Source organism: Miniopterus schreibersii (assembly GCF_964146895.1).
Source record: "Miniopterus schreibersii genome assembly, chromosome: 3".
NCBI lineage: Eukaryota > Metazoa > Chordata > Mammalia > Chiroptera > Miniopteridae > Miniopterus > Miniopterus schreibersii.
Window position 1 is genome coordinate 44,441,785 of NC_138103.1, and position 288,358 is coordinate 44,730,142.

The window sequence follows — 288,358 nt, forward strand, 5'->3', positions numbered from 1 at the left end:
CAGTAGATGATACAGTCTGAGAACAATTTGGGGCAAAGGGCTGGAGAATAGGACCACTCAGGGAGTAACTTCTGGCCTGAGCTCCTCTGGCCCCACCAGGGCACAGCAGAGCTGCCACAAGAAAGAGATTCTTCCCCTGAGTCTGTAGTCGAGCTAACAGGCAGGAGGTCTGGTAATGTGGACAAAACATTGCCTTGAGGACAGGAGACCTGGAGGCCTGAGTTCCAGTCCTGAAGCTTTCTTTGATCAGTTTGTCTTGGTCAAGGCTTCTTTTTTTTATTTTTTTAATTATAATTAAGCAAAACCCACTTGAATTAGCTTAGACCAAACAGGGTCTCCAGTGTAGGTCCTGCATAGAACCCAAGGTAAATAAGCAGGGCTGAACCCCAAAAGAAACTGGAACTAGAAACTAGAAAGCCACCAACAATCAGAACAGCCTCTCCCCCTCCCCCCTGCCCCCCTGTCTCTCCATGTTCTCTCAACTAGTTTTGCTGTGTGGCTAGGTTTTTCTGCCTTGGCTTTTGCACCCCACAGAAGTTGCTCCCCAAGTGTAAATGTCCTCAGTTCAAGAGACCACCTGAACTGGCAAGTATTGCTGAATTCGATTTCCAAATTTCCAGGTGTGAGGCTAAGATGAGTCAGATGGGGTCAGGGGCTTGATCTTGCTCCAATCAGCTATGGCCTTGAAAAGGGGGTGGGATGGGAGTCAGGATACAGTACAAAAAGAGCTGACAGCAGCAACCTCTGGGAACTGGGGAAGGAGGGGGTGGATAGGGTAGTCACCAGGACGGGCTTGGGGCTAGGCACACTGTCAAAATGCATCTACCCTACTACACACATAGCCTGCCTGAATTCCAGTTCTTTGAGGAGCTTAAACTTCTAGTCCCTAAAGTCCTCCCCTGTGAGTCTTGAATTCTGCTCAATAAATCCTTGCAGTAGGATAACAGACCCTAAATTTTGCCCTCAGGGAGAGCAGATAGTCCCTGAACCAATGTAGTCCGCCCTTTGGTCACAAAGAAGCTGTGGAGCCATAGGACAAGTCTGAAAAAATAGGAAACAGATCATGTTAACCATTGTCTTATCCACTGTGCTCTCCTCTCCCCAGTGCCTAAGCTAGGAGATAGCTGGAATCTGAGGGAGGTGCTTTAATTAACCTGTTAAGGCCCTGAGGGGACCATTGACAAGCACTGCTACTTCACTGAGTGACAGAAGTGATCAGAAGTTCCAACTGTCTAAGGTTATTCAATCCCCAAAGGCCTAGAAAGAGCCAGAGTGCTGCTTAAACTCCCAGTGTGATACTCTCCTAGAGAGCAAATGGTGCACTGCGGACAAGGGGGCTCCAAGTGCAGCCAGGAGAGGTCTCTTCCAAGGCTGTTCACACAGGCAGCAGAGACACGTCTCTAGCTTGTATGTAGACAAGTGCCCCACGTAGTATAAACAGGCCCTTTTAGAGATTTCTTACTCTAGTACATTCATGTTGGTCTCCTTCCTATTTCAGCCCATAAATCATCTCCTTTTCACTTTCCTATCTTCCTGTAAATGGTTGAGAAATTACATGACCCAAAGGCATCATCCTTAGTCTGGGGTTTCCTTCAGTGTCAGTCACTTTTGAATCAAGTACATTTAGCTGCCTTCTTGCTATTTTTCTAAATTACTATCTTCGGCAAATGCTTGAATAAAATAGTCTTTTTATTATTCTGATGGAATTCAGCAAACAGTGTCTATGGGACTTTTGTTTCCATGAAGTACTCTGTTGCCAGGATACCCAGGGTGGAGATGTCAAAAGAAGACACATTGAAAGGACAAGCTATAGTGAATATCCCAGAACCAGCCCCCTGCATACTAATCATTCTGATTTACCCTATGCTGTTTCTGTTTGCTATAGGAAAGATACTAGAGCCCACAGTTTCCAAATAATAAACTATGCAGAGAACAGAAGACATGTATTATTGAGGAAGGAGATGCACGCTTCACTCCCTTCTTTTTCCTTTTTTCCTCTCTTTAAAAATGTGGCACTAAGACCATTAGAGGCAAATCCTGGTATTCCATTACTGCAAAGAGGGAATGAAAGAGAAATAGATTTCTATACTGACAACCTCAGGAAGAATTTAAAATACAGTGAAAAGGAAAAGAAAAAGATGAGAGAAATTAAAGCTGCTTCTAACAACAGCAGAAAGAATCCATAGTCACCTAATCATTTTTAAAAAATAGAGTAAGCATTTTGTTAAGCATTTATTAAGTGCCTTCTAGGCACGTAGTATGATACTAAAACCTTAGACTTAAACTAGATAGACTTTAATGAAATAGATGTAAAGTCCTATATCCAAATAAATAAATAAATAAAAATAGAAGGCAATTTTAGAAGTTTAGAATACAGAGACTTGAGATTATCTCGGCAGTAACTCTCAAGGTCATAGCAGACAACAGATCTATTATAAGCAAACAGTACAATATCTGGGGTAGGGGAAGACAATTTAACTTTGGACCGTCTCAGTAGTATTATCCTGATCACATGAATATATTATACTATTAGAATGTGGGCTAGCCATGCTAGATGACACATAAAGTATTATGCTAATACAGACACACTATTTCAAGAAAAACATTGGCTAACTACATACATTCCAGATGAGATCAACAAGCTTGGTGGAGATGTGGAAGAGGGCTGACCAGAGGGAATGTTCTAGAAACCACTCCATCAGAATAACTATTGAAGAAACTGAGAATGTTTAAGCCAGAAGAAGAGAGGTACGTTTATAATGTTGGTGAAAATGCTATTGAAGCTGTAGAAAACGCTAAAATCACAAATATATCCATCTTTACCAAAAATTATCTGAGTTCAAAATTAGCACTGTTCTCTCATTATTCAACAGAGTAGAAACTTGAATGTAATATTTTCCAAAGAAAATTGGTTGGCAGTCACGCCATCAGCCATGACTGCTCAGTCATCGCACAGGGCCTGGGAACCGAGGGCTCCTTGCTCTCGGGTGGCCTCACGGGCACAGGTAGAGGCCTGACCTTGGTTCTGAGGGAAGCTTCTCTTTTGGCCAGGTGCTTTTTTTTTCCTTCCACCAGAGAAGGAGCAAGACATTTCAAAGGGCTATTCTCAGCTGCAGGGAGGTTGCTCTCGGCCAATGACAAGTTCTGAGAGAGCCGCAGAAAGGTGGAGGCTGTCATTTGGGGCCTGAACATTCACCTCAAAGAGACACAGAGCGACTGCAGATCCGAGCCCCCACGTATGGAAATCCATTCCAAAATTCCTGCCCAATTTTTACAATATCCATCCAGAGAAGCGGACAGAATATAAAAAATATTCTTTGTAAAACGAAAACATCTTGTCCATAATTTTTGTCGAAATACGCCGCCAATACCAAAAGTATGCCCACCTGAGACTACTCAAGCTGTTTCTAAAGGAAGAAATCCCCACCCTTCCTCCCTTCCTGCTGCTGGCCTGGCTTTTTAAATAATTTGAGGACAATAATGAACAAGAAAAGGGACCATCAAGACCAGCAGGAAAATATTGGACCATGAGAAACCACAAAAGTAACAGAGTCAACCTATATCATCAGTATTGAGTATAGGAGAAACCAGAATTTTTATCTTGAAAAATTCAGATTAACCTGTATGCTGGCTTGATCAGAATATGCTAGAGAGCAATGTAAGATTAATTGCAATGGTTATTAGTGTCTACTGCATACTATTAAAATGATTATGAAAAGAAATAACATTAAATTAGTTGTGAACTTACCGCAATATTTTAAAATAGCTTCTCAGCTTTTCAATATGCATAAAGAACTTCAAAAGGTTCATACTCTGATTCCTGTTTCTTAATTTTCATACTAAAGAAATATAGTTGACTTTTTTTTCCTCACAGTTGACTCTTGAACAATATGGATTTGAACTGCCCAGGCCCACTCAGGTGCAGATTCTTTTCAATAAATACAGCCGGCCATTTGTATCAGCTGGTTTTGCATCAGCAGATTCAACCAACCAACGATCAAAAACAGTGTTTTCACATTCCCAATCGCAGATTCCCAGCCAGAAACCAGAAATATAGTAAACCCTACATTTTGTGGAGCTCAATTTAAAGGACTTTGGGTTTAATTTCCAGTTCATATGTCATATGTGAAAATTAACACCCTGTTAATTTAAAAATGCTTTAAACCAAGATTTGCTTATAATTAAATTAACAGCTTATCTTTTTGTTATTAATTTACTTTTATTTTTAACAAATTTTAGTGAATAGGCCATACGTTGGAAAAAACACTGTAGTAATTGTGCCAACATAAGTATTACATGCCTGCAACTACAGTCTACATATTTAAATCCAAGTCACCACTTGTAAACAATGTTCAGCTAACGATTAGCACATGATCACACTGCATTGCGAAAGGTAGTTGGTTCTATTGTTCTGTGGCGTGACTTTTTGCAGCAGTTTTAACATGTGCTGGCTGATGTCCCCACTTGCGCTAAACCACGCCCTAGCCCTGTGCCTTAGTTTACTCGCAGTGACTGGTAACACATGCATTACTAGACCTATTCAGTATAAATTTAAAATAACAGTAATACACATAGAAAACTTTTATGTGAAATTAAACTTTTTATAATACTTAATTTTAATCACACAAACGTGTCTACATAAGTAAAAACAGGTAAACTAACTTGTCAATTTTTTAACATGCATATTCGGAAAACCTATTTTATTATATAATGGACTTGCAGCTTTAACAGACAACCCTTCACCCGAATTAATCCATTATAGTGAGGTTTTACTGTCCTGTTTTCAATCTGTGGTTGGTTTAAACAGTGGATACCAACGACTACCTGCAGAGTCAAAAGTTATACATAGATTTTCAACTGCATGGGGTTCAAAGCCCTTAACCTCCGAATTATTCAAAGGTTAACTGTAATCCCAAATGCAGACAAGGACTTATACAGAAAGGTTGGTATTTCATAAATTAGAAACAAATGAAATCTAACATTTGGGAAACGATTAGGTAAGTTTTGGAAAATTCATCCAGTGGAGATTCAACATGGTAAAATAATAACATAATGTGAGGGGGAAAAGGGAATACAAAATTGTAAAACTATGATCCAATAAAAGAAGTCAAAACAGTGCTTGCATTTGAATGGTAGCAACGTGGATAATATTTCCCACAATAAACATGCACTACATTGATAATGAAGACTATTATGTAAAGACATGTTAAAAACTTTACCTTCTCATGTAATTATTCCAGGTGAAATAGTAAATGGGTCATAGATAGAGTTAAAAGGAGGATCTGTTTTTTCTGGACCCTTATATCTTGCAGATACATGACACCTGTCACTCTATTGTAATTCATGTTAAACCAGCTGAAATCAGCTGCCTGAAAATGGTTGTACCTGGATTAGTTTTTCTCTTGGTCTCACCAGCATGGCGATCTGGCTCCGCCACCCTCCTAGATTAGTTTCCTTCTGTTACTGGAGACTCAAGTCCCAGGGCACCCACAAGCCTTTCCACAGAAATGCCATGTTTTCACAGGAAGCTGAGCCTGCTTCAAAAGCACATGAGAGAGGGGCTGGAGCATAGAAAAGTGTCAAAAGGCTCAAGACTTGAAACACACTGAGAAACCTCAAATATGCCCTGGAGAACCCATGTGCAGTTGTTACACAGCCCCGAGGGGAAAATGATTTCCATGCAATGTGTGAAATCAGCACTCCTGTGTCTTGTACTACAATCACTTCTAAAGCATTTCCTCCTTTACCCTCCAACTCTCTCATTTCACTTAATTCTCTGCCCTTTTTCTATCACAAAAATTTATTTAAACTGCAGCTAGTTACAACCCATCCCTGCTCTCACTTCAGGTAAAAAGACTTTGTCTTTAAACAATTGTCATTACTCCCTGTTGGGTTCTATGCACACTTCTGGGTGTTTTCACAGTATATTGACCCAGTTAATTCTCACAAAAACTCTACAAGGTGTTGTTATTTCTATTCTCTAGAAAACAGTGGCTTCAGGGAATTTTAAATTATTTGTCCCATCACCCATGGACAATCCAGGGCTCTTAGAAGAAGCTTTCTAGTTCTAAATCCCATTTTTCTACTACCCCACTGTGGATGCCCATTGGATGACATCTGTTCTGAGCTCCCTGGAAACAGTATAACCAGATAATTTACCATCCAAACTGGGATAATTTTTAGAGGGAAAGAAGCATTATTCATAATTATGGTGAGACAACAGAAATGAATTTGGACCAGCCAGGGAAAATGGGGAATAGTCACCCTAGCTAAGGTTGGAAAAGTACATGATATAGTCAAGGGCCTCCTGCAGTCCATCACATATACAACCATGTGCATGAGGAATGTGTCACAACCTGAAAAACAAATAAAAAGTTGTCAGCTAAATGGAAATCACTGAGCCATTTTTGTGTCCCAAGAAATCATTCCTAAGAGAACATGGGCAGAGACAATTCAACCAGTGCAGCCATTCAAAATAATCATGCTTGAAAGGAAATTATACTGTTGGGATATCATTAAAGACAGAAAATCTTGAAATTGACTTTTAATGATTTCCAAACAGAGGAGCAGGCTTCCACCAAGCATAGAGGCCCCTGTTTTGTAAAGCTATTTCTTAGTTAAGATTTAAGTGCTAACAAACTAATCCTTTTGTACAAATGACATGTAACCCGTGTAACGTTTATATTTGCTTCCCTCTCCTCTCCATCAATCCCAGCTGAAAGCACTGTGGGCTCAAGTGAAAAACAATTAGAAAACATTGCTGGCTCTGCTGGCAGGAACTGAGGAGAGGTCCAAGCCAATGGTCAAATTTCAAACAAAAATTTGGAGCCCTTTCCTTCTACCTGGACATTCTCATCAGCACATCAAAGGACCTGGAATCAACTAGGACTTTAAAGCAGGAAAATACCCACAAATATAAAAGTCAAAGTGTCCCTCCATGTTGCCCTAACCAAGGCTGAGTAGGGTGTAAGTCTGGGCAAACAAAGAAGCGGCACAGGTCAGCTTTGAAGTAAATGGATGTCTCAAGGAAACCCTCGCATGCCCAGTCCTCAGACGAGTGTAGGATCCATCAACTGCCCCCAACCACAGCCTCTGAGCCAAGCAGAGGCCTCTCCAGCAAAAGAGCCAAATGAGGTTACAGGTTGAAACAGTCCCAGATGGCACTGCTTCAGAGGCAAATCAACACTGGGTAGAAAAAGATGAAGCTGTGACAAGGGACAGCCATAAAGGTTAAAAAGAAGACAAGACATCCAAAATGCCCAAGAGAAGGTGAGAGTTTCGGGGAAGCATATTTCTTATCAGAGTTTAAAATTACCAGCCTTTTGCAGAATGGAAACCAATAATCCATGTTAAAATTGAAATCTCTAGTAGGATCTCCCGAGGCTTAGGAAATCCATTGGGTTGTATTTAAACCTATATGTATTCTAGTTCCTGAAGAGTAGCTATGTACAGTCACTATCTCATTTCCAGAATAGCTGGTCCCAGGTCACTGAGCACTGATGGGCTTACTCATATGCGTTCACCCGTCACACCCATAACAGTGCCCAGAAGGAGGCAACATCGCACTGGAGAGACCTGGAGTCTGAACTCAGACTTCATGGTGACAAGGCCCAGTCCCACACTCCTTAAATGTGTGAATTTGCAGGGGTTATTTAATTGCTTCAGGCTTCAATTTTCTCTCCTACAAAAGGCAAGGAAGGGTAATAATGATGCTTAACTCACGCAGGTGTTAGAGAATTAAGTGATATGTGATATGTAATATGTGATATGATAGAGCAGTGCTTGGCAAATGGTGCCTACTGCATACGTGTAGATTATCATTATGGATAACAGAAACACATTGATTGCTTTTCGCAACTGGACAGATTGTTCATGCTTCTTGTTCGAATCCCTCTTGTTCTGGAAAGAACGTGGGGGCAATAACAAAATAAGTAAAATACAGTACTAACAAAAACAAAGTACAGTAGGATAGCATAATTTTCAAGTGAAAGCAAAAGAAATAAAAGCAATGGCGGGGCTAAAATTAGGGTAGGATGTTTATTGTTTGCATATTTTTTTATTGTGAATTGACCTCTCCAAAGGAGAAACAATCGCTAGGAAAAGACATGGGGAAGGTGAATCCTCATGAATGATATGCCTGATAGATGCTCCAGGCCATTCTCAAACGATTTTCAGGTTGATGTCTCCTTCGTGCTTCCTTTGAAGTCAACATCTTCCCTGGTTTTGCTCTCTCTTTTTCATCACTGAGCCTTAAGGTCACCCCAGAAATGTACAGCAGAGATGAGGAGCACACTGCTAAAGGGAAGAGAGGGAGACCATGTGGAGGTGAAAGCTAAGAGCAAAGGCAGACACAGAGCAAAAGGGAAGGAAGAGGGCCCGGAAGCCTAAGGGGCTTAAATACTCCTTGCCCAGTTCTAGAACGATGTGCTCCATCTACGCCACAGCCCCCAGGGCTCCCTGGATCTACCGGGAACTCCCAGCCTGACCTCTGCTTCCAATTAATGCTGCCCGTTAACATTTTCATGAGGTGATGCATTTGTTTTCTGAATATGGTAATGATCTCAGAGTTAGTTCTTCCTTGTCTTGGGAGAATTTATTCACCAGAAGTGTCTGCTCCAGGAACCAATTAGGAGAGCACTGTCTTGAAGAATTTTACTGTGGTTTGAACATCAGGATTAACTTCAGTGTAGGTCATGTTTATGTGTCACATAAACAAAGGCATTATTGATATTCTGGAACTAAATGATTACAATAACAACTCACACTTAGATTCATGAACCTAGAGGGGACCTTTTAGAGATCACTGAACCTTTGCCCAGCCGGGCGTGGCTCAGCGGTTAAGCGTCAACCTGGGATCCAGGCGATCGGGGTTCGATTCCCGGTCAGGGCACATGCCCGGGCTGCGGGCTCGATCCCCAGTCGGGGGCGTGCAGGAGGCAGCTGATCAATGACTCTCTCATCATTGATGTTTCTATCTCTCTCTCTCCCTCTCCTTTCCTCTCTCTGAGATCAATAAAGATATATTTTTTTTTAAAAAAAAAAAGAGATCACTGAACCCTGTTTCCTTATTTTGCAGCTAAGGCGAAATGGCTTTTCTCAATCCACCCTACCCTATTCTCATTACAGTAAGAGCAGATGCCCAAAAGTAAAATGTTTGAGAAAGGAGACCAACGGAGCACAATGCATGATTTTCTTCTTTTTTTAGTTTTATCAGTGTGTGAGCATCTTCCTGCTCCAAATTATTGTCTCGGGGGCTGGGCATGTCACGATGTTCTCTGCAGTTGCTTTGTAGTGGGCCATTCAGGACCCTCTGTTGATTCCTTTCTGGCTGCCCAGCTGCCATCTGCCAGTTATTTCCCATGAGAATCAGCTATGATTGGAGAAGAGTTGCCACTTGTCAAGGGAAACCACATTGCCAAGATTATTACATTGGAAAGCATAATTTAATTCAAAATTTAGTCAGCAAACTCTAGCTGGAGTTTAGCCAGAAGGTAATTCCATACTTATGCGCATGAGCTTTATAGCACCTATTTTCCTCACTTCTCAGAAACATGGTGGCAAAGGAGTGTCCTCTGGAAACAGACTGCCTGGGTTATCAGCTATATGACCTTAGGCCAACCTCTCTAGGCCTTAGTGTCCTCATATATGAATTGAAGACTCTAACAATCATACCTATGACATATGGTTATTGCAAGATGTAAGTGAGATAACCAAGTAAAGCACTAGTATCTGTAGGCAATAAATTAAGCAAAAGAAGTATCTCAAGGCTGGGAAGTAAAAGGACACTCACTTAGCATAATAAGGTAATAAAAGGAGATGCCAGGCTCTCAGGAGATTAGCCTTTGTAATGCAAGACACCTGATTGTGTTTTTTTAGCTATTCCACTCTGAGGACAGATCTCTTAAGGGCTTCTTCTCCCTCCTCTGCTCTATACTCATGACTAAATAGGTTCATAGGTACCCTCTTCCCCCCCCATATACTCCATTCAGAGAAAAAAAACAAGGGGCAGAGCAGAAAATGACTGATCTTCCCATCCAGGAATATGAGAACCCCACGAATTTAGAATATTACTTATGGGCAAACTGAATACATTAAGGAATCCATTTCTGCTTCAATGACCAAGTATTGGGACAGGAAGAAATGCTGGTTCTTTTCCCCCATCCCTACCTCTAATTTCTAGCAGATGCTTGGATTTCTCCATTTGAAGTAGGGAGATAGAGAGAAACAGGTACAGCATTTGACAGGCATAACAGCAATAACTAATTAAGAAAAGATTACCAAAGGGTGATAAAACTCTTGGGTGAAAGTTTGATGGGAATCAGGACACTGTGTAAGTATCCAAATATTAATTATTAAAAAGAAAATGGTACCTTTACAAGTGGAGGCCCTATAACCACACAGTCTAAGGGAACATCACCAGTAATGCAATGGGACGAACTGACATTGAGTGTAAACTGGTGCGATGCACTGAGATGGACACAAATGCATAACCTGAAAGTAATCTCACAAGGAAAGGGCGAGAAAAACATAAACTGAGGGGCATTATATAAAACAACGGAACAGATACTCTTTCAAAATGTCAATGCCATGAAAGGCAACTAAAGGGCAAAGAACTACCCCAGATTAAAAGACAGTACAATGAGTGATTCTAGATTTGATTCTGGATCCAGGAAAAAAAAAAAAGATATAAATGATATTATTGAAATGATATCTAAGTATAAACTGCATATTAGAGAATATTATTATATCAATGTTAAGTTTCCTGGGTATGTAAAAGAATAGCCTTGTTTTTAAGAGATGCACACAGATGTATTTAGGGGCAAAAGTCATGACACCTGCTACTTACTCTCAAATCACTCAGAAGGTATAATAAGAAAAGGGAGAGGAGAGGAGGAGGGGGGAAAGGGAAGGGGAAGAAAGGGAAGAAAAAGAGGCAGTGCTTTGTGTGTAATATGAAAAGAGAAAGAGAGAGACAAAGCAACCATTGCAAAAGTAACATTGGTGAATCTAGGTAAAGAGTATATGGAGGTTCATTACATTATACTTGTAATCTTCTATAAATTTGAAATGTTTTCAAAGTAAACCTTTTTGTAAAATGTTACCAAAAAGAGGAAAAGAGACAGCAAGAGCTATGCGTACGACAAACAGCTAGCTGACTGCAAGGTGGAGGTGTTATCGAAGGCACCATCCCCTTCTGTAAGAGGCACCCTGCTTGAGTCACATTTCATTTGGGGGTGCTCGGCTAAGCTCTCATGGTGTTGCAGTCTCCAGGGTCATGACCACCAATCATATACTTTCACTGCAAGGATGTACTGCTGATTTTGTGTGTCCTTAATTCTTTTTGAATTTCCTAACTTTGTTTTTAGTAGAACTCCTCTTATGCTACCTACCAATCAGAAAATATAATTGACTGGTTACTTGTAAAAAGTTTATGAAAGCAGCAAACCATTTTGAAAAATTATAGCATATATAGCTTAAATATTTCTTTCCCCTTGAAACTTTAAGTGTGCTTTCTTTGAGTGGGTGTTTGCCGATTGGAGTTGCATATTGTCTTTCTTGCATTAAGCACGTTCATACAACCCATACATCACCAATTATTTCCAGATTTGGTTTCTTTAAAGTTGAAAGTTTTAGGTGTTTACTTCTTTTCAATCATTTATGGGTGTCTCACCCACTCATTTAACATAGACTTTTAAGCACCTGATTTTATTCAGTTCCTTTGGAGCAATAAACTTATTTTTCATAGAAAAAACTCTCTTCTCTTACATGTATTATCAGTTTGTGTGACATTTCATTAATTCTATAATTACAATCTTAAGGATAGGCATACAGGTAACCAAGGGAGCAGAACATGGGCACAATGCTGAGTCACCGACTGGCTATAAGCACCCAGTGTGCCCTGAGCTTCAGTCACCATCCATTAGAGAAGAAATGGAAGAGCACCAGTTAATTCCATGCAAAATCGGGGGTCTGTTAAGTAGAGGTCATGATGAGATCCTCTGTATTTACCTATTTTTTCAGCCAGCAGAAAAGATTTACTATCCTCCAAGTATACAAATACCCCTTCTGGTGATGAACCTCAATTCTCTATGTAATTTACCAGCTATCAGAGAAACTAAATCTAGGGGTGGTGATTTGGTTAACATATAGCGGTTGAGCACCTGCTATGTGCCAGGCACTGTTCTGAGCACTGGGATACAGATTCCTTTGTGGAGCTTGCATCACAGTAGGTCTAGTCCTTGCTTCCACAAAAAATGTCTGCTTGACTCAGTAAGAAATTTATTCAAGACTATTTTTCTCTTCTGAGAGACTGGAAAGATAAAAAAAAAAGACTTTTTCTTTTTTGCCCTGTGTCGAGTTAAATGATGTTATCATTTGCCACATGTACAACATGTTGTTTATGGTACAGTCAATTGATCATGATGCCTCAAACCAAGTGATAGATGGGACATAGCTGTAGCAGCAGCAGAAAAACAAGGAAAAAATCACCATAATTAACATATAAGGCATGCTGATGCAATTTTGTATCTCCTTTTATTTAAGCAATTTTCTAAATTTGAGATGATTTCTTTAATTAATCATAGAGCCAAGGCTTTTTAGTTTTCAGTGTTTATCTCTGCCTTCAAATTACTTTAAAAAGACTGCTGCTGCTTTTAGTAGAAATAATTTTGCCTTAAAGTGGGGAAGTGATTGGGAAGATTCCTGAAATATTTGGGTTAAAGAACATAGCTGTAGGTTCAGGGGTTGAACTCTGAGTTTCCTATCCTCCTACCTGGTTCTGTCCACCTGATTGCCTATAATCTCCATCCACCCCCGTCCTTCCTTGGCTCCCATCCCCAGGAGGCAGGCCATCTCCTCTGCATACACACACACACTCTAGGCCCAATGCATTGCAAGTGTCCCTGCCTATAGTGGCTGCCTCCTTTTGCTCCACGAATTCAGTCCTATACTTTGCTACTCAAATCAAGGCTCCCTTCCTCTAAGCAATTTTCTGTCCCTAGTCTTGTTCCAAGTGTATTTCATAGATACTCTTTAGCAATGACCAAGTTTAAACTCTTTTATTTTATCAATGAGAAAACAGAGCCTGAGAGAGAATGAATTCCACATCCACTGTCATATGGGGGAACTGGAGCAAAACCCAAGGTCTCCTCTCTCCCAGCTACAGGCTCTTTCCACTATATCACACCCTCCTATTTTTAGTGCTTTAACACTTATTCATACAGCCTCTGCATGCCTGTCCTGAATTTGCTTTCCATCAGAATCCATCTGATCCAGGTATTCTGAGTTTGCCCGCCCAATTAGCATGCAGGTTCCTTGAAGGCAGGGATTGCACCTTTCATGTCCTCTGCATGCAGAGTGAGAAGACACTGACTAAAAGGACTGGTGAATTTAATTAGCCAAATCTCAGATCAGACAGTATCAGATCCTTCCTCCCAGCAACCTCCCAGTCCCCCAACAATCTCAGCCAGCACATGTCTTCTGATTGCGTTTCCAGGCCCCCCCTGCGCTTTTGATTAACTTCTGTATTTTTCCGTCCTTGCGTTGCCGAAGCATCCATTTTGTGTCCCCAGGTGGGATATAGAACTGTAGGTAACAGGCAGTTAATAAGCTTAACAGGTAGGGACAGAGGCTCATTAATGGTTGCTCTGTGATTTGTGGCCTGCTCCCCCAGCACCTAAATCTTGAAATAAATATATTCAGAGACTCCGTTATCCCAGAAGAGGACATGGATCATTTTTCTTTCATTAACAATGGAGCTGCTACAGCAACGTTTTTATTTATATGCACATTTCCAAGCCTAAAAGCTTGTCCCTTTAAACCTGCTCGCACTAAATTTTGATCAGCCCGTGATGAAACTTATGGATCGGAGACAACCTGGTAACCATCTGTGCCCAATGCATATTAAAGGAAATGTAAATTCACAAAAGGCTCCCAGCATATATCAGCGAATGCACCCTGGGAAGCCAGGGGATGATTAGGTAATCTGGGACCAAATCTCCGGATTCATGAGGGCCACGTCGATGAATAATTTTGCTGAAGTACACAATAGGGAGGTACCTTCAAAAATTTTTTTCTAGATAAAGGGTGAGTCCAACTTTCCTGTCTCTGGTTATCTACCTGATGTAGTGGACACTTTTGGACTTTTGGGGGGATTCTACCCAACCAAAAGCTCACCACCACACAAACACACACACTCCTCTCCCTGCTCACCCCCCCCCCCAGAGTTCAGGCAGCCATGCCCATATTCTGCTACCCATTCTCCTTCCCTCCCTTGCCACCCTCTAACCATAGCCTCGTTGCTGCTCTGGACTCAGGCTGCTAGGCATAGACTATGATGAGAACTCAGGGAATCACCACATTTCTCCCTCTGAACCCTTTAATCTGCTTTGACTTACTCTTTTTTTCCCCCCTTTTTTTTAAAGTGTATCTTTAGTGATTTCAGAGAGAGGAAAGGAGAGGGAGAGAGAGAGATAGAAACATCAATGATGAGAGAGTCATTGCATGTGCCCCGACAGGGAATCGAACCCCGATGGCCTGGATCCTAGGTCGACGCCCAACCGCTGAGCCACACCTGGCCGGGCGCTTTGACTTACTCTTAACTAATCAGATTCCTCTCTGTGACTTTGGAATTGTCACTGAGAGGACCAGCTGGACTGTTTGCCTGAACTGAGGACTTTGTGAAATTGGGAGCCAAGAGGTGGCCATCTTCTGCCATGTGCTTGAAGAAACAGCCAAGGCTGGTGCAGTGAGAGAAAAATAAAGCAGATACACAGCCACAAGTGGAGAGTCAGAACCTGGCAAGTCCCAGAGCAAGACAGAGAGAAAGAAATTGTGCTGCTCTCTGAACATTTTTCAGGTGCTGGGCCCAGCCAGCCCTGGGCTTCTCATCACATGTTCTTCCCTTGAGTTTCAGTCAATAGCCCCATTTTCTTAGCATCAGTTCTCCTTTCTGCTTGGTTTATGTGCAATCAAAAGAGCTCTGAGGAAGATCCCTGGACCAGTGCGCAGGTGCAGGGCCCAGCCCAGGCTTTGGGGTCAGCCCTCAGCACAGCCAAGCTGGGCTGGGAGCGTTCCTACTGCCTGGCCTGACCAAGCCAGGCCTAGTCCAGAACCAGAGCCTCCGATGGCTCTGAAAGAATATTTTCAACAGCTCTGTCCTAACCACAAGCATGTGGAGCTAGAAGACAGAGGCTCTAAGGATGAAGGAGGGAACCTCTGGCAGAAATGAGAGCAAAACTCAGGAGAGCTTTTGACAACTATCATTCCCTGGCTGTTCTCAAACTGTTACTGGGGCTCCAAGGAGTTCTGCCCTGGGGTTGGAGACAAAGGAGGAACACTACAATGGGCAGTTGGCCACACCCGAAAGTCACAGGCTTGAGTAGCTGTGGCTGGAACGAAATCCTCCTGCCAATAAACCAGAAGGAAAGATGGGTGGGTAACGCCTTTCCTCTCCACCCCACTGAAAGCCTGTCCTATCTTTCAAAGATATTTTGTACACTATGCTAATTTAACTAAATGGTCAATATCCAACCTGGTGAAAGTTCTGTCTTTTCTTAGCTCTAACACAGCACCCAAAGAATTTCACCTCCCTCAGAGCCAACGCATGTCCACCCACAGCTCCTCCCATTCCCCACCCGCCCCATCTTCCCTCCACCATCCTTCCTTCTGAAGCCTCCCCATTCATTCTTTAGATTGGCTGAGCCAGAGGGAGTCATTTAGTAACACCAGGGATGCCTTATCCCTGGAGTGCTAAACACAAGTTAAGGCTCATGACTCTTTTCAGCTCTAATCATGTACCAATTTCTCTGATAAAGTCACTCCAGATTTCTATTCAGCTCAGACAGACCCTTGGCATCAGGCCTTGGAGCTGTTCCGGGCAGAGCTGTGAGGCATATCCTGTGATCTGAGCTCAGGCAGTCACCACATCCTTCCCCCACCACATACACACACAAGCACACACACACACAACACCACACACAAAAAAAAGGCTGCTTTGTTTTGATTATTTTAAAGTCCTGCCAAACCCATTAGGGCTAATGCTCAACTGAAAGCAGCCAGGACCTCCTGTCAGCACTTGGCACTGTGGGGTATCGGTGACAAGGAGGAAGCTCACCATCTTCTCTGAAAGAGGCCAGCCAGCACCCTCTGCTTCCAAAGGGTGGGGGCAGTGGCAGTCAAAGGCTCCCTCCCCCCATCTCTCAGGCAACAGCAGTTTGAAGAATATGAGCAGATGCAAAAGCAGCAGCAACCTCACCATTCAAAAAGTCCCACCAGCAGCTCTCCAAATTTGTAATCAAAACAAAAGCGCACCTGTGTTTTGGCAAGCTTCAAAGGCTTATGAGTGGGAGCAAATGCAACAGAGTTAAGAGAGAAGTGCTTTGAGCCTATGACTTCCTACATATATACACCACAGCTTTCTGGCACCATGGCTGCTCGGTGACCTTGAGAGGTCACCTGGACATATGACGGAGTCACAGTGATTTGCCTTGAACAAGGGTGACCTCAAGAACTTAGTCCACAGTTAAAGACTCTGATAGCCTCTCCTTCCTGGCTTAGAGTTGTACTGCTTTTCTTTAACATGGAGCAAAAACTTCCTGTAGCCTCTCCTTTTTTCTTGGCTCCTAGAATGTCCTTCCCCCTACCACACACACACCTCCCGCCCAGCCCCACTCAAATCTGGCACATTCTCTAAACCCAACTTTAGTTACCCTCTCTCAAAGCCCTTCTTGGCTACCTACACTAGCCCTCAAGGCTCCTCCTACAACCCTTTCAAATGGTTGCACAAATTTTTCAGTCGTTTAGACTCCTTTCTATTGTTCTCAATTGCTATGTCTGTGTTAATATTGTGTCTGTGTCCCTTGCCCAGCAGACATGGCTCAGCAGTTGGGCATTGACCTAGGATCAAGAAGATCTTGGTTTGATTCCCAGTCAGGGCACATGCCTGAGTTGCGGGCTAGATCCCCAGTCAGGGACATGCAGGAGGCAGCCGATCAATGACGACTCTCTCATCATTGATGTTTCTCTCTCTCTCTCTCCCTCTTCCTTCCTCTCTCTGAAATCAATAAAAAAATATTTATATATATATGTATATATAGTGTCCCTCAGTATCATAAGTTCCTGGAGCCCAAGTCATTTTAGCACAGTCTTGGACTGCATGATTGATTTCCCAGCCACTCGGCCTTAGCATTCAGGCTATGAGTCAAGAGAACACAGCACTGTAATTTTCAAAGGTCAGAAAAAGGTGATCGTAGTTAGCCAAAAAAGGTCTGGTGAGCCATGTCCATCTGGATGTCCCTGCTGTCTGTTTCTGTGTAATCCACTCCTCAGTGAGAGAGTCAGTGATGCAGATAGTGGTGGCTTCCAGTCTACAATTGCAGCATCTTTTCTTTAGTCTCAAGTGTGGAGAAGTTTTGGGTCCAAGGTTGCCAACCAAAGGACTTACCTAGCTCCCGTCATCTGTGAGAGGTGGTGACAGGACCATAAGCCTTCCACAGCAGCAGGGACCAACCACAGGTGACCAGTAACTACCAGAACTGACCAAAGTACTCTGCCTGCTTGCTTCACCTTAAGTGTCCTTGGAGGCCCAGGTCTGGTTGACAGAGGAGTCGGAGAAATTGGCAAGGAGGCTTTGCAATGAAATGCTGAATAAAGCTAGCTCCATAGACACTCACAGGTAAAAAGCCCCAAACAACAGAAAGACAGCAATCTCCACCCTCACTACACTTTCAGGACACAGATATGCCCTTGGCTATGGCCCAGTGACAGTCCTACCTTCCATATGACCCAGGAAGCAAGGGGCAGGGGCCTCGTGGGCCTTGGGGAGCCTGATCACTGTCAAAAAACATTCAAAGTCAGATTCTAGCAGAGTCCAAATAAGAGATTTCAATTTTTTTAAAAGTCCACTTAGGAGGCTCTAGAAACTCGTTCATTGGCTCACTCCTTGACACCCAATCCATCATGGACAATAAATGTTTGGCTTGTGTCTTTAGATCCGGTTATGAGGTGAGTGAAATAGTATACTTTTATTTTGCTCTGAGGAGGAGAAACCAATTCCTAGAAGCAGCATTGTTGAGGAAGAGGAGCATAATCATATTTTTTTAATGTGGTAGAAAAAATAGAAATGAATACATCCAAAAATGCCTCTCAGCCTTCAGATTACATCTCTGCGTGTACCTCGGACTGAGCTGCATTTGCTCTCAGAGGCCTGGCCTGGCCTCTTTGACCTGGACCTTCTTTTTCTTGGAAATGTCCTGTTCTCTGCTCATCGCTTCCCTCACCCACCACACGCCAGTGCTCCTGTGGACGCTCAGCTCCCCACTACTCCCACACCAGCCCGGCCGCTCCACGGCTGTCAGGAGAATTGCCTGTTATCAGGTTTATGTGAGATTAAATTTAGTCATTATCTTAGAAGAGAGTTATCTCATGTTGACAAAATCCCTCAGAGTTCACTGTGGAGAACTTTAATTTCCACATTCAAATGAGATTTGAATTTGATCAGGCATCAATTAAACACTGTGCACTACGCAGCGATCTAACTCCTGAACAGGAGGCTCTGCCTCCTCTGTGCTTGTTCAGCTCCAGAGGCTTGTTTCCTCCTAAAACCATCATCTGAGGTGCTAGGTCAGACTCGGAAATAGCAAAACATTGACAGTAACACACATGGGTTTGATTGCAGCTTTTAAAAAGAGCCACAACATTCTAAATTACAGGTTCCCTTTCCTAGGTCAGCTCAGGCTCACTGGGGACACTTCCATGTGGCAGTTAAGGGCAACCAGACATGTCTGAATCCAAATCTTGCTCCATCACTTTTAGCCATGTCAAATCAAACAAGCTGGTTAACCTGTCCAAGCTCATCTATAACATGAGAAATAACAGTGGGATAAAAAATAGAAAAAGCACAGCACAACACCTGGTATAGAATAAGCCCCCAGTAAGTGACAGCTGCCACTTATAGTACCCCTGTTCGGATAATAGTCATTTTCTACATTTAATTATTTGTTTATTTATTTAATCACCAAATATTTGTTGAGCACCTACCAAGCCTTTGGGGGAAGGATAATGGGGATAGAGAAATAAAGTATGTGATCTTTGCCCTCAAAGCATACGTAGACATGGGGTGAGACATTTCTTAGCAAGCTTAAAAAACCGTAAGCAAAGCTTTATGAGAATGTTGAAAAAGGAGCATCCACATTTGCCTGAATTCATTAAGGAATGTGTCATAGGGGAGGTAAGTTGAGCTCAGGCTTAAAGGATAAGTGTGTGTTGAGAGATACAAATGCAGGGAAGCTACTGCCTTCAGCGGAAACAGCTTGTGCTCAGTCTCAGAGGCTTGGGAGAGTGCAGCTCACTCGGCTGGTGCACCATGGCTGGCGAGGAGCCGTAAAAGCACAGTGAAGGAGGGAGCAAGACCTGGGCGATGAGACCACTCTCTGTAGGGAAGAAACGGTTTGTACAGTTTTGCACGTTGAGGAAAGGCCCAGTTCTTACTCATTTGTACCCAGCACAAAGACCTGCGATGGTTAATTTTATGTGTCAACTTGACTGGGTCACAAGATGCCCCGATATCTGACTAAATATTATTCCTGGGTGTGTCTGTGAAGGTATTTCTAGAATAGACTGACATTTTAATTGGTGGACTGAGTAAAGCAGATTGCCCTCCCCAACATGGGCGGGCATCCCACCAACCCATGGAAGGCCCAAAGAGAACAAAAAGGCAGAAGAAAGTTGAATTCACTCTCTCTGCCTGGCAGCTGTTGCTGAGACATCAGTCTTCTCAGACTAAGACTTACACTATCAGGAGCTCCTGGTTCTCGGACCTTTGGACTCAGGCTGGAACTTACACCACTGGCTTCCCTGGGTCTCCAGTTTGCGTACAGCAAGTCGTGGGACTTCCTAGCCTCCATAATCACGTGAACCAATTCCCTGTGACAATCATAGTGTATAGATAGAGAGATACTCTTAGTATCAATTGGTACTATCTATCCTATATTAGTGCCCTATTTTGTGTGTGTATGGCTGTGTGTATGTGTATCCCCTATTAATTTCTCTGGAGAACCATACTTGCAAACAGCAGATGCCCAATGAATGTTGCTTGAATGACACATTAATGAATGGAGCATCCCAGGATTACTGTCTTACTTTCAGGAATCAGATCAAATTTTGAGGGGAAAGGGACTTGAAAGGAAAAAGTGGATGTTTGCAAATAAATCTGGTCCAAAGCCTCGGTACTTTCCATAGAGAAATCCCCAGGACCCTTTTAATCACCTTACACATGTCAGATCATAGGACATACCGGAACACACTTTTCCAACTCTGTGACTATCATATGATCAGTTTATACTCAGGTGACATTGGCTCTCCCTGAACATCACCCTTTCTACCCCCAAAGCAGGGAGCACTTATTATCTGGTTTGGATGTGAGTCAATATCTCTGGTAGAATAATCCAAACACCTTTCTAAACAAAGGATTTAGACATATGGTTCAGAAATTCAGAAGAGCCAGAGCTAGTCCCCGAATCTGCAAGCACATCTGATGTGAGAGCAAAAGCAGGGCTGGGCTGGTGGAGCAGGGAAGGGAGGGGATCTCTAGGGAAAGGGAAAGAGCACGGACCCAGGTACTTGCCCCCATCCTCTAAGCACTGTGCTTCCTTATCTATCATTTCACTCTACATTCACCATGCAAGGCCCTGGGGGCAGGAATGTTATCTAAATGTATGTTCTGCACTTTGCTTATTGTCGGTACTCAAATTAATAGTATTGAATAATGATGAAAACTGTACCTATGTAAGCACCATACAGTTGGCTAGTAAAGGAGGAGACATACATGCCACACAGAAGGGGCCTTATGAGGTGCCAGTTCTCGGGATTCATCCACATACTCCCTGGTTGTGCAAGATCATGCAGTAAACACAGTAAACCAGAGGCATGAACATATTTTCCATATTCATTGTTTATGGGAAGCACTGAAAAGTAACTTTAGGAACTAGGTGAAAGGGTGGGGTAAGGTGACTGGCTCTTAGAGCTCAGGGGAGCATAACCCTGCTAATTATGCGGGTGAGAGCAAGAGTGCTTTGCTCGTGAAGGGTTTGTGCAGATCTCTTTCCCGGAGAAAGAGCAATTTGAATGCTGTTTCCATTGATTTTATTTTGCCTCTCTCTAGGTGAAAAGGATTCTGAACAGAAATTAACCTCAAGGGAAAAGTAGCAGCATTGGTAATGCCTTTTTTCCCTTAACTTCATTTATACTTCGTTCTTTCTCTGACCTTTGGCATGAGTTAAGAAGGAGAGAGCAGCAGACAGAAGAAATGCATTTTGAAAGCTGAAGAGTCCTTTGTTGTTCACTTGAAAGAGTTAAGCAGTTAACTCTGGATCTTCCAGGCCAAACAGATCTCTCTGCCTGGGCTCCATAAAATAGCCAGGCTGCTTTCATCTGTGAAATGACCATTTTTGCCCCTCAGTGGCACTACCTTTTCCTCCAAAAGGTCTCCGTGGCAATGTTAGCATGCCTGTGAACTGTTATTCTCACATGTTGGTCAAGACCACGCTTGTTAATTAGATTTCACGGTGGCTTGGGTGAGTGGTCAAAATCACTTTGCATTTGTCTCATTAACAGCTTCACACTTGGCTCAGGCCTCCTGCGAGTCACAGCTGCTGGCAGAGGGTAATCTGGAAAGAACCAGAAAGGACCCACTACTCTTGTCCAAAGGTATCTACACTACCCAGGACCTACAGAGCTGGAAATTTTGCCATTTTCAATGTGATTTTTGCAGAGTTAGCTTAACTCTTTCAAGGAGATTTGTGCTGTGTATCCAGCAAACATATATTAAGTATCTTTCCTGCACAGGCATTGCTGGAAACACAGCAGTGTCATGGCCCATCTCATGTAGAGTATACATGGAAGATAGATATGTATTGATAAGCATAATCCAGGATAGAAACTATACATGTCTTAAGAGAGTTTCAGATAAATACTATGGGAATTCAAAGGAGGAAGTTATTGATCACTTCTGACTCAGAATCATTTGGCATTTGAGCTGTGTCTTAAAGGGTGGAAATGATTTGGACCCACCTGGAAGGAATTTTAAAGGTACTGAAATTTGAAAGCTTTTTTCCTACATTTTTAACAGTTAATACCCTAAAATAGGTAAGTAATTTTGTTTTTCAGATAAATTTTTTTCTATGACAAGAGAGGTCTGGGGCCGGCAATGCACACAAAGTACGTCAAAGAAAAGGGCACCAAAACAGTAGGAAAGCACAAGCTGGACCAATGAGCATTTGTATTCAGATTTTTACTTGCTACAGGCAGAACTTTGATATAAGTGATAGAAACTGATGGTCTCAGTAACTCCTTTGGGGGATATATGCTCAATGGAGGTAAGTTCAAACTCCTTCCCCAGTGTAGCAGGAAGCCCAAAACTCTGGCTATGGATGGGGTGGGAGCTTGGGGAGGGACTGCCCTCAGGCTGGAAGTATATGTAGGAAACATGGACTAGCTATGGCCAACAGCCCAGCTTTCCAGAATGATCAGTCCAAAAATAGGTGTGATATCACAGAGAATCTGGGGCACTAGGTCAAATCGGGCAGTTCTTTGAGATACTTAGACAGGTTACAGAGACCTTTTATTTTTAAATTTTTTAAAATTTCTAGTTGTGGTAAAATATGCAAACATAAAATTTCCCATCTTAATTATTTTTAAGTGTACAGTTCAGTAGTGTTACACACATTCACATTGTTGTAGAACTCATCTCCAGAACTCTACTCACCTTGCAAAACAAACATTATACCCATTAAACAACAACTCCCTATTTCCTCCTACCCCCAACCCCTGGCAATCGCCATCCTACTATCTATCTCGATAAATTTGACTACTCTAAGTACCTCATATGAGTGGGATCATGCAGTATTTGTCCTTCCTGTGACTGGCTTATTTTACTTAGCATAATGTCCTCGAGTTTCATTCAACCTATAGCATATGTCAGAATTTCTTTACTTCCTAAGACTGAGTAAATACTCCATTGTGTGTATATACGACATTTTGGTTTTTCATTCATCGATGGACACTTGGGTTGCTTCCACTTTTTGGCTACTGTGAATAATGCTGCTGTGAACATCCCTTCAAGACCTTGATTTCTTTTTTTTCTCTTTGTTTGCAACCTAAAACGTTTTAACCAATTTGGACATGGTCTTTATACTTAACCTCATGGTGTAATGGGGAAAACACACTCACAAGCTAGGCACTTAGCACACAGTGTTAGATGTTGTGAGATGATAGAGAGGAGAATAAGAGAATGCCTGACAGAGATGGGGAAGCCTTCACAACCAAAGTAATGTTTGAGGTGGTTTAAGACCCTTATTCCAATTCTTTTGAGTATATATCCAGAAGTGGAATTACTGGACATATAGTAATTCTATTTTTAATTTTTTGAGGAATGACTGTACTGTTTTTCATAGTAATTGCACTATGTGACATTGCCACCAACAGTGCACAAATGTTCTAATTTCTCTATATCCTGCCAACTCTTGTTATTTTCTGTTTTCTTTTTTATTTAAGTAGCTATTCTAATGGGTAAAAGGTGGCATAGGGACTTACATTGTGCCCAACGGACAAGCCTGCCTGGGCAAGGAGGGAGCTCTTAGATATGAGAGTTGGTGCTGTCTCAGTCACCTAAACTGGCAATGCTCCTCAACAAGCCTGAAAAATAAGGTTTCCCAGAGCAAGGACAGGCACACTGGGTCCACTCTGAAGCTCCTAAAATATGCATGTGCCACCTGAAGTCTGAAGCTGTTGACCTGCAACTCAATGGAATAATTTTAACAGGTAAGGCCTGCATTTGGCAGCATTGTGGAAGGGGAACATATTGCTTAAAGAAGCAGCTGTTAAGAGGTGAGGAGAAATGCCTAACCCCTTCTCTGAGGCCTGCTATCCAAGCAGAGGGCAGTGCCACAGACATTACCAAAGAAATCCAACCAATGTTGGATTGGTGAGCTGGTTCTATCTTGAATCTAAAACAATCTGTAGGTCATAGAACCAAAACTTTCTTAGTTATATTGTATTTGTTGATTGAGCTGATTATATTACACTACAAACTTTTAAAAAGAGGAAGGTACTGAACATTTATTAGAATATTGCTGTGTTTCTGAAGGAGACAAAACTGGTATAAAACTGCTTTTCTGGACCATTTAGAGAAATCCCCAGGATTCTGAGTAAAAGCTCCAACCAACAGGAGCATGACTTCTTTGAATATAGCTGGGTCTCTTTTTCTGTTGGCATCTCTAACCCTGAGATAACACTGAAATTTCCTCCAAAGGTCAGTACTCTGTTCAACAGGCCACCATCTCTCAGTCAACTTGAACTCCGCCTACCAGTGGCCACTGTGTCCAGATGCTAGGTTCCATCAGTGTAATCTGAAATCACAAGCTTCCCAGCAAGTCTTCCCCTGGCTCATAACGATATTTTGGAGCACAATCTGCTATTTAAAACAGCTGCTGTTGATTTACTTGGGACACATGCTGATTTTACATCAAACAGAATGTCACGCAAACTTCTCCAAGGAGTCGTAGAAAAAAAAGAAGAACATAGAAGATAAGAAGAGCATTTATAAATGTTTGCCTGTATTCAAATCCCCTGCATAAAAGTTTTCAGACACTTTTTGAAATAACGCGTTTATTCAACTGACTTCAGATTTCCTATTTCATCATCCATGCTTCTCTGCTGATGTAAGCCAAAGAGAAAAAGAGAAAAAAGTACACTATTGACAATGAAGCACTAGCTATACTGATTGATGAAGGCTGTGATAAATATTAAAATAATCATGAAAAAAAAAGAATTTATTTTCAAGGAGATGGCTTACCTGCCCAAGTCTTTTCTGTTCAACCTACCCTCCTTTTGTCCCCTAACCTCAACCACCCTCCATCATCTTTATCATTCCTGAAATTAAACCAAGCTTATTTGGTTAAAAAAGATTTCTTCTGCACATAGGCTTATTGAGCACAGACAACACATCAGACTTTGAGCACCTGGAGGACATGGGATGGGTCTTTCAGCTTCCTATCAGAAACCCTGGCAGATGGGGACACTTAATAATTCCTAAATAATCAATAAAGTCCAATAAAGAAGGTGGTTAGTGCTCCACAGAGAATTATACGAGGGTCTCTCAGAGGGAAAGTTTGTCTCTCCTTTACCACTGTGCCCTCTCTTCTGCAGACAGCTATGTACTCCTGTGGCTCAGCCCTGTGACCATCTCCCTCATCTTGCCAATGTCGATCAGTAGTCTCCCACCTTCCAGCCACTGGGCCTCTTTGCTCTGCCTTGAGGTATCTTATCAGTCTATGCACCAGGCTCTCAGTTACGCTTTCTTCAACGGGCTGGGACCACCCCCTGACCTTTTGCCAGCTCACTTTCCTCCATTCTCAAGTCCAATTGCTTCAACCCACAGTCCCCAAACTGATACATCTGTGTTTCAGAAAGGTAAACAAAAAAGAACAAATTATTTTATGGTTTCACCAAAACTCAATTCCAAAGCACATCCAAGTAGTTAATTCCCCTTGATATCTATGATCCACTGACATAGATATCAAGGACTAGTTAGGGAGATTAAAAACAAACACAGGAGTTGTGAAGAATCAGCCACTAAACAAACACTGCTACTACATGGCACTGTGAGAATAAAGAATAGCACATTGGAGTTAGCCAATACAGCAGACATTCTCTCACTCCATAAAGACCTGGTCTTTAGGCATCAAAAGTTTAACACACTTGTCCAGCTGGTGTGGCTCAGTGGTTGAGCATCAACCCATGGACCAAGAGGTCCCTGGTTCGATTCCCAGTCAGGGCACATGCGGCGTGGGGGCATGCAAGAGGCAGCCGACTGATGTTGTTGCTTCTCTCTCATCGATGTCTCTATCTCTCCTTCTCCCTTCCTCTCTCTCTAAAATCAATAAAAACATATTTTTTAAAAAGTTATGATAGCTTACATTTAAAAAAAATTAAACACACTAAAGAAATTTAAAAGGAGTGGTGGATTAATGAGATGCAAAAAAAAGTACTAGAGAGTGTGTTTTAGTACTTTTAAGCTGCTATAACAAAATGCCACAGATTGGGTAGCTTATAAACAGCACAATTTTTTTCTCATAGATCTGGAGGCTGGAAATCCATGATCAAAGCACTGGCATGGTCACATTCTGGTGAAAGCCCTCTTCCTGGCTCACAGCCAGCACCTTCCTGTTATGTGGTGGAAGGGTGAGGGAGCTCTGTGGGAACTATTAAGAGCACTCTTATGGGTATTCCCATTATCCTATTCATGAGGTCTCCAGCCTCCTGAACTAATTACCTCTCAAAGGCCTCACCTACTAATCCTATCACCTTTGGGAGTTAAAATATCAACATATGAATTTGGGGAGAGGGGTGGAGACACAGTCAGACCATTGTAGAGTACTTACTGCATTCTAATCTTATTCTAGGTACCAAAGGCTCAACAGTAAACTTAGAAAGCTCTTGTCTTTCAGGACCCTGCATTTATTAAGGAAGATAGAAAAAAAGCAAGTAAAACCAAAAAAAATAAAACATGTAACTTTAGATACTAATAAATCCTCTGAAGAAAATATAATCAGGTTAAGGGATTGTGGTGAGATGGTGGGGGCAGGATTTATTTTAGATAGGATGGTTGGAAGAAAATGCTTCATGAAAAGTCTTTCAAAGATCTGAAAGAGACACTTCAGACTAAGGAAAGAGTAACTGCACGAATCCTGAGGAGGAAATAAGCCTGCCTGTTCCCAGAACCTAAGAAAGCTCACGTAATCAGAACAGAGTATGTAATGACAAAATAGGAAATTAGATTAGAGAGGTTGGTAGAAGCCAAATCATATAGGACTTGTTGGTTATAGTAAAGGAGTTGGATTTTACCACAGGTGTGACAGGAATATATTGGAAGATTTTGAGTGAGAAGGGGCAGGATCTGACTTAGGAGATTAATCAAAGAATTTATATGCATATATGCATAACCCATGGGCACAGACAACAGTGTGGAGAAGGCCTGGGGGGGGCAGATGTGGGGTGAAGGGGGTCAATGGGGGGGAAAAGAGGGGACACCTGTAATACTTTCAACAGTAAAGATAAATTTAAAAAAATAAATACATAAAAAGATCAATGAGGCTGATGTGTGGGAACTGGATTTGGGGCAGTTTCAAACAGAAGCAAGAAGACCCATGAGGAGGCTTTTGCACTAGTCCTAATGAGAAACGATGGTGATACAATAGTATAGTAGACTTAAAACTGAGGAGTCGTCAAGTTTGAAGTATAATTTGAAGAATGGATAGGATGTGCTGACGGATAAGATCTAGGATATGAATGAAGCAAAAAACTAAAAGGTGAATTCTGTAACTTTGACCTAAAAAACTGAGTAGCTTTAATATGCTAAATTTGAGAAATTTATTAGACATTGGAGATGCCAACAAGGCACCTTGATGTAAGTTTTGAGTTCACAGGAGGTGTTGAGCCTGGGGGCATAGGATACTCATAATATTTACAGACATGAAACTAGATGGTATGACCTGATGATATAGAGAGGACAGAGATCTGAGACATGAACCCCAGAACACCCTAAAATAGTGGTCAGGAAGAAGAGGTGAAACCAGCACAGAAGCCTGGGAAGGAGTTGAGGATGTAGAATGAATACCGGAAAATCGTGATGGCCTAGAAGTCAAGCAAAGAGCATTCAAAAGTAAGAAGTGAAATTTTATGTCAAATAATGCTGAGAGTTCATGAAAGATGAGGTCTGTAAGGTGATCACTAGATTTAGCAAAAGGGAAGTAATTGATGACTTTACCAGGATGGGTTTCCAAGGAGTGGTGAGAACAAAACCCAAGGGAATGAGTTAAAAAGAGATTCAAAGATAAGCATGTAGCAGAATACAGAAAACTCTGTTGGAGCGTTTTGTTATTAAGATGAATAGTGAAAGTGAACAGTAGGTGCAGGAAGACATGAGACTTGGGGTCAAAGAAGTTTTGTCTTTGTAGTTTGTTTTAAGATGGGAAATATTGAATATATATGCCTATGATCCAGTAAAAGGGAGAAAACTGATAGATGCTATGGACTAAATATTTTGTGTCTCTCCAAAAGTCATGCGTTAAAGCCCTAACCCCCAATGTGATAGTGTTTGGAGTCGGGCCCTCTGGAAGTTGATTAAGTCATGAGAGTAGAGGTCTCATGAATGGGATTAGTATCCTTATAAGAAAAGACAGGAGAAAAATGACCTCTCTCAGCCACATGAGGACACAGCAGGAAGGTATCTATCTGCAAACCAGAAAGAGAGCTGTGGGCAGGAACTGAATCTGCCTCATCTTGATCTTGAACATCCCAGCATTCAGACCATGAGAAACAAATGTCTATTGTTTAAGCCATCCAGTCTATGGTATTTTTGTTATAGCATCCCAAACTGACTATAATAATACAGGATGGAAAATGAAGAATTGCTGGGGCTTATGTAAAAGAAGATTAACTCCAGTTCCTAAATGGATAGAGGAGTTGGCTTTGAAAGGGCCAATTTGTCAAACCTAAGTGCTTTTCTTTCAGAAAAAATGTACTAATTGCTTCCATTTTTTTCTTTTTAAATAAAGACAACCCTGTGGGCTATATATGAAAGATAGGTTTTATTCCTTTTATCTTTCATATACCAGGAAACTGAGACAATATGGTTAAGCAACTTGTCTGAAGTCAAAACAGCTAATATCAGTATCAGAGCCAGGACTTGTGCTCTGAGATTCTGGGCCCCGCTGTGGTTCTTTCTGCCTTTCTACACAGCACATGCGTCAATGACATGCAATGGAAATGCCATTCTCAGGGGACCAATTTAAAGCCACTGGTTTAGTATCTGATGGAAATTAAATAAGGCAAACTTTTGACAAATTCATTTGAAATGGGTATTCTCAACTTTGATCTGCACCTGTCTTTTCCCCAATCAGTCTTGCCCAGAGACTCAGAGCTGACAGATGGTTGTAACAACTTACCAAGGGAGCACTTTTATTCCGTCCTTTCAGCCAGTCCTTCCAGATGCATTTCTTCTCAAATGGCAGTCTTATCAAGAATATAGTTCATTCTGCTAGCAAATAGCCAAGAAACAGACTAGAAACATATTAGACAGCACAGGAAAGATGGTCTGGAATTAACAATTTGTTGGGCCTAATGCTCAAATGCATAATTAACAATGACAATTGTTCTGGGTTGGGCGAAGTCCCGCCATGGTCAGATCAAGACGTAGTCTACAATACTTAAATCTGGGCATGTGCAATTTTTCTCCCCTTGATATAAATTAGGAAGTTGGAAGCTTTCTCTCTTAGACAGATTTTTCTTTCTTTTTTTTCCCCCCTCATTTCTGCCACTACCTAACTTGCCCTTTAAAAATATGCTCAGATTCTTCCAAGGATAAAACCAGAGTGAGAGACAAAGAGGATATGAATCTGAAAGGTGGTCTTTGCTGTTTTGCCACATCTGTTTAAAACTCCACAGCTGGCACTGAATCCTAGAGCTTACCGGAATGACTAATGAATCACATCGCCCCCAGTTTTAAATGTGCTTGTGAATGTTCAGGGATTTGACCACAACTTTTCAGAATCAAGAATGAGAGGTGTGAAGGCTCCCAGACATCAGCTAGCTCTTCTTTTGCCAGGTCTGGATTTTCCCTTCTGGGCAAGATTCTAGCAGATGCTTTAGCTAGTCTCGTTTTAAATATCTTAAATGATGGCACTCCCTCCTCTTTCCACTGAAAGACTATTTCACATTTCAGTGGATCTTATCACCAAACTGCGTTTTCCAGAAAGTTGTCTGAAATTCATCTTTTGTTAATTTCTTAACAAAACTCACATTTATTCACTTTGCCAACTCACTGCAAGCAGCCTCTCTCCCTCGTTGGCAACTAAGCAAGTAAATCTACAAATGAAAGACCGTCAGCCAATCGCTTCCTTCTATTCCTTTTTCCTGCTGGATAAATGAGCATGCTGAGAAGCGTTGGGCGCGGAACACCCAGTGGTTTTCTGTGCCTCTTCCTCTGTCTCTTCAATTATCACCTCATTAGTCTCAGCCACTGCCTGGACTGTTTCCACCTAACAGGCTGTCGGGGAACTCAGACCTGGGACTCAGTCATTGACACAATACTCTTATTAGCACCAATTCCCTCCCTGGACCTGACCACGCTGGGATTCTGAATAAATTCCACTGTCACCGATGACAGAGCGGGGAGAGTCAGCAGAAGGTAGACGCTGCAAAGACGGCCAAGGAAGACTCCACCCACCTCCCGCAAGTGGCTCCAGTCCCATTGCCACAGTATCTTATCCATTCTCCTGCAAGCTCCTCTCTACTCAGACTCACTGAGGCTTTGTTGTTGTTGTTAATCTTCATCACCCAAGGATATTTTTTCCATTGATTTTCAGAGTGAGTAGAAGGGAAGAGGGAGGGAGGGAGAGAGAGAGAGAAGCATCAATGTGAGAGAGACACGTTAATTGGTTCCCTCCTGCTGACTAGGGCCAGGGATAGAGCCTGAAACTCAGGTATGTGCCCTTGACCAGGAATTGAACCCATGACCTTTCAGTGCACGGCCAATGCTCTAACCACTGAACCACGCCCACCAGGGCTCACTGAGGCTTTTCTTTCAGCCCATCCCCCTCAGTTTCATCAATACATTTGGCCCCTTGCCTCTTTACTTCCAAATTTTCTTCAAACCCACTTCTCTTCCTCTTTCTACCTCTCAGTTCTCATTTGGACTCTTGTTGCACATTTCTTCCTCTGAAATGTATTAATCACTTTCATCTTTTTCCCTTTGATAAAGACAACTCTGTAGGCTGTGTAAGACAGATAGTATTTCACCTTTTCATGCACTGGGAAACTAAGACAATATGGTCGCCAGGCCGGTGTGGCTCAGCGGTTGAGCATCGACCTGGGATCCAGGAGATCGCGGTTCAATTCCCAGTCAAGGCACATGCCCGGGTTGTGGGCTCAACCCCCAGTCGGGGGCGTGCAGGAGGCAGCTGATCAATGAGTCTCTCATCACTGATGTTTCTATCTCTCCCTCTCCCTCTCTCTGAAATCAATAAAGACATATTTAAATTTAAAAAAAAAGAAGAACATGGTCAAGGGGCTTGTCTAGAGTCAAGCAACTAATCTCAGTATCGGAGCAGGGCTCATATCCTAGCCTCTGAAGCCCCAGACATGGCTCTCCCTGCTTTTCCACACAGCACAAGTGTCAGTGACACATACTGGAAACAGGCTTTGCTATTGGCTTCTCTGTTTCCCTAGGGAGATGCTTCATACCTAAATATACTTATTTTATATGCCATAAAGAATCAGCCTTCCTACTTTCCTTTTTGTAAGAATTGTTAGATGTTATTTTAAATAATTAAAAACAAAAGAACAGTTTCTTGCAAAGTTAATTTTTTTCCCTTTGCATTTGGGCCAAATGTGTTTCACTGTTGAGAAATGCTTTAAGTACATTCTATGATGACTGAAAAGCAATTTAATCAAATTTACATTTTGAATCCAAGAAAATTCCATTAAGCTAAAGATTTATAAAGACAACTTTTAGTTTGCTTGGTTCTTGTTTGAACTAACCCCCCCCCCCCCAGCCACAATCAAACAAAAAGCTTCTTTTGTCTTCATGAACTAATGTCACTTGAGTTCGTCTGTTTAGAATCCACAGGACTTGGGCAGAAAAAAAAAAATCAGCAACTGGAAAGTGAACAAGATCAGGAGGATGTGACTAACATACCTGCATATCGCTTACTAAATTGCTTTGAATTTCCACAAAATATAAACTATGGTCTGCTTCAATTTCCACACTGTATTTTAAGACTTTTTGCTTCACTACTCTGTTTTAATTTATTTTTAAAAAAACACAGGGTTTCTCAGTTATGGCCAACTGCTTATCCCAGGCAAATTAAATTAAGCCCCTGGCATGCAACTAAAAGTTTGTTTCGCTTAATTGAGTAGCTAATGGGTATGGATGAATTTGAGGTACAGATAAAAATATTGTTTTCAAAGAGCCTTTCTGATTAGCATGCTCTGAAATGGGCAAAGAAAAACATTTATGCAGCCATTTTCATAAGCATGTTCAAATCCATTTGTTAAGCTCCAGGGAAGATTTCAGAGGGCTTAGTCCTGTCTGTATATGAGGTGATGTGCGCGTTGCTAAAAGAGGGCTAACCCCCTTCACCAAGGACATTCTGCCGTATCAACACCCAGCCATCTCTAATCCTGCCTGTGCGAAATGCGCCGTTCCCATGGCCAGCTTGTGTCGTCCCTCAGAGACTGAGTGGGTCTTCCTGCATTCTGACGGAGCTCCATGTTTCATCTACTAAATGGCCCTACGGTCTCTGTGCCACTAAATCAACGATTAGTGAGATGGAGCAGCAAAAAAACAAATACTTGGGGGAGGGGGGAGATTCTCTGAAATATTAACATCCTGGAACTTGTTGCATTAGTTCCCTATCATTTTGCTGTGTCTGCTTTTGTCTAAATGTCAGGGCCAATGGCCATTTCTCCCTATGAATCTCCTTCTTCAATATTGTGTCCTTCTTAAATAAGCTTTTATTAACAACAAAACAAATATATGCATGATTTTCCACAGCTTACAATTATAAAAAAGCCAAAAGGAATAATGCTTATCCAAGTCACATGCCATTTTAAAGCTGAAGAAAACTTTGAAGAGAGCTATTTTAATTGACAGCTATATTGTGATGAATCTGTCTCAGATTTCATCTATTATTCCTATGCATATACGAGCTGTGAGGGTCTTATGTCTGTTGGTTTACTTTAAGTTTGGTTTTAATTTTTTTAGATCTCCTGCCCATTTATAATGAACTACTGTGCGTAGAGACAAGGATAATGAAGGATACACAGAATATGTCCCAGAGCTACAGTCCCTGAAGACTGAAGATGGGTTATTGTGCGGGTAATTCTCCAGCAAACGCATGCCTTGCTGGCCCTCCATGCATTCGCTTCATTGGTGCATAGGTGAACTCGTCACATCACATTTATAAGGAGAAACAAACCTCAGTATTTCAGGGAATTCCTGAACCTTAAGTGAGCTCCTGCTAGAAGGTGTTCTGGACTCAAGTCATATGTTTTCCATACCTGTGTCCAGAACTGATTGTCAGAGAAACAAAAATGACCATCTCAGTATAATTTGGCCCCTCTTTTGTTAAACTAGGAGTATACCATCTAGCAAAGATTTTTTTTTTTTTTTTTTAATATATCTCTATTGATTTCAGAGAGAGGAAGGGAGAGTGGGAGAGAGAGAGACAGAAACATCAAAGATGAGAGTCATTGATCGCCTGCCTCCTGCAGGCCCCCTTCTGGGGATAGAGCCCTCAACCAGGGCATGTACCATGACCGGGAATCGAAAGGGGATCTCCTGGATCCTAGGTTGATGCTCAACCCCTGAGCTGTGCAGGCCAGGCTAGCAAAGATTTTCAAGTATCAAAACTGTTATGAAATTCACCCCCACCCAAATTCATATATTGAAGTCCTAACCCCAGTACCTCAGAATGTGACCATATATGAAGATAGGATCTTTACAGAGGTAATCAACTTAACATGAGGACATTCGTGTGGGTCCTAATCCAATATGGCCAGTGTACTTATAAAAAGGGGAAATGTGGAGACAAACACACATAGACGGGGGGCAATATGAAGACAGAGGGAAAGGACAGCCATCTACAAGCCAAGGAGAGAGACCTGGAACTGATCCTTCCCTCACAGACCTCAGGACAAACCTATCCTATCAACATCTTGATTTGGGACTTCCAGCTTCCAGAACTGTGAGGGAATAAATTTCTGTTGTTTAAGTCACCCAGTTTGTGGTACTTTGCTATGGCAGCTCTAGGAAACTAATACAGCTACCCACTTAATTATCCATTTCCCATACTTGTTGAATAAATAATGAAGACTGACCTGAACGGCTTCCATATCTACCAGTATAAATCCCTCACTCTGACTATTGCACAATCTTTAAAAAATAAATTCTAGTTTTTCTAGGATACTCATCAGTCTGCCTCAGATTAAATTCATTTTTATTCCTGGCTTGAGTAAGAAAATTTTACTCTTGTTTGCCACTTTAAGACTTAGGACTTTTCTTTCTACAAACTAACATTAGCCCAGTAAGTCATCTCTCTGGATGTTGAGATCAAGAATCCAATTAAGTTATCTTTTTGGTGCAAAGGGAACAGATGCTAATTGTCCATCATTTTGTTGTTTACTTACTATATCAATATGCCTAGCAAATATAAGTTTCCCTTTATATAACACATGTAAAACCATCAGCCACATGCATATACATATACATACACACATATAATCTACTTTTCCCCTTTCCACAAATTCTAGCTATGGACCTCAAAGTGGTCCACCCTGGAGGTCACAGGTAGAGCTCTCACCCAGAATGGAGGGGGGAAGTGAAGAGAGAGTTGGGAACTTAACACTATTTACCATCTATTACATGTATATAAAGTTAGCACATATTATCTTACTATGATGACCCTGTGAGGTATGTATTATAATTTTTACAGATAAAAGAAAATGAACACATAGTGGTAACCATCTCTCACATTCGAGTGTCCTGGCCAGAACAGACACCTTCCTTTCCCCCAACTTCACTGCAGCAAGCCCACCCATGCACATATATCCAGGCTTCCTCCTCAATCAATCAGAGGAAACTTCTGAAAGGTGCAGAAAAAGAAGCACTGTTCAGTCCTCATGACCACAGCAGAGCTTCCTCATTGAAAGTTTCCATGGCAGAGCCATTAATTGGGGCCAGGAGCACCTGGAGGCAGGAGATCTTTTCTCCCTACCTGTCAGGACTAGGCCCACACACCATCCATCTCACAGGCCTAGGGAGTGTTAAATGAAGCTGATTTGGATCAGTGGGGATCAGGGTTTAGGCCATTCTCCAGGACCTCTAAAATGGCTGGGAAACATGCCCATTTTTGGCCAGGAGGCCAGTGCTTATTGCTGTTCTATTTTTAAAAAAGAAATCTCTCTAACAATTTTTTAGATGCCTGATCTATTGAAAATTCTTTCAATTATTCAAATCAATTCAATAAGAATTTATTGAGCATCTATTCTGTGCCATGCACAGCAGGAGTATAAAAAGATCAGTAAGATACTGCTCCAGGTATTTGAGGAACTAGGAGGATGCAATAAGCCCACAAATAATGGGAAGAGGAGAGGCAAAGAATAGAGCTATAGAGGAGTACAGATAAAGAGCTACAGGAATTCAGACAAAGGAGGCATCACTTCTGGCTGGGAAAAATCAGAAAAGGCACCATGGATTAGGAGCTAGCATTTGATACAGACCTTCAGTAATTCATTCAGTCAGTCAATGAGTATTTGGAGAATATCTATCAGGTACCAGGTATGTGTTAAGAATTGAAGAATCCAGAGGGGACACAATTCCTGCCCTCAAGGAATCTGCATTCTAGTGATGAATTAGACAATGAGTGAATAATTAATTACAGCTTTTTATGAACACTAAGAATTGAATGAGCAGAATGACCTGATAGTATTAACCTTGGTAGGTGGTGGTGGTGGTGGGTAGGGCAACCTACTTTGGCAAAGTGGTGAGAGAAGGTCTTGCTAAGGAAGTGATCTTTAGTGGAGATCTGGGAAATGTTCAGTCATTTGAAAAGCAGGGTTGAAATATTCAACATACTGTAAGTGAAAGTTCCTAAAAAGAAAATGAATGTTGGAATATCAACAAAGACTCAAAAGATCGCTATGGCTAGAGAATGGGAGCAATGGGCAGGTCAATTTGAGAAGAGGCTAGAGAAGTAACTAGCGTTCTGGTCCTGCAAGGTATTTGGCCACGGGAAGGAGTCTGGATTTTCTCCTAATTGTACAGGACCTTTGAAGGGTTTTAAACCATGCAGTAACCTGAGGCCAATTTGCATTTTGAAAAAAGAAGTCAGGTCTGAGCACCATGTGGAGACTGGGCAGGAGCTGAGAGGTGAATTAGGAAGACTAACAACGGTCCATTGTAACAATGTGTTTTACACAAGGGTGAAGTTGGAAGATACAAAGGTAAATAAATTTGAGGGATATTTAGGAAGAAAAAACAAAAGAATTTGCTAGATTGAGGTGGAGTAGGGCATTTAAGTAGGAAAAAAACACATAAGAAAAGATTCAGAGGGTCTATGTGGGCCTCAGTGTGACTAGAATATCATAGCTTTTCTTGGCAACAGTTCTGAGGCATGGAATAGCATTATCCCCACTTCTTAATTCCAGCTTTGTTTCCCACCCTTCCCCAGACATTTTGGGGGCTGGGTCTTACTGCTATATTTGTCATTGATGTCACTCCCTAGTCATGCACAACAGCTTCATCCCTGGTCTTGATCCTACTTCAGCAGGCTCTAGCCATGCTGAGGGGCCAACTAACTTACTATTCCAGCTAATTCCACTGCTCTTTCCAGTCATCACTCTGATTTATTGCAACTGGTCACAGAACCTAATGACTACCTTAAGAGCAGTGCTGGGGATAAAATATGGCTTTTAAAAATATTGTGAACTGCCTGACAAGAGATGAGTAAGAAGGCTAGGTTAGGAGAGAGGAGAAGACAGTGATTATCTGACTTTTGCCCTGTTTGTGAGAAAGAACCAGTATTTCCTATTCATACTCCATAAAACATTTAACACAGTGTTTTGTACATAGTAGGTGCACAAAAAAGAAAGTGACCATTCTCCTTTAAAATTAGGGAAGCTAAAGAAGTTTATCTGGAAACAGAATGAGCTAATTGTGGGGAAACTCCGGTGCTCTGTGAAACTATGAAGTAGATGATGCCTAGTTCTCCAAGAATAAAATGAGGGAGGACTTTAAAGGAGAGGGTAAGGATGACCTCAGGAATAGGCTGCCATATATTTCAGGGATTGGAAGGAGAGGATGTGGGTAGATAAAACACAGGACCTTAAAAGGAATGTATTAGTCTCCAAAAAGACAGAATCAATGAGAGAGCATATGTAAAGATATTCATTACGAGGAATCGGCTTATGTTATTATGGAGGCTGACAGGTTCCAAGATCCACAGGGTGAGTCAACAATCTGGAAACTCAGGAGAGCCAATGGAATAGTTTTAGTTCATGTCTAAAGGCCTGAGAACAGAAAAAACAGTGATATAAATTCCAATCTGAAGGCTAGCAGGCTCAAGACCTAGGAAGAACTGATGTTTCAGTTTGAGTCCCAAGGCAGGAAAAAGCCAATGTACCAGTTCAAAGGCATACAGGTAAAGATAATTCTCTCTTACTTAGGGGCAGGTCAGCCTTTTGTTCTATTCAGACCTTCAACTGATTGGATGAGGCCCGCCCACATTAGGGAGAGCGATCTGCTTTGCCCAGTCTACCAATTTACGTTAATCTCGCCCAAAGTCACCCTCCCAGAAACGCCTAAAATAATGTTTGACCAAATATCTGGGCACCCCGTGACCATGTCAAGTTGACACATAAAATTAACCATTATACCTGTTCAACATCCATTTCTTACTATTTTAACTCCATGACTCAATTTCCCTTTAGGGAGCCACCCCTTGTCCACACTCAATCTATGTAGTTGGGCCAAGGCTGATCCCAACCCTGAATTTCCAGGAATGGGCAATGAGAGCATTCCAACCCCCTGGAAAGAATGATGATTCTGAGATAGACCAATGAGTCTCAGATACTAGAACTTTGGCTATAAACTATTAGGAAAGAGGAAAATAAAGTGAAAAGAGAAACTTTCTGATGGGGTTAATACGCTGGTAGGATATAGGGCAGGGACCACTATGTGGAAAGGACCTAACAGTGATGCCAATGTAGACATGTAGAATAATAGAGCTGAGAGATGAGCAGGAGAGAGAGAGAGATGGAATCCTGGTGACATGGTTTGATTTGAGCCCCTGACTCAACTCTACCTGAACATTTTAGTTGCATGAGTTACATGAGTTAATTGTTTAAGTTTCATTTTGTTCTTAAGGTGATTTAAGGTAAGTCCTCTTCTTTTGTAAGCAATGAGTCCTGACAGATGCTGTGAGCACATATATGCTCACAGAATAAGCCAAGGGAATGGGCCTCCCTTATCTAAGGAGCAGAGAGCAAGCAGCTGGCAGCTCAGCTCTCCAAATGGTCCTTTTGAACTAAGTTACAACATTGCTGAAGGCAGATGAGTGAGCTGGACTTACTTAGCTCCTGAGGCAGAAGCTAAATCTATCAACTACTAATGTCACACTATTAACTGGAAATGATTCCATCCCTGAAATTCCATCACTTTGACAATAAAAATCATCTGCTGTCATTTAATTTGAGCATATAAAGCATACTGTTAGGGCTGGGATTGGGAAGATGAGAATCGAGTTTAAAAATCCCCTTCCTATTGCTCTGAATTTGGGACCCTGGATGGCCCCAGGGGTAAATTAGAAGTCCAGGCTGGGGATCTCTTAACAATAGCAAGTTGGTGGAATAGGAAGCCCTGAACTCTCTTTCCCTCCATAGACACAATGATTTGATAGTAATACTTTCTGTGAAAAACAGACACTAGTTGAGAGTTTCCTACACCCTGGGCAAGTGCAAATCCAGCCACATCAAAACCAGTAGGAAAAATAGAGGACCCCTCTCTCCATAATCCTCCCCCCTGGTACAGTGCCATATGATCAGGAGGGAACTCCCAGCTCCGAGTTACTCCCTAAGGAACAAATGTGTGGGACACACATCTAGGGTTCCAACTTTTCTGAGTGCTACACATGGGACTGGCTTGTATCTTGTCTGCCTCCATGAGTTGACAGGGCCAGCATTTGTTAGCCCCTAGGACTTGTTACAATAGTGAGACAAAAGTGCCTTGGAAGCACAGGGAGGGAGGGACTCATTTGCCATTTGTAGTGATGTAATCAAGAATGTTTTCTACCACTTTAGGTCTCAGTATGACTCTTAAAAAAAAAAATTTCTATTGCTTAATATTGGAATCTTGTAATTGATCAGATTTTTCTTCTTTTCTTTGACCAGTAGAATGCTTAGAACCAATATATGATCTATTCTAATGTAATTCTAGTTCATTATGACAATCATTTCATACCCTAACTTGATCCTTGAATTTATCTTACTGTTTTAAATTTTCTCATTTTTCATTCCATTATGCTATGTTACCTTTGTCTAAAATATTCCAAAGTTTTGGTAATGAAGTATCTGTAAATAAATTATGTACAAAAGTATCTTAGAAAGTAACTTTTCACTTAAATAAGATATTTAAAAAGGATAATTCAAGTATAGACAGTTATTCTTTTATAGTAACCCTATAATTCTTATTTAAATAATCAAAGTAGTATGTACTGCTTCAAGAAATTACAGGTAGGTAAATAAGACAAAACAGATAGCCAAGAAAACAATTCTAGTATATATAATAATTTAATGTAAGATAAATGTAGTATCACAACTTAATGGGGAAAAGAATGACTATTCAATATATAGTGCTGGGCTAACTAGATCGCTATTGTGAAAAAAAAGTTTGCCTTAATCAAATGAGTGAAATGTTAAAAATTAACCTCAAACAAATGAGAAGAAAATATATTTCATATTTATCAGATCTTGATATTTTTAATGCCTTTTAAAAAATTAACTGATGTAAGACTCAAAACAGAAAAGGGCAGGCCTTGCCTGTGTGGCTCAGTTGGTTGGAGCACAGCTGATCAATGTTTCTCTCTAACATTGATGTTTCTCTCTCTCTTAAAAAAAGGGGGACAGTAGAATTCATAAAATAAAGATGAAAATTATATATAACATAATCTTAAACGACAATATACTGGGAGCTACTTGAAATGAAATACATTAGTTCAATACACCTTTAACATGTAAAGAAAAAAATAAGAACTAACATGGTTATAAAAGTAGGTCAAGGGCTATAACAAACAACTGAGAAAGAGAAAAGACACAAAGGGCTATTAAGTACAATCTATGAATACTCTTATCTTTGTAATTTCAGTTTTTAGGACTTTACCTAAGGAAACAGCCCTAGGTGAGTCAGAGATTCATGTTATCCAGATTTAGATGGAGCATCATATGAGTGGTAAAAACTGGAAATATCCTGCATGTCAAACAATAAAGGAAAAATCAAATAAACTTCAAAGACAATGGGAAAAACTAATAAAACTATTTCAAAAATAACTTTAAAAAACAATAATTTTCAAACTAATTTTAAAATGCTATAAAGTATGAGTCCAAGACTAAGTATGTAAAAAATATAATAAAATAATAGGTAGTAGGAATGTAATTTTTAAAGTGGCTTTCTTTTTTTTCTAAATCATCTACGAGTATGTTAACTTTACAGACAACCCCAAAACTTTTTAAATGGAGAGAAATTTTAAATAAAAATAAAATTCATTTCCTTTGTATACTTCATTGATCTTAAGAAATAGAAAGAGAGAAAAAAATACATCTAAGAGGAGTATATTTAAGCCTCCTATTTCCAAAGCAACTTCAGAAAAGCTGGGCCCTCAGACTTCTGTCTTTTATTCAGGAGCGCAGCCACAGACCGAGGCCTCACGCGCCTGCTGGTCTCCTGCGGCTGCCTGAGGCAGGAGGTGGGCAGCAACAGCCTCTTCTCTGCAGAGGCTCCATTCCAGGGCATTGAAGCCTTTTCCAGCCAGGCCAACCTCACAGAATGAGGGAGGGTTGGGGTTATATCTAAACACCAGACCAGATACTGAAGAGCTAGTTGAAGGTGGGCCTGGCTTACAGAGGCCCTGCACAGTCTGCACAGAGGAAAGTCTGAGTGCCCTCCAGGTTCACCCTCCCTGTATCCTAGTGGAGTAAACAGCAAAGCTACTCCACCTCAAGCCTCAGTTTCCTCTGCTATAAAATAGAGATAATAATCTCTACTTCACAGTGCTGTGAGCAGAGCGTCCATCCAGGCAGCACACACTGGTACAGCTGTATGGATGGTTAAAATATTGAAATTTCTCAGTAAGCTGGTAAATTATCATTGCCCAAGACCCTACAGTGTTCCCTGTGGCCCCCTACTCACAATTCTCCATGATCCTCCAGCTAAGACACAGTGGGGCCTCCAGGGCCCTGCTTCAGCACTATTCCAGGTTGCCATTTAAAGCATCCATGAAGGTGCCTTATTCTTTATTAAATGTTTCGAATATTACCCCTGGTTGTGGGAATTAAATATGAATGAGGTGATTCACATGGGTGAGATTATACACTGTAAAGATTTGGAGCTTTTTTAAAGAAGCATATGCTTGCAGTAACCTACCCAGGCCAATTGGGTATTTTTGCTGCTTGGCACCAAAGGCAAGGAAGACTTGAGGAGAGGGTAGAAGAGCAGTGAATGGTGTGACCCCAAAGCAACTCTCCTGACCTTTAAGCATGGCCTATCCCAAGTGCGAGGTGTGGGCAAGCTCATTAAGCCTCATTGTGTAATCACCAGAAGTGACCTTCCTTAGCCTCATTACTTGCATTTGAAGAGCAGGACTTTTCTTTCTTTCTTTTTTTTTTTTTTAACAATAAAAATAGTTTTTCTGAAGAGGAAGTACATGGCCTGAGATTTTAGTAGGTTATCTGAGAGTTTTTGACACTAGTAAAGTTTAAGAATCTAACTTCTGGACTATATTGCTTTAGGGCTGGGCTGCCAACTCTTCAAAAAGCAGAGGCCCTAAGGAAAAAGAAAGCCTTAATTTAGGATTCTGGACTTTTCTTGAGGGCATTTTGTCCATTCCTTAGAAAAGAAAGGCCTAGGACAGTCCACTCAGCCATATTTCATAGGAATGATCACTAATTCTGGTAGACACACCTCATAAGGACAATCACCACTCTTAACCCTTCTCCAAAACTTTTCTTTTGACTTTTTATAAAATCATATTAGGAAACCTCTAGATGCTGATCATCTAATGCAAATTTATTAAGAAAAAAATCACCTAAATTTTCTAGAAATATGCACAATGATACTAATGTGAATATAACTTACATAAGAATTACTTCTTTCTTGTTCTTGATTAATGTGCCACAGAAAATAAGATGTGATATTAAACTGGGGCAGCTTCCAGGGGCATTGTGGTTGGAGTGAGAATTATACTAACCTGAGAGCATTTAAATAGGATAAAATTCAATGACTTTTTTTTCACGTGTTAGATTTCCTATTAAAAAATATAACTGTCTTAACACTGTATGTTCTCTTCATGCTCAGTCCTTATAAAGTCTTAGGGAAAAGAGAACGATCCAAATTCTTGTGCCCAGGTCCTTTTTTTTTTTTGCACTTAATTTGAACACCTGTTTTACCGATTTGGAAACCTGATACTCAAAAGGCTCCAGTGCCCCTGAAGATAATCTCATGAACTATTATTGTTTTTGTTTTTCTCCAGGATCAGAAAACCTTCTAAACCTCATAACCAGACTTTGGACGAGGGTTTCTTGCTCTTTTCACAGGTGTTCTTATTTGTGACAAAGGACAAATTAAGTCTCCAAAAAGACTCATCTGCTAGCTTTTTCTGATGACTTCTATTTCAAGGTCTTCTCTCTCTAATTAGCTTCCCCAAATGGACTGTTTAATGCATAAGTAATCTTGAACTTGCTCTTTTCTCTGACTGAAGAGAAAATTGCACTTCATTTTGTTGAGCTATGGTGCTTATGTTGCACATTTATCAACGAGCGATATTTTAGAATTCTAGATGGCAGCTGTTCAGAGTTTCCTCATTGGCAATATTAGACTGGGAATTACTAATGGTGAACATATAAACTCTCTTTAATATGCAATCTAATCAAACTTGTTCTAAATATTTAGCTCCTTAAATTCAAATTATTTTCCAAAGTATATTAGTCTAATGTGAACAAGAAACATTCTTTTTAGGATCTAGAGGAAAGTTGAAGACGTTCATAACAGGTATCACATAGCCAAATAAAGCACTGATAACAACAGAATGCAGTATGTTCATTTACTATCTTCCTAGTTCTGCACCTACATCATTTTAATCTATTTATTATTCTCTTTTATTTTCTATTATTTTCTTTTTAACAGAAAATAAAATACTTCAAAAAATTTTAGTATAAAAAAAGTGGTGGTGCTTGCTTTGTGTTGTTTTATCAAAGTCATTTTTTAAAGTCTGTTTTTGTTTGTTCTTCTATTGCAAGCGAAGAGGAATAATAAAATATGTACCTATGGGTTGAAACACAATTGGTAAATAGTGTTCACAACATGATTCCATTCAGTGTTTCATACCACATTGATGTGGGCAACAAACACTATCTCTTCTGTCCCTACAAGCCGGTCGAGTTCCCTTGAAGAAGGACTGGATCAGTACTGAGGGGACTAAGGGCCCCGCATATTGGAAAATCTTCCCCAACTTCCCTTTCAAAGGACTACGGCACTTACCTTTCTATGGGAGCCTTGAATTGAATAGACAGGAGGAACAAAAGTTATAAGTCTTCTGGTTTGGGGAGGAAATAACAACTTGGGAAGAGTTACAGAATCAAAGAGTGGGAGATCGTCTAAAACAGGGGCTGTGGGGCTGGCTGAAGGAGCAGGCGCTAACAAGAGGAAGAGAAGAGAAAGTTCCAGACATAAGGAAACAGAGGGAGATGAGCGCTCAGAGGTTATGCACACACCGCCTCCCCCCCCCGGGGCACAGATCTGTCTCCCCCGAGGGAAACAGGAAGGTGGACTGGGGCTTGGTCTTAGTTCAGGGAAAACTGCTCCCAGATTCCAAAATGATGCACGAGACGCCTACCTCTGTAAGGCTGGTAATGGATGGTGTCTAGATCTAGTGCTGCTTTTTTCAAAAGTAGGGTCTGAAGTGGTTGAATGAAAATATCTGGAAAATAGCAATTAGAGAAAAGATTTACTTTAGAGAGATACCTCACCATGCTAATGCTCATTCTTTCCTCTACTTCATACCCTCCCAACCCCAAAAAGTTCTCCATGTGGTTAAGAATGCTGGTGCAGAGGGTTCAAAATTACACACTGAGTAAAAATAAGCTTCCTTTACTCTCTATCTACTTGCTACCTAAAGATGCCTCAGTCTGGATATTTCAAAATTTGATCTCCAAGTATTGTTCTACCCGTTTCTCCACCTCATCCCGCTCAAGTTGGCATCTGGACATAAAAGTATACCTGTGTGGGACACATACAGTCAATGAAATGTCCTTAGGGTCATGCATTATCCTCTGGATCCTTCCTGGTCTCTTAAGTTGTAGCGTGTTTGGTCTGGTGCCCAGGTAACAGTGGTCGCCTCCACTGAAGTATGCTTTTCCCCACCTGGTTCCTTGAAGTGCCACACTGGCACCCTCCACTGGAGTCATGGCTCTAGTGTAAGGGCACACGTGTGACATCTTCTTTCTAACCCTAGGCCTCTCTGGGCCACTGCTTGTTTCATTTCCCATCCCTGCCAGGGATGCAGCATATGGTAGGATATGAAGAAATATAGTGATGTCTAAAGCTCAGACCTCTAGACACCTCCCTCAGCCATTTCCAAAGTCCTGTCTGGCATCATGCTAGATGTAGCATCAGGCCAATAGTGGGGAGGCTCTGACATATATATTAGGATAAGCCCACTGATCTGGAGTGTGTTTCTACCACATACTCCAACAAAGTACAACCACAAGGATGCCAGACAGCTGGCATGTTTGTGACTGATGACTTATATTTCTTCTCCTTTCTCCTCCCAGCCACCTCCTCTCATAAATGGTTTTCCCTGTTCCTCTCAGGTGGAAATGTCCCTTACAGCATATATCAGTCATCTCTGGCTTATAATAAAACCCAGTGATCCAGATTCCCTAGGCTTAGCATTTGAATTGTAAAAACAAATTTGGCAAATTTAAATAGTCTGTTTGCCCCCTCTCAGCAAAGCCTAGATTTCAATACTATGGTCTCACTATTAATTGTTTAAAATATGGTTTTCCACTGATGGCCAGGAAATGACTTCTCTGTTTCAACCTTCTGAAGGTTGAAGGGCTGAAGTCCATTGATTTAATAAGTGCAGAGCCACACAGCAACACGATTTCTGGGAATAAAAAATTGTCAGTTTAATGTTTGCAAAAATATTATTCCTGTAAAACAGTAATCTAGATAGGTCTGCCTTTGGGAAACCAGAAGCTAAGAAAATAATTTATGCAAGTGCAACCATTACATGGAGGGCCATAGACAGTAAACTGCTTAAGACCAAATACTGTTGAGTTTTTCTGTTGTTGGGTCTCTTGCAGATGCTGGAATCACAGAAACATAGGGAGTTCAGGACTCCACAGATCATTATGGAAAAATCTGGTACAATGAAAAATGACTTTTTCTAGGAAACCAACATTAGTAGTATCCATTCTTGTAGAACCTGGCCCCCATCTAGCATACCAGCCTCATTTCCCACTACTTACCTGTGTCAACCTTCTCTTCCAACAAAGTCAGCCAACACATGGCTCTTCAGACCCAGTGAGTGCATTCCCTGTATCAGCCTTTGCTCTCACGGTCCCCTCAATGGGAAGGGGTTGAGGTTAGGGCTTTAAAGAGACTCAGCAAATCCATTAGGATTAAGTGAGTCTCAAAATCTTGCCTCTTGCTTATGTAATCGTGTTGTTACAAGAATGAAAGTACCATATTTAGTTAGGTTCCTTTTACAAAGATGAAGGAAGAGAAGGTGGGGGGAAGGAGTGGGGGCAGAGGAGGAAGAGGAGGAAGGGGAGGAGGGGGAAGAAGGGGAGGAGGGGGGGCCACAGTGTTATCCTACTTTGAGGGGAAAAAGAGATTATGTCCCATTTCCACGTCCTATAATTTGTGTATTCTTTCCTTTTCAAAGGACTTCGGAGTGGGAGTCATAAAGCTAAGTCTGGCCCTGAGAAGAGGGGAAAAAATGGGGGAATAAACACTGAGCAGGAAGCAGGGAGACCATGGTTGTTACCATAGTGATGAACATCCAGTCTGGATGGTGCTGTTGCCAGCTTGTGCTAGTGAGTGGGGGAAAACCACCTTCCTTCTGGACTAGTGCAGCTGAGGACAGAAAAATCTGAGATGACCAAATCTACTTGAGAGCTTAAAGGGTATCTCTGTAGACATAGCCAGTGTTTATTAAGCACTTACTAAGTGACTGGCAATATGCTGTGTGTATTACAAGAGGATTTAAAGTATGGAAACCCTGAAAGTTAGGGACTGATGTCCCATTTTAAATATGAAGCAAGTGAGGTTTCAAGAGGGTAAGTAATTTGTTGTTTAATGACCTAGCTAGTAAAAGGACAGGGCCAAGATTTAAGTCCAGATCTTTAACTTATTTCAACCTAATTTATTTTCCATGTATACCTACTTTCACCAAGCCACGACTATGCCTATCAAAGCACATGGCAGGTAAATCACATCCCTTTGAGTAATGCAAACATGGGAAATCCACAGTAGCTATCGCAAGCTTTGATATTTTATGGTTTTGCCTGTGTTGCAGTTTTCTAGAAAAATAATTGATGTTAAAGCTTTTTTCCCTTCATTTATAAACTGAATTGGTTTTCTGATAACAGTTTAATTAATTAAGAAATGATCCTAAATGACAGCTTCAAATGTATTTTGCATTAATGTGACAGTACCAACAATTTACTAACTGTAAACATTGTCTTGCAGGTAGGCAAAGGCCATGGAATTCTCTCATACAGTTGTTTTCTTCCAAAATAGAAATACCTTTGAAGTTTTCACAATAATCATATATTACCAGTGAACACAATAAACAATATCAAAAAATTAAAGGCCTCTATAACTATATTCCTATTCCCATCCCTACTGTAAAATTATTATTTTGGTATTTGTCGTTTTCGAACATTTATGCAGAGTGCAATGGTTAGGAGCATGGATCCACATTCCAGCTTTGCCATTTATTAACTGTGTGACTAAGGAAATTAACCTCTTAGCCTTCAATTTCTTATCTATAAAACAAGAACAATAATATTATCTACCTCATGTGAATGTTATATGGCATAAATAAGTGCTTAGCACTGTACTTGGCACACTGCAGCACTTTACAAACAGTTGCATACACATAAATGTTTTTCTCTTTACATATTGTTTATATAAATGGATCACGGAGAGCTATACACAGAGAGCTATGATTTTCACTTAACAAGATGTCTTAAGACATATTCCCATGTTTACATGTAAATCTACCCTACCAATTGCTGTATAATACTCTATAATATGCTATATCCTCACATGGCCTTTCTATAGTATGTGCCTTTGGAGAGAGAGCCAGCTCTCTGGTGCCTCTTTTTATTGGGAGGCTAATCCCAACATGGGGGCTCATGACCTCACCTAACACTAATTACCTCTAACACTAAGGCCCTATCTCCAAATACCATCCCATTGGGGATTAAAGGCTTCAACATAGGAAGGGAGGGGGGAGGACACAAGCATTCAGTCCATATCACACTAAACAGAAGTGCATTTTTGAACTGTAAATGTTGATATGTATCGTCAGATTTTCTATAATTACGCTGCTACCAAAGTATGTGAGCGAGCCCAACTCCCTAAATCTCATCATTAGCAGTTCTTACTATAACACATTTTATTGTTTGATAATCTGATAGTAAAACATTATATCTAATTTTAATTTGCGTACCTTTGATTATTCATGGTGATAAACATCTTTTCATATGTTTATTGGTGAACTATAGTTCATCATTTGGGAATTTGCAGTACATGTTCTTTGTCAATTTTTCTATGGTAATATTTTTCTCATTGATTTCCATGAGTTCTCTATACATTAGAGACATTAATTAACTCTCCTCTGTCAATAATTATTCACCTCATGCATTCCCATGGCATCCAGACTTGACCTTTAGAACTCATTGTGGGCTCCTCACTCACTAGATCACAAGTTCCAGGAGGTCAGGCCTGCACTTGTCTTACTCAGTATTTTGTCCCCAGCACTGACTTCGGTTTTGGGCCATAGTCGGTACTCCAAAACTGCTGAATACACTAATGAAAAACACAGAGTACAAATATTTATGACTGTATATTGTTTTGATTTCCTTTCACTCTATTTAGGGCATCTTTGGTCACGCCATTTAAAATTTTTATAATCAAATTTGCCTATTTATTTTTATAGCTCTCAAGTTCATACTATACATAGGAAAGCCTTCTTCATTCCCAAATGATTAGAATATTCTCTTGTATTTTTCTATTATTTTTATAGCCTTATTTTTTCAATTAAATCTTTAATCTCCAAATTATTTTTGTATGTGTACATAAGAGGTAGATAAACAATTTCATTTTCATCCAAATGAAGAGCATGCTGTTCACTAAACGGTCTACCACTTTTCCACCAATGTGAAATGCAATCTTTATCTAGATGAGAAACTTTCTGTGGTAAATGGTGGCAAATCACTGAAAACATCTTCCTGTTTTTATTCCAAGTTGTACTCTAAACTGCCAATGTACAACTAATCCCACAAAATGAATCAAATACTGAAGGGGTTCTTGCCTACTTTTGTGCTTCTCTCATTTTCGCAAGGTGCCCAGTCACAGAGCAACATGACTGCGTGGCCCTTGGTTTCTGACGAAATCCCAGGAGGGTCGTGGAAAGCCCCGGCCTGCCTCTCCAGAAGGGCGGTGGGATGGATGGGTAAAGGTGTTTTGAGTACTTTGGTTAGTATCCTGAGGCTGCTGTAACAAATTACCATAAACTGGGTGGCTTAAAACAACAGTAATTTATTTTCTCACAGTTCTGGAGGCTAGGTGTCAGCACAGGTAACTCCCTCTGGAGGATTTAGAGGAGAATCCTTCCAGATTGTTCCAGCTTCTGGTAGCCATCTGCATTCTTTGACCTGGGGCTGCTCCATTCTAGTCTCTGCATCCTTGGTCACATTGCCTCCTCCATGATATGTGTTTTCTATTCTGTCTCATAAGGATGTTTGTCATTAGATTCAGGGCCTATCCAGATAATCAACAATGATCTTGTGTCAAGGTCTTTAACTGCATCTTCAAAGGCCCTTTTCCCACATAAGGTAACATTAGCAAGTTCCAGGGATTAGGATATGGGACCTCCACCATTGGACCCTCTACAAATGCATTGTTTCACAGAGGGTCAGGCTCAGTATGTGCAGTGCTTCATCAACTTGAGATCCAACAGGCTGATATTAGCCAAATGGAAGTTCATTCTTCAATAATGGGCCTGAAGTTCTGAGATTTTGCTGTTCCTAAAATATATATACATCTAGTTTATATATATATAGTTTGCCTGCAGTTGAATGCAAAAAAGACATACATTTAGTTATCTTGTTCCTGCTCCCACTTCAAATCTTCATACTCTAAATAGAAAAGAATCAAGACAGGATCACCAAACTAACACGTTTCCTGCTTTAAGTCACTGTGACACATCATGGACCAAGATAAAGGTCCTATCACCAGCCTTCTTATCAAATCATCCTTGCAGAAGGCAAACCTCAGATACGGTATTTTTCCTAAGCAGTTTTTTCCCTTAATCTTTCAGGGCAAAGCTACACCAAGACTGAGTTTTAACCACAGATGGCCAAAGACTGAGATTTCTTGAGATGCACCCCCCCAAACCCACCCCACTGATCTGAAGCCCATGGTGTGTAGGAACTGTCTGTGTTGATTCACAGGTTGCAACTCACTGGTTTTCACATCACCCTTTTAAGATTTTTCATCTTACTCTTTAATTTCAGGCTTCAGTCTCCCTAGAGAAAACTTAAGGCTTGGGCTGTTTTATTGGAGGCGGCAAGAATGGCACCAGGTGTAAGACTGGTGGGGTCAGACCGGTCCTTGGTCCAGCAACTTTGGTACTTGAGTTTTGACTAGAAAAGAATTTAGAGCCAAGATTCAAACTATAAGAGAAAGTTTATGTAGAAAGTCACAGAGGTAGAATAAGTGAGCTGTAGAAGAAACGGGCTCAGGAAACAAGTTACAGAGGCAAAAGAAGGGTCCTTGGAGCTTAGGAGAGAGGAAGGTAAAGGTAATGCACCTGGGAGGAAGGGGGGGAGTGGAAAGGCTCCAGCTTGCTCCCCCCAGGAGGGATCGCTCTGGGTCCTCCCTTCTCAGGGCTTTTTAGGGTGGGGATTTTAGGGATGTACCAGGGGAGGATCTCAACAGACTATTCATCAGCTTTTCAGGTGTGTCTTTTCAGGGTCGTGGCCTCCACCTTGGTCAGCACCAGGGCAGGGGGTCATTAGTCAATGTAGCTGGTCCTGAGGTCATCCATGGCATCACTTGCCTGGTTTTACTGTTTTGCTAGTCCTGGAGCTGAAACACAACTGAGGCCTCAATGTATTTGATGCAGGTCAGAACCTCATTTTCCTGGGGACTTAATGCTTAAGGGCTATTCTCTGGCCCCCTTGTTTGTTCCCCCTCTAAGGGGGTCTGACCCGCATGACTAGTAATATACCAGGGGAGGAAAGGTCAGGGGACAGTCAGAACCGCATGACCAGTGATATGAAAGGTCAGGGAGGAAAGGTTACCCTGGGGACAAAGTCCTTGTTTTGCCTGTTGCTAGGCACCCGAGGCTTTCCTCCCTGGTGACCTTTTGTACCTGGCCCATGTCTGTCTAACTGCCTACCACAGTTTCAGATGAAGGAAACACTAGCATTCACAAAAACAAGCAAACAAAACAAAACCAAAATAACTTTTTACATTAAACAGATAATTCTATTCCTATCTTCAAACATCTATCTACTCAAAAGTTCAATAACCAAAGCCTGGAGAAACAGGTCTTCAAAAGGTTTTTGGGCAAGACCTATGAGTGTTGCCATGGAGAACCTGTACAAATGCATTTCATTTGATATGCTAAAATAGCTTTTTGCAAACCAGAAAAAGTGTTTAGGAAACCTTCTAATTTGGAATTAGAAGGTAGAGTGGCTTTAATTAGTAGATCAGAAAAAAAGATTTCTTAGGAGGTGGAGTGACTTTTCCATGGATTTTTTTAGAGTTGAGGCTAGAATCCCAACTGCCAGGCTCAAAGTCCAGTGCTCTTTTCACTACTGCTGCCACCTTTTCCATTCTTTTATAATTAAACTAGTTCCCAAAGTGACAATTCTAGGGATTCCACATCCAGTGGACTCTATAGTCAGGTAGACAAGAGGTGGATTTTTTGTTTTGTTTTTCTCTCTCTAAACGACCATTAGTAAATATTTCCAGCTTTGTGGGCCATACGGTCTCTGTCGCAACTACTCAGTTCTATCTTTGTAGCCATACAACCACCATAGAAAATATGTAAACCAATGGTATCACTGTGCTCCAATAAAATTTTGTTTACAAAACAGTGGGCTAGCTTTGGCTGTGGACTGTAGACCTCAAAATCCCACATAGTCCAAGGTTGAAGTTCAATTTCATTAGCCTTCACTTTCCTGTTCTGTAAAACAGGTATATAATAATAGTTCGGTTGTTATAGGGTGGCTGTGAGGATTAAATGACCTAAGTATGGCAGGTGTTTACAGTGCCTGGCACATAACACTCAATAAATGTTGTCTATTATTATCATCATCATCATGAGTTTATTTCTGGCCATACTTTCTGAATAAGAAAGAGAAACAAAGGAATCAACACTTAGTGATCCTTTCTTTTTCCCTTGCCCCCAGACAAGTCAAGATCTGCCCACTGTCACGAGTCCCCGCTGCTTTACAGACATTATCAGGTAGCTGACTGTCACAATCACACAGATGGCAACATCAAACTCTGAGCTCCCAGGGCTCTCCATGCCCGAGACAGTCTGCCTTCTATTTGGAACCCTGGCAAGTTCAGAACTCCTACAGCCTCCTGGCTCTGCGACATCAGGTGCTCCAATAGGTAGTTTTCTTTTAAAATATTGAACAGCTTTCATTTCATTGTTTATTTGTAGAGATTTTAATGAAGCCAGGTGCATAGTTTCAAAGACCAGTCATTTTTGTTGCTGCTACCCTGTGCCTTGCGCTCCTTTCTAATTTGAAATGTTGTACTCCAGAGATCTTCACTTTCTCTGCACGTGCTAAAACTACAAGAACTCGGGCTACAACTCTGTTGAAACCTCACTCATCTCTTGTCATGCAAACAGGGTGACATTCCAGGTCAGGTGGGCTAGTCTTTCAACTTATGTAATTTTTACTGAATTATAAAACCTCATCATTATTACACTGCAATGACACAGGCCTAAGAGACTGCATTAGGACAAGGTTTACTGTACTTTAAAATAATAGACTTTTTAATGCTAAAATTATTTTAATAATATATCTCATTAATTTTTAACCTCGTATCTGGGTGCCATATATTCCTGAATTTATGGTTGACAAATTAAACCCCAGAGACTGTCCAGAAGTAGACTGGCTGGACTAATGGAAGGAGCTAGTTACTTCAATACCCTGTAAAATTGTTCTGTCCAAGCTTAGATTAGATGCTATTTCACTCATAAAATCACTACAGAGCTCTGAAGTCAACAGGCTCATACATAAAAATTTACATTTCTTAATTGCCTTAACAAAGTATCACATGGCTGTCATTAAAAAACCCCACAAATTCAGATACATGTGTCTTTTTCTTCATTATTATGTGTAGGTATATTAAAGTTTCCTGAAAACTACACACGCTTGTATCATTTCACATTCTTACAATGTGTTTACAAATCAATATTCATGTGCACACGACTTCGTTTTCGTCTGCAGAGTCCAAAGTCTAGACACAGATTACGGGGAGTACTTCCAGTGTAACTTCCAATGATTTCCCTTCACAAACTTTCACCAGACACGAGCTTGCTTGTTGTTGAGCTGTTGGTGTGACGCAACCGTCCTGTCCCACAGCTGGTCGGTGACCTATCCTTCCAGGCTTGGCTCAGATCCTCTCGCTTGCTTGCCTCCCGCCTCACCAGTCCAGCAAGGTCTCCTTCCTGTGTGCTCCCAGCATCTCCCATTTGTGCCACCAATGCTAAGGTGACCCTCTTGCTCTCTGATATTATGGCACCTTAACTCCATGCTGAACTTCTCTCCCTTACTAGACAGACGGGTAGGGTTATTAAAACCCTCCTCCCCAGAGCCGAGCACAAGCACTCTGCCCAAATGACAACTTCAGTTAATGTTTATTGAAAGCTCAATGCAGAATCTAAAACCGATTGCCCTCAGGCTCTATTAAAGGGAGCCCTATAAATTCACTGAGGATGAATTTCTAGATTTTACCTAAGAAAATAGATTTTTTAACTCCAAAGTAATCTTGTTAACTGCACTTAAAACATCCATTTAGGGAGACAAAATGAACGTGTGAGTCAAATCATTTTTCTTGAACACTCACTTCCCATACAGCCAGGCTGAAATTATTTCAATCCTGCACGAGCCAAGGAAATTCATCCCCAAGACAGGCAAGGACTCTGATCTGTTGCTCCAGGGAGAGTTTTGGACCAAAACAAAGGCCTCCCCCCAACTTCAGATCATGCTTTGAAAGCCAACCAGTGAGGGCTTCATTTGGTTTAGTGCAAGAATTGCACACATCCAGTCCCTAGAGACACATCTTGCTTGCTAGCATTGCCATTCAGATCTGGGACCAGAAAATGAGCCCCAAGGCTAAGCTTGTGAATAAAAAAATTGGAAAGCTATGTAGAGCATGGGAGCCAAGAACACGAGGCTCTGTGTAAAGCCCTTAAAATATGGCCTTTAAATAGCACTGTTCCAATTTCCCTCCTTCTCCTGTTTAGAGATTTAGAAAATCACTTAGAGTCCTTCAGTGATATAAATCTACTTGGGAAAATCTTAAAATATTTACGGAGCCTGCTGACATAAAGCAGCTAGCGCCTAGGACTCATTGCTCCCATCCCAGCCCCTTGGTTTTCTTCCCCTCAGCCTCCAGATTTAGCTCGACACTGGGGAGCTTCACCTTGCTACTAGGCGAGCCCCAGTTCCCCATTTGAATTGAAACTCTCCGAGTGTATATGCCAAAGGAACGCCGCGAACGTAAGGCATTTACCATCTCAAGGCTCGTATGTACATCCTTGATTCACTGTATTTTTAAGAACCCTTCTCGCCTATTTGAAAAAAAATCTTTCCACTATTTAATTAAGTGCAGTGTTATTGAACATTTTGAGCAAAATATGCAAGGTGGTGGGAGCAGGAGGGACAGTTAGAGGCTGTGTTCTGAGAAACTGGCTTCACAGCCAAGCTTTGGGAGGCTGTCCACAAGCTCCCCTTCAGCCAAGTGTCTGCACGAGAGCGTGGTGCTTTCAGCTCTTTGTAACATAACTCAACTCAAAATGGCTTAACTAGTAAAGTGGCTATTTTATATAACCAAGCGAGAGGTGGTTCACTCAGCAGAGCATCTTCAGGGGCCCAGGTTCTGCTTTTGCTTGGTCATCCTGTTGACTTTTGTCCTTGGCTTGTCTCCCTGCAGGGCTGCGAAACGGCTGCAGCCGCTCCAGGCTCCACTCTTACAACACTGCCTTTGGACACTGTCAAATGGGGGTGACATGCTCTCCCCTTTTGAAGAGGGAGAAGGCCCCCAACCGACCTCCCACGGTAGTTCATTGCCTAAAACTGTGACACATGTCCATTCCTAAATCCATCATCCGGCCTAGAGAAGGAACTTATGACTAATTTAGACCAACTGCAGTTCACCTCCCGAGACGCATCCCCGTCTGATACATGAATAAAAATCAGGGTTTTATTAGCAAAGGCGGCAGAGGGGCAGTGGCTGGTTGATAAGCAACCACAGTATCTTCCATAAGGAGGTCACCTCTTTTAGGAGATTAGGAGTGCCGCCTGAAACATTTATGCTTTAATTTTCGGTAATGAGACCTTCCTGAGGGTGTTTAAGCAGGAAAAGAACAATGAACAGAAAAATGCAATTAAGATGTAAGCGGCTTTAGAGCTTTCAATTCTGAAAATTGCCATTTTTCTCAACATATACTGGTGATAAACATACTTGCATTAATTAATTGAACACATATTTTCTGAACCCCTGCTTTTCCAAGTGCGGGGATACAATGCTTGGACAAATGGCTGGGGTTCGTGCCCTCCCTGGAGCTTATATTCTATCAGGGAAGGCAAACCTACATAATCCCAAATTTGGCTCTGTTAAGGAGAAAAGCAGCAGGGTAAAAAGACTCTCAGTGAAGGAGAGGTGGGGGTGGTATCAACTGGCTAGTGAAGGGAGATTCTGGAGATGACACCTGAACAGGCCTGAGTAACAAGGAGCCTGTCATGGAGGAGCTGAAAGCAGAACCCTGAAGCACAGGAAACAAGTGCAAAGACCCCGAGAGGAATTCTTGGTGTGTTAGAGACTCATAGAAAACCTAGACAGCAGTAAGAGGGACGGTGATATAAGCTTGATTTGGGTCAGGAAAGGATTTCTTAAACAACACTCTCTCTCCCTCTCTCTCTCTCCCCCAAGCTGAGGTAGGTGGATCAGGACCAGGACATGCAGGGCCTTTCGGCATGGTGAAAGATTGTATGTTATCCCAAGTGTAATGAGAAACGATTTTCAACAGGAAAGAAACTTTTCCAATTTCACTTTTTGGCTCCTCTGTGAAAGAAAGAAACTGAAAGGGGCAGGACTGGAATTAGGCAAAGCTGCTGGGAGCCAGAGGCAGCAGGCCACGTACAAGGAGGCGGCTTGGAATTAGGTGGTGGTGGGACAAGTGGACGGATTTTATGGGATGCTTCCTGGTAGTGGACAGTTGTAGGGTGTAGGACTTAGTATTAGGAGTTACTTAGAAAAGTTTAACAAGGAGATAGAGAGACCTTCTTAAAAAAGTGTTCTAGGCCAGTGACTCCTCAGGATCTTGTTAAAATGTGGATGATGATGCAGCAGGTCTGGTGTGGGGCCTGAGATTCTGGAGATGTAAGTAAGGCAAAGCATACAGGACAGAGTTACCAATATTGTAATTATTGGTGGTGCCAGGTGGGCACTTGAATTATTGGCACACTTTGTAACCTATATGAATGTCTATCCACTGCACTATACTCCCGAAACTAATACAAAATAGTGATGAATGCAAACTGTAATAAAAAATTTAAAAAACAACACCTTGCCACTGTCACAAGAAAGTTTTATTGGCTAGCGCTGCTCCAGACAGCAGAAACTATTTCTAGCTCTCTAGGCTTGCTGGTACCATGTCTTTCCTCATTCTGGTCCTTTCACAGGGAACACACATACTGTCTCTATCTGCTAAAATCAAATGCACCTTTCAAGAATTATCTCAAGTGTACCTCTTCTATGGTACCTCTCCTGAAACAGAAACTGGGTATGCTGCTTCCTTTAAACCCACACATTTAGTTTTTCTCTGCAACATATTTCTACTGTATTTTGCCTACCCAGTATCCAAAGTATCCTAGAATTTAACTCCCTTCTCTCTGGTTGTAGAATCCCTTCCTCTATGGGGGGAGGCAGTGTGAGGGGAGGGCTATTTCTTGCTCATTTTTTCCATGTGGTTTACTTGAACTTAACTCTATCTTTAGCCTGTCATTAGCATAAGCCAGATGACAGCCAGAGACATCAATCCCAGGACATTTGCTGAAAAAATTAGATAAAGGTGCTCTTCTTCCCCTGGAGTCACTAAGCTGGCTGGATGCAAATATGGGTCTGCTGGTAGCCCTCTTGCCATGAAATATGCAGAATGAGAACAGCTCAGAGGAAAGCAAAATCAAGAGGGCAAGACAAGCCCTGGATGACGTCATCTCACACTTGGCTACAGCTGTACTCGGAGTGCTATCTACCCTTGAACGTTCGTTACTGGGGACTATAAATTTCCTATTTCTGCTTGCATAAGCCAGTGTGTGCTGCAGGCACCTTGTCCCTTACAGTCTCTCCTCAGCCGTCTGTGCTCTGCTTTGATCATGGTAGCAGCTCGGCCTCCCGAGATCTCCCTCACTCTCCTCTGAACCAGCCCTTTAACCAGTGACTCACAACCCCCCGTAGCTGGTTTCTTATCACAGGTCAGGCATGTGAACATATGCCCACCTGAATTAAAATTTTCTTTACAGTTTTAATATTCAAATTATTTTGACATGTTGATAATCAAATATTATGGAGCCAAAGGTAATTTTCATTATCTGCTGGTGCAACTTGTATTAATATTTTTCTGGATTTTTACAGTTGGGCATACATAGATTACAAATTGATTAATCTCTTTACTACATGTCACCCCAAACGGGCAGCACGTTCCTAGTGAGCATGCCCTGGGTCCTTGCCTGGCTAGCCCACACACACCTCTAGGATATCCATCCTTCACCCGCCCTGGTCCCCTAGCTTTGCAGGAACTCTCCAGAGCCCCTGAGCTGTGTGCCCGTCGGGTCTGGGCCAGGGGCCGCTGCAGTGCCTCCAGACCCCAGCCTTCCGCCCCCTCGCCTCTGGGTCAGCTCACATGGCCCTTCTCAGCGTCGCGTGTGGGTTCACTCTCCTCTTCATGTCTCTCCTGGGATGTGTGGACTCTCACCACAGTCTGCTCTGAAGTGACTCAGAAGGACCCACGGGCACTGCGTTGTCGGGAAGGTTCCTAGATTCTAATCTCAAAGGTTATCCCAAACCCAGATCTGAAACTCACCACCCCATCTGCCACTTGCTCTCAAAAACGATCTTTTCTAACTAGAACTGGGCTAAAGAAGGAGCAATTCATTCACAAAGGAACAAACAGGCCCTAGATACTCCACCCGACCCGACAAAATGTTTTAATATACTTAGTGTACAAAATAAGATTTAAGAACACTCTAGAGGGCCATGTACACGATAAGATTTATCTTTTATTAGAGATCTTATATTACATTTTCCCAAAAAGATATAAAATCTTCCAAGAGAAAATATCAAAACCTATTGATTCCAAGGTAAGCAACATAATCAAAATGAAAGCAAAGATTTCCTTCCAAACAAAAGAATGTGAAAACATTTCGGCACAAGTACAACAAAGACATTGGAAGGTAATTACAATGTTTTACCACACACTTTACAGCATTTTATTTTAGTCAGTATTTGTAGGAAACAAAGATGCTGAGTCCTCAGACACTGCAGTTAAAATCGCAAATTAAAATTAAAAAAAAAAAAGGAGACAGTAATGAACTATTGGTCAACTGAACGTCATGTGTTGTAATAACTGTAATAAAACCTAGGCACACAAATATGCCACCGAGATCACAACTGAAGTGTACAGAGACACTGAATGATTTAATCAGTTCTTGACCACAGCCCAAAGCAAAAGCATCCCCTCTTCATTTCCCTGATACTTTATTCTAAAGATAAAAAGCAGAAACTTGCTTGTTAAAGAGATTCTGCTTTACCTGTGAGCAGTTGGTGGCAACACACTGAGTAAGATCCGACTGGCATGGGACAGACCAGAAGTGGCAAAACCACTGTTATTGCATCAAGATTTTTTACTTCAACTGATCAGAATTCCCAGATGATTAACCACAGAACACAGTGAATGCCCACAGGAAGGTTTTACATTTAAGACGCAATGGAAATACTGATTTATTCCTGGAATTTGCTTCTGACAATACTAAGAACTGCAGACATCCACAAAAGGGAAGTGTTTGTTTCTTTTTTTAGGTGTTTATCCCCCCCAAATGAGGAAGGAAACTTACAGTACATGTTTATTGCATGAAACTACTCCCTTTTAATATCTTTATCAACACCAGTATTGTTTCCTTAATTATTAAAGGCGAAAGAAGTTCATGAATTTAACATAACTTAATAATGACCTTAGGAGCTGCATCTTGATTAAAAATCAAGATAATAATCAGACTACATGGTGAAACAGAAATTAGGTTTTAATTTCTCTAAAAAGAAGTTGGAGTAACAGGAGGTAAATGGAGGTTTAAAGTCAGGTAATCACCTATTAGTTAACATAAAGAGAACTTTCAAAAGTTTGCATATTCAAACATCCTTTCTATATTAAAACAATATTCTAAAATGTTGCTAATGTTGCTTTTATTTTAATGTCAAGTTAACAATGATCGCAAATAAATTTTATCAAAAGTATTGTAATGGCACATGGGCTTAGAGCTTCGCTTTGAGGTTAGCGCACACATACAAAAGCTTGGAATTCACTGAACAGACATATACTTTAATAGGATGAATCACGGTGAGCTACATACAATTGGGTTTCCAAACAGGGTCTGTTTTAAAGCATTCTCTCTTCAGTGTCCTTAACGCCTCTGAAGTAGAAACGGTGTGTACTTTGCACATCACACAATCCTTGCTTCAAGTTGCAGTCTCCTTGGCAGCAGCATATTTTAATCAACAATATTTTTTCTCTTGTTTTGTTTTCTGAGATCTCAGTACATTCAAATAGTCAAAATGTTTAGAGTGTTATCACCACAAATTTAATGAAACAGATCAGAATGTGGCCAGCATCATCAGGCAAAAATTTTATAATTTATGTCATAGAAAGTACCCATGCCCTCTCCCTGCCCCAACCTCCCCCCTTCCCCAAATGGTAACATGGACACTAAAAGATTTAACAAGACTTATAAAAAAATAAGGCACATTTATTTTGATATGGTATTTTTAAAATAGAAACCCCTTCTCAGAACATCTGTATTCAAATGAGCTGTGTAAAAAGACACCTTGTGGTACCTAAAATAGGTTATGGTACCTATGGAATTGCTTCTTCTCTTTCAGTGACACTGGAATAAACTGCACCCATCTCACATTGTCAAGTAATGAAAATAGGCCTCTTTTTCTACTATTGAATGACTCAGAATCTGCTATTTCTGGAAATACTTTACAAAGGGTAGGAAGGGAGGGATCAAGTGATACATTAGAAAAAGGTGTGAAAATCAACTATATCATCAGGGCTGATGGATTGCACTTTTCCACGTATTTCAACACATGAACATTTTCTAACATGTATGAATGATTGCAACTATTTTGGCCATTAGCTATGACCCACCAGCGTCTTATTCCATTTTGGTAGAAGTGGGCATTTTTTGTAAAATTAATGCAGGATTGGCAACATGAATACTCATAAGAATCTCTTTACAACCTCCAATGCAGACAGAATTAGTGAATATTTAACCTGAGATACAATCTGCTGTGAGGTTGTCTTTAGACATTTCTTTGTTTGTTGCATCAATTCATACCGATGGTGGTACTTGATGGAAGAAACTTAAAACCACAACAACAAAAAAAACCAAACTGGTTTATAGCATGGCTTTTTTTTTCTTACTGTAATGGTTCAAAAAAAAAAAAATCACAGAATTCATGTTCTCACAGTAGCCAGAAGCTAAAATAATGTGCTTCTTTATTGCACGTAAAACCAAGAAGTGTACAAAAGCCAATGCTTCGCAATCCAAATCTGAAAGCCAGGTTTACCTCAGCTGGATTCGAAATGTGCTGATTTCCATGGGCTTCAAGTTGATCTCACTTATGTTGCGGGCATCTGGAGGTGAGTGCATCAAGGATAATGATGAAGGTACGAGACGTGCAACGGTAAACTTGTTAAAAAGTTTATGTACCAATATCTGAAAAGTAAAGGATAAAAAGTGCATATTTAGATGAACTCTGATCAACCCTGGAGGAATATCAGTCACACAGCTCTCTATAATCAATGCCAAATAGTATGAGACTTAGTAAAACAGTATGTTTGGAGTTCGTTTGAAGTATAATAATGAGGAGGGAAGGGAGATTAAATACACCTCTGCAGGCTTCAACATACACACCGTCCCTGGGGACAGACAAGGACAATAGTAGCCAGGAGAGGGCAACTTACACTGCATTCCTTTTCTGTACTGCCTGAGAACTTAGTATGTGCGGGGGCCACTTTTTCAATTAAAAAACAGGGACATCTATGGGCCAAGAAGCTTTAAAAACACCCCCGTCCTCTTTCAGTCAACATTTACGTCAACACACGTGGCTCCCAACCATTTTTCCTGTTCCAACAGAGCTGATAGAGGACACACGCCTGCAAGGAAGGCTCCTTATGTCAGTGAGTTCCATTTACAGGGTGGGGAGGTTGCACGAATATGTCTCTCTGGATCCTATAGCACCTTTAAGACTCAAAGCCTTAATGTTCGAATACAAATGCTCACAACCAAGTATACTCAGATCAATAGTAAGGTCGGCGGAGGTACAAATATAACAAAATAAAGAGAAATAAAGATATCAATACTTCCTTAGCGCCAACTCCACGACTGGTGAAGTAAAAGAAACGAAGTTTATCTACGTAGATTTAGGTCTCCTACCGTATTTCGCTTCTTTTCAGATCCTGTGTACATGCTAATTTGTAGGGTTTGAAACTGAATCTGTTGAGCTAGGTCTACAGTGTATGTATGAGGTTTTGGAGAAGAGCTGGGTCAGCTGAGCTGCCGGGTGGGACAGACCTGCCTGTGTGCTACAACCCGCCCAACTGTGTGCTCTGAGCTACTCAGAGACACAAGCAGAAGACTGGAGGTTTGTTTTCTTCCAAGGGGAGGACTGAAGGAACTGTCAGCAAGAACAACTTGAAGAGAAATAAAAAGTGGGCAGTTAGCAAGCAGTGGTCAGCCTCAGGGTCTGTTTGGCCTTTGCCGTGTGGACTCACATGCCAATCTGGCTTCATCAGAAGATCGAAGCCAGCTTGTTTCCACGGGGAAACAACTGATGGGAGCTAAGTATAGTTGCCTTGGGGGTGGTGGTTGAATTGTCCTACTGGCTACAATTTCATTGCTCCCTGTCACTTCCCTACTGTTACTCAATTCACTTTAAGTGATTATAAAACTTGTCTTGGCCACCGCAGGGCTTGGGTTTGCCATCCCTGAACTAGATCATACATGAGTATATCCAAGAAAGGAGAAAATATGGGTGTGTGGTAATTTGAATATTAGGTTGGAAATGGAAGGCCTACGAATCAATGAGAGCATTGTCTTCAAATATACACATGTTCCAGCTATGCATTTTTATGTTGACAAGGAGAGGAGACTGAAGGTTGAGAAAGCGCTTTCTTAAGATGCAGAAACTTGAGCTAATTTGCAGCTGAGGGTAACAAATCAATGAAGAGGCAATGAAACATCATCTTATTGTCAGGATTGTTGCTTTAGAAAGTGAGGATCTGAAAGCACACTAACTTGACAAACAACAAGTTTTCCACTCACCTTTCCCTGGGTAGTGGAACAGAGCAGCCCAGTGTCTTTGCTGGGGAAGAGGCAGTCGAACCCCTTCCTGTGGAGAATCAAGGCCGCCTCGTCGGAATACTTGTCGTCTTTCTGCAAATGAGCGGATACCAACATGCCACAGTGACGTTAAAGCAAATACCGTCACTACTGCGCACTTCACTGTCTTGATGTCAGCATCCCCAAAGCGCAAAGGCTCATTTTCTTTAGAGCCGAAGCCAGGCAAGCGCATTTCCCCCGAGGTTCCCCGCGCCTGGAGCCTGCCCCCTTCTCCGCCCGCCCGCCCCCCAGCAGGCAGCGCTGTCGCACCCCAGGCTCCTTACTAAGTCATTTCATGCCTCGGGTTCCTCGGTCCTCGAGGGCTTGGTTTTCCTTTTGGCCACATATTACATACTGTGTTGTCAATTTTCTTAAACCAAAGCATTTCATTTTCACTTACTTTTAACGTGTACCTCAGGTGAATAAAGTTCACAATGGTCCTCACTAGGGGATAAGATTTTTGAATGTGTACCTGAAGTCAGTCCTTTATCTGGTCACTGAATGATGATGTACCCTCCATCTTAAAACTGAAATATGCTTCTGTAGTGAATACTAACTTTTGCCAATTGCATTAACATTTTTAATCTTTAAAATATTGGTTCATTATTTTTATATAAAAGACATTTGAATTAGTTATGCTTATCACTTGCTAGGCCAACCACATTTATTAGCTTGATGTGTCATTTAAATCCACATTACAGAAGCTATTCTTCCTGTGCAGGTAAAAAGAAAAATACTAAACATGGCACGTCAACCACAGGGCTCAGTACAGGCATACTTTGTTTCATCATGCTTTACTTGACTGTGCTTCGCAGATACCGTTTTTTTACAAATTGAAGGTCTGTGGCGACTCTGCGTCAAGTGAGTCAATTGATGTCATTTTCCGACAGCCTTTGCTCACTTCGTGTCTTTGTGTCACATTTTGGTAATCCTCACAATATTTCAAACTTTTTCATTCTCATATTTGCTGTGGTAATCTGTGATCGGTGATCTTTGATGTTATTAGGGGGCAAGATCCTCCACCAACAGAAAGATTATGACTCACTGAAGGGTCAGATATTGGTTAGCATTGTTTTAGTGATAAAGTATTTTTTAATTAAGCTTTGTGCATTTTTTTTTTAGAAATAAGCTACTGCACATTTAATAGGCTACAGTATAGTACAAGCATAATTTTTGTATGCACTGGGAAACCAAAAATTCACGATTTGCTTTACTGTGATAGTCACTTCATTGTGGTGGCCTGCAACCAAACCTCCGAGGTTTGCCTGTATTACAGTAAAATTACACTTCTTGCAGTAAAATTTCTTGCATCCATTTAAGTAATAATGCCACGAGCAGTTCAGGTCTTTGAATATTTTAAATTACAATTATCGTAATAAATTTTATGCTTCCTAAAATGGGAACATGCCTATGATAATAAGCAAAATGAATTAAAACTCCTTGGAAAAATGAAAGAAATGTGCAGTTATTCTCAAGTAGAGTCATGTGCTTCCTAGCTCTGACACTGGGATGAAGATGATCCCTTTTCTCTTCTGTAGCCACAGACACATATATGCCCAAGTTCTTGATGATCCTCACAAGGGGCTAAGATTTTTTAATGTGCTATAGAGACACTTTTCTGACTAGCTGCCAGCATTCCTACCACTGATTTGATTTTAATGTGCCTGAACAATTTAAAGCTGTCCTCACCACAGATTCTTGGCTGGAATAACCTGTTTTATAATATTTCACACTGGTATTTTGCAGTGGTACTGCTAAGATTTTGTTTGAAGGGAGACAAAAAGTCATTTAAGGAATTCTGAGTCATTGCAGGACCACATGCTACATATAGGAAGTTTAAATCAAGATTCCTAATAAAATTTCTATAAATTTCATAGTCTCAAAATAGCATGAAAACAGCACATATGAAAACCCATCATTTATAATAATTATAAGAGCTCCAGGAGAGTAACAAAGAGAACTCTGGCACATGCCAGTTGTGAAACCTTGGAATGGTCATTCAATCTTCCTAAGCATCAGTTTCCTCATCTCCAGTAAAATGGACCTCACGCATGTCTCCCTCCTTCATGGAGTCACAGTGTGGGTTAACCCGCTGAAAATACCATGTAGCCATACTGTGTGCTCCAGGAGAAGAAAAGATTTTAAAAGACCTGTTTTTACATTCATTAACATATAAGTAATATCTGGACCTCAGAAAAGAAGGGGAGAGTATGGAAAAGAAAATCCACAAATTTTCAAACTGCGCATGGCACTGTGCTAGGTGAGCTACAAACTAAATGTCTTTGTAAAATAGTTCAGATCACAACTGCAGCTGGCTCCCTACCAGAAGGCTTGATGTTCCAGTCGCACAGGGAAATCCATTACAGAGCTTATTTCAGGGGATAAACCAACATGAAGCTCCAAGACTAAGCGGGCCTGTGAGGCTTCTCCAGCACCTGGGTGGAGTGTGGGGGATGGGGGTCTACTTGCAGAACAAAGTCATCAGGCTGAGAGAAAGCTGGACCAAAGGCAAAGGCTGGTTCCACCACGAATCAGTTAGGTGACTCTGCATATATTATTTAACCTCTGAAAATTCCAGGAACTAGGTAAGACTTGTGAACAGCCCTTTGAGGATCGAGGGCCAACCACAGTGACAGTAACAGTGACTGCAGCTAACACTTACTGAGCACCTGCTGTGTGCCAGACTCTGTGTAGAATGCTTTTCATGTATTAACTCATTTCATCTCACAACAACCTCTGAAGCAGTTGAGGTGGTATACAAGTTTGTATTACTATATTTCAATGTACAGGAACATCCCTATCACAGAGCATTCTCTCTCATATTTAGAAAGCAATTATCTCTAATGACTCTACATTGGCCCTTCACGATATTTTCCCATATATGGTTGGTGGGTGTATCCTTCCATGGGACAAGAGAAATAAATAAGGCAGCATATTCCCCAACAGTTTCTACAATATCTTGCCCCTTTAGTCCCCATGCAAGAGGCAGTATAAAGTTCTGGGTAGGAACCTGGAGTCAGAGACATGGAGCTGTGCCTCCCAGCACCACCATTTACTGGTAGTGACCTCGAAAAGTTACCTACCATCTCTAGGCCAGTCAGTTTCTTCTCCTATAAGACGTGGTACACTGTTGTTGTGAGAGCTAAATAACACACATGTAAAGCAGTCAGCCTAATGCCTGGCATAGAGACAATGTTAGGTATGTTGTTTTGAAAAATCTGAGGAATTATTAATAAAGTATATAAGGAATACAAGTCAAACAGCATCAAGATTTACTTTGGCAATAAACTTCAACTTACTCTAATTTATAAAAAATGTGCCGGTATTGTTACTTCATTATTCGTAACAATCACAACTGCTCGTGTAACTATCACAATTGAGAACCTTTATTTGCTGAGCACTCAGTGCTTCCCCCCTGCCTGCTGCGGTTCTACACACTTTACAAACATCAATTCATTTAATCCTCAGAGCATCTCTAAGGCAGGCTCTGTATTGCCACGCTATGAACGAGAAAACTGGGATTCAGAGAATTAAGTGACTTGCTCTATGTCACCCAGACGGCAAGTGGAGGGGGTGCACTCAAACCCAGCAGTCTGACTCCAAAGTGTGTGCTTCTAACAGCTTCATTCTCCTGCCTCTGCTTCAGCTATGAATCGGTGCTCACAGGAGGCGAAAAAGGAGGACCATTTTTGACATAACATAATGAAAGGCTATAAACTAAAGATCACCCTCTGCTTTGAGGCTGCTAACAGGGAAGGTTTAATCAATAGACCCAGCAGAGTAAAACCATGATTTATCAAAAAATATATCAATTCAGAAAGCAAACTTTAGAAACTGTGATTTCTAACCACCCACAACCTACCCATCCATCCGTCCTATTTTAAACAGAATTTAAGGTCATTCTGAAAATTACACATTCATTTGACAGTCTTTCCTAAGAATATAGGCAAATACTCCTCTACTAAGGTGAACGAGGGATCCAAATGTAGAGTTACACTACTTCTGGCTCCCACCAGAAGAAACTTATTTGCTTATTAGTAACATGAGGCTCACAAATCAGTGAACTCCTGAAAATGCCAGTAAATGTATGTGCACACTTTTTTTTTTTCTGAGGATGAGAGGGGCAATAAATTTGACCCATTCCCCGAGAGGAACGTGACCCCACCCTCCTCACAGGATGTGGAAGGCGTGTATAGATGAAGGCATGTCTAAACACCTGGTGGAGAAATTTCTCCAGCCCACTCAGATGCTTTGAAAATGTCTAACAACACTCATATTTCAGTGCATTCTGACAGCTAGAGAGGTTAGAAAATTGCACACTGCGTTATAAGTCCTGAGACAGGAAATAACCAGTAGAAATTCATTTTCCAGGGTACTCATTAAAACGTCCAATAACAGTTATCTTGTTTGATCAACAAGATAACATGACAGAAAAAGGAAGGTGAATGGTAGTTCTTAGATATGTACAACAAAGAGATTTCCCCCCCCATAATTTTCACCTTTCCAGGAGCCAGGGAGATCAATAAAGTACCAATCAACTCTTATAAGAAAGGCAAAATAAAGTAAAAACTTACAACTGCCTCTTATAAGAAGGAGGTGGTGTAAATAAGTCAGGAGAGACAATCTTATTCAATGGGTGGTCCTGATGTTGAAATGATTGGTTAACCATTTGCAAGAAACAGTTAAGCACAAATCAAAAGAAATTCCACAGAGAACAGAGTTAAACATATAGATATATATAAAGGTATAGACATAAATATATACATATATAAATAAAAATACAGCTGAACATAAAAGCAGTGGAAATAATCCACTTTTAAGCTAATAAAAACAATAGTTGAATCACATATCGTCGTTCGAGGCAGACCGGTTCTGTGAGGTCCAGCTCAACAGCTCTGCCAGCTCTTTCTAGTCCCAGGAATGTCAGCATTCCAAGCTGCACCTGTAATTCTAGCCTAAAGAATCTTGACCTGTGACCCTTCCTCCCATGAGATTTTTCCAGCATCTTCTGTACCAAGACTTCCTTCTCCCGTAATCGTTACCCTTTCCTGATGACATGGCTTTCCTGTTTAGTGCACTTGAGTGGTGCTCCTGTTTCCCAGTTTTCAGACTTTTACAGAAACTCTTTTTTAATATCTCAAGCTCCTGATAGGGCAAGAGAAGGCGGTGATAAAGAGAAGAGAGCTGGAGGTCTGGCCTACTGGATGAGAAGACTAATAGTTAAATTCTCAAACAGTGGCTAGAACATGCTGGGCACACAGCATGCTGTGAGGCAGGATGTCAAGGGATGACCTTCCCTTCTTCATCTGACTACACATACATGACATATAATGAGTTTTTTCTAAAAAGATACATAAATTAGAAAAGATAGGCTTATATAAAACCATAAACTTATTGCCAATATGGAACAATTCCTGAAAAACTAGACTTTGAGGAAGAGATTTAGTAACTTTAAAAAAAAGTCAAATATTACCCTCTGGGGCAACATACAGCACTCAGATTCAGGCCAGGGGGGTGGGTCCTCATTCTACCATTTATTGCAGGGTAGTTTTATTTTAATCATTTTATCATTAATCATTTAATATCTCTAGCCCTTAGTTTCCCAATCTGAGAGTTTTAAAGAATTACTAAGTCCTGCCCAGCCGGGCGTGGGTTAAGCGTCGACCTAGGATCTAGGCGATCAGGGTTTGATTCTCGGTCAGGGCACATGCCCAAGTTTCGGGCTGCAGCCGATCAATGACTCTCTCATCATTGATGTTTCTAGCTCTCTCTGTCCCTCTCCTTTCCTCTCTCTGAAATCAATAAAGATATATTTAAAAAAAAAAAAAAAAAGAATGACTAAGTCCTAAGCTCTCCAGAACTACACAATCAGAATCTCAGAGATGGAGAAATTTGTAAAAGTCTCTTTTTCTAAAATTTCCCTGGTGTGATCTGGACACACCGACTCCAAGGACTGGTAGTTGAAGCTGAACCACCTCAGTGAGTTAGCACACCTGCAGCCCCCACTACGCCTCTCTGACTGTTGCTTGAGCCCGTAACTCCTTTCTCCATGAAAATAAGGGAGACCAACTGAGGTGCAGAACTGAAGAACCTTTAGACAGTAGCCAAGGGGATGGGGAAGCAGGTATGTCTTCATCATGCTGCTGCTGAAGGAGGTCAGGGAGGAAGAGAGATGTGCCCTTATCAATCCAAGGTGGTCCTCAGATGGATTTATTGTGGAAATGCTATGAGGTGGTGGTAAAGAAAATACTTACTCAGATACAAGCCATGTAGAACTCTGATCCTGCTTGGAACCCAACCTGTAGGCTGACCTTATATAATCGATCTTGAACAACATGGGTCTGAACTGCATGGGTTCACTTACATACAGATTTTTTTCAATTAACCCTCTCAGCCTGATTCACTTGCATAGTTCACACCTGCACTGTTCAAGGATCAACTGGCAGTTGGGAATCCGCATATGTGGAGGGCCAATTTAGGTTACACACGGATTTTTTACTTCATGGGCGGTTGGCATACCTAACCTCTGCATTGTTCAAAGATCAATCTTATTTGTATTTCAGTAGGAAAAATGCACTGCAATCTCCAAATGAACAACTCATTATTACATGTTTGGAGCTGACAGCACACAAAAACAGGAACACCATCCCAAATGTATAGGTCAGGCTTCTGAATTTATTGAGCCATTTGTATTTTTCTTTTAGTATAACCATGGAATTACCTTTGACATATTTTAGGTACCAAGCTTTCTTCAAACCAGTACTTACTATGAGCTTTCTTCAATGATTATCTTCCTACTATCAGGGGCTAGGGGACAGAGAACAATTCTTTAAAGAAGTGATTTTGAATGGACCAATCAATCTCCTCGGATTACTGGAGAGCTTAAACAACCATTAGAAATATTTGCTAAGAGTCAAAGGCTAATATAAAAACTGGCAACAATTAGTATGATAGTGCAAAACACTCCCAAGTACTCGGCTCTGGTCATGTGCCAGCACAGCAGTTATCACTAGGCTTTTACATTTCAGTCTTTATTCTTCTGGTCAAACAGCTACACTGTAAACTGCTTTCTATTCCCTCTGCTAAAACCCTAGTTTGCACCTGAGTTGGCACATGCTGTAGCATCACCAGGATAACATCGTATGTTTACAAAGCACTTCTGCTTCTGAAAGGCTTTTCACAGCATTATTTCATTTGTTTCTCACAAAAGAAATGAAGCAGGCATATCTGATGTGGACCCCATTTTATAAATGGTGGCTGAGTAAGCGGTCACTCAGCCAGCAGGTAGTGAAGGGGGCACACCTGTCCAAAGGTGAGAAGAACAATGGGCAGCCGGGTGGCGAGTGAGTGGAGGCCAGACTGCAGAGGGCCTGAATGCTCAAGGGTTGAGACAATTTGGTAGGCAATGAGGTTTCTCATCTTAGATTTGTAAGACAGGAAGGTAGCCAACAGCAGGAAGAATAAAGGAGCAGGTGATCACTAAAAAGAGGTGATCTGGAAAACAAAGGCCAGCCTTGGACTGTACAGGGTAATCTACTCATTCTAGTCAGCTGGAGTTGCTTCCAAAAACAATCATCGTCAAACCATTTTGGGAAGGAGTCCTCTAGTAGCAAGAAAAAGTAGCCACGCTGTGGCCCAGAAGTCCTCGGGCCCCTCAGGCTGGTAACGTCGTCTACCATCTACGCTCAGCGGTGGCAACGGGAGGCTCTGGGCTCCGTCCTTTTATTCCCATTAGTGCGTGAATGAACGACAGGTTACCTCAGGGAAACTATCCATCTCTGATGTGTTCTTTCCATGAGTCAAAAAGTAGACCCACAAGAACTACAGCAGAATCCCGGAAAGAACACTCACAAGAGTCACACGTTCAGCAGACAGTTACTGAGCCCCTATTCGCGCAGGCACCGTCCCAGGCCCGAGGACACGGTGAGGAATCGAAGGGCTCCGCCCCCCGGAGCTCCCACTCTGACCGCACCGTCGGCTTTCCGGCCTCCACGCCTGCCCCTAGCTCGGCCGGGCCACGCTACCCTCGTAACTCTGCGCCGAGTCTCCTGTCCCCTGACCTCCTTCGTAGTTTTTCTCATTATCACGGTTTCTGAGGCCCTCTCCAGCCACCCTATTCAAACTTGCATTGCCTTCTCGAATTGCCATCCCTTCCTTTTTCCCTCCATAACCCTATCACCATTGAACATATTACATGTTTCTCTTATTTTTTCTTCCTTATTTTTCCCCTCCCACTAGAATCTAAGCTCCAGAAAGGCAGGAGCTCTTGACTATGTCCCTAGTGCCTTTCGCAGCAACTGGTACCTGGCAGGCATGAAGTAAAGCCTGCACGTTCACTCACTCAAACAGCCCGTGACACGTAAAGATAGGCAGGCACACAGGCCTCTGGCATTCACTTGTATTCATTATTACAAGCCATGTATATTTTCTTCTATAGTCTGGCATAAGTTCTTTATCTTGGACATATAATTTTAGAAGCTCTAATTGTCCAAATTTGTAGGCATTTATCCTTACTTTATTTGGTTTACTTTAGTGGTTTGTTCTTAAACTAAACATTTTTCACCTCTTATGTTGTCTTCGAACATGAACATTCTCTTCGTTTCATATTTATTATATTTCCCACAGAATCCATAACCACTTACTATTTCCAGCTGGATGTGTATATCAACTCACAATATCAGAACAGCTCCATAAACCATAAAAATGATGTTAAGTATCTAATCTTTATTCTTTTCAAATGCAATTTCTGACTTTAACAGTAGGCATATATGTACACTACGGCAGTCTAACTGAATAAAATTCCATACCTAATAAAATCTGCCCTTGCTTTTTCTTTAGTATATTTTTCTACTTCTCTTAAATAGTTGGTTTCTCAATGCAAAGGTTTGGGTTGCAGTGATTTTCAGGAGAAAGATACAAACATACAAAGCCTCTGATACAGAAATAATTAAATGCTATGCTCTCTACTTCTCGAACTCCCAGAAAGACTGGCTGACAAGGAGAAATGAATGGAAAATGCCAGGACAGCCAATCTTAAGGCCTGGTTCTACCACCTACAAATTATGTGACCTCAGGACAGCTTTAGTTTCCTATCCATAAAAGGAAGAAAGATGTTATTCCCTGACCTACTCACCACATACAACTTTTCTGAAAAGAAAATAAATTAGTATTGGGGTATGCTTTAAACTGTAGAGCAGCGATTTTCAGCCTTTTTCATCTCATGGCACATATTTTTCATCTCATGGCACATATGAACTTACTAAAATTCTTCGGCACACAAAAAAATGTTATCCTTTTTGCCAATCTGACCCAAAAAAATAGGTATAATTTTGATTCATTCCCACCAGACGGCTATTGTGTTGGCTGTTGTCATTTTTTATGTGACAATCTAAGGGAAAGGAGGTTAGTGCTCCTGACTAAATAATCAGGTATTGCACGTTTTAAACATTCCTGCAGCACACTGGTTGAAAATCGCTGCAATAGAGCAACACCCAAATGAAAGGCATAATACTTCTGCCTAAAGGTGAAGCCCTCTTAGTCATTTCTTGAAGCATAGTAAAATTTATTTTTTTGTCTTCCCATCCCCTTATATCAGGTATATTACAAAGAATACTTTTTTATAAATAGATTTTGAAATATACCTTTGATTGTATTGTCCTCAGATTAAGCAGATGAATGTCACAAGGCAAAGATGACAGTAACGGGGAGAATTCACCGAGCAGCTGAAGGGTGGGCACGGGCCTCTTTTCTGTCATTGTAAAGACAGGGTGATTCAGGAAAGAAGAAGTTATGTGGCTAAGGAGGGAAGGATAGCTGACTGGCTTTTCTTTTTCCTATCAAGAAAAAAATAAAAATTCTTAAGAGTTACATACTTGCAGTTCTCACGACATTAGCTAAATTACCTAACAGGATTTAAATAGAAAAGAAATATAAAAATATATAAATACTTTTATTTTATCATATTTTATAAATAAGTGTTGTAGCAAATGCATAGCAGATTACCATGTTCAGTTCTAAGCAATGCAAGAAAACAAATAATGCCCACTTACCTTGTTAGAAATCTCTTTTTCCGTTGCTTTAACACTAAAAATCCTGATAACGTTTTCCACAGACATTTTAGGATAAGGTATAACTTTTTACAGAAACTCTTTCTCAACCTACCACAAAACTCAAAGTAGATGGATTGGTATATTCATGTATCTTGCGCATCATCAAATGTTATCTCCTTCCCTTCAGGTTTTACCCCCCATATTCTCATGATTTCATTTATACACTTAACTAGGTCAAAAGCCATGTGTTGATCTGAAGCTACGTTTCCTAAATGTTACCCAGTGATAGGATTTAAAAACTCTAAAAATAAAAAAAGTTTTTAAATAACACAGGCAGCTTATCTAGATCATCTGTTTTCTTTAAATGGGGTAAATCATTGCCAATTGCTTCATTCTACTTTATTCCCCAAACAGGAACTGTTATGTATGTTATACAATAGTTATCACACATTTATATGACACACAATTATTCAGTATAATTTTAAAATATTTCAGTCTTTGCTATGGTGTATACCAGTAAACAAGCATTTCATCAGCATGTTCTAACATTAAATAAGTCTGCTAGGGCTGGGGACATACATAGGATGGATGGCACACAATGAAATCAATGACTAAGCAGAACCTTAACCAATGATGCCTAAGGTATAAAAGCAGACAGAAAAGCACTAAGGAGAGAAAATAATTTATATAGAAAGGTCTTTTGTTCACCAGTGACATCTGAGGTAAATTTAACTTTGTGTCTTACTGTTTAAAATGGCTATTTCACTGATATCTCCTGATGTTACATCGTTTTTTTCAAATGAAAGGCTTGGCTACTTATCTATGTGAAAAGATAGGATTTATAGAAGAAACAGAGCTTAAAATTCAGAATGTCAGATTAGCATTGGACAGAGGGTGCTAGTGAAGCGTGACAAACACTGTGTCAGTAGCAAACTGCAGATGTCATTACAACTTAGACCTGGGAGAGAGAAAAAACATGTTTAAAGGCAGCAGAGGGACATGCAGTATTATGATACTGACAAAAAATGAGGTCTGAAAGAGTTGTAAAGAATGTATCCATTCCACATTTTTTAAAGGAGAGATTAAATAAAGCATATAAAATAATATTCTCCAATGATACTGAAATTTAATGCAGCTTGTAGAAGAACATAAATAGAGAGGGAACATTTTCAATAAGACACTTCAAATGTACTCCATGATCAAAGAACTTTGTAGTCCAGGTCAGGATTGCTGACAAAATCACTTTTGAGTAATAGAGATAAAAGATTCTGACAGAAAGGAAAACACCTGCCTTATCAGATTCGGGAGACATTAAGTCCATTCTAGGTCCGGAAACATTCAGAAAAAGCTCTCTGGCTTTGTTCTATGCTCTTGGAAAAATCCCTGGACCCTGTAGTGATGTGATGTACTTCTGGATGGATTATCTGTATCTTAGAAGCAGTAATGTGCATATTTACCTTTCCTCCAAACCCAAATCAGTTCACTTAACCCTCAGCGCTTCCCCCAAATTAATCATACATCAGAATGGCTTGAGAGCTTTTAAAACTCATAGATTCTGCCCGGCTGGCATGGCTCGTGGTTAAGTGTTGACCTATGGACCAGGAGGCCACAGTTCGATTCCCAATCAGGGCACATGCCCGGGTTGCGGGCTCGATCCCCAGTGGGGGGTGTGGGGGAGGCAGCCGATCAATGACCACTGACTCTCATCACTGATGTTTCTATCTCTCTCCTCCCTTCCTCTCTAAAATCAATAAAAACATATTAAAAAAATAAAAATAAAAAGCAGAGATCCCTAGGCAGGGGTGGGTCCCTGGAAAGGCGAGCTTAAATGCCACTCCCTTCCAGGTGAATCTCATGTAGCCAGTCCCACACTGCCCTGTGGACCTGTGCTGAGAACTGCCACCCCAGACACCCTCCCAACTTTCTAGAAGAAACTAAATGCCCTTTGGAATCAAAAGTATAAGCCTTACCCTTTTAACTAGTTTTGCATTAAAAAACTCCCACAGGATTCAGACACAAAAACATGTTCATGAAAAGTCTTGTTTAAGGAAACAATGTGATGAATATAAGGACCCTGAGAATTCAAGAACTGTCCTATTTACAGGCCTAAGCAAGATAAGGAAGGGAAGTTTATAGAAGAGTGGGGGTCAGTTCCTGAAGAGCACCATGAACAATAAAACAGTGGGAAGCTGGCCAGGTGGGGCCCTCTCACAGAAGGCTCCACCATCCACACACTCTCTTAACATATTTACAGCAATAGGGGGCTCAACAAGATATTTAACTGTTGAACTACCATTATTTTGATGAGTCTCCTAGACAAGTAATCTTTTCACTGTAACCCTTATGATAAACCCAAAGTAAACATGTTTAAGTGTTCGAGCTATAAATGAATTCCCCAGCCTTGTTTGTAGCAACTAATATACTGCTATAAACATTATTTGGTTTCTTGTTGGTTGGAAGGATTCAGACTATACAAGTCTAGTTTTCTCCTTGCAGCATGCGTGAAATTAAAATAGTTTGAAGCACATTCTGATCCAAATTACACCAAGTTGAGATCATCTCCATTGCATTCCAGCTCTTACTTCAGAAGTCAAACTTCTTGCTGGGCTCCTTGGTGCCCTTCATTAAGCTCAATAAGGTTATCTGGCACCTAAATACCAAAGGTTTCCATTTCACTGACATCAAAACTTACTGTTCTATAAGACAGTAAGAGAGTGTTTCTTAGTCACTTTTGTTTATTCAGTATGCCCCGACATGGGGAGAACTTGATAAAGCCTGTTGAACTTCATCTATTAATTTAATAAGCAAATGCAGTATAAATAAAAGAGAGAAAACTACTGTGGGGAGGGGGAGATGAGTGGAGTAAAGCGCCAGAGGGAAAAAGGGTGAAAATGCGCTGCACCTGAGGACTTGGAGGCAAAATCACAGCGCAGAGCTGGACCCCGGCGGTCTGTGGGCCCGCTGTACTTATAGAGATGTTTTGGGAAGGCTGCATGGTTGTCTGTTTTCAGGCAACTCTCAATAATAGAAAAAAAAAAAATCCAGGAGATTTCGCATTAAAAGCATCCACAATGACAACAACAAAACTCCTCCAAACTGTTAACTGTTTTAACCCAAAACACTGGAAATTCAAGTCACGCTGGGTCCTTCACATTCCCACGTGGAAACCATCAGCTGGCGCCGAGCTGTGCTTTCTAGGTGGGCTACGGTTATCGTCAGTCACCACAGGTCATCTGGTCGCCTAACTGAAGCACCTGCCCTGCCCAGCCTCCCTCAGGCTAGCTCTCTCCTGAGCCCCGTGAGCACTTGAGGTTTTTATGGTCTCTCCTAACTTCCTGTCCTTATGTGTAAAGAACTGGTATCCGAGGTAAAATGACACAACTGCAACGCTCAAACGCTCCAGTGTTTCTAAGTCCAGCTCAAGGCCCCCTTCACTATACCAGTTGCCAGCGGGACAATGGTGAGAGCAAGAGTCAAGGAAAAAAATCAAGGGTCAATGCCAAAGAGACAATTCTTGTTTTATTTCTGTTGACCACCCCGAGTATCGTTACCATGGGTGACGGTAAACCTCGCGTAGCCAACGTCCTCTGCTGGGCACCTGCACATCGCTCCAGGCCTCATTCTCACAGGACACTGGAGAGCAGGACTCACTTCTATTTAGTCACCCAGGATTACTCCAGTGAGGCTCCGACAGGCTCAGGCTTCCCATTAAAATGCCCTCCTGCCCAGAGTGTCTCTCCACCTCAGTTTTTACCATCAATATTTTAGACTTTAAAGCCTTAGTTGACAATTAAAACACTTCTAGAAAATTTAAGTTACATTATATGTAACTTTTCTTTATCAAATGTCTTTTTAATCAATTTCAGTAGAAATTAAAATGTATCTTCTCTTCTCTAGGTCATTTTTTATTTAAAAGAAACTATTGATTTAAACCCAAGAATCTATAGCTGAGCAAAAGAAAAATTTAACCAACATAGGATTATAAAAACATTGGATCAAGTTTAAATCAATTAGTCTCTAAGGAGTTTTGAATGGGAATAAACAAGTTATTTAACTTCTAAGTGAAAGCTTTATAGATCTGACATGAAAATTCTTATTGCCATAGTTAACAGTTTTGCAAATTAGTGTCTATGTAGAAAGAAAAATGATAAAAGCCAGAAACATTTTCAGGAGAAAAAAAAGACAGGAGCTGCCAGCACTCCAACCGATTTCCTATGCAGTTTTAGTCCTAAAACTAAGCTACCTTGTCAGTAATTGATTTAAACCACAAGTCCCAAGAACTGGTATAAATCTTGACATCTAAAATGGATATTAAAATCTTTTTCCTGAAAAATTCTAGGTATTGAAAGAATTCTTTGCTTTAATTAGCTGTTGTCATTTCATTCATTCAACTAGTATTTTACTGATAGAATGTTTACCACAGGCAAAGAGGCCCTGTGGGGCACAAGAAAGTGCAACAGACAAGCCCCTGGAATCTAGAACAGGGAACAGAACATGCCTACAATGACAGGAAGTAGCAGTAACTGCGATAAGCACAGTGGCGCAGTGTGTTACCACAGCTCACTCATTTATACATCTAGATATTCATTCATACAACACATACTGGGACATGTCCTCTGCTGGGAACAGCCTAGAAAAAGAGAGAGACACAGCCACTACTTTCAGGGAGTTTACTGTCCAAAGGAAAAGGAAGACAGTGATCCAATAATGACATACGCACATGAAGGAGACATGCCCAGGTCTGAGGGAGCAGAGAAGGGGATCTGACCTGCTCGTGCAGAAGCAGCTGATGGAGTGAGCCCCGTGAACTAGAACCAAGAGTCCCCGGGCAAAGGGGATGAAGAGAGCGCAGAGGTGTTGTGGGGCAGGGTGCATGGGAAGTTCGCAGGGCCAAAAGGAAGCCCGCGGGCCAGAGCGGAAGCAGCGAGTCATGCTACACGAGGACGGGCGGCAGGCAGCGTCCAGACATGAGGGGCTCTGTGGGCTGTGGTTAGGTTTTGGCTTTTATACTGAGAGCAGTGAGAAGACATCAGAGGGATTAGGCGGGGGCAATGAGGTTAGACCGGTTCATGCCCAGCAGAGCTTTGGCCAGACACGGGATGCTGGATTTCTGCTTTGAAGAATGAAAACTGAACAAGAAGACAGACAAGTAAATCCATTTTCAATTGATGAGTCTAAGACTAAAATAAGTACACTAAGGTTTCCAATCCATTTTACTAATCAAACTTAATCTCCTAAATATGTTATATAACCTCTATTCTTTAACTCAACTCTTTCAAAATAATTTCAGGAAATTTCACCCAAACTGATCTCTTAACCTCACTGTATACCTACATAATAAGAAAAAAATTAAAATGACCTAAACGCAAATCTTACACTGTGTGTGCGCGCGCGCGCTCAAAACTGAAGTTCTCTTTCTTGTGAATATAGGCTAAATCTATTATAAACATATCTCTACACTGAAAATTGTAAAAAATAAAACAGTAGACAGTCATAATTTTAAATTGTGTGTGACAAGTTCTTTTTTTCCTACCATATTCACGACAGGTCTTTTTTCTAGTAGTATTCGAAATAAACTAGCTGTAATCTTGTTGTCATAGACACCTTGCTCAAGGCCACGATTATCATCTTGTATGAGTCTTCGATCCATGATAACTTCAATCTGACCTATGAAACAAACAAATAAACTCACCAGGGTTATTTACTACAAACACCCAATGAGGATCATGTAAATACAGGCACAGTCTTGATTTGAGTTTCTCTTCTAGTCAAGGAGACAGACCTATAAGACCCACCGTACCATGGGCTTTTTCTCGGTAATGGCTTAAGGTAGCCAGTATAAATTCATAAAACATGATTACATTTCTACTTTTCTTCATTAATGTCTAGTAAAATCTGATAAGAAATTTAAAAACAGATGAAAATTAAAACTTTTCAAAAAGAATTAATCTAAAATCCAAAAATTAAAGAGTAAATTAAGCCTCTAACATTTTTGGTGTTAGCATTTGAAACATAAAAATGTTTATGAGGTTCATTACAAAATGCATAGCACACAGGAAGTAATAAAACAAATACAGAGGGTAGGCTCTAACTAGGACTTGAAATGTGGGTTAGGTTACTTGATATGTGGTGATCTCTGAAGAAGCCCTGGGATTAGGTAACTCCTACCATAAATCCCCTTCCCTCCCTGAGATTGTCAGTGGCTTCACCACTGTCCTGTCCCCTCTAGTTCCAATAGGGGTAACATGTAGTTCCTTCATTTGCTGTGTGGTGATTTCACATCTCCTCTAATTTAAATTATAAGCTAATGGTTAGGATACAAAATTACAAACTTAAAAAAAATAAACAAAAAAGAAAATCCAGTCATATTTATACATTTGAGATTATACTAAATAAAACCCTAAAGTTATATATATATATATATATAAAATATATGTACTTTGATCCATCCATTCATTCATATTTGTTATTATTAAGTGATCATTCAGCCTAAAAGAGCAATACATAAAATACTTTCATAACTATTACTCTTACATAGTGAAACCAACTCTTTGGTTTCTTTCTTAGTTTAGGTATCCAGTACATGAAATAACCAGGAATGGTTAGACTTTTTGTTGTTACTACCTCCATATTTTAGACAACTGTCTAGAAGTTGCTTCTTGGGTACTGGGACTAATTGTTTCATACCTATGAGGACAATTAGTTTGATCACTTCATATCCAAATTAGTGCATCAGTCTCTTGGCAATTACTAACTCTTCTCCCTGCCTCGAAATGTTAGGCCATTTAATAAGTGACACTAATCATTTTCTGGACTGTACTCAAAGTGTTTTTATGCCTGTAGCTATTCAAACACTAGGGTATTTGGTGTCTACGGCAGGGGCAGAGGAGCTTTATTTCTCAGCTCATGTTTATCAGGGAAGTGAGAGAAGACTGTTTGGTTTATGACTGCTTGAGTGCTAATGACTCATCCCTTATTTAGAGCCCACCTTTGAGAATTTAAGGCCGGATTTAAAAATGAGTGGGTTAAAAGTCACATCTGACACAAGAATGTTTTATATTCTGATATTGAAAAAATCAGAGTCAACATTTATAGATTGGGCAATCTCACATAAAATTCCAGATTTCTGGGCTCTTCAAAAACTGAAACATTTGGCAACACTGGGCCCCTTTCCCCATGGAGACAATGTACTGGCACTATGCAGTGGCCGCCCCACTGTACACGGGGAACGCGCTCTCCAGTTTGCTCAAGTCCCATCATCCTGAGTCCCTGACATGAGGCCATTGTTATTTTTTATAAATGCATTCATGTCTTTATAGCATGATTTCATTGTTTTGTTTAATAAACGCTACAAAGAAAAATGAGTAGTAGTATTTGTGTGTGTGTGTGTGTGTGTGTGTGTGTATAGAATGTATGCACAGGTCTAATATAAAAAGTGGGTTTTCCCAGCCAGGCGTGGCTCAGCCGTGAGCATCGACCTGTGATCCAGGAGATTGTGTTTTGGTTCCCGGTCAGGGCACATGCCCGGGTTGCGGGCTCAATCCCCAGTCGGGGGTGTGCAGGAGGCAGCTGATCAATGATGACTCTAATCATTGATGTTTCTATCTCTCTCTAACCCTCCCTTCCTCTCTCCGAAATCAATAAAGATATATATATATACACACACACACACACACACACACACATATTAAAAGAAGTGGGTTCGTGTCAAAGGATATGCCAAGCATCTATACTCATTTCTTTGCCTGGCTCCTTAAGACACGTATCTTAGCAACTCTTTGCATGTAATGAAGGAAGAGCAATTAAAGACAAATGATAATTAAATGTAAATGATAATTAAAAATATGTATCACAAAAGACAAAAGCCTTTCAATAGAAACCTTTTCAAAAATTCATCAGTATCTACTACCTATTTTCTTTCTCCATCTCATTCTCTCCTTTGAAATCCTTCAAATCGTGTCTATCACCTCTTCCCCCCCCATCTGTACCATCTCCACTCCCTTTCTCCGTTTGGGCGGTGGTGCAGAAGAATGTGATTTAGAGAAGGACCTAAGTTTGAATTGTAACTTCCCACCTTTGGAAACTGAAGCAAGTTATCTAAACTTTCTGGAGTCTTGAATTTCTGCATCTATTTCATCAGAACAATAGCCCGTTCTGCAAACAATGGGCTATGAGGAGAGGTAAATTATTTAAAAAAACAATCAGTTTCACAGAATTTTAGTTTCTAGTTCTTCATCTAGGATTGAAGAAATCCATCATTTTATGTTGTTCTCACAAAACCCCAAATAAACTAATAGTCTGGTTCTCAAAAGAAAGCTGGTGACTGGAGATGATAATTAATACATGTGACCAAAAAAAAATCATATACTTGGAACTGAAACTTAAAAGAGCAAAAAAAGAATCTAAACAATACATACCACTTTCCAAACTTGATACACCTAAAGACTGGGCAGAGAGCAGGGTCAAGCGGTGCTGGGCATCCTGGATATACGCCATTGTGGTCATTGGATACACATTTGCTTGAAGGGGCAACTTGCTCATTGTCATTCTAGGTTGAATCTATATGACCATACAATTCTCTTTATTTAAAAAAATCGAGTGATATTTACATATGTACTTTAAAAAGTTAGTATTAACCACAGATGACTTTTCTTCCAAAGAGAAAAAGGAACAGCTTCCTTTTTTGTTCAAGGTTAGAGCTAATTTAAAACTTGAAACATTCTTCAAAACAATATAAAAAAATCACGAAGAGCCCAGAAAACAATTTTTAAGAGCTAGAACTTGTCCAGATTTTTTAAATAGGCAATCCTATTTAAATTCAGAATCAATATCCTTAACAAAAGTCTTCTAGCTCTCCAGTATTTGCATAAAAAAATTATAAAGGTATTAAGTATTCATTTCTCATCTAAATCTAACATACTGCTTTTGTAATGAATGCTAAGCGTAATAGCTCTTTATCCCCTTTCAAGAAGTATCTCATAATTCTTCTTCTAAAATCAGTTTTGATAAATACCCCAGATCTCCCCATCAAATCCCTAACATATTACATTATAATAATCAAATGCATATTTATGTTTATAAACTATTCAATGCTTATTCTTCTTGTTTCGTTTCAATGTAGATAGTTCCAAATTCCAATTTTTCTTGGTCTAGTATCTCAAGGCATGAAATACAACTCTAACTTTAGTTTTAGAGAGACTGACATTGCACTAAGCTAGTATGCGTCAAGGAGACTCACTCAAATACCAGAAGGAGACATCAAACAGAGACTCTGTTATCAGGAATCTTACCCACGCCACATTAAAATGCCATCTCTTCTTTTAAACTCATAAAAGTTTGACAATGAAACTCAAGTAAAGAATAAGTTAATGTAATAGTTAACATAATGGGTACTGAGTACCCATTAACACCAGGCACAGTGCTGGGAATTTCAAAGGTAAGACCTTTAACCTCCAGGACAACTCTGCAGTATGTCTTTCAACTTACTGGTTGTACTGAATACTGTGCCCACAAATTCATGTTTACCCAAAACCTATGAATGTGATTTTACTTTCAAATTGGGTTCTTGCTGATATAATCAAGTTATATTGGATTAGGGTGGGCTCTAATCCAATGATTTGTATCTTTATAAGAGGAGGAAAATCAGGACACATACAGAAACCCAAGGAGACAACATGTGACAGTGGAGCCACAGATTGAAGTGATGAGTCTACAAGGTAAGTAGTACCAAGGGTGCCTGAAACCAACAGAAGCTAGAAGAGGTAAGGAATGCTATTTCCCTAGAGCATCTGCAGGGAGTATGGCCCTGCTGACACCTTAATTTTGGACTTATAGGGTCCAGAACTGTAAGGGAATAAATTCCCGTTATTTTAGGCCACTCAGCTTGCAGTAATTTTTATCACAAACCCAAGAAATTAATAAACTGGTGAAGAAACAACTATAAAATGTTTTTAAAATATAAAAAAGAAAAGCTAGCTTGAAAGAATTCTCCATTTCTCCTTCCAATTCTGACCTCCTCATCCCAACGGCCTCATATACTAATAAAAAGGACATTTAAAACTCACAACTGTGTGGCTGTCACCCTCACTTCCCACCTGAAGGTCTAGATTTCTAGTGTTACCCAAGTACCACTCTTTCCAAAGCTTTAAAAAGGGCCTATTTTAAAAGCAGAAATATTTAGGTTATAGACTTAAAAATAGTATTTTCCTATTTATTCAAATACTCAATCCTTAAAACAAAAATTTACATTTTTATTCATTTTCACTAAATTTTTTTTCATTCATGTACACACCCACACATACAAATAATTGCTTCTGGAAGATTTTAAGAAAAGCCTTTCTTTTGTATTCAAAGAAAATGAATCACCATAAAGTAGGGGCTTCATTTGAAAACCAAACAGCTGTAGTAAAATTAACATGTTGATTCAAAATGTATGTTGCAATTTTTATCCTTTGGAAAAGGTTTAAATTTAACTTTTGCAGGAAATCGTAGAAGAGAAAATTATCACAATTCTGTCCACTCATTCTAGTAGAAAATCAGACAAAGTGAAAGCATTTGTTGTGAAATTATTTCTATTCATAGCCAGAAATTTCTAAAACGCTAATGTGTCAAAAACATCCTAATGTTTTTAATAGTGATATTTCAAAGATATATTGTTACACACATACACTCTGAATAGAGATTTAGCTAACAATCAAAAAAGCTTTTATTAAATTAGAGAACTGAAAATCTGAAAAATTTTTATGAATCAATTTTCTCATTACTATTTCAAGAAAATTTTTATTAAATACATATCTACTCATATTTCTAAGTAGATATGTTTGTGTTTGTATTTGTATGTCTACATACACATATATATGTGTATAAAGGTACATGTCCAGCCCCAATAAAGATAGGGGAAAAGTTTCCCTGAAACTTAAGAACCAATTATTAGATTATACATTTAAAAATATATATAGGCTAAGCTACGTATGCATAGGCCAATTCCTTATGAGAAAAAAGATACGATCCCTCAATCCCTATGTTTCCTTTCTATTAGATAAATTCCTATATACTTTGGCATCAATGTATTCAACATGCATAATAGTCACCAAATCCTCCTTTGAAAAAAATAAATTCTTATAAATAGATGATCTACAAAATACTCTATCAAATATATAATTTTGGAAATCTGGTTACTATAGAACCTACAAGTGTCTGTTAAAATTCAGTTTTATTTCAGAAATAATTTGAGACCTTAAGCAAAATTAACTGGCCCATATATAAAAGTTATGCACTAGCATGACCATTACTTAAACATTTTAAAGGAAAATTACCTGGTATCCATTTAGGTCCGTATAAAATCTAGTTTTGCTGTTTATGTTAGAAGAAATTCTCATTGCAATCTCATAGTTATATTCTTTTCGGATGTCCACAATATTGGAAATTTCCACAGACTGTCCTTCTATTCCTAAATTTAAAAGAATATATACAATAGAAAGAAATTAACTGCCCAATTTTCTTAAATATACCTTCCAGAACCCCTTCCAAAGTTATATGTATTTTCCTGTTTTCTATCGCCTATCTTTACCATCTCTCATACGCTAAATAGTGTCACAATTTTCACCTTTCCTTTTTTTTAATATTGGATGGTAGATTACATTTATTCAGGGGCACATATAACAAAACAAAAGAATGAAGAGGTTGGTGGAGGCAGATGTAGATGAAATATAACATCCAAATGATTCTCCCATGAGTTCTAGAGGGAAAGAGGGCATTAAATGAGAAAGGTCAGCCCCGATGCAGGCCAGTGCCCCTCTTGTCTGCACAGCCGTTCCCCAGCAGAGCCACTCAAGCCTACTTCTTCACCATTCTCTCCTTACACACTGGAAATTATGAGCAGTGAAATTTATACTCTTCGTTCAAGAGACTGTGTATTATTGCCCATGATCATATCTAGGGAAAGAGACAGGAGATCCAATGAGTGATTTATGGCTGAAACTGGTATTACCATATTACTACTCTGGAGTATAATCTGGAGAGTTCCCCAGAAGTTAAATCGATTTTAATTGAGTTTGGTATCTCTTAGGAACCCTTGTTATGGAGTGATTCATTGTGCCCCTTGCTATATAAAACAAAGGACAGCTTGAAGAAGTCCCGGATGTGTCAGACATTTTTTTGGATTAAGCCTAAAGTGTTTACTAATTTCTATCATGCTGGACTAACTGCTTTTCAGAAGCTCAGTGAAGCCTTGGGTCTATTTCGGAGATGAAGAGAGGAGTTATGAAGAAACCCAAAACTCTTAATACAGATCAAATGTGTATAAGAGATAGTAAAGGATCTTCAAAGAAGAAAAGTGGTCAAAAGAAGAAGGACCTGCCCTATCTTGTTTCATGCAGCTGAAGTTTTTTGAGATTCCAAGACACTGGCTGGACACATACCTGCAGGTGTTATTCATTACCTACTTCTCCCTACCCCTCACACACAATCTGTCACTCTGTGCTGGTAACCAGCACTCTTAGACAAAGAAGGCTATGAAAAAATGGGGAAGGGAAGAAAGTAAGGAAGACTTTTTCTAGGAGCCAAGAAGAATCCCCAGAACTTACAGAAGGTGACGGGGAAACAGTGCAGGAAAGGAAGTTTGAATCTGTGAGATTTGTGGAAAAGAGTGAAATGCAGCTGGCCCAGACACTATAGATTTATGTGAAAATAAACTGGAAATTATAAAGCATCAGTAATAGTGTGATGACAATACTAAACGGGCTGAGGATCTGCAGAAAGCTCACAGAAGTTCTTTTCTGGTAGATGTCGCTTTTCCAACTCAGTAACCTGAATGAGTGCTAACTTCAGTTCCTTACTATGTTCATGAGGCAGTTGTGAGCACGGTCTGCATGGGTGGGGGAAGGAGTGCCTTTTTTTCCTGCTTTATGGACACAGTATGAAGCACTAACCTCTGCCAGTTAAATACACACATATGAATTTCCTTCTGAGAATTACCAGAAGAACCTGCCAAGAGAGTTGATCCAAATATATCTCCACTACTATTGGGAAGTTCAAATAAATCACATACACTGATGATAGAACAACAGCATCTTCTTTGAACTAGGAAATGTATTACTTTAAATGCAAGTTTTCCTTTCAGTATGCTTAGATTAACCATAATATTGTTCAAAAACAAAATGAATTGTATACTGAATTTTAATAGGCAAGCTTCTACAAATGAACCTAAGATGCTCCAAACACAAAATGTAGCAGTAGGGGGGGCAGTACTCATGCAGCACCGGGAAAACTGGGGATGAGTAAACTCCAATCTGCTGGAAGCATTTGTAGGGTTTTCAGCACTGCTTTATGCATTCTCCTCTCTAGACTGGGCATTCTCTCAGGGGTGAATGGAATACAAAAAATGAAATAAAGTCTTAACAAAGGAGAGTGTCATTAATTCCAAGTCATGTATCTCTGGAAAACATTTACAGAAAACACACTTTGAAAAAATTAATAATTTCACATTACCTCTAGCAATAATAAATTGTTTCTGTTGAGAAAATCATCTTTCTCAAGCTCAGTATTATGCTCAGATCCTGTTGTGGCAACAAATGCTTAAAGCTCCTTTAAAAGGAGCCTCTATATCCATTCACAGTACTGCAAAACATTAATTTAAATTCTGTGCCCGAATAGGCTTTGAAAATAAGATCAAACTTCACATACATATATGAACAAATCAAATAAAATCTGTAATAGTAACTAAAGCAGAGATATCCCTGAATTCTTAAAGATAATTTATTATTTTTAAGAAAAGAATGTATGTGAGGGAGAGGAATGCCAACTTTTCTTATTATGTCAAGAATTCCCTCAGGAGTAAGTAGCATGCCATTGCCAAGGCAGCTCAGAGGATGGAGGGGAGAACTCCCAGGGAAGCAGGGGTACAGTCCCAGTGGTTCCAGTGGTCAGGTGGGTCTTCGCCGTATGTGGCGGCAAAAGGTATTTTTACCAAAGTAGTTCTACCTAAGCATGAATGGCTATGGTTTCAATCCTGGGAAAGAAAGTAGCGCCTACTATATAAAAGTAGATTATGGTGGGAGGGCAGCAGGGTGATGCCATTCCTGGGTTTTGACAAAGAAAAATAAGTTCCCTCTTGCTGCTCATGCCTCGGACTATATCTTAGAGAAGAGAGAATGAGGACTGTTAGATTGTTGATCTTTATTAACACAGGCAGTGCAAAGTAAGCAGAGAGCCAGTCCATAGGCGAAAAGCTGTAAGAGAGAAGCCAAAAGCGTATTTCCTCAACTGTTTTTTTTTCTTCCTCCCTAGAGCCTGTTAGCTTCTCAGAGACACAGAATGTCTTACACACCATCTTTGCATCCCAGTTTTTAACAATGTTTTGGGTATATGGTAGGTGCTGAATGGCTATTAAACAATTAGCTAAGATGTCCCTTGTCATGCAGAAGTTAGCTGACATGGAAAATGAAAAGAATGAGGTGATGGCCAAGAAAGATTTCATGAAAAAAAAACTAATTCAGTGCTTGTAGAGTATGATAAACTTTATGCTGAAAACAGAAACAAACACAGAATTAAATTTTTTACTGGTGTGTGTGTGTGTGTGTGTGAGAGAGAGAGAGAGAGAGAGAGAAAGAGAGACAGACAGAGAGAGAGAGAGAGAGAATGAACACAGGATAGGACAGGTATCTGTATTACCTCTCTTGAGCAGTGGATAGAGGCCAGGCACTGGCTGCAGAGAAATTTTACCTTAGATCTGTAATGTGTGAAATTTTTATCAAGAGTATACATAAATATTATTTGTATTTATATACATAAAATAATTTTTAAGCATTTTTAGAAGAATATTTTCTAAGAAGGCAGGGAAAAAAACAAAACTAAGTAGGCAAGGAGTTGGGATCAGGGTCAGGCTGGGCCATGTTATAGGGAACATGCTTTAGGGGTGCAAGAGCCTCACAGTCTTAAAGTCACTCTCAATATGATGTTGGTCTCTTTAGAGTCATCTCCTACTGGGTGGATCAGGAAGGGGCAGACAGAAAAGAAAGGGCATCACCCTCTTGGCTTGGTTACTTAGCAGCGGTCTTAAGGAAACCAAGAAGGGCATTCCTGTGAGTGGAGAGAAAAACTAGAGGACAACTCTGACACTCCCTGTGTTTGAAAGAAGGGGTGGAGGAAACACCGGGGAGGGTGAAAATGACTCCGAAATGCAGATGGAAAGCCTGAGGTCAGGGGTATGAGCTGCAACTGATGGCTTTTGGAGAATCCTAGGCATCATTTCCTCTGCACAATCTGTTCTCTTCACAGCCATATCATTATCACATCTATGTAAAGAGCCTAATTCAACTTGGAACTGCAAAATCTCAGTTGATCCAACCCTCTGAACCTCTCCAGATCACCTTACCCTAGAAATTTTGAAATAAAAAGTACACTTTTCCAAGGAATATAGCTGATAAATCATACTCCATCCTCACTGCACTCAAATGGTTATAATAGAGAGGGAGGAGTTTGGGAGGAAGAGAAAAAGAGACTCTCATTCATACCCAAGCAAGAATCAAATATTGTACTAGTGGTATTCAATGTATAATTAGGGCAAGTCATTAGATCAAGATGGAATAACAGCAAGTGGTCACACCCTCCTAGGAAAATGAAAAGTAATGATGAGAACCAATAGTAAGAGAGGTGTTTACACCTTCAAACAAAAATTCAGCTGGAATTTGACATAAGATATAAAATAAATCCTTAAAAAACCAACTCGATTCCCAGTAGGGGGTGTGCAAAAGGCAGCCAATCAATGTTTCTCTCTCTCCCATCCTCTCTCTCTAAAATCAGTTTTAAAGAACATTTTAAAAAATCACAAAAAACTCCTTTAAAAAAAACCTACTAAGATTGAAAACAAGGTCTTCAATAAGTGTCCTTAAAATGTGGGCTCTTGGGCATAAATGTAACCTTGCTATTTATCTAATTGTTGTCCTAATCCCTCTTCTTCAAATTTGTGTCTGAACAGAGAAGGTGACTGAACCATCATCACTTTATAGCAGAAGTAGGACGGTAATAGCTGGCAAAAAAGAGGGGTTCTAATTTTGAATACTTTCCCTCCATTTTTGAGAATATTTTGTTTTATATTTAAATCATCAAAAATATAAAAATACTTTTCACACTAAGTTTTACTCTTGTGACTTTTTGTGAACTTATCCAACTTAACTGGGAGTTGACACATATGGTTATTAATGCTGAGTTCAGCACATACACTTGAATAACAATTCTCACAAAAATGATAAATTAAGTAGGTCAACATGAAGATGATGTTTCTAAAAATCAAATATTACCATGACTATATTTTAAAAATATTGTACTCATATCTGAAAGCACCAAGAATAAAAATGGTAATAAGTCCCACAACTGGATGACCTTTTTCTCCGTGTTGACTTTCTCAACTTATCATCCATTATAAGATCTAATTTATCCTCTGAGGCACCTCCTGATTTCCAGGTCTGTAAATATTCACATTGATTATTTCTCCACAAGTAAAAATTTCAACATCTGCTTTTCATGAATACAAATTTTAGCAAATTTCATTCCAAGTCTCAAATTTAAAAAAATGATGATGGACCACTTTTATTTATAAAGCATTGGTAAATAACCATCACTACTTATTGATCAACTTACAACAAGCTAGGCACTAGTTGACATATTTTAAGCTTTTCATTTCAATAAGTCTCACAATGACATAAAAGTAAATGCATAACAGGAAAAGTACAGAATTTCGATCATATGGATTACACATTTTAATTAAAGATTATACCAATGAAGTATAACATACTTGAACCTCTAATAACTGAAAAAACACTACAAAACTGGGAAGCTATCTTTGTTTTTTTTCCAGTAAACACTAATTTTAAGAAACAACAAGGTTTTTGGAAGCTCTGATTTAGAGGAAACATCTGTATTGGTAACATTTTTTTAAATCCAAGAGACCAGTCTAACTAAAGCCTTCTCTTGGAAGGCTCACAAGCCCAGAGCTTTCCGTTACCTTCCACACAACCCACGCTCGGGCTGGTGCAGGACTAGGGAGGGAAGAATGTTGGAATAATCAGGGCGGTCTGTCTTCCTAGCCTCCAACTGAGAGTCATTCTGAATTCACCTATTTCCTGCTCTCCCAGACATGCTCCCTTCTAAGGCATCTTTAGTCAGGAAGTTCGACTGCAATACACCTCTGCCCCTCCACATGATCTGCCTGAAATGGACCGGCCAGGGAGGGGTGGGTTCTTTTTCTCATTACCACACTTTCACTATTCCTTCTCCTAATTTACAGAAAAAAGAAAAGAAAGCAGTAACAGCATACCTCATCCACCTTAACTCCAGGGGGCACTGAACAAAGACAATTTGAAAATACTGAAATATAAAGAAAAACTAGATGCTAACTTAAAAAATACATAATGGACACAGAGTTCTTCAAATTCTTGTAGGAACAAGGGAATTGCATCTAACCAACCCCACTTCATGCTTCATGATATCCTTCCTCCGTTTTGCCCATTCAAGTGACATTTCTCCAAGACCTAGCATCTCAACAATTTAATTCCGTATCAAAAATCTTCCTCACCTCCCTCAACCCTCAATAATGACCGTCTTGTAATACTTACTGTCTAACTCATCTGGCCCCCAGATGGTCTTAAGGAGACTTGACACTTAGTAAGTGCCAGGTTTTGTGTATGTTAACTCAGCTATTCCTCCAACACTCCTATGAAACAGACTCTATCACTGCCAGGATAATGAAACCAAGGACAGATAGTTGATAACCTGCACAAGATCAAAGAGCTGGCCAGCCTCAGAAATGGCATGGGAGCTGGGAATGAAATGCAGGTAGGCTGATCCAGAGTCTGAGCTCTTAACCATCTACTTCCCTGGCTTTCCCATCCCTGTGCCCTTCTTCGGGGTTAGTACACATTTGCGGGGATGATGTTTCCTGCTAAGAAGATATGCCTTCCACACAGCAGCTGCTGTCAAACAGCCCCCAAGACAACCTCCGAGTTCTGAATTTGTGTAACTAGAAAGTGCTTATAGTTCCTTAAATTAACCTTCTTTTTCACACCCGTAGGGAATAATCAGATTCAACACATTGCAACTTAATTCATTTTTTAAAAGTTCCAATTAACAGAAAAGAAAAAAATCCTTAGCAGTCAACTGCATGATATTCCAAAAATGTCTTAATTACCTAGCCATAACTTACTGAATGCTTTTTACTCTTAAATCAAACTAAATATGGAATGTAGTCCTGGGAAAAAAATGAGAGGTTGATTGCAAACCATTTTAATATCCTCATGAGAATTTTTATGGAAATAAAAACAACTTCAGTGAAGCTCTGAGAACTTGTTTATAAGGGGGAGGACTCCAGGGATGGGACCCCAGATTCAAGAGACCTCAGATGATGAATTTAGAAGCATAAAGTCAGAGAGACTTTGTGTGACACTAAGTTTTGTACAGACTCTTAGATGGTTCTACCTAACTGGCCATCTAGTCTTTCTATAATTTAAGTAATGAAGTCTATAGGTTGCTTAGAGGTGAAACTAAGGATTTGGATCTCTAATTCCAATGTGATTCTCTTATATGTTTAACTAGATTAAGTTCATTTTGACTCTCTAAAAGTCGAGGGTCATATTATCAATCCATTTTGGTTATATATTCAAAAGAGAAAAAAACTAAGCAACCTCTCTCTGCTAAATACGCCCATGCTAGGAAAATACAAGTCATTTCGGCTAAAGAAAAGTCTTTCCTTCCATACTTTTTGATGGCAGTTCATTACATTTTACCTCCAGGCTACTTGCTTTCTTTTAGCAAGATCCATTACATATAGTACTCCTATAATATGTTGGTGGAAATAGGCAAAAGTATTGCATTTAAGATATTTCTCCTAAGGGGTGAAACATACAGACTCACTCACTCATTCACTCACAAACACACACCTACATAGGAGAACATAGTCCTGAGGGGAGAAAATAAACCCTGAAGGTACATACTATAACAGATCTGGAACCTAAACCTTGTGCCACTGAAAATGTACATGACACACTGGTAACTCATAGCAACCTCATTCTTCAAAGTAGCTGCTGATGTCAGAAAACTGGGGCACCAAAGTCTAATAATTAAAGCTCTGAAGACAAATGGAGCCACAGCTAGCAAATGTCACTTACTGATCACTGTGTCACCGCAAGGCATGTACTTTTGTGATGGTACAATACCAAATATAACACAAGGGGATACAGGGGCTTATGCTTGTATCATAGTCTACCTTCCAATCCAAGATTAATGACAAAAGCTAAAGTAGCCTATTTGGTAACATTTAAAGCCTCAACTTAATGAAAGATGATTACACTACAAGAAAAATTAACCCCCACCTCTCTCATATTTCCCTCTGGAAAAATGTTATTTGCTACAAACTAAATAATCTTTTAGAAACCATAAAATAGTTCCAAAAGGGCGTGCATTAAATTATGGTCTCCGTGAAATGGATTTCTTATTTAACCTGACATAAGGCAAAGCATTATGTTTCATTAGAAATCTCTAAAACCACTCTGATCTTTTGGAGCTTTAAAAGCTAGTGGATTTCCTCTAATTTAATACTTCTAGAAATCTTCTGAATGTAAGGTCTAAATGATAATGAAAAGAAAAACACAGTGCTTTTTAATACCTTAAGGGATGCTAAGAAAAGACTTTAAACTGCACCTCTTCTTATTTTCATCATCCGGAGAGAATGCAAACAGAGAGCCTAAAGTTAAACACCAAACCAGAGACAAAACCAGAATCTGGGCTGAGCCCAGGCCCCTCTCACCTCAGTATGTTTCAAAATCAATAATAATTCTTTGATGGATATATCTAACCGACCACCTAGTCTTTCTACAGTTAAAGAATGTGAGTCTTACACAGTTTCTATAATTTGGAAAGTGTTGTTTGATTTTGTTTTCTCCTGAAGCTTAATTTGGACAAAAGTTACTTTGGGGAGAAGAATCAAAGAATAACTAAAAAAGAGATTAAAAAATATAAGGATATTTCGTCAGGTTTTCATTACTTCAGTCTTTTAAAAGAAAGTTTCAAGTAAACTGAATGTGACACTCAATAAAGACAGACAATCCATAATATTAACTCGCTGTTTCTTTATCCTGGTTGCTGAGATAATATCTTTTGTGTAATTAACTGGTTAAGTAAACTAATATAATTACGGTATGTAATCATAAAATAGTAAAAGTCTCGCTGCCCCAACCCCATTTTTTTCTGGATCTTAACTTTGGTACTAACAAGAAACAGGCTCTAGTCATTAATACTCACTCAAATAACTGCATCTGATCAGTTTAAAGGAGGCAAAATTAACATATATTCAGAAATAGTTTAATAAGTTAAATTTGACAATAGGTATTTTTGTTATTTGAAAAAATATTAAAACAAAGCCAATCTATAAAAGCATGGAAGCTGGCTGAAGTTTTCTTTGTACCTAAGATGAAGAGCCATATTCTGTCTATGCATTTTGATTAATCATTCAGGCGCCTGGTTTACATGAGGACAAAGTTTAAAACATTGAAGAGATTTCAAGTATTTGTTAGTACAGATACTTTAAGTCAACCACCAAGAAGACTTCACGTCTCTGTCGTAGGTCTTAATTAGTGATTTGATTAAAACCCCAATGAGCCAGGATCAGACAACCTGAGCCCTCCTGCAATGGTGTATGAAAGAAAAGGACAGATGGAAGTGGGTCACAAAGGCTATCCAGAAAAGGTATTATGTTTTCCACAATTGGGTTTATTTTTTCAGGAGAGAGACTTGTAGAGATGGGTTGAGATACAAACATGGAGGGGTATATAGTTTGGAAGAAAGCCTTTTAGGGTGATCTGGTATTTCCATCTCCCATCAACTACTTTTATGTTGGAAAAAAAAAATTAATGCTCTGGACTTGATAGTTATATATGCTGGCTTCAACCCAGACAAGTATGGTAAAACTGATCTGCAGGAGCATGCTATGTTAACTTCACATTATACGTAACTTATTTATCTGTCATTTCCCAAGAACTTCTGAGGCTTTCTGTTTTCAAGACACAAAAAATCTAATGTCAGGGAAAGTATGCTTCAGTTCAAGTTTATTCCACCTCTGGAGACATCCAAGGAATCCGAGGTCTGCATATTTAATTTTTTCTTATTACTTTTGTTATGCTAATACTTTAAGTGCCCTATTCAGAAAAACCTTTATTTCTTAACTGACTAATCAGAGAGATAGCACTGCCACCATGGAGGGCCAGGACTCAGTTAAAATCTTGTGTTCCCTGCTCTGGTTAAAGGGCTACTTAGTCAGCTGCTGGGCATTTCCAACTGCGCCATGGGGAGACAGGAAGAGATGGGGAGAGGAGAAAAGACAAGAGAGTTAAGTTCTGAAGAGTGGTCCTTGGAATAAGTGAACAGGCAAGTCAGAGCCTCTTAATTTCCAAAGTGACCACCAAAGTGAGATGGCAAGAGCCACAGCAACAGAAGGGAGCCCTCTGACCTACAGAAACCACCCTCTGATGAGATCCAGATCCCCTGGGCAACCAAAAAACTAAGAAGCTACGGCGACAGCGACAGAAGCAAATAAAAGCAAAGCAATTAAGCCAATACACTTGACTGAGAAGTTGGAGTTTTCTAATGTGCTGCTTCAGCATTCACTCCGAGACACAGCCTATCCCTAAATAACCGATGCAACACAGTGGTAAACCGAGCAGGATGACACAGGTCTGTGCCAGTGTACACCATGCTGTACTCAAGGAAGAGCTTTCCATTAAAAAAACAATAGTTTTAACAAATTTAAAAGTAGGTAAGTGCATCTCCTGTACGACAATGTTATTTTCTACCCAGAAAGCTAACCCTTTGGCCATAGCTGGAAATGTAATTTTAAAACTTTAAAATTTTAAAAACTTTTTTAAAAATTTATAAGATGTTAAACAATGGTTTATGCAAGAGTACAAAGGGATGGTTACAAATATTATTTCTGACTTACTGGAGGTTTTGACAAACTCAAGAAAATATTATTTCAGAACTATAGACTTTCTTGTAGGTAGCAAAGTGATTGCAGATAACTGTAGAAGTCGAGTTTTGGACACAAAGTTAGTGTCTAGTATAATTTTCCTACCTTCTAGAAGACCTTTTAGTTCTTGATTCAACTTATGAATGAGTTATTCTGAGAACAGATCTCATTATATCACATGAGAAACTTTGTCCATACCTGAAATTCTAACAAAAGGCAAATCTATTGGTGGGGGTGGGGGTCAGGGGATTGAGGGGAAAAAAAAAGAGAGAGAGAGCACTCATGGCGACTGACAACAGTGTGGTGACTGTGAGGGGGAGGGGTTGTGGGTGGAAGTGGAAGAGGGCATAGAGGGGATAAACTGTGGTGGAAAAAATAAAATAAATTTTTAAAAAAGTTTTTAAAAAGCAAAATTAAATTTAGACATTGAAATTAGAATATTAAACTTCAGCTAAGAAATTATCTGAACAGTGTACTCTTTTGCTTCCCCACAATACCAAAAAGTATACAGTGCCTATACATTTTACCATTATTCTGTATAATGTTTTATTATCTGTCTGTATGAAGATTCAAGGGAAAATATTTTTCCTTTTCTAGTTCAGCTTAGTTAACAGCAAAGAAAAATTTAAAGTGGCATTTTCAAGAGGTCCTTTTCTAAGAGAGTTGATACATGGTAAATGGCCTGGTTACTAGAATGAAATTTGTGGATGGAAAAGTACTCCGTTCTGAAAATACTGCATTCAAAATCAATCAGCATAATATCACATAATATTATAATTCTGAGAGTGTTTGGGAACCACAGCTCCATCTAGGTCCTATGGAAGGATTAGTACTAATGCCCACAGTTAAGTTCCTAAAGTCATCAAAGGCTATTTCTATCACTTGGTTAATAAAGATGCTGCTTAACACTGTCCTAAAAGAAATAAACAATTGCCTGATTTTATACGCTAACAGCTACAGAGTTGTGAACAAACAGAATTAGTTTAGAACATTCTTTTAAAGTTAAATTCCAGTGATGGGAGCTATTGCAATACATTCTACATTTAAGGCGGGGGGTGTGTGTGTGTGTGTGTGTGTGTGTGTGTGTGTGTGTGTCTGTGTGTGTGTGTGTGTCTGTGTGTGTGTGTGTGTCTGTGTGTGTGTGTGTGTGTGTGTGTCTGTGTGTGTGTGTGTGTGTGTGTGTCTGTGTGTGTGTGTCTGTGTGTGTGTGTCCGTCCCACTAATTGAAAGCCATATCTGACATAATTTCCATTCTATAAATTAAAGAAAAGCTACACTGTTTTTAGATCTCAAAAATGAAGTTTCCAGTTAATAAGCTCATAACTAAGACAAATATTAGGGTAGGAAAAAGTATATAGAAAAAAGAACATGTATACCTAGGGAAAAGTTATGTGTTTTACCATTTTTGATAATTAAAGGGTAAATATTATACTTTAAATCATACAATTAGTATGATGTCAAGTTTAGACAGATTATCATAGCTCCAAAACCCAACTGCTAATGTATTAAAAACAACACAAGAAAAGCAAAGATTCAAGACCCAGTGTACATGTTTCACAATTGCATTTCTCTGTTTTCTTACCCTGTATGTTGTACAGTCGGACAGTATGGGTAACATGTTCAAAAAAGGAAGTCACATCCGAATAAAACCTTCCACGCTGCACTCTGACAATGGGTAAGGTTTTGTAAACATAAGGCTGAAGAGGAAACGACATTTTTAAGGAAAATATTTTGGCTTTTAACTTTTCCAAGAAATATTATAGTTTTCAAAATGGCAAATACATATCACCTGATAATTGCAATTTTAAGTGAAAACCAAAGCTTACAAAGTATAATATACATTTGCTGTAAAAATTAAATAAAGGGTTTTTCATTATACAAAAATTACTGAAAATGGAAAATAAAGTGTTACAACTTGATTGGCCTAGATCTACAAACATTCCTCTCAGCTACAAAAATTTTTTTATTAAAGTCCTTCTATGTTGTCCATATGTTATTTACTATAAAGAGCAATCATTCTACAGCAGTGACATTTTCCCAGGCAAACATTTTATTATAACCATGGCCCCCTAATGTTCAGGGGTTGGGCAGGTGGCAAGAATGACCACAGGGAGTCATCTAAACAAACAGGAAGCAGGATTCAGAAACAGTTTAATCACAGTTAGGTTTACCACTCTATAAACACACTGCCCTTTAACTTGAAAGAGCTAGCTGAATATAAAGCTAACTTACAAACTTGGAAAAAACCCCACTGATTTAGTTTTCATTATTTAGAATCTAGATTCAAGAAAATATGAGGCTAATACTTATGTGACATAGGAATAAATTTAAGGCATTTATGAAGAGTTATATTCCCTTAAGTATTACACACCTTAGAAAACTCAGCAACAGTATAAAAAGCTAGGCTTGCAATGTGAACTGCATCACTAGCATAAGATTTTCAGAACTATGTCATTTTCTTCCAAATTTATCTCTTTGGCTATAAAAAAATGTTCCGAAATTAATATGCTTTACAATTTACAGAGTCCTTGTACCTAATGAACACACAGCTAGAAAGTAGTGGAGGGGACTGAAACCTGAGACAGTGATTTTGGGGCTCCTGCTTTTTTCTGATAAGCTCACCTGCCTCCTTCCCTGATGTGCTTTTATTTTCTCTTCTAAACATACGATAATTCTCTTTATCTTTCTAACATTAGAGCTATTTAAAAATAAAATAATTTTAAATAAATTAGCTACTCTGGCCCATGCATAATATTCCATAGCACTGATGTACAAGAACAATGAGTGAAAACGAAATGCCTGCTCAATGGCAAAAGCTGGTGAGAAAATGCTGAACCACTGTCCATCCTGGAAAACCTAGTATGAGCTTAAGTTCTCACCGATTTCAAAAACCACAAACAAACAAAACACTACACTCCTTAGCGTGGCCTACACAATCCTTTAAAAATCTACATTTGATTTTGCTTAGCAGGCTTTTCTTAATTGTAGAACAAAAGTAACTTTTTCAGGCGATAGGTCCCTCGGCAACAAAATATGGAGAATATTTAACTTATCTTGAAGTGGAGAAAGCCTGTATAAGTATAAAAGCAAAGAAAGGAAATCTAAAAAATAATAATATAGACTTGACTACAAAAAATTAAAAACTACTTTAACACTAAAATAAAATAAAAATTAACCAATTAAATAACACACTGAGAAAATTTTGCAATATATATGAAAACAATTAACTTTATCATATATAAAGAATACTTACATAAGTCATACCAATAGGAAAAAAACTTAAATAAAAACAAGAAATATGAAAGATAGATAAATGTATAAACAAGTTTAATCTCACTAATAATCACAAAAATGTTAACAGTAAAATATTTTTCACCTATTATTAAAGGCAAAGGTTTTAATATGGCTAATTCTCAGTGCATGAAATGGTAAATTAGAAAGCTACTTTCAAAATACACCGGTGGGAGTGCACATGCAGTCCTTTCAGACAGAAAAGTAGCACATATCAAAGGCCTCATCCACTAACACAGAACGCCTCTTCTAAAAAGTTATTCTTAGGAAATAATCAGCATTGCATAAAAATAATGCTACAGAGAAACTTATCACAACATTACAGTAGTAAAGTATTGGCAGAAAACATACATATACAACAAAAGGAAATTCTTTTTTTTTTACATATACACAGATACACTTTTTCTTTTTTTTGGTGAGAATATTTAAGCTCTACTCTCAGCAAATTTCAGTTATACAATGTAGCTATCAACTATGGGCACCATATTACATATTAGACTTTCAGCCCTTTTTCATCTTATAGCTAAAACTTTTAAAACACAACAATGTACATTAAAATTGTGTTTCGAAAATTATACCATCAGATTGTGAACACTGTCACAATGAAAAATACGTAATGCAGTAAGACAAAACTTGAAGATGGGGGTAAAAGAATGTATATAAAAGACAATACATCAAAATGCTGGCAGTGGTTTTCATGGGCTTATGGAATAGTTGGTAAATTTTATTGTTTTCTTAATTTTTAAAATGTGCCAAAATTTGCATATACTACCTTTTCAGTCAAGGGTGGGAAAGAAGTGGTTTTGTTTTTTTTTAAGGTACTAATAGTTATTAAAAAAAAAAAATGGCCCAGTGGGCAATCTATTTTTCTAGAATAGCCCAGCTCATCAGCACTTACCTTGGCTTCTCCATCAGGCAGGAAGATGTAGGCACCACTTTTGTCCTTCTTACTTGTGGTTCCATACCATGAAAATTGTACCTTTATGTCATGATGCTTCCCATCCTCTTTATTTATCATTTCCTAAAGAGAAAAAATTTAAAGGTGACTATTAAGATATTGATGACGTTGCTTCTGGTTCCATGTGTATGTGGATTAAAAAAAAAAATTACCTAAGGATATACTGAAAAATGTAACAGTCTCTAATATTCACAATTCTTGAATGAACACCCAAAATTTTATGTTTAACCTTAGAATTTAAAACCTTCACAACAGGAACAAAAAGTCAGAACACCCTTTATCAAGAGATAGACAAATTAAATTATGTAATGTCTGGTCACTGGGGTCTACACCTGAAACTAATATAATGATGTATATAAACTGTAATTGAAAATAAAAAATGATTTCAAAAGAGACATCAAGATCAGTACTTCTCAAATCTTCTGTAGTGAAGGAGCAAGCTTATTTTTTATTTCCAATATGCATGAGCCAATATTTTTGTAAAATACAATAAAAGTGAATTACTAGAAAAATTAAAGTAATACACCAAATATACCCTTAAGTCTTTTATTATCAGATTCAGTAGGCAAAGTTACTCTGTCAAATTGTTTTCAAAGTTTCCAAAAACATTCCTAAACAGTGACTGCTTCTACACTTATCTCATGAACCAGTTGCAAACAGTTCACAGAGCAGCACCAGCCAGCCACAGACCATATTTGTGAGGAGTGAGTAGGCATGACAGATCACAAGAAGAAGGTTTGAAGAGCTCATTCACCTTTTCTCCTGGAGTATTTGCACAGACTTTTCCCCTTGGCATAAGTAATCTGTCTATATTATAATAAAATGATAAGCCTTCTATGAATTTCAGAACTATTCAGAACATACCTCCATAAGCCCAGATTGACTAAAATGAAGCTTCATAAAGGGGTTTTCTAGAGTTATATCTTCTTCAGCATTTTTCATATTCTTCATGTTGAAAATTCCTTTATTCTCTATGTTACCATTATACAAGGCATATTCAGCTAATTGTGGGTGTGAACTTGTTGAATCCAAAAGTGTATACACTTTCAGTCCCAATGGTGGCATCTGTGCTAGAAAAGAGATCTTTAAAAGATAGAAGAGGTAATTTAGTAAAGAAAAATGTACTCTAGTGGAAGAGAAACCATTTACACTTCTAATGAAAACAACAAAGTCCCATACTTTTTAAGAAGATAATATACTATTATTCTATAAATATGCTTTGATAACTCTGGTAGGGTATCAACCTCTAGGTTTATCCAGGTAACCTAATAACTTCAAGTTGGTAGGACTACTGAAGACATTAATGTTTTCATCCAATAAATGAAATCATGTGACCATCCGCAATTGTCCTCCAGTGCTTGTAATAAATATTCAGAGGGGAAAATTCTCCATAAAAGTAAGGACTTACTATGAACAGTGAGTTTTTCTAATTATTAGGAAATCTTTTTACAATACTATATTTCAGTACATTAAAAAAAAATGGCGAATGTAATATGAATACTAAGGACATTAGTTCAGTTAACACCAGCCACCCAATGCCTGGGATCTAGCAACACTGAACAAAGCTTAGAGGATGCACACACTATAACGCAAGACCTCTGCCTTCTAGGAGCTCCTGTTCTATTTTCTAGATGGGGTGTTTCCTGTAAAATGTGACCGAAACTTGTATTATATTTTTCATTTCTACTGAAAGGATTATGAATTTATTAGAGCAGCCAGCAATGTGCTTTTAACAAATGGAAGTAAATCTCTTTTAGAGTTTCTAGCTTTTGGCTGTGTCTTCAGAAGTAAGTTAAAATTGCACTCCACACTCTAAAATTTCAACACCTTTCCAATAATGCCAGGGTCCAGTTTAATATTGCTTATTTTAAGAAATCCCACCCCCCCAAATTGTCTACTATTTGGCCCAGATTTTCCATAATCATACTTGGAGAAAAAGTGTCTTACTTATTTTTGGAAGTATTTCTTTCATAATATGTCTCTTCTTTGCAATAAGAAGCTAAAAGTACCCAAAGTTATGTAGAAGGGTAGTATTTATCTCAATTTCATTATGAATAATTGTCATTGAGTTAGACAATAAAAAAAATCATAATTTCATGAGTAATGATTACTTCATTACCTCAGGAAAAAGTTACAATATACATGCTTACAAAGATATACAATATACATGCTAATATGTACTAATAGTAACATAGAATATAAAACTAACAAGTATATTAATATTTTGGGAAATGCAGAATGTTTTCCTTGTATCATTTAACTGGCCAGTTAAACCCTCTGGTGCCTACAACTTTAACCACTTCTCACACAACATCCTGACAGCTCTAGGACCCATGTATACATACATAAACTGGCTATACTTTTGTCATGATGCCTATAAGTTCTTTGGCAGAAACCTACCTCATAGGCTGTCTGTGAAATAGTATTGGCGGTCTCCCAAACGGCACTCATTTGAATTTCCACCAGCTTTCCTGAAGCGGACACTTGTGCTTTGGGGGAACTCACATAGACCGAGACCAATGAGCTTCGTTCTTGCTCTAAAGGATTATAGACCACAAGGTACCTGCAAAAACAGCTGTTTCACTACTGGGGACTCAAAATACTTGTTGTTCTTTAATGTGATTTGTAAGTCATAGAGTCAACATGTGGAGAAAAATTATAAAGAACATTCTGGTGAAACTTTTGGAGAACAGGCAATTTCATCAGGACAAATACTGTACAATACAAAGGGCAATAAAATAATGGTTCACTTTCTAAGAATAAAATATTATACAAATAGAAGACATTAATGAGCTTATAATAGCTATTTCCATGTACCAGAGTATTATCTATATATTTTATTGATCTAAAAAAAATCAGCTCTATACATCTAATATCTTGAACCTTGCTTAATCATGCTGAATAAGAAAATATATAAATTATTTACAATTTAACCATAATTAATTTCAACTAAAATTCTGACATTCATATTAGACCACTAAAAGAGCAAAAATGTATGGCTATACATGTTGAATCACATAATTCACACATATACTTTATATACAGGGTGCCCTTACTACCCAAGAGACTTAGCTCTGGGAAGAAAAAAAAATCATCTGAAGTGAATCCACTTAAAATATGGGCTAAAATTTTATAATAAATAGTTTAAAAAAAAGATTTGATTGGGACTTAGCTAGAGAAAGGAAAACAAAAATTATTAAAATAAGTTTAGGCAATATTTGCAACTAATGTTATTTTTAGAGTGAAAAAAAGTGAATGAACTGGGTGGGGGGTTGGGGCAGACTTTTCCCAACATTTTTATACTAGCATATCATGACATCCTTCACGTAACATTTGTTCTTACAGGGCGGTTTTAAATATAGCTATATTTGTTTAAAAAAAAAGTCAAGGACTTCATAATTTTTTCCTAAAATCCCCTCTCTCTCCATTCTTAGACATTCCAGTAATTCTCAGTTGAAGAACCTAAACAGCCTTAGTTTCTCAGTAGCATGACTCGGCCACATTGTCACTGTCCTATGGCCTTTTCCTGTGAGTAGAAATGTTCTAGACCATCATGTCACAGACTTCATGAAGTCTGCAGCCTTTGCAAGATTTACAATTTTATTTTATAATCAATTTGTATCATATTACCTTCAATTAAGTCAAAGGATATTGCGAAGATGATGATGGACCAATATTTTCATGATCTGAAATATTTTATTTTCCTATATCATTTTTTAATTGCAAGAACATAGAACTAAAGTCAGATAGCACCGTTTCTCTCCCTGAACCATAGGAGCTATATCAGAGGGGTAGAAACAAGCTGGCATCATTTACTCAGTGAATCAGAGAGCCTAGAATTGTTCCTTTATCCTACATATGTGTCCTGTCTACTTCAACTGCATCACAAACCATTCAATAAAAAATAAAATTAATACCTACAGTGGCCAAAACTAAAGTGAATGACAACAGGAAAACACGAAGATAAAGAAAGGGGATGGAGCATAAACTCTGTAAAGTGTTTGACTTATAAATTGTTTATCAGGAGAAGCACTTACGATTGAAATAATATTCTGAAATAACTGAGATTCCTTATGTATATGAGAAGAGCAGTGGAAACTGGGCAGTTAAAACATATGTACAAAGGCCATTGAAGCCTCCTAATACTAGATAAGTCCTGTTTTAATCCACAAAAGCAATTCTCAAGGACAGCGAGGGTACTGATGCCTTGAGAGGTATGTTTAACTGATTTACCTAAGGAATCTGTCAACCTCTTTGCACCCTCCCCCTGCCCTGTACCAGGGCAAACATTTCACCTGGCTGTTCTTGTATCATGAACACACTGGAGAATCACAATGACCAAGATTCACTGTTACTAACAGGACGGTACTATATTCCTAAGGTACACTAGGGAAGAAAAACAGCTGAGGATCACTCGTCCTCAGGAACAAAGATGTTGAAATTAGCATCCAAGAAAGGAATGTTTACTACTGAATTCCCCATTCCCAGACTCCAGCCAGTCTCCTAATTCTGCAGAAGCCCTGAGGCAACCCTGGTACTGAGCCTAGAATTCCCTGGCAAGTTCTCTGGATGTTCCACTACACAGAATTGGTCATAAACGTTCTCATAATAAAATGCAACATGTGCCCAAGCAATATATTAGGTAACAAGCATCCAGAACACTGATTCCTTCCCAGGGGAAAAAAGAAATGCCTAACATTTAAAGCAAGTAATAATTTTAACCATACATTTGGTTTTGTACAATATTAAATCACTTTTTATAATAAGCTGTGAACTAGGTTCTGTTTTGTTTCATTTTAGTATCTAATTAGTATTTGACCATAATGATGTTTCTACTGTACTGAATGATTATGTAATTATCATGCAGGAATCTATTCAAAAACTAAATGTGTAGAGTATATAATGAGTATAATACTGCACTAAGAAAATAATTTTTTAACATAATTGGAGATTCACAGCATGTTTTTCAAGTGCATCACAGCACAAATTTATCTGATACACACACAAACTCCTATCTATGTATATTTTAAGTATAGAGAAAGCATAATTATATTTGAATTATATTTCCTTGGGAAACAAGTACACCATCACAAAATAACTACATTTTCATTGTCATTATCATGTTTGGTAATCAAATATTTGTTATGCCACTAATATCCCCAAACATGAGCCCTTTTAAGCCCTTTAGTTGTGAAAGAAACCAAGAGTTTTAATATCTTATAATATGCTCATTTACTGAAAATTAATATTTGATCCACACTAACAAGAGAGTAATATTTATACCCTGAAATGAGAATAATTTCTATTTTACCTTGAAAGTAACTGTATAGGTAGCTCAGAACTTTTCCCCCCAAATTCCCCCACATTTGCATTAGCTTCCTACTTATCATCTGTCCCCAAGTCACGTCCAGGCTACCAGCTCTTATTATGACACTAAGCCCCCACTTGGGGTTACGGCAATTCTCTATATACAAGGAACAGTCCTTACCTCATGAAGACAAAGCATTCATATGTTACCTGTCAATCGAATTAGAAGGCCGAAAACGATCTACTTTTGGTTAGGAAAAAAGAAATGGAGAAAAAAAGCCATCTGCATGCTCACGTCAAACTGGGAATCACTTTATGAAAGAACTGGAAAGAATTCCACTGGAAACATGCTTCTATCCTTGAAGATTCAATCAAGATGAGCATATTTAGAATTCCCTCATCCCTTCTGTAGAAATAATTCATGTCATGTTCTAAAAGACAACTGTATCAATCCAAGTCCTCTCAAATCAAATAAAATCAGCGCCTGCTGTGAAGAACAGACTAGGGCTATGCAGTTTTCCATCTGGGACTGGATGAAGGGTAGAAAGGAAGGAACGTGCCCCGTGGTCAGAGTAACCCTGGCGAAATCACAGACTGCTTCCTGCGCGCAGGGCCCACGCCTCAGGCCTGTAGGGGCCACTGCAAGATACAGCCTTTCCTCCTTCCCACTAGACAGATAAAGAAACTGAGGGTCCATGAGGTTAGGCATGTGGCCATGACTCATTCAGCTAAAAGTGCCACAACAGGGCTTAGGACTCAGTCAGACCTCCACAGCTATCGTCTTTACCACTTTCCTGTCAGGCCAACTTATAGGACCTTTTTGACAACTGGGATTTGCTGTGGAGGTTCCCTTAGTTCCAAATTCATCTGTACAGAACTTTCTCACCTCGCCAAAGATGTTCACGGAGCCTCCCTCTTCAGGAAGCTCTGGAAGAACAAAATCTTATTTGTGTTTCATGTATATTACAGTTGTGAAAGAAAATTTATAAACTGGAACACTGGAACAGAAAAAAACTTGCATTATGTATTTTAAGGAGTTTGTCTTGTGACCTCACTGCATGAGGTGAGCAATATTCAAGGAAACATTTGAAATAACTATATTTTCATGACTGTGTAAGGAAGATAAAAACAAAAATATTTGCAAGTCCCCTGTAAGTGCAGTTTAAAGCCAATTAAGGAAACATCACATTATATAAACAGCGACTGTACCTGCATGTGCTTAGTGCAGTACCTGAAGTAGCGTAACATTCAATAAATAGCTGATAAATGAGTAATACGCAAAACCCCACTAGGAGAATTCATCATTTATAAATAATACCTACAAGTGTGGGGCTCTGTAGTTTTGTCAGGTCATTTTGATTATTTCAATTCCTCAAAAAATGAGTTTTAAGGCCGACAAGATATATAATTAATCTCTTTGCAAAGGCAGTGGAAATGACAGATCCGAAATCACAGAGAAAGTTAAGAACAAGGCAAAAAGATAATTTCAAACAAGAATATATTCGTCTTCTCTAAGTAGCCTCACTAATAGAGCACAATTTAAAGAATAGTAACCTTTATATAGTATTCTGAATATGGATATATATTTAAAGTTATATGTTACAAAAATTGCAATTTCTAGATTTAAAGTCCTTTTAACACAATCCATCTAGTTTTCTAGGTTTAAAACATAATGCTCACCATATTAGCCATTAGGGGAAAAAAATCAGGATATGAAAACAAAGGGAGCCTTTTTGAGATATATTAGATTTTCAACAATCACACTCAATTGTGGTTCTTAGGCTCTGGAGTCAGACATATTCAAGCTCAAAACCCCAGCATGGCACTTAGAATTTGAGAGGCTCTGGACAAGTTATTTCATTTCTCCAAACCTCAATATCCTCCTTTAAAATCAGGAGATAAGATTCTTGTTAGGGTTAAAGGATAAAATGTTTGGAAAATCACATCTCTCAGCCTTGGCACTAAGTAGAATCTCAACAGCAATTAATTTCTCTCCTTTCCTTTATAAACACCTCCTGGCATCCTGACCAGGGACCATGGTATATGAATCATACTGGATGGTGGAGTGAACATTTTAATTAACCCAGGTCACTGAGTTGCCTTAAATGCTTTTTTGTGTGAGACATATATAAATCTAAATGAAAGATATTAACAAACCACACATGCAGTAACACAGGCACCTTGAAATAGGAATTTGGATAACATGAGTGGGGGCAGGAGGGCAGAAGCACAGGCGCATCGAATATACACACATACAAAGTAAACGCATGGTATGTGACTAAATTGAAAAGCAAGAAATAAAAGGGCCAAGAGAAGGATACCTCCTGCTATGTGTAGGTATAAACTTATGAATGTGAATATATACTCGCTGCCCTGAAAGTACTGTCTAGGAAGGGACAGAGACAGAAGCTGTGAAATTCAATGTAAAAGGGTAGGAGTAAGACCAAGGTATGCAAGACTGTCCTCTGGCACACACAAGAACGTGGCAATTAGGATGATTAAGAATTAGTCAGAAAAGCATTCAAAATAGAGAATTAATTTCACATAAAATGAATAGAATGTGCATATATATAGAAAATGACAAACCTTTACTGAGGGACACGAAAACGAAAAAAGGAAGAGATATACCATTCTGGGTGGGAAAACTAAAATACTGTAAAAAAGACAACTCTCCCAAGATTAATTCATGTATCTTGTGCAATGCCAATCAAAATCCCGCTGAAACCTGGCCAGTGGCTCAGGTAGTTGGAGCACCGTCCTGTGCACCAAAAGGTTGCAGTTGGATTTCCAGTAAGGGCACATACCTAAGTTGCTGGTTCGATTCCAGGTCAGGGGACATACAGGAGGCAACCAATAAATGTTTTTTTCTCTCTCTCTACCTCTGTCTCTCTCTCTCTCTCTCTCTCTCCCTCCCTCCCTTCCTCTCTCTCTAAAAGTCAATAAACATATCCTCCGGTGAAAAAAGTAATCCCATTGAAATCCTTTCCTTGGGAGAAAGGAGAGAAAAGGAAAAGGATCATTAAGTGGGATAAAGAAATCTGTAATATAACAACAGATGAGCAAAACAAAAGATTAAATGGATACATTAAAACAATGTCGATTGATTCCAGATGAATTGAAAAGTTTAAAAACAAAAAAGATACAGGATTAGTATGAAAAATATATACTTTGTGATATAAAAGGTCTTTCTAATCATAATAGAAAAATATAGCAAAGTAAAAGGCTGGCAGGTTTGATAGCAAAAGCTTAAAACTTTTTCTATCTTAAATAAGATTAAAGAATAAAAAATAAAGTAAAATTCAGAAAATCTGTAAAGTGCTCTTACAAATCAATATAAATATAAATATTGAAGTAGAAAAAAGTGAGCATTTTCCTTTTATCAAATTAAAGTTGAAAAATATTTGGTACTTCCATTTCCAGGAGAGAGGGGGTAGCTGACCACAAACAAGAGCTCTCAATTCTACTGGCCAGCTAGACAAGCCAGATAAAATACAGTGATCATCTGCTTGAAGGCAACAGAGCAGCAATTTTTAACCGGTGTGCTGCAAGAATTTTTAAAACATGCAATGCTTGACTATTTAGTCAGGAGCACTGACCTCTTTTCCCTGAGATTGTCAAATAAAAAAATGATAACAGCCAACCCAGTGTGATTGAATCAAAATTATATCTACTTTTTTGTCAGATGGCAAAAAAATATATTTTTGGTATGCCACAGAATTTTAGTAATTAGTTTATATGTGCCATGTGATGAAAGCAATAGAGAATTGCTGAGGGGAAGAAAGAACTTCAGAGAAGTGAGCTGCGATAGTGGCCATTTTATCCTGGCTTGTGCCAATTCTCAGCATGGGAGAGACTGAGTTCCACACAAATTCAGTACAAAACCTACATGAAAGACCACTGTGGGGAAAAAGAGGCCAAAAAGAGCACTTGGTGGGGACTTAGGAGGCTTGAAGTATGTGCTTGATTTTCTCATCAGGACATGTGCGAAATATTGGGGGCTGCACAGAAAGGGAGGTTTAAAACCTAAACAGAAAGCTTCTGAGATCCCTTAATCTCAGAGACATCTCATGAGATTTCAGAACCCACCAGGTAAGGTAGGGCCTACACTAAACCAGGCTATTAGATGAAAACTTGGGCTAGATAAACAAGAGGTTGAGTGAATTAGCCTCAATTTAGCACATTCCTTAATTGGAGAAAGAGTAAACCCTCTCTAGAAGATGTTATTTTCTGGACCTTACATAAATTTTATACACAATGTCTAGCACTTAATATAAAATCCTGAGACTTTCCAAAGACAGAGCTACATGACTAAACAAGAAGAAGAAAAAGACAAAAGAATTAGAAACATACTCTGAAAATTGGAATTAACTGATAAGGGTTTAAAATAATGATTAATATGTCCGAGAAAAGAGGAAAGCAAAATTAAAGCAGATAAAAAGATAAAGAATTTTACCACAGAAATTAAATTCATTAAAAATTAATCGAATGAGTCCTGGCTGGTGTGGCTCACTGGTTAGAGTATCGACCCAAGCACCTAAGGGTCCAGGTTCGATTCCCGATCAAGGGCATGTACCTGGGTTGCTGGTTCAATCCCCAGCCCGGTCGGGGTGGGTGTGGGAGGCAACTAATCAATGTGTCTCTCTCACATCATTGTTCTCTCTCTCTCTTTTTCTCTCTCTTCCTCTCCCTCTCCCTGTCTCCTTCCCTCCCTTCCATCCTCTAAAAAATCAATGGAAAAAATATCCTTGGGTGAGTGTTAACAGAAAATAAAATAAAATAAATAATTAACTGAATGAAATTCCAAAAGGATATCTGAAGTTAAGAACTCAGCAGATATGTTTAACAACAGAGTAGATTCAACAGAAGAAAAGTTAAATTATTAACAGGTATACTTCCTCTAGATCCTTAGTGAATATTCTGAATATTATGCAACTACTTTTTACACTTCTGGATGTAAAACACTATCTACAAAGAGTATGTACATATTTTTAAAATAATAAAAAAAATACAACAAAAACATGCAACTTTTTAAAAGTAGGGTAGGTGGTGGAGATAGCCAGGCAAGCAAAGTAGAAAAACACACTCTAGGTAGAGTGATGATATGAACAAATGCACAGATTTTGAAAAATGACGTTATTTTCAGAACATACAGACTATCCAAAACCACTGGAATCTACACACCTCTACAATGAAGTACACCTCTACAATGCCAATATATGGAGCTAGAAAGGAAAATAAATCTCATTATGTTTTAAGTCATTGCAAGCTTAGACCTTACTATATATGTTATGTGGAGTGAGGTTTAATATTATCAGATTTTAATTTTTAATGCATATTTCTAGTTGCCAGGTAGAGGACAAATTTAAGGAGTCAAGACTCAAAGTAGGAAAACAAAGTAGACAGCTACAGCAGCCCAAGAAGTAAAGTGAAGACCTAAATTAGAGGAGTGGTAGAAATACAAAAAGAACACATTTGAGAAACAGGTAGGATGTCTTCTCAGTAGGATTTTTCGATTCCTTAGATAAGGATGAGTGGTCAACTAGAAGAAAAAGTCTTCTGTAAGTCCTGGTTGCCAGTTAGGGTGGGAGACATGGTGGTGCCCTTAACCAAGGTTGAACAGTTAAAGGTGGGTGGTGAGAGGAGGTTTCATGATGAAGGTGATAAATCCAGGTTTAGACTTCCTGAATTTGAGGCACCTGAGGACTATCTACATCGACTTATCCTGATGCTTCTCAATTAATTATCCACTTATCCACCTGAAATAAACTTTAGGTTTCCAGGTATGACAGGCAGAATAACTGTCCCCTAAGATGTCCAAATACTAATCCCCAGAATGTATAAATATATAACTCTGCATGGCAAAAGGGACTTTGCATAAGTGATTAAATTAAGGATCTAGGGATAGAGATTTCTTGGATTATCCAACTGGGCCCAATATAATCACAAGGGTCCTTATGACAATGTGTGTGGAAGCGGCCACAGGCCAAGGAATACAAGTTGCCTCTAGAAGATAAAAAAGGCAAAGAAACAGATTCTTCCCTTGGAGGCTCCACAAAGAACCAACCCTGCCAATACTCAGCCCAGTGAAACTGATTTTGTACTTCTGACCTCCAGAACTGTAGGATATTAAATTTGGTTTCTTGTTGTTGTTTTTTAAAATATATCTTTATTGGTTTCAGAGAGAGGAAATGAGAGGGAGAGAGAAAGATAGAAACATCAATGATGAGAGAGTCATTGGTGGAGCCCGCAACCCGGGCATGTGCCCTGACAGGGAATCAAACCCCGACTGCCTGGATCCCAGGTCGAGCTCAACCGCTGAGCCATGCCTGGCCAGGCTGTTTTTGTTTTTAGTCTTCACCAGAGGACATTCTCTCCACTGCTTTTCAAAGAGAGTGGAAGGGGGAGAGAGAGAGAGAGACATCAATGTGAGAGAGACACATCGATTGGTTGCGTCCAGTGTGCGCCCTGCCTGGGGCCAGGGATGAAGCCTGCAACCCGCCCTTTGCCAGAATCGAACCTGGGACCCTTCAGTCTGTGAGCCGACGCTCCAACCACTGAGACAAACTGGCCAGGGCATATTGTGTTGTTTTTGTTTTTTTTAAAGAGACTAAATTTGTGGTAATTTGTTGCAGCAGTATCAGGAAACGAATACACCAGGTTACACTATTCCTTTTGAAAATGAGGAGTAAGCTTTGGTTTCATATTAGAAAGACTAGGGACTTTTTACCACCAAACACAAAAAAATAAAGTCTTGAATCCTGGAAAGGGGGGCAAGGGTGGGGGTGGGCAAAGAGCAATGAGAAGAGCTTGGGGTCTTTGAAATACAGTGTGTCTAGCCCTCTGAGCCGCTTTCCCATGGAGTACTCCCTCACATTTCCTCATCCTCTAAGCCACCAGGCCTGATGTGTCCAAAATCCCAATGTCCTGTTCAAGTGCTCACAGCTAATAAGGAGAAAGCAAATGAGAAAAGCCCAAAACCTAAGCCCTCTCTAAAGCAAATGACTGATAGATAGTCCCTTACACCAAGGTAGTGATTCTTAACCTTCTTCTGAACATCTTATGCTGACCCCAGTCACTGCAGAAATGCACATATGCCCAAGATTTTTCATACAGGTTCCAGGTTCCCTTAGTGTAAGAACCTTTCTCTTTCTATAAAATAGGACTTTTTCAACGGGCAAACAAATTTAACTGTTTTCCCATAAAAATCCCTCCAGAAACTATACAATAACAATCTCTCGTATCTTCAATTAGATATTGGAATTTATATTTGCAAGGAGAAAAATAAAAAGTGATATTTTCTGGCCTTCCAGTTGATTAACAAAAGTGGCCTTATATAACATGTCAAAAAAATTTAACACTAGGGAAGAGAACACTTGTCCCCTCAACAATAAAAATTAGGATTGTATTTGAATATAGGAGTGCATAAATGTTACCTGATCTTCCTAACACACTGAAGTTTATTTCACCACTATTTCCTATATTAGGAGAAATAACTTTCTTAAAAATCATGGACAAAAATATTAGGAATCTATCATGCATGGAGAGTCATCTGTCCAAAGACAAAATTCAAGAGAAAATGAACAAGTATACTGCATGTGTGACTGAAGTCAAATGTAAAGGTGCCTTTTAGGAAACAATATGATAGCAAAACCCAAAACTGCTGCTGTCAAAGTATTTAATTTCTGATAATACCTTACTAGCCTCAAATCCAAGAATTCCATAAAATGTTACTAATAAAAGGTCTCAGTTTAGATAAAAAGTATAGATTATAAGTAAATAGTCTATGAAGTTACCTTAGAAAATATTATTTTGGTTACAGAATATTTGTTTATAATACTAATAAACGAAGTAGTAAGTCAACGATAAAATTGTATATTAAAGGAATATATTTGCTATTTTTAACTCAAAGTAAATTTGACTTGGCAGATAGTCGGGTTTTTCAGATGCAATAGCAATAACAATAATACCAAAAGCTAGCACTAAGTGAGCCATTAGAATATTGCCTAGCATACAGTGTGTGTGCAGTTTATTTGAATTAACTCCTTTCAGCTTCACAACCTGCTTATAAAGTCCTAAAAGCATGCCCATATTAGATGTGAAACATTCATAGCCATTTAAATAGTAGAGCCAGGATTGAAACTCAAGCCATTTAAATAGTAAAGACACATAGCCATTTAAATAGTAGAGCCAGGATTCACAAAGCCATTTAAATAGTAGAGCCATGCCTGGCCAGCATGGCTAAGTGGTTGAGCATCGACCTATGACCCAGGAGATCGCAGTTCAATCCCTGGTCAGGGCACATGCCCGGGTTGCGGGCTCGATCCCCAGTAGGGGCCGTGCAGGAGGCAGCCGATCAATGACTCATCATTAATGCTTCTATCTCTCTCCCTCTCCCTTCTTCTCTCTGAAAGCAATAAAGACATATTTTAAAATAAAAATTAAAAAAATATATATAGTAGAGCCAGGATTCAAACTCAAGCAGTTAGGCTCTGAGGATCTTAGAGGTAAGGAAGGTGGCCCGCTCTTCTCCAGCAGGTAAGGCACACCAGGCTGTACGTCCTAGAAGCACAGACCACTCTCTGCAGCACTCAAGAGTCCCATCTCACTATGGTGCTCTGAATGCTGCCTCATCAGAGGGCTCTATATCCACCCCACCAAAGAGCCTTTTCTCTGAAAGCCTCCAACCACCTGCAGTTGTGGGGCTGAAGTGAAGGGGGTTTCTTTGAGATGGTGAAGTTGAGGCTGCTTCTTCTAGCTGCTATAATGACAACACAAGCTGTTCTTTCAGTAAGTTCTTACTTTTTGTGAGAGGTGGTAGAAAGGGAATTGCTATATAATAGGTCTTCATCTTGCAATAGTGCTGGTATTTTGGAAAATAGTTTCTTATGTCCCAGGTATTGGAAAAATTTGGTTGTTTTCCAGAGTTGAGTTTTCTACCCCGAAAGTTCCTTTCCTAGTGTTCACCCAAATTAATGCATTATAAATTATTTATGTTTTAATGAACACGAAAATCAAATGTCAGTTGGACATGACCCTGGGAACCAGCTAATTTAGCCTCCTCTCTCCAAAGACATATAGCAAATGAAATTAAAGTTTCAAAAACATGAAGCTGGTTGGTGACAGATTTGGGACTATAATGAGCCCCCTGACTCTCAGTCCAGGGCTCTCTACACAATATGTGCCTTCCCAGGCATCGGAAAGTGAGATGTGCCCAAAGCTCAATGATATGGAAACAAAAGACTTAGTATCAATGTTATCAAAACTTATAGCTGCAAATGCAACTCAGTACTATAAAATGTTAATCCTCAAAAGTACAACTACATATTTCAGGACTTTCTCACAATGGGAAAAGCATTCATAAAGTCATAAATATAACCAAAGTAGAATCAACATGTAATTTTATGACATTTATAAAAAATTGGACTGAAAACTCTTTTAACTATTTCTAGTACTTAACAGAAAATAGCAAATCAATAAAAAGGATAAATATTCCTTTCCAACTACACTAAAACTTTTGATACTAAAGCAATAAAAAGAGACACACAAATTGCACATAATTTGGCTGACCCCAAGAGTCTTGTCACCAATTAAGCTGCTTTCACTCTCAGAGAGTTTTGCCTCAAACAAAAATACCATCTGTTTTACCTAAAACATTAAGATGTTCTATTTTCCTGTCAATTCAGAAATCACATCTGTAGCCATTTTCTGAGAAGACAGCAAAAGACATTATATGTATGGGTGACTGCATAAGAAATGATATTCAATCAAAATGCAATTTTCATCTACTGGAAGAAAATTTCGCTTCTCCAATGACTACAACGCTGTAACTGGTGGAACACGCAGTACATAAACAGGCTGATTTTCACAAATAAGAAGACCTTCAAAGTTAATGTAGTAAAATAAGGTTGTTTTGTTGGTAAAGACAGAACAAGCAAATATTCACTTTGTCAAGGACTGAAATATACCGTGAGTGAGGTTCTTAGGTGAAAAGAGAAAACAACAACTTTTTAATGGTGCTACATCTCTTCATGCTAGTGAGGCATCATATAAGAGGTAAAAACATGGAAATAACTAAACACAAACCACTTTCTACTTTCAACACACTTTTAAGTCATAATATTGGTCCTGGGAAAGACACTCTACTCTACAATCCAATGCAATGACTGAAGAAGATAGAAAAACATGGGACAAAACATCATTCACAGTGAATGCAAACACAATGTCACAAGAGATAAAGAACATGTTTGGAAGAAAAACACATAAGCTGTCAACTACCTAAAATATTATGAGCATATATTAAGTACCTACAAAAAAATCTGAAACTCAGACATGTTTCAGAGTAAAAAGCAGCCCAATTGCACATATAATTTTCTTGCCTAAAAAATAAAATTATAAAATAATGCTACTCTCCAAATAAGGATGAAATAAAATAAGTCCAAAGGCTCTATTGAAAATGTTTCTTTTACCACAAAGTTGTGAAGTGTTCTGAAGTCCAAGATGGGCTTGAAGCCCTCCCTGACTTTCTCAGGATCAGGAAACCTTCACTAAAATTCTTTTCCTTGTTCCTCTTGTAGTGCACGCTTTATTAATCTGCATTTAGAAGGAAAAAAATCTGGTTCAGAAGAATGGAAGACTCTGAAATATGCCACATCACTTCAGTCTATGCTCTGAACTGCTCTGAGTTAATCAGCTTTATGTTAGCAATTTCAGAAGACAGGATGGACACTGAGAAGAAAGGAAGAGTGAGAGGACAAAGGACTACGTGTGCAAGAAACTAGAAAAAATAAACAACCAAGGAATCTATCTTATATAACTGTCAATCACCCCCACCCCAATACAAACCACTTAAAAAAAATCACTCACTTTCCAGATATTTACTTTACATTAACACTGTGATAGAGCATTATATAACTCTAACTATGGGGGAGGAACTTTTGGCACTATAGCAATAACAGAACAGAGTAATTCAAAATTGGCATTATCTGGCGGACACACCCCAACTAAGGCCAGCTCTTCGCTGACACTATCTCATCTTTCCGAAGTTTTTCTTAGGTTCTACAAGTTATATATTTCCAGATCTCTTAACTGGAAATTATTATAATCATTCATGGACTAAAGGTGGTAATCCCCATTGTAACTCTGCCTTCGTATTTCAAGGTATCAAAATATCTCACCATATTTTTCTCCCCCATCTTCTGCACTTTTCTGATTATGGTTCTTGATGGGGTAATTGCAAGATGTTGTAAGCAACAAGCAAAACCACTTTAATTTCATTAGACAAACCACACAACTCGATTACCTACATAATAAACTGAGAACAATAAACTAGAACCTCACAGCTAATTTAAAAAGTTTGATTTCAAGTATAAACAGTAAAATGTCAATGGAGACATAGACTCACCAGGCAGCTTAGCAGGTGCTCACTGAACACACAACTACTTTGCCATTGCTTTTTTAAAAATAAAATTTAAAACCATCATTTAAAATGCAGTCTGTTCATCCACTTCCACAAATAAAACCTAAATCCAATACAATCTAAAATAATTTTGTAGCTAGGAACAAAATCACAGAAGACTAATTACAAGGGGCCTAGAAAAAAAGGCTCTTTTGAAGTTCACATAAAATCTATTCAAAGAACACTCTGAAAGTACTAAGGAGACAAACTCCACATTGTAAATCACTTAAAAATCAATGTGTGAGATTTATAGTAGCCTACTGACATTCTCTTGAAACTTCTAAATGACAATAAAAATACATATATAATTTACAATTATATTATTTAAGGTTGCCGATCATAAACATTAAACTGCCTGATGAAAGAATTATAAAAATATTTCAGGAGGCACAAGAACAGAATAAGAAAAATTTTAAAGAGACAAATCCTGACAGTGAGGACTCCTGAAGTAGAAGAAAAGCTAGAACACTCAGTAACGTCAAAGAAAGGACTTTTAGAAAGAAAGAAGTCAGCACTTAAAAGACCTCCATGCTTAGAGAATGTGGTACCGAGGGTGAAGAGTCAGCACTGCACAACTAGCCAAGATTTCTTGAGAGACAGACATTTTCCAACAGACTGTTAAAAGGGATGCGAATGAGGGCAGAGAGGAAAGGTTAAAGCACTCAAGCATAAATGCTAATACTCTCACACCAGTCAAAAGTCTCAAGGTGTTGTCTGCTATACTTTGTCTTTATTAGGGAATTTGGTCATCACTTTAAATATTTCATAATTCTTCGAAATCATTACTCTACTGGTCTACAGTATCTATCTGCAAAATCCAGGAAGCTTGAAAACCAACATTTTTCAAAAACATTTGGTAGCAAAACCTAAACTGAACTGACATGAAGCTACATATAACTATTTAGCCCACTTGATCTCACTATTCAGAAATTTTAAAGTGTTTGATGGTCCTGCTTCAGACCCTGAATTATAACATAATATGCATATATGGCCTTTTCCTAAAATTAATAAAATTTTGAATTCACAAATATATCTAACCCTGAAGATTTCAAGTAAAGGATTAAAAACTTGTATTTTGGGGCAGGTTATATAGCAGAGTCTAAGTCACAGACCACTTACAGAAGACACCCTGCCTGTATGGGTTCTGATCAAGAAAGAACCAAGGAACAAAAGGGGAAAGAAAATATGAACAAATTCCAGGCCAGGGCTATGCAAGTCAGGAACATAAATAAATCTGTCATTGACTGGACCAAGGAATAAGTACATTTTACCATGGTCTTAAATAGGGCACTAAGAAACAGCAAACATTTAAGAATACCGTATTTCCTTAGTATGTGAACATCCCAAACCCCAACAGAACACACATGCTCTTATTCTAGGAGCTTTTACTTTAATCTCTCTTCCAATTCTTAATTTTGCAATACCCAGTTATATTTTGGTTTTGAAATAAATAGAAAATCTGTTTCTTTAATAATTATAAGTGTTTGATATGATTTTCCTACCTAATAGGAAGTCTTGAGAGCTAGTTTTTAAGAAACTTGTAACATCCAGCGCTGACTTATACAGCACAGTTATTTCTAAAGTGTACAGAACACAACTCTGGTTTGAGCCGAAGGGGGCAGGGAAGAATAGGCAATGATCGGAAGATATGGTAGATGCTAGATGCCCTAGGGTGTAGGGCATTACTCATTAATGAGCCCAAGAAAAGATGTCAGTTGCTGCCTACCCAATAGCCATTCCCGCATTCTCCTTTACTGACAGAAACCCAATTTTACTCAGGATGACAATCCTAGTTTAAATTTTTTTTAAAAACCGAAAAAACAAAAAACAACTCTGCATGCTTGGGGCAGCCATGTGACATAGTTCTGGCCAATGAAATGTAATTAGAATTCATTATGTAGAGTTTCCCATTTAATAAACGCAGCAAACTCTACTGGCACAACTCTCACCCCTGCTCCTCCTTCCTGTGGGAACAGAGAGCGATGTTTGGAGAAGCAGGCATAATCTCGCCGCAGGGTAAGGAAGGAAGAACTGAAGGGCAAAAGGGGCAGGTCCTTCGATGATCCTGTGGAACAAATCACGAGTCCTTGATGACCTACCTTGAAACTTGTGCATAAGAACCAATTATGCTTTCTTGTGAAGCCAACGTCATCTGTTATATGTATTCAAGTGCAATCTGAAGTGAAACACTACACACACAAGTAGTAGTATTGGGTAACACAGGGGGGCCGACAAATACCAAAGACTTAATATTGATCTTAAAAGAAGAAAACATTGAATGCAAGGTGATCCAGCTAAAGCAAAATTTTTCTCATAAAGATTCATCGCTATAAACAAACTTTTCCTTAAAGGGTTGCTCATTTTTAAATATGTCCTTTACTTAATTGCCTATCAAATATTACATGTAACTTCTTTCTCATAATTTTCATCTCTCCATCTCAGTGAGTCATCAATTCAGCAAACACTTCCTGTGTACCAAACAATTTTTCCTTATTTCACGCAACTATTCACAACTTCTTTAATTCCTCTGCATTTTCTCCACAGAAACTGAAAGGCAGATTTCATTAAAACTTAAGCTAAAACCTCAGAGTTTACCAATCCCACACTGTTTTTATTACAAAAAGAAATGTTCATTTGGCATCTTTTTAAAACTTTATATAGAATTTTGTGAACACAGAATATCTATCCAATCCATTGATGGTTGTTAACCAAAATTTAAGTCTTTTAAAATATTTGTTCATATGATAAAGCTGAGAGACATCTTCCAGTGCATTGCCCAGTTTGAATGCTCCTGGAACATATTACTGGACTAGTTTCTTGAAAGACTGCTCCATGTGTCGCGGTGGAATGATGAACAAGACCCAGCCCATGACTTCACTGGGTTTATAAGATGTGTGTCTCTTCAAAGGAACGTAACACATGTCGTAAGTGGGACAATAGTGGGGAAACGCATAGTCAGGTGGGAGCTTACAAGAGCGACACCTAGTCCTGAAGTATCAGGGGAAGGTTCCAAGGAATCTAACACCTGAGTCCTAAAAGATAACCAGGATTCAATCAGACAAATTGGGGTTGGGGTGGTTGGTGTGTGTGTGTGTGTGTGTGCGTGCGTGCGTGCATGTGTGTGTGTGTGTGTGTGTGTGTGTAGAGAGAGAGAGAGAGAGAGAGAGAGAGAGAGAACATGGCATGTCAGAGAATTTATAGATGAAGGGCTGAAGCACATAGTGCAGCCTGGGGTGATATGATAGATGTTGCTAGAGAAACTAAAATGCAGACACATAAGCCAAGTTACAGTCTAGGAGTTTATCCACAGGCCAATGGAGAAGAAGGGTTTTAAGCTAAGGAGTTACAACATCATGCTACTTATTTTACTGAGTGCCTACTAACTGTTAGATTCTATAGTATTAAGTTCATATAGATAACCTTATTTAATTCCTCAACAAATGCACGAGTCAGGGACATCTGCCACAGGGTTGTTGCTATCTAGGGCAGAGATAGTAGCAGCCTAAAGTAGAGTAGTGGCACTGAAGATAAGAAGTGGACAAATTTGAGAAACATGTAAGAAGTAGAATAAAAAGATCTGGAGTTTTTTTGGATGCAAGTTGAAAGAGACAAACAAAGATGATCAGGGTAAATCCTATAATTTATTGTCCAAATGAATAATACTTTTGAGAGTAAGAGGGGACACTAATGAAAACCTGGAATATATGATCACTCTAAATCAAGGCTCAGGTTTCTGGCCTGATGAGCTGGCTAACAAGGCTAAAGTTTTACTAAAGAGCATGTGACCACAGAACAGGTTTGAGTGGAGAATTGTTGTTCAGTTTTAAACACATTGGGAAGGTGTGAGTGGGCCATTCCAATGGAGCTATCCACAAGGCCTGAGGGTGTGAGGGCCTGGAACTCCTGATACTTTTCTGATACTTTTCTCAGCAGAGATATATATTTGTACCTTGACAATAAATGAAGGCAATGGAGTAAGAAATATCACTCTCACCAGAAGCTTTTATCTTTTAAATCTTCCCTGAGGCAAAACAATTATTTATTTAAGATCTCCTATAGGCTCCTGCCTCTCCACCTCTTTCAGATGGTAACATTATCTGAAGCTATAGATCTACATTACTGTTAGTAAACTACCTTTACATTATAAAAGTTCTGCCAAAACAAAATGGGCATTTCTACTTTCAGTTTGGTATTACAACAATTATTTGGATTTCACAACGTCTATTTCTAATCTCTACTAAATTTTGATTCATGTATCAGTCAGCTGAGTTGACTTTAATCAAGAAAAACTTTAAAAAGAGTACTTTTCGTATGTTTTATAAGTGTTTTCATATTTAAAAATGTCTTTTGTTGCCTTCACATACAAAAGATAACTTTGAGTATAAAATGATTTCAATACTCCATATTCTTCTCATCACAGAGAAGAAACCTGTCAGTCTAGCTTTTGTTCCATATTAAACAATATTTATCTTTTTGCTTGGGTATTTGACAATATTTTTTTTCCTTTTAATTGAATTAAGTTACCAACATGTACTATGGGTGGCTCTCTTTTCATTTATATTATCTAGAACTTAGCCCTTTTCATCTATAAAGAAACTGACAACTTTTTCTCAATTACTTATCTGATCATTGCCTCTGCTCCGTTTTTATCCCTAAAGAAAATCTATACTTCTTTTAACAAACTGATGTTCACCAGATCACCAGGGAGGAGGTTTGGGAGATGAAAGGAAAAGGTGAAAGGGATTAAAAAGTAAAGATTGCCAGTTATAAAAACTGTTATGAGGATATAAAGTACAGCATAGGGAACATAGTCAATAATATTGTAATAACTATGTATGGTGTCAGATGGGTACTAGACATCAAGGTGATCACTTCGTGTTTAATTATCTAATCACTATGTTGTACACCTGAAACTAATATAATATTGTATGTCAACTGCAATTGAAAAATAAATATATTTTTAAAAATCAGTAGTTCTTTTGTTGAAATCCTGTGCTCTATACCTATAATTTTCTTTCTTGTTGTTACCACTCATCTTCCTTTTCTCTTCATTCTTGAGAAGTAACTCATGGGTTTTATTTATTTTTCAATTCATGTCAGTGATACACTCTTTCACAATGTCAGCTTCACTCTTCAGAATGACTAATGAAGATGTTCTGTTATAGCTTTCCCAACCATCTTTCCCAACTGTGCTCTTCCCATTTTCCATATCATTTTGTCATCTTTTCATTTCAGCTTTTTGTTTTCTGTTTCATATTGCTTAGAGATCATGACACTTAAACATTTTGAGAATTCCAAAGAGGTTTTATTAAAAAAAATTTTCTGATCTCTGTAATAAATCATTTTTAAGGGATAAGTTGTTCTTCTGAGTCTTCAAGTTAATCTACTGTTTGTCACAGGTTTCCTATGATAACTTTCCATTTATTTACCCTCATAGAAGTAACATCCACCCCATGAATGCTAAAGGTACCTGTGGTCTTTATTTTGGTATTGGCTGAAGTCTCTCTCTTGTCTAGAGTTAATTAATTTGACAAATATGTGTTGTGCCAGGTATTTGCCAGGGGATTCAAAAGCAAACAAGTTCCCTGACCTCACAGAGCTAATTTTTTAGCAAGGACAATGGACAAGAAGAAATAAATACAATAGCCAGATTGTTAACAATGCCTGAAGGATTTAAAGAAGATGCAGAAATGGAGAAAAGTGTGAGTGAATAGTAAGTTCATTGCATAGATGCAGCCTGACTGCAAGTTCTCAAAAGGCTACCTCCAAGGTAGTATTGTCTTCCGTATCAGCCCTGGTGCTCTGAACACATGGAGGGCTTCTTTCTTCAACAAAGAATAGCACGGTATTCTTCTGGCCCATGCTACCATCAAAAGCAATTTCCTTGAATGGACACTTCCCAAGATCAATGTTCTACCATAAGTTCCCCATTTGTTTCTGCCTATTTTATTTCTGGCAGATTCAGTCTCCAAATTGGTTGCAAAATACAGACACAATGGAAGCCCTCTTATCAATATGATTAAGCCTGGCATTAGATGTGATAACTGAAAGAGTTAAAGTTAATTTGATAGTAAAAGTTAAAGTAGGACATCATACATATATATAATTTATATATGATATTCTACTTTAATTTTACCATACAACATAAAAGTGTGTATCATTTCCTAACCTAGTGATGATCTAAGATCAAAGCTTTTATTTTGACTATTGGACCACTAATTGGAGTCCTCCTATGTCATATTTTCTGCACAACCACATGTGTGATAGATCACCTATGGTTTCTAGCTTACGTTTTTCTAAAGTTGACCAAGAACTTAAAAACTTTAAAAATATTAAGCACTCTGAGTACAGACTGGTTCTACATCTTTATGATTTCTTCCCAAATCTTTTGTAGTCATCTCGCCAATATTTATCAGTGATTCACCTTTGTTGAAAATTTCCAAAGCACTCAACACCATATATATATACAGGGTGGGGCAAAAGTAGGTTTACAGTTGTGACTATGTGAAACACTGTTTATTCTTATATTATTATTTATTAATTATTGTATTTTTCCATATGAACGAACAACTGTAAACCTACTTTTGCCCCACACTATATATAAAAAATATTTTGCATAATTCATCAGTGTAATAAAAATCAAATTGTGAGAAAAAAGAAACAAGAACTGATTTGAGAATAAATAATTGATTCATAATGACTATACAAGTCAATCGAAATACCGCAAGGACAGAAGTATACCACCCTGCTAGCTAGTAGCCTGTTAGCAACAGGGTAGAGCTGCCATGGGCACAAAAAAGAATGGAAAATATCAGTTGATCAATTAAGTGGAAATTGGTTAACACAAATCTAGGCAGAAAGGACAAAAAGAAAAGAATAGCTACCTATCTGCTAAACAGCCTTAGAAAGTAGCACCCTCTCTGTAGAAAAATATTTGTCTATTTTTCTAGTTGGTAACGTACTAGAATTTCAAGGCCTTGGGGGTACACATTATGAAAAGAAAATAAATCAATCTCCGTACCTGCTTTGAGAGACCTGTATGTTGCTTTTATTTCTAACTATTTATCATTGGTCAATGAGTAATTGCATTTTTCAGCCTATTTCAATCATCTTTGTAATTTATGGATATCTTAGATTTTGGCAATAGGTAGACTGTCAAACCAAGGTTTTGGTGTTCCTCTGATTGTACATCATCCTCTATGTTTTCATGAGTTTTAATAGAAAATTGGGAGTCTGTCTCAGGGTCCCTAGCCAGCCATCATATAACATGGAAGTGTCAACTTTAAAAAAAATACATTACTAGGTGTTATTTCATCTAAGTCAATGTGAGGATCACGCAGTAATTCAGAAATTAATACTCATCATTCCTAATATCACAAAATAAAAAGAAATGTTAGGGTGGGGAGAATATTGTGGGAAAGGTGGAGCCACTAATATAAACCCTTCCCAAAGACCTTTATATTTGCCTAAAAAATCAGGCAAAATGCAAGTCTGCATGATTGATTTAGAATGGAAAATACTAGATATGATTAATTTTATGTTGCTACTCATACATGATTGTTCCAAAACCAGTTCCAACCAGTGGTTCAACTCATTGGGATATTTGGGATTATCTTTTGAACTCACTCATTTTGAAGAGCCCCCAACAATGTGATCTTGCCGGGCCGGGGCAGCTCCGCGGTTGAGCATCAACCTATGACCCAGGAGGTCACGGTTCGATTACCAGTCAGGGCACAGGCCCGGGTTGTGTGCAGGAGGCAGCTGATCAATTACTCTCTCATCACAGATGTTTCTCTCTCTCTCTCCCTGAATCAATAAAGATATATTTTTTTAAAAAAGAAAAAAAAGAATGTAATCCCAACAAAGTTAATCTTCTAAGAATGCTATGATGCTGTGAGGCAATCTCAAGTATTTCAGGTCTCAAGGTGTGAAACTCTAAAATGTCAAATGAGCAGTTGTCCAAAAGCTAAGGAAATTCAACGCTCTATTGAATTAATATTTAACTGACTATTATTTGTAGTAGCATTTAGTGTATTAGGAAGCCTTCTGGCATCCAACCTCCAAATATTACATGAAAGAATATATACCACGATACTATATTTTCTGGGGAGTATATATACCACAATGTCACATTTTCAGATAGAATGTGAACCATGTTCTATGCATTCCTGGTGTCTGAAGTTTAGTATTCTCTTTAATCAATAATTAACTGTATTTCAATAAATCTTTATCTAATTGTTACTATGTTGAATATAATACCATAGGCATAATGCTGGAAATAAATAAAAGAAATAGTTCCTATCCTCAAGGAGTTTATAACCTGGCGAGATTAACTTCAAATAATTATACTGGCAGAAATAAACCAAAATCGATTCCCAGCCATATGAGTGAGCCACGTTGAACCTGATTTAAAAGAAAATTTTGGGATGAAACTTTGGGCATTTTGGGAGATGGGTGAGTTTATTTTATTTTGCACATGAGAAGTATGTGAATTGTGACGGCCACTGGGTGAACTATAGCAGGTAGTCTCCAAAATGAACTGCTATGATTTCCTTTGCTTCCTGCATGTGCTCTTCACATCAAGTAATGGAGAATAAGGTCCTGCCCCTGGAATCTGGCTGACCTTCGTGACTTGCTTGACTAAGAATGACATTCCAGAATTTCTGAGGCTAGGTGCTAACAAGAACTGCTATTTCCACCCACGTAACTTTCTCAGTTCTGCTTCGGCAGGTTCCTCTAATAACTACATGGGATGATTTCGGAGGACAGAGAAATGGAAGACAAAAGGATCAGAAGCCATTGCAGTAGTCCAGGCAAAACATGAAGGGTGGCTAAAACCAGAAGGTACTTGAAAGAGAGGGGACAATGGGGATCAGGGATGGTTAAAGGTAAAATCCCAAAGACTCTCCAGTCGATGAAATGTAAGGGATAAGAAAAGGCAGAAGTCAAAGTGGGTTCTGGGATTTTAGAACCTAGACAATGAAAAAGAAATGACGCTATTTATGAAGACTGGGATATAAAAGAGAAGCACAGCCCTGGCCAGCGCGGCCCAGCTGGTTGAGCGTCATCCCATGCACCGAGGGCTGCCAATTGGCTTCCCGGTCAGGGCACATGCCCGGCTTGCGGACTCAGTCCCCAGTAGGAGATGTTTCTCCCTCTCCTTTCCTCTCTCTCTAAAATCAATAAAAACATATTAAAAAAGAAAAAGAAAAGCATAAATGGAAAAAAACACACACCTGGAAATTAAATTAGGGGTGCTGGGAGATCACCCATGGAGAAGCAGTCAATAAATAAATGGCAACGGGAATACCGTTTTCTGGAATAAAGAACTTTTTATATCCAGTTGATTTTCTGAAGTCACCCCAGCCTACAAAGGACTGATTTCCTTTGTGTCTACACATAGTTAATGGTTTCTTTTATTTTTCTGGTCAAAAGAAAGAGATGTAAGGATTCCTTACCAATAATTACCTTACTAAAAATTAAAAGCACTTAAAGGTAAATTTGTAATAGTGGTTTGAATCAATTACTCTTGAACTAAAAACGTTTCTCCTTGAAAAAGTAAACTTTCAGATTTACAGAAGTTATTTCAGTGTAATTTTGATTATCTACCTGGTGACATTTCAAATTATCCTTTTAAAGTTTAAGGAATTTTTTTTTTTAAGTTTCTTAACACCTTATCAAACCATGTGGCTTCCCTGCTTGTGCTGTGGTAGCAACATTTATTCCCGCCCTGCGTGAACAGATGGAATACTGAAAACTAAAATCTTGTCACCTGTCACAGACTTCAGTGTCCTCTACGTCCCTAATCCTGTAAGTCTGTGTATCAAGTTTTTTTACAAATGGTTTCCCTAGGAATGATGTACAGAGAAAAGGAAATATCTTTGTAAATTTAAGGATTATTTAAGGCTAGACAATTTATGACTTAACTTTTATGTTACCTTTAACTCTTAATTATATCTGCTTCTATACAAAGACTACGAATTAAATTAGTGTCCAACATCACTATAAATCAGTAGATTATGGGCTACTTTTTAAATATTCACAAACTGAACTATGTTAGGTGATGGCTACAACTAACTATGCCAATAACACAATCAAATTAATTTACATGTATTATTTAAATCACATGGGTTTAGATCAGTGTTTCTCAATCTTTTCCCATTATAACTTCCTTAAAGACACTTTTCAGACATTTTTCCTAATCATCCTCATACAATTCTAATACTACACATAAAATGTATGTCTCTTAAGTACTATTATATACTGTACCTGTGCATTATTATATATTAAAAAGAGTAAGTTTTTCTCAAAACCCCAAAGAACCCCTCCTGGAAAGGACATCTTCCAACTGAGAATGCATGTTTTATTTAGATTAATAATTTGTTGCTCAAATAAGAATTATACTTATAACCAAAATAATGCTAAGCCTTAGAGCATCATAGAAGATTCATGAAGAAATTGAAAAAATCCTTATGGTCACACTTCTGAAACTTTCCACTTTGAAGACTGAAGAGTAGAGACAATTATTTAACTTTCAGTACCTACTAAATAAAACTCAACTTTTTCCATTTTAAAGATGAACAACATTCCTCCACTCTTCACTGATTTACTGAGACCAGTAAATCAGGTAATTTGTGGCTAACAAGTAAAGCATAGATTTTAAAACTAAAACTATTAGTTCCAGTTCTATTCATGAGGCTCTAAAGTACAAAATAGATAATAAATATAAAAATAAGAATCTGATAATCATAAATATTCCCAATTTACCCAGCTATGGAAATAGTAACGTTGACATTTGATAGAAAAGAACTCTGAAGAAATAATATTAAGATGAAGAACATAATTTAAATATATAAACTGTTTAAAAAGAAACATCAAAAGGTGATCATTTTACTAATATTCTGAAAAATTCTATTTACCTTCATCTGTAATTAAAACTCAAAAACATATTTCTTCTTAATTAATACACCCATATCTCCTAACTTTCGTCCTCTAGCCTAAGCTTCAATTCTCACTCACTGCTGGCTAAGGCAAGCACAGTACAGGAAAAAGAGAAACCACCGAGTATATCTCTTCCTCTGACCCATTTTGGTCTCATCCCACCGCATCTCATCCACCCAACCACGCACCTACAGGAAGACTAGTGGGTGGGGATGGCGCGTAAATTACTTATAGCAAGCTTGTAAGTCATTCTTACAGTCAGCAAAAACAGAGATCTTTCCCCACCAAAATAGAGAAAGGGAAAAAAGTTAATAGATAAGAGGATTATGCCTAAAACTGAATAGATTTGATGGCACCACAGTTTATTAGGGACATAATAAAAAAGGAAGAGCCATACAACCCCAAATGCATCAAGACATTACTTATTTTAAGACAAAACATTTTGTAATTTTATAACTGATTTTTCATTCAGTATCATTTGTTTTCATCCTAACTATGGCTTGGCAAACTGAAAACTTTTAAGACTTCAGCAAGACTTCAAATTTAAGTCTAAAACTTATAAGTTAATCCCTTCTTTTTCTGGCCCAAATGAAAAAAATGTAGGATTTCTTCAGTATTACTTTTGTGATACTTTAGTATTACTAACAAATACTCACCTTCTTATTCTAAGGTATGAGCTGTATATCTGTAAGTCTCTACTTACTGAAGAGTCAGCTAAGGCTTTAGTCTACTCTGAACTGAAATCTCAACTTTACTAGCAACTGTAAATTTTCTGTAATACTTTGATTCCACTTATTTTTTAATAATTTTAATAAAGTATACCTAGTTAAAATCATGAATTAGTCTTTACAATTACTCTTTTATCTTATAATTTGTAAGCAGTGATATTAAATCTCTCAATTTAAATAGTAAAAAGTTATATTACAAAAATACACTGCATTATCTGGGTATACTGGGTACTGACCAATGGATATGTAGTAATTAAAAACAGATGACTTGGTTAAATAATTGCCAACAAAAACATAAAGCATTTCTTTGTAAATCAGAGGCAGCCAGCAATTGAACACCCCATTTTCAGGTCAACTAATTAAGTTTCTTTCTTCATTAAAAAAAAAAGGCGGGTAATCAAAATAAAGTAAACAAAAAGTTAATCAAGAAAGAACGTAAAAATAATCAGTGTTACAAGGATAAGGTAATTTTTATCATAAAGCTATATATTTACCATCCCATACCAAATATGTGTTAACTATTAGCACTGAACATGACACAATCATGAGAGAAAATCTGCTTCTACAGAAAATATTTTAAAATTGATTACTTGAAATACTACCTCAAAATATATGCTCACTAGAGAACAGAATCATGAAAACAGAAAGTCAAACCAGAAAAGCAATAAATGTATATGAGAAATGTATTTACCTTGGCTCTGCACTCAGCTGTATTGTATCTCTTTGTGGTAGAGAACCTTGTGATTTTTGTTTCAAATCCTATAAAAATGAACAAAAATGTTTATTTTCCTTTTAAAACAAGTCTCAAAATTATCTATGTAATATCGCCTTGCAAAAATCTTGACGATTGCAAAATAGAAAAAAAATACTCTTTCCAGCTACATAATGCCCATCAAAGTTCAAAATAAATGATTCTTGTTTGTATGCATGTACATGTATGTATATATTTAGATGTCAAGTACAGTGTCTATTAGAACGGATAGAGTCCACGTGGGTAGCGCCAATCAGGAACCAAATAAATCTAGTTCTAGAGATAATTTTGGGAAAAGTTTTACTACTTTACTTTAATATCATTTTTCACATTCTTAAGAAATGTATGTCCATTTACTGTTTTTTACTTTAATATGAAAATGTATAATCATGATTTGATTATAAGCATCAGTATATGAAAATCTCAGATTCCACAAGCGTAAATTTAAATTACATATAAAATGTCAAAGTCTATCATTCCCAACAGATTCTAATGACACATAAATTAAACTTTAAAATATCTGAGTACCCAAGTGGAAGTGTAAAGAGGGTTGCAATCAAACATTTCTCCAACTATTCTTTCTTGCTGCAGAAGAGTATGTTCTTCCTTTCAGAGTATGTTCTGTTTTATTAACTCATCTGATCCTAATAATACCACCAGGCAAGGTAGATATCATCATCCCATTTTACAGATAAATGAAGGAGGCCTCACAGATGTTAATAACTTTTTCAAGGCCCATGCAATCAGGTGCAGAGGTTGAGGCTAACAGCTAGTCTCCTAAATCCTCAATTACAGCTCTACTGTTGCACATATCTTAGTACCACCAGTAGCACTCATGGACTCATCCTGAAACCAGAAGACAAGTTAGGAGTATTCAGATTGAAGTTTAGCAAGAACAGATTAAGGATATATATAAGTTCAAATATTAAGGGGCTTCTAATTAATGCCCAGCAAAATAGCTATTTGTAATGTCTAGTAACCTTACAATATCATCTTAGTAGTGTTCTAAAACCATATATATTTCACATACCTTGAAATAAGCTCATTATTTTATTTTCATGCTTAAATTTACTCAAAACAAAATACACACCATGAATCAAATATAGACACACTTATAGGAAAGGCGAACACACACAGATAATTTATATAAAGTAATGCAAATTATTTTAAATAATGTACAAAAAAATAATTATTTTTCAATGTCTTTTATTAAGTTTCTCACCCCCTTTTTCCAACCTAAGAACAAAAGACTCACATTTTTATAATGAATATAAGAGATATCAACTAACCATTTCTAGGAGGGTATCAAAAGAGGAAGATTTGTATGACTGTTTGTCCTTCAAAATAAGAAGTAGTGCAGAAGATCCAATTATCTCCTTCAAATTCATTAATGAATTATAGAGTCTGTGAAACAAAAATTTTATTAGTCTGAGAAATAATTTAACAGTCAGTATACAATATTTTCAATTTCTTTAATACCGGTCAAACCACCATTACCTTCATCCTATATTCACAAAATGAAACTCAGAAGAACCTATAATGAATTAGCTCTTTTTTGCCCCCAACTAAGTACTTAGGAAAAAATAGTTAATCAAACGATAACACTGGTAAGAATTCATTTAAAATAGAAAACTTCCTGGACATACTTGAAACACATACACTTATTCAAATTACTTATACTTTCTATGACTATCATACCAGGTAATAAGAATATACAGCATGATCACCCCAATGTCTTTTGAAGCAATGACTTGATGTTTCACTTTAGGAAAATCTTTCACAAGCATTGAAATGGCAAAAAAAAAGCCATGAGATTAACCCTCGTTCACAAAAAAATTCAATCAGCATATATACTTCAAAGAGCTTAAATTCCTGAAGGATTCGAATAGGTATTTTGTTAAATTTAGTTTCATGTTCTTGTTCAAAAGAACTAGGAAAAAAAGAAAATTTTTCACAGACCTAGAAAATAAAATTATTTTTGTCCTTATTACTTATGAAGTTGTTAACTGCTTTAACGGTATTTATGTATTAACTGTCCTTTTATGTCTGAGGAACCAAAGAGAGCTTATGAATCAATTGATTCAAAATCAACTCCAGATTATACCAGCTATTGCTGAAGCACTACACATGGGGGCAAAACTTGCTTGAAGTTTCAAGTTTAGCTTTATTGCTTTAAAGCCTTATAGAGCAGGCATCCCTAAGTAAACTCATACTGGAGAAATCTGTACAGAAACTTTGCTAATCATGTTTTCAATCAACCATCAGAACCAATCTACTGTATTATGTTTATACAGTGATTATATCAGCTTCTCAAACACAGGAAGCTATTCTGGATCTATGAGTTAAATATATTCTTGTTGGCATACAACAATAAAAAAATTATAAAATAATTAGAAATAATTTATTTCTGCAGAGCATTAAGATCATCTTCAAAGATGTAAGTGATCATGATAAAAAAGTTATTAACTAAATACATTTACACAGTAAATCTATAACTGTAGTATTAAAACCTTATGGATTTGACTTCAGACCATCATGTAATTCAATTTCTCATTCTATTCAAATGTTACCTAGATGGTAACAAGTGTTCTCACCAGACGAAAAGAGTCCATGAATGAATACAATTCAGTTATGGAAACAAGTCCCTTGATCTAAGTTTATTTTTATTACTGATATGGCTATCTTTATTAGGCCGTCTGAACCTGCAGAATAAAAGTCATGATCTCCATCAGCTAAAACCTGATATGTATTACAGTGCATTGAAGTGTCCTAATTAAAGTGAGTGAATGCCAAGAATCAATGTTCATACACTAAAGGCACACATGCAGCCTTTTTATTTTATTTTTATTTTTTCTTTTTAATTAAATTTATTGGGGTGACACTAGTTAATAAAATTATATAGATTTCAAGTGTACATTTCTCTGATACATCATCCATCTACTGCACTGTGTGTGCCCACCATGCGAATCAAAACTACAATGAGATACCACCTTGCACCTGTTAAAATGGCTTTTATCAACAGGACAGGCAATAACAAGTGTTGGAGGTTGTGGAAAAAAAGGAACTCTCATTCACTGTTGGTGGGAATGCAAACTGGTACAGCCTCTATAGAAACCAGTATGGAGGTTCCTCAAAAAGTTAATAATAGAGTTACCGTGTGACACAGCAACCTCTCTTCTGGGTATCTACCCGAAAAACTCAGAAACATTTATTCGCAAAGATATATGTGCCCCTATGTTCATTGCAGCATTATTCAGTGACCAAGACCTAAAAACATGCAGTCTTCTAATGAAATGAGCACTAAAGACTAGCACAGAATTCCCCATACATTAATGTGGGATTTCTCAGAGCCTCGAATTTCCTAACATGCCCTTATCCTATTATTATGGAACAGTTCATGGGATATCACAGTTTCCTAGTCTGTTATCACTGCTGCCATTTCAAGGAGATGTCATCTTGTTTGTCATTCCAAGTTTGATCTATATGTTAGGAACCTCACACTTACCCATTTGTTCATTTTTTCTCCTACCTACCTTAATCACAAGTTGGCAAATTCTAAATCTTTCTGTAACTGACCTCATTACCATTTCTTCTTCTCTTCCACATAGCCCCATATCCACTTTTAAGCTGAACATCTTTTACATTGTCCCAGTCTAATTCATTTCTTATGCCACAATTAGAATTAACCTCCAAATATGGCATGATGTATCTTGCTCTCCGATATAAATATTCAATCTACTATTGAAAGCATGACTCTTAAACATCACCCTGAGATGGCAGAAGAGAAAGCTAGAAGGAGCTGCCATACCTGAACCTGGGACTTCTTCCTTATGACATAAAAATAAGTAACAGAATTTATTCTGTTCTGAGTTGCTATTATTAGCAGCCAAATGCCATCCCTAACTCATATACTTCTTCACAAGGACATGTCTGCAACAGTTAAATAAAAATTAGTCAACAGTCCAAGAACAAGAGGACACCCAAGGCTAGCTGCCTCTCTCTGTTTATAATTCTCTTACTTGTGTTTTGAAATTTCCAACTTAAAATGTCTGTGATAATGACTTGATAATTGTTTATGACTGTTCCATGAAGGGTGAACTGCTCACAATGCAAATTCACAAATGTCAAGTACAATTTAAGAATTATTGTTGTGTTTTTTCTCTCTGAGATGCAATTTTGTATAGGGATGTTTTTATAAGCTAAAAGTAATACCAAGCACATGGAAGATATAATGACAGGCCTTCTGGAAAGGTGAGGGGACAAAAAATGTTCTGTAGCAAAAACTCGATGGCCTGTGCCCGAATCTCTTTCAATATGGCAGCCAGAGACAGAGCAAGGAGGCAGTGCAGAAGAGTGACTTCTCTTTTTCCTCTTAGAAACTCTGGTCTGATTCTAAGTGGCCTCAAGTTTAAACTCTCAATAAACCAAGAAAACAGGAACAAGTGAAAGGAAAAAATGGAAGATCTGCCCTTACTTTCAAAAATCCTTGATGTCAAAAAAAAAAATTGCTTCCTGTGGGAGAAACACCAGCATCATCATCATCCAGTGGGTGTTTCCCATTTTAAGTTCAGCTTAAATCTCAATAGATTGATGCCAAATACATATGCCACAAGAAAATCAAGAAGGTATTCAAGATACTACCTTGAATATATATATTTTTAGGACTCAAGTCAACTAATGAACCTCAAGAATATTTCCCCCCAAATTTCTAGTCAAAATACTGTTAACAAAATTTAATTAACACTTATTACAGTTGGTTAATATCAGCTGTGGAAGCACTGTTTACAGAAATCCTCTGCTCTTCTGAGTCAAAGCCTATACTCGTTTCTAATTCCACAATATGAAAATAACTGAGATTCTCCTTCCTCAGTCATCTAACAGACCTGCAAAACACTGAAGATGGCTTTGATATGAACACCCAGGCCATCCCTTCTCATCCCAGTTCCTTATATCATCCATATATGACAAGGTTTCTAGGTCATTCTACTTGCTGGTTATGCTTCTAGGCTTATTCTTTTTCATCAATATACCTCTAAAAAAATAAGGTATCCAAGAACAACTGGATAGAAAATAGGATGAAATAAAATTTCTACAGAATGAAGTGAAGCTCTTTATCCCCCTGGGTTATAACTATGATTTTGATACCAAATCCTTAGTCAGGAAATAAGGAGAAAACAGGATCCGTTTTATAATGTTTTACTACTCCATTTGTAGAAATGTGCTGCAATAAAAAGTTGAGATAGCTAGTAGTTTGTGAACAGACTTCTTGAAAAATGCTTTGAAAATTGGTGTTTTTCTACAGAAATACTTACAAGGGTTATTATTATTAATGTGGTATGATATACATTAACAACATCAAAAGATATGCTTATGACCCCAAATATTTAACGATTTTGTTTTAAGATTACTTTTAAGCCCATCCGGAATGGCTCAGGGGTTGAGCATTGACCTATGATCAGGAGATCGAGGTCCAATTCCCGGTCAGGGCACATGACTGGGTTTCAGGTTAGATCCCCAGTAGGGGGCGTGCAGGAGGCAACCGATCAATGACTCTCTTGTCACTGATGCTTCTCTCTCTCTGAAATCAATAAAGATATATATTTTTTTAAAAAAGATTACTTTTCAAAAATTATGTTACCTGATACCATAATCCAAAACCACCGCATCTTTTGCAGTTCCTGTGATAGCATCATGATGTTGAAACAGTCCCAAACTCCTTCTGGCGTCTGTAAGAGCCATGTAAGAGGATGATGAAGGAAATGCACTTATCTTGTATTTCTGAGCTTGTTTCAGGGCGAAATAGTAAAGAATTTCCGCAGCCCTAATTGCATAAAATAGTCATTAATTTATATTTCAAAACAATCATTTTAGTTTGCTATCTAAAATATGTGGCATTGACACATTTTCAAATGTGGTTTTTAAAAATCCACAATTTCAGTACAAATAATCTGTAAGAAAGATATTGATAATAAACATTTCTATTTTACCACCAAGGTATCTATCTAATAGATCTAAATTCTCAATCATCAAAGAACATCATTTCTATGTTGATACAAAGGGCTCTCATTCTAGATGGTTCTGGAAAGAAGCCAGTACCCGCTGGCAGCAAGATAGGCTTATTTATGTATAACTTAGAAAAAAACATCTCAACACAGCAGTAAGAACGTGATAAATATTTCTTTCCTTTCTTCTCTCCAAGAGCAGTGAAGACATATGCCATGAACTTCATCACCAGAAAGCCATTTACTCTCACGGTTGTACAGTAAGAGGAGATGTGGTGGGGAAATGTGCGGTCACAGGAGTGGGAGACAAACAGTAAAGGAGAAACAGAAATTGATGGCTTGATAGCTCAGTGACAAGAGCTAGTCTAAGTGTTGAATAATAACATACAACTATAGAGAATTTCACAATAAAAAATGAAAGATGATAAAACATATGCGGTCTTTTCTCATTTATTTTAAAGAATAAAACACTTTAGCTTAAGCATAGCTTTTGAGCTAAAATATGGGGGGTTATGATTTTCAGCTTTTACTTATTTTCCGTCAGAGGATATGATTCAAGATAGGTTTAAAAGTTCTTTAAAAAGAGCCATGGCTTGATGGAGTAAGAATATAAGAAGGTTCTTTATGCAAAACATGTTAAGGATGATGGAGAGAAAATCAAGGTAGCTTGCAAAGGTATTAAGATATCAGGAAAAAGGAGAAATTTGCAGTGTTTTTAAAAATAAATTCCTTTAAATTGTTGAAATAATGAAAATATACCAAATAATCTCCACTTTCAAATTCTAACCCTTCTGAAATTTACAGCATAAGAATCACTAAATTTAAATTAATAAAGAAATTGCGTATATATATTCATACATATCCTCAGCAAATATCCCTGGTTTTGAAAAGAGTATGTACGCATATATGTAAGAAAGTAGACTTTAAGAATATTTATTCTATATACTTTTCTATTTTATCCAATTTTTTAAAAATGAGCATTAGGATGAACTATCACTATTATCAGACAATAAACTTATTTTCAAATAAATTAATTACATTATGAAATTCACAATTATATTTTTTGTTGTTTATTTTAAAGCAGCAGAATTTTCCAAGTACACTACCCATAGTAACTACTTTATGTTACATATGTTCAATAGGTTAAGATTGAACCAACATTCCTAACTCTCTGCCACTAAAAAACACTTGACACTTAAGAATAATTCATGGTCCAAAAGAATCTCTACATCATTTAATACTGGCTCTGTTATCATCACTGGTAGTTCAGAATAACATAACAGATTACTAACATTCCAGATGGTAAAATGCATAAATCTCTATAATATGTACTATTTTATTACAAATACAATAATAATGTATTCATCTGGCACATTTGTGAATATCCAAAAACACAGTCACAAAAGGTTAGGCTTTTGTAATAATGGTAACAGCAGCACAACAGTAAAATAATAAAAACACACACTATTATACCAAAGTACAAATCTTTAAGAAATTTTGTTTTTATAAAAAGGCTTTCCAAAATGTACTTAGTTTCCACTAATTTATTGAAGAGTATAGGTATGACATAGCTCTTTACTTTTAATACTGAGATTCGTCATGAAAATTAATCATTATGAATTCATGATTTGAACTAAACTGAAAATGAATTCATAATGAAACTTAATTACTCTCCTGGGCTACACATACATATGAATCCCCAGGGTGATTTATCTTTATCAAAAACGAGACTCAGTTACTTAAAACTGTACTCTCACTGTCATAGCCACTAGCTACATGTGGCTACTTACATTTGAATTAATTAAAATAAAATAAAATAAAATTAGGAGTTCAGTTCCTCAGTCACACTGGTCACATTTCAAGTGCTCAACAAACATGTGGCTAGTGGCTACCACATTAAACAGTGCAGAAATAGAATATTTCTATCATTGCAGAATATTCAATGTGGGTATAGAGTGCATGTTTTCTATTGACGCTTCTGACTTCATGTCAGTTTATTTGTTTCACTCTGCCTCCATCAGTTCTCATCTCTTACAAGTTTTGTTTTTCTAAGCAGAAAATTATACCTATAAAAATGTTTCAAATAAAATAAGAATTGAGATGAAGCTTCTAAAGTTCTCCCACCTATAAAATACATTTGTTTTTAGAGTATTAATGTTAATGTCCACATTTTGGCTACTGAGAGGCAATATTTGCTCCTTCTGACCCCTGCCCATTTCCAATAATTTAGCCATATTACTGACCTGCAGAGAGCATGACAATGTCAATGAATATTATCATGGTGTGCCAATAATAGTTAATTAATTAGAAAAATATAAAACACAGAATACAACTCCCAGAAAAACTAATTACATAAACTGCTTTTCCTTCCAGAACAAAACCCCATGTAATAATTTGATTATACTTTGGAGACATAGTTCTGATTTCATTAAAATTTCATAAATACATTAAACACATCCTAATACTCCATAAGTGTTTTATATTACAAAAAACTCTACAAAAAAGTAGAGAACATAAAAGAAGTGAATAACTAAAGGCAGCTAACTAAAGGTAAATGTACCTTAAATGGGATTCCAATATTCTATCCATTCGTTTGTAAAAAGGTCTGGATGTAAAGTAGCCACTCCAGTAATGATCGTCTCGGTCGGCGTAAGTGAAAAAATCTCCACTTAGAACAGGGAACAGTGGCTGGCTATTTGTTCTACTGGCTCCAATTTCCTTATCCACTGCATCAAAATAATTTGATAATGTCCCAAACTGTATCTAGTAAAAAAAATTACACTTCAATTATTCATAGTTACCTTAAAATTACTTTTTAAAAAGATATATATAGTTTTACTGACTTGAGAGAGAGGAAGGGAGAAGGAGAGAGAGATAGAAACATCAATGATTCAAGAGAATAACTGATCAGCTGCCTCCTGCACGCCCCCTACTGGGGGTCGAGCCCACAACCAGGGCATGTGCCCTGACGGGAGATCAAACCGTGACTGCCAGGTTCATGGGTTAATGCTCAACCACTTAGCCACACCGGCTGGGCCCTTAAAATTACTTTTGCACTAAAATGAAAAGTTACTAATAAATATTGAAGATAAGCTTCCACGTAAAAATGAGCATGTAGCTCAGATTTTACACAACTCAAAAGCTGGGGGAAATACTCAGGACTCCTTTACTTTCATCAAGTCCCAAATTAAACTAAGAGGAAACTTGCACGCCTAAGCAGTTAGAAGAAGAGCTGTTTAGATGTACGAATGTGTGTCTCTGGAGAGTTCCTTGCATATCTGTAGAATTTCTAAACGCTCAATGGTCAGGGCATGGAATGATTCACAGCTGAAAGAGAGACGAGAGACTGGGGTGCCAAAAACAAAATACATGTTTGAGCAAAATGTCCCAGGAGGCTGGGGCAACTAGCTTTGTCAGTCATTAATAACTTTCATATGTGACAAGCACATGCTGTCTCCTGGTCTCCGCCTCCTCTCAGTTTGAGTTCCTAGAGGGGAGAAGAAAGAAACTTCAAGAACAGCAGGTCATTTGTTTTAAAAATGGACTTTTCTCTATCAGTAGGTAACACAACACTAAATAGAGAAAACACAAAGAGCGTCAACTGCTCAAACGAATAGGTCTTTCTGACAAATGATTCGAATTTCCAGTACATAAATCCATTTTTATAAGAACTCTTCTATAAATCACAAGAAAAGAAAGATATTATACCAGACCTTGTAAACAAATATTAAAACACAGTGTTTTTAGAAATAAACAGAGAATTCAATAGGGAATGTGTTCTCTTTTAATTGAAAGATGCTAATTTTGTTGTTTCCTACTTACACACCCACACACGCAGAGACAGACACACACAGACACACACACACAGGTATTAAAAGCCATTTTGATTCAGTGTGGCAGAAAAAAAATTTAAAGTAGTACTAAAGAGTAAGTAGCACACGAGCAGAGTGGTTAAGAGCAGCAAAGAACCTGGATCCAGATGGCATGGGTTTGAATTCTCTAACACTTAACATGTGGCTTTGAGCATACTATATACTGTCTCTGTGTCTCTCTGTGTTACAGCTAATGGAGTTCTAAGGAAAACGATTAGAAACATGACTGGCAGATAATGGTGTAAGTTTTAGCTAGTATTTCTCCATTGCAAATGCAAAATTTTACCTGGAAAATACAACAGTGACTATTAGTAAAGCAAGAATAAGTTATTACAATGTCATTGTGATACAATAAATTTTTATAAGAGCAAAACAGATGATTATTTCTGAATCCTTATGTTTACATTAAAGATAAACAATTTTCAACTATATTATCCACTTTTATCTTGGCTTCACCAAAATACAGTGTCTTCAGCAAGTTAATCTACTTATATCTTAGTTTCCTCATCTATAATGGGGATAATTATAGTACCTACCAGAAAATGTTCAGAGAATTAAATAAGTCAAGTAACCAAAGAACTTATATGCATAACCCACAGACAGGGACAATAGTGAGATGAAAGCTTGGGGAGGGGAGGGAGTAGGGGGGAGAGAGTAAATGGAAGGTGGGGAGGGAACATCTGTAATACTTACAATAAAGATAAATTTTAAAAAAAGAAAATGCATCACAGAAGGTAGCAAAAATAGTCAAATAATACAAGGCACTTTAGAAAGTTAATAACAAATAATACATACTCAAACCATTTTAGCTAATATTTTAAGTATTATTTCTCCCTTTAATCGCATTACTAGGAATCAGAATGTGTGTGTGTGTGTGTGTGTGTGTGTGTCCATACAAGAAATGAGGGTCACAAGTATAAGGAAATACAGCATTAACTTCAAATCCAATAGGTATAGATGACATCAGGGAAGTATATAGTGGCAAAATATTCAATGGTCTAAATATTTCTAAGTCGTACTTTGCTCATCTAAATAATAAGAGGTTTCTACTAGATAACAAAAATCCTTTTCAGTTTCAAATTTTAGGAAACTATGGCATGCTACAGCATTAACAGTCACAACAAACTATACCTTTTAAAAAATATTTCTATTCTTTTTTTATTAGCCAGTATAAAATACTTCCTACTTTGTAATTTCCCAGAGCAAAGTTTATGTAAGTGGCCTAGTGAGCTTTCTCACAAATTTAATTCAGTCTTAAAGAGCTGAAATATAATCCTCTATCTATGCTAGAGTAGTTTCAAAAGAAAATATTTACAGAAAGTTTTTCTATACAGTCTCTTGGTAGCTCAAATAAAGTAAATATTTGGGACACCTAAAAATATAACAAAAAAAAATTTAAGTGGTTTTTACATTAAAAAGTGACAATTAAATCTTAAACATAACCTTAATCTTTACTCCTATATCAGGATATCATATGGGAAAAATTACATAAATTGTTAAATAAGTGATGATCAATAGCAAATTGGCTCTCCTAATACAATGTCAACTTTTTAGCTCTTCAATTACTCCTATTTTTCCTTTCATTTAAAAAAAGAATAATAACTGTAAGTTTTCAGCTGAGACAAAGGATCTTTAATATCTCACTGAGAATATAGCTAGATAAACTATACTGGAAAAAAAAGATTTTTGTTCAAAGATACTGAAGGGCAGTCAAAGTAGCCACCAGGACTTGAGGGACAAAAAATCTGGAAAGAAAATGCATCAAGGTTACTAGATACAAGGTTAAAACTCAGAAATCAATCATTTTTTATACACAAAACATACTATGTTCATGGATTAGGTGACCTAATATTTGTAAGGAAGTGATTGTACTCAAACTGATCCACAGATTGAATGTAATCCTAATCAAAGTGTCAACTCTTTTTTTTATAGAAATTTAAAAGTTGATCCTATGCCTACATAAAACTACAAAAAACTAAGGATAACCAATGCAATCTTGAGAAGGAGAACAAAATTAGAAGACTTACCCTACCAGATAATAAGATCTATTATAAAGCTATAGTAATCAGACAGTATGAGATTAGTCAAATAGACAAAATTGAATAGAGTTTAGACACAGATCCATACGAATATAGTCTGACTCATCATTAACGGCAAAGATGCTGCTGCAGCGCAATAGGCAAACTATAGGTTTTTCAATAAATAATGCTGGATATCCATACGTGTGTATCTTGACCCCTACCCTCATACGGTTCACAACAATCAATTCCAAATGTGGAAGTTAAAACAATAAGGCTCTAGAGGACATCTTCATAAGAAATGCATTTTTATGACCATGGGATAAACAAAAATTTCTTAAACAGAACATAAACACTGCCCATAAAGGAAAATACTGTTATATTAGATTAATTAAAATTAAGAATTTTTCTTCACCAAAAGACACCACAAATTAAGACTACACAGGGGGAGATAATATTTGCATAACTTTTATCTGAAAAAAGATTCAATCCAAAATAAATAAATGGTTAGAAATAGACAGACAACCCAATTTAAGGGGAAAATAAAATCATCAAAATCTTAAATAGGCATTTTATAAAAGAAGGTGCTCAAGTGACAATAAAGTAAGAGAAGAGGCTCAACCTCATTAACTATCAGGGAAATACAAAATAAAACATCACATCTACCACAAAGGAAAAAATGAAAAATAAATCCTGACAATACAAAGTCTGAGTAAGGAAGTAGAGCAACTCGAACTATCATACAATTCAACAACTAGTGCATCTATTTTGGAATATTGTTTGGCAATATCTACTAAAGTTAAACATGTATATATTTAATAACCAAAAATTCTATCCCATATTATACCCACATAAATTCATACACATGTGTACTAAAACATGCACAAAATGTTCAAAGCAAACAACCCAAATGTCCATTAACAATAGAATGGCTATACTGTAGTATAGTTATCAAATGGACAGAGATATTATACAGCATTAAGAACGAATGAACTACTGCTACATGCAACATCATGGGATCTTACAAACAATGTGGAGTAAAAAAAGTCAGATGCAAATAACACATGCTTACAATTCCCTTTTCATAAAATTTAAAGAGAGGCAACACTAATTATGGTGACAGAAGTAAAAATATGGTTATTTTTGCAGAAATTGGTTATGTTTTGGAGATTTCTTGAGACTCTTCCAGGGTGCTACAAATGTTCTACCTCTTGATCTGGGTGGTAGTTACATAGGGGTTTTTTAAACTTGAAAAACTTACCTGCACGCTTATGGTTTGTGCACTTCTCCTATGTATGTGATATTTCAGTCTTAAAAATTATTTTTAAAAATTGCTCTAGTATGCAAACAAAGGAGGAAATAGGTAAAATACTAAAATCAGGATTTAATTCTTCAGAGTCAGCAGTAGATCCTTTTATGAACCTCAAAACCATTCCTCAGGAAGATGTATTTAGAAGTGAGATATCCACCTACATACATGTTCCTCAAGTCAAATATTCGTGTATGAGCTTCATCTTTGAGAATATTACAGAGATGATTTAAACAGAGCCCTGATATTCAGAGTTCATAATCTGGTAGAAATTCCGCTATAGGTATCTTGAATAAACTTGGTATTTTATTTACGTTTATTTATCTATTTGATACGATTTAAGTTTACTTAATAAACTAGAATTATCACTACATAAAATGTGGTCCATTACCAGCTTTCTCATTTCCTACACAGTAATATTGCTTCCCTTCTACAGTATTTTCATAGGTTTTCTACTGTCTTGAAAGGTTAGTATGTGAATATAGTAAACATGTTGGATAATTTATTTTCTCATAAAGGGTCTATTATCTGACTCTAGTTAGAATCCTGACTCACACAAAGCATCTGTTAAAAAATGCTTTTATGAGATCAGGAAAATTTGAATCTATTATTGAATTGCTAATTTTTTTTAGATGTGATAATGGTATTATGATTATATTTTTAAACAGAGTCATTATCATTTAGAGACATATATTGAAATGGTTCCTGATGAAACTATATAACATCTGAAATTTGCTCCAAAATAATCCTAGAGAGAGGGGTGAGATGACACTGGGCACAGGTGAAACGAAAGTGACTTTGAGTTGATGAAATTGTAGCTAAACCATGAATTGCAGGGCAGTGGTGGTGGTGGTGGGGGGGTGTTTGTATTATTCTCAAAACTTTAGAGAATACTTTAAATTTTCCACGGGGGGGAGGGGGGGAGGCAAGAACTACAGACAAATCATTAATTTTAGAAGTCTTATCATCTAAGAAAAATGCTAATGTATTCTCTGGACACAAGACATTTGTTTGCAAAATTCATAACTTGTTCACTTGCATCTGCCAGTCACACCACTAAATCACAAGGATGCAATTGTCAGAGAGAAGCAATAAACTGTCAGTGCTGGTAGAAAAATAGAACATCATTGAAAAATGAACATCACAACTTAGTAGGTACATGTTTTCAACCACATAAAAGTATGGCCCTCTAGTCTTCATGGAGTGGTAGGAAGTGGAAAATTTTGGAAATGGAACTAGAGTATCAGGTAATTTTCCTCCTTATGAATTACACTTTTACATAAGATTACATATTCTAAGACACTGGGATGCGGGATAAAGAAACTAAGGCTATTGTCTTTTAGCTTCATTTAATAATGAAGGGTCACCTGGCCAGGCATGGCTCAAGTGGTTGAGCATTGACCTATGATTCAGGGGATCGCGGTTCAATTCCTGGTCAGGGCACATGCCCGGGGTTGTAGGCTCGATCCCCAGTGGGAGGCATGCAGGAGGCAGCCGATCAATGACTCTCTCATCTTTGATGTTTCTATCTCTTTCTCTCCCTCTCCCTTCCTCTCTCTGAAATCAATAAAGATATATTTTTAAAAATAAAATAATGAAGGCTCAACTTCAAATACAGTATCATAATTAAATATTTTCTCATTACCTTAATATTATAATGAGGTTGAGAATTCATATAATCAAAAAGCATTTGATAATTCTTGAACTGATAATCCCACTCCCTGCGTTCACAATAGCGGAAATCATCTCCCAGTGGGGCCAGGAGAACTGTAGTGCGGAAAAGTTTTGACTTCTTTCGGTACTGGTCCAGAAGCAACTCAGCCCTACAAAAGAAAAAAGGGAAAATATGAATAGTTTTAAGAAAGGAACAATGGGGCAACTCATTAAAAAATGTATTATATTTTTTAAAAACTGTCTATTTTACCTATATCCTGGGGTAGTATGATTTATGAGGCAGATTTTTTTAAACTATCATACTAATTTTCATTATCCATGTAAAATATTCATAAATTCTTTTTTTTTTTTTAATATATCTTTATTTATTTCAGAGAGAAGAAAGGAAAGGGAGAGAGAGAGATAGAAACATCAATGACGAGAGAGTCATTGATCGGCTGCAGCCCGCAACCTGGGCATGTGCCCTGACCAGGAATCGAACCCAATTGCCTGGATCCTAGGTCGACGCTCAACCGCTGAGCCACGCCCGGCTGTGCCATAAATTCTTATGAGATGTAAAGACCTATAGTTTCCCAAAGGATTATCTTTGGAGTTTAAATAAAATCACATAATTATATTAGCATATAATTACTGGGGCATCAATGCCCTCCTAAAGGCCAGCCGAAGAGACTGGATCCCAGATAGCCCGTGTTCTAAAATAATGTAGTCCTCGCCCTGGCTGGTGTGGCTCAGTTGGTTGAGTGTCCTTCCATGCACTGAAAAGTTGTCAGTTCGATTCCCGGTCAGGGCACATGCCCAGGTTGCAGGTTCGGTCCCCAATTGGGGTGCATATGGGAGGCAAACAATTGATGTTTCTCTCTCTCCCTTACCCTTTCTCTAAAAAAAAAAAAAATCAATAAAACCATGTATTTTTTTAAAATAATAAAATAATGTAGTCCAGGAAGACAATAAGGGTTCCTCATCTATATGAACTTTGAGTTTGCTCTGACTTAATATCCCTTTCTCTAGTTAACCTAAAACTGCCTGATTAAACATAAAAAAGTATATTTTGAATGAAACCAATTATAGAGGCATATTTCCTTTCTAAAGGAAGAAAATCAATTCACTTAACAACTGCCATCAATGATCTGAGTATTTTTTATGCTGTCCTTCTCAATACTGAACAATAGATAAAGCTTAAGATTTGAGTGAGCAGTTTTGGTTTCTACCTCCCTGGGCTCTAGCCCATGACTCAAAAGGTCAGCTAAACACAACTTACTGCTATGTTTTATATTTCATATTCTAGTATTCTGCAGATAACCCTTTGGAAAATGCTGAATTGGGCACCATTTGAGGAAGTCTGAGGATACAAACTAAGAGAAAGGGCTTCTGAAAATGACAGATGAATTAGAGTAGGTAGTTCTCTATGTTTATAATAGCAAAGCTCAAGAAATTAATAATAAATGACAAATACGTTTTTTACCCAGTACTTTAACTTTCACTTTGAGGGTTATCCAGAAGTAAATTCAAATTCATAATATAAAAACTTATGAAAGAAACTCAAAGAACATCAATGACGGAAAGAGGCATTTTATAGAAATTATGAAAAAGCATTTAACTAAATTGAAAATACCATATGATCTCTTTACATTGATAGTTCCTCATATTGCTTTACAAGTATTAAATTATAAGCAAAATTTTAATGATTGGGTAAAATACAACTGTAATGTTCATATATAAAACAATGCTTAGTTTTGTGAGATTAGCATTAGTTAGAAGACTTAATTTTTAATAGTAATTTACTAATATTCCAAATTTACCAAAAACAATTTTAGATTACTTACGATTAAAAAAATACGTATGAGATGAATCACATAGAAAGATAAATAAGAACAAAAGAAATAAGAAAATAAAGGAAATAGATCTCTCAGGCAACCAGCATAAAAAAGGATATGTGATCATTTTAATGCATTCCAAGGTTTACTACCTCAGATGTACATGTATAAAACACATAAAAGGAAAGGAATCAGGAACATTAATGTGTGCCTCTTCCACTCTGCAACTATACTAACTTTAAAGCTTCTCCTCAGAAAGAGTCAACACTAGAAAAGCCAAGGGACCAACCTATACCACCTGGCAGATGGTGGGTACTCACTAAATATATGGTAAACTAAAGACAAATGAATTGACCAACATCACATTTGAAAATGCGTGGCTGCAATTTGCTCTTATTCTACCAGGTAAGAAATGTCAACTTAACTAGAACCAAGAAAAAAAAAATTCCTGAAATATCAAATCATCTGACACGAAGAATGGTATTTATTTTCAAAGTAGAGGAACCAGCTGAACTAAACGTATCAAATGTGTCACCTGTATATTATAGTTAAATTTCATTTTCTTTAGGGTATTAAAAAGTCAAGTGCCACACTAAGGGGGAATGTCTGTGTTTGATCTCCCTTAATCACAAAGTAAAAACGAAGGTAATATTTGGATGTGAAATAATGAACAGGGTTATTTCAAGACTTATAAGAATTTTTTTTAATCTTATTACATATTCATCTGTATGCATCCAAGTGTCTGGAAACCACCTTCAGAATCACTAGAACTGAGTGAGCACAAGGTGTGTTCCTGAAGGGTTAGATGACACAGCAAAAGAATTACCCAACATGTCTCTCGGGTACTCTCAGCAGCACTGAAAAAAGAAAAAGAGGGGGGCTCACCATACCTATGGGTGCACTGGGACTCTCCAAAGAAAAAGCATTTGACTATACCCTTCAAGCAGTTCCCTATCCCTGACCACCCGAGCTGAGAGGATTAGTGTAAATACCTGATTCAGTGACAAACAGCAAGCCACCCCTGCGCACCCCATGCCCCCTTCCTCATCATATGCTGGACTATTTTCTTATGCCTAATCAGCCTAACCCCTGAAAGCAGGCTGTTCAGTGTTCTTCAATAACTTTCACTGCTGTAGGAACCAAGAAAATGAAAAAAGGTTAATCCCTAATCTTGGATAGTTTTTCAAAACAACTATGAAAGTCAGATTTTGATGGAAAGGATCCATGGCTTGAAGGAGGCTGCCATGCTAAAGGACTTTTGTGTCTGCCACAGAGAGAGGTTCACACTGGAATAATTTCTTTATGACCATAGGACTTGCTCAAGGCAAAGAGACCCAATCCTACCTTCCTCCTCACACACATTATTCAAAATGCAATTTTAAAAATAAACACATTTTACAGAGCACAGCGCAAAGATCTTACTTTATTTAAAATGCTGTACTATTTTTCTAGCAGTTGAGTGGATTATAACATAGTGTTTTATTTTAATGCATTATATGCCACTAATTTTTAAGTGGAGAAATTAAATTTTAAAAGCACCAAAATAAGAACTATAGGGAACTTGGTTTAATAATTCCATCATTAGCACAATTTTCTTTAAAATATGTTCATTCCTTTGATTTTTTATTTAAATATTTTTAAGTATAAATATTTCCAATTAAAGTTTTCAGTAATTCAAAAACATCACAAAGATGCAAAGATTTATATCCATCAGGGCTGGGCAGCATTTGCTATTATTGAAATTGTTATTAAGGGAACAAATAATTATGTTCTTTATGTGTTCCATTTCAATAAACGTGTTTTTGCAGTTGGGTTGCTTTTCTTACCAATTTATACAATAGGGACCAGAAGTTTTATTATCAACAAAAGTATATGAAATCAATCAAACACAGTAGAAGGCTTTTATAATGAGGGCAAAGGAGATGGTAATAACAGTTCATTATAGGTTATCCGTTGTATATTGATCTACTATTGTTCACTTCCCATTAAGTCGGAACACATAAAAGGCATCATCAATGTTCTGGCATTTTGAGTTGCTTTAGATTTGGTTTGAATGACTACCTTGAACGAGGATAATGTTGGATACTAAAGCCCATTTATTCAACCCTTCAGCAACAAGCAACTAATGCTTGTTTGTTCAAGATGCTGTCTTACAAAATGCATATTTTCATACCTGTTTTTGATATTTCCAAGATATATTGCTTCTGGGGCAAGTCCCCAGGGACAACCATATCTGCCTCCAGGAAGCCGATTAAAATCAAACTGGCAGCATATTTTAGGATCAGGTCCACAAGTGTGAGGGATGTCATAACTGTAGAAGGGCATCATGTGGCAAAAAATATCTGTGACAGATCCCAGATCTAAAATAAAAAGTCAACAGACAAACGTGCATTTATAAATTTTGTTTTCCCAAAACTGTTCAAAATGCCAGTACTTTATACTTACATAACGCAAGCTCTGCCCTAAATCAACAACCCCTTTAACTACTAGTACATATACCCCAGCAGTACTGAACGACCACCAGCCTAAAGAAACTCACACCTCAGTCTTTATCTACGTCTTATATCTGAACTTAGCAGAAACAGAAGAGCCCTGTCATGAACCAGCATCAGCTGACCTGGATGATACAAACTGAGAAGCAAAACGTATAACCAGCTCATCCAAAATTACGGACAAACCCATCTGTGGCTGCCAGCTCCTGCCACATCTGTTCCCACCTCAGGGAACAGGATACACTGAGAGAGACCATTAGCTGCAGAGGCTGGGTGAGAAAAGAGGAAGTAAAAGGGGGAACAGAAAGAACAAAGGAAGTGGGGCCTTGTGACAATACTAGGCAAATTCCTATCGGCTTCCTGCACTAAGAAGAAAGCACAAGGAGAGTTCATGGAGTCACCCCAATGCCCGCCAACAAAGAGCCAGTGGGACCTTTCACCAAGAAGGGAGCATAGGAAAAGAAGTAATTTTCAAAGTCAAAGTAAGCAAACAAAAATGATATGGAAAACGAGCACTGACTCCTGATGCAGAACTGTTTATAATTAAAACGTTAATGCCTGCAAGTTGTTAATGTAACTGCCCTTTGAGTTTAGAAGCCAACCGCCCAGTGAGGCTGGATGGCTTACCTAGTAGTTAAAAGTGGTCATCTTTGTATGATCCTGATGGGTAACTAGCCCTCCCCCTTTATTTATGTATGGATTTCCAATTTTCAGAAATGGATATGCGTTGCTTTTATAATAAAGACAGACAAAAGAAAAGACAAAAGAAAGCAATATTTACATTTTAAAAAGGGAAACAATGTTTAAGAACCAGAACACACAAAGAAGCTCAACTTAATCCCAAAACATGACTTTACAGCAGCATACTCAAATCTACCAGATAAGTCCTAAAATACTCAGTTTTACCTCACACTCCATTTAGCTTAAATAATTGCTAATTCTTTTCCAAATTTTAAAGCTATTATAATCTGTGTAATTCTGTGCCATCAGTTGTTTCACTGAACCACATCGTGTGACACCATGGACGCTGGTCACTAACACTTAATATCTGCACAGAGGTTGTCACAAGTCTCAGAACTGATGGAACTTCCTTCTCCTTTCTCCCATAATCAAGAGCATACTCATCCAGCTCTTTCTTCTCACATCATACTATTTAGCAGCCCATTTACACATTTTAGTTTATCTGCTGCATTTGGTGGTGTCTGTCATTTATCAAATGAGACTCTAATTTCCTTATAGGCAAGGATGTTTTCTGTATTTCATCCAAGCACAGTATTAACTACATAAAAGTGCTCAGTAATTTCCTGTTGAATAATATTTATGGGCAATTGGGATGTATGCAATAGTTTAAGTAGGGCTCCTTCAAATTAACAATCCTTTTAAAAGAAATTAATATGTTCCTTTGCATTTGATCAAACCCCCTACAAGTTCTTGTTTTCTCTACAGATTTAATTTTCCAAAATAAAAAACTGTATAGTTAATTTCTTTCCTTATTGAAACACAGCAGTACATATAAGAAAGTTACTATCTAGATTTACAAATGATTTTTCTGAAACATTAAGAGGGGGATCTAGATTACATAGGAAAGCAAGTATGATGTAATGCAGTAATTTCTGAACATTGTTTTAGCAGCTAAATTCTTTTTTCATATGGAATCTGACTGAGAACTCTGTAGTGGGAAGGCAGTGGATGCCTAGGGTTAGGAGCCTAGGTTTCAGAACTGATTCAATCTTGACTCTATACCTACTACCTGTGTGACTTTGGGCAAATGGCCTCACATCACTAAGCCTCTATTTCTTCACTATACAAAAGGGATAATAAAAGACCCTAATTTAAAGAATTATATTCAAGATCTAATAGGAGAGTTAATATAAGGCACATAACATAATGCATGAGCCCTCATAAAGACTCAATAAATAAAAATAAACTTAAAAATAAGGTGTACTGAATTTCAAATGGGGATGGGAAAGGCAAAGACCTCCCAAGAGACCTGAATCTTGTCTCGTCTCACCCAACAAAGAGCTGCAGAAGTATGTCCTTGGAACACCTGAGTGCCCACAAATCATAGTAAGAGAACAAGCAATATAGGTAACATGAGAGCTGTTCTAAGACAGGATTAAGGCTTTAAAAGGCAATTCTTACTCAATGCAGAGACAAGACAGAGAGAAGGTACACTAGCTGAATACAAGATAAATGACTTGATAGTAGTTCTAATGCATGTTCAATTTTGTGACAAAGACAGGTGCTCTTTAAAATAGAGTGAAAGCCTTATTTGTAAAAGACTAATTCCTTCTATTTATTTATTTCCTTTATGCATAAAAAAGAACCCACAATGTTCTATAGATAAATATCTCCACAACGACTTAAAAGAATTTTGACACAAATACATTGGAAAAATAAGAATGTGTATCTTCAGGCAACCTGATTTTCAAGACTGACACTCTGAATAAAACCCGTAATAGCATCAGTTCATAACCCTTGTGAAATAACATCTAGGTGAAGTAATCTTCAACTTTCATCAAACCCTACATACCCCAATTCTGTCTCCAAAAAAACTCCAGCGTTTTATGCAATGAAAAATGCTTCTTAACGGCATAATGAACTCTCTGGATGAGCATATGAGAAAATCCAGCACGTTTTAGAAGATAAGCCATTGTTGGTGAATGTCCAAAAGGATCAATAGCCCAACCAGACCGAGGTTTCACTCCTGTTGAAAACAAAAATAAGCTTTAATTTTTTTAAATTAACAAATGAAATAAAAAGAAGTCACAACACATTCAGAACCAGAGTTCTATGGTCTCCTCGGTTCTAAGACAAAGGAACTGCCCAGCATTACCCTTCAGGTGCATTCCCAACAAACAGGTCTCTCTGAAGGGAGGATTCTGACACTGCCGCGTCCTCCCAGGCAGGGGAATCGCACTGGAAGGGAATCATTTGGAACTGAAATAAGCACTCTGTCATCTTAAAGATATTAGAAAACTACTGCCATTCAGTGGAGCTAGAGAAATAAACAGAATCAAGTCCTCACTCTAGGATCTCACAGTCCTGTCTTTGTGAAGCTGGATAACCCAGCAATTTGCTGTTATGTAATAAAGACAAGTACACTAACTCATTTCAACTTGTACTCCCAAATCCCAACATCAAGGAATTTTTAGGCTGTCTTTTATACCTTACAACTTCTCCAAATCATTTTATTATACAGTGGCAGAACTGATCAAATAAGTGTACTATATTTCATTAAATCTTAAGGGCTTTTTTTTTCATTTTTAAATTTTTTCAATTACAGTTTACATTCAATATTATTCTGTATCAATTTCAGATGTACATTATAGTGGTTAAACAATCATGTACTTTACAGAGTGGTCCCTCCAATATTTCAAGAACCCACCTGGCCCCGTACATAGTTATTATGATATTATTGACTATATTCTTCATGCTATAATTTACATCTCTGTAACTACCAATTTGTACTTCTTAATCCCTTCACCTTTATCACTCAGTTTCCCAACCACCCTCCCCTCTGTAAACAGTCAGTCTGTTCTCTATTTTTGATGCTGGTGCTTTCTCTCTACCTAAAAGATGTCAATGGAATTTTTCACACCTGACTCCCACCAATATTAAGAGCCATCAACTAAAGATATATCTCAATTTCAGAGGATAAAATATAAAAAATAAATAAATGCAAAGATTAGAATTGATGAAATAAAGGTTATTCATCTGGCATTACACAAATCTGATCTTTTCCTTATTCAGGATTCTCAAAGAAGGCTTCTTCTACATACAATCTATATATAAGTAATATTAGTGTGTATATTTCTTTTATTCGAATACCTGTTTAGCACCTTCCATATACCTAAGACTATGACAGGCCCTAGGATTACAAAAATGAATTAATCTTAGTTCTGACTCTGGTTGCAGACACTAACATGCAACTAGGCATAACACAGAGTAACAGAAAAGACAGCAGTGGGAAGACCTCTGTAAAACAATACTGAAGATGAACACCGAGATGGGAAATCAGCAAAGGAGACTGAGAAGGAAAAGTCAGAACTTTCAGAGGACCAAGAGTATGTGTCAGAACTTAAAAAACTGACCACATGAGACTCATGCATTTCACATATGTAATTCCAAAAACTGTAAGGAAATCTTGAACTCTGCTTAGTAACTGTGTGTGTCCATATGGGTTTAACAATTCTAAAACACCTTTCATGTATTCAAAGATTAAACAAATTAGGACAAGGAAACCAGAATTTTCACTGCTAAGAAAAGGAATCATAAACATGTAAATATGGGAGACTGGAATATACCCTATGATACTGAATTAAACGAGGAAATATTAGTACTAACCTAGGGTTTTAAATACAAATGCTTGAACACGTGTGCACGCGCACACACATACACACATACATGCTAGCTCAGTGCACTACAAGGGCCTAGATGTAGTTAACACCTCAGTACCAATAAGCACACTGTAGCTCCAGGTCTGGATCTCTAAATACCATACTCTATTAAAAATAACCTTTAAGAAATGGTTATTTCACTTCTTAGTCCAGGGCTGAGGCTGCAAAGTACAAGGTAAGCCTGGAACATATTCTTGTGCCACAAATAAAAGAAATGGTCAAAGAGCTCTGGTCAGTGTTTCTCAGTGGTTAGACCATCGGCCCACACACGAAAGAGTTGAGGGTTTGACACCCAATCAAGGGCATATACCTGGGTTGCAGGTTTGATTCGCAGCCCTGGTGAGGGCCCATGCAGGGGGCAACCAGTGGATGTGTCCTTCTCAAGCTGATGTTTCTCTCTCTCTATCTCCCTCCCTCCCTTGTACTCTCTCTGAAAAGCAATGGAAGAAAGATCCTCAGGTAAGGATTTAAAATAAATAAATAAATAAACTCTGATATGAAAGGAGGTTTGAGCTAGGAAGACATCTACAACCCAGTATCCCACAAGGGTTTTTCTTGGTGTAAGCAACTATTTTTCTAAAAAGGATTTTTTTTTTAATAAAATAAAATAAAATAATAAAATAAAATAAAATAAAAAGATAACAAAAAAATTTAAAAATTTAAAAATTTAAAAAATAAAAAGGGGCAAAATTAAGGAAAAGTACAGTATAAGAAAAATGGAAAATTTTACTAGCCAATAAAACCAAGAAAGGTCACAGAAAACATTTTGCACCATTATGCAAAATTAAGATTACCAAAACATGTAGAAGTAAAAACTGTTAGGAAAAATTACATAAAATCATTTAAAACAATAAACATACGACTCAGTTTTTGGCAAATCTAACACACTTAAAATTAGAACATGAATAATATAAATAATATAACTAATAAAACTGGATTATTTAGAGTACATTTAATGTTAAGGCTTAAGAGCGGTCAGAGAACAGTAACAAAAATGGGTATTTTGGGCAGAAGAAAATCTTTAAAATTCAAACTTAAGAAAGTTTATAATGGTCCAATCTGTTTACTAAAAATCATAAAAGCATCCCATAACCAAATGTAAAAATAAAGTCTCCAAAATAACGTTGTTCTAAACTGTTTAGAAAACAAAACTGAGTACACTAATTTACAAGATGCAGCCAAAGCTACAAGAAGAAACTCCATATTCTCAAATGTGTTCATTATCTAAATGTAAGAGCTAAGCTAAAACCATAAAACTCCTAGAAAACTACACACAGGAATAAATCTTCATGACCTATTAGAAAATGGTTAGAAAATGGTTTCTTAAATAGGACATCAAAAACATAAGTGACATCCGGCCAGTGTTGGCTCAGTGGTTGAGCGCCAACCTATGGACCAGGCAGTCACAGTTTGATTCCTGGTCAGAGGGGACATACCCAGGTTGTGGGCTCAATCCCCGGTGGAGGACGTGCAGGAGGCAGCCAACAGATGATTCTCTCTCATCATTGATGTTTCCCTCTCCCCCCCCCGCTCTTCCCCTTCCTCTCTCTGAAATCAATAAAAACATATTTAAAAAAACAACATAGGTGACAAGCAAAAATAGATAAACTAGATTTCATCAAAATTAAAACTTTTGTTCATCAAAGGACACCTTCAAGAAACTGAAATGACAACCCACAAATGGAAAAAAATATTTGCAAATCATTATCCTACAAGGAACTTGTATCAAGAATATATAAAGAACTCTTCCAAGTCAACAATAAAAAGAAGAAAAAAAAAACAATTTCAAAAATAAGCAAATTATTTGAATTGACATTTCTCTGAAGAAGATATACAAATAGCCAACATACATATGAAAAGATGCTTAACATCATTTTAAGGAAATGCAAATCAAAGCCATAATAAAATACCATTTCACACACATTAATAAGTCTAAAATAAAAGAGAAGACAATAACCAATGTTGTTGAAGATATGGAGAAATTAGAGCCCTCATATATTACTGGTGGGAATGTAAAATGGTACAGCCATTTTGAAAAACAACTAGGCAGCTCTTCAAAAATGCTAACTATAGTTACCATATGACCCAGCAATTCCACTTAGGTATATACCCAAAAGAAGTGAAAACATATATCCTCACAAAAACTTAACCCAAATATATAATAGTGGCATTATTCACAGTAGTCAAAAAGGGCAACAATCAAAATGTTCATCAACTGAAGAATATATAAACAAATGTAGTGTATTCAAGCAACAGAGTATTACTCAGCTACGAAAAGGAATGCAGCACGATCCATGCTACAGAGTGGATGAACCTTGAAAACACAATGCCAAGGGGAAGAAGGCAGTCAGAAAGGCCATAATGTATGATTCCATTTATGTGAAATGTCCAGAATAGTCAAATCCAAACATTTTAAAGGAGATTAGTAGTTGTCTGGGCCTGAGGCGGGAAAGGGAAAGCCTGAGACAGGGAAGGGGGGACTATTAAAGAGTAAGAGGTTTCATTTCTGAGATGTTGAAAAAGTCCTAAAAATAGATGGTGGTGATGGTTGCACAACTCTGTGAATATACTAAAAACTACTGAACTGTACATTTTAAATGGGTGAATTTTATATATGAAACAATACATTTATAAGAAAAAAATGTATGCTGAGCACAAGAAGCCAGATCCAAAAGAGTCCATATATATGAAGTTCTTAAATAGGCAAAAATAATCTACAGTGATAGAAATCAGAGAGCAGTTGGCTGCAGGAAGAGTTGAGGAGAAGGAGGAACTTTCTGGAGTGGTGAAGATGTGGGTTAAACAGGTACATACATTTGTTAAAACTGAAACTCTACAGTTAAGATTTATATGTTGCACTGCACGTAAACTGTATGTCAATAAAACCTAAACAAAGAAAAAATCCACAAAAACTGAGATTTAAAAAATGAATATTCTTAGCTTATAATACTCTTGGCTTGGAAAGGTGGCACTATGTAGGGGTGTCCGAGGCCACTTCCCAGTCAGTGATTTAAGACAATCTACAGGACTCAGCATATAGCTGTCCTCACAGCTACGCTTTATTACTGTGAACAAATACAAAGCAAATTCAGCTAAAGGAAAAGGCAAGGGCGCAGTCCAAAGGAAACCGGGCACAAGCTTCTAAGCACCCTGTCCCTGTGGAGGCACACATGACATGTTTAATTCCTCCACCACCAAATGTGACAGCACATGAAACACTGTCAACCAAAGAAGTTCCTGAGAGACTCAGTGTCCAAGGTTTTCATCGGGGCTGGTCACGTAGGCACCCTCTGCCTAGTACATACCGAGATTCAAGACCTCCAGAAGAAAAACAAGTATTTAGCATGAACTACACTGTTTTACAAACAATTTAAACACAGCAAGCCACTGTTAGCATTTAGGAAATCCAAGCCCCCAAACATTAGCCAAGCGCCAGCCTTGTAGGCAAGACCTTTCTAAGGATAGCAGTTTCAGACCTACTATGTTATTATCTCTTTTCTGCACAGGCATGGTATCTGCAACTTATTCTAATAATAACAATCATCACAACAACAATGTGGAAAGAGAAAAAGAAAGCAGATATGCAGAAATGTTAATAATTGGTGAACATGTTAAGGGGTTTATGGGAGTTCTTTATCGTATTCTTACAACTTCTCTTTAAGTTTGAAATTATTCCAAAATAAAAAGCAAAGAAAAAATTAATGGGGATTTTATCTTTACATAGAAAAAAATTTAAATAACAAAACATCTAGAAATAACTTCCATAAAAGCATGTTTACTTACCATACAGAAATTATAAAATTGAACTGAGAGATGAAATATTTAAAAAGAATTACATACTGTGTAGCAGAATGCAAATATTAGGTATGGCAAAGTTTCTGTTAGTCCCATGTCCTTGTGAGTCACAGTGAACATCTGATTTTATCAGTGAAACATCCTCTTCCCCACTTCTTGTAATAACAGCGCCCTTCCTTCCCCATGCAGACCCACCCATTCACATGGTTCAGGTGAGGCTGACCCACAAACCCCTCTTCCCCGGAGACCATTTCCACCAAACTGACTAGGCCTTAGTGATTTCAGTCTTATACCTCTGGCCACAGTAACTGGCTCAAAAATAAGCACATGACTTAAATTGGGCTAATTAGGTAAGGTATTAGGGAAAAACTCCTCCTCCTGGTTGTTAGAGTGGGAAGATGAGCCCTAATTTCCTATGGCCTTCTTACCACGTGGTGGGAATGAGGAGAGGATGAAAGCCATGCAAAAATGAACAGAGCCAAAGAGACAGTGCCAGGTGTCCAGAAACATACTTTGAGTCCCCTGGATCTAACTTCACCTGAAACTACCATATATCTGGAATTCTCAATGACAAATGAATACCTTTCTTTTTTTTATTTCCTTAAGCTAGGAAATAAGGTTTTTGCCTCTTATGACCAAGTGTGTTAAGTAATATATAATTAAAATCCCAATGGAGTACTTTTAGAAAAAAATTATTGTAATTAATAAAAATAATAGGTAAAAAAAATAGATAAAATAGATTAAACAAGGTACATGTCCCTAAAAGATTTTATCTATATAACTCAGTTTATGATCAAAGAAACATCAAAAATTAAAGGATAAATTATTCAAAAATAGTCAGTACTGGAAAATTAGCTATTTAAAATAATAAAATAGAGCCTCATCTCACAATCCCCCAAATTAATTGCCCAAAGTAGTCCAAATGAAGGGGAAAGACATCAATACATACCTAAATTCTTTTCCAGCCATTGATGTCCTTCAATTAGTTGGTCAATTATGGCAAAATAATGTGCAGCAGCTTCATCAGGCATAACCCAGCCACCTGTCACAATTTCCAACTGACCATTTCCTAGTAAACTAAAAAGAAAATAATGTAATAATTTAAATTAATATATATGAAAGTTCAAATAAAGAATTAAAATCAGTATAAACATTATGGACAGCCTTTAAATATAACTGTATTTATTATACTAATTGTTAAAACATTTTTTTAAAATAGTGACTGAATTTCAACTTTAGGGCTCTGGTGATAAAATATCCTAAAGTGTCTTAAGTGACCCCTCCACCCCAGGTAAAGCCCTGCAGGTCACTTTGGAAATTCCTTTTCATAAGGATATAATCTTCCACACAACCTCAAAGAAGCCTGATAAGAGGAGCCATATCTGATTTATTTCTCAATCTTGCAAAGCAACCTGCAAAGTGCTTAATTCAGAGCATAGCCTTGATGAGTGCTTATTGGAGGGCTGTTATTTTAAGCATGGTATTTGTTTCAATATCCCTATATTGAAAAATCAGTATTTATTTTAGTCCTACTGACACTGGTAAGTTAATCATACAAGCTACAGAGAAGTAACAATGATAAGGGTGAAGCTAGTAAATAGCACATGCTTCTGGGAATACAGAAAACATAAAGCACGTCCCTCCAGATTCAGTTAAAATGTAGGCTACATAGTTTATTTTTCATTATTGCGTGAAAAGCTCTAACGTCATTATCTGTCCATTGAATACTCCTTTGCCGTGATACCATACAGGGTAACTAGATCTCCAGTCCTAGAAAAACTGAATTGTCATAAGAAGATACCTTCCTCTGAGAAGGAAAACAAACTATTAAAAATTTGACAAAGTACCTGAGGAGGGATGAAAGTCAAGAATTTAAGCAAACATCTTAAAAGCCACAGACTTGTCAGTTTGCAACAAGATGTTTTAGAAAATGGTGTAAAATTTCAGAAAGAAAAGCAGCTTTAATAAGGATACACATCACTGGATACCTGCTGCTAACAGCCAACTACCAAGTCAAATTTAGCTGAAGCATGAAGCAGACCAGAGGCATAGAGAGTGTTTTCCTCCAAAGCCTTTAAGAAAAGTCACACATGAACACAACATCTGATTTATTCAAACATACGCACGACTATTCAGCCAGTGATGAGTGCATAATGGACACAACTTCTAAAAATGAACCGAAGAATAATTCCTGGTATAAAATTTTTAAATGTTAATTAAATCTGTATTGTCATGGGAATCACCAACTAATATAATTTTGCATGGAGAATAGAATGGCTCATTATAGTGTCTAAAGAAAACCAAATGTCCAGTCAAACCTCAGATTCTCACAGGCCCAAATCAAGAACTTATAATTTAAAAAGCTGTAAATTTCTAAAAACTGCATTTCTTCGATAACACAACTAAATCCAAGACTAGTTTGTCCTGCTCTTACAGTCAGTGGGATTGAGCCTCTCGTTACTTTTTTCTTATCTTTCTGGTGATTGCCTGATTCAGCCACACTTTAGAGGCCGTGGGCCAGACCCCTACTTCTCATGCTTTATGGCCAGTATGTGGAAGCCTGAGATGTCAGGACAGATTTAGGATTTAATCTCTGGCCATCAAATATAGAAACTTGACTTCCCTATCTCAATATTCCAATAAACAGAAACTTCAGAGGCACATTTTTTTAGTGAAACTCAAAAAGCACATCAATAAGTTTAGACTTGTATTATTAAGACAGTAACCTCAAACATTTCTTTCATTTCAATATGCAAACAAAGATAGCTAAGAGAATAGGGTAGAGGGTTCACTTAAATATACACACAGGAAAAAAGATGTGAGAGGATAGTAGAAAGACTTGGCATTCTTGGAGAAGCAATGAAACCCAGCCATGTGGTGAATACATAATATCTGTAGTAATTGACGGTACCTTTCCTACCAGTACATATTTCGAGCCTATTCCATGCCAAAAGGGCCACACAGAGAAGCTGGTCAAGGCTCTGGCCAACACACAAACTGTTCTAGGTTCTAACAACTCACAGGGCTTCTCCACTGAACAGTGGTCTCAATAGCAGGAGCAGATGTGACGTAAAAACTACTTCAACGCCTCAGAGCCCAGAGAGAAAAAATGAATATGTAATACACTGGGTGCTAGTCAAAGGAAGCGTGAAGGCTAATGTCTCAGCTGCCTGACTGAGTCAGGGCACACATTTTGATGTATTTTTTATAAACATCGTGCAGTATTTAACTGCATTTAGCCAAAAAAATATTCAAATAGGAAGCCTAAGAAGTAAAAAGGATGTTAACATAGTCATTTTCAAAATAAAACAAGCATAGACAGAAAATGTGCCTATTTATTTAACAAGAGGAAGTTTCTTTTAAATCCACTGGATATGTGTTACAGGTAGGCGCCATCACTACCATTGGTTACATTAGTTTGAATCACAAAACAATGGAAAGGCTAGATGTTTGCAGAGATCTCCCTTTAGTTAACGAGATTTTAATTTTTAAAAGCTTATAGAGCCAACTACTCTGCCACAGGGCGGAGAATCAAACAAGTCACTGCTGGAAGAGATTACGAGGTCATCTGAGGTATGTTTCTGTTAAGTTCCCACAATCAGTCAGTGTTCTTCAGGGATAAGGGAAGCACACATGGAACCCTGCAGGAATTAGCAGGCTCAGCTCTGCAACAGTTAGCTCACAAATTTAAGTACAGACATTTAATCCATAGACTCATCTGAGGAAAAACAAGCCACTGCATGAGCATTACACTAGCAGTCAAAAAAATGCTATCTGTAATGCCACTTAGTACAAACCCGGAATTTTAAATAATGGGAACAAACCTATGTAGCTATTAAGTTGTTCCCCAAAACATACATTTAGGCAAGAAACACTAAGAATATTTAAGTAAGTAGAGAAAAAATGCTATTACCCTACTTTTATAAATAAATGTAATAAATGAATAAATGTGAGTGGTTATAGCTAGAAGAAAGGGAGCTTTAGCAAAGCCTGACAAGAAACAAAAATCACTGGCCCTAATGTGGCTATAAAACAATTTTTTCTTCAAGCAAAACATCATTAAGGATCAGGCCTATAGTTCAGAATATTTCCCATGGTCAAAACAAAAGCTCTCAAAAGGAGTTTGACTAAAACAATGGATTAAGCACTAGATCTAATTTGCATTCCTACCCCCAACATCTTACTGTCTTCTACCCTTAATATTGGGTTGAATCACATAAAATTGCCATTTTTTACATCAAAAGTTGTCAAATATCAGCAATTTCATATGGCCCAATGTAAGTAAAATGGCCAACAGAATATATAAAAAAGAGAAACTTGTGTCCAGGTAGAATAAGGAGAAAGGGACCATCCTTATGCCACAAAATCAGCAGTATTTGTGACAGATACTATGCAGGTAAAACTAAAAGAATTCAACAAATCCTGACCTACAACCCTCCTGCATGAAAAATCAGCATGGAGTCCCAAGTAGTAAGGAGAGAAGAGTCTAAGAGATTCTGGTAACAGTCCCTAATCTAGAGGGCCAAGGGCTGACACAAAGCTGGATCTTGGGACAGACACTAATCACAGTCCCCATCCTTCATCCTCAGGGTGTTTGGTGAGCCCCACCTTGCAGGAGCCTCTTCAGTCCCAGGCCCTAACTGCTGCAGAGGTCAGCGCCCTAATGTGGCTACACAGGGACAGAGCCTGGCATGGCCTCACCTTAACCAAAAGCAGCAAGCAGCAAGCCCCGTTTCCTTCTGAGGTGGCGGACTCTTTCCTACTGTCAGTGAGGCAGCACCTTCAGACAGGCCGAGGCTCCTACCTAGCTTACAAGCCACACAAGAGAAAGTTAGATGCAGAAAGCCAGCTGCGGGTGCCTCATCTGACAAAGAGCAGACACTCATGGATCAACCAATCTTCCCACAGCCCCAGCTCCTCTCTTCCCATCAGTCAGTCCTATTCATAACCGGGCATCCTTCCTGGATGCTGGGTCCATAACACTCATCTTCCAGAACCCAGCTTTCCAACAAAGGATCTGAGGAATAATCTATCAGGTAAGTTTCTTGTTTGCAAGCAACACTAGCTAATGCTGGAGGGGGAACGTATGGGAGACTGTCCTAAACACAGAGTACTGAGGACAGGCTAAAAGTCCACACTTAACAAAAGGCTGGAAGAAAACAAGAGATCATGTGCTATGGGGAACACAGGGACCAAGCCACAGGACAGGAAGACTCTTGCAAAGGCACTGGTGCTGTGAGGGATGACCTGCAACCTTCCCTCCAGGTCTGTTTCCCTTCTTTCCATCTGTCCACCCTCGCTTCACTCTCTAAAGATTCAAAACCCTGGAAAAATAATATATTGATTAACTGAGCTCAGTTATGGCCCATCTGATCTGGGCAGGAAGATGGAGGAAGTGATTTCTGTGAGACACCGTTTCCCAAAAGGAAATCTGGTGAAATGGATGTTGGCTAGCCAATTAACTAATACCCATGGCAAGGAAACAAAGTATTTCATTAGAGAAGGAAGGGATTATGGGAGAGTTACATTTTCTGTTTTGGAACAAATTCCAAGTGTGGATACATCTGTTATTGCTCAAGGATAAATAAAAAGGGGGAATATACTTGAACTTACAAATAGCAATAGCAAGAACACAGAAATAAAGGGTAAAAAAAAAAACATAGTTAAAACTAAGCTTTTAAAAGCCAGAAAAAGAACAGGATCCATACCACAGAGAAGTGAATCTGAGGGTAGGGAGGGATCCTCTAGGAGAAAACCCCTAAAAGCAGTGAATATCACTAATTTAAAATGTATATATATGTGCAAAAAAGAGGCCAGGGATCAATACCAGACAACCGAATTCTAAAACAAATGAAATAAAAGTGGTAATTAATAAGAACAGAATTGTAAGCTGGAGAAATGTTTGAATTGGTTGATGGAATATTTAATAAGTTTTTTATATCTACATACCTGGTGAAAATTTAGAATTTTATGGATAACATAGGCATAAAAACAGTGTGGAATGCTATTATTATTATTATTAAATGACCGCTTCTTGGAAGCCTGCATATCAACAATGAGAAAACTCACTCTTTACTATCTAATATACTTTAGTTAGATTAAAGAGCTAAGTATAATTGCATGGGGGGAAAAACAAAGCAAAAAAAGAATTTTATGGATAATACTTTTTAAACCCTAAAAATATCTGAGCAAAGGGGAAGATGATCTTCACTAAAACTTTACTAAGGAAACATTTTAAGAAAGGAAATATAAATTGTATAGTTAAATTCTGCTATTAAAAGATAAAGACCCTCAGTGTGACTTCAGAACTAAAAACAATATTTGGTGTCCAAAGTGGCAAATAAACGTTAAAATAATAAGAGTTGCTAATGTCTATTAATGATTTAAAATACTCCAGACATTGTGCTAAACACATTATTTGCACTCATTCAATCCTCATAAAAAAATAAATTAAATACGTCCCAGTATTACCCCCACTTGACAAATTAAAAAAATGAGGTACAGAGAGGTTAACTTCCCCACAGTCACACAGTAGATGGGAGTTTGCCAGATTTAAACCCATGCAGCCTGGCTCCAGTGCCCAGCCATTTGAACTACCACTCTAGGCTGTCCTTAAGATAGAAAGGGCAGCACAGATCAGTCAAATCCAAATAAAATGAATAAAAATTGTACAGTCCATACTCTCTGACCATAAGACACGAAAACTAGCTTTTAAATCTAAAGTATAACTGGGGGGGAAATTGCACTTGGAAATTAAAAATTATTCTCCTAACATACTCAAATCAAGGAGAAAACAATAAATACAGTTATAAAACATTTAAGAAAAATATATAATAATAATAAAATAACATAAAAATGTAAAAGCTAGTTAGAGCAGTGCTAAAAGGCAAACACACAAACAGAGACATAGTCCTTATTAAAATAAGTGAACTGGCCCATTTAGCTTTAGTAAAAGCAGGTAGAAGGAATTAGTGAAAGATAAAAGCAGAAAAGTTGAGTAAAAACCAGTAACATAAATAGTTCTTTGGGGGAGAGAAGGGGTACAAAAGCCAACAACAAAAAAAAAGCTTTAGCCAGTCTAATCAAGACGAAGAAAAAATTCAGCTTCCCAAAAGTAATGAAAAGAAAACTACAGATGTGATAAAATCTTACAATCTGAACACTTGCACTAAAATCTCTATAAAATTCTCATTTAAGAAAATATGTACTCAAGGAGTAATGTAAGACCTAGACAGACAAAAAAATTTTTTAATCTTAAAACTCAGTCAAAGAATTACCTATAAAACAAACACTAGTTCCACAGGGCTTTATAGAACAGTTCTTAATATAAAAGTTTGCAAACTAGTAGGTAGCTCTATTTAAACGAAGGATTCTGTTTCACTGTGTGTGTGTAAGCGTGTGTGTGAGAGAGTGAGAGAGAGAGGAGAGAAGAGAATCTAAATTGCTGCTAACATTTCAATTTAAAAAGTCAAGATATTTTAAGTAACATTTTGGAATTCCAGCTTGTCTTGAATAATTGGAGAACTATCCTGACCACTCTGGTTCCCGTGGCCAATGTGGCTGGAGTGGAAGAGAGGCTAGCCACTGTGGGTGGGGCAACTACTCTTGGTTCATCCCAACACCCCCAAAGCCCATAGCCTTCAGTTACGGCACTTTCCTGGCCAATCTTATAAGCATTTTAAGTGTGCTCTGGTGGAAGGGGGGGGGTTTAAAAAGCAAATTCCAATGGCTAACCAGTTCTTTCCAAATTACCTTTAAATGTTTATGTCAATTTCCCTCAAAATCCTTTTTTTAATAGGGTAGAAAGAATTTTAAAAATTACTTCTGAAGTTCTTTGGGAAAATTAAGTGCTCACTCATTAAAATAATTTTTCAATAAAGAAAGACAAGGAGACATTTAAACTGTCAGTTAATGAAACTTCATAAAGCTCCAACAATTACAAACAGAAAAGTCCATGAAAGAGGTCAGAAAGTCCAGAAATCAGCGCATCTCTAAATACAATAAAGATGGCACTTCAAATCAGTAAAAGGGATGGCCTATTTAAATCTTCGGGAAGCAGCACAGCATGAAAGGGAATGGACAGGCTGGACTGTAGGGCTGGACAGGCTGCACTGAACAGCATACCATCGCGGCACGCCCCAGCCGGGTGACCCCGAAAGACCAGTGAGTGTCCTCATCAATAAAAGGTGAAGAGTCATTGTACCTACTTCACAGGATTGTTGTGAGGATTATCAGTTACTATTTGTAAAGTACTTAGAACAGGGGCTAATACAGTAAGTGCTGTAATGTGACAGTAAATATATAAAAGAAAACAATATATGCTAAAATAATCCTTAAACTCCAGGGAGCAGAGAGGAGGGGGATATGGTAATTTCAGGATTTTAAAAACTGAATGGTGAAAAATGAAACTAGGGAAAAGAGTACTATTTATTTGATCTCTAGATTAGAAAATACCTTTTAAATTTTACAGGCAATGTAAATATCAAGAAAACAAATTAATCAATTTGACTACATAAAAATGTTAAGTCTGTCTATCAAGCAGTAAGAACTAAGAAAAGAAACACTTGAGGCTAAATAGGGTTGATATGTGCATGTGTGTATATGTATGTGTATGAACATAATTACAAATCAGTAAGAAAAGTTACATGACCAAGCAATTTATAATGCTTTGCTTAAATATATGAAAAATATGCAGTATTATCACTCATCAAAAATGCAAATTAAGCCCTGGCTGATGTTGCTCAATAGCGTACACACCAAAGGGTCTTGGGTTTGATTTGGTGTGTAGAGCAATGGCGTACACACCAAAGGGTCTTGGGTTTGATTCCCAGTCAAGGGCACGTACCTGGGTTGCAGGTTCATCCCAGCTCTGGTCAGGGTACGTGGGGGAGGCAAGCAATCAATGTTTCTCTCTCACACTGATGTTTCTTTCTCTCTCTCTCTTTCTCTCCACCTCTCTTCCTTTATACTCTCTCTAAAAATAATGGAAAAAATGTCCTCAGGTGAAGATTTAAAAAAATGCAAATTAAAATTATATTTTTAACCATAAAATTGGTCAAGGTTTTAGAGAAAAAAAACTGTATTACTGGTGAACAGGCAGAGAAATCGGTACACTACGATATGGAATATTGAAGAATAAAGAATCACTGAAACAACCTTTCCGGGGTCCCTTTGACTATATGTTTCAAAAAACCTTTGAAAGATCAAGCCCCTTTAACCTAGTAATTCCATTTCTAGGACAAAATTGGAACATAAGGATTTTAATGCAAAAGTTCCAAGTCACTTTTTCAGAGATGAACCAGAATCAAGGAAAAACAGATGTGAAAAAATATTTTACGTTTCAAATATAAAGCTAAGAATTTTCACCTTCTAAAAAAATCAACACCTGTTTCACTATACAATTAATGTTTAATACTACCAAACTTCAAAAAAAGTTTAAAAACATACCTTTTAATAATATCCTTCTTGTGCTTATCTGTAGTGTCCCACCACTTTGAAAGGTAAGAGATCTCAGACCATATAAATGTCCTCCGTGAGTCTTCTTTCAGCTTAATGGCCATGTTATTAAAAATATACTGAGTCTTCTCTTTAAAGTAGTCATTGAAAGTCTTCAACCAACCTAAATCAAGACAGAAATATAGCGCAAATGTCTGGTTCATATGTCTGATTTCAACTTAGTCATATTCCGTTGTATTACCTTTGAATGCCCTTGGAGGTTTCAGTCATATAAAGACATATGTAATAATTTCACAAATGTTTTGAATTAATGAAATTTCATTTGAATGAACATGAGACTTGCAAGGTCAGTAAAAATTAAATTATAAAAATACTCTGAAAGCTGCACAAATTCAGATACAAATGGGGAAAATTACATAAGGCCAAAAAGCACTTGTTTAAACTTAACAATTATAATATCTAATTATTTATACTTTATCTCTAGTTTAAGGAATTTTCTTATTTTAAAAAATGTGAACAATGCTAACAAGTTGGCACTACTGTTCTCATAATATGGGAGGACATTTTTATCCTCTGAGGGCACAGCTAAAATTCTCCACCCGTTAAATAAGTTAAACTAAGAAAAAGAAAATCAAAAGTACAAACTGTATGTAATAGCCAGCAGCAGAGCAATAAGGTAATTACAACACTACTATGAATACTGAAAAGTAGAATTCTGCCAAAGAGGCATTAGTTCCCAAAGGCTGTTCATTATTCCCTTTTTTGGTAGCACAAATTTGACACTAATCAAACAACAAATGGGTACACATCTATGTAAACTTTTCTCAAGAGAGAATTGTAAATGTTGATAACTTACTTCTTTGCCTTTTCCTTCTACTTCTCAAACATCCAGGAAATTTTATCTGAAGACATGCAATTTGAGTATAAAGAAACATTTCTAACAAGACCCATATGTCCCAACATAGCCCCACCTGCAGAGCACTGAACAACGTAACGAGTAACTGAAGCAAAAACGTACAGAGCCACGGATTCCACCTACTGGCAAAGTGGACCCTCTGGAAAATAATCTCTCATCTAGGCAATCTTACAGGGAGGGTGCATCTATACATCCAGGCTGAACTACTGCTCTATTATTTCCATGTCTCAAACATGTGGGAAACTAAAATATAAGGGCTTCAACTATTCCTTTTGTCTCTATGATTAAGTTAATATTCAATGTATACTGTATTTGCTGGCACAAAATAATAAAAACCTGCCATGGTGGAGAAGACAATAGAAGTATTTTGACAACGCAAATATGAGCTTCTGAAAAGGGTACTGCCACTGTGACTATACTTCCCCCTTTTGCTTTAACTGAAATCCATTCATTCGATAGTTATTTACTGAACACCAACAAAATGATAGGAGTCAAGGAGGGATATAGTGTAAAATACTCTTTACAGGACTTTCTTTATCTAGGGCACTTTTAAGCTGGTTTTTCACTAAATAATGCTACCTGGACAATTCAACTTTTCCATGTTTCAATTAAATGTCTGTACCTGAAAATAAATAAATAAATAACATAACCTCAGATATCTCAGTGTGTTCAGACCTGAGCCTAGTATATAACATAGCACTTGATAAATACTAACTGCTATTGTTATTATCAGCATAAATATTACCATAAGTCTTTAAATGCCTCGCCCCATCTCTACAATCAAAGCAGGTAAAAGAACTAAAAAATATTTCTAACATCTAATTTTGAAAAGTATACAATTTATTTAAAACATTTAAATAAGCTGCTTCACATCTTAAACATATTGGTTAATCAAAATTATGATTTGCATAGAATTCATTCTATGCCCTTGTTATGGGCTGAACTGTGTCCCCTCAAAATTCATGTGAATAAGTCCTAACTCCCAATACCTCAGAATGTGACTGTATTTGGAGATATATAGAGTCTTTAAAGAGGAAACTAAGGTAAAATGAGGTCATATGAGTGGACCCTAATCCAATATGTCCTTATAAGAAAAGGCAATAGGACACAGGCACACATGGAAGACCACATGAAGGAAGGCACTGGAGGAAGAAGGCCATCTAGAAGCCAAGATGAGAGGCCCTCAGAAGAAACCAATCCTGTTGGCACCTTGATTTTGGACTTCTGGCCTCCAGAAATGCTAGGAAATAAGTTTCAGTTGTTTAAGCTTTCTCGTCTGTGTTGTACTTTGTGAATGGCAGCCCTAGTGAACTAATACAGCACTAGAAAAAAATTAGTGTTATTACCATCCAAAAAATAAAAATCACAATGTGGGAAGAATTTATTTTACCATCATAATATTTAATACATCTACCTCCATATTACAAGATTAAGCCAAAAGCAAATGTATGTAGGTAACATCTATTTCTGTACCACGCTATTATAATTATTTTTTTAAATATCACACATACCTTTCACCTAAATTTTTACAAAGGTCAAAACTAATCCTTAATTATTTGGTTATTAACTCAATTAAAGAAAAGAACTATGAACAGTGGAATGCCTCTAAAATTAACTTAGTAAGAAAATGCTAGTAATCTAGCATAAAAGGCAAATTTAGAATAACCTTTATAAAGATTAATAAGTAAAAGCTTTTTTTAAAGTATAATTACTTATTTTCATCAGTTATACTTTGTTATGAACTAAGTCCATGTCAAAGAATAGTTTATCACAAGAGTTTTCATAAAAGAATCACAGTGACTGATTAATCCACTTTGCCTTCAACACTTCATTTGCCCTTCAACCATCATGCAGAAAATATGTCAAAGACATTTAAGTGAGCCAAAATACAAGCTCAGAGATGTCAACTTAAAAGCCTTCCATAAAACACATCTATAATAGAGACTCATATCACAACAATATAACACAATTAATGAAGAATGAACTGAAAGATAGTCTCTTGCAGCTTTCAATATTGAGTAATATAACAGTAAATTAGTTTTTATTGCTCTTATACAATAGAGTAATCAAGTATTCCCTTTTACACTGAATTGGCTCTTTCTTTTTCTAAATTACTGTAAAACTGCAATTGTATATTATCATGATCCCAATCAGAAAGATCGTATTTTATAAAAAGTTCTATGGGATAAATTTTTGTGACATAACATTATATTCTTACCTCTAGATTTAATCATCTTAGGACACTGGAGTTGCAAACTGATTTACTTAAGTGGTCAATTCATAGCCTTTTTCTTTCCCTTGAATGCACTTGGAAATTGAACCAGGGCTAAAATAGCATTAAAAATACCTTTCCATTTAGTCTTTTGCACTCTAACAACACTATCACCCATAAAACAGCTAATTGCTATTTTAAATAAATGGGGAAAATTTTTTTTTAAATGAGTACATAATTAGAAGTTCTGTAAAGCTGGAATAATTCCAAATTTAATGTTATTTTATCACAAAAAAGTTAAGTTCTAAAATATAAAACTAATAAAGTTAAAAACACTATTGCTTATTTTTAATATGCATAAACAAACACGTATTAATTGCTCACTGAAAAAACACAACTTTTAAAAAATTTTGGACTCTTGATCTACCTTCCAAGTCTAGAGACTTTGTGGAGATCCGATCCTCTTAAGGACCACTTAGTTTTATTTGGTTCCAGGGCATATACAGTATCACCCTTAGGACCTAGGCAAGAGCCCTCCACTCTGAGTTCTAAACTCTCGAGGGATCTCCCTACTCGTCCTCTGAAAACATCTTTTACCACATGATAATTCCATGGGACAAAGAACATGCCCATCCAGAGCCTGCCCTGCCCTCCCCTGCCCTTTGGAGTACCAGGGCCCAGAAATCTGTGTCCCAACAGCCCCAAGCCAGCTTCTAGAGCCTCCCTGTCAGGGCAGTCAACCTTGCAGGTAGTAACCTCCCTAGCCTGAGTAGCTGGCAAGGGGCTGCGCTTTGTAGGAGAGTGAAGAATGCTGGTATGTCTGCAAGAAGGGCCCTCATAGTTTACACAAGGGCCAGATCTAGGAGGAGAGGGTTTGGGCTGCCCTATAGGCTGACTCCCCCACACTCCACCACATTCCAGTGGGTAACTGGAGCCCCAGCACTCTAAACCCACACTTGGCCTTCCAGATCACTGAGCTACTTCTCAAGGCAGGTGAAAAAGGTCTATTTTATTTAGCAATGTATTAGTTTGATTTATAACTTTTAAATGTTTAGACATAGGGTCTGAGGGCCTCCATATACTTTTTGCCCCAGGTGCTGCAAATTTTAGATGCAGACCTGGAAACATGCCAACCCAAACTTCAAACTAGTCAGTGTTCATGAGTCCAACAGCTGGTACAAAGCCTACAACAGCAAGAGTTCAATAAGCACTTGACAGATGAATGATGACGTATAGCCAAAAGGACTGAGAAAAAGATATGTGGAATATAAATGCAAATTTATTACTTCAACTAGAAATGAAACTAAAAGTAAAAGATATACATTACTAGCTCTAATATGCTCACTGTCTGTTCTGATGCTAATCTAATAATCTCTGACCAATATCTAGCTCTAATATGCTCACTGTCTGTTTTGATGCTAATCTAATAATCTCTGACCAATATCTTTAAGTTTTTCTTTAGTATCTGAAAAGGCTGTCAGTCCTAAAATGATTTAAAACACACATCTTGAAAAAGACATGTCCCTCAAATCATTGTTACACTGTTATGGTTTTAACTACTACAATAATGATTTTTTAATGAGTACATAAATTTCGCTCAGAAGTTAAATAGGTACCAACTATTAAGAAAACATAAAAAGATTTTGAGTCAAAAATAATTATATGCAAATTAACGTTTAAAAAATGCAACTTAAGCTTCAAGTTATTTCCATTTTAATGTAATATTCTCAAATTTAAAAATAAATACAAATAGGGCTCATAAAAAGAGAAAGCTTAATTTTAGTAATTAAGTTATTCTCTAGCAACAGGTCTCTTCCATCACTTGTCAAATCCTTTAGTATTTGACTACAACAACCAGTTTTACACTTAAGGGGTCACATACAACCTTAATTGGTATTACCATAACTTAGATATGCTGCTGATTAATTTTAATTCCAAGATTTCTATTATAAATTAAGCTTGTTTTCCCCTAATTAATAAACTGTGAGTTTTAATTCATGTTCTCTTCTAGTTTATCCATTCAAACACAAACCAAGCATCTAGTAAAGGCAAAGCAATAAAGCTAAGCTAAATAGAAACAGATTCTATAGTGAAAAAATGAACAAATGCTGTGAAATAAAGAAATGGTAAATTCCTACCAGAAGGAAAGAAAAGGGATTCTTAGACTAGTCATCATATGGATAGAGGGGAAAGGTGGTGTTTCCAATTGAGGCAAGAGCATATGGAAAAGACACTAAGCTATGAAGGTACACATCAATTTCGGGGAGAAGGCAGCTAGGTAGGGCTGCAATGCAGCTTACACGGTGGGAGCATGTGCAGAAATAAGAGTAGAAGTGGGAGTCAGATCACTGCAAACCTTCTGAACCATTTTTGCTTCTTACTGAAAATTTAAGAGGAAAAAAGTTAAGGTTTTCTGATTTTTGCTTTGAAAAATAACTGTTCTGTGAGTATAAAGGATAGAATAAAAAAGCAAAGTAGACAAGAAAAAGGAAATGAGGCCATTACAATAATTCTGCTAAAAAAAAAAAAGGTTAATGAATTGCAGTGGAAATGGACAGAAGGAAATAAGAGGCCAAACAGGCAAAAACAAGAGAACTTAGTAACTTACTAAAGTTTCCAGGAGAGAGGAGTGGGACAGGCCAGGATTAAGCTCAGGTTTTCCAAAGACCCATGAATGTTTGGAAACCTATAAACCTGCTGATTCCTCTAAATGCTTTTGGACTCAGGTTTCCAAAATAACCTAACCATTTTTTTCCAGGTGATTCAGTGTCATCTAATTGTTTTCAAAGCGTATCAGCTTCACTTCCATTAAGTTGCCAGAGATACAGCACTTTCTGGATGCAGGTAAGATGCTGTCACTGGAAATTCTATCCCACACAAGAACCCATTTTCATTACTGTTAGGACAGCTGGGTTTTGTTCAACCTGCAGCTGGATATACATAATATCCAACTGTGACCCCTTACTGTATTGCTTTTCTAAATGCCTTTTAAATGACCTCATACCCTGATACCTGATAGCTACAATTGTGAGATCAACCTCTGAAACAATTTCTAAATCTGTGCAAAGACATTTTCTTCCCTTTTTAAGGACTCACACCAAATGAGGACACTTCAGGCCCAAAAAGCCTTCCCCAAACAGAGCTAGGTTGTTTGAAATCATGAAAAGTGTCTATAGTATGAGACATCATTAGAAGTAAAAGAAAAACTGACTTCCTTTGAAGAGTTACTCTTAGAATATGTGAGGAAGCTACTTAGCCTTATGATCAGGCAAGTATTGGGCAAATTATCAGTTTCTGGAAGAAACTATTTTAAAAGCTTCAAAATACTGTTCTAAATCACTTTCTAATTGTAAAATATGTAGCAATGAGGAAAACCACTCACCATCTCATGTACTAAACCACTCACCATCTCATGTAGTATTTAAAGACAGAAACATCCATTTCAATAGGGATAGACCAGAAGAAAAAAAAGGAAAGAGTGGTGACATGCCTACTTTTGCAAGATAGTTAATAAAATATTTTATACGATTAATAATGTAACAGAGATAACACCTAGCTTGAATACACTTAAAAGACTTTCCTCCTAGAAGCTCAGGAGTATTACCTAAAAGAGAAAATGTTAAATAAAGGTTATAAGTCCTGATTGCAGAACCAGAGGGCTTGTATTCAAACCCAGCCCTTCCTCGGACACATTTCTTATCCTCTCTTCTACCTCAGTTTCCTCATCTATGGAAAGAGGTTAACAGTGGTACTTCTGTCATAAAGTTGCTGAGAACAGCAGTGGATTTAACATGTGTAAAGTACCTAGAACAGTGCCAGGAACATAGTAAATTCCCACAAGTACTAGCAATTGTTTGTATGATCAGGGCACTGGTAAACTCTGAGGCACCTTGGCCTGAAAGATAGACAAAAATAACTGAAATGGGGGAACTGGGAGGTGTTTAATGACCACCTACATCTCTTAAGTGCTACGTGACATATACGCTCCTAAGGAATGCAGCCCAGTCTGAGCCCAAAGAGATTTTTCCCTCTAAACAAAGAATCTTATTATACCAATTCTAGAGATCTCTTAAAAAGACAATTCTAAAACTCCATGTAAATATTTATCTTAAATGCCACCATTTTCTTACCAATTAAGATTGCCAGATAAAATACAGGATGCCAATTAAATTTGAATTTCAGATAAATAATGAATAAATGTTGAGTATAAGTAGGTCTCATATGATATTTGGGAAATATATACTAAAATATTTTGATTGTTTATCTGAAATTCAAATTTAACTGAGCAGCCTGCTTTTTTTCATTTAAATTTGACAACCCTATTAACAAACCAAAGTTCAGATAAATGAGCTGAATCAGAAATGAAATTAAAGAGAGGGGAACTGTTGGTGGGAATGTAGACTGGTACAGCCACTATGGAAAACAGTATGGAGTTTCCTCAAAAAATTAAAAATTGAACTGCCATTTGACCCAGTCATCCCACTTCCAGGAATATATCCTAAGAAACCCAAAATACCAATCAGAAAGAATATATGCACCCCTATGTTCATAGCAACGCAATTTACAATAGTTAAGATCTGGAAATAGCCCAAGTGCCCATCAGTAGATGAGTGAATAAAAAAGCTGTGGGACATTTACACCATGGAATACTATGCAGCTGGAAAAAAGAAGGATCTCTTACCCTATGAGACAGCATGGAGGGATCTGGAGAGTATTGTGCTAAGTGAAATAAGCCAGGCAGAGAAAGACAAGTACCACATATCTCATTCATATGTGGAATGTAATAAACAAAATAAACTGATGAGTAAAATAGATCCAGAGACTTAGAAGCATGGAACAGACTGATGATTATCAGAAGGAAGGTGGGGGGGGTGAGGGGGAAGAGATTAAACAAAGAATTTATATGTATGACCCATGGACACAGACAACAGTATGTGGTGAAGGCCTGGGGGGGCAAGGTGGGAGGAGCAGGGGCAGGGTAGAAGAGGCCGATGGGGGGAAAAAGACAACATCTGTAATACTTTCAACAATAAAGATAAATTTAAATTAATTAAAAAATTTTTTAAAAGAACAAGTAAATCCAAAAAAAACCCCCAAAAATGTGAATAAAAAGTATCTTAAGAGGCAGTATGATAAACAGAAAGAACATGGATCTTAGAATCAGGTAAATCTGAGCTGTAATTCACCATCCTCTGTCAATTTAGAACTGAATGACCCTGAAAGATGAAACTACCTTAGCCTCACTGGCCTTACCTCATAAATGGGATTTAATTTACCACTTTTCGGGGTTGCAGAATGGATGACATGAGGTAACACACACTGGACACTTCCCTAACGCAGAAGAGGCAACACACGCCAGTTCTCAGTTCTTCCTCAGAATGTCTTAGCTCCAGAAACTCAAATTCCCTCTTCATCGTAGCCACAACCAAAGAGCTCACTTTATCCCACAACAGCTAAAAGAACAAAGTACTCCCCAAACTGTGCCCACATACAAATCTCTCCCTCTCCTAACCATGACATCTCACTTGGCAGGTGCCTCTGGCAGCCAGGGTTCTAGGTCTCCACTGCCTCTCACCCTACCTGGGCCATGCCCAGCTTTGGCTGACCAGAACCGTTTTCTTCTGACTACTTAACCATATTTGAACAGAAAAGCCTTAAAATAACATTGCATCGTGATTTCCTCACGTTTTTGTTCTTTTTTACAAACTTTTGAAAGATTAAGGATATATAAACTCATTTCAAATTATCATATTAAATAAAAAATCTGTTTTCTTAATTTAAAAAAAGCTGAAAAATCCTAATCACTCATTTGAGTCAATAAAAATTCTGCAAATGCACAAAAGAAAATTATTTTGCAGTATGACTCCTGGGTCTAGACCTTCCTTCTATTTTGGAGTCATACCACATGGGGGATTATTTTCCGATGTTCATTTTACAAATTGCTTAACTAACAACACGCTGTCCAACTTTCCATTTAGTACACCTTATCTTCTCTCTACACACTGTGATTTCTCTGAAGGAAAATTACCTAAATATTTCAGCAGTTTAACTAGTGGGAAGCAAGGAATTAAGATTATAGATACAAAGGTGCTGTAATTGTGTTTTAATCATCTTATTAAATACAACATGAACATGTATCAATCAACTAACATTTAATTTCATGGTCCATGACTCAAAACTTTCCAAAGCATTTACTTAACAATTCCTTACCAATTTTTGTTCAACTAATGTAAACCATACAAAATATTGTGTGACAATTGTTACATGTCCTTATGGACTAAAAGAAGACATAATTAGATATTGTATTTAAATACAAACATAATTTGAAATTTACCTTTCTTGTGAGATATTACCATGGTAGACCAAATAGAAAAATATCTACATATATAAAAACACAGCAACATAATTCTTTAAGTTAGGGGACTAAATATAAGAATCTTAAAATACCTATTTCAAACATTTCTATCCCCAAAAGACCAAACTCCACTAATGAAACAAACTACTGAGGTAATTTGTTTCAACTATTGCTGCAGAAAATAAAAACAAATCTCTATGAATCTCATTTAGGAAATAAATTGCCTAATCACACTTTCATTCAGGAGTATTATACAAAGACTTCCCCATTACACAGTCACATTTGACTTGTGATGCAAGTACACTTATCTCTTGTCCTCTGCTGAAAAAGTGCTTTTTCATGATCTGAATGATTCAGTTTTTCACAGAATAATTTAGTTTATCTAAATTCTACATTTGTTAAGAAGCAATGAAAATTATTAAAAGTCAGCTGTTCTTTTCTCTAGACTTTTGCATGATAGAAAAAATCACTTTAGTGTTTTTGTTGTTATTAAAGAGGTATTTTATTGTAAATATTTTTATTGAATTTACTGGGGTGACATTGGTTAACAGTAGTTAGTATATAGGTTTCAAGGTCTGTTTCTGACCATTATTTTTCCCTCAGGTAGAGAAGGGCCTGAGGGTAAGTGTCATTAACATCTTTTACTAAGACAAAAAGATTTTATTGTGGTTGCTCGGATACCAACAGACATATCCTTTTATTGCAATCAGGAACAGTTATTAGGGATGTCTGCTCACAGAACAACATACTGACTACAGTGTGAACCAAACAAAGTCTAAGAGGCAGAGGCAATCTCTGCCCTTGATGAGGTTGCTATCATCTGTATTTGGTAATTAAAATTACAAAGTTCATTCTAAATAACATATTTTTTAAACAAATAGAAATAGACAATGGGAAGAAGGAAAGGAGGGGAGTGAAAATCGTGAGCCAAGGTCAAATATTTTATCTGAATCTGCAAAATCAGATTCCTTCGTTAAATATCTTATTTAACTGAATGAATGAGACTGTACTATGTGCTGGTTACTGTTCAAGACATTAGCAACCCAGTGGTTAATAAGAAAGTTTGAGTTTTCATTGAGCTTACATTCTAGTAAGGAGACTCAGCAAAATTGCTATAAATATTTACATGTGTGCCTGTGTGTGTGTACAGTGTGCAAAACCTGTCAAGGGGCATGGAGGTAGGTCAGAGAGGACTTTACATATAAGTAGCAATTACTATATGCCACATGTAGGGCTAGGCAATGAGAACAGACTATAACAGAAGACGCATGTTATCTGCCATTCTAGTTACTCAGGTGGGAAATCCAGGTAAACTAACAGAAAACTATTCTGGTGCCACTACCGGTGTAAGCTTGGCAGGCTGAGTACACCCTCATCACCAACAGACATGTATAGCCTTTTATTGCAGTCAGGAACAGATATTAGGGATGTCTTCTCAAGGAAGGTTAGTGACATTAACCTTCAAGGGTTATTGGGGGCAGTAGATGTTTATAAAACATTTGGCACAGTGCCTAGTAAACTACTAATTTTATTATTGTGGTTAAGTGTCCATATTACAGAGTAACAAGAAATGAGATTTATGGAACTTGAGGGTAGCAGAAAGGGGGAAAGGATAATAAAGGTCTTTAAAAACTAAAAAATGGAAGAGAGCTGGTGGGTTCACACAAGGACTTACAAGGCACATTGCAAACTGTATTTATAAACCTACACACACAAAAAAAAAAGACAATGGAATCACATCACATACCCAATTAAGTGACAAGAATTAAACTATACATGATCGGCAGGGAAAAGAGGAGAGAACAATTCATTTACTACAAGTGGCTCTGCTGCTATTTCCCTCACCAAGAGAATATTTCAGAGTGAATGAGGTCTATAGAAAAAAAATCTATAGTCTCAGACCCCACATGTGAAGTTTAAGCACCTCACATCACTGAGTGTGAGTGAGATATTTAAAAAATGTGTTTTTCATATTGAAACTGAGGGTCCTTAAGACTGATTAAATTTAGTTTTAAATTCTAGCCTAGAAGTCTTCCCTCTCCCCCTCTCCCTCCCACCCTTTCTCTCTTCCTACATCCCAGACCTAGCCTTCCCCCTCAAGGCAGCAGGAAATAGTAGCTTGGACTTGACTAATGGCTACATGCTCTAGACCTCTGGCAAGCTAAAGATAACATCTTTCCCAAGAGACCAGACAAAGGGACACCAGAAAAGACCTCAAAGCTGTCCTCAAGGCCTGAAGAAATGATTCATCACCCTGACCTTGCCTCCGAGCAATCAGCTCCCAGCACGACCCCAAACTCCCAACCCACACACCATCAAGGAGTTCAGGCTTTTGAGCATTAACTTCCTCTTCTCCTGGATGGCACTATACATCAATAAAATAGCTAATATTTATCCAGTGCAATTCCCGGTGTTTAGCATGTGGCTCTGTTAGCGCCAGGTGGATGAACTCTTCTGTTCTGTAACAATATGCATCCCCTAAATGCAAATGTACTACTTAATCTGGGGCAATTTTGATTAGATGTGATTTTCATCACCTTTTATACTTACTTCATAACTAACTCCTGCTTAAGATGCTACTCTACCTATTTGATCTTCATTTTTCAGATACACAAATAAACATGCCCAAGGACACCTGGGCAGCATACAGTGGAGTCAGGATGCCTGCCTCATTCCGCCTGGCTCAAAATCCCTGCAGTCCTTTCACGATGCCCAGCCATCCCTGAGTTTGGACTTGAAAGAACTGGCCAAGATTAAGGAGGAAGATGATGCAAAACATGTAAGAGAAACAGTTAATAAAACGAATAGGTATTTTTAGAAAAAGATAAAGACCAAACAAAGAGAAACCAAGTCAGAAGCTGATGTATAGTAACGCTCATCACAAATTTCCAAAAAACAATATTGATTTCATCTACTTTATACCTCTGTGCTTACTAAAAATCAAGTATTCTGGAAATTCAAACATTTCAGCATCCAAGTTCTACCTCCCTGCCTCCCTCTCACAACCAAAAGGGGTGCGTGTGCATACGAGCGCACACGCACACGCGCGCACACACACACATTCACCATGTGTCCAGACACTAACTAATTACTTCTATAGTCTTAGAATGAGAAAGAAAGGAACACATGGGAAAGAATACAAGTAGGAGATAAATGCTGGGAGCAATGAAAAAACCTTCAAAATACTAAGAGAAAAGTGCTTCTTCCTCTGATAGTAATAATGAAATTGAGAAACTGGGATAAAGTATAAATAGAAGTTTAGTAAGTCCTTCAAAAAACTGTCTTTGGAAGTACATTCCACAGAAAAATCCAGCAACTACATTCATTGGGCATTTATTCTGTGCCTGGTATTCACACTAACAAGTGTTCACATTGTATCATATTTCTCATTTTGATGTTAGCAATTTCTACTTACCTTGAGGAAAAAAATCTCTGGCCCCAATAAAAAACAAAAGTCACCATATGAAATAACAATTACAATAACGCTAATGAAAGCAGTTACTTTTGGGCCATCTACCATGCCCCTGTACTTCACCCTATGAAGTACTTTATTCTGATTCTACCTGCAAGAAAAACCAACTTACTCTCAGATTAAGTAAATTGCCTAAAGTTGTCTAACACTTCAGACCTGATAGGGTTGGGAATCACCCATGTCCGTCTCTTAACCATTTTGTACTACTTCTCCACTTTAAAGACTCAACCTTTTCCACGAGCATTCTGAATTTTTTAAATTTTATTTTAGCTTTATTGTTAAAAGTATTACAGATGTCCCCTTTTTTTCCCATTGACCCCCTCCACCCCACCCTAGGCCTTCACTACACTATTGTCTGTGTCCATGGGTTATGCATATATGCATATCAATTCCTTGGTTAATCTCTCCTCACCCCCCACCCCACCTTCCCTCTGAGATTCCTCAGTCTGTTCTATGCTTCTATGTCTCTGGATCTATTTTGTTCAACAGTTTATTTTGTATATTAGAGTCCACTTATGAGTGAGATCATGTGATACTTACCTTTCTCTGACTTTTTAATGTAGAGTTTTTGGGCATGAAATACTTCTCCCAGGTAGTATTATACTACATAACTAAAATGAATGACCAGTACCTTAAATGTGTGCAACTTTTGTTCCCAAGGGCTAAAACCTTCTTGTCTTATTACTATTTCATACTGCACAACTATTATCCTTAAATGGCACATAAATTAATACAGAACTCAAAATACAATGACATATAAAAGAAATATGATACTGTTTAAAGTCAGGAAACATTTCTCAAAAATTGGAGAAGTGGGTGCCACCAGATTCTCGTTAAAATAATCTGTGCTGCCCAACCAGCCATGGCTCAGTGGTTGAACTTCGACCTAGGTTCCAGGAGATCAAGGTTCAATTCCTGAGGTCAGGGCACATGCCTGGGATGCGGCTCGATCCCCAGTAGGGGGCATGCAGGAGGCAGCCAATCAATGACTCTCATCACTGATGTTTCTATCTCTCTCTCCCTCTCCCTTCCTCTCTCTGAAATCAATAAAGATATATTTTAAAAAAATAAATAATGTGTGCCAACTAGTAGCCTCTAGTTTTTTTTAAAGTGCAAATTTTACCTGGGTCATTATGGGAATGAGGCACCACAAAGACCTGAAGGGGCTTAGTGTCCCAATCACTAAGTTTATAGGTAATGTCAAATCCTTGCTTCCAAACTCCACCATCTGGATTGTCAAAAGGAATTAGACTGTAAATATCCAACATCTAAAAATATAAAAGACAAAAAAAAGTTTAATTATGATAACCATTACTAACTGCAACTTAGTGTTGAAAAATATTTGCTCAAAACTTGTTGTACTCTGAGTATATATTTTACAAGATAAAACTACTTCTGTAGACATGAGGTTTAAGGCAGAAAACATTTAATCACCATTCAAAGGCTTAAAATGCTACCTGTGTCACGTAACTATCCTGATAAGTAATCCCCTCCCCCATCTGTTTCTAATAAAAAATAGTAATTTCATTGAATTCCTCTTCTCCAGCTCTACTTCCAATACAATTTAATAGTAACAGATAGGAACTGAACAGCAAACCAAAAAATTTGATTATGACCAGATTCAAAAACAATTTACTGAAAATTATTTTTTTACTTTAAGTTGTCTTTATTTTATACTCAATCTCATATATTTTAAAATCTGTATCTTAAATGAAAATGCATCTACTGCTATTCTTTCATTTAGCATATAGTATGTTTACCTTTATTATTCTAAAAATAAAACTATAGGTTGACTAGGTTAAAAAATGGAAGAATTTTTTTTAAATTGAGATTTATTTAAGTGTTTGAATGTTTTCCAAGTTTCCAATGCAGTATCCTTTTAGATAATAATCTATTTTGAACACAAAGTAAAAATATTGCGCCCCCCAAAAAAACCTAAAAACTATTATTCTCCATACTCTCTATAACACTAAATGTGACAAAAACATACCCACCCTTTGGTAAAATTTCAATTATGTAAAAGTTACATCCTAATTAATATATAAACGGGTTACAAAAAATTTTTAAAGATATCAAGCAAATTACATAAAAGTGAATACAAAGTATTTTAAGGGAATAATATATTTCTTACTTCAGAATTTATGACTTTAATAAATAAAATACAATGCTCCAAGGATAAGTCAACAAGTCTTTGGGAACCAGCTGGCCAAGAGGATGTGTTAGAGGTCTCTGCTATTTCTTCCAGTTCTTTCTTTGGTACTGTAGATCTCCCAGTCCACATTGCCTCCTCTGTCTGCCTTACATGGTTGCTCTGTACCTCCTTTCTGTCCATCCCAGATTTAGACCCACCCCAACCAAAAAAGTTTTTTTGTTTTTCTTTAAAAGGTACTGGATTAAAACCTAAACAAAGGCCAGCCTCATGGAAATAGACATCCCTTCAAAGCACACAATAGGATCCTAATCCAAATGAACCTGGCCATACACTAGCTGATGAGTTTGCAGGCATGAGGCCTGACCAGCTCCACTATTCCCAGTTTCCAGCTTGGCCTGTGAGCCATGTCCTCAAGGTCATATCATGATCTCTGTTTCCAGGAGTTAGTGAAAATTCCTACTCTGAAGCCAGGACACAACCAACTCATTTTATCCAACTTTAAAATATTTACACCTTAGGATCCTGTCACAAAGTTCCAATTTCTGGTCTAAAGTTTAAGATTACATATAGCTCTCTGCTAATTTGCAGAACCAAAAAATATGAGTGACACACCCAAAGGTTTAGAAAGGCAGAAGTTCTTTCTTACCTTAGTCTTCAACTCCACTATGCTCTAGAATAGTGTGATCAAAGAGAAATATAACACAAGCCAAATATGTAATTTTAAATTTTGTAGTAAAATAGAATAGGTGAAATTAATTTTAATGATATATTTTATTTAGGCCAATATATTCAAAATATTACTATTTCAATGTGTAATCAATATAAAAATGAACAAGATATTTAAGATTCTTTTTTTCATACTAAATCTTCAACACTTTGTGTGTAAATTATACTTAGAGCACATTTCAATTCAAACTAGCCACATTTCAAGTACTCAGTAGCCACATGTGGACAGTGGCTGCCATAATAGACAGCACAGGCCTACAATAGTTCCCTTTCTTCTCATAAAGGCATATTCAGCAAAAATAATCTAACCTTACACTGTGCGAAATCTGTAATGTGTAACAGTGAAATATTAAGAGGAGGGCTTTTCTTGTATTCTCCAAAGGAAGGTAAGAAAATCTCTTTGGCCAAATTTAAACCTCTAAAGGAAGAATATTAATGATCTTGTGATTAATCAAATCACAAAAACAGAAACTAGAATCCAGAGAGTTTAAGTAACTTACTAAGTAAGAACAGATACCAGATCAAATCTAAAATAACAAAAACAAAGACAAAGCCCAGTGATTATCCACAAATGTATACATTACCATACATTACCTGCACATCTGAATCCTGACTTCCGCTTTGTGAAGCAAACAGACAGTCTTCAGGGTCAACTGTGAGGGACAGAAGAGGTGAACCAACACCTTGGCTGAAATTGCCTTGTGAACTTCTTGGCCCATCCTCCACAGACTCACTCAAATTGATGACCGAATCTCTAATATTTGAGATGATCTCATTGTTCTCAGCTAGCAAACGCTCCAAATGGTCTATTTTTTCTTGCAACATTGAGAGCTGGCCCTACAATATAGAAAAAAGCAGCTATATGAAACTCTAGCATAGCTCTGCTGAGACATACATATTTTTTTTAAAGTATGTGCCTACTCAAGAGGGAAGCCACTCACCCTTCACTTTCCACTTTTATAAATGGGATCACAGAAAGCATGAACAGTTGAATGGGTTGAAACACCAATTTACAGCAGAAAATCTTCTCTATGGCTACAATCTTTGTTTAATCATATTTTAAAATGAGCAACAGAAGGACCGAAAATATTTTGGGATATATTTCCTAGTATCTCAAACCCAATATCTTTGGGTCTCTAAAATCACTAAGTACAATAACATATTATATTCAGGCATGAAATATTAAATTTAAGCATAACTGATTCTAGTTATTCCCAAAGGTCAAAAAGTGACCTTTGAACCTGAAAGTGATCATTTCATCTCAATCAGTAACACCAGTGGACCATACTAAATAAGACATATGATCTACAGAAAAAAATCAATTAGTCAATTGTTAATTAGCCATATGCTTGAAAAAACTGGCAGGAACATCCCCAATAACCACACTATTAAGTCAGTTAGACCATTTCTACTATATTGTGTGACTTTTAGGTTTTTAATTGATCCTCGCATTATGAGGCTTGCAGTCTCTATAACATAAACCTTGCTATATAGAATAATAGCTCAGTTTATGAGAGGAGGACAATCTTTGTCTTGTTCACTCCTATACCCAGGGTTCCAAATACAGAGTAGATAGTTATAAATTTGCCAAATTGCCCTCATATTTCTGGAAAGCAACTATAATTCTTCAGTGAACACCCACTGTGCCAGGAATAATGCTGGGAAGACAGGCATGCATAAGGTATGAGTCCCTGTCTGAACACACACACAAAAGGTGACATTGTAACTAGAAATAGCCTACCCTATGCCCCCAAAAGTCCACAATAAGATTTAATAAAATAACTATATGGATAGTGAACAAACAACTCTAGATACCCAGAAACAAAAATTCTACCAACAGTGAATAATAGAAAGAGAGAAAGGAGGAAGGGGAAGAGAGAAGATAAAACACCTAAATGTCCAATGTAAAGGACTGGTCAAATAGTACATCTAATATCACAGAATAGTTTTCAGGGACTGAAAATTTAGAAATAGAATTCTTTTAAAATAAAAATATATGTGAAGGTACTTTCAGGAGATACAGTGGAGAAAAAAGCAGTTTTAAAATAGTATGTATGAATAAAATAGTATGTATGAATAAAATAGTATGTATGACATGATGATCCCCTTTTGAAGACTAATACATATGGAAGGCCATAATCGAGATGGTAAAAACTGGTTATGAGCATTTATATTCTGAGAGAAACAGATTCTACTCCCAGGTTACTGGCCAATTCAACAAGCGGAGAGCAGAAGTCAAAAGGCCATTTCAGCAAACTGTGAAACTGACAGGAGTCTGAAGGGGCAAGGGAAGATATTTTGGAATAAGAAGAAAACAAGTAGCCAAAATCTGAAGCAAATCAGCAACTTATCTAGGGAGGTGGTGGAAGAGATGACACTGGGGATGAATACCCTAAGCCCAGGTGTTCGAGAGACAAGGAGTACATGATGGCCATGTACCTCCTCAGACCTCAAAGATGCTCTTAAATGCCTCTCTACTTAATAGAGGCAGAAATAGCCCCCCCCTCCATCAACGCTGCAGTCCTTTACAGTAACTGTCACCTCTAAGTGGGGTGCATGTCTCTACAAGGCAGAACTCTGAAGCCTGCTTATCAGCGTATACAGAAGCAGGAAGTGCAGCATTTAGCACAGAACTCGTCCTGCAAGACAAGCCCCGTTTCCCCTAGTGAAAAGCAAGATGAGGAATACAGATCCGTTCACAACTAGAAATGGCAAAGCAAAGGAAACTTGATGGATCACAACACTAGTTCAGGGTTCAAAGAAAAGCTAGTTGAACCATGCAGATTCCAGGTCAGCAAAGCTGTTGAGCAGCATTATATATACTACAAACCCATTTTCATAAGCACACATCAACGTTGGTTGGATTGTTCTCACTGGAAAGGTCAAAGAGGACTCTTGGCATAACCCAAAGTTCACCCAGAGAAGCTAAAAATATTTCAGTCAGGTACACAGCTGACTAATCTATGCATATTTTCCTAAAGAGACAGGCTATCAAAGGCTGTCTGAAATAAGAGGGAAACTTTTCTTCACTCATTTATCACAACAGCACGGACTGCAACTTTTAAAAATCACTCCTGATGAATTTTGTTGAATATTCCCAATGCTGAAGATGCAAGTCTACTTCTTCAGTGATGCTTGCAATTTCTACCACAGCAGGTAACAACAGTAAATCAAGTTCCTCTGATCGCAAGCAGAATTAGAACACGCTGACTTGCTCTGCCTATAGTAAAGCTCACACCTCCATAAAATAAAGCCTCGGCTTACTCTAAAATACCACCCAATAATATTTTATAACTATATACATTGACAGATGGCTACTAGACTTGTGGTGATCACTTCATAAGGTATATAAATGTTGAATCACTATGTTGTACACCTGAAACTAATATAATATTATATGTCAACTATAATTAAAAATAAATTTTAAAAAATGTTAAGGGAAAAAAGACATCGACTCCAATGAAAATTAAATACCACCATCTAAGAGCTTTGAAAGATTTACCAGACAATTAATAGTGTATAAATTAATACATGGGTGCGGACTTTCTCTATATCTTCCTGTTTCAAGAAAAGATCATTTTGAAGCCATGCACACAGCAAAGCTGCCAATAGCTCAACAAGCACACACTGAGAAAGAAGAGGGCTCCTTCCTGGTCCCATAACCCAGGGAGGAGGGTATTATTCAAAATAAACATTACAGGAGATGGGTGTTTCATGAAAAAGGATCCCACAGGCACTAAACATGATTTTAATCTCACTGCTTTAAAGATATAATCAATGATCAGTACCTGGAATTCTGTAACTGAATAAAGTTCATGGAGAAAATTGTGGCTTAAGGATATGTCAACATAATGGTTTAATGGAAATTATTTTTCAAACTATATTATGCAGTGGAATAAAATCTCCCTACAAACAGCTGAGATTTTTTTAAATACACACACCTCATAAGCAAATTCTGTACAAGACAGAGTGGTACGACCTTAAAAGGATGTGCTCATAGTCTACATTAAAGTAGAAGAAATCACAGATAATGTTTCATATGATGACAAGTCAAAAGATACTGACGGTAATACTGAAAAAGACAATTTTCTGTAGGACAAGAAAATCACTTATGAGAAAATCACTTTATTTTTTGATTTGCTGATCAGTTCTATAGGGAGTCCACAGTGTAGTACTGCTGAGGAACGGGGAAGGAGGTCATGGTATTTGATTCTTTTTCTGCTTTTGGTGAAAGAAAAACTGAGCAAAAAAATCACTGATATCAAAGACTTTTCAGAGAGAAAATTTAGAGCCTACTACAAAGCAAAATAGGATCAGTACCCACTCAGCCCTCTGAACAAAATCAATCAATGTATGTCTACAGCTGATCTGAAAATGCATAATGTAATTATTTGCCCCAGGTAAGACACTAGCTGCTGGGACTGGCATTACTGCGATCCCTGAAGCATGGCTGAATCTGTACACCCTTTTCTTCCTATCTGTTCCAATGAAAAAATATGTGCCTTGCCCTCTCCCACTGCAAAGACCAACGCTGATGGTGAGTTCCAACCCCATCTCTCTCAACTGCTCAAAGGCTGTACCCTTGTGGTTAAACCCTCAACACTGCTTCATCAAAGTCCCCCTTCTAAAAGCAACTCATTCTCATGTTTTATTTTACTAGGTCAAACTTTAGGACATTGACTAGGTTAAAAAATGGAAGAAGTCATTTTTTGGGCATATAAACCTATACCAAAAATAATACATATGCAAATAAAAATAACAGACCCGGGACAGGTAGCTCAGTTGGTTAGCTTGTCCTGCCAATACGCCAAGGTTGTGGATTCGATTTCCGGTCAGGGCACATACAAGAAGCAACCAATGAACGCATAACTAAGTGGAACAACAAATCAATGTTTCTTTCTTCCTCCTCCCCCAGCCCCTCTCTCTACCTCCCGTCTCAAAATCAATAGGATTTTTTTAAAAAATAATAATTTTAAATAAAGATACAAATAACAATTTTTAAAGAAAAAAATCTCCACCGTAACCCAAAAAATAGATAAAAGAATAAGGAAAGTCCTAAATAACAGGCTGATCTTCATGGCAGTTTAGGAAATAACATAAAAACTGGTTCATGTTTGGCCACAGGTGACAACCATGACCTCGTCAGTAGGGTAAAATATGTGGCTCCTTTTCTAGGGAAAAGATTATGGATTCTGCGCAGTCCAATCAAAGGTTTCCAATATTCACAACCATCAGTAATCATGACTCAATGGGCTATGAGTTTTAATTGATGCAGGGGATAGAGAGACTTTGGAAAAAGAATCTTGAGACAATTCTAGAATTGTTCATACCATGGTAGTGATATAAGATCTTCACTCAACCAAATCAAGTTTCTAGTTAAGAGAAGTGTAGAGGAAATATTATTACACATTTATAATATAACCACCAATGGCAGTACTCAAAAGATACAAAATATCACCACAATATGTGTATGGGTATATATCTGAAACTCCAGATCTCTACCATCTTTCATTTTTACCATCTTCAAACCTAATTTTGTTAGAGTCAACCTATCATTCAATCACATCAAGATTTTTCTGGCCCGGCCAGGCGTGGCTCAGCGGTTGAGCATCGGCCTAGGATCCAGGCGATCGGGGTTCGATTCCCAGTCAGGGCACATGCCCCAGTTGCGGGCTCCATCCCCAATGACTCTCTCATCATTGGTGTTTCTATCTCTCTCTCCCTCTGCTGCCCTCTCTCTGAAATCAATAAAGATATATAGCCTGCTGACGTGAGCAGGCTATAACATGCCTCATCCGCAGGTGAAAGGCTTCTCTTAAGTCAGTACACAAAGTCTAGAAGAGGTGACTGCTTCTTCAAATGCACAAACACCTATGCAAGGATATAGAGATCACAAAGAATCAGAGAAACATGACTCCATCAAAGGAATACAGTAACCTTCCAGTAACTGGCCCCAAAGAAATGGAGATACAGGGATAGCCTGACAAGTAATCCAAAATAATCGTTCTAAAGATGCTTAGAGAGTTACAGGAGAACACAGATAAACAATTTAATGATATAAGGGAAACACTGTAAAGAACAAAATAGGAAGTTCAGCAGACGAAAAACAAAATAAACAAGATAGATCCAGAGACATGGAAGCATAGAACAGACTGACGAATCTCAGAGGGAAGGGCGGGGGGCGGGGGGGAGAACTGTGGTGGGAAGAGATTAACCAAAGAACTTAAATGCATATATGCATAACCCATGGATACAGACAATAGTGTGGTGAAGGCCTGGGGAGGGTTTGGGAGCAGGGTGGAGGGGGTCAATGGAGGGAAGAAGCGGGCATCTGTAATACTTTCAACAATAAAGATAAATTAAAAGAAAAAGAAAAAGTAATGGAAAACAAATAAGGACAGAAATTTTGGAACTGAAGAAAACAATGACTAAACTCAAGAAGTAATATACAGGGAGCTTTAATATGAGACTTGATCAAGTAGAAGAGAGACTAAGCAAACCTGAAGACAGATCAAATTGAAATTATCCAATCAGAGAAGAAAAACGGAAAAGGAATGAAAAAATTGGAGAAAGCCTATATAATCTCAATAAAGGTAGAAAATAAAATAAGATTAAAAATAAACTGAAGCAAAATGTGAATTATGATTCCACTACTACTGACTAGTGAATCCTGGGCAAGTTATGTAACTTTTCTCAGTTTCCTTATCTATAATAAATCCTAACCCATAGGGTGGCTATGAGTTAAATTAATTAGTACAGTTGACCCTTGAACAATTTGGAGGCTAAGAGCGCTGACCCACTTGCCCAGTCAAAAATCTTTGTATAAATTAAGCTGGCCCTCCACATGAGTAGATTCTCAACAGAGGATTAAAAAATACTAGTTTGATCCAGGGACGGTTTAATCCATAGATGCAAAACCCAGTAATATAAACTGCCTACTGTGGTAGGCAGAAATAATGGCCCCCTAATGATGTCCATGTCTTAAATTCCTGGAACTTTTGGTGAACCACTTCCCTTACATGGACAAAGAGATTTTGCTGATGTGATTAACTTAAGGCTTTTGAGACAGGAGATTGTCCTAGAATATTCTGGTAGGTCTAACATAATCTCATAGGTCCTTATAAGGGTGAAGGAGGAGAGTCAGAGCCAGAGGAGCTATGAAACAGAAGACATCAGAGTGATGCCATGCAGGAGCCAAGGAATACAGGCAGCTTCTAGAAGCTGGGAATGGTGAGAAAACGGATTCTTCCCTAAAGCCTCCAAAGGAAGGCAGCCCTGCCAGCATCTTGATTTTAGCCCAGTAAGACCCATTTCAGATTTCTGACCTTGAGAACTGTGAGAGAATACATTTTCTTATTTTAAGCCACTAAGTTTGTTGTGATTTATTACAGCAGCAATAGAAAATTAATACACCCGGCAAAGAGTTGACCCAATATAAATAAAGCTTAGAAAGTATCCTTACACTTACAGTCCCTGTTAGAAGAAGCTGCCCAAGTCCCCATCTGAAGTGGAGAGCTGTGAGCCTGAGGAGCTGGAGCCCATGCACTGGAGCAGTGGAGGGTGAAACCATGTGACTTTGTAAGCTGTTTTCCCAGGGGCATATTTTGGTCTAAAACAAAGCTATAGGATAAAGGAGGCAGGAAAAAACTTTATGGTTAAAAATATTTTCCAGAGAAAAAAACACCAATATCTCCATTTCAGACAGTTTAGGGGCTAATAAATAGTGTTTAAAAACTATTCTGGAGCTATGGTGCAGCAAGTGAATTAAGAGACTACAGAAGTTAGCCAGGTATATACCATGGTGTCTTGGACCAGTGCAGTAGAGGTGGAGGAATGCGAAAGCATTTGACAGGACTGATAAACTAGGAAAGGAAAGGTCAAGAAAAATGGTCTTTTTTTTTTTCTGAGGCAACTGGGAGGATAATAGGTGGCATTTTAGGGAAATAAGAAATGCTGAGGAAGGAGCAGAGTGAGGGGCATAGGTTCTGTTCTGGAGTTATTACATAGCTCAGTGGTAGTATCAGGTAGCTATGCAAGTCTGAAAATCAGGAAAATATATAAACCCGAGTGGCCAGTATAAAAATGAATTTAAAGCAGTGGGAACGAATGGGATTACCTAGAGAGAGAGTGCACAGAGCTGCTTTTCATAATTGTAAAAGGCTCACCAGGCGATTCTCACAATCTGCAGTTAAGAACCACTGCATTAAAGCTAAATATAGGGACTGTGATTTGGTAAAAGAGCATCTGTATTTCCAGCAGGGGTGTCACTGTTAGTATAGTAGTTCCAAGTCAGTCAGATGCTATTCAACTATATACAGGAAAATCCTGCTATTCAGTCAGATCTCAGGCACTTGACAGGAAAGCATTTTGGTTTGGTAGAATGACAAGTAACCCCTCAAGTGACCACTCCACCCCTTTAGATGTATAGTGCTGAAGCCAAATGGTATGAACCTGGACTGTGGCCAGTTAGGTATCTAACTCTACTTCTCCATCAACAAGGCACAAATCACAATTACAAATGACCTTTTTTTTATTGGTGTTTTCCAGACCCATGGCTTATCATGCCTGAATCTCTTCCAAGGTATTGTCTTTGTGCTGCCACTTGTTTGTTCAAAGAAATAAATGTCCTCACCATGTGAGCATAAAAAATAATTATATAATACCTTGCTAAAACACAAGCACAACACACACTGTGCCCTGGCAAGTCATTATTCATAATCTCACACTTGCCTAGCTGTGACAGTAACAGAGGCTACTAGATGCAGGACACAGGTTTATGACAAGAGTACCAAGTGACTGTGAAGGGAAGAGCTGGGACTCCCAGCTCACCGTCCCTTACCCCAGTTGGGTACCCAAAGGGCTGGTGGCTGCACCTGGGTATACCACTCTGCAGCTGCCAGAATCACTATAGAGGATCCCAACCCTAAACTAGAATAACAGCAGGCCACTCCAGTTTTCCCCACCTTTGTAATCCCCAGCCTCTCACCACCTCCAAAAACATGGTCATCATTTCAGACATCTCTCAGAGCAATATGTTTGCCAATACATCTCCAGGGCAAGAGAAACGAAGGAGAAAATAAACAAATGGGACTACATCAAAATAAAAAGCTTCTGCACAGCAAAAGAAACCATCAACAAAACACAAAGGGGGCCCACTATATGGGAGAACATATCTGCCAATGAAACATCTGATAAAGGGTTAATATCCAAAATATATAAGGAACTCATACAACTTAACAAAAGGAAGACAAACAATCCAATTAAAAAATGGGCAAAGGACCTAAATAGACACTTCTCCAAAGAAGACATACAGATGGCCAAGAGACATATGAAAAAATGCTCAAAGTCACTAATCATCAGAGAGATGCAAATTAAAACCACAATGAGGTATCACTTCACACCTGTCAGAATGGCTACCATCAATAAATCAATGAACTATAAGTGCTGGTGAGGGGTATGGAGAAAAGGGAACCTAGTACACTGCTGGTGGGAATGCAGACTGGTGCAGTCACTATGGAAAGCAGTATGGAGTTTCCTCAAAAAATTAAAAATTGAACTTCCATTGATCCCACCTCTAGAAATATATCCTAAGAAACCTGAAACACCAATCACCAAGAACTTATGCACAGTGCCCATCAGTAGAGGAGTGGATAAAAAAGCTGTGGCATATTTATACCACGGAATACTATGTAGCTGTAAAAAAGAATGATCTCTTATCCTTTAGGACAGCATGGAGGGAATTGGAGAATATTATGCTAAGTGAAGTAAGCCAGTCAGAGAAAGACAAGTACCAGATGACCTCACTTATATGTGGAATGTAATAAACAAAATAAACTGATGAACAAAATAGATCCAGAGACATAGAAGCATGGAACAGACTGAGGGATCTCAGAGGGAAGGTGAGGCTGGGAGAGTAGGTAGGAAGAGATTAATCAAAGGACTTATATTTTTATAAGCACAACCCATGGACATAGACATTAGTATGGGGAAAGCCTGGGGGTGGAGTGGATGAGGGGTGGAGGGGATCAATGGGGGAAAAGAGGGGACATCTGTGATACTTTCAACAATAAAGATAAATTTTTAAAAAATAAATTATAAAAAGAACAAAAAACATGGTCATGATTCCAGTTGCTAGAGCTTTCTTCTGCTTCGGGAACACAGCTCCATTTCCATCCTGAGTTTCCACCTGAACATTTAGATTAGAAATATATGACCCCCACCTGCACAAGCCCCAGTGCAGCTGCATAGAAACTACCTCCTGTTGAGGCAATATTTTAGGCACCAAGTTGCTATATAAAGTAAGATTCTGCAAACAGGTATCTTTTTAAAACCTATCATTAAAAGAAGAGCTTGTAAATAGGGGAAAATGTTTGGGTTATAAAATATTTTCATACAATGAAGCACTAATACTTTCAAATACATTTAATAACTGCATTAAGTGGTGCTAAGCAAATTAAGTGTTGACTAATAGAATGCTTTTCTTTAATTCAACACTTCCAAAATTGTTCTATGGAATATTATTTTTTTTTACACTTTTTACAAAAAAAAAAAAAAAGGGGGGGGGGTGTTAAACCACACTGATTTTTCTTCTAAAATGTAATTTTTTACTGTATTTCTCTTCTGAGATAATATGCCAACAGTATATTCCACCCAAGACCACTCATGAAGGTTCATGGGATGTACTTTTAGACTGCAACAATTCCCAGGGAACCAGTCATGCTGTCATATGTCATGTGGCCAATGAATGCTGGTCTGTGTTGGTAATCTTTCTTATATTTTTTGATATATGCCTGTCTTTATATACAAAAGTTACTACGCACTATCCATTTATACTACCTAAACTCCCATGGATGAACGGCATATATTGTATTTTAGGACCTGCTGTTAAATAAATGCAATTGACATATCCAAGATAATTCTTCTTACAGAAATAGTTTTGGGGAGCCTCTGAAAACAGGGCTGTATTAAGCAGATAATCAACCTGACTTCAGGCTTATTTATACTAATCATTTCCTCTTAGTGACATGAGACAGATATTTAGGCAAGCCCCATGTGAATGCTTATAAATTCTGAATTTCCTAACTATTCTTTAAAAGCACCAAGGATTCTATAGTTTTACAGTCCTTCCCTACTGACTTTCTTTATAAAAATCCACCTGGAGCAACTGATCTCCAAGGGTAAGGTGGGACCTGGTAAATACCACAGAAGCAACAAATGCAATAGTAAGACACAATACATAAAATTATAATAATAGCAAACTGCTAAATGTCATATCATCAGCCTCAAAGAAGGGTTAAGGATATGAATTTCTTGGGTTCTCAAATCTTTTTTTTCTGCATTTAAGCAATTATTGGTTAGGTCTTCTCCCTAAGTCACAAGAAATATCCTGCATCTCTAGTTTTGTCCTCATTTGGCCCTACAATTTGCAAGAGGGGGCCCTGGCACAAAGACAGTTCTTACTTCTTCAGTTTGGGGGGGAATCAGCAACCAATCAAAAAGGAGGGGCTCTTTACCAAAAACAAGAGGCAGCTGGAAGGTGTTCTCATAAACGTGTGTGACCTTCAGGACAAACTTGAAACTTTGAGGCCCCTATTTAGGATATTGCCTTCTTCAATAAATAACTATCCTTCTCTAAATATCCATTCTCTATCCTCTCTCTCTCTCTCTCTCTCTCTCACACACACACACACACACACACACACACACAATAATCTATTTTCTATTCTTACAGCCTAAAAAAATTAATAATTTAGCTTCATACTTTGAGCCAAAGATGAAAAGGGTCTTTTTTAGTTTCCTATTGAAATGCTTCTTTGAAATCCTTCCTTATGATAGTCTTATCTTTTCTTAGGTATGCTGATCAATGATCTGGCTTCTGACAATTTGAATACAAGCTGCTTAATTTTATTAACATCTGCTACACAATAATCTTAATATAAGAAGCGTAGCTTTTGGCTATAAGAAATGCACTTGGCTCTCTGCTCTCTTCTCACAAAACAGCCCCAGTGAGCTCATTCATTCTCAGCTATACTGATGACGACCAGATCAGCATCTCCCTTGCCTAATCTCTCACTCTGGCACTCCAGACCACTTGGCTATTTCCATTAATATCCACCTCATCAGAAATGAAGCTGAACTTGGCTTCCCCTTCTGCAAGCAGTACAGGCAGTCTCCAAACACTCCAAAGGAAAAAGGTGGGAGAAATTTTTTACTCACACCAACCCTTTCTCAAATCTGTTAGAAAGCCCTGATGCTTCTTTTTACAGAATGTCTCCACATTTTTCCTCTTCCTCTCGACTGTAGCCAACTCAGTACTGTCATAGGGATGTACTGCCTTATGTCTGTATAACCTCAAACAGATTCTCAGCTCCTTCCTGCTTCTGAGTCTTCCTACACACTGCTACCAGAATAATCTAGATTGAATATTCTCTTAGCTCTCTTCCAGGTCTAAAATTTTCTATGAAATTAATTTTCCAGCCCTGCTTTTCTCAAGCAGCTTTCTGGTATACTCAGTAACTTCAAATGGTTCACTTCTATTTAACTCATAACTCCTTGGACTGGTTCTCGGGGCAATTCACCATCTGATCCCAAACTACCTACCCCGTTTTCCCAACTACTCTTTACAAGCACCAAAGATTCTAAGTCAATCTCCTCACTTCTTCTCATGATGCCAGGCTCCTTCCTTCATGACTCCGAGTCTTCTTCAGAAGCGCTGTATTCACATGCAGAATGTTCTCTCTCCCTTCAAAGTCCTACCCAATCAGAAAAGCCTAGCTTCTTTCCCATGTGCTTTGGTCAGCTTGACCTGGGCCATTACCAGAACTTTGTTTTGTTTCTAAATTCCCTTTAAAGCCTTTGCTCTTATGTCAAGAATATGAATTAATCCCTGGCTGGTGTTGCTCAGTGGTTAGAGCATCTGCCAGTGCACCAAGGGTTGGGGGTTTGATTCCTGGTCAAAGGCACATGCCTGGGTTGCAGGTTCGATCCCCACCCCAGGTCAGGGCACGTGCAGGAGGAGGCAACCAACTGATCCAATCAATGTGTCTCTCTCACATCAATGTTTCTCCCTCTCCCTCACTCCCTTCCACTCTCTCTAAAAATCATAGAAAAATATCCTTGGGTGAGGATTAACAATATATATATACATGACTGAAAATCACAGAGTCTTATTTTATTTTTAGCTCCTGTATCACCAATACCTACAACAGTGCCTGATGCATAATAGGTAAACCTCTGTTCATAAATCTTTGTTCATTGGTAATAACTGGCATTTACTGAGCATTTACTATACACCAGGCACTGGTTTAACTTCTTTAATTCTTTTAGTAAACCATTAAATGACACTTAACTGTCTCTTTTGTTTCATAAATGGCAGTTGTATCTCCTCAATTAATCAAGAAGCCTTTTCAAAGCAAGTAATATATTTAGTATGGCCATCATAATCTCCATAGTGCCAAACACAGAATAAGTTCTCAAATATATGCTAGGCATAGTAAAAGAGAGGGGCCACTCAATCATGGTGTCTCAAGTATGAGTGGTTATGAGACCTGGGGTAAATTTCTGAAGTTCAGTTTATGTGTCTCAGTGTCCTTATATGAAAAACCAAAGACTAAATTACCTGACCTGGAAGAACTCTCCCTACTCTAAAATTCTGTGTCTGATTTTTTTCATATTATGACTTTTCTGGGGTCCTGGCGACTGTTAAAGAGAATGACTACTTTACCAGGTTCTAAAAATGCAAATTCAGGACTATTTGTGTAGAAAATAATTCTGAGAATGACTCATACTCTCAGGCTTCCATACTCTAATGCTCTGCAGGATTAAAAAAAAAAAAAATGCTACCACAAAGGCAAAGACCAAAAATTCCACATTTCTCCACACCTTTGGTATGAAGGAACAGAGGGGAATTGCTGCAAAGTACAGCCTCACCCTGAAGAAGAGCTTCCATCACAAAACTAAACACAGGCTGTGCTGGAGGAAATGTGTTTAAAAGAAAAAAAAAAAAAAAAATCACTGGGAAATTCTCTGGCTCTCCAGACTCCTGATTCAGAGCAATGAGGCTCACTGGTGGAATGGGATCATATTTGGGGCCTGCTCTGTCCTTGGAAAAAGCATTTCATTTCTCTGGACTTCTTAAGGCACCTACCGGCAAAGGAAGCCAGTGGGGAAACCCATTTACATGTGAAAAATGCACAAATGCATAGGTTTAAAAATGAAAAATATATACTTAAAAACTGCAACTACTACTCAATGAGAAGAATCACACATTTTGTTCAGATTAATTCTACGTCAACTTAAGGATAACAGCAAAATCTCTGAGGACATGAGAGGGATGGTGGCCTGTATCACACATAATCTTTAAGAAGCATGAAGATGGATGAAAATTAGCAGAAATTAATTATTCTTTGGTAGGTAGGACAGCAGTCCAGGGCCCTTTCAGGCATTCTTGTAGTTCTCTGCCACCATGCTGAATGGCCCTCAGGGCCCCAGAGAGGACTGCCAAGTTCTGGCTCAGATCTACGGTTCATGAGGAAGACACCTAGACCCCAGCTTTCCCTCTGCAGCTTACTAACTAACCCAAGCAGTCAGATTAGGCTCAGAATTTAGCCTATCTGTCAATTATAGCAAATCCAAATATTATAAAGTTACGGTTTTCAATCTTGAGACTCGATCAATCTTGTATAGTTCATGCTCTAGAACCCTGTGTCCCAGAGCAGTCCTGTAGTGAGAAACCTTCAGGTGACAGAAGGAAAACAACTTAAACATATTAAGCCCGTCCGTATTCCAGCATAAAAGTTCTCTGAAGATATCTGGAAATCTATGAAACATGTAGATAATGCTAGTTTTAAACCACACTCTCAAAATACAAACTAAATTTGACTAATGCTTATGTAACAGTCAATTTATGAGAACTTTTATGGTTTTTAATTAACCCACCTCTGCTTCAACAGGTCTAACCACACTATATCCTTCTAATGTCAATAAGAGAGAAATAAAGTTTAAACCAATAATTGGAGAACTTTTTTTCTGTAAAGGGCCATTTTTAAACATTTTGTTTAGTTTTTGTGGACCATCTGCCCTTATAGCACAATTTGTAGAAAAATGAGTTGTGGCTATATCATGAAATACTTAACTATTTAAAAACACAGAAACCATTCTTATCTTGTGGCCCTACAAAAACAGGTGGCAGACTAGATTTGGCAGGTGACTCAGGCAGTTTAAGACCAGAGGCCTTGGAGACCACAGGAAAGGAAGGAGGGTATTTGCCAAGAACTTCGTTCTTTTCCTACCCTTATCTTCACCCCCTTTCTTAAAAAAAGGCTATTTAGAACAAAATGAAATGAACAGGAGGGAAGTCTCCATGCACTTTGTTTTCCACTTTCCCTGCTTTTTCTCACCTCAAGAAAGGATACAAAATGCAGTAACCAGAATCATCAGAATTAACAGGAGTAAAACAATGATACATTGAAGAAAGGCAATAGCTTGCCTAAGAAAATCTCATACATCTCAAATTACTTTTGCATACGACTTTCATACTACCTTGTTACTAATCAATGATCTTACCTTACTGTGCTAAAAGGCAAAGGGAAGAAGTGTGGACTACTGCCAACCTTTAATTCAGCTTGCAGAAAGTAAAAGATGATCTATCTACTATCCCCTCACCATAATGCTTTTCTCAGAATAAGTATACCCAATTTTTTAAAAATTAAATTTCATTATAATAAGCTTTCATTTTTTCCTTAACTTGCATATGAACACAATCTACCCTCATATTTTCTTTACATATTGCAATCTAGAATCCTAAAACTGTAAGTGAATTTTAGGCATCAAGACAAACGAAACATTTCAATCATCCAAAAATGCTAGATATCTTTTTGAGTATTAGAATTAAACCTTTTGATCACTCCTTCCTAAAATGCAAAATGCTAACAAAGAGCAGTGGGTATAAAGAATAGGCCTTTGGGGGAAAAAAAAAAAAAAAGAATAGGCCTTTGGCTAGACTGCAGCCAAACTGGTTTAAAAAAGGGTTGATATTTTCCCCCATAGGATATCTAGCAATGTCTGGAGACATTTTTGGTTGCTACAACTGGGGGAAAGGAGAGGAAAAGGTGTTTCCGTCATATTCTGAGTAGAGACCAAGGATGCTGCTACAATGCATAGGGCAGGCCCCCCACTGCAAAATGTCAATAGTGATGATGCTGTAAGGCAGCAAATGGTAGAGTTTGTACACTTTTAAGCTAAAGTGCTTCAAGGCTAACCTTTTTTTAAGAAAACAGTATGTTAAAGTTAAATAACACAAAATATTTACTGGATACCTACTATATGCTTGTCTGCATTGAAGTACAAATAACATTAAATATAACATTACACAGAAAAGCTATGTTATGACCTCAAGAGACTGAGTACATTTAAACCAAATGATTTACTTCCTCTTATCATAAGGCAAATTTAGCAATACTCAAACACTAGGTCTGAACTCCTTTTCAGTACAATCAACCCTCACACTTGTTTGATCCTAAGCATGCTTTCAACCCTAAAATTAGCAGCTTGGCTTGAAATCTGTAACTGAAAGAAAAACCTCTTTTAGCTAAAATGGCCTACTTCCCCTCCTGATCAACCTACTAATGACCTCTATGAAAAAAAGCAAAATTCACTCTTTTAGAGTTCCTCCTTCTCTCCTTAGTTCTACATGTGCTGGAAAAGCCCAGGCTACTAGGAACCTGACCACCAAGATAGGCAGGGCCAAAATGCAATGACTTGATGATCCAGCAAACAGAGATCAAGTCCCAGCTGTTGAATATCCTCCCATTTTCTTAAAGATTTCTATGGAAGGAAGGGAACAGCAAGGAAAAACAGACCGTTGGACTAAAAAAATGCTAATAATTAAGCAGGGAATCAGAAGCAGCTACTGAAATACTCCTTCTAGGAAAATCTCAACACTTATGCTAGTCTGTCAAAAAAAAGGCCAAGCTTTTAACAGCTACCACAGAAAGCAATAGCTAACTCAAAGGGGGAAAAAACAAATAAAACTGATAATTTAGTCAATGTTTTGCCCACAACCCAGATATTCCTTAATGCCAATAAATGAGTAACAGAAAATCCCCTGCAGATAAACAGGGTTGCAACATCTCCAAACAAACAGACTTGTTTTGGCCCTGACAGCAGTGCTGATCTGGGAACAACACATTCAATTCAATTTAAAAAATAAAAAAATTAAACCTTCAGACCAGATGCACTCACAAGTGTCTGTCCCAGTGGTCACAGAGGAAGTAAGCTTGAGTCTTAGTGAAACATGCTGGGCAGGAGGAGTCCTGTAGGACTGCTGGACTTAGGAGTGAGTCGAGGAGACCAGCTTTTCCAGAGGCTTTCAAGTTCTTGCATTCCTCCTAAAAGCCTGGTTGCCACCACTGTCAAAGTTCCACCCCTTCCCAAAAGTCACAGGTCTCAAACATTATACCCCAACAAATGAAACAAGCTCCTATATACACTCCTGCACAAACCCCAGCTACAAGTGCTGGGGTGCACTGGAGTGTGGAGAAGCCGGGAAGATCATGTTTTTCTGTGTACTAAAGATTCAGAGATTTCTGAAAGCAAGATAAAACAATTGGGGAATCAAGGTCAAATTTTATTAAACATCATCTATGTTGGAATCTTTATAAAGTATTAGAGATGTAAAGCATTTAAGCATATTTTTATATGTATTATATTTTCACAATAAAGGTTAAAAAACCAAAAGGCATAAACGTGTCAATTGTTGAAAGACTTTCTGGTGTCTTTCAATCGAATACTTATGTAAAGACATTCTCACTTTATAAACATTATCTGGGTACAAAAATAAAGTCTGAACTTCACTTTCATATTTTCCATCAGTCCCAAGAGTTAATATTAATCCCTATGGTTGTATGCTATACTAGTTATTTAAAGAATGATCATTCATTATACAAAAACCTGGCTCATTAATTTAATTTTTCAGATCTAAACATAAGACATTATTTTATACACACCGTTGACACTAAGTAACTTGTGAAATCTGCTCCTAAGAAGTGATAAAGCATTTCAGAAAGACCTTAAAAATGTTTCTCCTTTCAATCTGCTGAAATTCTTATATTACCTCAAAGTACCATCTTCAGGGCATTAGGCCCTGGCCAGCCTTTCATTCAGAGTGGAATTTTTATTAATTTTTCTAGCTGAGATTTATTAACCCTGAAATATACACATAAGTTAAAACAGACAAAGCCACCTGTTGCCTCCAGGCCTCAAAGGAATTCCTCCCAGAAGCACAGGGGAAAGCCCTTCAAAGAATATCTTAGAGGCAGCCAGCTGCTCCAGGGCAGGAGAAACTGAAGCACCCCAAGTTGGGCCCACTTTTGCCCCAAGTGGTGGACAAGATGGACTATATACCTTCCTGAAGGTTCCATATTAACCAAAAGAAACTAAAGTAGACAAGTCAGAGGAATTCAATCCCTTTCTAGATAAATCATTCCACTGGGCACCAAAAATGATATACAGTGACTGCCTACTTTGCACTAATAAAACTAAGGAATTCTGTACCCAACCACAACAAAGTAATATAATACATTACAACTTAGTTTTGCTATGTTTGGTGTATTAATGTTCACATGACAGAAGAGGTAAAAAATAAAATAAAAATCAACTCCAATGCTGGATGCTGTGCTACATAATGGTTTTTATTTATATGTTTAGCTCTGAAGAGCGCTAGAAGACATTCTGGGGGAGGTACAAATTTCAAACATTAAATGTTTCAGAAAAAAAGGAGCATACCCATTAGGGCTTTAAAATAAAAGTTCTATTTTTTTTTAAATCGTAAGCGAAGAAGCAACATGCTCTCACTTTCCCATCAGCAGGCTGGGGCCGAACAGCAGGCAAAGGATTACAAAGAGGCAGTACAGCTAGCAGCTGACAGCCTAGACTCCAGAGGCTGCCTGTTCAAATCTCAGCTTGTAGCTGTGTGACTCTGTGCAAGCTGTCTCTCTGTGCCTCAGTTTCCTTGCCTACTGGATGGTGGTTGTGGGCATCAGTTTATCGTGGAAGACACATAGGCTAACGTCAGGCACCTGAATTAGGCTTACATCAGGTTTATTCTGTCCACCTGCTTGGGGATTTAGTAGCTCTCCAAAACCAAATTAGCAAAGGGTGCCTTCTAAATCCAGCACTGAAAACCTGAGAAAGACACTCTTAAATACAAAAAGCTCTACCTACCAAACCCTCTCCTCTTACACACAAAACAGAAAACACCCAGGGCCTTCTTTTCCAGCAGCCACTGCCACTTTCCATCAGATGCTTTGCACTCTACACAGAAATTCAGCTTCTTGACAAGGACTAGGGCTGGATATTAAAATATTGGCATTAACTTTGCCTAAGATGTCCCAGTAACTAACTGAATGAGTCATTCACCTCTTTAGAAACAGTAAAATGTCAAGGTTGCCAAAGAACCACAGCCCCATATGTTTGAGTAAATCATTTCCAAGTGATCATCGAACCAAGCCCAAAAGACCTTATAACAATTTAAGTAAAATACATCAGTTTTTTATTTTTCCTGTAATGAAGAAAACTCTGAAAATAAGGCTACTGGAGGCAGGGGAGAGGAGGAATCACAGTAAGGTGAACCCCAAAACTATTAAACAGCATATTAAACAAGGCCTAGAATTCCTCCTTTTGCTCTTGCTTCACTGGGTTTACCCTTTCTAAAACTTTTATCCAATCTTACCAACAAGCACTAGATAAAATCTAAACTCAAGATTTAAAGATATCCCATGGTGCTTATCTCACTATATTTTCCTTCTCAGACTACTTAGGAGCAGCAGAAGCTTTTAAAAATTTTGATACATCTGTTTATAACAAGATTTTCAATACCTCACACCTGCAAAATATTTTGAGTGTTCTAAACCCATTACAGCATCCACACAGGAGTCTTCTTTTCACTTCTATAATAATTCACGGAAAGGTAGTAGTTCAATTTCAAATAAATTCAAGCCTTCTGCCCTAACATATCACAAGAACAAATGACAAGGATACTCTTGGATCATTTAAATATTCTCTTCTCTCTCTCTCTCTCTCTCTCTCTCTCTCTCTCTCTCTCTCTCTCTCTCTCACACACACACACACACACACACACACACACGCTAACATCTTGTTCATGGTCTACGTTTCTCTATCCCTTAGTCAAGTACTTGTCAGGTCAGTTTGTGAGGGTTTTGAGTTCCTCGGGTTCATTCATTAGGGGGGACACCACACAATACTCAGTTTTACTAAAATTTCCTAAGTGTACCGGTCACTGGCAAATAACTAAAAACGAAAACACACGCGGCGCGGTATCCTTGGAAATAGAACCGACTGTCTCCGTTTGCTTATTCTTAGCAATTTTAAACAGAAGACTGAAGACGCGTCGCTTTCCCAACCCGTCTGACAACTGGACCCCCGGGCACGGGGCCGAGCGCCCCGCAGCTTCCGGCTGGAGTATAACACGCGCTTCCCCACCGGGCTCCCACAGCTGCTCCACGCCAACCCGACCGAACCGCTGAAGAATGACGACACCGCAATCAACCCTACGGATTCACGTCCACGAGGGAAGCACCGCGAAAAAAAACTTTTATTTCCTAAGAGCGGGGTGAAAACACCGCCCAGGTGGGGTCTGTTGGATCCATTTCCGCGATTGGATGCGGGGGGGGGGGGGGGGGCTGTGCAGCTTAACCCTGTGTGGGCCGAGCGGCTACCCAAAAGCGGCCAGAAGGCGCCGCGCCCCGCCGGCTCCACGGCCCGCAGGTGCCCGGGGCCAGCCTAGCAGGCCCGGGGCGAGCGCAGGAACCCCCCGCTTCCCCCGAGCGCGGTCCCGCCCCGCACTTGATCAACTCCGCGCGCCCGGGAGGAGCCTCCCCGACATCCCAGCGCAGCGAACCAGGCTGGCGGAGGCTGCGGGCGGCTCGCGTCCGCCTCCGGTCCTCCAGTTCGGGCTCGCCCTGCCCGCGGGAGGGAGAGGGCGAGAAGCGGAGGGTAACTACGCCCCCCTCTCCCGCCTACGCGGCTCCTCGGAAGCCCGCACCCCGGTGCTTACCTGGGGGAAGGAGCCCTCGCGGCGCTGGCCCTTGGGGTAGTCTAAGTGACCCCGGTCCAGCATCAGGTAGAGCGAGAATATCACCACACAGAAGATCGCGCTGCCGAACACGGTGAACTGGCGGCTTAACTTCATTTTCCCTCTGTAGACTCGGGGCCAAGACACTGTCTTCACCCAAAGGAGGCGGACCGTGGACTCCTGGAAGCGGCCGCCGGAGGCTCCCCACTTCCAAGCCTGTGCTACCCGCGCTTTAGGTTGTGGATGCGGGTCCCAGCCGCGCTCCCAACCTCGTCTCCCGCGCCTTCGGCCTTCGCCCTAGCCCACCGCCCTCCGCGGGGCCGGGCGTCCCTCCCCGGGCGGGACCCGCCTGCAGTCCGTCAAGGGCCCGGAAAACTTGATCTCGAGCTCAGCACCGGCACCCAGCAGCGCGAGCGAGGCGGGCGGAGAAGCGGTCGCTACCCGTACTTCCTGCCACCGCCGCCCGACCGAGTCCGCAGGAAAAGTTTTCTCGACGAGGGCAGGGCTGTCCTCTTCACCCAGAAGGTGCGGGTTCGGCGGCTCCGGGGCCGATGGCGAGGAGCTGGGTCCCGGGAGCCGAGGGGGAAAGATTCGGGTCGGGAGGAGCCGGGTTGGACAACTTAGCGCCCGGACGACCGGTCCCGCCCCCGCCCCCGCCCCCGCCCCCGCCCCCGCGGCGCCGCCCCCGCCTCCCTAACTGAGCCCCTTCCTGCTGCTGCCGCCTCCGCCGCCGCCGCGGTCGGGCCGGGAGGCACCCAGAGCGCCGGGACGCGAGAATCCGGCAGGAGTTGCCTCCGAACGCGGTCCACCCGCCTGCCTATCCCGCCCCCCGCCGCCCCTTCCTCTCCGCTCCCCGACCCGGGCTGCGCTGGGAGGGCGTTGGGAGCGGGCGGCGGCCGCGGCGCGCTGATGAGGAAAAGGAGAGCGAGGGGAGGACTGTCCCCGGAGAGAAGCCCGCTCCAGCTGCAGCCGCAAGTCCCCTCCTTCCTTCCCGCCTGGCCAACGTGGAGATGGCGGCAGCAGCTGCGAAAGGAAGCGCTGGTTCTCCAGCGCCACTCGGCGTTCCTAACCGCCCGCCACTAGCAGAAGGAGACAGCGGCCGCGCGCGGCCGCTGGGTCAATAGGCGCCCGCAGCCCCGGAGCGGAGCAGACGGCCGGCCCCGCCCCTTCCCGACGCGCCGGGATGAGGGGGCGGGCCCCCCGGCGTCCAATCACAGCGCGCCGCCCGCCAGGCCCGCCCCGCGCCTGCCTCCCTGCGCGGGGGTTGTGGGGAGACCTCGGGCAGACCTCAGGCGGCTTTTGTCACCCGCGAGGCAGCTCAGCTGGAGTGCGGACCCCTCAGAGGCCTTCAGGCACCCGCCCCCCATGTTCCACAGGGCCTGAAGTTTCTCCCCCCTTACCCTTCGCTGTTCAGGTTTCCCGTCCTTGAAGACCCGGTCCTGGCGTGCCTTGGACAGGAACTCGGGCGCTGTAGAAAAACAAGAGAAATGGGTTTTGAATTCTGACTCATCTTTTCTTCCGTTGCTTTTGGTGACTTCCTGGTGAAACCTGAGAGAAAGGAGCCTGCCAGAGCACCCTCCAGGCAAGTGTAGACATCTGACTACAAAATCTATGAGGGAGACCTGAGAAGTGGTGCTTGTGCCCCTTGTTGGTTTATGGCCTTTCAACTCAAAATGCACCCTTTTTTAACTGTGCTGTGAAAATGCATCTGGGCCTTTTGAAGTAAGTTTCCCTTTGCCGGTGAGGGCTGAAGCTTTGTCAGTAGAGGGTGCTGAAGAGACATCACAGGAAAAAAGTGGGGGTGGGGGTTTCTACCTGGGTTTGGTGTATTGGTAGGCAAGCTCTTGCAGCCTCCCAGACTTTCTCTTATGCCAAGCCCCAATGAGCCAGCAGTTTATTCCCACATCCCCAACTCTAGAGGTTTTGTAGTGCCTAAAGTGAGACACTGTAACTGAAAGCCAAGTTTGGCTGCCTGTCACCACAAAAACCAAACTCGTGAGACAGGTGCTAGTGACAAAGAAAAGTGATTTTATTCAGGTGTTAGCAACCTGAGAAGATGGCAGGCTCATTCCTCAAAAACCATCTCAACATCTCAATGCAGGCAGAGGTTTTTATATGGAGGAGAGGAAAAGCAGGACAAAGAGATCAAGGGGAGGGGTTTGAAAAGTTTTCTGTGTACAGATCAGCACTGTCCACTGGTCAAGTGATGATCTGGTGTGTGTGTCATCCTGGTTTTTGTCATCCTGGTTTTACAGTTCAAGGTCAGCAATTCTCCTAGTGCTGGGATGACTGAAGGTCAGAGTCTGTATCTTCTGACATTAGTTCCTAGGATTCCTACACAAACATGCTGTTTATCTACAAGCTACACATTAGTCAGAATCAGCATTTACAGAAACAATGTCAAAAGAAAGATGGGGTGGGATACAGTTCCCCACTATTACACTACTAACCCATGAAGAGCTTTCCAGGAATTGTAAAGACAAACTTTGAAGCAAGTTCCAGAGGGCAGACTTTCAAGTTCTACAGGTGTGACACCACAGTGGCTTCTCTGCTATTCAGTGAACCAGGCTGTTCCCTTTCCAGTAAGGACTGGCTTTTAGCCTGGGAGTACCTGGGGGAGCTCTTCTTTGGGAACTCTTATCTCCCAGCCCAATGATTAGTTTAAGGTGAGTTCCTTATAGGTGCTATTTCTATATTCTCTATGGTTCTCTTCTCACTAGTGAATCCCTCATTACGCTAAACTCCTGTTGTAGTTAATAATTATTTTCATGAAACCTTACTGGTAGCCCCTAGCTTACTTGGTTGATTGAAGGAAACTTGAACTTAATTCAATGGTGGCCTGGAGTTTGTGAGATTGAGATGCCAGAGCTTCTTTGATATAATGTAGAACAGGGAATCCAAAAGCTTAGGGAAATGTTATGCTGAACTTACCATATGCAAACTGCATACCCATTGCCCAACTGTTTCATGCGAAGGCCTAGAAGACACTGAAGAACGAGAAATACGTTAGTGAAAGGCATCATTGAACATTTCTGTGGATGTTCCCCTCTGTAGTCCATGTATGTCTATAGAGGATGCCATTATTGAGATTGGCCCCTTAATTTCAATGGGGATGACAGGATCCAGATAGTGACAGTGCTTTGGAGACAAGGAAATGCACATATTTTTTGAGGTTTACACCGGATCTGAATTGATGCTAATTCCCAGGGACACAAAACACCACTATGACCCTCCAACAAAAGTTGAAGTTTATCTTGGTCAGTAGATAAATGAAGTATTCGCTCATGTCCAGCTCACAGTTGGTTTTGTTAGTTCAGTTGATCCACCTACCCACTGTATGGTTATTTTCTCGGTTCTAGAACTGACAGTACCCCCATGTTGGCTTTCTTACCCATGAGGTGAGGGCCATTATAGTACAAAGAGCTAAATGGAAGCTCCTGGAACTTTCACTTCCTTCCAATATAGTAAACCAAAAGCAATTAATGCCACCATAAAAGACTTGAAAGATGCAGGCCTGGTGATATCTATCATATTTCCATTTAACTCATCAGGTTGGCCAGTATGGAAGTCATATAGATCTTGGAGTTGACTGTGGACCATTATAAACTTAATCAGGAGGTAATTTCAATTGTGGCTGCAGTATTTTTACTGGAAAAAATGAACAACACAGCACCTGGCACTTGTTATATAGCTATTGACTTGGCTAATGCCATCTTCTTAATACTTATTTATAAAAACCCAAGAAACTGTTGGCTTTTACCTAATGGAGTCAACAGTATACCTTCACAATATTTCCTCAGTGGTATAATCAGTTCTCCTTGATATAATCTACAAAGATGTTGATTGTCTTGGCATCCCACAAAACACTGCATCAGTTCATTTTGGTTATTCATAATAACATGCTGATTGAATCTTATGAGCAGGAAGTAACAAGGATTTTAGATGCCTTACCAAGATATATTTGAACTAGAGGGCAGAGGATGGTAATCATGAGTATGAGGTGACAACTATAAAGTGGACCTAACAAAGCCCACACCTCAGGAGTGGGATAAGTTCAGGGATGGTACAGACTATACAAGGAGATAGCCACTGAGAGAGGAATCCAAGCAAATGGTGTTAGACATAATAAAGATGGGTAAGAAGAGTGAAGTGATTTCCCACAGAGACTGGGCATATAGTTCATGTGGCTATGATAGGGAAGCAACAATCCACATGGTAGAAAAGGAACACCCTAAACCCTGGGAAGTCAGGAGTTGGAGGAAGAATCATTTACTCCTTTTTGCTCTTACCTTTTGGACACTTGGCCTGGCCAGTCATCTCAGAATGCTTTGGTAACTATGAATCTCCATTCTTGGTAACTTAGTAACTTAGATCCTAGATCCTTAGATCTTAGGACTTAGATCCGTATTCATTAGATCTTAAACTAAAGGCTATTGACCTTTCAAGTGGATGACTTCCACCGAAGATGAAAGCAAGGTTAATTGTCTGGACATTAATATGTCCCCCTAGCCTAATAGTATTGTCACTCCTTTATGGTCTCTCTCTACCATCTAAGAAAAAAACAAACTTTCTTGTATGCTTTCCCTAGACCATAGCTACTCTCTGAATTTAACTGATTTCTGTCTATCACTCCCTCCTGACCCTACCAACAAAAACTTAAGAGCTGTTCATTTGAACACTGAAGAATCAAACCTTGATCCCCAATAGCAAAATGCTATTGCTAAAGTCACTACATATCTATTAACAGAATACAGTTCACCTGGGGCCATCTGTACTGTGATGGCTAGACTAGTTGGCTCTGATTAGCAGAGTGTTTCTTCCAAAGCACTCCGGCCTGCTTTGCAGAAATTATTTAGCTCCAATCAAGGACTTTGTCCATCACAAAGGGCACAAAATTGGCTCACCTCTTTTTGTAATAAATGATACTTATAGTAATAAATACTTTTTGTAATAAATGATACTAATAGTTTATGCCCCCAATAGGGTACTACTTGTTATGTGGACATCAGGCCTATACCTGCCTGACAAATATAAAATGGTCTAAACTCTCTGATGCAAATGGTTATAGACAGTCACATTGCCCCAGGCTTCGTGCTGGCCAGTCAGGGTAGAATATATTTAAATGCCAAAGCCTGTTACTGTTCTCCTATTAATGAATCAGGAAAGATAGAGCAATCTGTTTCCTACTTTAGAAAGAAAGTAGAGTGGCTTTCTAATGTCAATCTCAGCAGCACCTAAAACATACTTAGCTGATTGGTTCTGGATGGGGGCCTGTTTGCAATTTATTCTTTAAGTTAGCCTGATCATCCTGCTAAGAGTCATAGTCATAGTCACTCTCATTTGATGTGGCCTAAGACAAATAGAAAAGATTTGGTCCAAGTACCTATAATTAACCAGTACAGTTAATTAGGTAATCTAATGGGTAGCTTGAACTCCTATAAATAATTCTTGCTTGGATACATGAAAGGTCAGGGGGTAGAGTTATTGAGAGAGAACCCTGCCAACACATAACCATACATGTCTTCACATAGCCCAGACGGGCAAGTCTGACTAAAGTCTTGTTGGAATGCCCTGCAATTAATTCCTCCTTGACTAAGGACAGAGAAGCTTCTCATGAGGGGCTCAAGAGGAACCTTGCCAAAGACTGCCGTAAAACTGTTTCTCATCCATCTCCCTAGTTTCAGTTGAGCACAACACTTTCCATCTTACTCTACCTTCTTTCAAATACAACTACAAGTTTTTATGTAAGCCTACAAACTGCCTGGCTATAGTTTAGAGGGCTTCTCAGTAGAAGATCAACCCATTACTCCTGTCTCTGTCAACGGGTCCCTCCATTTAGGTCATCCTATGGGGTTAGAGATGTGGGGAAGTAACTCCATGCAATACTGTTTTTTTCTGTGTAAGTAATAAATTGTCTGAATCCATTTGAGTCTGTTATTATCTTACTGTCTGAATCTCTGGAAGTCTGGCAAACCAACATAGCAGCTCAGTAGTGATCCTTGTGTTTGTGTTACTCACCACAGTGCTGCTTAGAGGCTGCTCGACCACTTGTTACTTAGAAGGGTAAAATTATCCTAATATGAAGCATGAATAAAGCCATTCTAACTCAGGGGGAAATACTCATGTCAAAAAATAGGGATGAGCGGAAGCAAGACTTTGACATGTTGGGGAAACCAAAGGCTGCAGGAATGGAGTAAGGAGAGAGAGATGGAAGACACAAGAAAAAGAAGAGTTAAGTGAAAGATCAAGGTGTTAGAGAAGATACAGAGTTTGGTATCAAACAGAACTCTGGTGGAGAGCATCACTCTGGAAAGATAGAAGACCTCCTTCCCCCCTGAAACAGAAGAAATCAACCTTCTCCCATCCTTTCCAGCTCCCATTATCATGTGGTGTATCTTTACCAGGTCTCCTGACTAATCTTTTCCTACTGTCACCATTTCCCCAGTTTCATGTTTGTGATATTATTAAAATGTCTGTCACGTGTTCTTGCTTAAAATCCACCAGTAGTTTCCCAGCACCTTCAGGTTTGATTCTAATCACGTTATTATGGACCCTAAGTTTCTTCAAGTTTTGACCTCTGTCTTTCTATCCAGTCTTTGTCTCCTATCACTCTTTCACATATAATCTTTACTCTAGTTATGCTGAACAACTTGCTTTCTCCCTAATGAGCCAAGCAGACAGGGCCACTGTGTATGGTTGTATAGACTGTACCTTGAACATCTCGAAAAGGTCAGGTCAATTTGTATAGTTACTAGGACTTGTTTTGGAATATGGCAGTAAAGTGTCTTATTCTAATAAAATCAATATAATATGACAATTTTGTGATATGTGGAAGTAAAGTACTTTTAAGAAAGGGAAAATTTTGTAAAAACTTGAACAAAGGTGCACCTCTGATCCTTGGTATAATTATTTATGTTTGGAATGTGCTCCAGCTTACTTGTACACCAGCAAACTCCTACTCATTCCACACAATGAAGCTCAAACATAATATCTCTTCAAATATCACCAGGTATTTGTTATAACTACTTATCTTGTGGTCTGGAAATATTTGTGTTATCACACCTCTCAGTTGCCTAATGTTGGGTTTTCAATATTCATCTTTACTCATTTTATCCTGAATGAGCACATGTGCTGTTTTGGTTCAGAAGCAGATTTATTACTTATTACCTCACAGTGAATAAGAACTGCATGTTGCCCTCTTCCTCTCCTTTCTAGAGTGATTCTCTCTACCAGAGCTGTTAATCCCCACCGCTGTGTCCCCCCCCAGGCCTTACCTCTGTGGCAGTATGAAATTCTTCCACAAGTGGCCAGATAACCCTATACACAAGGAACAAGGATGAATGGTTTTTCTCTGCTTCTGAAGGTGAAGGAGGCAGGTGTCTATGACTTGAGAACCCAGGAAAAGCGGACTGTGAGGGTGATCCTGGAAGGCCCCTTTCTACTGGCATGCAAGAGCGAAGGTGATGCGGGGAGTGCTCAGGGCTGGGAGCATGTCACACTCTGTCCTTTCCCCTACCCACGTAAATATGTGGAGGTTTGTAGGAATGAGCATTCGTTGTAACCTTGAGCAGGAAAAGAGCCTGGGGTGAGGTGAGGTTTCTGGAAGGCGTGAGGTCTAGCTCCATGCTTTTAGTGATGAGAGGATCTACATGAGAGCCTCAGGTTATATTTGGTAACAACTGGAAAATCTGTCTCTTCCCCTGTCAACTGCTAATCTAAGTCTGTCTGAGCTCCTCAATTGCCTAAATACATCATATATAAGGTGAAAAGTTGGAAGGGAGTAGGGACAAAGTTCTAAGAACTTTACAAAATTTTATAATTTAAGATTGGATAAAACTATAAAGGATGGAAAATTCAACCATTTTCTCCCCTCTACCTGTTGGAAAAAAGCAGTCTGCCTAGGGCCCTGAATATCTCTACACATTTTTCTGTGAATGCAAAGAATGCAAAGCCCTAACTATTTATTACTCATGTTGTTTCTGAGGCCTGCATTTGCAGCGAGCAACCTTGAGCAACCAAGAAATATCCTCTCCAAACAAAGAGCAGGCTTGCTTAACAAACACTATAAAAGTGGCAAATTCCCCAAACTTAGTATTTTTTGTCTACGACAGAAATGCTCTGTGTATGTGGCACCCATCTGGACTTCTCCCCTTAGGCCCCATGGGATTTGGGGAACATGGGAAATAGCATCAACGTCATGCTCATGTTGCTTTGACATGCTCCTTTGTCTCTAATCCAGGCATCTTATGTTTTCTGCTGTCATCCATGAAACAGCAACAGGCCCCAGACCCTTCACCGATCCTGAAACTAGTCATCTACCTATGAGAATCTTGATGTTATTGGATGATTTTCACCTCCTTATGCCTTTCCTCCCATGAAAGAAAGCTGAGAAAGAGGATGAGTCAAGTAACATAATAAACTTCTGAGAAGGTAAGGGAAAGAGAGCTGAAGGAAGAGTGCCTTTTCTTTATAGTTGTTCTCACTATTTGAAATTATTGATTTATTATATGTCTGTCTCTCCCAATATGCAAGCTCCTGAAAGTCAGGGGCCTTTTGATTTACTGCTGTGTCTTAATGAGTAAAGTAGTATATTGCAATGTTGAGGCTTAATAAATATTTGTTGAATGAATTAATAACTATCTGGGTCCTGAACCACCAGGGGTAGTGAATTGGTAGCACTCATAATGGGTTGCTGTAGCTCATAATAGAAGTCTGTTTGCTCTTGAGCTGCATTTAAAACTATTCCTCTTATCTTTGTGAATCAGCACTAAATCTTTTATTTCTATAAGGGTTTTTTTGTTTGTTTTTTTATAAAAGTCCTTTAAAGAGAATTTTCCCAAAAATTATTTTAGTCATCATCTCAATCATGAAGGAGGCACAATACAGGTGTAGAAAGGAATGAACACTGTAGAGTGACTAGCCTATTTTAGGTGCTTTATTTGTGTTGCCTCACTTAATTCTCTTAACCCTGCTAGATTGGTATATTAATATTTATTTTATATATAAGGAAACTTAGATACAGAGAGGCTAAATAACTTGCTTTAGGATACGTAGCTCTTAAATGGGATAGCTTGCTTTTTCTGACTTCAAAACTCCTTTTCCTGCTACAACATTCCATAGAGTTATAGTACTTTATACCTTGTGTTACAGTGACTAGATTTTCCAAAATAACATTTAGGAAGTCTAAGAGTCAGGGTTCAGTGTAAACAAACAGAAACAATTCTAAGTATTTTAAGTATGAAGGTATTTAATAGAAGGTGCTTGCAAAAATCCATGTCAGGATTGAAGAAGTGAGTTACAATCTGAGCGTCCAAGAATCAGTGATTCCAGTACAGTACAGTACAGAGTTGACCTATGAGTGGAGCTATTACTGCTGAGGACTACCAGAACACGATTCAATAAGTTAACCTTATGATAGAAGGTGGAGTCAGAAAGCTACTGCTGTCACAACTGCTACAACTGCTTATTGTTTCCCAGGGGCTAAATAATGGGCCATGGAATGCCATGCAGAAAAATATTTATATAACCTTTATTATAAAAGAAATACAGCCAAAAGTGCTCAGGAGGATGCACCAACTTCACTTACGTTTTTTAAACCTTGCATGAGTATATCTAATTGACAGATCTAATTCATATCCATGCTCTAGGAGCAAAGAAGTCTAGAAAATTCTTTAAGCTTCCAGTCTCTGCATTATGAAGCCACCATAAGAGGAGGGTGGAATGGACATTGAGTAAGACAACCTGCAATATTTACCATGAACAGTATTGGGATACATACAAATACTTATACAGAGTATTGTAAATATAATATATACAAAGTATATACAAAACATTATAAAATATTCAAAACTGACATTAAAATCTTTTTGGCTATGATTTATCCCAGGAAAAATATCCTCTATGCACATGATAATTAAGGCCAATAATATATCTAAATGTGTACATATCAAAAATGGGAAAATTAGTTGTGATGTAGTTGTAGTATCATTCCTTTCATTTTTCTATAGCCCTTTGTTTGCTGACATGATTATTAGCATGATTTGGGGGAAGAGGAGGCATATTTCCAGCAGGCCCCAGACCTTTCTCTGGATTCTCTTTGGCTCTGATGTTTCATATGTTAACACAATAATCAAATGGAAGGGCTTAACAATTTAGTACTATAAAGCTTCAAAGACACTTAACACATCCAGACGTTTTACATGGAGGCCCCAAGGAGGCAAAAAGATTTGCTCAAGGTCTCATGGAGACTGGACTAGAACCCTAGTTTTCTGACTCCCTGTCCAAAGCTTTTTTCTTTTTTTAAAAATTTTATAAGAATTTATTTGAGCCAAATTGACAACATGCTGGGGAGCAAGATCTCAAATACTCCCCCAAAACTTTTTCATCACAACAAAATCAAGCCTTAAATTGTATGCCTTCTAATACAGAGTGATATTGTGTGCACATGTGCATGCATGTGTGCATATGATTCCACTTATATCAAATTCAATAGCAGACAAAGCTAAAATATATTTTTAGGTACACATACTTACATGTTGAACTGTTAACCATCAATGTCTGGTTAGTGGTGGATGCCAGGAGTTGTTACTGGGAAAAAACAAATGGGAACTTCTTGAGTGATGGCAATGGCTTAGGAAACTCACATTCTTAAGGACTCAAGCTTTCCTTAAAAAAAAAAAAAATTAAAAAGTCAATGTAATGTATTTGACTTTTTGTCTTTAATAGCACTTAGTTTTACTACTTCCTATATGACAGAGCCAGGCTAAGTGCTTTCTGTGGATTGTTTCCTTTAACTCTCACAAGAACACTCTAATAGAGGCACTTTTATTATTCCCATTTTACAGATGAGGAAACTGAGGCACAGCTTTTAGTAACCTGCCCAAATCAACAGTTAGGTAGCAAAGCTGGTATTTGATCCATCTGGCTTCAGTTTCAGGAGCTTAACCACTCTGCTCTGCTAGTCATCAGAAATTTAGTGGATAAGTAAATTACAAACCCCTCTTTTTATTATCATTTTACAGTCTTAAAAGTTATGTTATGTAGTTATATTAATAACTATATTAATAGTTATATTAATAGCTTATTAGTATAGTTCCACTAATAAGAGAAAAAGCAGGATGCAAAATTATATACACACATATAACTGTGATTACAACTATGTTAAAAATATGTATGCATAGGTATAAAAGACTAGGATATAAAACACCGGTAAGTTAGGGTGGTGAAAATATGGGTACTTATTTCCCCGCTTCTCTGTTTTTCAAATTTATTTTAAAGTGGCCATATTAAATTTACAATGAGAAAATGTGTTCTAAAATAAACTTCCCATTTACCTAAACCATAAAATTTCATTTCCACACTCTTCTTTCCGACAGCTCTGTATATTCTTTAGAAACCTATCCTGCTCAATGAGTGACTTCATTACTAAATTGATGGCACCGGATCATTCTAGCTATGCAAATCACAAACCCACAGCCAGCTGAGGGAAAGGCGGATAAAAGATTACATTAAAAATTAAAGCAACATGTGGAGATGTGGAGATAATGTGCTTACAATTATTTCTACATATTTAATATTTATGCAATTACAAAGCTAGTCATGACAAATCTTAAACCTTGAGTTATATTCTCTTTGCCCTCTGATAAATTTTTGACCTTGAACTGATACTGCCAAATAATACATAAAAAATAGCCGTGTGAGAAGCATTTTCTTTGGCCTATAATGATAACTGCTTTTTTTCTTAGAAAGTGATCTCATTTCTTCCTAGCCTTTGTTTATTTTCAATGCCTTGTATTTTTTTTTTTTTTTTTTTTACTGTTATATTCTGATCACCCTTGAAAGCACTGAGCTTTTAGTCTTCCACAGTTTGGTTGTGTTGTTTTCTGGTGCTGCTGCTGTGATGTGTTTTCTGTCAGAGGGAATTTACAGGCACATTAGCCTGCTTGACAGGCACAGTGAGCCACTAGGCTCTCCTAATGAGAAACTTCCACGTGCTGTGGTGAGGCTTTCTCTGTCTTTCCATCTCACCGTCCCTACTACACCTTAATATACCACCATCATTCAAATACAAATCCCGACCACTTTCTCTAATAGGTAGTGCCCTGTATCCTGGATTTAATTCTCTCATTCCTGGTAACAGCATTACATTGCTTCTGCAGTAATTAATCCATATTTCTGCAACAATTTGACTATAGTAGTTCGTAGGTAAAACCAATGTCTTTACTTACAGGCATATAAATACCAAGTAAGGAATGGGTGGGAACCTTTTTTTCCCTATGTTGATCATTGACACAAAGGAGGTAAAATAGCATCTAAGACCTGTATAAATGAAACACGATATAATTAAATTTTATGGAGGGTGTTTAGAGAAAAAATTCTAAAACACTTAATTTACTTTTCTAAGTGTGTCATAGAAAAATGATCAGCAAGAATCAATAAAGTTTATTAAATATTTGAAAACATAAAATGATACATAACTAAAGGGTAAGCTATTTTTTTTGGCAGATTCCAAATAAATTAGACTATTTCCCTACAGCCATTAGGGAACCAAAGGCCTGTGCATTTCCAGTTTCATGTATACTCTATGCAGACCTTCAGGGAGTCAATTTGCTAAGACAGCAGTTCTGGTATATTCAGACCCTGACTTGATGCTAAACTATCTTTTCAATTTAAACATTTCCAGGCCTTTTTAATAATTTTTGAAGTGTTATTATTTTTTTTTTTTTTAGAATATTCCCTTTGTCCTTGGTATGTTTGAATTATAAGCATGTAACTGTGTAACCTACAGAAATTATTTAGAACAGTCCAAATTCACATGTAAGTTTTTTGCTAATTCTCTGCTAAGAAGCAGATATATTTACAAAGCCAATAGATAATATTGGTCTGAGCTGCTCTGTTTGTTGAATGGATAAACAAGTGAATGAATCTTGCATTACCTGGAATGCAAAACTTTCTGGAAACTAGGAATAGGTGGTTTCTTGGCGGACTTACTATTTAGAGAATTAACTAGGAAGATTCTTAGTTTGGCCTTGTCTTAGTCAGTTCAGGCTGCTATAACAACATACTACAGACTGGGCAGCTTATAAACAGAAATTACTGCTCACAGATCTGGAAATAAGAGGTCAGGGTGCCAGCATGGATGGGTGAGGGCCCTCTTTTGGGTTGCAGACTTATTCATCCTCACATGGTGGAAGGGGCTCAGGAGCTCTGTGGGGTGTCTTTTTTAGAGCACTGATCTCAAAGGCCCCACGTCCTAATACCATCACCTTTGGGGATAGGATTTCAACATACGAATTTTGTTGAGAATGAAACATTTAGGTCAATACAGGCCCCCTTTCCCTTTTTCACTTTCTTGGGGTCGTGGTCTCCAAATGTTTCAAACTGGCTAAGTACAGCTGTGTTCTCACCTGTGCCCTCTGTCCCTTCCCATCCTTAGGAGGAAAAATAAGAGTTTCTCATTTCTGGCAGCCTGCTGGTCCTTGGAGAGGCCAACTCATTCCTCAGGCTCCCTAAAAGTGAGAGCAGACCACAGATTCCTGTCTTTGGAGTGGCTCTTCCTTAGTCTGGTTTTCTGCAATTATGGGATCTCCCTCTCTGCCTTTTGCTCCTCTGTAATGACTGCAACGATGACGAGAGGAACCATGCTTTTCAGACTGTCAGGATGACTAGAGGTCCCTACAGCTAGTCCAGTGCAATGGCAACATGTGCCATTAATCTTGCCCATTATCTGGAAAACACAGAAAACTTGAAGAACAGGAATTATTTACTCTCACACAAAGAAAACCAAGGCACCAATCACTGGACTTTATATATAGCTGTTATCCACCTTAAGGTCTTTACAAATAGAATTTATTAATCTAGGGTGACTTGAGTAAGATTCTTTCTGAAACAGGAGGCCAATTTAGATAGCACCTCAAACTGTCTTTAAACTCATTTTTTGTTTGTTTGTTTTTTAATTTAAAGGTCATAATATGGATTAATTTTCATAAACAATATAAATTTCTGTTCACATCTAAACTAGTGGGAGATTTTCTCTAATTTTAACACTAAATTATTTTAACAAATAATTATCAAACACTCACTATATGCCAGGCAGTTAGATGCTGGACATACAGCATAATACATATACTAAACCTTCAATGTGCAGAGTACATATAGATGCTGAGAATTCTTCAGGCCCTCTGATGAATCCATTCAAATTTTCTATACACACTCATAGTTTAAACTCTACTTAGGTTAGTGTTCCAAATCCTGGATTTCATTTGCTTCCCTGATCCCCTAGGACTAAACCAAAGACATTGAATTTCAGCTCCTTCACCCCCAACCCCAGCCTAGTGGATGCATTTTCATTGGGATAGGTCTATCCAGGAATAGAATTTTATCACCTCCCCAAAGTCCTGAGGACTTTTTTTTTTTGGTACCAAGAACTCTTTACTCAAAGTCAGTGCCCAGGTAAATGAACTGCCAAAAAGGAGTCTAAAACATTGAAGTATTTGCCAGTCTGGATGCCTGCACTCATAGCTATCTAGGAAGCTGCTTCAAGATGGATGGACAGGGAAAATGACTCATTTGGAAGCCTGGCAGTCAAAGAAAATCCAAACCCAGGAGCTTTTCTCCTAAGAACCCCTATGACATTTTATTCTTTAAATAAATCTTTTCTTCCTCTCCTTAGGTGAGAGATTGACATGTTAAGATCAATCATGCCTCTGCTTTGCAGGGTTGGTAGATTTAGAACAGGATAAATGGAAATTAAGCAAAATTTCCATTTTTTTGAATAAAAATATTCAAAATAGCTATATTCTAACTAAGTATAAAAGAAGGATACTCTTCCCCCAGTGGCCATTCCCATTATTATGGTTATCTCAAGACCTTTTGATGTCAAAATTTCACCCTGCTTTATCTAAAAAACCCATTCTGCACACCCACTTGCTGTTTGAATAGCAGTAGAAAGCAAAGGAATCTCATGCTATGTTTTTCTCTATCCGAAACAATGACGTTTCAGTGTTTCTGATGTAGTAGTCACAGGCTACCAGCTTTTCCAGTTCCTCTCCATTATGAGATGACTTAGCTTGTTACTGTAGGCTACAGTTGATGTCTTTCCCCCTGCTTATATTATTCAAACAGGCCTCCTTGTTCATAATCACCTAGTAGCAATTGGGTAGCCTCTCTAAAAACCGACTTGTTCAATGCTTTTAACTAATCTAAAATGATTTCCTAAAATATTAAGGCTCTCAGGCCATTCAGTTAGTATACATTTATTGTAAGCCTACTATGTGCCAGACATTGATGGGAAGTGCTGGTATTGTAGAATTCCAGGGAGCCTGCTGTAGTTGAAGGAGCACTAGATGAGGGTCAGGAGGTGCCATTTTAGGGCCAGCCTAACCCCTGAGCAATGTGTGGCCTGGGCAAGGCCATCAGCCTCCAGGCTCCAGTTTTCTCACATGCAAAATAAGGGGCAGAAAGAACTGCTCTCCCTTTAGACTTTAATATTCTGTGATGGCTTCTGGTAGGTTAACTTAATGCAGTGGAAATCCAGTGTCCTTGAAAAGGTGAATGCATTTATAAACCTTCCCTGTGGGCCCTAATTCTAATCCAAGGAGCAGTTTTAGTGCTAAGATGAATGCTTTTCAGAGACCCAAGAAGACGTTTAAAGAAAGGGTACACATATGTTTTTTACTTTACTGCATATTTGAGCATATTCTCCCCCAAAATGCTTGCCTACTTTCCAGTTGCTAGGTAGTATAAGGGAGTAACTGCCAAACGTGGAGGGTTAATTAGAATTCTAAGCACCATGGTATACTCGCCCCAGGATAATAATAAATCAAAGTTACAAAAACAACCAATACGTCCAGATAACTCTGGACTTACAATAGTGACAGCTCATCGGGGCACATTAAAACCCCAATTTTGTGGCATTTCAGTCATTCCAACAGTTTTCAAAGCATCCGAGACTCTCTGTTATTGCTATTTATTTATTTGTGCGTATTGGCAATAAAATGAACGCTTGCTGTTTATACAATATTGTGTTGCTCCTTATTTGCAAGCCACTAGATACACTTCTAATATCATGTAAGAATTACTTTTTTTTCTTCTGTTTTCTCTCTGTACAATGTATTCCCTAAAATGTTTTATATAATACATCTCGGTGTGCAAAATATGCAACAACTTGTTATTGGTACCTGGCAGGTTATTTGACATTCAGCATGATTCCCCAATTTCTGACATAAAGAAGAAAAGGGAGGGAAAAAGGAAGCATCTTACTTTTTAGATCCCATCTGCCTGCATATGTGATTAGTTCATTTTAATTTATTGTATCAAAAGGATATAGTAAGTTATCATATACCAGTGATTAGAGGGAGCGCAGTTTCCTGTTTCCATTAAAAAAGACCCCACATATACATCATACATAAAAAACTTTGTTTTAAATGAAGGGCAGATAGTAAGGTAGGAGTTACATTGAGTAACTCTTTGTATTTTCCTGACTTCCTAATAACATTTCATGGCTTTCTCTTCTTTCTTTCCCCCCTCTCACTATAACTATCAGAGCTAGTGACTGACTTTTACTGCTGCCTCTCATGCAGACTCCTCAGGCTTGCAAAGCAGCTACTGATTCTGGGAACCATCTCTCTGTCACTCACTCTCACTCATACAGTTTTCTAATGGGGTTAAGGGGCCACAAAGGATACAAAACAACCACTGTAGAGCACATTGATTTGAATAGTAAAACTCAGAGGTTGGATTTTGGACACATTGCATCAGCTCATGTCAGTTCCCTTGGTGCATGGTACAAGGCAGCCGCCCACTGAACATTTTGCCTATTGAGAGAATGGCGAACCGGCAGCCCGAACAGGTGACACAAATGTTTTCAGCAAAGCCTTTCTGCAAACAGAAATTCTATTCCCTACTTCAAACACTGTTTCTCTTCGAATATAACATTTCCAGATACTTTACCTATCTAACGTGAGCTACCTTCCCTAATAAAGTGAAGTTTAACATTCTATTGCACCTATCCTCTAACCTTCTCATAGTACTTTACACTCACATACTTATTCTCCTGATCAAAACTTATAAGCAAATTTAGTAGATATGATGTGTGTGTGCATGTGTGTGTGTGCTTGTGTGTGTGTGTGTGTGTGTGTTGCACACACATATATATCCAGGTACTGTAATTTAGAAACATGGAAGAATAGAATAATTAACCATGGTGATTAGCATTTTTGAGGACATACTATGTGCCAGGCACTGTAATAAGCTTGCTCTCTCTCTCTCTCTCTTTCTCTCTCTCTCTCTCTCTCCCTCTCTCTCTCTCTCTCTCACACACACACACACGCACACACATATATACACACAAACTATTATCAGCTCTATTTTATAGATAAGAAAACTGAGACACAAGATATTAAGTGACTTGCCTGAGGTCACACAACTAAAAGCTATGAGAGCAAGTGTGCAACCTGTGCACAGCATTCCTTTGCTTAAAATTGGGATGCTCTCTGCATCACCCAAAATAATGACACAATGTATGTGTTATTTGGAAACTTGGTCCTAAACATTAATTAAACTTGGTGTTACTGCCAAACTTCTGGATTTTGTGATCATTCTTTCCTCCCCCAAAGTGAAAGTTTCTAGGGTTACAGCTCCTGGAAACACACTTTCAAGCCTCAGGCTCTTGGACTATGCTGACCCATATAATAGCATGTATGGCTTTTTCAATTTCAATTAAATTACATTAACAAAAACCTCCCAGTTGCACTAGCCACATTTCGAATGCTCAACAGCAGCATGTTGCTAGTGGTTACTCTGCTAGCCAGCATAGCTCTGAGACATTTCCACTATAATAGCAGTGCTGCCCCGTAAAACAGATAACTGAGGAGATACAAAATAGTAGATGATCCTTGAGCCCCTTCCAGAAAAAGAATGACATGTGTTTTAAAGCAAGGACATTTATTGCGTGCCTGCTCTTGGCCAGGAATTGTGCTAGGTGCTGATGGTACAATGAGCAGTTCAATCAATGAGGCATACATGATCTCTGCCCTCCCTGGAACACACATTCTCTGCTAGAGCCAGTCACCAGAGAGACACTGCAGTGATCAAGGAGGCCTAACATACCAGGAGGCATAAGACCTAAACGTGCAGCATCTAACCCCAGCTTCAGGGCAGGGGTCAGGCAGGCTTTCTGGAGAGAGGGGCATCTAAACTGAAGCCTTGATTGTGAGAAGGCTTATGACACGGTTATGAGAGGAAAGGTGTTCCTGATTGAAGGACCAGCCTGTGTGAAGACTCAGAAGGGGGAAGGTACATGCCATGCTTTGAAGGAGTTGAAAGAAGCCAGTAAAATTAATTTCTGCATTCTGTTTCTTAGGATTAGAGCTCAGGTAATTTTTTCTAACTGATTAATTTATTTTTGCTTTTTGTTTGAGCTACTCGGCACAGGGGAAGGCTGTGGAGAAAGAAAAAGCAGAGGATACCTCAGAGGAGGTATGCAGGGGCTAGAAGTAGCCAGTAGGCACTCCTCGCCACTTGAAGGGCTCCGGGACGAAGAGTGTATGTGGATAACAGCAACGTGGCAGCCACTTTAGATAAAGGGCATGTGCCCAATACCATGCTGGGCAGTTCATTAGAATTATTTTACCTCTCATCCTAAGCCTATTTCCCTGTATTTACATTTAGATAATTAGAAATCAGTAGAACAACCCATGAGGCAGAACCACCCAGTCTCATGAGCTTTTTGTCTATCTGCTGAAATCCTAGGTATAGGCTCCCAGTTCTTGCTGCTTCTCTGTTCCAGGCTGATACCACCTACAATGACCAGGTGGAAGGATGGACTAACTGACATGAACACATGGAAGGAAAGTCAAAGAGTGGAGCTAAGAAAACTTGTGCTGCAGAAAAATTTGTTTTCACCAAATGAAAATTAAAGTGCAACCCAAAAGAAAAAAGTGAGTAAGGGAAACGCCCTATCTCTTTCAGAACCTGTTAACCATTTATCAATATCAACTAACCCCAATAGAAGAATTTTGTGTTTTAGAATTTTCCAAAAGAGTACTAATGAGGAACACTTGTATTTGTCACCTAATCCCTCAATGATCAGACTGATTCCGAACATGTATGACTTACAGTAGGATAGTTCAAGGCAGCTTTCTTTACAAAGTTCCTTCTAAGATTGCGTCAATCTGTTAAAAACTGTTTTATAACTCAGCTCGGCTAAGATTTCAGCAGCGCGTATCTGCGGATAAAACTCTTCGTTCACATCAAGCAGTAATTAAATGTGCAGGGCATGAAATAAGCAGCAAGTTTGGCTTCAGAGGCATCTTGCAATTTGCAAGTGATCCAGGATAGACCATATGCCTTTAAATCTAGATGACTGCACATGTAGCCAGGAGAAAGCTAACTGCCATTTCTGCACAAGAGTCATCAAAAGATGAGGAAAGACAGATTTATGTAGCTTGTCTGATAAACGTATGTTAATATATGTCCCCTGAGAAAGTAAACTGCCCTTAACTTTTCTTTTTGGGTTTCTGATTCGGTTTTACTAGAGAAAACATTCAAACTGACAACTCAAACTGCTGTTATTCTCAAGTAGCTCGTTGCTGTGGACTGGGGTAGCCAAATGGACAGAGTTTTTGTCTGTCTAGCAAGGGTTGCCCCCTCTTCTTTTGGTTCTTTAAAGAAATGCCTCCTCTGGTCCACACGGGGGCTGTTCGCCACTGTGCCACCCTGACCCCTGAACAAGCTCACTGTGGCCTGCGGGGAGGGGGCGTTGGTTCCCTCATGAACATGTAGGTAGCAAGGTGAAACTGAATCTTCCTTGGGATTGCTATGCAGATGTGAGAAGGGTAAGTCTTCCATCCATGGGCTTGCTGAGCTAGGAGGCTGTGAGAGCGAGGCTGCTCACGGCCATCTTGCCACCATGTGAAGAGAATCTATGTGAGAACCGTCAAGCAGGGCAAAGCAGAAATGGGAGACGGAGACGCTGAGCTTCCTGACCACACTGTTTGGGCCCCCGGATTCTGTCGTGTCTGATGTCACTTGATGATCACTGAATGAGTTAAGTGGTGTCTGGCAACACAGGAGGTGCTCAAAAAACACGTTGCTTCCCATCTCTTTTCCTCCCTTTTTGACTTTGGCAGCTGCCAGGCAAGAATTCAAACCACCTTCTGTTTCTGGCATTTAGAGGAAAGCCAATAAGACAGAATGGAAAATGATGAGGACCATGTCAGCACCCCAGAGCAATGCAGGCTCCCTCCATCTCCCACAGATAGCTCTTTGGAAATAGCCATTCTTTGATCAGTGCACTCCTATGGCTCAGACAATAGCCAGTCATAATCAAGCTGGTAGAAAAAAATGACACTTTTTTCCTAGGAGAGGAAGGAGATGAGTTTGTCAAACTCTAAAGTGGAACCTAATATAGGATCAGGCTGCATAAACACCTCAATGGGCATGCAGTTTTCCACTGGTCAGTTGTAGAAAGGTGCCAATCCAAGCTTGCTGGCTGTTGCCAGTGGCACCATTCAATAGAAAGCGGGCAATCCAGAGTGTAAAAATATAGAATTTATCAACTTGACACAGTGTTTAACCTCATGAAAACCAGACAGCATGGTGGTAATTGTGCTTAATATTCAATGTAATTTAAAATGCAGTTACGATAGGGCAAGTAAAACCATTGCTACTGAGTGGTATTTGCAAAGTATACATCGTCTCACCCCTGCTGTGCAGATAAACCATTTACTTGCACAATAAATGCTCCTGGTTGATGATCAGATTGGGTTGTTTATGTGATACAATCTGTGTAGCACAAAAATTTTAAAGATAATTTCTGAGAACTTATGTTTGTGATATTTTCACACTCAATAAGCAATATCATAAAAAATCATAGAATTTAGAAGTGGAATGGATCTTATAGATGAAAGAAACCAAGCCTCAGAAAGGTTTAATGAGCTGTTTAATGGCAAGGTGAGGACCTCAAGAACATGTCTTCTGGTTTTCAGTTAGACATCTCTCTGCCAACCCCACTCTCTCATAGTCAGTAGCACAGCACGTTAGAATTGGGAAGGATCCTTTAAGTCATCTAGTCCAACTTGCTCATTTATAGGTATAGAAATTCAGCCCAGAGAGAGGAGTTTCTTACTGAAGGTCAGGAAGGAATTAGGCTAAAATGTATTGACTCCTGGACCCGTGCTCACTCCTTTGTGCCATGAATAAACATGCTTTATCAAACTTAGTTGTAACCACAGGTTATCCCACCATTTCTTTTCTGTCAAGGCAAACAAACTAACAAACACCCAGTCATCACCAGGAAAATCTGGCAGCACATGAGGTCTGGCAATAAAACATTTCCGGAGAAACCGGTCTCTTAGTCAAGTAAATGCATGGTGAAATATAAACAACCAACCAAGCGAAGGACTGTAATCTGCCAGGTGGGTTGTGGTAGGTTATCTTTCCTATAGTCACTGAGATCTAGAGGCTGCAGCTATTTCTGATACTGAAACCTCGCTGGCTTCAGCAGGAAGGCCCTTAAATGGCCTAAACCATCAACTCTTTTCTCGGTTCTTAGTTCCTAATTTATTCTGAAATGAAAGACAGGGTTAAACATAGAGTATTTGCATTGTTGTAGTTTAAAGTTCACTGCTTTCTAAATTGCTGTAGGATACGCGTATATCAGGTAGAGTCTACAAGTCTAAATAACTGTAAATAAGTCCGTTTCTCTCTCTCTGAAAATTAGAGTTCAGTCATTCTATCTAAGGAGGAGGGGGGAGGTGAGAAGCAAACCTCAGAGTTGCCTGTCCGCCTACGGGAGAACATTAACATTGTTAATCAGCATTACAGACTTTGCTTTGCTTCCCAGGGAAATGGTTGGTAGAGATACAAAATGTTTTAATCCTTTCCAAGCAATGTCCTGGGTGATAGCCAGGAAGGAGGGATTTTTTTTTTTCTTTTCATTTATACCTTTGAGCAACCTTGTACAGTTTTGAATTACTAACAATAAGAACCAGACTAATGTCAAATCAGGTTAATGAGGAACTATCAGCTGCTTGCTCTATGCCCAACATAGTGCTAAGCGCAACCAGAGGGACAAAAAAAATAATAGTGCCCTGCCCTTGAAGTTCATTATCTTTTTAGAACAACAATATTTAATAACAAAAACAATAAAATGTTGCTATCCCTTGGGTACAGTGAATTCTGGTGCGGCTGTCCTTCATCCAGTGGGACATGATCCAGGGAAGCAGTCAGAAGGCCAGTGAGGCAAAGAAGGTAGCTATGAACACTGGCGGCTGCCCAAGGGTGAACACTAGGGCTTTTTCACAAGAAAGCATAAATGGCGTCTTGCTTGGTCTTCCTGTGACAGAGACTCTTGAGGCTGCAGTGTAAAGGGTCCCTCAGCCCACCCTCTACCCCTTGGTCCATATGTGGCCTGTTATGTGGCTCAGAAAGTGGTGTTCTCAAAGCCTCGGAGAGATCGTAGGAAAGAGCCCCTTTACTCTTGCTTATAATACCATCAATCCTGGACCCAGGGACTGTTAAGGATCTGATCAAACCTGCAGTCTCAAGACACTTATTATTGAGAATAAGAATGTGGTTTTGTTGTTGTTGCTATTGTTTTATTATTTTATTTCCGCAGCCTATACATTTGTCTCATATGTAAATAATTCCCTTGATGGGTGCACCCTATTTGCTCTGCAGTTATATTCTAATTTATCTGAGTCTTGAGTAAACAAAGTGGAGGCAACAGCCACAACCCTTGAACAAAGAATCCTAGCCAACCAATCCTTCAATCCCTGTTGGAGCAAAGTAGACGTGCCTGCCAACTCTCCGTTCCAAACTGTTTATCTCATGCTCTGTTATGGTTACTAGCAAGGACTTTAGAGACAGACCCAAGATATTGGCTGTTTCTAAATAACTTCTCTAACTTCCCAGAGTCTCTGCTTCCTAATCTCTAAAATAGAGACAAAAATAACAATAACCTCCTAACAGTGTGGGGAAGATTAAATGAGGTGCTTCAAGAAAGGTGCTAACTACAGGGTAGGACAAAAATAGGCTTACAGTTGTTCCTATGGAAAATAATGCAATAATTAGTAAGTAATAATACAAGAATAAACTCAGTGTTTCCTATAGTCACAACTGTAAACCTACTTTTGCCCACCCTGTGCTGTACTTGGCCCATGGGCAAAAGAGCAGTGCTGGTTTTTATTTTTATCATTACCCTTGTCATTCCTCTGGATGCTCCTTTCAGTTCAATTTTACTATATCCAAAAAATGTTGGAAGTGAGTTAGAAGAAGGCCACACTGTGCTCTGCTATTAGTAAAAGAAGAGGGAATACTGAATTCAAGAAAGAGCCCTATAACAAATAAACTAGAACAGAACTTTTTATTGTTCAATCAGCAATATAATGATGTCACACAATAAAAATTGCAACGTACCAACTCCTACCCCACCCTCACAAATCAATGATTATTTTTCTGTGTTCTTTTTCTATTTTGTCCACGATGAAACATAATTTTGCAGTTACACTTATAGCAGTTTGGATCCATTAAAAAAGCAAATAAATCCTCTGATGAGAAATTATTGACTGCCTATTAAGTACCAGGCACTATTCTAAGGTACTAATAACACAAAGAAGAAAGCACCTTGAAAATTTACAGTCAATCTAAATAAAATATTGTTTTGTTTGGGTAGTATGTATATGTTTTTCACAGCATAAGGGTTTTCATGTATTACTGCAGAAGAATATAGGAACAGCCAGGAAACAGAGGATAATGCATATTTCAGAGCAGAAGCAAAATAGAGAAGTGACTGGAGAATGCCCGACCAATTCATGTATAATAGCTGGGCTCATTCTAAGAGGCACAGGACTCTTCTGTGTTAGGAATCATTTATTTTACAGAAAAGGTAAAGATAAGAATAATGAAAAGAATGAAAGGAGTTCACATAACTTATGCATCATGGGGTATCTGCAATAGTGATGACTTAGAAATAGACAATAAAAATATGAAAAAGACATTTTAGGAAATTGAGGCTATTAAGGAAATAATAGAGAAGAAAAAAGACAACTCAGACTTAAAGATAAAATTGTTTGTATTAGCTTAATGTTGGCAGGCACCACAAAATGGGAGATATCAACCAAAAAAGAGAAATCTATCCGCTAATAGAAAAGTAAGAAATCAATTGCAATTTTTAGAAAACGTCAAACACTCAAAAGCAGCAACAACAAAAACAATACAAAAATAAATGAGATAAGTGGGAGGAGCTTGGTGCATTTCGTAGAATTTTGGAGTCCTCTTTTTCACTTTGATTTCTCTTGTTGCTGTTATTGTATTTCTTGAGGGAATCACACAAACAACTAGGCAATGTACATAGGCTCAGTTGAGATCATACTGATCCATGGCCCTTCTGGTAAGCATTTGTTGTTATCAAAAAGAATATTATATAATTGACCATCAAAATAACCAGCATTCTTGAATTATAGGAAACTCTCACCCAAAAATAAAAGTGTAAGTGTATTTTACTGACAAAAGTAATCCTTCTAGGAAGGTTGTTACTTTAGTTAACTGGTTTCCAGAATACTGGTAGAAAAGCAGAATTTGAGTCATCATTGGGACCAGAGCTGGCACTGGTTGAATATTGGTGAATTTCAAGTCTCCTCTTGGGTCAGTTGATATTCATTACTCAGTAATAGGATGGACAATTTAATTGATGTCAATCATTTTATTAAAAGTAATCTAGCATAGCAAAACCTTTAAAATATCTTAAATGCTCATAAATTGAAGATAAAAAATTATAATACATCCAATGCAATGGAATACTAATCACTGATTAAAATAACATATACACACACAAATGTATTTAAATATTTTACAGTAATTACATGAGGTACATATATGTGAAGATATTTTTATATCTTTTATTATATATAAATATATTTTTATTATTTTATATTATGAGATAATATTTATATATAAAGATATTTAAGATATGGAAAGATATTCAAGGTAGCCATTAAGTCAAAAACCTCTAGTTATATAATGACATCATATGAATATCCTTTTTTAAGGGAAATTACATATATATATATAATTATTTCTGGAAAGATACACAAGAGATTGTGAACAGTGACTAGAAGTGAGACTGTGGTATTTGTGCTTTTTAGTTCATAGACATTTATATTCTCTGAATTTTTTAGCCATGACAATGAATTACCATAATAGTAAACTGAAATATATTTAATAAAAAATTGTAAGGACAGATAATAGCAAATGTCAAATGTATCAAAGAAAAAATTGAAAGCTTAATAAAGGGGAATCATTTGGTCATAAAAAGTGGGATAAATAATTTTCAATGAAAATAAATTTGTCTCGTGATTTTAAAATAAAACAACCAAAAAATAAATGCTAAACAATACATTAAGTATATATTAGTTGCCATGTGTTAACAGCATTAAATTACAAAGAAAATGTGAAGCTAATGGTTCCCTTTTAATTAATTGTTTTCATTATCAAGAATCAAATATATAAATGAAACTTGTCTCAAAGGACTTTGAGTTTCCCCATAAATATGCATGTAAAAGACAGAAGGCCTCTTCCCTTCTAACCACACTCACACATACACATAGCTCTGCCATGCACTGTCAACATATGCTCACTACTGAAGGGAAGTTTAATTTCATGACCCACCTGAAATATCGACATCTAAATGTAGACATACTTTTCATTAGAATAGCTATTGCAATCATACCCTTCCTTACACGGTAAAGAAAAATTCAAAGAGAGATATACATTTTTGGAGTGTGTCAAATGGTAATTTTCATGTGGCACTTGCAAAGAATAGGCTTTGGGGTAAAAGGAGCTGCTTCCTTACTTTACCCATTCTGGGTCAGATCACTTCTGTATCATCAGATGTGTCTACTGCTTCACTCCTTTCACTGTTCAAGTTACTGTCACAGGGAATTCTTATAATACCAGACTTTGAAATGATGATGGATAGGGCAAAATAAGAATGACTGAACCCACAGTGGGGAAAAAATATACAGAATTATAATAGGTAATTAGACTGAACCCACAGTGGGGAAAAAATATACAGAATTATAATAGGTAATTAGACATACAAATACTATATGGTCCTGAACAATAACCCTAAATCCTTCTTAATAAAGGATTGACAAATACTTGATTAAGCCTGGTCGCATTTGGATTCTCACCTTTCTCCATATCTTCCATTGATTCCCTTCCATGTCCTTTAGCTGTTATCAGTAACTGTTATTATTAATGATGATTTCTTTTTACCATTTATTGAGAGCCTAGTATGTGTGAAGTACTGTACCAACCATATGTTTTCCAAATTCTTATAACTCTCAGGGAGGGCACACAGTTGATTAATAATAATAGTAGTAGTAGTAATAATAATAATAATAATAATAATAATAATAATAATAGCTAAGCTAAGATGGGAACCTTGGTATACCAATTAGGATTCTGGGTTGCAAATGATAGATTCTGATTATGATTAACATAGGCAGAGCAATAATTTATTGGAAGGACACCAGAAACCTCACAATCTTTATGTGTATTCTTCCAGAAATTACATATGTATTTCTTCCACTTAAAAAGGTCTCATGCTGGAGAAGTAGACTCAAAACTGAGCAGAGGAACAAAAGGGAGGCTGGGTAGTCAGAAACTCAGCCCAAGTCATTCCATTTGTTCATAATAGAAAGAAAATGGATGGGCACTTGGGCTGTTTCCAGATCTTAGCTATTGTAAACTGTGCTGCTATGAACATCGGGGTGCATATATCCTTTCTGATGAATGTTTCAGGATTCTTAAGATACATTCCTAGGAGTTGAATCACTGGGTCAAACGGCAGCTCCATTTTTAATTTTTTGAGGAACCTCCATACTGTTTTCCATAGTGGCTGCCCCAGTCTGCATTCCCACCAGCAGTGTACTAGGGTAGGGTTCCCCTTTCTCCACACCCTCACCAGCACATGTCGTTTGTTGATTTGTTGATGGCAGCCATTCTGACAGGTGTGAAGTGATACCTCATTGTGGTTTTAATTTGCATCTCTCTGATGATTAGCTACGTCGAGCATTTTCTCATGTGTCTCTTGGCCATCCGTATGTCCTCTTTGGAGAACTGTCTATTTAAGTCCTTTGCCCATTTCTTAATTGGGTTGTTTGTCTTTCTCTTGCTGAGTACTATGAGTTCTTTGTACACTTTGGAAATTAGCGCCTTATCAGAATCATCCTTGGCAAATATGTTTTCCCAGACCGTGGGGTTCCTTTGTATTTTGAAGAATCTCGTACCCTTTGGGACAGTATGGATGGTCCTGGAGAATATTATGCTAAGTGAAATAAGCCAGGCAGCGAAAGAAAAATATCACATGATCTCGCTTATACGTGGTATCTAAAGAACTTAATAAACTGATGAGCAGAATAGATTCAATGACATGGAAGCATAGTTGAGACTGACGAAATGTCAGAGGGAAGGGGGAGAGGGGGTGGAGGGGGAGAGAGTAACCAAAGAATTTATATGCATATATGCACAACCCAAGGACACAGACAATGGTAGGGAGAGTGACTGGGAAGAGGGAAGGAACGGGGGGGGGGGGGGGGAGGGTCATTGGGGAGAAAAAGGGACATCTGTAATACTTTAAATAAAAATAAAAATTATAAAAAAAAGAAAGAAAGAAAATGGAGACAGTGAATGACCATCAAGGAGACTGGCTGAATAAATTATAATGGAGTTAGTGGGATATAATGCAGCTATTAATAAAGATGAATAGAGCACTCCCTGGTACCTTGGAGAGATTTCCACAAAGAGTTGCTGAATAGGAAAAGATGCAGAAAATTATCTATAATATTATCCCATTTTTATAAAACATGGAAAATCCAGCATATTTATATATACATATATGAATATGTATGTGTTCTCATATACATACATGATATGAACAAAAACATGGAAGGATATATTCTAGGTGGTCACTAGAAGTGATTGGCTTGGATGGCAGGTAGGATGACCATTGAAAATCAAGAAAGAAAGAAAGAAAGAACTAAGAAAATATGTGTGTGTGTGTGTGTATGATTACATTTCTGCATTTATGTAAAATTCTAATATATAGTAATTTTTAAATGCCAGAGAAAGGGACTGGTTAGTATTCTTTTACTACTGCTGCTGCTACCACCATCATCATGAGCTCCCTACCTCTGTGCCTTTTCTCCATCCTTTGCTCTAGAAGTAGATGAAAAGCCTATGTCTGATCCTGTGTATTAGTCAGCTCAGCTGCATAACAAAATACCACAGGGTAGGTATTTTCTTCTCACAGTTCTGGAGACTAGAAGTCCAAGGTCAACGTTCAGCTGATTCAGGTTCTGATGAAACCTACTTTCTGGCTTACAGATGGCCACCATCTCACCATGTCTTCACATGACCTTTTCTTTGTGCCCCAGAAGAGATTCTCCCTCTCCCTGTCTTCATCTCCCTCCCCCTCCCCCTCCCCCTCTCCCTCTCCCTCTCCCTCTCCCTCTCCCTCTCCCTCTCCCTCTCCCTCTCCCTCTCCCTCTCCCTCTCCCTCTCCCTCTCCCTCTCCCTCTCCCTCCCCCTCCCCCTCCCCCTCCCCCTCTCCCTCTCCCTCTCCCTCTCCCTCTCCCTCTCCCTCTCTCTTTACCTATCCTTATAAGACCACTAGTTCTATTAGGTTAGAACTCCACCCTTATGACCTTAATTAAACCTTAATTACCTCATAAAGATCCTATCTCCAAATATAGTTACACTGGAGATTAGGGCTTCAAAACATGAATTTGGGGGGAACATAATTCAGTCCATAGCAGTGAACCAGCTTCTTTATTTTCTCTTCTATTATGGGAATCTAGGCCCTGACTTGTACTAGGCTCATATATGCAGTGGCAGATTCTGCAAACATCTAAATGCAGTTTGGCTACATGACCAAAGATACTTGACAAATATGCATGACTCTCAAACCCATGCATACTTTTTACTATGTTATCCCAGGTTTTCTTCCTGCAAAGAGACTCTATCTCTGTTTCAGTGATGTATGTTCAAGCTGTAGGTATAGGTCTTTAGCAGGTATATTTCTATTGCATTAGCTACCATTATTCCTAATTTGTTATCACACAGATTCAAACTTAATCTTCAGTATAATTGCTTTTAGTTTTGGGGGGCAGGAGTAAAGGTGGGTTGAGGAATATCTTTTATATTCTGTGCTTTCTCTCTCTGCTGTGCTATGATAGTAAGAAGGATTATACAGGCCTGGGCCTTTGTAGAGAAAACATTAATTCATACTTGAAAAAGACGAATTCCTTCTGAGCAAGAATTATTGGCTATAATGCTTCTTCTTATGTCACAGGTCAAATGCCCCCTGACTATGGTCACTTGTAATTTTGCCGTTTAATTCATATCAACCTTAATGAACTAAGCCACTCTTCCTAGAAATTATTGTTTTCAGAAACCATTGGTAGGCCAGAAATCCAAAATGACTCCTCATTGTCTAGTCCAAATGCAGTTTGTATGAGGTTAAGATTGATGCACTCGTTATAAAGGCATATTCTTGAATCTTGGAAATCTATTGAACATATACAACTAATATTACATAATGGATACTAAAATTCAAAACTGTGTTTAACAAAAATGCCTCTGAAAAAAAGTGAGCCAGGAAAGTATAAAAGAATTAAATAGTGTGCTATTTGCATAAGGTAAATGAGAAATACGAAAACATTCTACTTACCTTTATAAAAAGAAACATAAGAAAGAGTTGTGTCACCCCAAAATTCATAGCTGAATACCTAACCTAAATGCCGGTACCTAAAAGTGTGACTTTATTTGGAGATAGGACCTTTAAGGAGGTAATTAAATTAAAATGAGACTATTAAAGTGGGTCCTAATCCAGTCTGACTGTGTCTTAATAAGAAGAGGAGACAGGACACATGGAGAGACACCAGGAGCCTGTGTGTGCAGAGGGGTGGCCACGTAAAGAGGCAGCCAGGGGATGGCCAAGCCAAAAGTCTTTGGAGGAAAATAAAACTGCTGGCGCCTTGATCTTGGACTTCCAGCCTCCATAACTGTGAGAAATAAATGTTTTGTCAAGTTCCACAATCTGTGGTATCTTGTTATGGCAGCCCGAGCAAACTAATATAGAAGGATAAACCAAAAAAACAGTGAAGCTGGTTACTTACAATGTGAACAGGAAATAGGGCAGAATGGATATGAGAGGGAATTTCACTTCTCTCATTATACTTTTTTGCATAGTTTTGACTTTTGGAAGCGTGCTAATGTTCTACAAATTAAAAATAACATTACTTCAACAAGGATGAAAAGGAGAAAAACTAAAATGGAAAACACTGCGACAAACAAACTCAATTTCAAATGTATTCCATAACTACCCTGTGGGAGGGTGGGGAGTTCTAATCCAGATATTTATAAACACAGTGTTTGACTATGTACTCGCAGTCTTGGTTGGGAATTGGGAAATGGTGAGTACTGAAAGTAAGTCCTGACCTTTTTTTCATAGGTTTATTTATTTGTTTTGTAGTTTTATAGGCAAAGCGGTTTTGAAACCATTTAAGATGCATTATAAAATTAAACAAGTGAATAAATGGATTGATGTTATTGAGAGCAAGGGTCCTTACTATGAAAGAAGAGATGCACAAATATAGAACTTAGAAAAACAATAAAGAATCCCACAGTGATGAATTAGAATTGGAGGCATCAGTGTGAATTCATGATTTCTAAAATATGTGTATGTGTGTGCATAGACATATCTAAGTGCATGCACATGTATATGCATATATTCACATATGTGTATATGATTATGTCTGCATATATTTTCTAGAATGACCTGGAAATAAAGAGACTACAGTAGCAATGAGCACACTTAGCATGCATATTTTGGTGTCTAATATTTTTAAAGGAACCAGGGCTTCTTAGAGAAATGACTGTTTACAAGACCAGAGCAGAATAGGTACAAGATGGACCTACAACATTTTGTTGTGCCTGAAATAAAGGAATTAAAAAAAAAAAAAAAAGATAGAGGCCAGTTTGAAAGAACTGACTCTGGCCAGATCTGGGACAATTTTAGTGCCAAAATAACTGAGTACAGTAATGAATTATAAAACAATTATAAGACAGGATGCCATGTGCCCATACTGATAATACGTAGATAAATTGATAGAGGTGAGTCAGGGCTCTTGCTTATAGTACAATGCTGAGTGCTAGTGGCAAACATGGAGGGAGGGCTGGGATTGGGTAAATGTCAATTTGTAAAGATTGGTTCAGGCAAGAGTCATCAATGGATGCGAAATATGGGGATAATTTTGATGGGGAACAGGATATTTGCATGGTCTTCAAGAAATCCCTGTAGGAAAAAATAACTATGTAGTAAACACATAGTACTATACCTTCACCATGTAATCAAAATCAACATCACCAAAGAAAGGCAAATAGGCATCATGTGCTTCCAGATACGATACCTTGAGAAGGACAACGTTGCTCATGTCATGTTCTGACCGGTGACGTATAACCTGAATTAAATCATAAGGAAAGATCAGATAACTTTGAATGAGGGATATTGTTGTATATTTTTGTATACTTCAAAAAAATTAATAACACAAAAGACAAAGAAAGCCTGTTGCAATATTTCAATGAAAGTCTGAGAACTAAGTGCAATATTTGATCCTAGACTGGGCCCCAGAGTGGGAGGGAAGGAAATGCTATAAAGTGTGTTAATGAGGGAAAAAAAAGGACATTAGGTGGTAGACTAGGTAAAAGTATTGTTTCATTGTTATATTTAATGACGTTGAAAACTATATTGTGGTTAGTTATGTAAAAGAATATTTCTAATATTATTAAATAAGCACTGAAGCATTTAAGGGTAAAGTGCATGATGTATACATGTTACTCTCAAACTGTTCACAGAAAAATATCGTGTATACATGAGAGAGAGAAAAACAGAGAGAAGGAGAGGCAGAATGCACAAATAAAGCAAATGGAGTAAAATATTAACAGTAGGTGAATCTGGGCAAAGTGAATATTGGTATTTTCTCTAATCCTATTCTTGCATCTTTGTATGAGTTTGAAATTATTTCCAAATTAAAAGGTTTGTTTTGTTTGTTTGCTGGGACTTGCTTATATGTCTCCTATGTCTGGGAAGGATGCTCTAAGAAAAGGGCTTTTTTTTTAAAATCTGAAAAGGTTCTTGTCTGGGAACCAGTGTTCTCTAAGAGAGCTATTTTCTTGTCTTTTAGACGACACTGATCTGTAGCGAAGATGGCAGTAATTAGGAAAGCAGCTGAGGAAGGTGGTTATAAGTACTATTTTGTTCTAGAAGAAGAAGTTATTTTTTTCTTACATTGAGGAGTTGTTAGCTCAAGAATAAACAAAATTTTAACAGGAAGAATATGACTGTGAGCTGTAGCAAAATTATTTATAGCTTTAACATTTTATGTTAAATAAATGATAGTTTGTAATGAGGATAACAATAACATTACTGTTTATAACTTGATTTTTGTTAAATATTTTGTATCTTGGTGAGAGTGATAAATCCTAGAATTTCATCCTTTTGTTTCCCTTTAGTTTCCCTTCCTGCTTTAAATCTAATCTATGATAAAAATAATCATATGTCATTGATTATCCATCAACTATAATATCAATCATTAATGTGAAAAGTGATTTTCCCTCTTGTAAATGGTTTTATGAGACATGAAAGAATAATCCAGATTTTTTAAAAGTTCTGGAGGAGCTAATAAAATGCGGCATTGTTTAATTTTGGTCATATTTATTACCCAAAAGAGTATTCGCTGGGGGAAACAGTCATGCTACTGTTATCATGCATTTACATCAACAAGTTTTTATGTTAACCTATATTTTTTCCATCAATATTAGATATAACTGAATAAATATCTTTCCTTGTGAAATTTTGAAGAATTTGTTAAACCATTCTCTAAATTTAATTCTCACTAAATCATACTGCTTATGTTTCCTTAAAAACATAATGATTAGAAGTCATTATTTTTCTGTGGGATATTGATATTACCTTAAGCTCTTGGAGAGCCCAGCAAAGTCACAACCTCTGTCCTGAGTTTTATATTTCAAATTCCTTTGAGAGGGAAGAATGGCTTCAAGATTTGGTCACCGTTTCTCAGCTGTCAAGAATGACTTTTCTTTCTGGTGGTAAAGAAATATCACATTGCGCTGCTTTGTTTCAAGGTCATCTGTCAAAAGTCTCAATTTACCCGTAAGTCTTGATGGATCTTAAACATCAATGAGTGGCTCATTCTTACCTTGCAATATAAAACGGAGACTGCTCTTATGTCATCTAATAAGACTATGAGTGCTTTTGTAACAGTGTCAGGAGTAAACACTCAGTAGCGTCACATGCATTCACTTCTCGTTTCTTCCTCTCTGAAGAGGAGACAAAGATAGCTCCTCTTAAGGAACAGAAACTCTCCGCGTCCTCTCTGTCAGCTCGCCTCGGAATGAAGCAGTAACCTTTTTATATACAGAACCTTTTTAAAAAATGTATTTGTTCCTATTGTGAAAGAGACACTAGCCCTGCCTGGACTATCTATAAAACATCCCTTTTGTGTGCTTCCTCCCCATTTTCATGGAATTTAAAGCATTCTTTTACATTGATATTCCAAATACAGCCATCTGGATTACACAGTAGTGGACAGTTTATTAAAGGGAAGTTTCAAATAGAAAAGTATAGGAGCCTATTTTATTCTTTACATTGCAAGTGTAAGAACATCAAATGTCAAGGGATTTATTTTTGTGTGATCCTGAGTACCTCTTTGCTGTGTGTGGAACATAAGCTCAACACTTCTTTGTGAAGTTAAAGTCCTCACATTCTTGTTGTTTAATGGGTATGGAGTTTCAGATTTGTAAGAAGTTATGGAGATCTATTTCACAATGATATGAATATACTTAACACTACTGAACTGTACATTTTAAAATGCTTGATAGTAATTTTTATGTTTTATAATCACAATATAAATAAATAAATAAATAAAGCTTGAGTAGGAAAAAAATCCTCATGTCCTTACCCAGGAAGCCAAAATAGGCTAGGATATGACTGGGTAAGTTATTTAATGCATTTTTCATAATTATGCTAATCATTATAACATTTTGTCAGGGCACTCTATTTTAAGTAGGCTGGCTCTTTCCTTCTCATCTCCCTCTATGCCATTATGTTTTATCCAACAGAGGGTCAGAAAATTTATTCCTTTATTTATTCAGCCATCAAAAATGGACTTTCTACATGCCAAGCACTCTTCCTAGAATTAGAGAATATTCAAATAAGTTTAAGAAAAGGCCCTCATTTTCATGAATCTTATGCTGTTATAGAGACATTAGACATGCTCTCAAAAACCCACAATAGAGAGCAATGCTATTTGAGTGGTAAAGGGAAGGGAAATATGTATTGATCACCTAAGTGCATTCACATGTGATCTCATGTAATTCTTTCAGCCATCCTCTCCCAGGAGTTTTATCATCCCCCCACTTTTTGCATTAAAAAAAAATGAAGAAACTAACTGAAGGTCATGGGATTTTAAAGTGGATCTGTCTGAGTCCAAAGCCCATGTTCATTCTAGTAGGAACTCAGTCTTACACTTTCAGCAAAGGTAAAGGTCACTTGAAAATTTAGTTGAATGGGAGAGAGGATGTTCCATGGATAAGGTTCAGTGAAGGAAGTGGGGTGGGAACGGGAAGAATTCTCTTGGGGAGCAGTAAGGAGTATTGCTGATAAGTAGTGGGAAATGAGGCTAGAACTAGCAGCTGAGGGCCAGAGGAGTCAAGACATTTACTGGTAGACTATGGAGCCTGCACTTTGTCCTGAAGCCAACAAGTCCTCTGGAAAATTCTGATCAAGGACATGGGATGATCCATGTCATCTTTTAGAAAAACATTCTGCCAATAGGGTGCATAAGCTATTCTGTCATTTCCAGTGCAAGCCACACTTTTGGTTTCTAGGTTGGCCTAGGAAGCTGCCAATCATGCTTTTTGTGGTCTGTGGTAACTGCGTTCATTCCTTCCTGTGTGAGCCTCACAATCCCTTCTTAGTTCTAAGTGCGTCGTGGAGAAGTGCTTCTGGGGCTGACAAGCAAGGGGAGAAGGGCAAGAAAAAGGGGATATTCAAACTCATTGTACTGCAATTCAAATAATAATTTTACTCCCTGATTAAAGAAACAGACTAAGCTTTTGGTGCATTTTTATATCTCACAATAAATAAATGTCCATTCTGGGGGGGACAAGTGAGAGAAGAGAAAAGAGATCATTGCTATTTCATAAGTGCCCTTCACAAACTCATATTAATAAAAGTTCTAGAAGGTCTAGCTGAGGAAGGGCGCAAGGGCCACATCTGGCTTAAAAGGAAATGGCATTAAGATTAGAGGTTGAAGGTCGGAGTACAGTGCTAGGACATGCAGATATGCCTAGATATTACAGGAATGCACCCAAACTATCCTCAATTTCCTGTATTAGGGGGCAACATTTTTTTCCCCTGGTTGCACATTAGAGTCTCCTAGAGAGTGTTGAAAAGTATACCCATATCCGGAGCCCACCACCACAAGGTTCTGAATTAATTGGGACTATTTTTTCCTATTTTAAAAATTAGGTTTAATTTACATAGGGTAGCATATGCAGATTTTGGTCTGCAGTTTAATGAGTGGATCCAGTTTTTAAAATTAATATGCCATGAAATTCAGAGGTGCACAACCTTTGTTTGACCTTCAAGCAGCAGGATGAGCATCTGTAGGGCAAGAAGAAATTCAGAGACTTAGCAGAAATGGAAATGATTATTAAAATTACCTTTAAAATATATTATGGGCAGCATTTACTAAGAGGGTACAGCAGTTTGGCAAGAGTCACAATGTGTGTGTGTGTGTGTGTGTGTATGTGTACTTAATTTCCGTTTTTGGCTATATATCCTACTACATTGAATTAATGAGGCACATCAATGAACTCTGGGAAGACTATGCATCATGAGGCCAGAGATTTTTTACCTTTGTGATTCATCCCACTAATATGACCTGAAGGCCTGTTTTCCATGAGTAGGAATAGGTAAAAAGAATGAATGCAGAGAGCTGCTCTTGGTGGTACGGTCTGGGCCACTTAGCTTTAATAGAAACACTTAGTTGGTTCTGCTCATATATACAAGGCTACAGAAGAGGGAATGGCACAGGGTATTCTGCCAGCACCAGCCAGTCTTAAGGAAAAAGATTTGCCTGTGTCATGCTTCCAGGAGAAAGGTCCTCTGCATGGAAAAATACCAGAGAATACCAAAAACTAAATCCAGAAGAGCACGAAGGAAGGGAACATAGAACCAGGAATTCAAGGCATTGTTTGATTTTCCTCAACATAATTAAAACCACCTCTGAAACATTGATAGGAAGGAGGATCAGGAATTTTATCAATATAAAAAAGAGTGACTTCGATAAACATATAAGCAATTAAACATGCAAGAGATAACTTTATTGTTTGATATTCATTTCTGGCATTCTTTCTGGGAGAGCTGATGACACACTAAAACCTAATTTCTGGAACCAGTTTTTGGAAGCTCAGATTTTAAATTCTTATTGGTTGTTGACAATAAGCAAACAAAGTCTTAACAAGGCAGAAAAACTACACGTGATCTCCATTCCAATTAGCACTAGGCTTAGAAAATTATTTAGTCATAATTTTAACATTCTAATTTCAGAGAAATGTTAAAAAGAAATCATGTGTAAGCTTAGTGAGCTAAAAGATTTTAGTACATGGAAATGTAAGCATAGCGATGAAACATTCTAGAGTCACTATTTCCCCTCAGAGCCCTCTTATATAAATGGGTGCTGAGGGGAATAACTATTGAAAGTTTACCATATTTCAGACTAGGCTCTGAGAAAAGTTCATTTCATGGTTTATCTCATTTAATTCTTCTATTATTATTATTCCTGTTTCGCAGAGGAAGGAACTGAGAAGTTACGTAACTTATCCAGAGCCCTCCACCTAGCAGGGGCAGAAGCAGGACTAAAACCCAGGCAATCTGGTTTCAGACCCATGAGAAGCACAGAATTAATACATCAAGACCCTGCAATTGTGTCCGATGTACAGCATCAAAACTACAGCCCATGGTCCCTGCTGGAGCCTGTTCAGAGCAGAACAGGAAAGGCAGGGAGCTGAAACCTACCCTGGCTTCCCCTCCTCTAACCCCAGGCCTTGGCCAGTCCTCACAGACGGGGATCAAATGATCAGGCAGTTGTTTTCCTTTCTTCTCTGACCTTTCTCCTTTCTCTAAGTAGCAGGTTCAAAGTGACCAGGACAGTCACAGTAGCAGACAGGAACAATTGTTGAGGCGGCTCTTGTCTGCCTATCACCCTATAAAGCCGAGGATGTTTCAGAGCGTTGTCAGCAGTAGGCCTGGGCTGGGCAGGACTGAGGCTTAGATAAGTGGTTCTGGGGAAGCCTCTCTATCCATGAGTGTCTCTACCACAGTTTGTCACTGTGCCCTTAAATCTCACTATTCAACCATCAAACCAAAGGCATGTATCTCAAGAAATAAGAGTGATAACTAAGTTCTACGTAATGCTAACTGCAGGCATCAGTTCTGAACACTTCACATACATATCTCCCTTCATCTCATTCCAATCCTGTGAAGTAGGTATAGAGGTGACCAGCTTGTCCCCATTTGCTTGGAAGTTTCCTGATTTGAGCAAAGTCCTGTATCCCAGGAACCTCTCTAATCCCAGGCAAACAAGAATGGTTAGTCACCCCATGTAGGTACTATTACAGATTTAAAAAGCCAACAAAGGGCCGGAAAAGTGACTTGCTCCAGATCATAGACGTCATAAGTGGTAGAGTCAGAATTTGAAGCCAGGTAATCTGGCTCCAGAACCTTCATTTGTAACCAGTAAGACAGAAATGTTCTTTCTTGAGAACAGGAGAACTTTAAAGATGGATTAATAGCAATGATAAAAATATCAACCCAAGACATTTGCACTGGGAAATTGGAAAAGGGAAGAGACATTACTGGGACACTGTGCTAGGCAGGCCCTTTGTTTACATGATTTTATTTAACCATCACAACAACCCAGTTAGGTATCATTATTCCCATTTTATGGATAAAGAGACAGAGGCTCAAGAAAATTAAGTTTTGCTTAAGGTTACAGAGGTATTTTGTACAGCAATAGATTACAAATCTAATTGTTTTTGTATCTGAAGTCAAAGATTATTATATCTGGCTACCTCTAACAAAAGCTTACATTTTGCAGAGCACTTTATAGCTTCAAAGCCCTGTCACATGCATAATCTTCTTTGGCCCTTCTGAACTCACTAAGGTAGGCATAGCCGTAATAGCATTCTCACTTACACATGAAGACACCAAAGATCTGAGAAGTTACGTGTTCTCCCACAGTCACACAGATATCATGTGGTTGAACTGAGACTAGAAGCCAGGTTTTCTTAAAAGTTAGTTATGGGCTGTTTTTGTTCTCCCCAAATTGATATGTTGAAGTCTAATTCCCAATATGATGGCATTAGGAAATGATGAGTCAAGGTTAGGAGATGATTAGGCCATGAGCCCTCATGAATAGGATTAGGGCCCCCATAAAAGAGACCCAGAGAAGTCCCTTCCTCCCTCTGCCACGTGAGGACAGTGAGAAGATAGGCGTTTAGGAACCAGGAAGCGCAGCCTGCTGCTGCTTTGATCTTGAACTTCCCAGCCTCTAGAACTGTGAGAAATGTCTGTTATTTATAGACCCTCAATCTATGGTAATTTATTATAGCAGTCCAAATGGACTAAGACAGGTAATGTTCTTTTATTCTTTCTTCCTAACTCTTTTAGAATATATTCTGTAGGATATCCATGAACCTACATGACAGAAAGAAATGAGTGAGGTAATGGGTGTGAGGTGTGGAGTGGAGCAAATGGGGAGCTCCAATTCCAGGAATAAAAGTAACAAAATGAATAGGCTAGGAGGCAGTTACTATACAAACTTCTAAATATGTAACCAAAGGGGCCAGGAGGGAATAGGCCTTGACTTTTTAAATTTTCAGCAAAGACCACAACAAATCATACATATTGTGTAAAAACCTCTTCTGTCTCCAACTCATTCATTCACTTATTTAACAAATACTTAGTGAATACCTTACATGTGCCAGTCAAGGAAAATAAAAGAATGAACAACATAGATACAACGCAGGTGGGCACATGGAGCTTAGCGTATGATGGGGAAATACTAATACCACTAATTATTTGTGCCAATCCTGTCTCTTCCCACACAGTTCAAGTGGAGGCACCAATTATAGTCCCACCTGTGACTTACTGTAAGCTGCTAAGTTGATGACAGTTGGCTCACAAAATTCCTGAAAATTTAACAATCAGCTCTCCAGGCTCAGTATACCACTGAAAGAATCCCCCATCTCACCCACCCTACCCTCACATAATTAACAGAAAATTATTACTCCTTAATAATTCTAAAGGGTCTTAGAACCAGGAGTGTGTTGCCTGCACTAGGAGGGTAGCATCAAAATGGAAAACTATAGGGTAGTTTGGGTTTTCGCCCATAGTGACAGAAGCGAAGGTTGGGGAATTCAGCAATACTCCAAAGCATATCTGTGGAGCCCTAAGGGAGGAAAAGCTAGAGCAAATTTGGAGCCTGCCTATGATCTGGAAGTGTTCTCCTATCAGGAGATGGACAGCTTCAGGAAGTCTGATTTCCCTACAGCTTAGCTTTACTCTTTCAGGCCCATTTTATCAAGTAAGATCCTTACCTGAGAGATCTAACATGGTGATCCATGAATGTGGGTCAGTATATCACATCGGTCTGCATTTTGCTGAGAATATAGCCTTAAATTTGTTAGTAAGTGATTTGGACAGAGAGCAGGAGCTGGGTTCAGAAGGGGAGAAACTTGCTAGGAGAGAATGTAGGTTGAGAACCTAGAAAGTAGAATGGGGACCTAGAAACTAAAACCTCATGAATCCTGCTTCATAATGTTGACTAGGGCTGGTGACATAAGCATATTTTGAGCTATCAACAGATATAAAGTGGTAATGATAAAAGCATGTCAAAAAATAAAGTAAGGTAACTTGGAAGGGTTTTTTCACCTATCTTTTTAATAACCCTGCAAAAGACATTTGACAGTGAGTTTATAGCTATTATGGCTCCCATAGAGATTAAAGGGTAGTCTTGGAAATACTCCGCAGAATTTAGCAGCATGTGTGAAATTACTCATGGCAACACTTCTCATTTGTACAATTTATTTTTTATGTTTTTAATCATGGTATGAGACTGAATTCTTTCTATATATGGTAAAATCAACCACCAGATTGCTTTTCAGTGAGAGTACAAAACTTTCTGCCTACCTAAGGAAGACCAAACATTACAAGTGATGTTTGGTATTACATCAAAGTTCCTGAAGACCTGCTCCACTGGAAATTATTTATGTGATGCCTGAAGGCATTTGATAATCAGAAAATGTGGCAAGTTTATAATGAGAAATTGGTCAAATGAGTTGATGGTGACAATATATTTAATACTTTCATTAATACAGAACATATAAACAAAACTCAGTACTTTAAGACTTTTACTTGTAAATAATGACCCAAAAAGCCCCCAATTACTGGGATGTGATTGGATTCGGGCTGGTTAGCTCAAGGATGATCCCATGTCAAACAAAGCTACTAGTCACAGGTGAAAAGATGGTGGTGAAGGAGAGGAAGTACAGTTTCATTGTAATGTTAATACTGTTAACATTTCAATACAATAGTTTATTATCATCTGCTCACCAGTAATTTTCACATAATGTCCAACTGGTAAAATAAACCAACTTACGCATACTGGCTCTTCTGAAATATCGTAGGAAATTTGGTACAAATTATATCTTCTAAAAGTTTCAAATAAACTCATTTGAACAAAAGAATATGTGAATATACTTCAATGCATGGCCCTTTCTTTTTTCTAATTCTTGCTCATGGGACCCAAATCCTATGTTTTCCCCTCCTATTATTCAGAATTATAAGTTGACAATATAATGATTGGACATCATGATTCAGTTAGGTGTTTCTTTTAGAAACTAGATTCTAATCTTCTTCATAGATTTATTATCACACCACTCCCAAATCTTATCCCAAATGACACTGAGTTTCAATACTCAAGAAACCTAAGTTCCTAATCAAATTAAGTGAAACAAATCAAGGAATCAGAGGCCCCCAAAAAGTAAAGATTATCAAGCAAACTCTAATGTCTAACTTAACTATTTTTTTCTTGCTTTCTTTAAATTTAAAAATCAATATAAAACCAATATTAAAGAAAAATTTGAGGGGCAAAAACACAAAAAAAACCTGTTATCCTGGACACTGACATAATTAGTTTTTAATTGTGCATTTACTATTGCATTCTTCAGCCTGATGCTCACATTTTACACAGTTGCGATTGAAGCATATACTCAAATTTGTATTATTTTGATTATTTTCATGAATATGCTTTAGTGGTTATTTGCTGTTTTATTTCATTGTTGAATATCCAGTTAGTACCTAAAACAGCGCCTGGCACAAAGTAGGTATCATAAATAAATACTTTTGTAAAGAATGACAGGAATGTCAAAGTGCCAAAGTGCTTTTTAAAAGGCAAGATGTACTATGTTTTATGCTAAACTGGTTCCCCTCATGTTCCAGGTAGAGCAGAGTAGCAGTTGTTGCTCAGGAGACAGAGTGTGAGTTAATGAATCATTGCATCCTTTGCACTTTCTTCTGAGATGTTTCAAGCCTGAACTCTGGCAGAATGCCCAGCCTCTGGCCTGATGTGAGCTTGGGGTTCTGCTAATATGTCTTTGGGCTTGTTTTTAAGACTATTCACACCACTGATCTCCATGGCCCCAGGAGGGCAAAGAAGATGTTCTTCCTTTGCAGCTATTGTTTGTTTTTCTCTGTTAGTGAGATTAAGCAGTTCACCTTCTTGATAGCTAAACATGACAGTTGATGGGAGAGGCAGGTCATGGTGAGGACCAGCAGGGCTGAGAGAACTCCATCCCATTTCAGCGGGCTGTAGCATGTAAAATGAAGATGGGCTTCACCTAAATAGGCCACACTCTCTGCTTCAAGGTGATCTCCTGCGGAAGCTGCCTAAATTCCAGTCCAATGCATTGCAAGGTGTAATATGAGTGTCCTTAGAATCATGACCACAAGAATAATCCTGAGCACTTTCTCTTCTTGCCTGTTCCACAGTTAGAAAGGTGTGTGTAATAAGAAAATTGGTAAACTTTCTGAAAACTTTATTGAACAGACTAGCTCAATAGCATTTCAAATACCATCTTAATGGGCTGATCGAATTAATGTAATCTTTCTTGGTTATTTAGTGGAAGGAGCCTAGACGTTGGATTTAGACAGATCTGGTAATACATTGTTGATATGAATGAATTTCTTAGTATTCTATCTTGGGAAATGGGGAAAATAATTCCAACATTGCTGGCATTTGTGTTATATAAGATCATAGATGTGATCATCTGAAGTAGTGTTAACAGCAGTTGGTTTTAAAATAGCTATAGAAAATAGAAGTCTACAGCCATTACAGAAATTTATAGAAGTCCCTGATGCCCACTGTCACTTTGTATTTATATGAGATCAGCTTAGAGATTTGACTGTCCTTACTGTCGTGTGTGCAGCCCATCTAATGGAACACTGGCTTTCCCAGAAGACACATCCTAGGCCTTACATGGTAACTCACACACAGAGAGCAGCCCGACAGCAAACCCAGCACAGCTTAGGTTTCCACTGATAGAATTCAACCCTGGGCATAAATTACACAGTGCTTACAAGGCAAATGAAACACAATCTATCAAGATGGAATCACCAAGCTTGTACCTCACAGCCAAAATGGATGTGATTGAAACAAGTTTCTTTGCAGATTCTTATTTTGGATCCTGACGTTTTCCTATAGCTTGTTTAAAAGTTTTCTGAAGTCACTGAAAAGTCATTGTATTTTTGGCAACAAAGAAACCCTAGGAAAGCACTTACAATGCAGCAGCTGCTGGCAGAGGAAGAGGAGACTTCGCTGATTATAGATATTCTGCCAGAGATTTAAAAGTAGTTTTGTACACTGGAGACTCACAACTGAATTATCTTACTTCATGCAAATAACACCTTCTTTGCCTTTAACACAAGTTGCTAATAATTTACCAGTCTACCAAAATTTTCCTGATCAGCCTAGTCTTCTCAGCGTACATAGCATGAGGCTTTAAGAAAGTGAGTGAGTGTGGCTGATTCTCAAACTGTTTGATCTTTTCCCATCTGAGAGGTAAAAAATCCTATCTCATTGTATCAGCTACTCTGCCAGGTGTGAATGGGTCCTCAGCTCTCCTCTCCAGCAGCCCTGTAAGTCTCCCTGGGAGGCAGGTGCTGGGCTTGGCAACTGGCATCCTGGCAGCTGCTGTTGGTTCCTTATCATGTCTGCAGCTTCTCTGTGGGACACTCATTACCCGCCCCGCCTTCCAGCAGCCCAGATGGTCTGCACACTGCCATGTGGGTGAGGGAAGGGCTGGAGAAAGGGCAGCAGCAGTCAGGTGTGTGGTGTGGGCCCTGTTGAGGGAGAGGGCTGTGAAAAGGAGGCCCAGGTGAAGAAATGTAGCTCCTTCAGACTTTTCCCTCTCCTCCTGCCAGCATCTATTCACAAAGGATTATAGGGCAATCACACTTGAAAAACCTCCTTCCCCTTTCTTGTGCACTGCAGGTAAAATAAGAGGAGACAAACAAGGAGATACCCTGCCTTGAGGTAAGGTAGGCCTTTAGGTCACTCCATCACGAGAGCATGGGTGGCTAGGAGACAATACTCTATAGAACTCATTTGCAAAAGCATTATTTATTGAGTTTCCTGTATTAAAATAATTTCACTGTTCTACTAGATGAATGGCCCACTGTGTTCTTATTCCCTGACATATCAATCTCTTTTCTTTCTGAATTATCTAAGTTTTACTATAAAATTGATAGTGCCCCTCATCAGATGACGCATCATAGCATCCATTCCTTTGGCCTGACCAAAAAACTATTTTCTCCGTCTTGCTGCATATTTATCAATAAATCTGAGGGATTGCCATAACATTTACTAATTCATTCAATGAACATTATTGAATACCTACTCCATGCCAGGCATTGTGTTAGGGTCTAGGGGTAATAAAGAAAAATAAAATATTGCCTATGTTCTCAAGATGCTTATAGTTTGGGGCTGCATTTCCCAAACTTTGTTGCAGGGAAAACACATTCCTGTAATTGCTTCTCTCTCTCTCTCCCAACCCCCCCCCCCCCCCTTCATGATTAAACACATTTGGGAAATGCTGTACACAGAGTACATCAGCATATTAAAAGCTCTGGGTTTTAGTGATAGAGAATATTATTTAATTTTATTTCATGCAGGTAAATTTAGACATACCTTTTGTTTAAAACATGCTGAACTATTCCTGTAAATTTATACGTACTTTTGTGTAATCCCTGTTGAGAAACCAGCATTTCTCAAAAAAGCAATACAAAGCACTTTTCTGAACATCTTTACTATTCTAGTGAAGGAGGAATTCAAGGAAAACCCTCAGATCTTAGAATTCCCAAATAGGTTATTGAATTCAGAGTGTTCTAAGGAGAGAATGTATATCATATATTTGGAAGAGTTGTATATAAGTTCAAGTTATGCATTAGTATCACTCTCATATAATTGCGTTTATCTGAACTCCTACAAGAAGAGTTTAAAGGATTTAAAGAATTATCATAACAGACCCCTTTTCCCTGAAACTTTACGGCTGGCTTCCACTAGTTTCCTCCTAATTTTTGTAGGTCTCCAAGCATATAAAGTATCTGGGCCTTTGTTGTAATTAACAAGATCTCAGGAAGATCGTAAGGTTAGTTGCTTAGCAGGAGTTGGAAGCAGGAGTCCCCATCCTTTTGGGGGAGCAAAGCTTACTGTTTTCTAATGCCCTGACCTCACTGAGGGATTCCTGATAGCATCTGGCTCTGTCACTTTCCTGCTTGAAATACTCTTGAGCAGCTGCCCCTCACAGCAGGGTGGCTGCAAGTGACTGGCTTTGGATCCCTGTTGTAAATGACAGCTGCAGGGTGATTTTGGTCCTGGCTGCCAAGAGGCAGAAGTTGAGTGAAAACATTATAGAATTTTCATTATTCACAGTGGCAGTGTGTTCATGGCCAAACAAAGAGGGTACCAGTTGAATACAGAAAAAAAAAATTGGATCTGCTTACTCGAAAGCCTCACTAATATCCTTTCATTGCCAGAAAACAGAACAAGGAAAGCGGCACTGAAGATCCATTGAATATTTCAGCCCTTCCCTATTCTGCCTAGTTATACATGGTTGGCCTGAGAAACTGCATAATAACACGACTACTACTACTAACACCTACCATTTATGGAGCACTTACCAGGTGCCAGACACCACAGTCTGTAACAGTTTTCTGAATTTCTCTTCCCAACACACTTATGAAGTAGCTGCCTTTTTACAGATTAAAAAAAAAAGTGAGATGTTGAAAGGTACATAACCTGCACAAGGTCTCATAGCTAGAAGCCTGTGAGACAGACTCAAACTGAGACCAGTGCAAACAGGGACTTCGTGGAAGGTCCATGCCATTGACTTATGACTGAGTTTCTAAAGTCCAAGAGCAGTGGCTGTCATTTAAATAGACGTGGCTTTTCCAGCACTCCGATCAGATCACAGCAGTAGTACAAGGTGGCATTTCCAAGCAAAGGTGAACAACAGGAAATGAATGTAGTGATTGAATTCCATTTTTGATGGCTACCTTTCAGGGTAAACTGTGCCTGCTTTCTCCTTCTGTAAATGAAGCTAAAGATATTAAGTGACCTTTGTGGACATGAAAATGATTACCCAGCATATTTCAATTTCATGGCTTCCTTTAAGATCAAGGTGACATGATTATTGTTTGTTTCTGTGTCTTGAGCACCCTCTTGTCTCCTGATGGCACTGAGTGAAATGAGGATCAGTCTATCCCTCACCCCCTACTGAGGGGACAGGGTGGGGGAGTGGATTTTATATGTGAATTGGGCCTGAAGTTTGTGGGATACAGTTATTATGGGAGGCAAAGCTAAGGAAAATGCAGTTCAGGTCTCCGTTCGTGTTGAAGGTTAGTGCTTAAGAGGTGCATTTATTAGGAGTTCTTTTCTCTCTGAACACATCTTAGGATTTTCTTTATGGCCACTCAAAGATTTTCTCTTTCTTTCTTTGAGGGATTAAAAAAGGATTTCATTTTTAAAGAGCTCAGTTCCAGTGTGAGCAGTACAGTGATGCCCTGTTCTCTTTCACGAGGCTTTCAGAGAAAAGAGAGATTAGAGGCCATTCCATTCATCTTCTAGCCTCTATAGAGAATTTGATGGAGGTATCAGAAGGTCTTCAGAAGACCTTTTGACTGAGAGATCAGAAATGACTTCTCTGAAATTGTGAGGTAAGGGGCTCCGTACAGATGTCGTAGTATTTTTCTCATCCTCACAGTTCCCATGATTTATCCTGATTTCTCCATCATGAGTTTGGCAAAGTTTCTTTTTCAATAAGGACGAATGCTGGGGGGCTGTTGCTCACCATTCTCACTGCAACCGGTGCTAAGGTTGTGGTCAGTATTTGAAATAAACTTTTATTAGAATGTTTCCATTGAGAAGCTTCAAGGCCGTTATGTCAGGAATGAGACACATCTATTTGCTCTGATTTAACTGCAGAAAGGAAGGTTGGGTTTATGTGCCATAAAGCTGCTTTCGGGGAAGATAGAACTTCTTATCTCGAGTTACAGGGTCTCGTTTTGCTGAAACTTTCCGTTTTTCTTAACACTGTTGAAACTATAATGCAGTTTTGCTTTATGAGGCTCCTGAAGTGGTGGCTACAGTCACCTCCTGGTTTACTAAACTGACAGGGACATGGACAGTATGAAGTGCTAGGGACCAGCTCAGTTAGACTCACAGCAGCGAGCAGTGCCCAGGATTTGTACCCTCGCTTAGGAGACTACTCAGCAAGGCCCGTGCCGCTGCCAGGAGCGCTCCTCTCCCCCCGACCAAGCCCCTTTTCTCCTCCACAGCAGCTCCACGGAGCCCACCCGCGCCCCTCAGCCACCCTTAAGTCCTTGCCCGAGGGGCCCTGATGAACTGCCCACCTCCTTTCGGGCCTCCTCTCACTCCTGAGCCCAGGTCGGTGTAGTGTTGGCCGCTTGGTAAAGGACAGACCCAGGTAAAGGGAAGGCCGTGTCCTGGCCTCCTGTCCCCTGCGTCCGGGATGTTCAGCTCGAGTTCTGCCCAAGGCCCCGGGACCCTGGGAGAGAGGCTGGGCTGACACGCACCTCCAGCACCATCTTGCTCCGACTGCACTGACTGAAATGACAGCAATCAGTCAATTGCCAGGTCATTGGTTTGCTGAAACAGAATTTTTCAGCTTTTTGTTTTTAAAAGGAATTTTTCACCTGAAAACCAAGGGAAGAGCCAACAAGTACCAAAGCACAGAACCTAAGAAGTTGAATACCTTTGTCCTGGCCTTTTGCAGTTCAGAATCAGTGGGGATTGGCCACAGAGGTCTGTTTCTTCAGGTAATGAGAAAAGATGATTACCATATATCAAGGTAATTAGTTCCACTCATCTCCCAAGTTTCTCTTTGTGTGTTCCTGCGGTGTCTGGGAAAAGCCCTTTTCAAATCCATCAATAATCATGAAATGGCAAAATTATACGTTCCTTAAATATATCAAATGTCATTTTAATCTGGTTATTAAAAAAAGGGGTCCTCCTCTCCCACCCCCCCAAACATGAGCCTTCACATCTTATTTCATTTAACTGGGGTTCTCTGACACTGAAGTTAGCTCTATTCTACCTTCTGCATCAACAAAACCCCCAAATCTTTCATAAGATTTTCTTTGGTGTTGAGTCTGGCTCTAACTCCCCTGTATTAATTAGATTTCAATTAATTGGTCTCAATAATGGGAGAACCTTTAAAGGTATTTATATCAACTCTTACTTCATTTCTATAAAGTAGGAATGATGGGGTTCCATCGTACATACAATGCACGTGTGTGTTCATGTATTGTTTAATGTCCTACTGAGATTTTCCACTCCTTAAGACAAGGGCTGTGTGTGTTTAACAGGTTTAAAGCCATGACCTATGTATCTAGCCATTTAGAAAATACTATTAATGATAATGATTTGGAATTGAAGAATTGAGAGGTACCTTGGCTATAACTTGGAGTCAGTACTTCAGAATAATAAGTTATTTCCTTTTAGGCACAATAGATTGACTCTAGGAGGTTATGACATTTAGAGATAATACCATTTTCAAAAGGAAACATCAAAAGAGCTGCTACATAAGAATCAGTGTGAGAATCTATCCCTCTTACAAAATTCTATAACATCAGTACCTTCTTATGACAAATATTACTTTCTATTTTAAATTATAGTTGAAGATACACACATAAGATGCCTAAGGGGAGGATCCCTGTTGAAATCTTCATATATTCCTTATATTCACATAAGCCCATCTCTTACACACATTAAGTCCTCAGAGGACTTCTACTGAATTAATGGAGATGGATTTGGCTGTGGAACCATAATGGAAGGGGCACTGATGAGCTGGTTTTACATGATTTGCTATCTGTGTGGTTGGTTTGGGCACCCTTTCTACAGGCCAAGGCCCTTGCACCACATTCTCTTGCTCTCTCCACCCCCTCCCTGGGCTCCATCTGGAGGATCAATGCCTGTGCAAAAATTCCATGACTGTTACTTTCAACTTATTAACTCTAAATGCACATGATGTGGAACTAACCCTGACTTCATGCTTTTGTTCCTTTCTCCTTACTCCCCTCCTTTGGTCCTTCCTCCCTCCCTCCCTCCCTCCCTCCCTCCCTCCCTCCCTCCCTCCCTCCCTCCCTCCCTCCCTCCTCCTTCCTTCCTTCCTTCCTTCCTTCCTTCCTTCCTTCCTTCCTTCCTCTTCCTTCCATGTGCTCCCAAGTACTCCTTACCGTCGGGTGACCCTTATCCTTCTGTATTGTAGTCTTCTGTTAACGTGTCTTTCCCCCCAAGACTCTTAAGTTCCTAAGGGGCAAGGACTGGGTCTTACTCACTGCTGTATCCTTAACATTTGTCACAGAACCTGCCAGTAATGTGCACTCAATAAAAATTTGTTGAATGAAAGAATGAGGGACAGTTTTGTTATCAGTGATCACTCCTAAATCAGGATAAGAAAACCATGCTCTCAGCATAAGCTCTTACTAATTTTTTGAGAGCAAGCAGGGAGAATAGGTGGAGGGACATTGAATTTCTCAAAAAATAAAATAAATTCTGCAAAGCCATTATAACATATATTTATCAAAAGATAACCAAAGAATTCTTTTTTATGTTTTAAAAAAGTACTGTCACTTGTTTTGATTGAGACACTTGCACTTCTCTGTTTCTGGGGGATGAATATTGGCAGTGCCTTCTACCTACACTCTTCCCCCCTCCCTAGGATGACCTAGACAGGTAATCAGGAGCCCTGAACTGAGTGTTTGAGTACTGTCCTCACCATTTTTGCCTCCATTCTGTTCAAACAAATGGACCGTTAATTGAAGCTTGGTGTTTTCAGAAGTTAAATAAATCTATGAAAAAGCACTTAAAATTAGTGTTCAGAATTATTATCAGAGGACCTATTTTCCTCCAGCCTAAGTTTATGCATCAACAGACCAATTGCAAGTCATGGCAGGGCATAGAGTCAGTTTATCATCCTCTCAAACTTTAGTGCTAATAATAATACTTGAATTTTGTTTGTATATGCATGCACACTGCCCAATTTGGCTGCTGTTCCCTAAAATGCTGGTGAGTGTGTGTGCCTGACCAGTGACTCTAGGCGTAACCAGAAAAGATGAGAGACTTGGGCAGATAGAAGCTGTAGTATCCATAACAGAAAGTAATATTCATAAGCGCTCTGACATCTACTTTTATCATTAAACTAAGTATATTAGGTAGAGGAAGGACATTTTGTATGTGAATTCTTTGCTATACTGACAACATCTTGCTTTCCTAATAATAGAGTTAGCTCAAAAGCCTTAAGTTTGGTGCTTCAATATAAGCATGGGATTTACTTAACTCTCATTGTCTTTGAAATTTCTGCTTCCTTAGAAGGAAACTCTTCAAATTAACTTAACTGTGCTCTATTGGTTGACTCTTTTCTTTGCAACGGAAATGCAGTGGAAAAGACTTGGGAATAATATCAAATAATCAAGTGATCTTTTGACTAACTTTACTGTCTTCCCACCCTTTACTCTCAACCAACTTTTAGTATTGATTTTAGCTACTGCCAGAGGGTAGGCATGGGGCCAATGAGGAAAATGCCTGGCTCTTTCCTCTCTGCTCTACTTCATCCCTCAGGAGAGGTTGGCTCACGCCCTCTAGACCTGGGCAGGCAGGATTCTCTCTGCACTGCCCCTGCAGGAATTTGTATGTTCTCTAAGAGTTGAATAAGTGTTTTAAAACGAGCAGTGTGATGGCTGAAGCTTGGAGTAGAGCCCATTATGAGTTGAAAAGAATTCCCAGCTGTGTTTCACTAGTCCTGATCCCAGCTGCAGCAGGGCCCAGGAGACTGTTTCTTAAGCCCTGGATGTATATGTACATATTCACCTCAGTGCATTTGAGTGCATGACTTTGAAGCAGTTGGGAAGCCCCGAACCTTAGAGATGAATTAATTTTCTTTGTGAGACAGACCTGAGGATCTATAGGTACAGAATAAATACATCATACTTCTCTGTTTATTAAATTGTAAAGATTCTCAGCATGATTTCAAACATCAGGGCATCAAAAGAAATCTAAAGCCTGGGTCTTTCTGTCAAAGCAGGTAGGAGCATGGAAACAAAGCTACAATTCATGGTAGATCAAGGAGTGTCAGCATGCATTGAAAAACAGCAATGAGGTTTCAAGTAGGTTCAAGATTAGTATGTAACAAGATTTGTTCTCTCTGGTTTGGAAAAACATACAGTAAGTCAGAGTTTCTTTCTTCCTGGGGGAACTGATCTCAAAAATATATGCTGAATTTCACCTTAAGATTATACTGAAGCAAGGGGGAGCTAATTATACTGAAAGGAGAATTTGGAAGTGTGTAGAGAAGTCAATGTTCTTCTAAACAACTTAGAAAATCAAACCTTTGGGTATCCTTTGCTTTTCACTGGATTAACAGCCAGTGAAGCTCAGGAGCATAATCCAAAGACAAAATCAGAGTTAAAGGAATGCAGTCCCCAGCTTTCTTAGACAGTGCTTATCTGATAACCGATATGGTCCATCATTTTCTACTTTGGTCACAAAGTATAATCAACCTCAACATAAGCATCCAACCCAATACCCCCCATCATCATTCAAACATGATGCCATCTGCATCTTGACCTGTGTTCCTCATCGGGCGGCACTGACTATAATCCGTGTTGGGCTTCTGAGCGCCTGATTGTATGACTTCAGTTTTCTGTACCCAGCTTTGAATGCCATTTTGCCTTGTCCCTGGACTTCATTCTTGTTTTCTTGTTTACTGGCTCACAGGAAGTTATCATTATTTGTCCATTGAGGAACTTTTTTTTTCTAATATATCTTTATTGATTTCAGAGAGAGGAAGGGAGAGGGAGAGAGAGAGAGAGAGAAAGGTCAATGATGAGAGAGTCCTCATTGATCTGCTGCCAACCCCGCATGTGTCCTGATCAGGAGTCAAACCGCTGTGATCTCCTGGATCCCAGGTTGATGCTCAACTGCTGAGCAACGCTTGGCCCGGCTCAGTTGAGGAACTTTTGAAACATTGTCCTGCGTGGGGTTATTGCACCCTCCTTTAAAATTCCAATATGTGAAAGGAGCCTTAGCACTAAAAGAGCAAACAACAAACTCCTCAGCAAATAACAAGGAACAAACACAGCAAAGGCTAAAATGACCAAATGTCTAACCATCCCCAAAAAACCTGGGCGGGACAGAGGAGGAAAGCGCTTGGGAAAGGCGTTCCTGTGCCTAGAAAGCCAGGGACAGTGTTTCAGCCTTAATTGCCCACAATTTTCTCTGTATTCATTATGTTCATTCACAAGCCTGGTATTATTTTGATATCATTATTCTGCGGATGGCCTTGTTTTTATTTTTTAGAACACAAGAAAGGGACAAAAAGGATTTCATCACGGGCCTGTCAGGCAAACTGTTCTCAGAGGAAGAGAGGAAGAGAGCGGTTGAATGAATGAATCTGTGTCAGCAGAACTATTCATTACACACAATTTCCCTAGAGCTAGGAAACCAGTGTCCAGGGTGTGACTTGCAGTCCCCTTGTCCTCAAGATAGACAGCGAGGTCAGATCTGAGGTTTGATTCCTCCGTCTGTGTTGGGCCGCAACTCCTTGGCAGCAGCATTTTTATGATGAAAGGAAAACACACAGCTGACTAGGATTTAAAGCTTTGCTCAAGGTCAAAAGGGGCACCTCCCTGTGACAAGCTTCCTGTAAAAAGCCCAGGGCACTGGCAGATTCAAAGCTATTTGTTAAGGCATATCAGGCAGCCAAGAGCATCCATTAAGCTCTGTTTGTAGAGAATTTAGAGAATTAAAATGAAATAGAAGATACGGCCTCTTCCTTTTAAGAGTGTGAAATCTAATGGAGGGGATAAAATACACAGGCAAGAAAATGAGACAGTTACAAATGAAAATAGATAGAAACACTTACAGGAAAGCAGCAGAAACATGCAAAGATGGTCACTGCTAATTGGACATGTACAGAGATATATACTCGTGGGCTAAAACAGCCTGGGAGTCGCTGGAAAAAAAAAATCTGTGAAGTTGTAATCTTTATAGTGTTAAAAATATAATTTTTAGAAAGGTATTTCAGCCTCAGGTCAGAGCACTGGATGACCTACCCCCTCCCCAGGCTCGGCTTGGGTCCTGTGCTCCCTCCTCTGCTCTCTCTTGTGTTGAGAATGACCTGACCTGGTGCCAGAGAATACAACAGGAGAGGAGGCAGGCACTTGGGATGGGTGCGGAGAAGGCGTTAGAAGAATGTAAAAGAGGTTCTCCATGGAGAATATGCAGACAATTGATAGAGTAGACGTGTGCAGCTCACCAGAAGGCTAGAATTGGGTCCCCACGCCTATAGGTGAGCCATGGGAATAAGTTAGCCAGACTAGAGACACCCACCACACTTTGGACTCTGTTCAGTAGATTGTATTACTTGCATCTAAGGTAAAAAACTAAGAATAGTAGTTTTAGGGATCCTTTGTTACATTTGCCTGGCTGAGGGAGGGGATAAGCCACTCTGTTATAGGCCCTCCCATTGCCCCATCCCTAGTCTTTGGATACACTGAGATCTTCCAGAGTGTAAAATGGAGAAAGTCAAGGCAGGCTATAAATGATCAACCAATCCACTGCCCAGTAAAGGGCTACTTGACTGTCTCATCCGCTCCCCTCCTTGGATGAGGCAGAAGGCCCAAACTATAGAGATGTGGACATAGGTGAGTAGGAGGTATGTGATCGAGAGAAGTTGGCCTATCAGGGACACTTGCAGAGCACAGGGAGCACAACTTAACAAATTTACCTTTGGTTACCTTTTCTGATGTATTGCCCAAAGACCTTGCTTTATAGTTTGTACAACAAACTGGTTTTCAGTGAACAAACGTAGCAGATTATGATAAAAACATACCATTTTTATTTGCACTGGAATTGGATCCTACTCATAATGCTTCACCAAGTGCACAATCATCCGGGTATAAATTTCAAAAGAGAAGGGGGAAGGCCAAAGATTCCTCAGATGATGGGCCTCTTTCTTCTCCAGGCTTCACTGTGAAGTGAGCTTCTTTGACTTAAACTCTAGGTGAGGAAATAGTATAAAGAATCCCATGAACCCTCTCTAACAAGTTTTCATACAAACCGTGCCTGATAAACCTTCACTGATTTGCACTGGACTAGCTAAGAATTCTGATTTGGCAAAAAATATACATTAAGTAGTTGCTAAAAGTGTTATCCAAATTATCTCCAAATAAGTACCCCAAAGAGACTGCAGGGACAGAGTTCTTCCTCTCCCATTGCCTTTTTATACAAAACCAATGACTTTAAAATACAAACATAGATAAAATTAATATCAAATATAATCAGAAAAGGTGTGCTGAAGGACTTAATTGTACATACTTGAAAGATGCAGCGATCAGTACTTCTTTTTATAAATTATTACTTTAAAACTTATATGTTTCATGATGTTTACATTTCAGAAAGTAATTTTTAGTTAGTAATCTTTTCTTCACTAGGGATATTGTGAGGTAAAGAACTTATACGAGCAATAAATGAGTGTTTTGCAGCTTGTGCTTTTGCAAAAATGAAACATTACAACTATCATCAGGAATAATGAATTGCAAAGCAGTAGTGGCAGAATCCTGGAGATCTTACACTAGAAGGGTATTACTGCACACTTTCCTCCTTATCACTAGCAGGTTTCAAAGGATGAGAGCTTTGCACTCAAGTGCAAAGAATGCAGAGAATTGTATATGCACAGTAAATGTCAGAAAGTAGGTCAGAATTCATGTGATTTTCTTTACAGTTATAATTTCTTGTTAGCAGTTTATAAGTGGATTCACAAGATGTTAATTCTTCAGAGAGCAGAGGGAAATAACTATTAAAAACAGGACAATCACAATTCACCACAGGAACATTTGTCAACATAAAATTTTGGCGCAAGGTACTAATACTGAGCTGTGAATTGCAGTCTTTAGTATGATCGTGGCCATCTAAACGAATTGAAAGGAAATCATTTCCTAATTAGGATTGCCACCCATCTAGAGCCTGGGGTTAAAAAAATAGGAAAGGAAGAAAGAAAGAAAGAAAAAAAAACCTGTTTACACCAATTTCACGATCTTTTCTATCTTTAATGCTCAGCCAGCTTAAAGTGGTTCTAAGAAAATGAGATTTACAGCCTGGAAATTTAAGTTTGGCATTAATTCCCTCTTTTTTAAAAATTAGATTATTGGTTCACTAAGCATTTAGTTACTAACCGGCATTGGTTCCTGGGATTGAGTATTTAAATATAGAGCAGTTATCCTTTGGGGCTCTATCTCCACCTTGGGGAGAGGTAAAAGGTGTGGTGGGAAGAACACAGGCCCTGGTGTTGGAGGAGGGCTCAAATCCGCGCTGATGAGCTCTAGGCCTTGGGCCAATCACTTAATCCAGGGGCTCCAGAGGTGGAAGTGAGGGCTGGAGAGGGAGGATCTGTTGCTTGTAGAGGTCAAAGAAGCTAAGCAGGGAGACTCCTGGGCCTCCCCTTTCCTGATTCAGCCAGACACGCTCTGCTTTCTATAGTGGGAAATACAGATATATATTATTGGGGGGCAAGTTCTGCTGCTTAAAAATAAAGTTTGAATAACTGTGCGACAGAACATGGATTTATTAGGAAGAGTTCCTTATACTTACTGTTTTAGAATATTTCTCTATATACTGGCAGTCAGGTCCTTGACTAGGAGTGTAACCATCATCATGACACAGTCTCCATGAGCAAGTTCTGACTTGGCTTACATATTTCAAACAATGATGCCTTTTCCAGGAATCCAGCCCCATATAGAACTGCATGAGTGTGGCAAGTGAGATATTAGAGGTTCCCACACGTGCAAGAAGATTTTAATAAGGGAAGGACAGACTTTTACTGGGGGTAATCAATGATGCTTTCATAGAACGGGTGGCCTCTGAACTCCATTTTGTTGGCTGTCCATAGTCATAAATAGGAAGGGAGGAGTTTCCAAGTGAAAGAAAAAAATGGAGAAAAACATGTGGGCAGGAATGTAAAGGCATGTTTGGAAAACGGTACAAAGAATGATTTGGTTGGAAGCTGAATATTGTATAGAGAAGTTATATACAATTAGACTTAAAAGACAGCTTGGGTAGAGAGCCGATAATGATAAATCCCCCTTTCTTCCTCAGGACATTTGCACTTGCTATTCTCTCTACTTGGAATGCTTTTCCCTCACATCTTCAGATGATCAGGTCCTGCTCATTATTCATGTCTTCAATCAGTCATTTTTCCCCCAAAAATTCTACCCTGCTCAACTTGTTAAAGCAGTTCCCTCTCTACCCAGCAACTCACTCTCTAGCCCATGAGTACATTTCATTTCCTATATAGCACTAAATTATCCTCTTTATTAGCTTACTTGTTGACTGCCTATCTTCTCCCTGGAAGGCAAAAGCCATGAAGAGGGGAATCTTTTCTATTTTGCTCACTGCTGAAAGTCCAACATCATGCAAGTGCATGGCACATAGTAGGTACTCAGTAAATATCTGTTCAATGAATGATTATATGAGTAGTTATTTAGTCAATGGATAATAAATGCCATAAGAATATTTGCGTAAGGAATGAAACAGTTCTAGCAGTATTCGAGAGAAGTTAATTTGACAGCAGATTTTAGGATAGAATGAGGCAGTATGAGATCAGATCAGGGAGATCAATTAGGGGGCTATTTCAATAGTTCAAATAAGAGAGAAGAGCCCAAACTGTGGCCATGGCAATGGTCATGGGAATATGGGATAGATGAGAGAATTGTGAAGATCAAAGGCATGTTACTTGAGGAGTGATTAGATATGGAGGGAGAGGGACAGCTGGAAATTAAGGGAGTAGTGATGCCTTACTTAGAGAGTTTGGGAAAAGGAGCTAGTTTGGGCAGAGTTCGGTTGGAAGCATCCTGAGCTCTACATGACACAGCACATGGAAATGCAGTAGGAAATCAAGTAGGCAATGTGTGCCCTTGCCTGGAAAGAGGAGCCGGGGAGGAAATAAAGACTCGAGAGTTAACAGCTTAGGAGTGGTAGTTGACCCTTTGATAGTGAGTAAGGTCCCTGAGGGAAAGTATAGGAAGAAAACAGCAGAGGGCTGAAAATAGCAGAGTGAAAGCAGCTGTATTTCAAGGACGAGAGGGAAAAAAGGCAACAGGAAATGGGGTGGTGGATGGGTAAGATTCAAGAAGGAAAAAGCAAACTGGAAAGAGCATGTCAAGGTGGTCGCAAGACCCCGAAAGATGAGGGTGATGCGGGTTGAGCACAGGGACCTTCCCCTTCTGTCCCTGCAATGGGAATGTTCGTGCTCAATGCACTATACAGTTTATCATCACCCGGACCCTCTGCCATATTGTCACTCTTTTAGGACCCTGCACCTACCCATGGGTAGGTTCTGCATAGCGCCTTAAGCACACCTGCTCAAAGTCCCCCCGTGATTTTAAAACCCAGTTGCTCTTTATTGCTTTCCTCCTGCCTGTGATTTTTTCCCTTAGTACCCAGTACATTACGGTTGAGATCTAGTTTGAATCTCTTAATTGCTAGACATTACTTAATACATCAACAGTAGAACCAAGAAAATCATAATAACCATAATAAGGGTTCATAATATTTAATCGTCATATTTAATCTCATTAACACTGCTATTGCTTATTATTAGGGTGGACCTCATCTATAGGGTGGAAAAAAGACAAAAAAGATAACTTCTCTTTCCTTTTTTGAAGTCACGGACTATGTTTGTAGTCTTCTCTGGAATGTGTCTCTATATGCCTTATTTTTTACTGAGGCCTCAGTGAATTTAAGTGAAAGTGAAATCTTCAGTGCAGAAAAAAACTTGATAGCAAAAAAATTATGCAGAGGCATAACTAAGGCAATTTGGAGCTTTCACCCTCTCTTCAGGATCTCCCTATTTAGCGTCAAGTTACGTGAAAGCAACTGCTTCTCTACACGACTTTAAAAATTGGTGATCAAAGGTCTCCTAGGTCAGCCATGTTTACTGAGCACATATTATGTGTCTGCACAGAGTGTAAAGAATATAAAAGGAAAGCGCCAGCCTTGGGCTAGTCACAGGCCTGGGGAAGGGCAGGCCTGATATAGTGATGATTAAGACATGGGATGAAGGCCAGTGAGCAGAAATCTGCAGCCGGTGGGTGGTTCTGAACCCTAGGAGCTTTGTAATATCGAACCATGGACAGCAAAAGACAGGCAGGTAGGCATCAATCAGGCCTGCTAGAGCCAAGACAAAAGCCAGAGAAGAATGAGGGTTCTTGTCATATTCCTGGATTCTTTGAGCTCAAGACATTGTTGGTCACTAGGAACAACATGAGTGAGAGTATGAGACCTGTGGACCAGAGTTAGGCAGCAACTGGATTAAATTAGCCCTTCCGGAGAATGGACACAGAGGGGAACAACCGGGAAGCCGAGACCTCGTGTCTAAGAGAAAACAGTTTCAGCCCACATATTAAAAACTCGGTATTGGCTTACTAAGCTTGAAAGGCAAGGGTGTTAGTTGGTGTTTAAAAGTTAGGAGGAATATAGTTGTGATCTGGAGCATTTGTCTATTCATGGCCTCCCAGGAGCCTCTGCTGGTTCTTCCTTACTGTGTTTTGAAGTTTGATTCCTGTGTCATTCTCTCCCAGGGCCCCAAAGCTCAGGCTCAGTCCCCACTAGGTTCTCTCTGACGGCTTCCAGCAATGGGCAGCAAGCAATTCTCCACTGGCCGGTGCTCCAGTGCCTGCCTTCCCACTGACTCCGTGGCCCCCCACGCCTCACAAACAAGCGCAGCTTGGGCAGAGATGAGATGGAGGAAAACTCAGGCCCTCTGGATGAGATGACACTGTTGACACTCACTGAGATGTGGGCTGTTTTTCAAGTCATCAGAATGGCTTTACAATGAGCCATTATATTTCTTTCACTTGATACCACTTGTCACCAATAAGCAAACCCCTTAAGGAGCCTGTGACCACAAAACAGAATGCTTTTCACTTGGCAAAGAAGATGGGCTCACAGCCAATCAATCTTCACTTTCACTCAGTTTAATTAGTGTCATGATCAAAAGGATGTGGGCTCTTGAATTGGGGCGCCTGGGTTCAAGTCCTGGCTCCGTCAGCTCTTACTGACTGAAAAGCTGGGTAAGTTCCTTAGCCTCTCTATGCCTCAGTTTCTTTAAATGAGGATGATAATGCTACTACCACTCAGGGTTCTTATGTGGATTAAATGTGTTAATCCAAAAAAGTTTTTAGAACAGTGTCGGACTCATGAAAGGCCTCACTTGATATCTAAATTGCACATAACAAAAAGCCACAAAGTCGTGCTTAATTAAGATAAGGAGATAAGCTTGATAACTTAGTTCCTTATTTTAACCTTGAAAAGGACCTGGCAAAGAAAATGTTTGCAAAGTGCCCAGAGCCAACTGTGATAAGGAGTGTGCTCTGCCTTGGAAGCTAAGCAGAGACTTAACTGCGGCCCTGCGCCTATGAGGAAGGGGCTGCACCCTGAGCTTGGAGCACAGGAGCTGGTACTCAGTAAACGGTGAGCGGCGAGGGCCGCTGTCATCACCTCCCTCACAATTGCTAGTTCTACCTCGTGAGCAGGCTTAGGGACGGCTCGGGGTTCAGGTGTTAGGATATGTCCTTCCTAGGACAGGGCGTTGAGGATTCCATGTCACCCCCTCTGCTTGCTGCTGAGACCTCTGGCTGAGTGTCAGATGCTCTGAGTCTTGAGAGTTGCGCTGAGTCCCCAGGGAGTCACTGACTCCACTCTGGGCAATTAGTGCATTATTGCAATTATAGCTGGTTTTCTAGAGAGCCACTAAATGGCACCCTGATGACTAGAAAAAGATAATGTTCAGCCCTCTACACCTCACTTCCTATTAGAGAATTATTTAGACACCAGAGACAATCTGACTCATTAATAAATAAGTTCATTTCTGTGTTTCCTAATCCACACTATAAACTACCCCATACACTGATCCTTGAATTTATAACCCTTTCTCTTTTTTGCCCCTCTTTGTCCATTCCTTTATTTCTGTAGCAACTTGATTGAAGTATAATTGACATGCAATAAGCTGCACGTATTTTAAGCATACAATTTGATAAGTTTTGACACACATAGACATCTCTGAAACTGTTACCACAACCAAGTTAATGAATTTGTCATGTCCATCACTTCCTAAATCTTCCTGATACCCTTTTGTAATTCCTCCCTCCTACCCCTCATGGTCCCAAGCAGGATCTGGACAATCACTGATCTGCTTTCTGTCACTATGGATTAGTTTGCATTTTTTCAGAACTTTGTATAAATGGAATCATGAAGTATTTATACTTCTCTTTTCCCTTATTGCGCCGTCTAGAACCTCTGCTATGATGATGAATGGGGATGGTGAGAACAGATATTCTTGTCTTGTTTTTTATCTTGGGGGAAAAGCATTCAGTATTTCACCCTTAGCTGTGGATTTCTTCATAGATGCCCTTTAAAGAAATCCCCTTTCACTCCTTGTTTGATAAGAGTTTTGATCAGGAATAGATGCTAGATTTTAGCAAATACTTTTTCTGTATCTATTAAGGTAACACAGAGTAAGTTCATTAAAAAGATTCATTACATTGACTTTTTAATGTTAAACCAAGCTTGCATTGCTGGTAAGTTTCGCTTGATCGTGATATAGTATTCTTTTTCTTTTTATCTGTTGTTAGATTTGATTTGAAAAAATTATTTTTAGAATTTTTGCATGTATATTAATGAGGGTATGGGTTTGTAGTTTTCTTTTGTTGCAATGTGTTTGGTTTCAGTATCAAAATAATATGCTGGCCTGATAGAATGAGTTGGCAAGTATTACCTTCTCTGCAGTTTAAAAATTCCTGAAAGAGTTTTTATAGAATTGGTATTATTTCTTCCTTAAATGTTTGGTAGAACTTACTGGTAAGCCATCTGAAACTGAAGATTTTGGGGGCAGGATAAGGAAGGTTTTTAATTACCAAATCTATTTCTTTATTTCTTTAATAAATATAGGGCTATATAAGTTATTTATTTTTGCTTGGGTGGAAGAATACTTTTTTTTCAAGAAATTTGTCTAAGTTTCTTAATTTATTAGCATAAAGTTATTTATAAATATTCCTTTCTTAAATTCCTCACTGGAGGACACATTCATTGATTTTTATAGGGGGGGAGCCTATAATGCGGGCATGTGCCCTGACCAGGAATTGAACTTCGATCTCCTGGTCCATGGGTCGATGCTCAACCACTGAGCCACGCCAGACTGGCCTTATCAGTGATTTTTAAATCAAAATATAGTATAATCTGTACTTGAGAGAGGGAGAGAGAAACATTGATTGGCCGCCTCCGAAACTTGCCCTGACCAGGGCCAGGGATCAAACCCGCAACCTAGGTATGTGCCCTGACCGAGAATCAAACTCACGACTTTTTGGTGCATGAGACGATGTTCCAACCAACTGAGCCACACTGGCCAGGGCTATCATATTCCTTTATTATTCTTTTAATATTTGTAGACTCTGTGGTGATGTTACCTCTTTCATTTCTGATATTGGTGATTGGTATTCTCTTTTTATCCTGATTAATTGGGTTAGAGATTTATCAATTTTATTGATCTTCTCTAGAAAATGATTTAATAGTTTAGTGACTTTTTCTACCAGTTTTGGTTTTCTATTTCATTGATTTCTACTGTGATCTTAATTATTTCCTTTCTTCTGTTTACTTTCCATTTCAATTGGTCTTCTTTTTCTAGCTTTTTAAGGTAGAACTTGAGGTCACTGATTTGAGATCCTTCCTCTTTTTTATATGGATGATGAGTGGTGTAAATTTCCTCATAAGTGGCATTGCACAAATTACAGTGTATTTTTTCTTTTTAATTTAGTTTAAAATGCTTCCTAATTTCCCTTTTAATTTCTTCTTTGGCCCACAGGTTATTTAGAAGTGTCTTATTTAATTTCCACATATTTGGGGGAGTTTCCAGAGACATTTCTGTCACTGTTTTCTAGCACAATTACACTGTTGCTGAAGAACATACTTTGTATGACTAGAGTTCTTTTTAGCTTTATTGAGATTTATTTCAGGGACCAGAATAGTGTTTACATGTCCTGTGTGAACTTGAAGAGTGTGTATTCTACTGTTCTACAAATGTCAACCTGGTCAGATTGATTAGTACTGTTTTTCAAATCTTGTAAATGCTCATTGAATTTTGTCTTCTTGTGCCATCAATTACTGAGAAGGGAGTATTGAAATATACACTCTAACTGTGGATTTTTTTAAAAAAATTTTCCTTGACGTTCTATCAGTTTTTGCTTCATGTATTTTGATGTTCTGTTATTAGGTTCATTAATATTTAAGATTGTTATGTCATCTCAATAAATTGACCCCTTTATTATTACATAGTGATCTTCTTATCCCAGGTGCTATGTTGTTGCTCTGAAATCTTCTTGGTGTGATAGAATAGTAAATTGTAATTACTCTGACTTTCCTTTATATGGTTTTATGTCGGTATATCTTTTTCCATTGTTTTCAATTCATGTGTATGTTTATATTTAAAATAAGTTCTTATAGGCACCATTATTTAGGTGCAACAATATTTGCCTTTTAATTGGAGTATTTAGATCATTTGCACTTAATGTGATTATTGGTATGGTTAGGTTTACATATACCGCCTTGCTATTTTCTATTTTTCTCATCTCTCCTTTGTTTTCTTTTTTCTTTTTTTCTGCCTTATTGTGGGTTATTTAAAATTTTTATGATTCCAACTTGTCACCTTAGCTGGAATATTAGCTATAACTCTGATTTGTTATTTTAGTGGTTGCTTAAATAGTATACATCTTTAAGTTGTCACAGTGTACTGTCAATTGATATTATGTCACTTCACATATAGTATGAGAACCTTTTAGCAGCATACTTTCGTTTCTTCCTTTCTGGTCTTTGTGCTATAGTTGTCACACATTTTGCTTCTCATAAGCTATGAGAAGCTTCTCTGTAAGCTATATATTACATTGTAATTATTTTTATTTAAACGTGATTATCTTTTCAAGAAATTTAAATAAGAAAATAAATTTTATATATTTATCCATGTAATTACCATTTCTGGTGTTCTTCGTTTCCTTTTGTACATCTTTATTTCCATCTAGTACCATTTCTTTCTGCCTGAATACTATCCTTAAAATTTCTTAAAATAAGGTATCTCTGCTCATGAATCTTTTTACCTTTTATATGTCTATAAATAACTTTTTTCCCCCTCTGTTTTTAAAAGATATTTCCACTGAGTTTAGAATTCTAGGTTGATAGGGTTTTTTTTCTTTCAGTTCTTTAAATATGTTGTTCCACTGTTTTCCAGTTTGTATTGTTTCCAATGAGAACTCTGTCATCTTTATTTTTATTCCAGTTTACATAAGTAACTTCTTTCTCTGGCCTCTTTTAATATTTTCTCTTTATCACTGATTTTGAGAAAGTCAGTTATGATGTACCTTGATGTCGTGTTCTTCATGTTTCTTGTGTCTGAGGTTCATTTACTCCTCGAATCTATGGATTTTAGTTTTCATCAAATTTAGAAAATTTTATCCATATTTTCTCAATTATTTTTGTCCCCCACCCTCATCTTCAGGGCTCCTATTACACATATGTTAGTCTACTTGAAGTTCCACTGCTCATTGATGCTCTGCTTATTTTTTTAAAAATTATCTTTTCTCTGGGTTTCATTTTGGATAGTTTCTATTGTTATGCCTTTAAAATCACTAATCTTTTCTTTTGCATTGTCTAATCTGATGATAATACCATCCAGTGTCTTTTTTATTTTATACATTGTAGTTATCATCTCTATAAATTTGATTTTGGTCTTTTTATGTCTTAATTTTTTGAACATATGCAATACAGTTATACCTGTTTTAATGTCCTTATTTGCTAATTCTAACATCTGTGTAAGGTCTGTGTCAGTTCAGACAGATTGATTTTTTTTCTCCTTGCTAAGGGTCATATTTGCCTGTGTTTGTTTGTTTGTTTGTTTTTTACATGCCTGGTAATTGTTTATATATGCAAGCCCTTGTGATTTTACTTTTTTGGGTGCTGGATATTTTTGTATACCTAAAATACACTTGAGATTTACTCTGGAATATAATCTGGAAATGGCTTGATCCTTTCAGTTCTTCCTTCTAAGATTTGTTAGACAGAACTAGAGTAATGTTCAGCTTAGGGATATTTATCCCCCACTACGGAAGCAAGACTTTTCTGTGTACTATAGTATTTAGTTCCCCATGAATCCTGAGGTTTTCCAATCTGGCTGGAAAGAACAGATACTATTCCCAGCCCTATGTGAGTGCCAGACACTATTACCTCGAAACTTTATGAATGTTTATTTTTCTTGACTCAAGTAGTTTTGCACACACACATGCTCTCCTTACACCTCAAATGAAGCAGAACCTCTGCGGATTTCTGGAGTTTTCACTGTGTATAGGTCTCTCCTCTCTCGTACTCTGTCTTGTGACCACTAGCTTTCTACCTTGTTGTCCCTAGGCAACCAGCTCCATCTCTTCAACTCCAGGAAGCCATTGGGTTTTCTCTCCCTGTGCCACAGTCTTGAAACAGCCTCAAGGCAGAAAGCTGGGGCAACTGTAGGGCTCACCTATTTGTTTCCCAATCTCTCAAGGATTGTTGTCCTATTTGTTGCCTTACATCCAGTGTCTTGCAAACAATCATGTCATATATTTTGTCCCTTTGTTGGTTGTTTCAATTAGGAGAGTAAATCTGGTCCCTGTTACCCTATATTGGGTGCAAATGGGAGCCCTCAACATTTCTCTTTAAATGTGCTCTATTTCTATTTAGTTGGTATGTTATGTACCCTCTCGCCATTAGGTACAGTCTGTTTAATGCCTGGGATATGGTAATGCACATCTAGCTTTTGTATGACTCTCTGGGAGTTACTTTAGAAATTAACACTATGAAATGGAATGTGTTTTATTTCCCTAAGGTCTCTGTTTCCTTCCTTCACTACTTAGCTGATGCCCCTCTTCTAATGTGTTCCTCCCTTACATTTGTTACAAACGTGTCACTAGGCTAATTGCTCACAGCACCAGAGTTCTTAAGTTGCTATTGATTTTTTTATCACTTAAATAATAAATATATGTATGAAACCATTTATTTAATTAAATGCATAATAGCTGATGTTCTTGTCTAATGAACAATGTCCTTGTCTAATGGACAAGGACATATGGTGGATTAGGAAACAGAAATTTCAGAATCATATGTGACATGACAATAAACATGGTAAACATAACTAAACTAATATTTACTGAGGGCCTGTTACTGGCCAAGGACTGAGCTGAGGCTTTTTTTCTCTCCCACATTATCTTAATTAATCTTTACCCTATACTGTGGCTCTACTCACCCAAAAATGCAGGCAAGGAAATTGAGTTTCACAGAGGTTAAGTAATTCCTAAAAGTCATTAGGCTAAGTAATGTAGCCAGAATTTAAACTCAAGTTATTTGATTCCAAAGTCCAAATTCTTTCCCTTCCGGTGTACTGGTCCCAGAAGAAATCAAGCTGTTGCTAATCATTAAACTTTTCTATATGTACTCACTAGTGTGCCCAACTCCTGAAAGAAACGTAAAATCCTCTCGAAAGCAATTGAAATATTAAAATCGTTTGAAGTAGACTTTTTATCAATGCCTTTATATATCCTTCTCTCAACCTGAAATCCTTTAAGCAACAAATAACAACTTCAAGTAATAAGGCAGTGAATGAGATAGAACTCATTTCTGTTTAGGAAAGTCTTATTTGGATTGTCTAAAGTTAGAGTCAGCCCCCCCCCAAAAGAGCCATATGAATTTTTAAAAATCAAAGTCATGAAGTATTAAAATGAAATATTAGATAAAAATTTGAAAATCTGGATTTGGAAGGTGCCTTTCTAAGTGAGAAACAAAATCCAGACACCATAAGGAAAATATCTGACAGATATGATGACATAATTTTTAAATTTACATCAGTACCAAAAATATTCCAACAACTGCTCCCCCAAAAAAGAAAAAAACCACTTCTCATGCAACAGAACTGGGAGGCAATATTTGTGATACTTTTAACAAAGAGTTAATGTTCTTAATTGGACTGTCCTCAGCAGCATTACTCCCTCATGGTTCTCAGAATTCATTACAAACTGAAGCACTTGCTGCAGGGAACCATGTCTCCCAGGCCACCATCCCTCTGGTTAAGTTCTTGGGTCTTTCCTCACCCACAGTTCCTAATATTATGAAGAGAGTTAGCCGAATCTAGGGTGAAGTTCTGGCTCTTCCATTTCCAAGGTATATGACATTAGGCAGTCCTGTAGCCTCTGTGGATCTCAGTTCATGGATCTCAGTTTAACAGCTTGCACGTTGGCAGCTGGGCCATAGAGAACAGGAGAAGTAAGACATAACCAACTGAGAGGCAACTGCATGCGCCTAGCAGATCTTCACTTTTGGTCCACTCACCAGGGAGTTGGAAAGATTGAGCACCCTTAGTGATGTCCTGCGGAGAAAGGGCAAGTTTGAGTAGTGAACATGTGTGGGCTAGTGTGAGAATATAGGAAAGTGAGTGGTCAATTCAAGAGTTTGACTACATACTCACATTTCTGAAAAATTTTGTTATTTTGTGGAAATATCAATAAAGTTACTCTTCTATCTGCTCTAATTTTAACTTACTATCTTTTTAAAGCAACAGAGATATATTCTATCCTCAAATTAGTATCTGATGAAAACAATGTGTTTATCAGTAGGTACAAATTGAGAGTACAAAATAAGCTTGATTTTTGCCTATTTGGTAAAGACTAATTATCAAATAAAAACATATATTGGATAATCATGTCCCAGACACTGTCTCTCCAGTTGTACAATCTATTGGGACTAGTTTGGATAAATGGTACTATCAGTGGGTGGTACCAGTGTAAAAAATGGCCATCAGAAACCATGAAAGAATTGTAAGCACCTATTCCAAGAAATGATAAAAGCCCACTTCCTGCATGTGTCAGGTGACTATCAATTTGGGAATTGATGACTCCCTGCTCCCAGGATCAGCACAGACAAACATACTCTCTTATATGGGCTGCAGTGAACCCATCCAAAAGTGGGGTTAGATAGTGAATGTTAAAAAGAAGGGGAGGCAGGAGGATTGAACACAAGTCTGTTTCACTCTACTGGAAATTTTTAATTGTTTCATACCAGATTATTTCTACCAAGCCTGACCTGAGCCATATAGCCTCTCTATTCCTTCTGGAAGCCCCACCTACCTCCTGAACCAGTCTAAATCCTCCAGGTATCTTACACTGGGATCTCAAACAGCAAGAACCATCTCCTGTGCTTGAATTATGAAGAGGAGAGTGCTTGAGTGACTGTGGAGGAGGGACTGTTCCATGACATGACCTCTGTCTATCCTGCAAGCTGGCCCCAGGCCAGAACAAAGGTTACTTTCTGCAAACTCTCTTTAGAAACCATCTGATTGTAATCGATGTTCATTCTGACAGAAATCAGCACTCCTCCCTTGCCTCCTACTATGTGCTGGTTCCTGGAACAAGCTGGTGTCCTGACCTGGTCAAGCATGTAGAGCAATGTTCTGTACCTGCTAGCGTTCACATACTAGTACTCATGACCATCCCCCCTTTTATCCTGTATGATTCTTTGGCACCTGCCAAGTGATGTGGGATCTCTTTGGTCTTGGAAACTCCCAAGACATGCCTGGTGCCTAAGCTTCCCTTCACAAACTCCAGGAATCAGCAGCCTGGAGGTGGCCAGCCTCCTTTCCAGCCTTTCCCCTGCTCTCCACTTAACGGGGCTTGGTTTTCAGTCTCAGAGCCTCTTCCTGGGTCTTATGTACGAACAGGGAGATACTGGCTACTCATTTCTTTTTGAAAAGGCTAAATTTCTGATTGAAAAATTAGTGCCCCTATTAGTCAACTTGACTAACATGTCCTGGGGCTGCTGAAGAATTTTTAACACCTGCTCTTATTTTTACAGATAGAGGGCTTCGTTCGCTTATATTTAGATACGGCTAAATGCAGACTGTCTTTCAAAGGTGCTCAAGGAGACTGACCCATTAAGTTACCCAATGCTATCAACAGTGGCTCTATGTTAGAATGGGAAAGCACGACACAACCAGGCTTTTGTCAGAAGAAGACAGGGGGAGAAGAAGACAACCACCTCCAGGGACTGTTTTCTGAATTTAGGCCTTTAGATATTTCTGTCACATCATCAAATGATTTCAATTTGGGGTAGTATTTTACTACAGAAAAAAAATCTAAAACTCTAGCATATGTTAGACATTTGAAATTATGCTGATTGGCTGGCATATTTTAAAACATATCAAATACGACAAGCATCAGTGACATATTTTTACACAAAATGTATTGTAAGACACAAGTAAAAGGGAAAGTGTCAACAAATCTCTTTATAAAATTTAAAAGACAAATGCACAGAATTGCAGTAGGTATATTAACTCCATGCAGAATTTAAAATGACTTTTGTGGTTTATAATCCTTTTAAGATTCGATCTGGAGAATTGCTTTGGAACAATGAAAACATGAAATCAAATCATAAAGCAGACTATCAGATAAAGACTGTAACACAAATGGGCATATTTTATCCTGCCTACTCAAAGTGAAAGGCCATTTCTATTCCTTTTATAAGCACAAAGAAGGGTCTGCATTAATTTGTCTTTTAGTAGTCACTATTTTCTTTGCAAAATTTTAAGTTATTTTAAAATGCTAATGTGATTGTATTTTTTTTTTCTTTTCATTATTGATTACTGGTTCAATCGTGTGTATGCTATAAAAATAATCAAAATCACATTGGTATTGACGGGCAAAAAGCCACGGTGTTACAAAACAGCTGTTGCCAGGACTGGATCAAAAATGGGGGTTTTTAGGGGATAGATTTTATTTGGAAATGATCATCTTTGGGTTTGAAGTCTGCTGATAATCTGTGTCTGTTAGACACATACTAGCTAGCAGGCTCAGAAACCACATCTTCTTGTTGGGCTTTATTTCTTCACTATTCTGTGCAACTTTCCAGAGCACATTGAAATTCTCCACTATAGCTGCCCTGTGACTGGGTTTTAATGTATGGCAGCATATCCCAAGGGCAGAGCAAATTATGCTACTGGAACCCTTTATCTATAAGCAACAATACTATAGGGCGATGTAAAATAGAAGACAGATTTATTTAGACATAAACAATGTAAAAAATATTATTCGATACAAGAAACATAAAACCCAGTATCCCAATAAATCTAGCTGGCAAGCCTTACCTTATTGCTAAATGATTGCACAAAAGAACAAACTTTCTTTAATGTTTCCAGGTTGACAAATGCAATATGTTCTGTCTACAGCCTCCTAACTTTGTCAGGAGCTATAAAGTCCTTCTCTCTTGGGTGCCAATATTTCCGAGGAGGTTTACAGGATTTCAGAGTCTGTCCTGTTGCAGCATACTAAGACCCTGGCCTTGTACTTGAGCCTTGATATTTATGAAAACAGTGGGAACTACTAGAGTGTAGCGTGTGAGGGTTGCTTATATTTCATCTTAAAATTATTAATCAGTTATAAAAATGATCTGGGCCAGCACATCTCAGACATTAATGTGCAGACAAATTATTCCAGGATCTTTAAAACCAGAGTCAGTTCTTTTGAGTGAGAACCTGGGATTCTTTGGTTCGAACAAGTTCCTAGGTATAGCCAATATTGCACATCTGTGGACCATAATTTGTGTTGCAAGGGTCTATATGGCCTCATTTTCAGAAGAGAAAAATATGACCCAGACTGTATTTAGAAGCTTAAATTTCCATAGATACTTAGACCATTGTGTTGTAACATGTATTAAACTCTTACTGTGTGCCAGGCCTTGGTCAGGCAACAGGGATACACAGATGAGGTACCACAATCCTGTCCTAATGGAGCTTAAGGGGTCATGGGGAGCCAGAGCAGAGAAGGGGAGAACTCAGGCAGAGCTCACAGCCAGGCCAGAATCCATACCTCCTGAAGTCTAGGTCATGGTCCTGCATGGCTTTTCAGACTCCTAGGTTCTTTACAACTCTCTCATGTCCTTCTTACCTTCTCCCACCCTTCCCTGCCTTTCCGATACCTTCTCCAAACTATTTGATAAATCCTTCCAGTACAGAGGCCTACTCAAGAATGACTAACTGTTCCCTGGATGTCATTCTGTAGGTCATGAGGGGTCCTTGAAGGGAATTTAACAGGAAAATGGAACTAGAGGAGCTTGAGTTCTGTTTGTGCCGTTGGCTGCCCTATCAGCAGCTCCTCGGGTAGTATATGCACTAGGAATTCAGAAAGCATTTTGTTGAATGAATGTTGTTTACTTGCTTGCATTTTGGAGAGGCTAACAACTCGGAGTGAGAGGAATGGGTTAGGTAAGAACAATTCTTCTATGTAAGAGTTAGGGAGAATGGGTTGACCACCTGTTCTATGCCCCTGCGCCAAGCCCTGAGGCGGATTTATCTAACCTCATTAAATCCTTCCAATAGTCAAAGAGAGCAGTAGCTACAAACTGATTACTGTCTGAGCTTGAACCTGAGACTCTCTAACCTCAGCACCTTTCTTTTTTTAGTTCACTACTACTTTAGAAGCGTGTTACATATGTAAAACAAATGCATGTTGGATGCAAATATAAAATGGCAACAGAAAGTATGGGAAAATTCTTATCTGCTGGGGACCTGGCCAGAGCGGGTCTGCCTCAGGCCAGCCTGTAGTGTGTGGGTCCTTGACTTCATGCAGGAAAGATTTCACAACATGAGTCCAGATGGGGTTGCGAGTACGTTTATTAATGCTGGGGACAGTGAAATAAAGGAAGAAATTAGGGTAGAAGAAACAACAGGGGAGGGCCTAGGCAGTGCTCTGCTTTGGCTCCCTAGAAATGCTATAAGGAAAGAAATGAGCCAAGACAGGGGGCTGCTGTTAGCTCACTGGGAAGTGAGAGAAAAGGGGGACCTTAGAGGCAGGATCAGGGGGTGAGCCTAGTTCCAGCTGCCACTGCCCACTGCTCCTGTGGGGAAGCCTCAGAGTTTAGGAAGAGATAAAAAGTTCATGCCTGGAAGGGGCAAGGGCTCGCTCAACCTGCACCAAGTCTTTGTCCTGAGGGCTTCTTATTCTTTTTGTTCCCTGCAGGCAAGAATCTTAAGGGAGAGTTTCAGTAGAATATTCATCAGCTTTCCAGGTGCACTTTTAATATGCTGATGCATCAAAAGAAGCGTCTAGGGGAGTTTGGGATTATTCTTTGGTCTGTTTGGCTTTAATGCAGATTTGTTGTTTGTTCCCCAGCGTAATCTGTCCTTGGGTTTAGCTGGCACAGATGGCATTAATTGGGTCTTTGTTCTCTATTTTCCCAGGCCAGAGCGATTTAAACTATGTATTCCCTAGTTGGGGAGGAGAGGTACAAGCCATTTGCTCTCAAGTGTCCTTGGTTGCGGATGATAAGGTCTTGCCATTCGCAAACTGGCTGCAAGCTGCCCAAACTGTTTGGCCTTTGTTTAATTTTCTTGTCTCAGTTTCCCCATTCCACTTGCTCAGGGATTTTCCTAGCTTCTTACTATCCTGCCACAAAATGATTAAGCATTTAAGTTTAGGAGTCAAACATCTATTTTCAAATTCTACTTTTGTCACTTAATAATGAACTTGGGCAAGTTAATTAACCTCTCTGAGTCAAGTTCCTCTTTTATATATGGCAATAACAACTACATCACAGGACTGTGTTCAAACTTTTTTCAATTATGTTGTAATTGAATAAACTAGGGATTTCTCAGAATAAAATGCAGGCCAGTTTATGTGACTTAATTGTAGTCCTGCCTAAGAACCATTCCCTGAAAAATGCTTTCTAGCCCCACAACTCTTCGTTTTCTCAGCTAAATAAAGAGGGCAATCATAATACTGACCTACTTCATAAGTGTTGTAGAAACTACCAAACTCGAGTGTCTAAAATCATATGAAAAATGCAAAGTACCATATATATTCTAACTAATAATAATATTTTTCTTGAAGATTCAATCCAAAACTACTCTAGTAAGCCACCAATTGAGCAGTCTTTATCAGGCACTTGTCAATTGGTACAGTGGAAATGTCCCCAAATAGTATAGAAATACATCCTGGGGAGTTTCCATAGCAACCTATAGACTACTTTAGAATTCTTTAAGTCTTCAAGACTCAGTTCTGTTACAGTCAAGATAATCAATCATGGTATTAGACCAACTTGAAGTATAATTCAAACCTATTTCCATTTTTATTGAGTACATCATACTTTATATAATAATTCTCCCCATAGCATGCCTTTTACCTTATGTGAAAACACAAATAGCCTACTTCATCTGGTAACCTCTATCCCACTATTTATACCTAACCACATCTTATAGATAAATATCTATTTCTTAAACATCTCTTTCCTTGAAAATATTTCCTTGAAGATACCTGGCAGACCAAAATTTTGGAATACTGTTACATCTCTCTGGGCATTTTTATACAAGACCAAATGAAAACATTAGTATTATAACTTTTGCAAGAAATACTAGGTGATTATCTGATGAGAGTTGCATAATATCTTCTTTAAACCCAATTTTCAATTAACCTGATTGATGATTTCTATTCAGAGATCCAGTTGTACATAGAGAAATCTAGGACAATAAATATTTAACATATTAACAATGCACTTTCCTAGCTGAGAAGAAAGTACAGTTAAGTTGCTCTGATTAATCACATAACAAAAAAGACTATAACAGCAGGATGAGTGCTGACAGCCTCGGTCCTCACAGATAAAATGGTACAATTACTTTCAAACCACTGTTTAACTTCCAGAAAAATCTTTCCTTCATTTAGTGAATGATGCCTTTAGAGCACATCTGAGTTGCACATCTCAGCCTACCTTGGACAAATCCTAAAGCCTTTGTGGGCAGCGTTAAGTATATGTGCCTGTACTTTGTGAATCAATTTTAGATTCCTTCGCCTTCCCCCCCTGAAATGCCCATTAAAAAGACCTGCTGCTAGATTTGAGAACTGTGAGAATTTTCCTGATATTTATATAACAAGATGAAAAAACTGTTTGCCAGAATTCTAGGAAAAAGGTGCTTTTCCAAGGCAGTTGAGCAAAAAAAAAGACAATATTTTGGTATCAGTCAGAGTCCTTTGGTTGGAGCTCTACTGACTTAGGTAAAAAAGAAAGAAATGGTGTAGCTGAGAGAAGAAGGAAAGGCTTTAGGAAGGAAAGGAGCAAGGGCACACAATAGGCAGTTTCTTGGGGTGCAACTGACTGGCTGAATCAGCTCCAGCTCATTTCAAACACTGGGACAGAACAGCTGTTTGGCCCAGCCTGGAACTCAGGGCACCTTGATTGACAGTTTGCCCAAACATCAGGCAATGAGTATGAGAAGGAGAATTGAGGCCCTATTAACAAAAGAAAGGGAGATTGAGAATAAGAAGCCATAACAGGCCTGAAAGACCCTGCAACCAACACGTGGGTGCCACGCAGGTCAGAGGGTATCCCACGGCAGGAGACACAGGCCTTGAGAAGACAGCAGGTGACAAGAGGAAAGTCTGAGAAAGAAGCAAACGAGGGGGGGGGGATGTGGGCATTAGGATGGCACCAAAATGCTGGTTAGGGGACAGTCTGATCTTTTCTCAGGTCACAAATCTTCAGAAAAACTCCAAAAATTATGATGTAATTAGTGGGTTTGGATTTCTTGGGGAAGTCAGAAAGACACAGTTCTGTGAAGGTTTGGTGCAGGGAGCAGATGTAAGCATCCCAGGAGGATTCAGAAGAGAAACCCAGACAACCCCTGGAGAAATCCAGGTGGGACTGTGCCAAGATGGTGACTAAGTGATAGGATGGGTTACAAATGCCTTTCAGTGACAACGAGAAGCAGCCAGTATTTGGGGAGAGCTTTGGATGACTCTTTGTTCTTATCGTTGTAATGATTTCTAGGTGGGATAAGGTCCAGAGCCGTCCAAGTGAGCCCAGATCCAGAGCCAATTATCCAGGTACTCAGAGCCTGAAAACAGTGTTTACACAGGAACAATCATGTTTAAATGAACATCAAGGACAGCCTTGATAGCAAAATGTGGGCAATATTTGACTTTAGGGCCAAGGAAAGTAGGGAGTCTCTTGAGTTTCACTTTGGTAGTAGCATATAAGTTTTGAATGGATGTTATATGTATAAAACTCTATTTTTGTGAGCACAAGTTGATAGGGACCCTTCTATCTGCCCTTCAACCAGCCATCATGAACCATCACACCCCTCCATCCCCAGTTATAATTGCCCTGAGTCTTTCTATTTTAAACAAAATTCTTTTTATCTCCATTATATTCATATGGAATATATGAATTTTCCCTCAGGCAGTACTTGGGACTCTAGACATAGTATCTACCATGGGTATTATCTGCTTATTCAATATGCATGGAATGCATTTCTGAAATGGGTTGCTGAGGGAACCTCTTGACTCTCCATTTCTGGAAACTATAGGTAGACAGCTTTCACTTTGACAGGTTTCAGACACTAAGACGTAACCTTTTGGAATATAGATACTTTCACTATGTGCTTTACTTTATTATACCCAGCCATCCTGCTGAAAGTTTGTTAAGGCACATCACTTTAAAGCTAATTAAATTAATTTTGAGTATTTTATTTTTATTTATTTATTTATTTTTAATTTTTCTTTATTGTTGAAAGTATTACAGATGTCCCCTTTTTTCCCCATTGATCCCCTCCTCCCCGAATCCACCCCATCCCCGGCCTTCCCCATATCAATGTCTGTGTCCATCAGTTATGCGTATAAGCATATAAGTTCTTTGATTAATCTCTCTCCACCCACTCTCCCACACCAACCTTCCCTCTGAGATCCCTCAGTCTGTTTCATGCTTCTATGTCTCTGAATTTTGAGTATTTTAAAAGTGCCCTGTGATTTCCTTAATTAAATATAGGATGTCACAGAAATAAATGAACATTCCTGGTCTAAGGACATTCACTTGAACGCGCCAAACATGACTCACTGTTCCTTTTCTATCATTCTCTGCAATCTGAGCACCAACATTTACCTTCTATTTGATTAGAGATGTGTTAGGCTTAGCATTTCGAAAACAGAGGTTGAGTATTTATGTTGGCTATGTAGAATGAACAGAAAAAATATTCTGATTGGACACCAGGAAATTGGCAAGATCTTCAAATCTCAAGCACTATTTTTAGCGGCCTGTCGCTCTAGCTCTCATTCAGTAATGAAACACCCACCAGTGTTTACCTAAGGACAAGTTTTTGTAGAGCTAAGAACCATTGAATCGTGCCTGATTGTAACAAATTATTCTCTTTTAAAAAATTAACTTTTGAAAGTATGCCAATCATATTTTCATATGAAACCTGCAGTTGTATGTAAAAGTTGTTTCCTAGTCTCAGAAACAATGAAACATGCCAGATATTATGTCCTAATAATAAAATAAAAACCACTTCTGATTGGAATTGTGGCCTACCCAGGAAAACAGTACTATTCTCTGATGAGTTTTTTTCAAAGCTGATGTAGATTGTTCATAGAAGCAGCAAGATTTGCTAAAAGAAGTAAGTGCTCCACCTCTTGTGATTCCAAATCTGTTCCACTTAGAGTTAAGCAATGCAACTCCAGGCCAGACTTGCTTACCCACTCAGCGAGAGGACACCCACCTCCTTTAAAGTTAATTTATCACCATCTACTGTTACTCAGGTATACCCCTAGATATAGCCTTGATGTTAAAAAAGTAGACTCCAATAGGATATAAAGAGAACACCATGTTACTGTTTTCATCACTGTCTCTTAAATCCTTTTTGTGGGCTGGATCTTTCCTTGCCAATGGATACAATCTTGGCTTTTATGTTCACTTGTAGACAATGTTTTAAAAGTCCTCCAGGAACTTCTAGTCAAAGTATAACATCAGTAATTAAAATTTCCATTCTAATAGTAAAAACTGCAAACTTCAATGAAATTGAAAACTTTTCTCCTCCATATTGGGTTGTTTCCAGCTAAACACCTGCAGTGGTACATGATCTAAAAAGCCTGAAAGGATGCACGCTCAGCCTCTCCTTTATTCTCTGACTGTGCTTATCGTAGAGGAATCCATTTCCGTTAGACTGACCCTGACTTCTGCTCTGGGGTGGGGTTAGACAGAAAAACTAAACAGTGAGAGAGGCTTTACTTGGAGCTGCTGTGATGAAGCATCGGTGCTCTCGGGGCTCTGTGGATGTTCAAGGCTGACTTTTTCCCTGTTGGGTGCTTCTGAGTGGTTTTCTGAGATTTCTCAACTGGGAATATCCGATTGCATTTCACATAATTTGGAGATGTAACTCTTTCCTCAAGCATCTCATAATTCCTGCCCCCACCTCTGGGCATTTGCAAGAAGTTGATTCCCCCATTGGGGATGTCATTTACCCTCAAGGCTATCTGGGCAAAATTTAAAGCAGACACTTCCCAATGCAGCCTTCTTTTATCTGTCTTACCGAGGCTTGCTCTGGAGACAGCTTCACCACAGCACCCTGACAGCGTTGTTCTCCATGTGGGCCACACAGGCAAGACTTTACCGCAGTCTGATCTAAGTCTTGGCTGAATGCCCTGAGATTCCTTCCAGAACAAGGGGAGCTAAGCACCTTGTGAGAAGCTGGCCAACACAGTTGCTCAGCTGCCTCCCTATGTTGTGAGAGTGCCACAGGCGCGTCTCTCATGCATCTCCCTAACTTCAGCTGAGCACAGGCCTCTCCACCCACTCTCCCTTCCCTCCGTAGGGTACAGACGTAGGCTTCTGTGTAAGTCTATAAAACTTCTTGGCTGTACTTTAGAGTTGGCTCCTCTGCCACAGACTGGCCTCTGCCCACACCTCCGCCCCTGTCCAGTGTGGAGAGACATGGGGAACTGACACCATGGTGACCTTGCTTTTGCCGTAGAGTAAGAATCTACCTGAATACACCTGGGCTCACTGTCACTTTCCCAGCTGAATCTCTGGAAGTGTGTAAGCCAACCTGGCAGTTTCCATAGTGGCCCTTCTGACTCTTACCCACCTGTACTGCTTAGAGATTATTTAACCACTCGAGAGCAGCAAGCCAGCCAGAGGCTCTTATCTTTTTACTTTTCAATCTCTGTTCCCAACAGGCTTCAGGAACATAAGTCAAACTTTCTAAGTAGTTTTCCTGGAGATCTTTTTCCTTGAAGTAGAGGTAAGCACACCCTACCACTCCAACATTGCTGAGGATGGGATAGCAATAGAACTCCAACAACTTTCTCAACCCCCACCCCCAACATCTTCAACCGAAATCTGTTTAAAGCCACAAATTGCTGTTTGCCTAAGCCTGCAGAATTGGGTGACTTTCTGTGCATGCTGGCTTAGCTCTTCATCTTGGAATGTGAGCTCAGCTTGACACCAACAACCCATCCTGTTATTCTCAGCTTTTGAAGTCTCAGCTTCAATGAAGACAGAAAGAGCTATAGACAAACTCTGGTTGGTTGACCATCAATGCTATATAACATATTCACATTATTGCTTCCAATAACAGAGCAATTTTCCTGAAAGAAATTCTGGTTCAAAACCAAATCATTTTTTTTTTATTGATTGATTTTAGAGAGAGAGAGGAAGGGAGAGAGAGAGAGAAATGCCAATTTATTGTTCCACTTAGTTATGCGTTCATTGTATGTGCCCTGACCGGGGATCGAACCCACAACCTTGGCATATTGGGACGATTCTATAACCAACTGAGCTACTCAGCCAGGGCCTCAAATCACGTTTTTGTTATATGATTTGTGATGCTTTATCACCCCTTTCAGATTGCAACTCTTGGTAATGTCCGAATTGGCCACCATTTAACCTGACTCTGGTGCCAACCATGAAAAGGCTAAATTCCAGGAGCCGTGTTTTTGTTCTGTGCCACCAAGCAGGCAGATTCCATTTGGGAATGTTTAGTGTATAATGTTCACTTGTCAGTTGTCCGTGAAGGCAAGAGTTAACTTCAGAGCACATTAATCTTAATCACAGAGTTGTTAAATGTATAACCCTCTTGCTTGCCTTGATTAAATAATGCAAAGCCCAGAAATTGCACTGAGCTTTTTCAAAGCTTGAAGCCCTGGAAGCTTTCATATACCTTATTTGTCTCTAGATAAATACAGCTGCAGCAAAGCCTCTGAAGTGTGGCTGGTCCTAGGAAAAAAAAATTGTGAAGTAGCTGCTTTGATATCAGCATCTCCAGTGCCTTCTCTACCCTCAGGAGCACCTAATGCTCTTATAGTTTCACTGCAACCTACTCTGTTAGCAATGAGCCCTGGCACAGAACAACATTCTTCCCCTTTCTTGCTAAAACTCACCTATCGTGTCCCTCATTTATTCTGACAGGCCCCTGCTCTGAGCGTATAAGGAGGGTTCTGGCTTTCCTTGCTTTGTTTCTCTCTTCTCCTGCCCAAATTGGAAATTCTTGCTTCTTTAGAATTTTTTTTTATGAGAATACAGGAAAACAGCAGGAGGAGTGGGATAGGAGACAACAAATTAATACATTTATTTTAAGAGGGTAATAGCCCATAATAACTGTTTATTATTCACCCCTGTCATATTCAAAGAAATTAGACTCTAGTGGGTAAATTTTCAGACATGGCAGTGGAATGGAGGAACTGCATCCTGAGGCTGTGAACCTTTTACTAAACCAGGAGAAGTGTATTTGTACCAAACTTCATCCCCCACTCAAAACTCTGCCTTCGCAGAAATATTCCCTCGAAAGGCCTTTCTGTTCATCTTTTAGCCTATTTGACAAAACATACACTTGTTTATAGCACTACTCACAATAAAAACAGACCGCACTGCTGAGTACCTGTGAACTAGCAGGTGCTGTACTAGGTAGTTAACACCCATTAGCCACGGCAAACGGATAGCTGGCTTCTTAATATATTCAAATATATTCATTCTCTCCTCCTTCAGTAGTGATGGCTTTTCAGACAGGGACATGGTTTTCCCCCTTGAGACTATTTGCCAGCCTGTTTTAAAGGTATGAAGCCATGTGACTAAGTTCTTTCCAAAAGAATGCGGACACAGTGACATGTGCAAATTTGCATCACTTGAATAAATAAGCTTTTTTTTTGTGCTGGATTGCCTCTCTTGCTCTTTTTCTACTGGATGAAATGCAGATGTGTCTGAAACCAGCTTGGACATGCACATGGAGCATAATTGAAAAGCAGCACATGAACAGTGCCTGGGCCCCTGACTCGCGGTGTGACTCTGGCTACTCTGGACCCAACTGGACTTTAGCAGAGATAGAAACAAACTATCTTGTTTGAACTGCTATGATTTTTCAGTCTCATAGCACTTTAGCCTATATTCTAATTCATGTCTATCTATCTATCTATCTATCTATCTATCTATCTATCTATCATCTATCTTTATTGATTTCAGAGAGAGAGGGAGAGAGAGAGAGAGTTGAAACATCAACAATGAGAGAGTCATTGATCAGCTGCCTCCTGCACGCCCCCGACTGGGGTTAGAGCCCGCAACCCAGACATGTGCCCTGACCGGGAATCGAACTGCGATCGCCTGGATCATATGTCGATGCTCAACCACTGAGCCACGCCCAGTTGGGCGAGCCTATATTCTAAGTAATATTGAAACATAATTCTGCGTCCAAGTTCCATGAAGCCTGTATTATTATTCCTATTTTATAATAAAGAAATTAAAAATAAGATCTTAAATAAAAATGTATTTAAATATCAGTATAAAAGTATAAGATAATACAGTAAAGCAGTGGCTGAACTAGGATTCAAGTTTATATTTGGCTCCAAAATCAGTTACTTTTCTACTCTGCTCTTTTTTTTATATATTTCTAAATTAATTTGTATATACAATATAACCCAATGTATTCTCTTGAAAGAAGTCATAGCAAGTTTTAAGATAGCCTAGATTGTTTTATACCAATAGATGTGTGCGATACACATTAATTTAGGAAAAGAACATATACACAAAAGCATCTCAATATTATATGTAACGCATGTAACAACATATTCCATTTGGCTCAGTCTTAGAGTGGTGTAGCATTGAACCAATGATTCTCAAATTTTTTAGCCTCAGGGCTCCTTTACACTAAAAACATATGGAGGACTCAGGAATCTTTTGTTTATGTATGTTAGAACTACTATTATTTGCTGTATTCAAAAATGACATTTAAAAATAATTATATATTAATTTATTTAAAATAACAATGTTAAGCCCATTGCATGTTACCATAAATAACATATTTTAATTTAAAAATAGCTGTGTTTTCCAAAATAACATGAAAATTAGTGAGAGTAATGACATTTGTTTTACATTTTGCAAATCTCATTAACATCTGGTTTAATAGAAGACATCTATATTCTCATGTCTACTTCTGCATTCACTGTTGAGCACATTGCTTTGGTGAAAATATACCCAAAAAAATCCATCCTCAGATAAATATATGGTTGAAAAATAAATATTTTAATAGCTTTTTCAGATAGAGGTGGGTATTCTTCTTTGATATCATACCAAAACTCAACAAGTGGTAGCTACTTAAAGGTGACTTAAAGGTGGCATCTGAAACTGTATCAATGAACTCTTGGTAGTCTGGAACTAAAAATCCATTGGTCTGTCTTGGGCTTTGATGGGGTCTTTAACTCATGCATGATTTTGTAACATCATGCATTGAACATTTGGAAAGTATTGATTCACTGAGTTATGCATATCTTCCAAATGTTGACACATTTCATTATCTAATACAAAAAAAGTCATATACTTAATATCACCATCAGTCTCATTAGAAAAGTCTGTAAGTATTGGAAAGCTGTCAATGTCGAGCTCATGGTTTAGATACAAGTTTTCCAAAATGTTCATTTTTCTCAAAAGCTTGGATTTTATCATTGGCCATGTACAGTGTAAATTATTTTTCTGGTAGTAATGAGCTTATTTTGTTCATCTGAAGATCATGTCTGCCAAGTACCCAAGTCTGAATAATGATGGTTTGTCTGTCAGTCATTCTTTCAAGTAAAAATGTTGTTCTCTGAAAAATACTGGCTAATTCAGCTCACAACTCAATGACAGAAGTGCTTTTCCTCCAGCCAGTATCACACTTCAGTATGCAGAAGCACTTTGCATATGTACTTCCATTTTGTCCCACAGAATATTAAAATGAGGTATCCTCAAGGATTAAGATTTAATAAAATAATCACTTTTACTATTTCATCAAGAACGTTACTAAGTGAGAGTGGTACTTGTATTTTATTTTTATAGTGGGGGCGCATGGTGCTAAACATACCAACTTAGACTAGTGCAGCTTTGTGCCGCTGCTTTGATTCTTGCTAAATTGCCAGCAGTTTAACCAACCATTGCTCTGACACGTCAGGAGAAATTTTGTCATGGTGAAAAAGTAAAACAATATCTTTGTGCTATTACAAAAATAATTTTGACCTCACGGTACCCCTGAAATGCTCTTGGAGCCCCTCAGGGATCTCTGGGCCACACTTGGAGAATCTCTGCTGTAAACAAACATGCAAACAAAATGTAGCAACCAAAGGAGTTTCAAAATGACTAAAATCTTCTATTTGTGTTTCTCAAGCACCATGAAATATATAATTCACAGAAATGTTTCTAAAAGTCATTTTCCCCTTCCATTCGAAGTTCTCATCTTGCAAATGCTCTTGTGCCTCTCGCTCCACCCCTCCCCCTCTCCCTAGCCACTGCGCCATGGAATTCTCTATCTGCCTCTTACCTTTTTAGTCTCATCTTGAAGGTCCAAAATAACTGGTTTGGAAATGTGAGGAGAGAGAACAAACAGATTATGGGAAAATTAGAATCCTGTGTTTATTGAAAAGCCAATAGGAAAAAGGTTAATGTTCACATATTAATTTTTGTTGCCACATTTTAAATATTTTTGAGAAGCAGATGGTTATATACTATGCCAATACTGACTATTCGTAGTCAGCATGATCTCCTCCATCCAAACTCTTCCTTATATTATAAGGCTTGGAAGCCTAGAAAAGACATTATTTAAACCCCCTCACTGCTTCATTTAGATTCTGCCAATAAAAGGGATCTTGCACAAAATTTGGAAGGTAGAAGAGAGGACAGCCATTAGCCTTCCTCAGTAGTGGCTGGTAGAAGCCTGGGTTGATAGCAAATATGAAGTTTAGAGATGCTTCTCGGTAAGCTTTTATCAATTACCTCCTTTGGTACATCAAGCAGCTGTAACTACCAGTCACTTACTGTGATTGCTGGATTTCCACATTTCCTTAAAGCCAGCAGTATGTTTCCATGAACCTTAATTGTCTCAATCCTCCAAACAGTTTTGTAAATCCCTTTGTATTTAATTATTTCTTCCTGCTATAAACTAAAGAATTAAGTGCTTTCCTGGCAAAACCCTGACTGATAACAGTGTTTGGTTTCCAGAAGTGGTTCCAAGATGCAGAAACCCAAAGACAGGAATTTGAGATTAGTTATCTGACCTCCTTAGATTGGAAAGCAAAGACTTTATCCCCAGAATACTGGTAGTCCATAAAAAGCAGTGGCAAAATAATTATCTATAGTTTTCTGGAATACACTTGTTTATTATAGAAAAGCCTTTGAGAGACTACTATTACCATCGTATTTTAAAAGGGAAAAAGAGCTTGTAAGGACTGTGGCATGGTTTGATTGCTTCTAAATAAAAAATTAAGATTTGGGATTCTTAGCTCAAGGCACAGTCAGAGAACCACAGAGCTTCTAAGACTGATCTAAAAATATCTCTTATAGCCATATGGCTAATGTATAAATTTCTTATCCTGTAGGTTGCATAATTACAACTCAAATAGAATTCACGAACTTGACAAGTCTCTTATGTAAAAGTTAGAGCATTGATTGAGAAAGAGCAAAAATTGGAATGAGGACATTTGGTTGGATTTTAACGGCTATGTGAGCCATGAACTTCCAAATCTCACTGGGCTGCCCTTCTTCCGTTTGAGAGCAGCCTCCCCCAGCTTAAAGATCCTGAAACAAGTACTTTTTACAGGGATAAAGATTCTCTTCACTGCCACCACTTCTTGCCCCCAGACTTACGACTGGAGTCAGTGCCAAACAGACCCTGAAGGGATATCAAAAACCTGGAGAACAATTGAGTCTAAAAGTTTTAGACAACAGAGGAGGAAACATAATTTTGGAGATAGGTTAATTTGTTAATATGGGTGAAATTGCCATATATTCTAGATTCAATGTTTAGTTTGAGTGGCTGGGAACAACCCTATAAAGAGTCTGCTTGATTGTTGACTAAAATGGACCCAATAGTGGCCTTGATTACATTAAATTGATATAATAAGAAGAATTCAAAGGATTAGGAAGATAAAATTGTTGACATGGATCAATAATATGTGACTGACTCATCTACCTCAAGGAAAGCCCAGAGAATACATTGAGAAATACATTAGAGAGGGGAGCACCGGCATCCCTGAAAATTTCAATGGTGTCTGTCCCTTTTCAGAAGATTAGGGATGACAGTATAATATAACACTATTCAGAAGGACTACCAGGAGTTGCAGAGGCCAGTTGATAGCTCTTAGTTACAAGAGAGACAAGGTGGCCAAGATTATTGTCCTGAACAATAGGCCAGAATCCTAATCTGAGTGGTTTTAGCCACAGAGACCTTTGGCAGTGGCTTTTTTTTATCAGAGTGTCTCAGGAACTGAACTGGATTGTCAGTTTAATAAAGTCTTGGTTCATTTGTAAAATTTTAAAAATTATATCGATGGAAAGATATCTAAATTAAATAGCCACAGTGAAGAGTCATGGACTCTGGCCAGTTCTCAGGTCTGAGTTAGTTAACAGGATCCCTTAAAAGGGGAGAATGGGACATCTTGAGGAAGGACCCAATGAGATTGCAAGAATGTACTATAAAATTTCCTTCTAGCTTTCCTGAAAGGGAAATGCATCTATTTATCAGTGTGATTATATACTCTGGGAAAATCCACAGATTTTTGGACACTGGATTTGAACAGGTCCCCAAAATATTAGGATCTACCAGTTAGAGAGGGGACTTAGGGATGTCAGATAATAAATGGGGTTTTGGCTTGAGTTCATCTCTCAGAGGTCCCAGTGGATTTGTGAACCTAACCTTGTGGTTATTTTCCCACTTTCCAAAAGTATGTTTGGCAACTGAGAGAACCCTCATTTCCTGACCGGTGAAGTGAGGGAAACTATGAAAGGAATAGCCAAGAGGAAGGCACTGGAACTGTCCCTTTTCTACCAGAGTAGTAAATTAATAATAATTCTACAACCCTGGGGGACTTTCAGAGATTAATATCATCACCAAAGACTTGAAAGATACAGGGGTGATGATTCCTATTACATTCACATAAACCTCCCCTTTTTGTCTTGTACAGAAGAAAAAAGATGAATTTTGGAGGGGAAAAAAACCGTATTATCATGAACTTAATCAGTCTGTGACACTAATTACAATTACTGCCACAAATGTGCTATGTTTTCTGGAACAAATTAGTGCATCCTCTGGTATCAGGTATGTCACTGTTGATCTGGAAAATGCTTTCTTCTCTGTACCCATTCATAAAGACCATTTGTCCCAAATGGAAATGCTATATTCAGCCTCTGACAAATCCAGATAAGAACATGACAATGCAACCCCTGGGGTTTCAGAGTGAAGCCATGTTCTCTTCCACAGATAATTCTTATCCTTTTGAGAAATAGCTCTTGGAATAAAACTGAAGTATAGCCTGAATGGCTGAACATTGTCCATCAAGCAACCAAACAACTTGAGCTGCTCATCATAAACTGATGTTGCTGAATTCACTGAGCCTCAGACTTGGGCATGGGCAAGCAGCACTCCATAATCAAGTAAAAGTAGTCTAAACAAGAACAGGCTCAAGTAAACCTTGAAGACAGATAAGCTTGAGAGCAGTTGGCTCAGATACCCATGACAGCTACTGCTGCTGTGTCATCTCTCCTCTGCCCTACATCTACAGTCCTTGGAGAAATTCCCTTTGATTCGTTGGTTGGTTAAGATACAATTTGGGCCTGATTTTGAGATTATTCTGCATAGTATTAAAAATGTAGTGGTGCTGCATTTTAGCCTTGTTCAACAGTGGTCCTGAAAAGCATAATGAAATGATCTATGAAGTCTCTAAGAAGGAGTCACCAAAAGGATGAGAAAGGGATACTCATATTAGTCTCCTTGGAGCCCACACAAAACATTACATTTTATGTATCAGAGCTTCTAACTTCAGTATTATCACCCATTCACCCCCCTCTCCAGGGCACCTCACCCTGGCTACCACTTATTTCATTAATATTCACTAAATGTTCTCCTTCCTTGTGACTTGGTTCAAGACGACACTTCTCTACGAGTTACTTTTCTAGCCCTCCCTACAAAGCCACCACCTGGTTGAATTCTTTCTGGATTTCCCAGTAATTATCACTCTCTCTTTTCCCCATAACCCCATACAATTTCTTCTGTCTCTTCCTCCCATTTTGCACTTTACACCGAGATTCCCTAAACCAGTGCCCCCAAATTCAAATGCTTAAAGAGGAGAAGCAGGTTACTTAAATGAGTGACAAAAGTCATCCAGTTGCCCACAAAACATATTGGATTATATTTACTTCTTTAAAGGAATATGCTCGCCTCCATTTTTCTTAAAACATTGTCCTTTGGGCCTTTAATTTTCCACTTTTGATATAGACAGAAGTACAAAAATATTTCTCTAGTATTTTTTCAAACTCATTGACAAATGGCCACTAAAACTCAATCTCAGTGTCAGGAAGAAAAGGGGACTGGTGAGGACTGTGACAAATTGTAAAACTCACAGCCTGCCAAAATGAGGAAGCTGCCACTCAGTATCCCATGAGTGTGCCAGGAGTATGGGACTAATGGTGCCAGATCTTACGATTTTTCTGTAGAAACTGGAAAGTCAAGATTTTTATGTGAAATCTTACAATTTCAAGTTCAGTCTCAAATTTGCTAAAGCACTGTGGCAATTAAAAACACAGGGAATCTATAGGCAGCAGTGGGACTGCAGGCACCAATTTACCGCTTTTGCCCCATGGTACCATGAGTTCCTTGAGGGCACAGAATGGGTCTTCTTTGCTTGTGCAGACACAGAGCCCGGACAATGACTGGCCCATCACACCTTCTCATTAACTTCCAGTTACCTTTAGTTAAATCTAAGCAATCTAATAAAAGTGTCGATTGTCTAATTCTACAGGTAGAAATCCTTAAAGAGAGGACCTTTTTTCCTCCTTTTGTGTACATCCAGAGCCTAGCATCTTACTTGCACATGGTAGATGTTCAGACATGTTTTGAGCTGTTGTAGAAAAATACATCAAGTGTCAGTTAACAGCTAAGTTTGATTTTACTTATTAGTTGAGTAGCAAGCTATCTCGTAAGGCTTAAGATAGAGAACATAAAACAGATGAGAATTAGGTCGAGAGATATTCAATGCTGCCCTCAGCAGGTGTAATGGATCATCTCATGATCTCTGAGCGAGAACAAGGAAATATGAGAGCCCTGAGTCTTTGGGGGATTTGATGACACAGTAAATCCAACTTAATTGATTTTTGGGGCCTGGAGTTGCAGTGAGGTACAAAGCTCTGCTGAAGTACCAAGCAGCTCTGTGGTTGTCATTGCTAGATGTGACTTCTTAGGATGGCTGCTGACTTATGGTGGGCACTTTAAACATCACTTTAAATGTCCACTGTGAACAGAATCATAATATATATAAGAAAAGTTTCAAACAAAAAGGATAAATAAATGGACTTGCTTTTTAAATTTCACATACCAAAAAAATAATTGCCCACAGTTTAAATGTTTTCAAAGGTTTATAACTCGAAAATCGTTAAGTTTTAAAAAATATTAGCAAGCAGTGCATTTATAAGGGAAAATGAATATTAACTGCATATCTATTCATGTATACTACTGCTATGCAATGTAACTTTAAAAAAATGAAGATCAGAACTATTTTATATTAACTAAAAAAATGACTGATAATTTGCTGAGTAAATATTGAGTTGCTTCCAATTTATTAAAAAAAGATCAGTTGTGAATATTTCGTGTTAAATTATCATGCCATAATGCATCAAGTGATGTATTTGCCTTGTCTAACATATAATGAAAACATTTTTGGCAAACATTTGCCATATGTTAAATAATGTATTTTAAATTGATAATAATGGCAATATTTTATTATGCACATACAAAATTCATATGAATTTGAACAGCATTTAGTATATGGAATATTTAGCAAGCAAAACTTTACTTTTAAAATGCCATTAAAATAGAACTTTAGAGCTTATTTCTTTGAGACAACCAGCCCCCTAGGCTTTCCAACACATAGTTCTAATTTTATACTAGATTGACAAGAAAATATTCAGTTGTA

At 38.5% G+C, this 288,358-nt stretch overlaps 1 protein-coding gene across 2 annotated transcripts; it reads right to left on the minus strand.

Moving 5' to 3' along the window:
- Positions 1 to 39,388: 39,388 nt before the first annotated feature.
- Positions 39,389 to 201,428, minus strand: MAN2A1 (mannosidase alpha class 2A member 1). 2 transcript variants are annotated; one of them, XM_081132705.1, is made up of 24 exons: positions 201,262 to 201,428; positions 180,783 to 181,025; positions 178,434 to 178,578; positions 164,347 to 164,518; positions 155,849 to 155,976; positions 149,238 to 149,411; positions 146,386 to 146,572; positions 142,370 to 142,547; positions 136,086 to 136,288; positions 133,162 to 133,344; positions 128,813 to 128,927; positions 127,464 to 127,531; positions 100,742 to 100,904; positions 99,206 to 99,424; positions 98,282 to 98,404; positions 95,675 to 95,789; positions 83,396 to 83,529; positions 80,498 to 80,639; positions 77,614 to 77,747; positions 71,673 to 71,864; positions 61,975 to 62,085; positions 60,218 to 60,366; positions 43,719 to 43,802; positions 39,389 to 40,078 (listed from the first exon to the last, which is right to left on the minus strand). In XM_081132705.1, the coding sequence occupies exons 1-24, from the start codon at positions 201,394 to 201,396 to the stop codon at positions 40,015 to 40,017; spliced, it is 3,561 nt and encodes a 1,186-aa protein (XP_080988831.1). In that variant the 5' UTR covers positions 201,397 to 201,428; the 3' UTR covers positions 39,389 to 40,014. The 2 variants fall into 2 exon arrangements, with proteins under 2 accessions (XP_080988831.1, XP_080988830.1); XM_081132704.1 differs by lacking the exons at positions 39,389 to 40,078; positions 43,719 to 43,802 and having other exon boundaries at positions 57,632 to 60,366.
- Between the last annotated feature and the right edge of the window lie 86,930 nt (positions 201,429 to 288,358).

Bases quoted from the DNA above. Each gene is read 5' to 3' on its own strand.
- MAN2A1 (XM_081132705.1), bottom strand. From the start codon at position 201,396: ATGAAGTTAAGCCGCCAGTTCACCGTGTTCGGCAGCGCGATCTTCTGT. The intron at 100,905-127,463 runs GTAAATACATTT...CTGTTTTTGCAG, and splicing joins CAGCTGAGTGCAGAGCCAAG to GTACCTTGTGGTCTATAATC. The intron at 80,640-83,395 runs GTAATTTTCCTT...ATGGTCATATAG, and splicing joins CGGACCTAAATGGATACCAG to ATTCAACCTAGAATGACAAT.